Source organism: Ranitomeya imitator, chromosome 1 (genome assembly GCF_032444005.1).
Source record: "Ranitomeya imitator isolate aRanImi1 chromosome 1, aRanImi1.pri, whole genome shotgun sequence".
Classification (NCBI taxonomy): domain Eukaryota; kingdom Metazoa; phylum Chordata; class Amphibia; order Anura; family Dendrobatidae; genus Ranitomeya; species Ranitomeya imitator.
In genome coordinates this window covers 345,162,029-345,450,386 of record NC_091282.1, presented here as the reverse complement: position 1 = coordinate 345,450,386, position 288,358 = coordinate 345,162,029, and the positions used below count along the sequence as shown (strand labels likewise).

The 288,358-nt window shown below is 44.7% G+C and overlaps 3 protein-coding genes across 3 annotated transcripts in view; 2 read left to right on the top strand and 1 right to left on the bottom strand.

Moving 5' to 3' along the window:
• Positions 1–37,760, bottom strand: part of EMID1 (EMI domain containing 1) — a 247,384-nt gene extending 209,624 nt beyond the window's left edge. Inside the window, exons 1-4 of the mRNA XM_069759923.1 lie at positions 37,161–37,760; positions 21,550–21,663; positions 20,599–20,702; positions 13,106–13,195 (exon numbers count right to left, since the gene is read on the bottom strand). Coding sequence (XP_069616024.1) covers positions 13,106–13,195; positions 20,599–20,702; positions 21,550–21,663; positions 37,161–37,318 — 466 coding nt within the window. The 5' untranslated portion in view covers positions 37,319–37,760. The remainder of the gene's footprint in view (positions 1–13,105; positions 13,196–20,598; positions 20,703–21,549; positions 21,664–37,160) is intronic.
• Positions 37,761–137,050: 99,290 nt separating this feature from the next.
• Positions 137,051–287,817, top strand: DTX1 (deltex E3 ubiquitin ligase 1). Its single transcript, XM_069759914.1, has 10 exons — positions 137,051–137,673; positions 138,022–138,684; positions 148,918–149,608; positions 270,074–270,135; positions 272,520–272,681; positions 274,148–274,209; positions 274,352–274,510; positions 277,326–277,487; positions 277,592–277,681; positions 281,338–287,817. The coding sequence occupies exons 2-10, from the start codon at positions 138,429–138,431 to the stop codon at positions 281,563–281,565; spliced, it is 1,872 nt and encodes a 623-aa protein (XP_069616015.1). The 5' UTR covers positions 137,051–137,673; positions 138,022–138,428; the 3' UTR covers positions 281,566–287,817.
• LOC138671768 (uncharacterized) lies at positions 189,415–192,136 on the top strand. Its single transcript, XM_069759918.1, has 2 exons — positions 189,415–190,671; positions 191,146–192,136. Exons 1-2 carry the CDS (start codon positions 190,252–190,254, stop codon positions 191,671–191,673), a joined length of 948 nt encoding a protein of 315 aa, XP_069616019.1. The 5' UTR covers positions 189,415–190,251; the 3' UTR covers positions 191,674–192,136.
• Positions 287,818–288,358: the final 541 nt, after the last annotated feature.

The following is a 288,358-nucleotide window of genomic DNA, read 5'->3' as shown; positions in this document are numbered from 1 at the left end:
GGATCATTGTCATGTTGAAAGACCCAGCCACGTTTCATCTTCAATGCCCTTGCTGATGGAAGGAGGTTTGCACTCAAAATCTCACGATACATGGCCCCATTCATTCTTTCATGTACCCGGATCAGTCGTCCTGGCCCCTTTGCAGAGAAACAGCCCCAAAGCATGATGTTTCCACCACCATGCTTTACAATAGGTATGGTGTTTGATGGATGCAACTCAGTATTCTTTTTCCTCCAAACACGACAAGTCATCAGACCATAGGACATTCTCCCAAAACTCCCCTGGATCATCCAAATGCTCTCTAGCAAACTTCAGACGGGCCCGGACATGTACTGGCTTAAGCAGTGGGACACGTCTGGCACTGCAGGATCTGAGTCCATGGTGGCATAGTGTGTTACTTATGGTAGGCCTTGTTAAATTGGTCCCAGCTCTCTGCAGTTCATTCACTAGGTCCCCCCGCGTGGTTCTGGGATTTTTGCTCACCGTTCTTGTGATTATTCTGACCCCACGGGGTGGGATTTTGCGTGGAGCCCCAGATCGAGGGAGATTATCAGTGGTCTTGTATGTCTTCCATTTTCTAATTATTGCTCTTACTGTTGATTTCTTCACTCCAAGCTGGTTGGATATTGCAGATTCAGTCTTCCCAGCCTGGTGCAGGGCTACAATTTTGTTTCTGGTGTCCTTTGACAGCTCTTTGGTCTTCACCATAGTGGAGTTTGGAATCAGACTGTTTGAGGGTGTGCAGAGGTGTATTTTTATACTGATAACAAGTTTAAACAGGTGCCATTACTACAGGTAATGAGTGGAGGAAAGAGGAGACTCTAAAAGAAGAAGTTACAGGTCTGTGAGAACCAGAAATCTTGATTGTTTGTTTCTGACCAAATACTTATTTTCCACCATAATATGCAAATAAATTGTTAAAAAAACAGACAATGTGATTTTCTGGATTTTTTTTTCTCAGTTTGTCTCCCATAGTTGAGGTCTACCTATGATGTAAATTACAGACGCCTCTCATCTTTTTAAGTGGTGGAACTTGCACTATTGCTGACTGACTAAATACTTTTTTGCCCCACTGTATAAAGAAAATGTTGGATTGTTTGTCACTTCTGCTGCAGGCTACACATCAGGCTACACATCAGAACAGACTGTCTTTTCATCCGCTGTCCAGAGATGTAAGTATAGAATGATTCTGTGCATTTTCTACATGTTTTTTAAAATTGTTTTTGCAAGTTGTGTATTATATTCTGCACTGTGGTTGTTTAAAGATATTGTGGTATTTTGGCTGTGATGTATGGCGTGGTATAGGATGGCGTTTCATTGTCTGCGGCCTTGATTATTGTTCTTTCCAGGATAGATTTCCATTTATTGGTTTGGTGGTGTTTTTTGGATTCAGTTGTGATGTTTTATTCTTGCGTTATATGAATTTTATTGTCTCCGGCCATGTTGGTTTTATTGTAAAGTATGGTAGTATAGAATGTTTCTGCGCCCTTTTATTAAATGTAATAATTTTTATTGCAAGTTGTGTATTATGTTCTGCACTGTGGTTATGTAAAGACATTGTTGTATGTTTCTGGTTGTGATGTATGGCGTTGTGTGGCCTTTTATTGTCTCCGTCCCTGTCGGTTTTATTGTAAAGTATGGTAGTATAGAATGATTCTGCGCACTTTTATTAAATGTAATAATTTATATTGCAAGTTGTGTATTATGTTCTGCACTGTGGTTATGTAAAGACATTGTTGTATGTTTCTGGTTGTGATGTATGGCGTTGTATGGCCTTTTATTGTCTCCGGCCCTGTCGGTTTTATTGTAAAGTATGGTGTGTTATTAACGTTTCTGCCCTTAATTTTTGGGGGTTGTTAATTTTTTCCTTTCAAAAATCTATTGTGTTAATTGGGTTGCTCCGTGCATACTGGCCTTTTTTTAAAAAAAAAAACTCTCTTTTGGGATTACCACATAGGGTCTGTTGTATATTTGTTTTGTTATCTGTAGGCTTTTGTTTACTCTGGCATTGGGTTGTCTCTGCCATTGTTTCTTTTAATCAATGTGGCAGTGTTGTTTGCACAGCGTTAGTTCAGTTGGAGTGCAATGTTCTTTGTGGTTGAAATGTAATTTTTTTTTTTTTTTTTTTAATTGCTGTATTGTGCCAAGGAGCATAGGATAAATGTTATTTTGTTCTTTATTTCAGAATTTTATTATGGCCAGCGATTCCAGCAACACCCCACCGCTGAGGAGTCCGGTGAGTACATGATCTACTGTTGCTTACTATTCGCTGTCATTTGTAGATGGGTCACTCAACTTTTTGGTAAACTATTTTGCAGGCTTCTTCAAGTGAGGAGGAGAGCCAGGAGGAACAGAGGGAGCAGGAGCAGAGACCACGGGGCCAAGCTGTGGTTGCAGGACGGCGAGTAAGTTTTTATGTCAAACCTATTCCTTTTTTTTTCTTAAATTTTTTTGTTTTTGCGGGTATGGGGGGTGGTGGGAGGGGGTGGTGGTGGAGGTGGTAGGTGGCGGTGGAGGAGATGGTGACAACATTTTTTATCTTGCAAACATTAATATTTTAAATTTATTCTAGGTTTCACAACGGGCCCATGATGACCCACTGAATATCGACATGATGGTGGCATCCATAGAGGAACGGGGCCCATTGTGGGACAGCCGTGACCCCCGGCACGCGGACCAGGGCATATTGCGCCGTTTGTGGATAGAGGTGGCACAATCGCTGTGGGATGGCTTCGACAGCGCTTCCCCCACGGGCAAAGCTAATTTTCGTAAGTATTTCCAAAATGCAGCTGCGACCCATCATGCCAGGATTACACAACCGTGTGTGATGTCTTCTATTGGGATTGCACACGGTTGCGTAATCGTTTTAAATTTTTTCTCAAAAACTTATATATTTTTTTAAAATTTATACACAGTTAAACAATTGAAGACCAGATGGCGCTCCATGAAGGACCGTTTCAAGAGGGGCCTGAAAAAGGAGGGACAGATCCGTAGTGGTGCTGCAGCGTCAAGGACCTCTGTGTACAAATACAACCGTATATTGCAGTTCTTGCGACCGGTCCTTGACAGCAGAGAGTAAGTATAGTACCTATGCACACACCTAGTTTTTACAACATGCATATTCACGTACTATATTCCAGCCACGTAGGTTATTGCCCAGCCATTTATTTTGGCAAGTACGAAGTATAGAAATGAAGAAAAAAATGCAAGCTCGCCGAGGCGTGAAAAGTAAAAAATACATACTTTTATCCACTTCAATCATAAGCAGAGGATGAAACATCAGCACAATACAATAGACACTATCTACGCGTTTCAGGTGACAGGGAACATCAGACCTGAAACGCATAGATAGTGTTTTTATTGTATTGTGCTGATGTTTCATCCTCTGCTTCTGATTGAAGTGAATAAAGTATTTAGTTTTTTTTTAGTTTTTACTTTTCACGCCTCGGTGACCTCGTATTTTTTATTCATTTCTGGTCTTCTCACGCTTGACACAGCGGCTCCGTGCTCTGAGCCTTCTGGGATTACTACAATGGTGAGCTTGACTTACTATTTCTTTCCCTGAAATCAGAAGTATACAGAACACATAGTAGATTGGCCATGCCCGGGCAATATTTCATAGTGGAGTAGTATAGTGCCCATCCAGGTGTATCCCAGTTTTTTTACACACAAAAACTTAAAATATAAGAGACACAGCATACCTTCTACAGCAAGGCAGGTTATGTTCCCATGGTTGCTCAGCTCGCAGGACCTGTGATGACGTCTCGGTCACATGACCGTGACGTCATGGCAGTTCCAACGGTAAGCGTAACTGTCGGGCGTTACAAACCGCAACCATGGGTGACTATTTTGGAATCAATAAATGCATTTTTTATTTTAAGATTGATGCGGCATATGCAGTGTCAATATTAAAAATAGGTTAATATTAACGGCGGCAATGGATACCGCCGGTAAAGTTAATTAATGACGCATGTGAAATGTTATATTTAGTATACTAATGGTTTCCTTATGTTTTCACAGAACACACAGCAGCACCCGCGAGACTGTCCGACCCTCTGGAGCGGTCCTTCATGAAGCGCCATCTGAACCGTCGCAGCCATCCCACAGCGAGAGCAGGTCTGCACCACCACAATCTGGCGAACCGGCAGCCGGTCCATCAGATGTTCCCCTGGCCGAGGCCTCTGTCGCTCCTTCCTTCGGGTCTTCCCGACAGCGTCAGCGGGCCTCGGACAGGGCGGTCATGCACGAATTTTTACATTTGAGCACCGTATTTCAGAATGGTTTCAAGGCGCTGTGCGATAAAATGTCCAATATCGACCGGCGTCTTGAAAACATCGAATCGGAGCTCTCGAGGCCGGCCAAACATTTTTTTAGTGCCATTCACAAGGGCATGGTTGAACATCTTACGCCGGAACTCCAGATTTCGGTCATGCAGGGCTGCAACAACGCATATGTCACTGCTCTGCAGCAGGCTCGGGTCATGCAGTCAGCGACTACAGTGCCCGCAGTACCATCGCTGGCTGCCATGACTCCGACTCCTGCTGCAGAGCACCACCACAGAGCTCCGCGTGCCGAGGGCCACCGCCACCGCCACCACAGAACACAGCCCCAAAGTTCTGATCAAGCCAGGCCTTCAAGGGCACACAGACGGGAAGCCGACCCACACCCAGAGGGCGAGAGGAGGAAAAAAAAGAAGAAGACGACGACAAGCACTACGACCTTGGCTATGGCTGCTCCCAAAACAACCACCAGTACACAGCCTGGGTCGACCCGCAGCACACCAAGTACCCAGCCTGGGTCAACACGGAGTACACCCAGTACCCAGCCTGGGTCTACAAGGAGTACACCTAGTACACAGCCTGGGTCTACCCGGAGCCGGAGTAGCCAGCCAAGGACACTGGTCGTCCCTCCTCCTCCCTCACCTCCTGCTTTGGCAGTCTCGCCACCGTCAACTGGCTGGATTGATGTCGGCATCCCGTCTAGTGTCATAGACTATGCTGCTTCCTCCCCCTCGCCCTCCTCCTCGGTCTCCTCAACACCCCTCAAAAGTGGGGTATATCAATCCCCCTTAATTGCTGACATAGATACCCCTTAACATTTCCCTTTTCTTTTACTTTGTGTCCCTAATAAAATTGTTATTTTTTAAAAAAATACTGAGTTTTTATTGTCTCAAATAAAGTTTGCACCAAATCACACCGTGCGCCGTATACACAAATATTGTGTTTGTAACACCTGATGTGCAATGTCTGACAATATTTTATAATTTTTTTTATTCATTTTTTTTATAGGGCTGTCGCTCATTGTACTATGAGATGTTACAAACACAAACAGCATTGCTCAATATATCAAGTTTAAAATGTACCATCACACCACGATTTCAGTAACGATATAGTTGGTTTTTGTGTGTAACCAACGTTATCTTTTCTGAAATCGTACAACGATTAGACCCCTGCTGTGAGATTATTGGTGTCAGCGAATGATTAGGAATTTTTGGGGGTAACTGATCACACGCTGTCAGTGTTGGATCTGCGTGTTTGACACCGATCCAGCGATGTCTTTGTTTTACACAAGGGAATATTGGGTTACTAGCGCAGTGTTTTAAACACTCAAATAAGTGAACAATACCCCCCCACACAAAAAAAAGGTGTCAACCACGTCCCTCGCCGTCATCTTTCCGCAGTGACTGACACTGTGATTCCCGCCCGTAAAGCAGAGCACACCGTTGACTTAATAAACGCTGTGCTTTAGGGCTGGCACAGTACGGAAAGATGACGGCGATGGACGTGTCACACACCGGAATGTAAGGGTTTTTTAATTTTTTTAAATTACATTAACAATGGTAAACAGGGAAAACATCATGAGTGCGGCCATGCGCTTCATAACATTACCAAGATTACACGGGGACTTGCTCTTTTTTGGTCGCTGGAGAGCTGTCTGTGTGACAGCTCTCCAGCAACCACGCGAAGACTAAACAACGATCACGGTCCGGTCGTATCACTGGTCGGTATAGTTGGATAATAGTTTTATTACGGTACCTTAAGAATATTGGTCAGGTGAGGTGGTAGCAATGTTCACAGTGTCGCCACTATTTGACTCTGGACGAATTCTAGCATCCTGAGTGCAATAGTGTTAACTCTGTAGAGTTTTGCAAACATGATCGTCTCCCTCCTTGTCAAGCCAGGTTCATTATGCAAATAGTCAGCAGGATTAAAAATGGTTGACAAGGTGGGAGCCGATCATGTTATATGTCAAAACTATGGAAAACACGGCTGAAATATTTTTTTGTTTTGTCACAGTCCATTTGGGTACTGGTGCTCACATAAATTTTGTGGGACACACATTACTTTACATAACATTGGATTTGACAATTTGATTACTATGGAAAAACATATGGGAGATTTGTTTTGTGAAAACGGAAAGGCACAAGAACTTTATTTCAAAACACAACGCATTAGACAATCAGGGGACATTATAACAATAACCTTACATAGGATGGTAAAATGACATGGACTCCACAGTGTTTACATGACATCATAATGCCAAGATGAATTAAACCATTTGATCTTGCCATGAAACACGGCCAACATCTGAAACAAAGTATGCAGCAAATTGGTCCCTCATATGAGCAATCTCCACAGTTGTCCGCAGAGGATGATCTTGATAATCAGGCAATGGATTTGGTATGGGTTCATCGAGTTCCATGTTGACTCTCTCTTTATCAATAATAAAATTGTGGAGAACCACACACGCCTTCACCACCTCATCCACTGTCTCAATTTTCAAATTTATAGCGGATCCTAAGATACGCCATTTGGAGACAAGGATTCCAAAGGCGCACTCCACAGTTCTTCTGGCCCTGGACAGTCTATAATTAAATATACTTTTGGTGCGGTCCAACCCCCGACTGGAGTACGGTTTAAGTAGGTTGCCACTCATTTGAAAAGCCTCATCCCCAACCACAACAAATGGCAGGGCCGGGCCTTCGGTGTTGGGAAGAGGTCGTGGCTGGGGGAAATTAAAAATGTTATCGTACAATCTTCGGCCCATATCAGACTCCTTAAATGTCCGTGAATCATTTGCACGGCCAAACGCTCCAATGTCCACAGCGAGAAACCTTTAGTCCGCACCTGCAATTGCCATGAGCACGGTGGAAAAGTATTTTTTATAATTAAAAAACAGAGATCCACTTCTGGAAGGCTTGGTAATCCTAATGTGCTTCCCATCCACGGCTCCAATACAGTTAGGGAAAGAACACACTTGTTCGAATTTTTGGGCGTTGGCCTGCCATAATTCAATTGTAGGGATGGGTAAAAATTCCTCACGGAGGTTGTCCCACAATGCGCGGCATGTGTCGGCAATAATACCAGACAGTGTGAAGACTCCAATCCGAAACTGGAAATGCAGTGATCTCAAGGTCTCTCCGGTAGCAAGGAAACTGACAAGAAGAAAAAGAAATAAATGTAATTAATTAAATTGTTATGAAATAATTTTTCATTCTTAATTACAATCCCCCACCCCACAAAACCAAAACACGTTACTTTAAAAAATGTCAAGAACATATAAATCCTTCACATTGCATTACGTACTGTAGAGTCACCAGCAGACGTTCTTCGGGGGAAATCGATTTACGGAGCTGCGTGTCCTGCCTGGAAATGGTTCCTTCCACCAGACGCAGCAGATATCGGAAGCTGTTTTGTGACATCCTGGTGTATTCAAAGTATTTCTCCTGGTTCTCATTTAATTCGCCAAACAGACAATGGTAGGCTCCACGACTCTCTCGGACTTCCACTATAGGGTGTAGCCAAAAACGCCGACGACTCCTTCTCCGTAGTTTGTCTCTTTTCCTCTGTTCATGACAGGCAATAGCATAAGCAATAGCAAGTGCTAATTCCAGCTCAATATTGAGGTAGATACTCTCCATGGTACGCTCCATCCTGATGCTGTATGGTTGGAAATAATCTATACCGGGGTATAAATACCACTATTACATTAATACCCACCCTCATCTACCCATTGGTGGCATTATCTAGTGTCTAGACACTAGACCCACCCTCTTCTATTCATTGGTGGTGTTATCTAGTGTCTAGACACTAAATTGTGTGGAAAGATAGCATCATTGTTTGACAACGCATGCGTCGTAAAACGCTGCGTTTTTTGGGAAAACGCAACAAAAACGCACAAAAAACGCTGCGTTTTACGACGCATCCGTTCGACGCATGCGTAAAAAATGGTGCGTTTTTGCGTGCGTTTCCGATCCGTCGTGCGTTGCGTCGGCGACGCTGCGTCGCATGACGCTAATGTGAACGTAGCCTTACCATCCTTATGGAGTGTGTCAATGACTGCCTTCTAGACATCTGTCAAGTCAGCAGTCTCCCCCATGATTGTGGAGCCTATTAAAACAGACTAAGGGACTTATTTTTAAACCAGATGGTGGCCCGATTCTAACGCATCGGGTATTCTAGAATATGCATGTCCACGTAGTATATTGCCCAGCCACATAGTATATTGCCCAGCCACGTAGTATATTGCCCAGCCACGTAGTATATTGCCCAGCCATGCAGTATATTGCCCAGTCACGTAGTATATTGCCCAGCCACGTAGTATATTGCACAGCGACGTAGTATATTGCCCAGCCACGTAGTATATTGCCCAGCCACGTAGTATATTGCCCAGCCACGTAGTATATTGCCCAGCCACGTAGTATATTGCCCAGCCACGTAGTATATTGCCCAGCCACGTAGTATATTGCCCAGCCACGTAGTATATTGCCCAGTCACGTAGTATATTGCCCAGTCACGTAGTATATTGCCCAGCCACGTAGTATATTGCCCAGCCACGTAGTATATTGCCCAGCCACATAGTATAGTGCCCAGTCACATAGTATATTGCCCAGTCAAGTAGTATATTGCCCAGCCACGTAGTATATTGCCCAGCCACGTAGTATATTGCCCAGTCACGTAGTATATTGCCCAGTCACGTAGTATATTGCCCAGCCACGTAGTATATTGCCCAGCCACGTAGTATATTGCCCAGCCACGTAGTATATTGCCCAGTCACGTAGTATACTGCCCAGGCACGTAGTATATTGCCCAGGCACGTAGTATATTGCCCAGCCACGTAGTATAGTGCCCAGTCACATAGTATATTGCCCAGTCACATAGTATATTGCCCAGCCACGTAGTATATTGCCCAGCCACGTAGTATATTGCCCAGTCACGTAGTATATTGCCCAGCGACGTAGTATATTACCCAGCCACGTAGCATATTTCCCAGCCACGTAGTATATTGCCCAGCCACGTAGTATATTGCCCAGCCACGTAGTATATTGCCCAGCCACGTAGTATATTGCCCAGTCACGTAGTATATTGCCCAGCCACACAGTATATTGCACAGCGACGTAGTATATTGGGCAGCCATGTAGTATATTGCACAGCGACGTAGTTTATTGCCCAGCCACGTAGTATATTGCCCAGTCACGTAGTATATTGCCCAGCTTTTAGGAAGCCTTTGCAGGTATTTTTTTCTTAATTATTGTAATTTACTGATATAATTACTTTTGGGTTTTCACTGGCTGTAAGCCATAATCATCAACATTAACTGAAATGAACACTTGAAATAGATCAGCTATTTGTAATGACTATATCTGAGTTTTGCGTTTTGTATTGAAGAACTTAAAATAAATTTACTTTTTGATGATATTCTAATTTTGTGAGAAGCACCTGTATTTGGATATGCCAGGGGGGAAAAAAAACAACCACTGCTTTACTTCCTCTTCCAAAAATTCTTATGTTTTCAGCCTTTTTTTTTCAACAACTTTATGGCTCACATGTTATATGAACAAAGCCATGAATAAAATGCAGGATTACTAGAATTTCAGCGTGTGTGTTAGGTCTCGAGTTCCCGCTTCTGCACAGGGGGAATCTCGAGCCATCTCCGCTGCGGTCTCCCATTCTTATCCAGCCGCAGTGGAGTCTGCTCAGCAGGGACGTCGGTCCCAGCGTCTTGCTCAGTCTCACTCTGTACAGAGAGTTACTGCTGCTTCTTCAGCTTCTGCCATTAAAGCCAGTGCTGGTCAGCAGCGAGCGGACTTCTCTGGGACTAAGTCCTTGTCTGCACACACTGAGCATGCCCAGGGCAAGATCTCCCGTTGGAGATCGAGGGTCATGTGCTCAGGCTCTGCAGCACATTCCATTGGTCCTCTTGGCAGGTCTTGGAAGGGCAAAGTTTCTGTGGCCACTTCCTGTGCTGCAACTATATAAACTGCGCATGACCGCACGGCCATGCGCTAGTGTACAATTGTTAATGTGTGTATGTTGTGAGTGAAAGTCGCTCTTTAAATAACCCTCCCTATTGAATGTCTGTTCGCGGAAGGTGTATGTTTGCTGTCTAGCGCCCGACTTATCCTACAGCACTAATCACACATTACAGCGTCCAGTTGCTGTGACCGCCAGTACGGCGCCGTGCACTTCCTCTGTGCTTTCCTTACCCAAGCCTGGGTGGTTAGTGGCGTTCGTCAGTGCGGCACCGCATGCACTCTTGTGCTTTAATATTATTATTTAGTTTCCTTACATACCCAGTTGCGGTGTTGTGCCAGCAAGTGTCTAATCGGACTTCAATCCTAGTTGGGGTTGAGTTCGCTGACTACTTGCTCGCACTCTATGTGCGGTACCGTGGTCCTGTGACGCAACAGGATCGCTTCCTTCACGCTGGGTGAAGTTTAACCCACGTGTGTATACTTATGAGTACCGCCATATAGTCCGTCATTACTTGGCAGCAGGTTCCATCTCTGCACGGTGGACCCCGGGCTGCGAACGCACCATACTCTATCTGTCTTATTATTTGGTGCGTTCCGCTAGCCCTAACAGTGTGTGTGTAGAGTTTGTGTTCTTGCCTTCTCGATCCGCACATAATTCCAGAGCTGTGTGTGTCGGCCTCTCCATCATATTATAACAGATGTTTTTAATTCAATCTTTCTCGTCCTCGTTCCCTCCACTTCTTTCTCATACCCCTCCCTTCTCGCTCATGCAATCACTACTTCAAGCCCGCCTTGCCATCCATTCTGTCTGCAGTCATTTCTCATTCCTGACCTATTCTCCTGTTCTGTCCTTGGTTTGCAGCCTGTTTAGTTTTACTAACGTTGTTTTCCTCAGTTCATTTATCACTCCTGTGCTGTTATTCACTTCTTTATTGCTTCACATCGTGCACAATATATACCTTCTTTTTTTTCAGCGTGATGGCTGAATTATTGTGCCCTTTACAGGAATCCTCCCATTACTAATTTGCCAGTGTTCTATACGTTTCACTCTTCTTTTGCCATCCTATAATCATCTCATTTCCTGGCCACATTTCAGCCGTTGCTCTGGCAACAAGTGGATCGCACTGTGCAGCGCTGGCCCTCCCCACTCCAACCCCTAGAAGGTTATGGGTAAGAGCCAAAATCAGACCTATTATACATTGTGATGTCATCACGTCTCTCAGGCAGGAACCTAAAGGAGCCACCGAAACCATTTATGGCACAGATTTTGCCTTTGTTCTCTTTGGCTAGCCCCAAGCAATAGGCAATACTGAAGAGTAAAGAGTTCAGCTACGAAAGGCCATGTTGGAAGTGGTTCTGAGTGGGTTAAGTAGCTTTCCCACTGTTTCTCTCACAGCTGCCCACTCTGTCCCAGCTGGCTTGGCAGAGTTTGTCAATTGTGCTTTTAACCCCATCTGACCTCAAGAACAGTCTGGAAAACAGGAAGGTTAATAGCAGGACAGACTTCTGTGACCCATAATGAGCATCGGAAAATAGTACACCGTAGGCACCATGCCGTGCCATGTCATATGTACAATGAGCTGTGGGCACCATTACGCTAAAATCCTGCCAGTTATAATCCTGCGGTTGGATCTACTTATTGGAGTCAATCACCCCCAACATTTTTTTTATTTAATATTTTTTGTTACTGTTCTCATTTTTTCTTTTTTTAACAATACATGCTAATGTTTATTCCAGACAAAGTGTCAAGCAGTGGAATACATAGTACAGAGGAGTCCAAGTTACAATTATTAAAGGGAACCTGTCACCCCGAAAATCGCGGGTGAGGTAAGCCCACCGGCATCAGGGGCTTATCTGCAGCATTCTGTAATGCTGTAGATAAGCCCCCGATGTTACCTGAAAAAGGAGAAAAAGACGTTATATTATACTCACCCAGGGGCGGTCCCGCTGCTGGTCAGGTCGGATGGGCGTCTCTGGTCCGCTGCGGCGCCTCCCATCTTCATTACAAGACGTCCTCTTCTGATCTTCAGCCACGGCTCCGGCGCAGGCGTACTTTGCTCTGCCCTCTTGAGGGCAGAGGATAGTACTGCAGTGCGCAGGCGCCGGAAAGGTCAGAGGCCCGGCGCCTGCGCACTGCAGTACTTTGTCTGCCCTCAGCAGGGCAGAGCAAAGTACGCCTGCGCCGGAGCCGTGGCTGAAGATCAGAAGAGGACGTCTTGGAATGAAGATGGGAGGCGCCGGAGCGGACCAGAGACGCCCATCCGACCTGACCAGCAGCGGGATCGCCCCTGGGTGAGTATAATATAACGTCTTTTTCTCCTTTTTCAGGTAACATTGGGGGCTTATCTACAGCATTACAGAATGCTGCAGATAAGCCCCTGATGCCGGTGGGCTTACCTCACCCGCGATTTTCGGGGTGACAGGTTCCCTTTAAGCTAGTACACCCCAACATTTTTTGTTTTCTGCTACATCCCACTCAGAGGGCCCCTGTGCAAGACCAGTATATGGGCCTCTCTTTGTGTCTGAGATTGAAACTGCTTGCTGATTTGAAGGTAGAAGGGGCCCCCTTACATCTTGGGCCCCTGTGGAGCTGCACAGATTGCACCAATGACATATCCGCCCCTGATCCCACTATTCTGGAACAGGACTGTCAGGGCTTCATGCCCTCTACATCCTACCCTACCCTACCCCATTCCTGTTTCTCGTAGTAAAGATGGGATATTAGCATCTTGTCACATCTCTCCTTTGCGTCTCAATGTTGCTGTCAATACTAGAACCTAGTTTTTTTTATTTATTTTATTTTAATATCCATCACATTAATTACATTGTTACATTACATGCATTTGTTACCTGAGAAGCTAGCTCCTTCTCTGGGAGGCATTTTTCGAATGACAGTACTGGTGCGTGGAGCATCCTGTACCTCAGTCAAGGATGTAAGACCTATAAAATAATAAAAAATAATTTTATATTTAGCAGTTGAGCTTACTACTTCCTATACTTGGTAGAATCTGTATAATTACTTTGTTGTGTATCACATTGTTATTATGTTCTGTACACACAAGTTTAGCCTGCTTTTCTAAAGTTTAATGGTTGTTACTTGCTGTGCACCTCTTAGACTGCTTCAAATTCATATTTATAAGCAAAACTGCCACTTAATCCATTATGAGCATGAATTGCTCTGTAATAGATCAATTCCCACCCAACAAGTATATCAACACTTCTATTATTGCAAGGTGAGATTGTATGCTTAGTTCATACAGTGTCGGGTAATTTTATACTGTTAATGTAACGGTTTTACATGCCCGCAGTTATAATTCATTCAATAATGTAAAGGAGTAGGAAGCATCTAAGAAGACATTAATGGGGCTAGGGGAAAAATTGCAAGTGGTCAACCAATCATCATTGTAAAACATAAAGGAAAGCTTGTGACCATTAAAAGCTACATTCTAATATGCAGTGTGGCAAAAGTATTCTATATAAAGTATTAAATACTCAGCAATACCAACATAGAATCTTTGTATTGTCCAAGGTGCCCTACATTTTTTTTTTAAAGATAAAGTCATGGTGTAATTTTGAAGATGGACCAAATAGCAGAGATCAAACAAAGGTTCCCATTATGGAGCCATGTTTTTGCTATCCTGGACCTGATGCTTCTTTTTCCCCTTTCGGCCAATTTCTTGCTCTCTTAGCATTTCAAATTAATGCAGTTCATGTGTTCATCTGTACAGGTTCCCACCAAAAGGGATAGAACCAAACAGGGCTGAGCCCATTCTCTAATTGCCCCATGACAACTGCATGTGCTTTCCCTTTCTCATGTAGACTCTTGAATAGAGCTTGAGCAAAGTTTGCGCATACAATTAGAGTTGAGAGAATTTGTTTGGATTTAGGTCCAAATACAATCAGCAGCAAATATTGTTTTTGCAATATTCGTCAAACACAGCCGAACGTCATTAGAGTCAATGGGAGTAGAAATTACCAAATATGTTTGGAACCGATCATAAAACATACATTCGGCACAAATAAGATACCAATATTGCATGAATATGGCTAATTCAGATCCGGCGACCGAAACCAAACAGATTTGCTCAACTCTACTTGCAATATGTCTTCCTTTCAAGACTTGAAAAAGAGCAACGCACAAGTAACTTTTTATATAAAAATATAAACAGCCCTGAGCCAAATTTTTAGGCAGATGTGAAAATAATGCTGCAAAGCAAGAATTCTTTTGAAAATAGAAGTGTTATGGCTAGGTTCACACTGCGTCCATGGAGTCCGTTAAACGGACTACGTTACACCGTGGCATAACGCGGTGTAACATAGTCCGCTAACGTCGTCATTGAAAGCAATGTCGGACGCATCGCTAGCGCACGCCAACAATGGGCGTGCACTAGCGATGTGCCGTCATTGAGTGACGGACCCTGTGGCGCGGGCTGCGTTTCCGGCTCCATCACCACTAGCGCAGATAGAGCTAGCAGATGCTCTATCTGCGCTAGCGCGATGTAACACCAGCACTTGCGCTAGCAGCAGCCCATTAGCGTATGAGCTGAACGGGCTGCTGCTAACGCAGTGTGAACCTAGCCTTATAGTTTTTTTTCATCAATTGACAAAATGAAAATGCAAAATATAAAGTGAGTGAACAAAAGATAAATATAAATCAAATCAATATTTAGTGTGATCATCCTTTGCCTTCAAAACAGCATCAATTCTTCTATGTACACTTGCACATAGTTTTCATGGAACTCGGCAGGGAGGTTGTTTCAAGCATCTTGGAGAACTAACCACAGATCTTCTGTGGATGTAGGCTTGCACAAATCCTTCTGTCTATTCATACAATTCCACCCAGATTCGCTCATGCTAAGATCAGAGTTCTGTGGGGCCATATCGTCACTGTCGTGACTCCTTGTTCTTCTTTATACTTCTTTGCCCAAGACTACATCCAAAAAAGATCTGTGGTTAGTTCTCCAAGATGACTGTAACAGCCTTCCTTCCTCCCTTACAAGTCTACCAAAAAGAATTGCCCGTTTGATGCTATTTTGAAGGCAAAAGACAATTGTAAAAAAAATATACATTGTCATTACCTGATATCTGATTACCGAATTATAACATTTTTTTTCATTGGCTAATGGATATGAAGCACTAACAAGTGAATATATGACTGTACAGATATATCAACATATGGTGACAAGTGTTATTAGTTAAGACTAGACCTAAGGGAATGGTATGGGAATATTCCTTGTTTGTGCATACCAAGTGCAATCCTGCGTATATTGTATGCTGACCCTTAGTGTTACTGGGTGACAGGTACAAATCTTTACCTAATCCCTGTGAAACACATAAAACCCTCAGTAATCTTCTACTATATGGCATAATCCTTTGAAGGAGATTTAATGCTGTTCTATATGCATATATGGGCTTACCTCCTCCTTCTTTCTAGACTCATGCGAAAAGCGGTACTCTACAGCCAACTTGGATGGTTTATGTTAATCACATGTTTTCCATTTTCTGCATTGGTGTTTCCTATTAGAATTTCCTAGCCCTAAAGGCTGTAAAGACTGCTGTAAAATATGACTCAAAGGAATATGTACTAGAATAACTGATTTTGAATATGCAGCGAGTTAAAAAAGTATTGAACATGCCACCAATTTTCTAAGTAAATATATAGGTGCTATTGACATGAACTTCTCACCAGATGTCTGTAACAACCCATCCAATACACACAGGCAAAGAAATCAAACCATAGATGCCCATAAATAAAGTTATGTATAATAATAAGAAATTACACAGGGAAAAAATATTGAATAAGCTTATTTAATACTTCATACAAAAGCCTTTGTTGGTGATGACAGCTTTAAGACACCTCCTGTATGGAGGAACTAGTAGCATGCATTGCTCAGGGGTGGTTTTGTCCCATTCTTCAACACAAACACTCTTCAAATCCTGAAGTTTCCATGGGCTCCTTCTATGAACTCTGAGCTTTAGTTCCTTCCATAAATATTCTATCTCATTCAGGTCAGGTGATTGTCTGGGCCATTCTAGAAACTTTATTTTCTTCCCCTGAAACCAGTTGAGAGTTTCCTTGGCTGTGTGTTTGGGATCATTGTCTTGCTGAAATGTCCACCCTCGTTTAATTTTCACCATCCTCGTAGATGGCAGTAGATTCTTATTAAGTATGTCTCGGGAGACCCATCCATTCATCTCTCCTTCAATCATATGACGTTTGCCCGTGCCGTATACTTAAAAACAGCCCAACATCATGATGTTCCCACCTCCAAACTTCACTGTTGGTATGGTGTTTCTGGGGTGATATGCAGTGCCCTTTGGCCTGCAAACAAAGTGTGTATTATATCATATTATGTCATTCAAACAGTTAAATTTTGGTCTAATCTGACCAGACTATATTCTACCATTGTTTCACTGGCTTGTCTAAATGTTGTTGAGCAAACTTTAAATGTGCTCGAACATGCTTTTTTTCAGTAATGTAGTTTTATGTGATGAGCATGCATACAGGCCATGGAGGTTGAGTGTATTACTTATAGTTTTCTTTGAAACAATTGTACCTGCTGATTCCAGGTCTTTTTGTAGCTCTGCACAGGTGGTCCTTGGCTCTTGGACAATTGTTCATATAATTCTTTTCACTCCTCTATCTGAAATCTTGCGGGAGCACCTGGTCGTAGCCAGTTTATGGTGAAATTATATTCTTTCCATCTTTAGATTATGGCCCCAACATAGCTTACTAGAACCTTAAGTAGTTTAGAAATTCTTCTGTAACCAATGCTATCAGTATGCTTTGCAACAATAAGGTTGCAAAGGTCTTGAGAAAGCTTACTGGTTTTACCCATCAAGAGATGTTTCCTCTGTGTGACTATAAACGCAACAAGACAGTCTTCAGAAATCCAAACTTGCTGAATTTCAATTAGAACACATACATATTGGTTGTCAATATGCTGACATAACCAGCACTTATGGCTGGGGCTGCTATAAATAATATTTAGATGATGCTTTCTAACATCTTCACTTAGGGTCAGTGGCAGAGGACGCATAGAGAGGGTAGGAACTGTGCTACCTAATATAGCGCATGACTAGAAAATGGGCAGAGGAAACATTCGAATGTGGTGTGTCACCCCATATTACTGGAGAGAGCTTGGCCTGTTCATAAGGAGAGCAGGAAGATATCACCCGAGTAGAGATCCCAGGGAGCTGGTTGTGTGGCAGACACGTGAAACTGGTTTCCGGCTGGAAGCACATAGCAAAACCAGTATGCCGAACAGCACTTGTTCAGCCTTATCTTTCCTGACTGTTTGAAGCTTCACGCCTTCGTGGAGGCGAATATGTGGAGAATGATGTCCCCTCAGCATGGACTGGAATGGATTCAGGGAGAAGTGGAGCTTCCTTGCTCTCCCTTGATTATATAGGACTAGTACAAATTGCGATAAATCCTCGGTGTACGCACATGCAATGTATTATACATCTCCTAAGTCATAGTGCAGTACCCAAAGTAGTTCTGGCACACTGGAACAAATCTACTGCCATGAGCCAACTGTTTCACTCAGCAACAGGAGGACGGGTACTGGGATTCCACAAATGTTAAAGGGGTTGTCCAATACAGGAGAACTCCTGGTTAATCAGTTCAGGGACCCATAGAAAATTAAAACAATGTGCTGTATCTTCATGTCCCGCAGCATTGCCATTTCAGAAATGTCAGTGTTGCTGTTTCTTGAGGGTGACATGACATTACTATGTCACGTGACCGCTGCAGCCAATCCGCTAACCCTTTCAGAGACTATGTGTCCGTGCTTCTACTCCACCCAGAGAGGAGACTCTAAAGGCAGCGGTGTCTTCCAGCTTATAGTGATGTGGCTATTTACTATGCAGAATCTACACACCTCTTACAAATATACTGCATATATGACCATAACATGTACCGTGCATTTGTGTTTATTTGGTTCTTCATAACACTGTTTTTTAGGATAAATATAAAAAACATTGACAATATCTATTTAATTGAGTGACCGGAGGAAGTTCCTGTTTGCCATTTATCATGCCATCTTACCTGCACCCTTCACCCGATGTTCCCCTCGGGAGATGCTAGTGTTGTATATTGTGCTATGTTAGGAAACTATGAGATCCAGCACGAAGGGCACAGTTCACAGGGACTGAAATAATCTTAGATCTGCTGTAGATTTACATCTTCCTTCTGTCACAGCCAGGAAGAGACACAGTTGTTTTGCCAAACTGTACTACGCCCATAAAATGCACCGTATGATGGAGTGCAAGGTCTCTCTCACCTCTAGGATTGAATCGTGACTACTTGGAACAAATGACTATGAATACAGAAAAACTTAGCAATATTAAAGTGTTCTAGAATTTTCAAACATATCTATATGGTTGCATATTCAAATTATTTTATTAGACAGTGCATACATTTTAAATCTACAGTAGGCCAGTTTTATATCTTCTTAATCTCATTTTGCTCACTACACTAGATTATTGGCAGCACTAGAGAGCCACTAAACACCTAGTGTTCAGTAGTCCACTCTGCCCACTGTCAAGTGTTATCATGGCCAACGGGCTAAACAGGCAGCTTCAAATAAAATTTGGAATTCACTGAGACCATGTTCACTAGAAAGATCCACTGTTTGTTGCAGTGATGTCTAGTTTATCATTGTGCCTGGGAAAATTCAGTAAGAACATCATGGCGAAGAAACTGGGTAATAATAAGTAAACAACTCTCTGCCTCATAAGAGTTATTTTGGCTTCTTTAAAAATTCAGAGTCATACTGATAATGCATTTGATGACATCACATGACCTATGTGGCCATAGAGGGTCTGCAGGGTCAGTAGACTGGCGGTCGGGACGCCAATTACATCTGGTTCAGCTGACATCACCAGAGCAGCGCTGGTGAGGAGGGCAGATGATTTCTGGGACGAGTTTAGCTTCTTTTATGTGGATCGCATTTGCTCTAAATTTTTTAAAAAGCCAGAAAGCCACTTTATCCTATCCTAGTTCAAGTAGTATACTCTATTTCTGATGGAGTCTTAGGGTATGTGCACACGCTGTGGATTACTCTGCTGATTTTTCCGCACTGATTTTGGTAAATCCGCAGGCAATCCGCACGTCCGCATTACCGTGGTTTTTCCACGGTTGTTCAGATTTCACCTGCGGTTTTACACCTGCGGATTCCTATTATGGAGCAGGCGTAAACTGCTGCGGAATCCGCACAAAGAATTGACATGCTGAGGAATATGTTTCCGCGCATGTGCACTGCAGATTTTGTTTTCTATAGGTTTACATCGGTACTGTAAACACATGGAAAACTGCTGCAAATCTGCAGCAGCCAATCCACTGCGGATCCGCAGCAAAATCCGCAGCGTGTGCACATACCCTTAGGTGTAACCTGTTGAGGAGGCTTGTTAGAAGCAGATAGACTGGGTTGAGGCCCCATGTGCAAGACAGAGGGGAAGTTAACCAAAATGAAGCCTAGGGGTATATCTGTTATTTCCTTGTACTGGGAAGGTATAGTATAGCTTGTGCCACCCAGAAACCATCTCTGATGAGCAGCTGCTAACCTAGTAAAATTGAAAATTGTTGTTGCCTGAACAAGCTGGTGACAGGTCTCTATCCGCAGCTACAATCAACACCACACTCATTGAAAGGTTGGCAGTATCTCAGGTGAACCTTGCAAGTACATATACAGAATGTTGGAAAATCCTGCCTTATCCTATACCCTACCAATAGGCACAATTTAGAAAAAAATCTGCACTGCGCATGTACATTTTTTAGCGGGCTTTCCTTTATAATCAATAGTGATGAGCGAGTGTGCTCGTTACTCGAGTTTTCCGAGCATGCTTGCGTGGTCTCCGAGTATCTTGGGCGCGCTCGTAGATTATGTTTGTGTCCCCGCAGCTGCATGATTTGCGGCTGTTAGACAACCTGAACACATGCAGGGGTTGCCTGTTAGGGAATCCCCACATGTATTCAGGCTGTCTAGCAGCCACAAATCATGCAGCTGTGGGGACTCAAACATAATCTACAAGCACGCCCAAGATACTCGGAGACCACGCAAGCATGCTCGGAAAACTCGAGTAACGAGCACACTCGCTCATCACTAATAATCAATCATACTAAAATTACCCCATGACAGTCTTGTCATCCGTTGAACCCTTAGGATTCCATTGACATGTTTGGTGTAACTGCTAGGAGAATTTGCCAGCACATGCAATGAACATACATTGCAAACACAGTGTGAATAAACCCGAATACATCAGTTTCACATTTAGATGTCTCTGCCCACCAAGTGACCAGCACCAGCACATGCAACATTTAGCAAAATCAGATTTGTTACCTTCATCACAGCTTGGTCCTCGGTATCCAGGACAGCATCTCCACTCCAATGTAGTCACCGTCTTATAGCTGAGTCTATAGGTTGGTCGGACAACTGTCCTATAACTAAAAATCCAATAAGATATTAATGAATGCAGTAGACAAAAAAACATTAGTTTTGCAGAAAATGTGCAATAATCACAATTATAGGGACGCTAAGAATGCCATTTCAGACTGGCCAGTCTTAGGCCTCTTTCACACATCAGTTTTTTGCCATCAGTCACAATCTGTTGAATTTTGAAAAAAACGGATCCGGCGGCATCAGTTTTTTTCTCATAGGTTTGTATTAGCGACGGATTGTGACGGATGGCCTCACATTTCATCCGTCATTCGCCAGATCTGTCAAAAATTGTTGGTCTGGTGGCTGGAGACAACGGACATCGTAACGTTTATTGTGTCCGTCGAAAAAACAGACAGCAACGGATCCGTCGCCGTCTGTCGTTTGCGAGAATGGAAGGCTGTAGCGCCGGATCTGATTTTTTAGGATCCAATTAGCCGGATCAGCTAGTCTGAAAAAATGGATCCGTTGCATCAGTTTTTCACAATCTGCGACGGATCCGTTTTTTTTTTCCAAATTTGACGGATTGTGACTGATGGCAAAAAACTGATGTGTGAAAGGGGCCTTAATGAATGCATTGTTGGAGTTAAAAGCTTTCATTTATCTTTACATGTCCTTCTAATTAAAATTTCTGTCAACTCTGACAAGGTGCAGATTTTGCTATAGCTGCTGATGTAAGTAATATCATGCCTCATCCGCTTTTGTCACCAAAAATGACAGGCAAAAAAAAGGTTGCAAATAATTTTGCAAATCTGAAATGCAAAATAGTTTGGCACATTGAATTTCCACAAAACTGGTGCTCAATGTTTAATTTCCCAAATTGTGCCTTCCAAGCTCAGTAGTCTGTATTCTTACCTTCCTCCGGAGCAGCCTGCTGCCCAGTGACAGTTCTGGTACACCCTCTGCAGGAAAGTGCCATTCTGAACTTGACACGTCACCGTGCGAGTGATGGGTACAGAGCACCAATTTCTACAATGACAAAGACGTCACAAGTGGAAAGTAAATCTCCATAGAATTGTATTAAGTGATGGTTTATTGCAATGAGTTTGAACTAAATTTAGGAGCATCTCTCCTAGAATTTTACATTTGTCATATTCTATTCAGCCATTTGTCACCTATGTTGCTCCACAGGTTGGTGAGAACTAATATTGGCTGGAATACTGAAGCCTTCACAATTACATCCGTGTACAAGAACATTAACAGAAAACTTCTAACACTTATTTCACAAGACCCCCAAGACGGATTTCTTCAACCCAGGGATCATTTTAATCAGTGACAATGCCTGTTGTTTACTTAGGAAAATTATGCTTTGAGGTTCATTTTAAGGCGCGTTCAGATACCTGTTTTTTCATGTATGAGAAAAACAGGCCAAGTTTCATTAGTGATTACCATCACTGTTTTATTGGATTTTCATCAGAATGTCACCTGAGTCTCATCAGAGTTTGGTCCAATTTTCCCCAGCTTTTCTCGAATGTGAAAAAAATGTCTCCACCTTCTCACACGATTGTATAACAGGGCTGAGTGCTATCTGATGATTAGCACTTGGACCAATGTTATACTATGGGGCAGTGAAGATGTGCTATTTTTTTCTCACTCTGATGCAGTGGATAAGATGAAAAAAAAAGTTCTCCATCTTCTCCACACCTGTGCTGTGATTCTCTCATGTGAGAGAACCTGATCACACTAAGAAGACAATCGACTCAAACTCTGACAGAGTTTGATCAGAGTGACATTAGCAAAATTGTCCCCATTCTCTCACATGAGAGAATCTACATCCCTGTGAGCGAGCCCTAACAGTCTCTGAAAAATGGACAGCACTTGGATTGATCAGACACACTTGGATCAATATCGCACATGACTCTGCAATTGCTTGTAAAAAGCCCCATAGATGGTACAAGTGCTATCCGTGAAAAACATGGATAGCACTTGTACTTGAAAAACTGACGTCTGAAGGAGCCCTTAGGCGGATTTAACAATTCAGGTTTTTTATTTTCATATGAGCCATTTTTGAATCATACTGACTACGGCTACATTTACATGTCCTGCTCACAAGAGCTTACATTCACCTGTATCTAACACTTCAAACTTCATTGGCAGCAGTCTTGGAACAGCATATTTGCACAATATCAGTACTCAAGCTGGAAAAAATGAGCATAGATTTCTAATGCACATTGACCTGCATACCATACTACTCATATACATACCACTAGACGCACTTCTAATGCTCAGCGACTATATATTGCTCTAGGGAAGCAAGTCTCCTTTGATGGGGCTGAGGGAGTGTCACAGACAGAATGAGACTGCTCCAGGGATAAACATAAAACTTTTCCCATAACTATATGCCAGAGACCCCCGCAGATATAATGTGTGAGTTAAGGTGTGTATAGGTGGAGGTGGGGTGTGAGATCTTGAATCAGACAGGAACTGGATAAGCTGTTCCTTCAAAGTCATTCCGATGGCAAAAATATCAGATGGAGCCAACAGAACTGTTACAGCTCCTCACATTACTAGATAGTGTTCCCTTAAATTATGAGAAGAGAATAAAACCTAGGAATGTGAAGTAGGGCTTCTACTCCTTGTTGTCTCTGTAAAGGTAGGTTAGGCTCGTTTGGTACAACTCCATATACATTAGATAAAATCCACAAATCCCACCAATGTGGGAATGATCAGCCAACAATCCAATGTGTATGGGAACCTCCTGACTCTCCCCAACAGATGATGTCACGGAAAAAAAGAAGTATCTGTCTAGTAGAGAACACAGAAGCGGCAAGTGTTCCTATGTATATCAAATGAGTAAAGAAAACAAATGAACGGCTATAAGGTGTCAAGTCCATACGCATATGGGGGAGGATCATCTATGGCAGATAACTAGCGGTGTGAAGCAGTGGGTATTCAGTACTCAGCTTCGGAAAATACAATAAATATGAATGAAAAAATAAATATTGATGCAGCACTCACAGGTCCAGGTGCCATGTAGAAGCGTCAAGCACGCGAAACGGCGGTCGTACGTCTCTCTTCACTATGTGCCTCCTTTACCTGCTTGTCCCATGAACTATGTCTAAACCCATGATGGTTGAATAAAGGACACTGTTTTTACAGCAACTGGGTGAATGCCGCATCACTATTTCTTTTTTCGTTCCTATGTATATTCCTATGTATAGATTGTAAGGAGAGATAGTTGGAGGCTGGGAGGAATAGTGTGGTGCCCCAGGGTCCTGGTCGTCACAGTGACATTGCTTTCCTCACGGGGAGAGTGATGTTACGTTTGGAAGCAATGAAAGATCTTTTTTATCTGGTAACCACAATGCATACAACATGTTCACACTCCAGGCCAGAAGGGGGAGCTCTAAACCTGGTTGATGGATGAACTCCCCTATAAATACATTCTGATCCTGAGGAAAAGTGTTCAGAAAGTGAGAGACAGAGAAGAGAGCAGTCAGACATGAAGTGTCAGAAGGACTGAAGGAGATGTGCAGCCACGAGAAAGTGCAGTAGCTCCTAGAAAGAGACATGCCAAAAGCAGAACATCGTTCAGTGAGTGTGAAGGAGAGCGAAGCACAGGAGAGTGATATCAGGGGAGACCAGCTGCAAACAAGCTGTCTCCCTTAACAACCCCCTCCCCTTTTTCTGTTTGTTGGTTATAGGGCAACTCCTTCACTGTGGTACCCCTTTGTTTATGTTTGACTAATTTGGCTTTTTACAATTTTACCTAATAAAGGATAAGTTTTAATATGCACCTTTCTACACAGATAATCTATTTTGTGGATTGTTCAATTCCTGATGTATATGCTAATTAAGGGATATTATTACTGCAGTGATGTATTTATTTAATTTTTTTGAGGATACTGTTTTAAATAGGGGAGCCGGTCCTGTTAATGTGCAGAGCAACACTGTCGCTTTATTTCTTCATCTAGTGTAGTTTAGACTTTGGGATAAAATTAAGTAATGTGTTCTGGAAGTGGTGCTCTAGAGAACTTTGTTATTTCCTGCAGAGATGAGCCCTGGCTGGAAGACGTGATGGCAGTCTGTGCTGGATGAAGATTAAAAGCGAAGATGAAAGACTTCACCTAAAGATGTCACTGGTGAGTTAGTGTATCACATGTACACGCACACTATACACTGCATACTATATACAGCGGTCCAGTGTATAATGTCACCGGTGATCACTGTATTCCCTATACATTATACACAGAGCTCCTGTGTATAATGTCATCAGTGATCACTGTATTACCTGCACATTGACATTGTATACAGAGTTCCTGTGTATAATGTCACCGGTGATCACTATATTACCAGTACAGTGACACTATATACGGAGCTTCTGTGTACGTCACTGGTGATCACTGTATCACCTGTACACTGACACTATATACAGAGCTCCTGTGTACGTCACTGGTGATCAATGTATTACCTGTACACTATATACAGAGCTCCTGTGTATAATGTCACTGATGATCACTGTATTACCTGTACACTGACACTAGACAGAGCTCCTGTGTATAATGTCATCGGTGATCATTGTATTACCTGTACACAGACACTGCATACTAAGTACAGATCTCCTGTGTATAATAGCACATAGGTGATATTAGTATTGTGTTTTTTTGTTAATGATCAGTATTGTAGTATTCAGTCACTATGTGGTGGTAATATGTTGTCCGGCTATGGTGTGGCGTTATTTGTTCCTTGTATGTGGTGGTAATATGTGGTCTGGTCATGATGGGGTGGTATTTGTTCCTTGTATGTGGTATTATTCTGTCACTGAAGTGGTAATATGGTGTCTGGACATGGTGTGGTGGTATTTGTTCCTTTGTACGTATGTGGTATTATAGGTCACTATGTTGTGGTAATATATGTTTTGGTCATGGTGCAATGGTATTTGTCCCCTATATGTGATAGTATTGATCATTTTAAAAATTGAAAAATAAAAATATACCTAAATTGTATTGGATATTTTAACAAATGTTTAATATGTTAGAGTAGAGTAGAGCTGGGCCAAAAGAGTCTGCCTTGTCGTGGTAGAGGCTTAAAAAATCTTTCCTATTTCCTAAATATATTCCTATTTAAAAGTGTATGTATTGTACACGTGCGTCAGGTTAGGCTAGTAAAGAGTAAATCAGATTTATTTGTACTGATTTTACGATGGGGGGGGGGGGCATTTTGCAGTTCGCCTCAGGCAGCAGAGAGGCTAGGTTCACCCCTGGTTGTACAGTACCATGTAAACGCATGGAAAACGAAATCCGCAGTGCACATGCTGTGGAAAATACCACGCGGAAATGCCGCGTTGTATTTTCCGCAGCATGTCAACTCTATGTGCGGATTCCGCAGCGTTCTACACCTGCTCCTCAATAGGAATCCGCAACGTGTGCACATAGCCTAACAGTCGTTGCAGAAGCCAGCAGCTGACTTCGTTGTACCGGCACAGGCAGCACATGACATCACTACCTGGCCGGCAGCGTGTATTGCAGTGCAGGGAGCCAGCGGGACTCTGCAGTGCAATACATTTCAGCTGAAGGTGTTTTCTGAGAATGCATATTCAGGTGAAATTGGCGCTGGCGTCCACCAGCTCACCTTCCGCACGAGGTGGTTGCACCCTATGCAACCCCTATCATTACCCCCTGATAGCATAGGTCATCAATATGACATTGATGGGGTCCTCCACTGATCAACTGTTATCTACTTTAGCAGTGGTCAGATAAAAGCAATGTATGGAGAGGAATAACCCAGTTCTGTATGTTCTCTAGTGTCTGCTGCTGAGTACTGCAATATATCTCACAATCAATTGAATGAATTTACTGACATACGTCTGACATGTACTTGCAAATGTGCAAGTATACTGTCAAATATGCAGCTGCTATCCATAGACTCCTATGATAAAAAAACAAAACAAAAACATATACAATGCAGCTAAAAATGTCATACCAACATATGCCATCATGATGGAGGCCAAAGAACAAAGATCATAATAGCTATCAGACAATGGCAGACATATACAGTTTTGCAGCTAGAAAGCCCCCTAAAACATTAAATAGGTTTAGTAGAATACAAATTTCCACGAGGCATCAAACGCTTCCCAATAAGCCAAAGTGTTTAAGGCTACGTTCACATTAGCGTTGCGCGCCGGTGCGTCGGCGACGCAACGCACGACGCACAAAAAACGCACGCAAAACGCGCGCAAAAACGCTGCGCTTTGCGACGCGTGCGTCGTTTTTTGACGAAAATCGGACGCACGAAAAATGCAACTTGTTGCATTTTCTTGCGTCCGACGCTAGCGTCGGAAATGACGCACGTGTCGAAAAACGCAACCAAAAAAACGCACGCGTCCCCTATGTTAAACATAGGGGCGCGTCGCCGCTGCGTCGCCGCTGCGTCGCCGACGCAACAGCGACGCACATTAGCGGAACGCTAATGTGAACGTAGCCTAAGCAATGCTGCATGCCAGTATTTATATTATATAATTATTAATTTCCATTAAATCCATGAGGAAAAAAATCTGTGTGCATGGAAGGAGATACGGCTCTCTGACCAGATCCTTCCTGGGTAATAATAGTTATTAAATGCAGCCATGTGACTATGCACATGAGCGTTGCTTATTACAGATCTGTACACCTGTGTACAATTGAATTTATGCAAAATAACAATGCTAAATTCATACCAGCAATTTTCATGACCCTGGTAATGTCGAGTACCCGGGGTATGAGAGGTCAACCTCACCACACCTTCTAAAACCATAACATTGCCGTTAACTCCAAATAAAAACGTAAGTCAATTTTTCTTTAGAAATTATAGGCCACAGCAGCCATTTTATTTAACATAAAAGAAAATATATTACAATAAACATTAACCATTTTAAAACTAGGAGGAGTCCTTGGAGCTCCCAGGAATCTGGTGATTAACACTGCATAGCATGAACGCACATCAAATCAAATTACTCCCAGCCGCTACCACACTGGCTCGGGAGCACCAAAAACCCCAGCGGGTTCACTGTTCACGCAAAAATTCAAGGGGAACCGACCACCTGCCGGAACTCCCTTCCACCATTCACCAGATCCAACAAACAATTTGAATTCCAAAGACAGAGGATCCCCCAACCCAATTTCCACCAACTCCAAGGACTCCACCCAGCCACCACGGCCACAATGACCCATTATAAAATAAAAGAACCCCGCAAACAAAAAACATTTTTTTTATACAGAAATTACAAAGTACCACCAAACACATTAGGGCAGGAGGGCGGGACACACGTTGCTTCCAGAGCGGGAAGTGAATAAGCCACTCCCCTCCCCTTCACATATCCTGTTTTCTTTCCAAACGAAACCACCCACCTCCCTCTCTCTCCCTAACCCCTCCCTCCATACCATCGTCATGCTGGCCTTCTCCTACGCCGTGGGGGGAGGGGCGGCTCAGCTCCGGCCAGTACTTTATATGTTTTTGCCATGTGTAACCTGCAGCAGTTCCTGATCGTGGGCACATACCTTGACAAAGTACTGACAAAAATCAAAGCAAAAACACTGATGACACTCAAACCATTTTGCATGCCAGAAAAATTACTGACATATGAATGGGTCCTAAAGAGGACCTGTCAGCTCTTCTGGCACGTCTGATTTAGGCCTTGCTCCCACTTGCGTATAAAATCAGCGAGTGCAACGCGAGACAAAAATCACATTGCAGCCGCACCAATATCATTCCACAGGTGAAATCTGACTTAGGGCTCATACCCATCAATAAAAAAAAGTCTGATAAAAAGAGAGTCTGATATTGGTCCAGAAAAGTTGGAGGAATGTTATGTAATTATCTTGTGACTACAATGCGATTTTTATCACCTAGCATCTGAATGACATCCAATTGCAATGCGATTTTAACATGAGCTTTTACATATACCAATTTTCTATGTCATCTGCACATAGTTTTCAAAGGAAATATTCTTCAATATATATATATATATATATATATATATATATATATATATATATATATATATATATATATATATATATATATATATATATATATACATACACATATACAAAAAAGAAAACAAGTGCAGCACTAACACGTAGGATTTGGGTGCCAAGCCTTCCAGGTATCGACCAAACCTTCAATAAGCTTCAAGAGATTGGAGGCAGCACACCATTCAAAGTGAAAAGATTCCTGATTAAAGGGACACTGTCACCTGAATTTGGAGGGAACAATCTTCAGCCATGGAGGCGGGGTTTTGGGGTTTTTGATTCACCCTTTCCTTACCCGCTGGCTGCATGCTGGCTGCAATATTGGATTGAAGTTCATTCTCTGTCCTCCGTAGTACATGCCTGCACAATGCAATCTTGCCTTGCACAGGTGTGTACTATGGAGGACAGAGAATGAACTTCAATCCAATATTGCAGCCAGCATGCAGCCAGCGGGTAAGGAAAGGGTGAATCAAAAACCCCAAAACCCCGCCTCCATGGCTGAAGATTGTTCCCTCCAAATTCAGGTGACAGTGTCCCTTTAATGGCCCATCATGGTGACGTTTCAGTTCCAAAGTGAGAACCTTTCTCAGCACGAGGCGCCATTAGAACTTTTCTGACATATTTGAGTTGAACTGAGTTCCCGAACTCCAATGACCTTTCTGACGGCACCACAAGGGTGAGAACTTTCTCATGCTCGCGATGACGTCAGTCAAAGAAGTTGAGCAGACACACGCAGTTCAGTGTCTCTGCTGGATGGCAATCTGTATAGTCGCATCATGCAACAATTCAGCCTGCCATCTAGATGTAGCAGAGCTAGACACATTGCAGGACAAATGGAATATTATCTTTTCCTGGGACATGTGAGGAATATGGTTATTATTTTAATTCTTTTACATTGGACAATGGCTTTAGTGGATTGAACAAAGGTGGGTATAAGTGTTTTTGGTTAATTTACATTCAATACAAGATTCTGTGTCAATTGTTCAAATAAAGGACTTTATTCTGGGTGTTATTTTTTTGACAATTTGACTATGGGGTTAGTAATGGGGGTGTCTTATAGATGCCTCTCCATTACTAGCCCCTGTGCTTGATGTCACCTGACAATACAAAGGTGACATCAACCCCAATACTATCACCACACTTGCCACTGCACCAAGACAAGTGGGAAGAGAGAGGCTAAGTGCCAGATTTGGCGCATCTTATGGATGGCGCAATTTCTGGGGCAACTGATGTTTTTAGTCTGGGACAGGGCCAATATTCATAGGAAAGAAATATCAGCCCACTGCTGTCTGCCTAGCCTTTGCTGGTTATTAATTATAGGGGCCCATACATTATTTTTGGGGGCAGGTCCCCCATTTTAATAACCAGTAAAGGCTAAGTATACAGCTGTAAGCTGATATTAAAGGCCTGGAAAAGCTCCATGGGTATTACTGCCTTCCCAGGCTATAAATATCAGCCCCCACCTGTCCACTTTCCCTCTGCTTTTCAATAAAATGTTGGAAGATCCCATGCATTTTTTTCAGAAAATAATTTATTTAGCAATAAAATACATGTACAGGAAGATACACAAGAACTGTACTAATTATATATGTGACTGACATATTTATATCTACTCTATGCATATATTTCTCTTCTATCTATTCTATTCTGTCAGGTCACGCATCAGATAGTATTCACATAGGCAGCACGGTGGCGCAGTGGTTAGCACTGCAGCCTTGCAGCGCTGGGGTCCTGGGTTCTAATCCCACCCAGGACAACATCTGCAAAGAGTCTGTGTTTGCGTGGGTTTCCTCCGGGTACTCCGGTTTCCTCCCACATTCCAAAGGGATTCAAGATTGTGAGCCCCATCGGGGACAGCGATGATAATGTGTGCAAAACTGTAAAGCGCTGCGGAATATGTTAGCGCTATATAAAAATAAAAGATTATTATGGTCTGAGTGCCATGCAATTTTTTTTATCACACCCACTGGCGAGTCTCATCCGATATACAAGGACAATCGCAGCATGCTGTGATTTTTTTCTCAGCCCAATTTCAGCTAAGAAAATTTGCAGATGCGCACGGACTCATTGGTCAGAGTGCTATCCGATTTTTTATCAGATTGCACTTGTCTGTTTTTCACATCATTCTGTTATTCTTACTGTTAGATGATGGTGTGTGCTTACACAGTCTGGATTGAACTTTTCGAGGACTGCTACCTCTGTATAACCTCAACTGCTCCCACTAGACACATGAGGGCTCGTTCACATGACTATTTCGATCAGAGTGCTGTCCCTGAAAAAATTGGGACAGCGCTGAAACCAAAGTTATTCAATGGAGAGTGCATATGAGGCCGGCGTCACACACAGCGTAAAACAATACGGTCCGTATATTACGGCCGTAATACGCTGAAAAGTCCCCAAAAAAATGGTCCGTTGCTCCTCCGTAGGCAGGCTGTGTCAGCGTTTTTTGCGCATGGCATCCTCCGTATGTAATCCGTATGGCATCCGTACTGCGTGGTTTTCTCGCAGGCTTGCAAAACCAACATACCGCTATAGAAGTGATCCATGTGTCCCAAAAAGAAAAGAATATATATATATATATATATATATATGTCAGTAGACACATATATGTATATATATTAATACTTATTCCAGCGCTATACAGCTTGAAAGCCGGTAATTCAATTACCGGCTTTTTCTTTCTCCTTCATAAAACCCGACATGATTTGAGACATGGTTTACATACAGTAAACCATGTCTTCTCTCCATTTTTTTTGCAGATTCCACACTACTAATGTCAGTAGTGTGTATCTGCAAAATTTGGCCGTTCTAGCTCTTAAAATAAAGGGTTAACTGGCGGAAAAAATTGGCGTGGGCTCCCGCGCAATTTTCTCCGCCAGAGTAGTAAAGCCAGTGACTGAGGGCAGATATTAATAGCCTGGAGAGGGTCCACGGTTATTGGCCCCCCCCTGGCTAAAAATATCTGCCCCCAGCCACCCCAGAACAGGCACATCTGGAAGATGCGCCTATTCTGGCACTTGGCCACTCTCTTCCCATTCCCGTGTAGCGGTGGGATATGGGGTAATGAAGGGTTAATGCCACCTTGCTATTGTAAGGTGACATTAAGCCTAATTAATAATGGAGAGGCGTCAATTATGACACCTATCCATTATTAATCCAATTGTAGTGAAGGGTTAAATAAAACACAAACACATTCTTTAAAATTATTTTAATGAAATAAAAACAATGGTTGTTGTAGTATTTTATTCAACGCCCAATCCAGTCACTGAAGACCCTCGTTCTGTGAGTAAAGAAACATAATAAACCAACAATATACTTACCCTCCGCAGATCTGTAACGTCCAACGATGTAAATCCTTCTGAAGGGGTTAAAACATTTTGCAGCAAGGAGCTGTGCTAATGCAGGCTGCTCCTCGCTGCAAAACCCCAGGGAATGAGGCTAAAAATAGATCAATGATCTATATTTAGCTTCATTTGCGGTGAGGCGCCCTCTGCTGGCTGTTCATAGATCGTGGGAAATTACCTAGAAAGCCAGGGAGCCAGGGAGCTTTCTAGGTAATTTCCCACGATCTATGAACAGCCAGCAGAGGGCGCCTCACCGCAAATGATGCTAAATATAGATCATTGATCTATTTTTAGCCTCATTCCCTGGGGTTTTGCAGCGAGGAGCAGCGTGCATTAGCACAGCTCCTTGCTGCAAAATGTTTTAACCCCTTCAGAAGGATTTACATCGTTGGACGTTACAGATCTGCGGAGGGTAAGTATATTGTTGGTTTATTATGTTTCTTTACTCACAGAACGAGGGTCTTCAGTGACTGGATTGGGCGTTGAATAAAATACTACAACAACCATTGTTTTTATTTCATTAAAATAATTTTAAAGAATGTGTTTGTGTTTTATTTAACCCTTCACTACAATTGGATTAATAATGGATAGGTGTCATAATTGACGCCTCTCCATTATTAATTAGGCTTAATGTCACCTTACAATAGCAAGGTGGCATTAACCCTTCATTACCCCATATCCCACCGCTACACGGGAATGGGAAGAGAGTGGCCAAGTGCCAGAATAGGCGCATCTTCCAGATGTGCCTGTTCTGGGGTGGCTGGGGGCAGATATTTTTAGCCAGGGGGGGGCCAATAACCGTGGACCCTCTCCAGGCTATTAATATCTGCCCTCAGTCACTGGCTTTACTACTCTGGCGGAGAAAATTGCGCGGGAGCCCACGCCAATTTTTTCCGCCAGTTAACCCTTTATTTTAAGAGCTAGAACGGCCAAATTTTGCAGATACACACTACTGACATTAGTAGTGTGGAATCTGCAAAAAAAATGGAGAGAAGACATGGTTTACTGTATGTAAACCATGTCTCAAATCATGTCGGGTTTTATGAAGGAGAAAGAAAAAGCCGGTAATTGAATTACCGGCTTTCAAGCTGTATAGCGCTGGAATAAATATTAATATATATACATATATGTGTCTACTGACATATATATATATACCTATTCTATGTGTACACATTTATTATATCTATTGGACTGGAAGCTGTCAGTGTGATTTTACTGTACACCGCACTGAATTACCGGCTTTTCTCTCTAACAGCGCTGCGTATTTCTCGCAAGTCACACTGCTTGTCCGTGTGTAATCCGTATTTTTCACGCTTCCATAGACTTTCATTGGCGTATTTCTTGCGCAGTACGGTGACAAACGCAGCATGCTGCGATTTTGTACGGCCGTAGAAAGCCGTATAATACTGATCAGTAAAATACGGCAAATAGGAGCAGGGGCATAGAGAATAATTGTGCCGTATTTTTTGCGAGTTTTACGGACGTAGATTCTGTGCTCTTACGTCCGTAAAACTCGCATGTGTGACGGCGGCCTGAGACTTTTTTTCACTGGCTGAATCCCATTTCTTCCATAAATTGGATAAGACTCACCCACTCAAGTCTATGGGCCTGTGAAAAAAATCAGATGCCATATGGAGCCACAGCCACAGTGTAGCATCTGCTTTTGGCCGGAGTAACACATGCGAGAAACACGTCCGTGTCTCGCATGTGAAAAGCAAGCTCTGGCGCCGGCACTTCGGAGCGGAGCGTGCGGCCGCATAGCAACACATGGAGCCGCACGCTCCGCTCCCAAGTGTCGGCGCCAGAGCTTGCTTTTCACATGCGAGACACGGACGTGTTTCTCGCATGTGTGACTCCGGCCTTAAACAGATACATTGCAATTCTGGAGTCTAAGAAAGTGTAAATGTTTGGTCTTATAATGGTCTTGTAAATGTTTAATAGCTGCTGCTGTACAAAAAAACGGATTGTATGCGGACTGCACATGGATGACATGTGAGGACAAACAAATTGTCCCACTTTTTTGGACGAAAAGCTGTATGATTTTTTATAAGCTCATGTTAACCTAACCTTTGGGCAGGTGCATATGACAACATTTTCAGGCCTGGAGCCAGCCTGAAAGTGCTAAAAAGAACTCCTAAAAGAATGAATGTGTGCACAGCAGTGTTAAAAAGACTTGCTGTGCTTATTATTAAGTTCCATCTTTTGTAACTTCATAGAGCAGCTAAATGGCATTGCAGTGTGATCGACAGGCCACAACAATTCAACTGGTTCTGACTTGTGACTTGCTTGTCATGGTCATATTACCCTGCCAGTCGCAATGCTACCTCACTCACGTACATTACGCTGCGATGTAGCGGTCCAATACAGTGACCATTGGCTGCACAGCCTGGGTCACTGACAATGTTGCTAAGTAGTCACGATTTTTTTTTGGACAGCACATGTCCGTGTAACACACTTATCTGTAATAGAATTTTGGGAAACACTAGAATGTAAATTTCCTAATAATCATATGTGAATGACCTAAGATTTATTTGCTTTAGTTTAGTTTTAGTTAACTTAGTTTTAGTAAGCTTTAGTAAACTTAGTTTAGTTTAGCTTAGTTTAACTTAGTTTAGTTTAGCCTTTGCTTTATTACTGTAGCAATATTCGTTGTTTTTGGAGACAGCTGCACCTACTGATATGAGTCTTCTTTCTATGGAATATGTTGTAATATAAAAAATAGGAATTCAAATATTAAATGGTAATATATTACACGTAACTGTAAAAGATCTGATAAAATATAATATTTGATTAATAAATCATTGTAAAATAGGATGCCAGTTTATGGCAAGGAAGGATGGGACGTCCCATCAGTCATAAAACTTGAGGAATTGCAATACTAAAACAAGGTCAATGTGATTGGCTTCAAATTGCAGGGCCAAAATGTATTAAAGACCGGATCTGAATGTCAGAAAGCCTGCAACACGAGCGGTAGATATCATCATATGAGTATGTGCTTATTACTTTGTTCTGTATCTGCGATTGTGAAGTGCATATATAAAAATGAAGGAGGAATGCCGGGATCGCAGAACAATGCTCGCTAAGGGGCCTGAGCTGTTGACAATTTGTTTATCTCTGCTTTTCCTCTGTTGATTTTTCCCATATAAATTGTTAGTGTACGCTTTCCAGCATCCCTAGGTCACGATCACTCCACCAGAAATCTCTGTCTCAAGCAACAATGGACAAAACATTGCATCCCACAGGCATTAACATTCACTTAATACTGAAGTGCAAGGGTGAATTCCTGCTGTAAGACGTATCGGGTCATTTCACAAATTACACCCTATTAAACTGGATTGTAAATAGCATAATGGGCAATTCTATAAAAAGTTGCTGACTGGTCAACCCTGAATGACCCTTAGAAATCATCTCAGCTGGCACCAAACAGACACAAGGGGCTCTCTCTGTAGCTGAACTAACTAGCGCCACATTAGCCAACTCTTCTCGCCTTCTGTTACTTGCAAAGCGTAGCGTGATCACTTTGGCCGTGAAAGGGTTACGACGTCAGAGCTCATCAGCTACCAAGGGCCCTTTATTGTCTGTACATATAGCAATTCCGTAATCCTAAAATAACCTTTAAAAATAACTACATCTGTTAAACTCCGAGGCAGCCAGAGGGGCGGGCAAGCAGAAACACATTTTTTCATAGCAAGACGAAAAATAAAAGAAGAAATTAAAACCATTCCATCAAGGGATGACACCGAATCTACAGTACATCTAACCCATGTTTTCTATGTACAGGCTTCTCTTCGATTGCAAGCTCTTGTGACACTGAATCTCCTTACTTTTTTTTAAATTAATCTAATCTAAAAAGCAGAAATGGGATATTGGATCCTTAGGGTATGTGCACACGTTGCGAATTTTGCTGCTGATAAGCAGGGGATTGGCAGCTGCGCATTCGCAGCAGTTTCCCATGCTTGTACAGTACCATGTAAACTTATGGAAAACAAAATCCGCAGTGCACATGCTGCGGAAAAAAACCGCGTGGAAACGTAGCGTTGCTTATTTCGCAGCATGTCAATTCTTTGTGCGGATTCCGCAGCGGTTTACACCTGCTCCATAATAGGAATCCGCATGTGTAAATCCGCACAAAATCCGCAAAAAAAAAAAAAAAAAAAAAAATCGCTGTAAGGGCCCCTTTCCACTTGTGTGAGAAAAAAACGGTCCGATTTACGGACCGAAAAAACGGATGTAACGTGTGCGATTGTCATGCGAGTGTCATGCGAGTGTAATGTGATTTTTTAATCGCATCATCCGTTTTTACATCCGTATGCAATCCGTTTTTTTTCTCTGCAACTATTTTTATACAGTCATTTACAGGACTATTTACAGTGTTCTGTGCCACAGAATGGTAAGGTATCCGTAAAAAACGGATGGAATACGGATGGTCCGTATTCCATGCGTTTTTTTCTCGCACCCATTGACTTGCATTGGCGAGTCTCATCCAAGAATCTCAGCAATACGCAGCATGCTGCGATTTTTTTCTCAGCCGACACAAATTTTTCTCAGTCCGATTTCGGCTGGGAAAAAAATTGCAAATGGAATGTCACCTATTGAAAAACATTGGTCCGAGTGCAATCCGATTTTTTTATCGGATTGCACTCGTCCGTTTTTCTCACAAGTGGAAAGGGGCCCTAATTCCGCAGGAAATCCGCAGTGCGGTTTACTTGCAGATTTCCCAAAATCAGTCCGGAAAAATCCGCAGCGTGTGCCCATACCCTTTGGGAATAGAAGTATCTGTCAGACACCTAAGATTTTCTCACCTGTCAGAAAAACATCAGATAATGTGACTTTTTGTTTTATTGGTGAGTAGGCTGAAAAATACAATATTTGTCCATTTTAAAGACTCGTGTAGACAACATCGGTTCACACATAGACCAGTGTTATTCTATAGGGACATGCACATGTCTAATTTTTTCCTCGGATGGAGGCTGTCTGAGGAAAAGTCACAGCATAAAAAAATTGCACTCTCGGCAGAGTTTTATCAGAGTGCGATTATCATAATCGCACCAATTTTCTTGGATGAGAGAAAATACGGCCGTGTGACCCTAGCCTAAATGTGATTTCACATTATCTTTAAGACCGTACAGTACTATGCCACTATTTCAATGACTACAGCAAAGTTTTTGGTTACCTTTTAGGACTCGCGAGGGACTCTCTGGTTTTGACTTGTAGTGTCGGTGAATATCGGTACTGAGCGCCGGATGTCCACGTGCAACAACCTTTGTCCAGGAGGGCACAGAGGCAAAGCAGAACATGCCAACACGAACAGCAGGACTCTGACAAATGCATGATTCTTCCACTCAGGGAATCCCACTTCGTGGTTCACAAGGCCAAATTTGCCAATATTTAAATACTTCTGAAGGAAAAGTTACTTAGAGATGCCTACTCCATACATCCAGGTAACAGGTAGCATATGTCCAAATGCTGTGTAGGGAAATTGTCTGGTGATCCTTGATAAACCCACTTCAAAGTCACTAAGGACAAATCCGGCCTTCAGACGGCCCCTTAAGTGAAAAGTCTCACCCCCCTTACCTCCTGCCTTTCATAGAATGTGCCCCCCACGCTGCAGGGAGAGCAGAAAAAAAAATCTGTGCAGACTCTGCCTACTCTCCATGAACCGGCTTAGAAATACCAAACAATTGAGTTTTTAAATCACTGGGATAGCATCTCCCCCTCCCTCCTTCACAAACTCTCCTCCTTCCTTACCTACCCTCTCTTCCTTCCCCTCCTCTGTTCACTTCCTAGCTGCTGCACTCTATCTTCCTCCCTCTTTCTTTTGCTCTTTTTTTTCTAAAGTCTCCTACCCCTCTCACTCCTTTCCTCCACCCCCTGCACTTTTTTATTCCTCACTCAGACATGGAGACAATTCGTGTCTTTTGTGTGATGTTTTAAAATTCACAGACTCAGCTTGTCTCTTCGTCCTATTTCTTTTCCTTGCTTTTTTATCCTCTACCCAGTGATTCCCGTCCAACCAACTTTTTATGCTTTTCCTGACACATCTCATGGTAAATTTAACCCTAGTCACTGGAATGATATTGTTCACAAGACAGGTCAATGCGGTACGGGACACACTATATGTAGGTCTTAACACAAACTAGTCAAGCCCCCCAAGAGAGCTCCTTAGTACACATGAAGGACAGAAATTTCAACATACAGAAAAGACAGTTAATCCTAAAATATGCATTCTCAGTCATTGTATAGATTTCATATACAGTTTCCTTACATTTCTCCCTAAGTCTTACACAAAACATTAGCATTAGCTGTTGAAAGTGCAGCAGAAACAGTTGTGTAGATAACCAACAAAGAAAAGAAAAGTAAGCATGAAGTCTATAAAACAAGTGTGACTAAAGTGTCTCCGATTATGTGACAACCTTTTAAAGGATTTTCCATCACTAATATACTTATGTTCCCATAGTGGCGATAAAATACAAAGGCAATCCTTATTCCCCATGGAAAAAGAAAATCTGCAAGATTAAGTAGCAAGCTACTTTTTCCAATAGATTCTGCACTGAAAAGCTATCAGATTAGTGTTTTTTTTAATGCAGATCTTGTATTAAAATACAGGTTGGATTTCCAATAACCAATTGGATTGAGAGCTACAGAATTTGAAGGCCTTGCCAACTCCTTGAACTCTTTGTCATGTTCCTCCAATCATACGTGATCACTAGTGATGAGCGAGTATACGCGTTGCTTGGGTTTTCCCTAGCATGCTCGGGTGGTCTCCGAGTATTTTGGCGTGCTTGGAGATTTAGTTTTTGTTGACGCAGCTGCATGATTTACGGCTGCTAGACAGCTTGAATACATGTGAGGGTTGCCTGGTGGTTAGGGAACCCCCACATGTATTCAGGCTGTCCAGCAGTCGCAAATCATGCAGCTTTGTCAACAAAAACTAATCTCCAAGCACACCGAAATACTCAGAGACCACCCGAGCATGCTCAGGAAAACCCGAGCAACGAGTATTCTCGCTCATCACTAGTGATCACTTTTTTTAGTGTGGCACATTAGTCCTACTTAAAGAGACTACTGATATTAAGGAATGCCTTTACCATGGGACCAGTAGTCCCATAATCCGGCACCGGTGACCGGAGGTAATCTTTTTACTTTTGATCATAACTGCAGGTTCATTTGACAGCATGGGAACCACAGCTGTCTACCCAACGGTAATGATTTTACCGCCGATCAGAAGCAGAGTGAATGGGGTTTGGGTTCATGTCCGGGGACTGTTCTGGTACCCGAACCTGATCTCTTTTTACCAGTTCGGCTGGACCCGAATATCCAGGGGTCCGCCCATCTTTAGTCTTGATGAGCCTTATACAGGCCCAGGCAAATGATTATATGAGATGACACCAGGCCATCTGTAAAGCCTGACAAGGAGCACAACACGGTTTAGCGGATCAAAGTGTGGGAAGTAAAGCCCGATGTCATGTGGATACTGCCATAGAGTGGCATTAGTTAGAATGGCTTCACTGTCCTATTAGCAGTTCTAGCTTTCTTTGCTCTGGTGCTGCAAGGGTTAAACTGCTTAGTTGGACTCCTGGAGTTCTCTGACTTGGGTTGTATTAACTGTTCCGAATTTGTTACTCCCAGCAAGTACAAGAACTCACTTCCTTGTTTCCGACCTTGCCAGTGATAATTACCACTACCTGGTTTCGAGTTGAAGGTTAGGCTATGTGCACACGTAGGAAATGTGGTGCAGAATTTTCTGCACTAAATCTGCATCTGCAGATTTGATGCAGTTTCTGTGCAGTTTCTGTGCAGTTTCTATGCAGTTTCTATGCAGTTTCTGCGCAGTTTCTGTGCAGTTTCTGTGCAGTTTTTGTGCAGTTTCTGTGCAGTTTCTATGCAGTTTCTATGCAGTTTCTGTGCAGATTCTATGCAGTTTCTGTGCAGTTTCTGTGCAGTACAATGTAAATCAATGAGAAAAGAAAAAAGCTGTGCACATGGTGCAGAAAAATCTGCGCAGAAACGCTGCAGAACTGCACAAAAGCGACGTGCACTTCTTTGAAATCTGCAGCGTTTCTGCGCAGATTTTTCTGCACCATGTGCACAGCTTTTTTCTTTTCTCATTGATTTACATTGTACTGTAAATCACAGTGCAGTTCTGCAGCGTTTCTGCAGCAGAAAAATCTGCTGCAGTTCTGCACCAATTCTGCACTAAATCTGCATCGTGTGCACATACCCTTAGCGTTCAGTGTTTGGAATAAGCAGTTGGAGAGTTTTTCAGAAGAATGCTGTGTGGTGTTGGTTTGCATGTTTATCCTTAGCCTCTTCCATTTGGTTTCTTCCTTCCTATTTCCCGTTTTCCACTTTGTTGTTTTGTGAATTTATTTGTATGATTGTAGTTTCCATTTATCCCTGTATGTTTACCCCTGCCTGTCTAGCTAGTTTTTAGCTATATACTTCGGCCTCACACCACCCTTGGTGGGGGAGGAAACAGATAAGGGTTAGATAGGAGCATAGCAAGGTGCAAGACTTCGGCATCTCCACCATCTGGGGGACAGTGCTAGCTTAGGGTGCCCCAAGTTCGAGGAATCGGGCAGGTGCCCACAGTCCTTTATCACTATGTGATACTCGGATCTGGGACAGGTGCGTAGCACCAGCGGTGAAGGTATTCATTATGACAGTAGATATTAAAGGGAACCTGTCACCCCGAAAATCGCGGGTGAGGTAATCCCACCGGCATCAGGGGCTTATCTGCAGCATTCTGTAATGCTGTAGATAAGCCCCCGATGTTACCTGAAAAAGGAGAAAAAGACGTTAGATTATACTCACCCAGGGGCGGTCCCGCTGCTGGTCAGGTCGGATGGGCGTCTCCGGTCCGCTCCGGCGCCTCCTATCTTCTTTCCATGACGTCCTCTTCTGATCTTCAGCCACGGCTCCGGCGCAGGCGTACTTTGCTCTGCCCTGTTGAGGGCAGACAAAGTACTGCAGTGCGCAGGCGCCGGGCCTCTGACCTTTCCGGCGCCTGCGCACTGCAGTACTATCCTCTGCCCTCAAGAGGGCAGAGCAAAGTACGTTGCGCCGGAGCCGTGGCTGAAGATCAGAAGAGGACGTCATGGAAAGAAGATAGGAGGCGCCGGAGCGGACCGGAGACGCCCATCCGACCTGACCAGCAGCGGGACCGCCCCTGGGTGAGTATAATCTAACGTCTTTTTCTCCTTTTTCAGGTAACATCGGGGGCTTATCTACAGCATTACAGAATGCTGCAGATAAGCCCCTGATGCCGGTGGGATTACCTCACCCGCGATTTTCGGGGTGACAGGTTCCCTTTAAGTCTAGATCTACTTAAATATAGTGGACATTTGAATATCTCTAAAGATGAGAAAACTGCATTGGACAAATTAAGGGAATGGGATGATATAGTCTATAAACAATACAATAGTGGATATAGTGATTTGGCCTAAAAACATATATGGAAAGGAAGTCAAAAGATAGTTGACTAATGCTTTAGATCACTTTGGGGACATGCTACCAGTTAATTTCTGGCAAAATATATGGATATCATCCAAGAGGATTTTGAGGATGGAGACATAGTCAAGAATGAAATGCTCTATCTTTCAGTGTGCTCCCTAAAGTTATTAAAATTTGGAAACCACCCCTAGGGATCATTTATCTCTAGTATTGATAGTCTGATCGAGAAAACAAACTTCAGGATAGACCAAGGATTGATGCGTTATATTTACAAACTTCCCTCATATACTAGGGACACAATATAGGCAATATAGGCTCTTAAGGATGTAGAGAGGTGTACTTTAGAATAAGATTAAATATTAGCAATGTGTGATACAGAAAGTTTCTATACAAACATTGATAATGAAAAGCGGATTGCAGCTGCAAATTTTTTCTTGTCCCGCAATCATGGATATAACCCCATATTTACTGTACATTTACTCAGGTCTATCTTGAAGCACAAATATTTCTTCTTCTGTCATGCCAACCTTTGCAAACTCTATGTCCAGGTATGTTGAAAAAAATCAACACCTGGTGTTGTTATATAGATGACATATTGTTAATCTATAACGGCAATTCCCTTCAACTCCAGGAGTGAATGAAATTACTCAACTCCAATAAATGTAATCTCAGACTAACGGTATATTTAGACTATAACTCCATTCCCTTTTTGGACATACTTATAAGAAGAGATATTGAGAAGAAGTTACAAATTGACTTACACAGGAAAGATATGTCAACTAATAGTCTTTTAATACGCCTAAAGTTTTTTGGAATGGTCTGTCCAACCGATTCATACGGATGAAAGAAAGACACAGATGAAAGAAAGCCTGAGTAATTATGGACACTTATATACACTATTTCTACTGAAGAAGCCTGTAAGACAATAATCAAGAGGAAGAAAAAACCCCCGCTGCCATGGTTAACAGAAGAGGCCCTAAAGATAATCGATGAAAGACAAATGGCACAAGCAAATGGTAACAAGCAAGGCCCACGCAACATCAGTAAAAGGCTAGAGAGCCAATCGAGCAGACAAAGAACTTTATTACTAAAAGATGCGTACAAAGAGAGAAAGCGAACATCTGGGGGGGGGGGCAAGACATGATAAAAATTTCAACCAAGAGTGTACATATTGAAAGACGCCAATAGGAATAAACTATCTGAGCCAGAACAGGTCAAAAAAAGATGGAAAGGGAAAGAGTACACGGAGCACCTCTACAAAAATTACTCAGTGATATGAGAAGAAGATGAGACTGGAAATGATAAGGAGCCGAATATCCTGAAAGACGAAGTCGTTGCTGCGATAGACCTTCTGTCCAAAAACCCCCCCAAAAAACACTCCTGGATGTGACAATATTCCAAAAGAGCTAATAAAGTCTTCTGAAGCAGTAGTTGATGTCATCACATGTGTCAATAGATATGAACAACTGGTAAATGTCCCAAGGACTGAACAAGATTGGTGTTTATTCCTATTCCGAAGAAGGGAGATACTACCGACTGTGGAAAAAATCGGACTATTGCGTTCATACCTCATGCCAGCAAAATACTACTGAAGATCTTACAAAGACGGTTACAGCCTTTCTTTGGCAAAGAGCTGGTAAAAGAACAAGCAGGATTCAGAAAAGGCAGAGGAACAAGATATGTAATTGCTAACATTAGATGGCTAATGAAAATTTTCAAAGAATACAAAATCCAGATCTATGTTTGAGTCATCGTCTACAGTAAAGCCTTCGACTGTGTTAATCACCAGAAACTTTGGAATACCATTAAGGATATGGCATGCCAAATCATCTGATCAGTCTCATTTTGACCTTTACATCGACTAGGAAGCAGCAGTCTGAATGGGACATGGCATGATTCAAAGTAGAGCGAAATGTCAGACAAGGCTGCATTCTGTCACCATTTCTCTTCAATTTATATGCAGAAACTTCAGGAAGGCTGGACTTGCTGAAAAAGAAGGAATCAAAATTTCTTAACAAATTATCAACAATCTTAAATACGCAGACAATACAACATTAATAGCAACAAGCATAGAAGGATTGAAGTACTTATTATGGAGCGCCAAGATGGAAAACCCAAACATGGGACTGCTACTCAATACAAAGAGAACAAAGATATTGACTACTGCCAGGTATGACTGGGACACATTTGACAAAAGCGGCCACGAACTGGAAGTTGTAAAGGATTTCAGCCTACTTGGATCAATGATCACTCAAGATGCAATGACTACACCCGGAGTCAATAGAATAGCTATGGGCAAATCAACAATGAAGTCACTGGACAAGGTCTGAAATCGACAAATATTTCACTGACGAAGAGATGGCTCGTACATAGAGAAGAATAATCAATGCCTTTGAAATATGTTGCTGGAGAAGGATGTTATCAATACCAAGGATAGCTAGTAGAACAAACAAATTAATTATGGAACAAATCAAGCCAGACATTTTACTCGAAGCAAGGATCACCGAGCTACAACTTGACTACTTTAGACACATGTGAATAAGAGAACGGGCACTGAAGAAGGACATCCTGGTCGGAAGAATAGTTCTGCTGCAAATAGTAGACATATCTGATTTTAATCAAAGGGACTGATCAAAATCAGCAATGCAAGTCAATGGGTCAATGAAAAAATTTGAATGTACTCAGAAGACATCTCTTTTTCGTGGAAATATCGGATATGTGAATGGGTACTTGGGGTGTAGATCTTGTGCACAGTGTGTCACGGTGGTAACTCACATGCCTCCTCACCGCCACTCTACTCACCATGGTCACCACAAGGTGGCTCCTTGTGTCAGCCTTTCTCCTTGAGTTGCCTTTTGCAGCATTCCTCAGCAATGATGTATCACCATGTAGATTCAATTTGGCCTTAAAGGGGAGTAACCGGTCTCTGCATGAATTCAACCATCCTGTGTCCTGCAGAGATTAGCTTTCTGGCCTATCCCATGCCAGTAGGGTTTATATTAGGCAGTTCCTCCTACCACTCTTTGCCCGAATGTTGGTTCCTAGCTAGCACCTTGATTATGCATTTCTCTGAATTCTGTCTCCCAGTATCGACCCAGCCTATTTTCCCGCTTTGTTTGACTTCTCTATCACTGGCTCCGGCTTTATACTGTAAATCGTGATGCCTTCCCTGATGTTGGACCATCTGGCTACTCTTCTGTCTCGCCCTTCTGTACCTTGTACCTGCACTTTTGACCCTCCGGTCAGCTGCTGCAGTCCCGGGGACTGACCTGGAGTGGTACCTGGTGTCTAATGGCAGCCCAGCCTATCCTCACCGTCTGAGGCCCTAGTGAATATAAACATAAGGATGAATGACCTCGTGGAGATCAAAACATCCAACACCGCGGAGACACCATCACGTGTTTCTCAACGCAGTGATCCAGAACACTGCCCCCCTCCCTTATGGGAAATATGCAAATGCATGTAGAAAAGCCGCGGAGACACCATCACGTGTTTCTCAACGCAAGCAATAAATAGCCAGGTCTTTCACCGGGAAGGAATAACCACGGGAAGGGCAGCATCCAAAAGGAAAACCACCTGTGCCAAAACATGGTATCCATCCACAGACAGCTGTTTCGGGGTATTTGCCCCTCATCAGTGTGGAGTAAGAAACTATTGCTTGCGTTGAGAAACACGTGATGGTGTCTCCGCGGCTTTTCTACATGCATTTGCATATAAGAGAGTAAAATAAATAAGAGTAACATTTTAATAACCATAAAATCAAATCTTTTGACCCCTGTCTTTTTATTCTCTTTTTGCTTGCATGTATTATTTCCTAGTGGTGTATGCTAGTGGTGTAAATTATATGTGAATGACATCAAGGTCTAGAAGTCTCAACATTTCCAGTTATTTTAGTACTCAGAGCACCTTTTGGCTCATATGACCTGATGCAAATGAGATGCATAGCAAGGTCTTAGCATATGACAACATTCCTAAGGAATCTAAGCTCATACAGTACCTTATTGGATAAGGCCTTCAGGTTACTGTGTCAAAAACGTGGTCCAAAAACTTAAGAGAAGCGATTACTGCCGCCATCTCTGGTTTCCGCGGCCGCGCAGGAGGACTGTCACCGGACGCAGCTGTGGACTCACGAACAACCTACCACCCCGGCTACTGCTGTTTCCCATTCTGTGGCCCCTCCAACATCTCCGGTCGCACCCCGAACCTCATCCCCACCGTTGTCCCCAGTGTTGGTGACATCTGTTTCCTCCCGGCCTGCGCCTGTGATGTCCGGCACCAGCGGTGCGCATGTGGAGGAGCCCGGATGGCCGTTGCAGACGAGGCCCAGTGGATCCGAGAAAAAAAGCGGCGAGAGCGCCACATTGCCAGAGAATTACAGCATCCCGGCGGGGAGCTGCAGCTGGCCAGATGACCAGTAGTGTGGTCCAGTACCTTGACCGTGTCAGAGGATACGGCTTTATCCAGGAGGCTGAAACCGGCGCAAAGGTATATATGAATGCCGGATCACTGATTTTCCGCGGTCCTCTGCAGGAGGGGGACCGCATTGCCTTTGTTAAGGAACAGGGGCCCCAAGGACCATATGCGGTGGCCGTGCGGATAGCCTCTGATTGGGAGGAAAGCCCACATGGTGAGCGGCCAATTGCCGTGGCTGCAGGTCCTGCAGCTAAGCAGGAAACAACGGCGCCTCGGAGCAGTAAGGAGGCCGCAGATGTGTCAACAGAGCCAAAAGCTCAAGGAGCTACAGGCCCACCACTGGAGAGAGTGCGGAGCCAGAGGAATAGTGGAGACTCCTCCTCCTCCAGTGGGCCCTCATCTCAAGTGTATGTGGTAGTACAGGGTCCCCATGTGCCCCACTATGCGACACCGCTGCCATGTAGAGATTGAGCGGCCCCTTTAAGGAATTAATGTTAATTGGTGCCTGTTGCACCCAGCACATATGAGGGATTGTTCTGCATCCCCAAAAGGACAATGGACCTGGCATGGCAGCCAAGGACAATGCTGTTTGTGGTGGCCACGTGTTGACGGCCACGTTTGTTTATTTTCCCCCATTTCCCAGTTTTGTTTACATCCGTTGGTGTCCGCCCTGCTGGATCATGGGACCCAGACCCCATGGGGGTTAATGACGGTGGAGTCCGGATGTGGCTGTCGAACCGCCTGCTCCTGAACTTTGTCCCGATTCTTACCCTTGGACTGGCCCCATGTTTAAATGCAGCCCACCACTGTCAAAAGGGCCCGTGGTCCGCTGAAAGAAGGAAGGGGGAGACTGTCCTCAGAAGGACCAGAATCATGTGGACCCCTACACTGAGAAGGACTGTCGGGTCTGAAAGAGGCCCGTGTTAGAGGGATGACCGGCCACTACAGGACTATGTGTGCCTTATAAACTGTGTTTTTGTGTGTTATACAAAGGTTGCCATGGCCAAGGATGGACATGTTTAAGGAGGGTAGGGGAGTGTAAGGAGGTGGCCGCTCCCCTCAGTTGTGCCATCTCCTTCTTACTGTGTGGTTCCACTATTGCACCGTCCATGTCCCTATGTTCTATCCTTGCAATGTATTATGTTGTGTTATGCTATGGGATCAAACTGTCTGTTATGCCAATGTGGTGTCCTCCTTTAAATATCCTAAGAGCTAGGGACAGTAATAGTTTCAAGGGGGCGGGGCCAGCAGCAGCAGTAAGGCCACAGGAAGCTGCTGTTTGCCTCCAGCTCTGCCTGAATGCAGAACAAGAATGAAATGATCTAGAAACATCTTATAGCCATATTTTATTCACAATGGAGCATAGAACAAAGATCAGAAGATAAATGCTAGACATTTTTCCTATTTATTTGAAAAAAAAAACGAATTTAAAAATTTATGGCAGCATCACATTTCACAAATGTTAAGATAGGGTTAACATAAAGGGCTTTACATAGTGTCCCAATTTTTTTGGAATTGAGGTTGTAAATTGTTCTTGTTTGAATAATTTTTTGCAAATAGCAGAAAGTTTTCTAAATGTTGCGATAAATCTAATTTACAATAGGGATCGAATAATTTTGGTTGCACCTGTGTAGAGAGGTGACACTGTAAGGCTGTGTGCACACGTTGCATTTTTTTCTCAGTTTTTCCCGATAAAAACGCTATAAAACCGCAAAAAAAAGCATCATTTAGAATGAATTCCGCATGTTTTGCGCACATGATGTGTTTTTTTTCGTGAAAAAGCCGCATCGCGGTAAAAACCGCAGCACGTTCCTTAATTTTGTGTTTTTTTTGCGGATTTACCACTACAAAATGCATTGGGAAATGTCCGGAAAAAAACGCGGCAAAACCGTGGCAAAACCGCGGCAAAAACACATGCGGTTTTCTTGCAGATTTCTTGCAGAAAATGTCCGGTTTTTCTCAGGAATTTTCTGCGAGAAATCCTGAACGTGTGCACATAGCCTAAGTGTTGATTCTGAAAAATTCCTATTGTGTATGGACCTAAAATGTTTGTCTTTGATAGATAGGAAAACGCAGTGCTCCAGGGTCCTGGTCGTTGCAGTAATATCATTCTCCTCTAGGGGGGAGTGATGTTATGTTTGGAGGCAATGAGGGAGATCTCTTTACCAGGTATCACAAACATACAACACATTTCATACTCAAGTCCACCAGGGGGAGCTATGCTCCTATTTATTAGGGCACTCTTCACACTTAGGTAAAACTGGTGGCCTTGAGAGGAAGTTAGGCAGTTGCTGGCTGAGCTTTGCTCAAGTAGTTGGTCCCTGACAAGGGTGGGAGCATGTCAGACATCGAGACGGAAGGTCACGGAGCTGCGCCTGCCCTAAGTGCGGCAGTTCCTAAGAACGGACACCAAGGAGAACTGTATTGTAGAGAGGGTGAGAAGAAGTCATAGCAAAGGAGTGGATACCAGAAGGAGTTCTGCCCCGTACAGGCTGCATCCTTCTGAGGCGCAGGATCCCGGTAGCTGGAACACCGAGTGAGCAACAGTCCTTTATGCCTTGCTCCAGAGACTGGCAGGACAGCTAATTTCACGTTACTGATCCGCCCCTATACCCAGGAGGCAAGGTGGCACCCACGAGAGGCTGGGGCATGATAGAGTCCCTGTAAAACGCATCAAGCCACCGGTCATACGGGTTTGTCCTATCTATCTGGGGGACAGAGAGAGACATAACATCGATAACATCTACAACATCTGTGAGGACCTTATGAGAGGCTTAGCAGTAAGGTACTACAACACCACGGCGCTAGAGGAAGGCTACTGATTTCTACCTGGACAAGGGGACTCTTGATTTGCCTCCAAACCGGCCAGACTCTGCCTGCCCTGTGGTCTGTGCTCTGGACTGTGGATGCTGAAGCCTTCAGTAAAAAGGTAAAGAGACTGCAACCTTGTGTCCTCGTTCTTCACTGCGCCTCTCACCATCCACCACCTACACACTGGGAAGTTCTGGGGATACACTTCACCTGTGGGAAGGTATACCATCTAGCTGCCATAACATCACCCCAGCGGACCCCTTAAAGCAGCGTCGGTCACCCTGACCGAATACCACAGGTGGCGTCATGAACACTTCCCCTTTAAAGACCTTTCCCTTTTACACGGACGTCCCAAGGGCCACGGACCGGGTCATCCCCCTGAGAACCGAAGGCCCCGGTACCGAGTACCCCTTGCCCACGGGGGCGCTCCAACAGCTTGCCTCTAATCTTTGAATGGCAGGCCATTGCTCTTTCAGTGACCTGGCTCCTCTGTTTGAAATTTTACACTGGCACCAGCATTACCATTGGTGGCTCATATGGAGCGCCCCCACGTCAGGGCAATGGGGTACTCGGTACTGGCTCCCTCGATTCGGGGAATGGGATGTCACGGTGGCCTGACCTGGTCCGTGGCCCTTTGAGGGGCGTCCAATAAAAGGACAACAGTTTATAGGATAGTGTTTGTGACGCCACCTGTGGTATTCGGTCAGGATGACCGACGCTGCTTAGGGGTCCGCTGGGGTGATATTATGGCAGCTAGATGGTATACCTTCCCACAGGTGAAGTATGTCCCCAGGGCTTCCCAGAGTGTAGATGGTGGATGGTGCAAGGCGCAGTGAATAACGAGGACACAAGGGTGCAGTCTCTTTACCTTTACTGAAGGCTTCAGCATCCACAGTCCAGGGTAGGGACCACCGGGTAGGCAGAGTCCGGCCGGTCTGAAGGCAAATCCAGAGTCCCCTTATCCAGGAGGAATTCAAAAGCCTTCCCCTAGCGCACAGTAACACAGTAGGTCCCTACTTGCATAAGGCCCAATAAGGTCCTCACTGTTATTACTCCTCTCATTGTTCCCCGTGGTCGGATAGAACAAACCCGAATGACTGATGGCCTGAAGCTTTTTATAGGGACCCTAGAGACGCCCCAGCCCCCACAAGTTGCCACCGTGTCTTCTTAGGTATAAAGGTCGGGCAGCCAACTTGGAATTGACTGTCCTGCCAGTCTCTGAAGTAACGGCATAGAGCTCTTTACTCCTTCGGTGTTCTGGCTACCGGATCTGCGCTTCAGATGGAGGCAGTGCTTCTAGCTGGTCTCCCACTGATGTTTCATTACAGCACAATTCTCTTTGTGTCCTTTCCTGGGATGCTGCCGCAGGGGATGCAGGCGCAGCTCCGTGTACCCTCATCCTCCTCAGACCGTAGTCTGGATCTGACTGGAGATCACTCCAGCCAGCTCGACCTGGAGACCTTTCCTCGTCGGTCCCCAGCCAGGAACTCTCACTCACTTCCTCCCCAACCCACCAGTTTTACCCTGTGTGAGGAGTGGCCTAATAGATAGAACCTTTGCTCCACCTGGTGGACTGGAGTGTCAAGTGTGTGTATGGCTGTGATACCTGGACAGAAGATCTCCTTCATTGCCTTCAGACGTAACATCACTCCCCCGGTGGAAGAATAACATCACTGCAACGAACCAGGACTCTGGGGCCCTGCACATATGCAGATTAAGTTCCTGGCTGGTGTTTAATAAAATTCATTGCTATGTGTGAAGCTAGGAACTCAATCTGCTCACGCACCGCCCATGGCAATGATTGCGCCAGTGCAAGATTTCAAACTGAGGAGGCAGGTGACCGAAAAAGCAATGGCCTGCAATTCAAAGGCCTGAGGCAGACAATAATACCAGGGAATCCCAGATAGTGTGTAGACCCAGTTTTAAGTCTAGCCTCTGTGCACTGAAATCAAATATCAATTAAAGAAGAACCACAAAGTGGGTTTCATCACCAAAGGTATCAGTTTAACAGCCCCATTACAGCCATGTATAACAGCCCCATTACAGCCATGTATAACAGCCCCATTACAGCCATGTATAACAGCCCCATTACAGCCATGTATAACAGCCCCATTACAGCCATACATAACAGCCCCAATACAGCCATGCATAACAGCCCCATTACAGTCATGTATAACAGCCCCAATACAGCCATGCATAACAGCCCCAATACAGCCATGTATAACAGCCCCATTACAGCCATGTATTACAGCCCCATTACAGCCATGTATTACAGCTCCATTACAGCCATGTATAACAGCCCCATTACAGCCATGTATAACAGCCCCATTACAGCCATACATAACAGCCCCAATACAGCCATGCATAACAGCCCCATTACAGTCATGTATAACAGCCCCAATACAGCCATGCATAACAGCCCCAATACAGCCATGTATAACAGCCCCATTACAGCCATGCATAACAGCCCCATTACAGTCATGTATAACAGCCCCAATACAGCCATGCAAAACAGCCCCATTACAGGCATGTATAACAGCCCCAATACAGCCATGCATAACAGCCCCAATACAGCCATGTATTACAGCCCCATTACAGCCATGTATTACAGCCCCATTACAGCCATGTATAACAGCCCCATTACAGCCATGTATAACAGCCCCATTACAGCCATGCATAACAGCCCCATTACAGCCATGCATAACAGCCCCATTACAGTCATGCATAACAGCCCCAATACAGCCATGCATAACAGCCCCAATACAGCCATGCATAACAGCCCCATTACAGCCATGTATTACAGCCCCATTACAGCCATGTATTACAGCCCCATTACAGCCATGTATAACAGCCCCATTACAGCCATACATAACAGCCCCAATACAGCCATGAATTACAGCCCCATTACAGCCATGTATTACAGCCCCATTACAGCCATGTATAACAGCCCCATTACAGCCATACATAACAGCCCCAATACAGCCATGCATAACAGCCCCAATACAGCCATGCATAACAGCCCCATTACAGCCATGTATTACAGCCCCATTACAGCCATGTATTACAGCCCCATTACAGCCATGTATAACAGCCCCATTACAGCCATACATAACAGCCCCAATACAGCCATGTATAACAGCCCCATTACAGCCATACATAACAGCCCCAATACAGCCATGTATTACAGCCCCATTACAGCCATGTATAACAGCCCCATTACAGCCATGCATAACAGCCGCATTACAGCCATGCATAACAGCCCCAATACAGCCATGCATAACAGCCCCAATACAGCCATGCATAACAGCCCCATTACAGCCATGTATTACAGCCCCATTACAGCCATGTATTACAGCCCCATTACAGCCATGTATAACAGCCCCATTACAGCCATACATAACAGCCCCAATACAGCCATGTATAACAGCCCCAATACAGCCATGCATAACAGCCTCAATACAGCCATGTATAACAGCCCCAATACAGCCATGTATAACAGCCCCAATACAGCATGCATAACAGCCCCAATACAGCCATGTATAACAGCCCCATTACAGCCATGTATTACAGCCCCATTACAGCCATGTATAACAGCCCCATTACAGCCATGCATAACAGCCGCATTACAGCCATGCATAACAGCCCCAATACAGCCATGCATAACAGCCCCAATACAGCCATGCATAACAGCCCCATTACAGCCATGTATTACAGCCCCATTACAGCCATGTATTACAGCCCCATTACAGCCATGTATAACAGCCCCATTACAGCCATACATAACAGCCCCAATACAGCCATGTATAACAGCCCCAATACAGCCATGCATAACAGCCCCAATACAGCCATGTATAACAGCCCCATTACAGCCATGCATAACAGCCCCATTACAGTCATGTATAACAGCCCCAATACAGCCATGCATAACAGCCCCAATACAGCCATGTATAACAGCCCCAATACAGCCATGCATAACAGCCCCAATACAGCCATGTATTACAGCCCCATTACAGCCATGTATTACAGCCCCATTACAGCCATGTATAACAGCCCCATTACAGCCATGTATTACAGCCCCATTACAGCCATGTATTACAGCCCCAATACAGCCATGCATAACAGCCCCATTACAGCCATGTATTACAGCCCCATTACAGCCATGTATAACAGCCCCATTACAGCCATACATAACAGCCCCAATACAGCCATGTATAACAGCCCCAATACAGCCATGCATAACAGCCCCAATACAGCCATGTATAACAGCCCCATTACAGCCATGCATAACAGCCCCATTACAGTCATGTATAACAGCCCCAATACAGCCATGCAAAACAGCCCCATTACAGGCATGTATAACAGCCCCAATACAGCCATGCATAACAGCCCCAATACAGCCATGTATTACAGCCCCATTACAGCCATGTATTACAGCCCCATTACAGCCATGTATAACAGCCCCATTACAGCCATGTATAACAGCCCCATTACAGCCATGCATAACAGCCCCATTACAGCCATGTATAACAGCCCCATTACAGCCATGTATAACAGCCCCATTACAGCCATGCATAACAGCCCCATTACAGTCATGCATAACAGCCCCAATACAGCCATGCATAACAGCCCCAATACAGCCATGCATAACAGCCCCATTACAGCCATGTATTACAGCCCCATTACAGCCATGTATTACAGCCCCATTACAGCCATGTATAACAGCCCCATTACAGCCATACATAACAGCCCCAATACAGCCATGTATTACAGCCCCATTACAGCCATGTATTACAGCCCCATTACAGCCATGTATAACAGCCCCATTACAGCCATACATAACAGCCCCAATACAGCCATGCATAACAGCCCCAATACAGCCATGCATAACAGCCCCATTACAGCCATGTATTACAGCCCCATTACAGCCATGTATTACAGCCCCATTACAGCCATGTATAACAGCCCCATTACAGCCATACATAACAGCCCCAATACAGCCATGTATAACAGCCCCATTACAGCCATACATAACAGCCCCAATACAGCCATGTATTACAGCCCCATTACAGCCATGTATAACAGCCCCATTACAGCCATGCATAACAGCCGCATTACAGCCATGCATAACAGCCCCAATACAGCCATGCATAACAGCCCCAATACAGCCATGCATAACAGCCCCATTACAGCCATGTATTACAGCCCCATTACAGCCATGTATTACAGCCCCATTACAGCCATGTATAACAGCCCCATTACAGCCATACATAACAGCCCCAATACAGCCATGTATAACAGCCCCAATACAGCCATGCATAACAGCCTCAATACAGCCATGTATAACAGCCCCAATACAGCCATGTATAACAGCCCCAATACAGCATGCATAACAGCCCCAATACAGCCATGTATAACAGCCCCATTACAGCCATGTATTACAGCCCCATTACAGCCATGTATAACAGCCCCATTACAGCCATGCATAACAGCCGCATTACAGCCATGCATAACAGCCCCAATACAGCCATGCATAACAGCCCCAATACAGCCATGCATAACAGCCCCATTACAGCCATGTATTACAGCCCCATTACAGCCATGTATTACAGCCCCATTACAGCCATGTATAACAGCCCCATTACAGCCATACATAACAGCCCCAATACAGCCATGTATAACAGCCCCAATACAGCCATGCATAACAGCCTCAATACAGCCATGTATAACAGCCCCAATACAGCCATGTATAACAGCCCCAATACAGCATGCATAACAGCCCCAATACAGCCATGTATAACAGCCCCATTACAGCCATGTATTACAGCCCCATTACAGCCATGTATAACAGCCCCATTACAGCCATGTATTACAGCCCCATTACAGCCATGTATAACAGCCCCATTACAGCCATGCATAACAGCCCCATTACAGTCATAATAATAATAATAATCTTTATTTATATAGCGCCAACATATTCCGCAACGCTTTACAGTTTAACAGCTTCAAACACAAAAGTCATAAGTAACAACGTTAACAATACAATAATTAAAGCAAAATAAGACGACCCTGCTCGTGAGAGCTTACAATCTACAATGAGGAGGGGGAGATGCAAAGTACAGGTGTGTATTTACAATGATGCAAGTCATGTATAACAGCCCCAATACAGCCATGCATAACAGCCCCATTACAGTCATGTATAACAGCCCCAATACAGCCATGTATAACAGCCCCATTACAGTCATGTATAACAGCCCCAATACAGCCATGTATAACAGCCCCATTACAGCCATGCATAACAGCCTCAATACAGCCATGTATAACAGCCCCATTACAGCCATGCATAACAGCCCCATTACAGTCATGTATAACAGCCCCAATACAGCCATGTATAACAGCCCCATTACAGTCATGTATAACAGCCCCAATACAGCCATGCATAACAGCCCCAATACAGCCATGTATAACAGCCCCATTACAGCCATGTATAACAGCCCCATTACAGCCATGTATAACAGCCCCATTACAGCCATGTATTACAGCCCCATTACAGCCATGTATAACAGCCCCATTACAGCCATGTATAACAGCCCCAATACAGCCATGTATAACAGCCCCATTACAGCCATGTATTACAGCCCCATTACAGCCATGTATTACAGCCCCATTACAGCCATGTATAACAGCCCCATTACAGCCATGCATAACAGCCCCATTACAGCCATGCATAACAGCCCCAATACAGCCATGCATAACAGCCCCATTACAGTCATGTATAACAGCCCCAATACAGCCATGCATAACAGCCCCAATACAGCCATGTATAACAGCCCCATTACAGCCATGCATAACAGCCCCATTACAGTCATGTATAACAGCCCCAATACAGCCATGCATAACAGCCCCATTACAGTCATGTATAACAGCCCCAATACAGCCATGCATAACAGCCCCATTACAGTCATGTATAACAGCCCCAATACAGCCATGCATAACAGCCCCATTACAGTCATGTATAACAGCCCCAATACAGCCATGCATAACAGCCCCAATACAGCCATGTATTACAGCCCCATTACAGCCATGTATTACAGCCCCATTACAGCCATGTATTACAGCCCCATTACAGCCATGCATAACAGCCCCATTACAGCCATGTATAACAGCCCCATTACAGTCATGCATAACAGCCCCAATACAGCCATGCATAACAGCCCCATTACAGCCATGTATAACAGCCCCATTACAGTCATGCATAACAGCCCCATTACAGTTATGTATTACAGCCCCATTACAGCCATGTATAACAGCCCCATTACAGCCATGTATTACAGCCCCATTACAGCCATGTATAACAGCCCCATTACAGCCATGCATAACAGCCCCATTACAGCCATGCATAACAGCCCCAATACAGCCATGCATAACAGCCCCATTACAGTCATGTATAACAGCCCCAATACAGCCATGCATAACAGCCCCAATACAGCCATGTATAACAGCCCCATTACAGCCATGCATAACAGCCCCATTACAGTCATGTATAACAGCCCCAATACAGCCATGCATAACAGCCCCATTACAGTCATGTATAACAGCCCCAATACAGCCATGCATAACAGCCCCATTACAGTCATGTATAACAGCCCCAATACAGCCATGCATAACAGCCCCATTACAGTCATGTATAACAGCCCCAATACAGCCATGTATAACAGCCCCATTACAGTCATGTATAACAGCCTCAATACAGCCATGTATAACAGCCCCATTACAGCCATGCATAACAGCCCCATTACAGTCATGTATAACAGCCCCAATACAGCCATGTATAACAGCCCCATTACAGCCATGTATTACAGCCCCATTACAGCCATGTATTACAGCCCCATTACAGCCATGTATAACAGCCCCATTACAGCCATGCATAACAGCCCCATTACAGCCATGCATAACAGCCCCAATACAGCCATGCATAACAGCCCCATTACAGTCATGTATAACAGACCCAATACAGCCATGCATAACAGCCCCAATACAGCCATGTATAACAGCCCCATTACAGCCATGCATAACAGCCCCATTACAGTCATGTATAACAGCCCCAATACAGCCATGCATAACAGCCCCATTACAGTCATGTATAACAGCCCCAATACAGCCATGCATAACAGCCCCATTACAGTCATGTATAACAGCCCCAATACAGCCATGCATAACAGCCCCATTACAGTCATGTATAACAGCCCCAATACAGCCATGCATAACAGCCCCAATACAGCCATGTATTACAGCCCCATTACAGCCATGTATTACAGCCCCATTACAGCCATGTATAACAGCCCCATTACAGTCATGCATAACAGCCCCAATACAGCCATGCATAACAGCCCCATTACAGCCATGTATAACAGCCCCATTACAGTCATGCATAACAGCCCCATTACAGTTATGTATTACAGCCCCATTACAGCCATGTATAACAGCCCCATTACAGCCATGTATTACAGCCCCATTACAGCCATGTATAACAGCCCCATTACAGCCATGCATAACAGCCCCATTACAGCCATGCATAACAGCCCCAATACAGCCATGCATAACAGCCCTATTACAGTCATGTATAACAGCCCCAATACAGCCATGCATAACAGCCCCAATACAGCCATGTATAACAGCCCCATTACAGCCATGCATAACAGCCCCATTACAGTCATGTATAACAGCCCCAATACAGCCATGCATAACAGCCCCATTACAGTCATGTATAACAGCCCCAATACAGCCATGTATAACAGCCCCATTACAGCCATACATAACAGCCCCAATACAGCCATGTATAACAGCCTCAATACAGCCATGCATAACAGCCCCAATACAGCCATGCATAACAGCCCCATTACAGTCATGTATAACAGCCCCAATACAGCCATGTATAACAGCCCCATTACAGCCATACATAACAGCCCCAATACAGCCATGTATAACAGCCCCAATACAGCCATACATAACAGCCCCAATACAGCCATGTATAACAGCCTCAATACAGCCATGTATAACAGCCCCATTACAGCCATGTATAACAGCCTCAATACAGCCATGTATAACAGCCCCATTACAGCCATGCATAACAGCCCCATTACAGTCATGCATAACAGCCCCAATACAGCCATGTATTACAGCCCCATTACAGCCATGTATAACAGCCCCATTACAGCCATGTATTACAGCCCCATTACAGCCATGTATAACAGCCCCATTACAGCCATGCATAACAGCCCCATTACAGTCATAATAATAATAATAATCTTTATTTATATAGCGCCAACATATTCCGCAGCGCTTTACAGTTTAAACAGTTTCAAACACAAAAGTCATAAGTAACAACGTTAACAATACAATAATTAAAGCAAAATAAGACGACCCTGCTCGTGAGAGCTTACAATCTACAATGAGGAGGGGGAGATGCAAAGTACAGGTGTGTATTTACAATGATGCAAGTCATGTATAACAGCCCCAATACAGCCATGCATAACAGCCCCATTACAGTCATGTATAACAGCCCCAATACAGCCATGTATAACAGCCCCATTACAGTCATGTATAACAGCCCCAATACAGCCATGTATAACAGCCCCAATACAGCCATGTATAACAGCCCCATTACAGCCATGCATAACAGCCCCATTAGAGTCATGTATAACAGCCCCATTACAGTCATGTATAACAGCCCCATTACAGCCATGTATAACAGCCCCATTACAGCCATGTATTACAGCCCCATTACAGCCATGTATAACAGCCCCATTACAGCCATGTATAACAGCCCCATTACAGCCATGTATTACAGCCCCATTACAGCCATGTATAACAGCCCCATTACAGCCATGTATAACAGCCCCATTACAGCCATGTATTACAGCCATGTATAACAGCCCCATTACAGCCATGCATAACAGCCCCATTACAGTCATGTATAACAGCCCCAATACAGCCATGCATAACAGCCCCATTACAGTCATGTATAACAGCCCCAATACAGCCATGCATAACAGCCCCATTACAGTCATGTATAACAGCCCCAATACAGCCATGCATAACAGCCCCATTACAGTCATGTATAACAGCCCCAATACAGCCATGCATAACAGCCCCAATACAGCCATGTATTACAGCCCCATTACAGCCATGTATTACAGCCCCATTACAGCCATGTATAACAGCCCCATTACAGCCATGCATAACAGCCCCATTACAGTCATGCATAACAGCCCCAATACAGCCATGCATAACAGCCCCATTACAGTCATGTGTAACAGCCCCAATACAGCCATGCATAACAGCCCCAATACAGCCATGCATAACAGCCCCATTACAGCCATGTATTACAGCCCCATTACAGCCATGTATTACAGCCCCATTACAGCCATTTATAACAGCCCCATTACAGCCATGTATAACAGCCCCATTACAGCCATACATAACAGCCCCAATACAGCCATGTATAACAGCCCCAATACAGCCATGCATAACAGCCTCAATACAGCCATGTATAACAGCCCCATTACAGCCATGCATAACAGCCCCATTACAGTCATGTATAACAGCCCCAATACAGCCATGCATAACAGCCCCATTACAGTCATGTATAACAGCCCCCAATACAGCCATGCATAACAGCCCCAATACAGCCATGTATAACAGCCCCATTACAGCCATGTATTACAGCCCCATTACAGCCATGTATAACAGCCCCATTACAGCCATGTATTACAGCCCCATTACAGCCATGTATAACAGCCCCATTACAGCCATGCATAACAGCCCCATTACAGTCATGCATAACAGCCCCAATACAGCCATGTATAACAGCCCCAATACAGCCATGCATAACAGCCTCAATACAGCCATGTATAACAGCCCCATTACAGCCATGCATAACAGCCCCATTACAGCCATGTATAACAGCCCCATTACAGCCATGTATAACAGCCCCATTACAGCCATGCATAACAGCCCCATTACAGTCATGCATAACAGCCCCAATACAGCCATGTATAACAGCCCCAATACAGCCATGCATAACAGCCTCAATACAGCCATGTATAACAGCCCCATTACAGCCATACATAACAGCCCCAATACAGCCATGTATAACAGCCCCAATACAGCCATGCATAACAGCCTCAATACAGCCATGTATAACAGCCCCATTACAGCCATGCATAACAGCCCCATTACAGTCATGTATAACAGCCCCATTACAGCCATGTATAACAGCCCCAATACAGCCATGCATAACAGCCCCATTACAGCCATGCATAACAGCCCCATTACAGCCATGTATAACAGCCCCATTACAGCCATGTATTACAGCCCCATTACAGCCATGTATAACAGCCCCATTACAGCCATGCATAACAGCCCCATTACAGTCATAATAATAATAATAATCTTTATTTATATAGCGCCAACATATTCCGCAACGCTTTACAGTTTAACAGCTTCAAACACAAAAGTCATAAGTAACAACGTTAACAATACAATAATTAAAGTAAAATAAGACGACCCTGCTCGTGAGAGCTTACAATCTACAATGAGGAGGGGGAGATGCAAAGTACAGGTGTGTATTTACAATGATGCAAGTCATGTATAACAGCCCCAATACAGCCATGCATAACAGCCTCAATACAGCCATGTATAACAGCCCCATTACAGCCATGCATAACAGCCCCATTACAGTCATGTATAACAGCCCCAATACAGCCATGCATAACAGCCCCAATACAGCCATGTATAACAGCCCCATTACAGCCATGTATAACAGCCCCATTACAGCCATGTATAACAGCCCCATTACAGCCATGTATTACAGCCCCATTACTGTCATGTATAACAGCCCCATTACAGCCATGTATTACAGCCCCATTACAGCCATGTATAACAGCCCCATTACAGCCATGTATAACAGCCCCATTACAGCCATGTATTACAGCCCCATTACAGCCATGTATTACAGCCCCATTACAGCCATGTATAACAGCCCCATTACAGCCATGTATTACAGCCCCATTACAGCCATGTATAACAGCCCCATTACAGCCATGTATAACAGCCCCATTACAGCCATGTATAACAGCCCCATTACAGCCATGTATTACAGCCCCATTACAGCCATGTATAACAGCCCCATTACAGCCATGTATAACAGCCCCATTACAGTCATGTATAACAGCCCCAATACAGCCATGCATAACAGCCCCATTACCGTCATGTATAACAACCCCAATACAGCCATGCATAACAGCCCCATTACAGTCATGTATAACAGCCCCAATACAGCCATGCATAACAGCCCCAATACAGCCATGTATTACAGCCCCATTACAGCCATGTATTACAGCCCCATTACAGCCATGTATTACAGCCCCATTACAGCCATGTATAACAGCCCCATTACAGCCATGCATAACAGCCCCATTACAGTCATGCATAACAGCCCCAATACAGCCATGCATAACAGCCCCATTACAGTCATGTATAACAGCCCCAATACAGCCATGCATAACAGCCCCAATACAGCCATGCATAACAGCCCCATTACAGCCATGTATTACAGCCCCATTACAGCCATGTATTACAGCCATGTATAACAGCCCCATTGCAGCCATGTATAACAGCCCCATTACAGCCATACATAACAGTCCCAATACAGCCATGTATAACAGCCCCAATACAGCCATGCATAACAGCCTCAATACAGCCATGTATAACAGCCCCATTACAGCCATGCATAACATAACAGCCCCATTACAGTCATGTATAACAGCCCCATTACAGCCATGTATAACAGCCCCATTACAGCCATACATAACAGCCCCAATACAGCCATGCATAACAGCCCCATTACAGTCATGTATAACAGCCCCAATACAGCCATGCATAACAGCCCCAATACAGCCATGTATAACAGCCCCAATACAGCCATGTATAACAGCCCCATTACAGCCATGCATAACAGCCCCATTACAGTCATGTATAACAGCCCCAATACAGCCATGCATAACAGCCCCATTACAGTCATGTATAACAGCCCCAATACAGCCATGCATAACAGCCCCAATACAGCCATGTATTACAGCCCCATTACAGCCATGTATTACAGCCCCATTACAGCCATGTATAACAGCCCCATTACAGCCATGTATAACAGCCCCATTACAGCCATGTATAACAGCCCCAATACAGCCATGCATAACAGCCCCAATACAGCCATGCATAACAGCCCCATTACAGCCATGTATTACAGCCCCATTACAGCCATGTATTACAGCCCCATTACAGCCATGTATAACAGCCCCATTACAGCCATACATAACAGCCCCAATACAGCCATGTATAACAGCCTCAATACAGCCATGTATAACAGCCCCAATACAGCCATGCATAACAGCCCCATTACAGTCATGTATAACAGCCCCATTACAGCCATACATAACAGCCCCAATACAGCCATGTATAACAGCCCCAATACAGCCATACATAACAGCCCCAATACAGCCATGTATAACAGCCTCAATACAGCCATGTATAACAGCCCCATTACAGCCATGTATAACAGCCTCAATACAGCCATGTATAACAGCCCCATTACAGCCATGCATAACAGCCCCATTACAGTCATGCATAACAGCCCCAATACAGCCATGTATTACAGCCCCATTACAGCCATGTATAACAGCCCCATTACAGCCATGTATTACAGCCCCATTACAGCCATGTATAACAGCCCCATTACAGCCATGTATAACAGCCCCATTACAGTCATGTATAACAGCCCCAATACAGCCATGTATAACAGCCCCATTACAGTCATGTATAACAGCCCCAATACAGCCATGTATAACAGCCCCATTACAGTCATGTATAACAGCCCCAATACAGCCATGTATAACAGCCCCAATACAGCCATGCATAACAGCCCCATTACAGTCATGTATAACAGCCCCATTACAGTCATGTATAACAGCCCCATTACAGCCATGTATAACAGCCCCATTACAGCCATGTATTACAGCCCCATTACAGCCATGTATAACAGCCCCATTACAGCCATGTATAACAGCCCCATTACAGCCATGTATTACAGCCCCATTACAGCCATGTATAACAGCCCCATTACAGCCATGTATAACAGCCCCATTACAGCCATGTATTACAGCCATGTATAACAGCCCCATTACAGCCATGCATAACAGCCCCATTACAGTCATGTATAACAGCCCCAATACAGCCATGCATAACAGCCCCATTACAGTCATGTATAACAGCCCCATTACAGCCATGTATAACAGCCCCATTACAGCCATGTATTACAGCCCCATTACAGCCATGTATAACAGCCCCATTACAGCCATGTATAACAGCCCCATTACAGCCATGTATTACAGCCCCATTACAGCCATGTATAACAGCCCCATTACAGCCATGTATAACAGCCCCATTACAGCCATGTATTACAGCCATGTATAACAGCCCCATTACAGCCATGCATAACAGCCCCATTACAGTCATGTATAACAGCCCCAATACAGCCATGCATAACAGCCCCATTACAGTCATGTATAACAGCCCCAATACAGCCATGCATAACAGCCCCATTACAGTCATGTATAACAGCCCCAATACAGCCATGCATAACAGCCCCATTACAGTCATGTATAACAGCCCCAATACAGCCATGCATAACAGCCCCAATACAGCCATGTATTACAGCCCCATTACAGCCATGTATAACAGCCCCATTACAGCCATGCATAACAGCCCCATTACAGTCATGCATAACAGCCCCAAAACAGCCATGCATAACAGCCCCATTACAGTCATGTGTAACAGCCCCAATACAGCCATGCATAACAGCCCCAATACAGCCATGCATAACAGCCCCATTACAGCCATGTATTACAGCCCCATTACAGCCATGTATTACAGCCCCATTACAGCCATGTATAACAGCCCCATTACAGCCATGTATAACAGCCCCATTACAGCCATACATAACAGCCCCAATACAGCCATGTATAACAGCCCCAATACAGCCATGCATAACAGCCCCATTACAGTCATGTATAACAGCCCCAATACAGCCATGCATAACAGCCCCATTACAGTCATGTATAACAGCCCCCAATACAGCCATGCATAACAGCCCCAATACAGCCATGTATAACAGCCCCATTACAGCCATGTATTACAGCCCCATTACAGCCATGTATAACAGCCCCATTACAGCCATGTATTACAGCCCCATTACAGCCATGTATAACAGCCCCATTACAGCCATGCATAACAGCCCCATTACAGTCATGCATAACAGCCCCAATACAGCCATGTATAACAGCCCCAATACAGCCATGCATAACAGCCTCAATACAGCCATGTATAACAGCCCCATTACAGCCATGTATAACAGCCCCATTACAGCCATGCATAACAGCCCCATTACAGTCATGCATAACAGCCCCAATACAGCCATGCATAACAGCCCCATTACAGTCATGTGTAACAGCCCCAATACAGCCATGCATAACAGCCCCAATACAGCCATGCATAACAGCCCCATTACAGCCATGTATTACAGCCCCATTACAGCCATGTATTACAGCCCCATTACAGCCATGTATAACAGCCCCATTACAGCCATGTATAACAGCCCCATTACAGCCATACATAACAGCCCCAATACAGCCATGTATAACAGCCCCAATACAGCCATGCATAACAGCCCCATTACAGTCATGTATAACAGCCCCAATACAGCCATGCATAACAGCCCCATTACAGTCATGTATAACAGCCCCCAATACAGCCATGCATAACAGCCCCAATACAGCCATGTATAACAGCCCCATTACAGCCATGTATTACAGCCCCATTACAGCCATGTATAACAGCCCCATTACAGCCATGTATTACAGCCCCATTACAGCCATGTATAACAGCCCCATTACAGCCATGCATAACAGCCCCATTACAGTCATGCATAACAGCCCCAATACAGCCATGTATAACAGCCCCAATACAGCCATGCATAACAGCCTCAATACAGCCATGTATAACAGCCCCATTACAGCCATACATAACAGCCCCAATACAGCCATGTATAACAGCCCCAATACAGCCATGTATTACAGCCCCAATACAGCCATGCATAACAGCCTCAATACAGCCATGTATAACAGCCCCATTACAGCCATGCATAACAGCCCCATTACAGTCATGTATAACAGCCCCATTACAGCCATGCATAACAGCCCCATTACAGTCATAATAATAATAATAATCTTTATTTATATAGCGCCAACATATTCCGCAACGCTTTACAGTTTAACAGCTTCAAACACAAAAGTCATAAGTAACAACGTTAACAATACAATAATTAAAGTAAAATAAGACGACCCTGCTCGTGAGAGCTTACAATCTACAATGAGGAGGGGGAGATGCAAAGTACAGGTGTGTATTTACAATGATGCAAGTCATGTATAACAGCCCCAATACAGCCATGCATAACAGCCCCATTACAGCCATGTATAACAGCCCCATTACAGCCATGCATAACAGCCCCATTACAGCCATGTATTACAGCCCCATTACAGCCATGTATTACAGCCCCATTACAGCCATGTATAACAGCCCCATTACAGCCATGTATAACAGCCCCATTACAGCCATGTATTACAGCCCCATTACAGCCATGTATAACAGCCCCATTACAGCCATGTATAACAGCCCCATTACAGCCATGTATTACAGCCCCATTACAGCCATGTATAACAGCCCCATTACAGCCATGTATAACAGCCCCATTACAGCCATGTATTACAGCCCCATTACAGCCATGTATAACAGCCCCAATACAGCCATGTATAACAGCCCCAATACAGCCATGCATAACAGCCCCATTACAGTCATGTATAACAGCCCCAATACAGCCATGCATAACAGCCCCAATACAGCCATGTATAACAGCCCCATTACAGCCATGCATAACAGCCCCAATACAGCCATGTATAACAGCCCCATTACAGCCATGTATTACAGCCCCATTACAGCCATGTATTACAGCCCCATTACAGCCATGTATAACAGCCCCATTACAGCCATGTATTACTGCCCCATTACAGCCATGTATAACAGCCCCATTACAGCCATGCATAACAGCCCCATTACAGCCATGCATAACAGCCCCAATACAGCCATGCATAACAGCCCCATTACAGTCATGTATAACAGCCCCAATACAGCCATGCATAACAGCCCCAATACAGCCATGTATAACAGCCCCATTACAGCCATGCATAACAGCCCCATTACAGTCATGTATAACAGCCCCAATACAGCCATGCATAACAGCCCCATTACAGTCATGTATAACAGCCCCAATACAGCCATGCATAACAGCCCCATTACAGTCATGTATAACAGCCCCAATACAGCCATGCATAACAGCCCCATTACAGTCATGTATAACAGCCCCAATACAGCCATGCATAACAGCCCCAATACAGCCATGTATTACAGCCCCATTACAGCCATGTATAACAGCCCCATTACAGCCATGTATAACAGCCCCAATACAGCCATGCATAACAGCCCCATTACAGTCATGTATAACAGCCCCAATACAGCCATGCATAACAGCCCCATTACAGTCATGTATAACAGCCCCAATACAGCCATGCATAACAGCCCCAATACAGCCATGTATTACAGCCCCATTACAGCCATGTATTACAGCCCCATTACAGCCATGTATAACAGCCCCATTACAGCCATGCATAACAGCCCCAATACAGCCATGCATAACAGCCCCAATACAGCCATGCATAACAGCCCCATTACAGCCATGTATTACAGCCCCATTACAGCCATGTATTACAGCCATGTATAACAGCCCCATTACAGCCATGTATTACAGCCCCATTACAGCCATACATAACAGCCCCAATACAGCCATGTATAACAGCCCCAATACAGCCATGCATAACAGCCTCAATACAGCCATGTATAACAGCCCCATTACAGCCATGCATAACAGCCCCATTACAGTCATGTATAACAGCCCCATTACAGTCATGTATAACAGCCCCAATACAGCCATGCATAACAGCCCCAATACAGCCATGCATAACAGCCCCATTACAGCCATGTATTACAGCCCCATTACAGCCATGTATAACAGCCCCATTACATCCATGCATAACAGCCCCATTACAGTCATGCATAACAGCCCCAATACAGCCATGCATAACAGCCCCATTACAGTCATAATAATAATAATAATCTTTATTTATATAGCGCCAACATATTCCGCAACGCTTTACAGTTTAACAGCTTCAAACACAAAAGTCATAAGTAACAACGTTAACAATACAATAATTAAAGCAAAATAAGACGACCCTGCTCGTGAGAGCTTACAATCTACAATGAGGAGGGGGAGATGCAAAGTACAGGTGTGTATTTACAATGATGCAAGTCATGTATAACAGCCCCAATACAGCCATGCATAACAGCCCCATTACAGTCATGTATAACAGCCCCAATACAGCCATGCATAACAGCCCCATTACAGTCATGTATAACAGCCCCATTACAGCCATGTATAACAGCCCCATTACAGCCATGTATAACAGCCCCATTACAGCCATGTATTACAGCCCCATTATAGCCATGTATAACAGCCCCATTAGAGCCATGTATTACAGCCCCATTACAGCCATGTATAACAGCCCCATTACAGCCATGCATAACAGCCCCATTACAGTCATGTATAACAGCCCCAATACAGCCATGCATAACAGCCCCATTACAGTCATGTATAACAGCCCCAATACAGCCATGCATAACAGCCCCATTACAGCCATGCATAACAGCCCCAATACAGCCATGTATAACAGCCCCATTACAGCCATGTATTACAGCCCCATTACAGCCATGTATTACAGCCCCATTACAGCCATGTATAACAGCCCCATTACAGCCATGTATAACAGCCCCAATACAGCCATGTATAACAGCCCCATTACAGCCATGTATAACAGCCCCATTACAGCCATGCATAACAGCCCCATTACAGCCATGTATTACAGCCCCATTACAGCCATGTATAACAGCCCCATTACAGCCATGCATAACAGCCCCATTGCAGCCATGCATAACAGCCCCAATACAGCCATGCATAACAGCCCCATTACAGCCATGCATAACAGCCCCATTACAGCCATGTATTACAGCCCCATTACAGCCATGTATTACAGCCCCATTACAGCCATGTATAACAGCCCCATTACAGCCATGTATTACAGCCCCATTACAGCCATGTATAACAGCCCCAATACAGCCATGCATAACAGCCCCATTACAGTCATGTATAACAGCCCCAATACAGCCATACATAACAGCCCCAATACAGCCATGTATAACAGCCCCAATACAGCCATGCATAACAGCCCCATTACAGCCATGTATTACAGCCCCATTACAGCCATGTATTACAGCCCCATTACAGCCATGCATAACAGCCCCAATACAGCCATGCATAACAGCCCCATTACAGCCATGTATTACAGCCCCATTACAGCCATGTATAACAGCCCCATTACAGCCATGTATTACAGCCCCATTACAGCCATGTATAACAGCCCCATTACAGCCATGTATTACAACCCCATTACAGCCATGTATTACAGCCCCATTACAGCCATGCATAACAGCCCCAATAAAGCCATGTATAACAGCCCCATTACAGCCATGTATAACAGCCCCATTACAGCCATGTATAACAGCCCCAATAAAGCCATGTATTACAGCCCCATTACAGCCATGTATTACAGCCCCATTACAGCCATGCATAACAGCCCCATTACAGCCATGTATAACAGTGTATAACAGCCCCATTACAGCCATGTATAACAGCCCCATTACAGCCATGTATTACAGCCCCATTACAGCCATGCATAACAGCCCCATTACAGCCATGTATAACAGTGTATAACAGCCCCATTACAGCCATGTATAACAACCCCATTACAGCCATGTGTAACATCCCCATTACAGCCATGTATTACAGCCCCATTACAGCCATGTATTACAGCCCCATTACAGCCATGTATAACAGCCCCATTACAGCCATGTATTACAACCCCATTACAGGCATGTATTACAGCCCCATTACAGCCATGTATTACAGCCCCATTACAGCCATGTATAACAGCCCCAATAAAGCCATGTATAACAGCCCCATTACAGCCATGTATAACAGCCCCATTACAGCCATGTATAACAGCCCCAATAAAGCCATGTATTACAGCCCCATTACAGCCATGTATAACAGCCCCATTACAGCCATGTATTACAGCCCCATTACAGCCATGCATAACAGCCCCATTACAGCCATGTATAACAGTGTATAACAGCCCCATTACAGCCATGTATAACAGCCCCATTACAGCCATGTATAACAGCCCCATTGCAGCCATGTATTACAGCCCCATTACAGCCATGTATTACAGCCCCATTACAGCCATGTATAACAGCCCCATTACAGCCATGTATAACAGTGTATAACAGCCCCATTACAGCCATGCATAACAGCCCCATTACAGCCATGTATAACAGCCCCATTACAGCCATGCATAACAGCCCCATTACAGCCATGCATAACAGCCCCATTACAGCCATGTATTACAGCCGCATTACAGCCATGTATAACAGCCCCATTACAGCCATGTATAACAGTGTATAACGGCCCCATTACAGCCATGCATAACAGCCCCATTACAGCCATGTATAACAGCCCCATTACAGCCATGCATAACAGCCCCATTACAGCCATGCATAACAGCCCCATTACAGCCATGTATAACAGCCCCATTACAGCCATGTATAACAGCCCCTTTGCAGCCATGTATTACAGCCCCATTACAGCCATGTATAACAGCCCCATTGCAGCCATGTATTACAGCCCCATTACAGCCATGTATAACAGCCCCATTACAGCCATGCATAACAGCCCCATTACAGCCATGTATTACAGCCCCATTACAGCCATGTATAACAGCCCCATTGCAGCCATGTATTACAGCCCCATTACAGCCATGTATAACAGCCCCATTACAGCCATGCATAACAGCCCCATTACAGCCATGTATTACAGCCCCATTACAGCCATGTATAACAGCCCCATTACAGCCATGCATAACAGCCCCATTACAGCCATGTATTACAGCCCCATTACAGCCATGCATAACAGCCCCATTACAGCCATGTATAACAGCCCCATTGCAGCCATGTATTACAGCCCCATTACAGCCATGTATAACAGCCCCATTACAGCCATGCATAACAGCCCCATTACAGCCATGTATAACAGCCCCATTACAGCCATGCATAACAGCCCCATTACAGCCATGTATAACAGCCCCATTACAGCCATGTATAACAGCCCCATTACAGCCATGTATAACAGCCCCATTGCAGCCATGTATTACAGCCCCATTACAGCCATGTATAACAGCCCCAATACAGCCATGTATAACAGCCCCATTACAGCCATGCATAACAGCCCCATTACAGCCATGTATAACAGCCCCATTACAGCCTTGCATAACAGCCCCATTACAGCCATGTATAACAGCCCCATTGCAGCCATGTATTACAGCCCTATTACAGCCATGTATAACAGCCCCATTACAGCCATGTATAACAGCCCCATTACAGCCATGTATAACAGCCCCATTACAGCCATGTATAACAGCCCCATTACAGCCATGTATAACAGCCCCATTACAGCCATGCATAACAGCCCCATTACAGCCATGTATAACAGCCCCATTGCAGCCATGTATTACAGCCCTATTACAGCCATGTATTACAGCCCTATTACAGCCATGTATAACAGCCCCATTACAGCCATGCATAACAGCCCCATTACAGCCATGTATTACAGCCCCATTGCAGCCATGTATAACAGCCCCATTACAGCCATGTATTACAGCCCCATTACAGCCATGTATAACAGCCCCATTACAGCCATGTATAACAGCCCCATTACAGCCATGTATAACAGCCCCATTACAGCCATGTATAACAGCCCCTTTGCAGCCATGTATTACAGCCCCATTACAGCCATGTATAACAGCCCCATTGCAGCCATGTATTACAGCCCCATTACAGCCATGTATAACAGCCCCATTACAGCCATGCATAACAGCCCCATTACAGCCATGTATTACAGCCCCATTACAGCCATGTATAACAGCCCCATTGCAGCCATGTATTACAGCCCCATTACAGCCATGTATAACAGCCCCATTACAGCCATGCATAACAGCCCCATTACAGCCATGTATTACAGCCCCATTACAGCCATGTATAACAGCCCCATTACAGCCATGCATAACAGCCCCATTACAGCCATGTATTACAGCCCCATTACAGCCATGCATAACAGCCCCATTACAGCCATGTATAACAGCCCCATTGCAGCCATGTATTACAGCCCCATTACAGCCATGTATAACAGCCCCATTACAGCCATGCATAACAGCCCCATTACAGCCATGTATAACAGCCCCATTACAGCCATGCATAACAGCCCCATTACAGCCATGTATAACAGCCCCATTACAGCCATGTATAACAGCCCCATTACAGCCATGTATAACAGCCCCATTACAGTCATGTATTACAGCCCCATTACAGCCATGTATAACAGCCCCATTACAGCCTTGCATAACAGCCCCAATACAGCCATGTATAACAGCCCCATTACAGCCATGTATTACAGCCCCATTACAGCCATGTATAACAGCCCCATTACAGCCTTGCATAACAGCCCCATTACAGCCATGTATAACAGCCCCATTGCAGCCATGTATGACAGCCCCATTACAGCCATGTATAACAGCCCCATTACAGCCATGTATAACAGCCCCATTACAGCCATGTATAACAGCCCCATTGCAGCCATGTATTACAGCCCCATTACAGCCATGTATAACAGCCCCATTACAGCCTTGCATAACAGCCCCATTACAGCCATGTATAACAGCCCCATTGCAGCCATGTATGACAGCCCCATTACAGCCATGTATAACAGCCCCATTACAGCCATGTATAACAGCCCCATTACAGCCATGTATAACAGCCCCATTACAGCCATGTATAACAGCCCCAATACAGCCATGTATAACAGCCCCAATACAGCCATGTATAACAGCCCCATTACAGCCATGTATTACAGCCCCATTACAGCCATGTATTACAGCCCCATTACAGCCATGTATAACAGCCCCATTACAGCCATGTATAACAGCCCCATTACAGCCATGTATGACAGCCCCATTACAGCCATGTATAACAGCCCCATTACAGCCATGTATTACAGCCCCATTACAGTCATGTATAACAGCCCCAATACAGCCATGCATAACAGCCCCAATACAGCCATGCATAACAGCCCCAATACAGCCATGCATAACAGCCCCATTACAGCCATGTATTACAGCCCCATTACAGCCATGTATTACAGCCCCATTACAGCCATGTATAACAGCCCCATTACAGCCATGTATTACAGCCCCATTACAGCCATGTATAACAGCCCCATTACAGCCATGCATAACAGCCCCATTGCAGCCATGCATAACAGCCCCAATACAGCCATGCATAGCAGCCCCATTACAGCCATGCATAACAGCCCCAATACAGCCATGCATAACAGCCCCATTACAGTCATGTATAACAGCCCCAATACAGCCATACATAACAGCCCCAATACAGCCATGTATAACAGCCCCATTACAGCCATGTATTACAGCCCCATTACAGCCATGTATTACAGCCCCAATACAGCCATGTATAACAGCCCCAATACAGCCATGCATAACAGCCCCAGTACAGCCATGTATAACAGCCCCATTACAGCCATGCATAACAGCCCCATTACAGCCATGTATAACAGCCCCATTACAGCCATGTATTACAGCCCCATTACAGCCATGTATTACAGCCCCATTACAGCCATGTATAACAGCCCCATTACAGCCATGTATAACAGCCCCATTACAGCCATGTATTACAGCCCCATTACAGCCATGTATGACAGCCCCATTACAGCCATGTATAACAGCCCCATTACAGCCATGAATTACAGCCCCATTACAGTCATGTATAACAGCCCCAATACAGCCATGCATAACAGCCCCAATACAGCCATGCATAACAGCCCCAATACAGCCATGTATAACAGCCCCATTACAGCCATGCATAACAGCCCCAATACAGCCATGTATAACAGCCCCATTACAGCCATGTATTACAGCCCCATTACAGCCATGTATTACAGCCCCATTACAGCCATGTATAACAGCCCCATTACAGCCATGTATAACAGCCCCAATACAGCCATGTATAACAGCCCCATTACAGCCATGTATAACAGCCCCATTACAGCCATGCATAACAGCCCCATTACAGCCATGTATTACAGCCCCATTACAGCCATGTATAACAGCCCCATTACAGCCATGCATAACAGCCCCATTGCAGCCATGCATAACAGCCCCAATACAGCCATGCATAACAGCCCCATTACAGCCATGCATAACAGCCCCATTACAGCCATGTATTACAGCCCCATTACAGCCATGTATTACAGCCCCATTACAGCCATGTATAACAGCCCCATTACAGCCATGTATTACAGCCCCATTACAGCCATGTATAACAGCCCCAATACAGCCATGCATAACAGCCCCATTACAGTCATGTATAACAGCCCCAATACAGCCATACATAACAGCCCCAATACAGCCATGTATAACAGCCCCAATACAGCCATGCATAACAGCCCCATTACAGCCATGTATTACAGCCCCATTACAGCCATGTATTACAGCCCCATTACAGCCATGCATAACAGCCCCAATACAGCCATGCATAACAGCCCCATTACAGCCATGTATTACAGCCCCATTACAGCCATGTATAACAGCCCCATTACAGCCATGTATTACAGCCCCATTACAGCCATGTATAACAGCCCCATTACAGCCATGTATTACAACCCCATTACAGCCATGTATTACAGCCCCATTACAGCCATGCATAACAGCCCCAATAAAGCCATGTATAACAGCCCCATTACAGCCATGTATAACAGCCCCATTACAGCCATGTATAACAGCCCCAATAAAGCCATGTATTACAGCCCCATTACAGCCATGTATTACAGCCCCATTACAGCCATGCATAACAGCCCCATTACAGCCATGTATAACAGTGTATAACAGCCCCATTACAGCCATGTATAACAGCCCCATTACAGCCATGTATTACAGCCCCATTACAGCCATGCATAACAGCCCCATTACAGCCATGTATAACAGTGTATAACAGCCCCATTACAGCCATGTATAACAACCCCATTACAGCCATGTGTAACATCCCCATTACAGCCATGTATTACAGCCCCATTACAGCCATGTATTACAGCCCCATTACAGCCATGTATAACAGCCCCATTACAGCCATGTATTACAACCCCATTACAGGCATGTATTACAGCCCCATTACAGCCATGTATTACAGCCCCATTACAGCCATGTATAACAGCCCCAATAAAGCCATGTATAACAGCCCCATTACAGCCATGTATAACAGCCCCATTACAGCCATGTATAACAGCCCCAATAAAGCCATGTATTACAGCCCCATTACAGCCATGTATAACAGCCCCATTACAGCCATGTATTACAGCCCCATTACAGCCATGCATAACAGCCCCATTACAGCCATGTATAACAGTGTATAACAGCCCCATTACAGCCATGTATAACAGCCCCATTACAGCCATGTATAACAGCCCCATTGCAGCCATGTATTACAGCCCCATTACAGCCATGTATTACAGCCCCATTACAGCCATGTATAACAGCCCCATTACAGCCATGTATAACAGTGTATAACAGCCCCATTACAGCCATGCATAACAGCCCCATTACAGCCATGTATAACAGCCCCATTACAGCCATGCATAACAGCCCCATTACAGCCATGCATAACAGCCCCATTACAGCCATGTATTACAGCCGCATTACAGCCATGTATAACAGCCCCATTACAGCCATGTATAACAGTGTATAACGGCCCCATTACAGCCATGCATAACAGCCCCATTACAGCCATGTATAACAGCCCCATTACAGCCATGCATAACAGCCCCATTACAGCCATGCATAACAGCCCCATTACAGCCATGTATAACAGCCCCATTACAGCCATGTATAACAGCCCCTTTGCAGCCATGTATTACAGCCCCATTACAGCCATGTATAACAGCCCCATTGCAGCCATGTATTACAGCCCCATTACAGCCATGTATAACAGCCCCATTACAGCCATGCATAACAGCCCCATTACAGCCATGTATTACAGCCCCATTACAGCCATGTATAACAGCCCCATTGCAGCCATGTATTACAGCCCCATTACAGCCATGTATAACAGCCCCATTACAGCCATGCATAACAGCCCCATTACAGCCATGTATTACAGCCCCATTACAGCCATGTATAACAGCCCCATTACAGCCATGCATAACAGCCCCATTACAGCCATGTATTACAGCCCCATTACAGCCATGCATAACAGCCCCATTACAGCCATGTATAACAGCCCCATTGCAGCCATGTATTACAGCCCCATTACAGCCATGTATAACAGCCCCATTACAGCCATGCATAACAGCCCCATTACAGCCATGTATAACAGCCCCATTACAGCCATGCATAACAGCCCCATTACAGCCATGTATAACAGCCCCATTACAGCCATGTATAACAGCCCCATTACAGCCATGTATAACAGCCCCATTGCAGCCATGTATTACAGCCCCATTACAGCCATGTATAACAGCCCCATTACAGCCATGCATAACAGCCCCATTACAGCCATGTATAACAGCCCCATTACAGCCTTGCATAACAGCCCCATTACAGCCATGTATAACAGCCCCATTGCAGCCATGTATTACAGCCCTATTACAGCCATGTATAACAGCCCCATTACAGCCATGTATAACAGCCCCATTACAGCCATGTATAACAGCCCCATTACAGCCATGTATAACAGCCCCATTACAGCCATGTATAACAGCCCCATTACAGCCATGCATAACAGCCCCATTACAGCCATGTATAACAGCCCCATTGCAGCCATGTATTACAGCCCTATTACAGCCATGTATTACAGCCCTATTACAGCCATGTATAACAGCCCCATTACAGCCATGCATAACAGCCCCATTACAGCCATGTATTACAGCCCCATTGCAGCCATGTATAACAGCCCCATTACAGCCATGTATTACAGCCCCATTACAGCCATGTATAACAGCCCCATTACAGCCATGTATAACAGCCCCATTACAGCCATGTATAACAGCCCCATTACAGCCATGTATAACAGCCCCTTTGCAGCCATGTATTACAGCCCCATTACAGCCATGTATAACAGCCCCATTGCAGCCATGTATTACAGCCCCATTACAGCCATGTATAACAGCCCCATTACAGCCATGCATAACAGCCCCATTACAGCCATGTATTACAGCCCCATTACAGCCATGTATAACAGCCCCATTACAGCCATGCATAACAGTCCCATTACAGCCATGTATTACAGCCCCATTACAGCCATGCATAACAGCCCCATTACAGCCATGTATAACAGCCCCATTGCAGCCATGTATTACAGCCCCATTACAGCCATGTATAACAGCCCCATTACAGCCATGCATAACAGCCCCATTACAGCCATGTATAACAGCCCCATTACAGCCATGCATAACAGCCCCATTACAGCCATGTATAACAGCCCCATTACAGCCATGTATAACAGCCCCATTACAGCCATGTATAACAGCCCCATTACAGTCATGTATTACAGCCCCATTACAGCCATGTATAACAGCCCCATTACAGCCTTGCATAACAGCCCCAATACAGCCATGTATAACAGCCCCATTACAGCCATGTATTACAGCCCCATTACAGCCATGTATAACAGCCCCATTACAGCCTTGCATAACAGCCCCATTACAGCCATGTATAACAGCCCCATTGCAGCCATGTATGACAGCCCCATTACAGCCATGTATAACAGCCCCATTACAGCCATGTATAACAGCCCCATTACAGCCATGTATAACAGCCCCATTGCAGCCATGTATTACAGCCCCATTACAGCCATGTATAACAGCCCCATTACAGCCTTGCATAACAGCCCCATTACAGCCATGTATAACAGCCCCATTGCAGCCATGTATGACAGCCCCATTACAGCCATGTATAACAGCCCCATTACAGCCATGTATAACAGCCCCATTACAGCCATGTATAACAGCCCCATTACAGCCATGTATAACAGCCCCATTACAGCCATGTATAACAGCCCCATTACAGCCATGCATAACAGCCCCATTACAGCCATGTATAACAGCCCCATTGCAGCCATGTATTACAGCCCTATTACAGCCATGTATTACAGCCCTATTACAGCCATGTATAACAGCCCCATTACAGCCATGCATAACAGCCCCATTACAGCCATGTATTACAGCCCCATTGCAGCCATGTATAACAGCCCCATTACAGCCATGTATTACAGCCCCATTACAGCCATGTATAACAGCCCCATTACAGCCATGTATAACAGCCCCATTACAGCCATGTATAACAGCCCCATTACAGCCATGTATAATAGCCCCATTACAGCCACGTCTTTACTTTACATTACAAAATCATACTGACCGATTCTCTGCAAAAGTCTGGGTCGTCTTATACAAGAAAGCTTTCCGGGCATGCTCTCAAAGGTCATTTTAAAATTTGGGGAGCTGCTTTTATGAATGGTGGATTGTGTCATCTTTATATAAAAGTGATATCGTTCATTGTACTCCTGACTGGTTAACATAAACACCTGATGTAACCAATAGGACCTTGTCTAATGACTGTGTCAATACATTTAGAAGAAGTAGTCCACGTACACTGACGCCCCCAGTGCACTTTCAGCCGCATTTGCATATGTCTTATATGCTACATTTCTTATTACTAGCACATCAGAGCTATACAAAAAGGTATCGTTTTTATCACGTGACGTGTCTATAGCACTTCTTACATAGTTACAAATGTGCTGACACCTTCACAGGTTTTTAGGCGTCTTTGTGTGACGCTGCATATCGGTAACTCATTGGGAACATCATGCTGCAATCAGTCTCTTTGTTCTTGTCAGTCAAATCCCCAAATTTTATACATTGATGAAACATTCCAAGGATATTCTGTCAACGTTACAAATCAGAAAATCCCTGAAAATGATTGAAATCACATTAGCAACACACACAAAAGCCAACTTCTCAGATTTTATCTTGCGCCTTCTTAGCTGAAGTCGAGTACTGTAAGTCCCAGTAAGTGAAGAATAACATGATGTTGGATTTTGGAGAAATAACTACATTTATATTGGAAATTATACACACATCATCAACGTGAAAGCAACAGGAAAAGTTATGTGTGTGCTGCCACCCACTGGCAGGATGACATATATACCAGATGCCATTTCATCAGCCATCCTGCATCACCAGCTTACTGCAGTAGAGAATTTTCTATATAAAATTATAAACTAAAAAATATTAAGATCAATAGATTATATCTATTCATAGTCTACCTACTGTATACCATATGATGAAATAAAAGGAAAGATATCATGTATCATATCGCAGTGATCGTCATATGACTGCGATGGTTTTCTGCTATGCTTTACCAGCAATAGGCATCCTGTTTGTAAGTGAATGTCCATTTTGATGACCCTTCAGCCTAATGGTTGCTGAAACTAATTAAAACATAACTTTACAGTGAAAAGACTAAAGTTTACATTACAGAAAAATAAACTGCACCATTCCAAGGAATGTTCTGATTTCCGTAGAGGAGATCAGCAACCCCCCAAAAAACAATACAGGAAATCGAAAAGATAGCTCAGTGAGACACTGTTAGTTTAGCTTATCGGCCATGTAAACAAGCAATCTGCCTGTAGCAATTAACACAGATCTGTCACGGTCACGACGACCAACTCCAACTTTGCTTTTACAAAATTCTCAAAATATCTAAAAATAGCAAAAACACAAAGGGCTGCACTTTATACTTGGAACCATAATTTTCATCCTCTCTGCAGATTATTGGCTTCCCTGATTTATATGTTGGGCAGAAATTAATAAAAAAAAAGACATGAAAATGATTTTCCACGTATAATTTTCTATATCTGTAAGCGGAAGCTATGATACCCCTGAAGAGCCCTTGCATCATGTGAAATTAGTAAGGAAAGACTGCCATCTGCTGGCCGGTTGAAATCAGATGGAATCACTAGATACCAGAAGAATTGCAGGGGGGAGTTCTTGTGCTGAACCTGGTCTGGTGACGTTCATGACAGAGTTCCTGGATATAAAAGCCCTGCGCGCCAAGGAAGAGAGCGCCAAGTCTACTGAAACAGACAAAGTGACCTTTTTAAACGTTTAGGAAGCCTGTGCAGGTGTTTTTTGTTAATTAGGCCGGAGTCACACTAGAGCGTAATACGGATGAGTGCTATGCAATAAAAAAATCGCATAGCACTCGCACCAATGTTAACCCCTTCATGACCTTGGGATTTTCCGTTTTTCCGTGTTTGTTTTTCATGCGTGTTTTTTTTTTTTGCTTTTTTTTGCTAGGTTCACTAAATGCTAAAACTGATCTGCCATTATGATTCTCCAGGTCATTTTGAGTTCATAGACACCTAACATGACTAGGTTATTTTTTATCCAAGTGGTGAAACAAAATTCCAAACTTTGCTAAAAAAAAAAAAAATTGCGCCATTTTCCGATACCTGTAGCGTCTCCATTTTTCGTGATCTCGGGTTGGGTGAGGGCTTATTTTTTGCTTGCCGAGCTAATGTTTTTAGTGATACCATTTTGGTGCAGATACGTTCTTTTGATCGCCCATTATTTCATTTTAATGCAATGTCGCGGCAACCAAAAAAATGTAATTTTGGCGTTTCAAATTTTTTTCTCGCTACGCCGTTTAGCGATCAGGTTAATCCTTTTTTTATTTATAAGTTGGCCGATTCTGAACGCAGCGATACCAAATATGTGTATATTTGATTTTATTTTTATTGTTTTATTTTGAATGGGGCCAAAGGGGGGTGATTTAAACTTTTATATTTTTTCTATTTATTTCATATTTTTTTAAACTTTTTTTACTTTTGCCATGCTTTAATAGCCTCCATGGGAGGCTAGAAGCTGGCATAGCCTGATCGGCTCTGCTACATAGCAGCGATCATCAGATCGCTCCTACAGTATGTAGCTTAATTACAGGCTTGCTATGACCGCCGAACACAGGGTGGTCATATAGATCATATTCTAATTTTGTGAGAAGCACCTGTAAGTGTATCTGTGTATATACATATGCAGTATACAGTGTGTGTGTGTATATAGTATTTGTTTACATACTGTATATACAGTATATATGATTGTGCATATCTGTGGTGTGTGTGTGTGTATATATATATATATATATATATATATATATATATATATATATATGCATTTACATACAGTGTATAGTATGATTGTGTATATATATATATATATATATATATATATATATATATATATACAGTCATGGCCAAAATTTTTGAGAATTACACCAAAATTATATTTTCACATGATCTGCTACCCTCTGGTTTTTATTAGTGTTTGTCTGATGTTTATATCACATACAGAAATATAATTGCAATCATATTATGAGTACCAATAGGTTATATTGACAGTTAAAATGAGTTAATGCAGCAAGTCAATATTTGCAGTGTTGACCCTACTTCTTCAAGACCTCTGCAATTCTCCCTGGCATGCTCTCAATCAACTTCTGGACCAAATCCTGACTGATAGCAGTCCATTCTTGCATAATCAATGCTTGCATTTTGCCAGAATTTGTTGGTTTTTGTTTGTCCACCCGTCTCTTGATGATTGACCACAAGTTCTCAATGGGATTAAGATCTGGGGAGTTTCCAGGCCATGGACCCAAAATCTCTATGTATTGTTCCATGAGCCAATTAGTTATCACCTTTGCTTTATGGCAAGGTGCTCCATCATGCTGGAAAAGGCATTGTTGGGCGCCAAACTGCTCTTGGACGGTTGGGAGAAGTTGCTCTTGGAGGACATTCTGGTACCATTCTTTATTCATGGCTGTGTTTTTAGGCAAGACTGTGAGTGAGCCGATTCCCTTGGCTGAGAAGCAACCTCACACATGAATGGTTTCAGGATGCTTTACAGTTGGCATGAGACAAGACTGGTGGGAGCGCTCACCTCTTCTTCTCCGAATAAGTTGTTTTCCAGATGTCCCAAACAATCGAAAAGGGGATTCATCAGAGAAAATGACTTTGCCCCAGTCCTCAGCAGTCCACTCCCTGTACCTTTTGCAGAATATCAGTCGGTCCCTGATGTTTTTTCTGGAGAGAAGTGGCTTCTTTGCTGCCCTCCTTGAAACCAGGCCTTGCTCAAAGAGTCTCCACCTCACAGTGCGTGCAGAAGCACTCACACCAGCCTGCTGCCATTCCTGAGCAAGCTCGGCACTGCTGGTAGTCTGATCCCGCAGCTGAAACAGTTTGAAAATACGGTCCTGGCGCTTGCTGGTCTTTCTTGGGCGCCCTGGAACCTTTTTGACAACAATGGAAGCTCTCTCCTTGAAGTTCTTGATGACGCGATAGATTGTTGACTGAGGTGCAATCTTTGTAGCTGCGATACTCTTCCCTGTTAGGCCATTTTTGTGCAGTGCAATGATGGCTGCACGTGTTTCTTTAGAGATAACCATGGTTAACTGAAGAGAAACAATGATACCAAGCACCAGCCTCCTTTTAAAGTGTCCAGTAATGTCATTCTTACTTAATCATGACTGATTGATCGCCAGCCCTGTCCTCATCAACACCCACACCTGTGTTAATGGATCAATCACTAAAACGATGTTAGCTGCTCCTTTTAAGGCAGGACTGCAATGATGTTGAAATGTGTTTTGGGGGTTAAAGTTCATTTTCTGGGCAAATATTGACTTTGCAAGTACAGTAATTGCTGTTAAGCTGATCACTCTGACATTCAGGAGTATATGCAAATTGCCAATTAGAAAAAATGAAGCAGTAGACTTTGGAAAAATTAATATTTGTCTCATTCTCAAAATTTTTGTCCATGACTGTAGAGTGAGTATATAGTATGATTGTGATTATCTGCGGTGTATATATACACATGTACATACAGTATATAGTATGTGTGTCTGTGTGTATTTATTATATATCTATACTGCATGTGTGCATGTGTGCAGTATATTATGTCAATATATGTATAAACTGCATATGTATGTGAGCATACTGTATATACTGTATATAAACTGAATGTTTGTGTGTATAAACTTTATATATGTGCTTGTACATACTGTATGTCTGTGTCTATATACTGTATATACAATATACCTGTCCCTCAAGGCTCTGTCCTAGGGCCCCTACTTTTTTCCATCTATACCCTTGGCCTAGGACAACTCATAAAGTCCCACGGCTTCCAGTACCACCTGTATGCGGACGACACTCAGATCTACCTCCCTGGCCCAGATGTCACCTCTCTGCTGTCCAGAATCCCGAAGTGTCTGTCAGCCATATCCTCCTTCTTCACCTCTCGCTTCCATAAACTCAATGTAGACAAAACCGAATTAATCATCTTTCCCCCACCTCACATATCCCCCCTACCTAATCTATCTATTATGGTTAATGGCATCACGCTCTCTCCCGCACCTGAAATCCACTGCCTCGGGGTAACTCTCGACTCTGCCCTGTCCTTCAAACCTCACGTCCAAGCTCTTGCTACCTCCTGTCGCCTCCAACTCAAAAATATTGCCAGAATCCGTGCCTTCCTCAGCCCACAATCTCCCAAAACTCTTGTGCATGCTCTCATCATCTCTCGCCTCGATTACTGCAACACCCTCCTCTGTGGCCTCCCAGCTAACTCTCTTGCACCACTCCAGTCTGTCCTCAACTCTGCTGCCCGGCTAGTCCACCTCTCTCCCCGCTACTCCCCTGCTTCTCCCCTCTGCAAATCCCTCCACTGGCTCCCAATTCCCCAACGAATCTAGTTCAAACTACTAACACTGATCTACAAAGCCATCCACAACCTGTCCCCTCCCTATATCTCCGAACTAATCTCCCAATATCTTCCCTCACGTAATCTCCGATCCTCCCAAGACCTCCTACTCTCCTCCACACTTATTCGTTCCTCACACAACCGCCTCCAAGATTTCTCACGAATATCCCCCATCCTCTGGAATTCCACGCCTCAACACGTCCGACTATCCACCACCCTCGGATCCTTCAGACGGAACCTGAAAACCCATCTCTTCAAGAAAGCCTACAGCCTGCAATAACCATTCTGCCGCCTCGCCATCACCAGAGCCGCCACCTTGCCATCACCAGAGCCGCCGCCTCACCGCCGCCAGAGCCACCGCCTCACCCCTACCTTCTGTCTCTTCCCCACTATTCCATAGAATGTAAGTCCACAAGGACAGGGTCCTGTCCCCTCTGTACCAGTCTGTCACTGCAAACCTGTTTACTGTAAATGATATCTATAATCCTGTATGTAACCCTTTTCTCATGTACAGCACCAGGGAATTAATGGTGCTATATAAATAAATAATAATAATAATATGTAGTGTATGTGTCTATATTTATAATGTATATATAAAATGTGTGTACATGTATAGTGTATCTGTGTGCTGCATATATAGTTCTGTAATTGTAGTGTCGCCATAATAGGGATCAGCAGTTTATGTGTAATGCCTGTGCTTTACATTAGGTCCTGTTCCCACTGTCTTTCTTTACTGCGCCCGGTTGGTTCTGCCTGAATCCCCTATAGAGCCATAGATTGAAATAAAAGGAATGGAGTTCAAATGGATTCCACATGTGATTTTTTTTTTCTGAACGTGTCTGTCTGTCCCAACAGCCACAGAAAAGTGGGCACTTTTAGGGTATGTGCACATATTGCGGATTTTGATGCCTTTCCACAGCGGTTTTGGACGCGCGGAATTGCCTCAAATCCGCGGTGGGTTGTGCACACAATGTTAATCAATGGGAAATACAAAAACGCTGTGCACATGCTGTGGAAAAAAACGTGCGGAATAGCAGCGTTTTATTTTTTGCAGCATGTCAATTCTTTTTGCGAATCTGCAGCATTTCTGCACCCATAGACTTCCATCTTCTCAGGCCAATCCGCAGCAAACCAGCAGATGTAAAAAAGATCTGCAGATTTTCTGCAGATATAACGCTGCAGATCGGAGTGTGGGCGGAGACTGTGTGTGTGCAGAGATGTGTGTGTGTGTGTGCGGGTGTTTGTGTGCATCTGTGTGTGTCTGCGGGGCTGTGCCGGGCTGTGTGGGGGTCTGCGGGGCTATGTCGGGGTCTGTGGGGCTGTGCCGGGGTCTGCGGGGCTGTACCGGGCTTTGCGGGGGTATGAAGGTCTGTGCCGGGCTGTGCGGGGGTCTGTTTGCCTGTGCAGGGGTCTGCGGGGCTGTGTGTGTTTGTGTGTATGGGTGTGCGGGGCTGTGTGTGTGCGGATCTGTGTGCGTGCGAGTCTGTGTGTAGGCAGGCATCTTCCGATGGGATTACTAGTCCCATCCGGCTATGCCTGCTACAGTGACCACTAGCCGGATGATGGGACAGTATAGTCCCATCATCCGGCTACTGTGTTCAAGTGTAAAAAAAAACCCACACATTTAGACATACAGTAATAATCTTAATAATAATCTTTATTTTTATATAGCGCTAACATATTCCGCAGCGCTTTACAGTTTGCACACATTATCATCGCTGTCCCCGATGGGGCTCACAATCTAAATTCCCTATCAGTATGTCTTTTGGAATGTGGGAGGAAACCGGAGTACCCAGAAGAAACCCACGCAAACACGGCAAGAACATACAAACTCCTTGCAGACGTTGTCCTTGGTGGGATTAGAACCCAGGACTCCAGCGCTGCAAGGCTGCAGTACATACATTACATACAACACACAGTACATACTCACCACATAGCTAATCCCCGAAGCCATTGATCACCTGTAAGAAATATAAAAATAATAAACCAACAATATACTCCCTGATCCGCAGTAATCCATGTAATAATGAATGTCCCACGACAATCTCCCGTGGATAGCTGCCACATCAGCTTATGCGACCGCTCTCCAGGGTCTCCGGCGATACAATGGTGGAAGGTACAGCTGCACTGTATCCCTCCACCGCTGTGAGTATAGTATAGTTCATACTGTCACTTGCGACACAGCTGCAGGGCCGGCGTCAGCACCCGGCGCACCTGGGCAAATGCCGGGGCCCTGAGCAGGCGAGGGGCCCACTTGCCGTCAGGGACACCAGCGTGCGCAGTGGATGCTTCATGAGACTGTCTGAGATCGGGCTCTGAGCTCTCCATGAGACGGCACAGAGCGCACTGAAAGATGGCAGAGGGCCTGGCAGCGGCTGGAAGAGCAGTTGATGCCAGGCTGTGGCTGCTGCAGGCAGTGAGGACGGAGCCGCAGAGCTCAGGCTCATCCACCCGACGACGCCGCTCTTCTCACCTGGTGGCTGGGGGCTTCTCAAGGAGTCCGCCTGCAGCAACACAGGGCTCCAGGGACGTCTGGTCTGCACTCCGGCGCGTGTAGCAGATGGAGGTACCGGGGTCGGCATGGGAGTGTTGAGCTGCCCCAGGACTCAGCACCCTGCTGTTGCCCCTTTTGCACCTGGCTCTGGGTAAGTCCACACCCATCACAGGGCACTATTTGCACCCAGCACTTACTATCTTGCGCTGCTACCACTCATAGCTGCTGTAAATAGTGACCCCAAACAGCGCCACATATGTGCTGCGACCCCCAATTGTCTGCACCCCTGTATTGTGTGTGATCTTGTAAGTGGGAGCAGACATGGTATAGTGAGAACCCCTATATATCTTTATGTACCCCTAAATGCCTGTCTCTGTGCACCCCATATAGCTATTTGCACCCAATGCCTGTCCTGTGTCTGTGTGCACCCCCATATATCTATATGCACCCCCATACGCCTGTCCTATGTGTCTGTGTGCACCCTATATATCTTTATACACCCCTATACTCCTGTCCTATGTGTTTGTGTGCACTCCCATATATCTATGTACACCTGTCCTGTGTCGGTGTGCACCCCATATCTCTATATGCACCCCTATACGCCAATCCTGTACCCGTGCGCATCCCAATATCTTTATGCACCCCTATATTAATGTACCATGGGCCCCTCATTAAACTGTATGGAGCATTATATGGGCCTCATTATACTGTATGGAGCAATACATGGGGCTCATCATATACTGGAGCATTATATGGGGCCCATTCTGTGTGAAGCAATTTATGGGGCTCATACTGTATGGAGCATTATATTGGGCTCAAACTGTATAAAGCTGATTACACTGTATGGGGCAATATATGGGGCACATTATTCTGCATGAAGCAATATATGGGCCTCATAATACTGTATGGAGAACTATACTGTCCGATTTCTGAGCTATTGTAGAATGTACAATAGATATCACTAATGTAATGTAAGAAGTGAAATCTTTGGCATTGTACTATATCTATATTTATCTGCCGTATCTGTGCATGATGAATTGTGGTATATGTTAAAGGGGCCCACAGACTTTTTCGCCCGGGGCCCAGAAAAACCTGGAGCCGGCCCTGCACAGCTGCGTGGGAAAATTCTCACGCAGCAGTGCAGTAAAGTGAGAGCAATGAACTCATTAACCCTCAGCCATTGTCTCCTGTCAGTGTGTCACTGGAAGCCTATAGAGCATTGACATCACCCGATGTCACTGTTCTATAGGGGAAATAGTCGTGGGACACTTGTTATTAATTGGACTGCGTCGGACTGGGAGTATATGGTTGGTTTATTATTTTTAATTTTTTGCAGGTGATCGATGGTGGTTGTAAGTATGGTGAAATTAAGAATATTAAAATACTTTTTTCTGGCTGTGTCTTTTTTTAACTCTTTCACTACTATAGGATTAGTAATGGATAGGTGTTTTACGCCTCTCCATTACTAACCGGGCTTAATATCACCTTACAATCAAAGGTGACATTAACCCCTTATTATCCCACATGTCACCGCTACAGGGCAGTGGGAAGAGAGTGGCTAAGTGCCGGAATTGGCGCATCCTACAGAAGCGCCATTTCTGGGGCGGCTGGGAGCTGGTATTTGTAGCTGGGAGGGGGCAATATCCATGGTCCCTCTCTAGAATATGAATATAAGCCCGCAGCTGTCTACATAGCTTTTCTGGCTATAAATTATAGGAGGACCCCCACGTCATTTTTTTTTGGGGGGGGTTCCCCTATTTTAATAGCTAGTAAAGGCTAAATGTACAGCTGCGGGCTGATATTCATAGCCTGGGAAGATCCATGGTATTAACCCCTTCCCAGGCTATAAACATCAGCCCCCAGTCGCTGGCTTTTCCTCTCTGGACTTGAAAATTGCGTGGGAGCCCATGCCATTTTTTTTCTATTTTTTTAAATTAAACAGATATTGTGTTTAAGGCCGGTGTCAAACTTGCGAGAAACTCGCATGAGTCTCGCACCTCAATACTCGGCACTGCCACCGACACTCGGGACCGGAGTGTGCCGCTGCATGTATTTCTCGCTAGTGTAACCCCGGCCAACGCAGATTTTGTGTGTGTGTGTGTGTGTCTTTATTTAACTCTTTATGTACCATTTTATTATGTTAATTACTAAACATCGGGCTTGGTATTGTCTATCTATCTATATATCACAACAACTTTCATCTACCATCGAAACCTTCAAAAAGAACCTGAAGACCTACCTCTTCCGGCAAGCCTACAACCTGCAGTAACCACCGATCCACCAAACCACTGCAAGATCAGCTCTATCCTCACCTACTGTATTCTCACCCATCCCTTGTAGATTGTGAGCCCTCGCGGGCAGGGTCCTCTCTCCTCCTGTACCAGCTGTGACTTGTATTGTTATTGTACTTGTTTTTATTATATATACCTCTCCCCACATGTAAAGCTCCATGGAATGAATGGCGTTATAATAATAAATAATAACAATATTACACACATATATATATATATCTATATATATATATATACTAGCTATTGAACCCGTTCTACGCCCAGGTGGCGAGCATTTATATTGGTATATGGTCTCCATCCTGGTATTTGCTGCTCCATCCTGCGTCCCCATCCTGTCATGTGCTGCTCCATCCTGCGTCCCCATCCTGTCATGTGCTGCACCCATCCTGCGTCCCCATCCTGTCATGTGCTGCACGCATCCTGCGTCCCCATCCTGTCATGTGCTGCACCCATCCTGCGTCCCCATCCTGTCATGTGCTGCACCCATCCTGCGTCCTCATCCTGTCATGTGCTGCACCCATCCTGCGTCCCCATCCTGTCATTTGCTGCTCCCATCCTGCGCCCCCATCCTGTCATGTGTTGCTCCCATCCTGCGCCCCCGTTCTGTCATGTGCTGCTTCCATCCTGCGCCCCCGTTCTGTCATGTGCTGCTGCCATCCTGCGCCCCCGTTCTGTCATGTGCTGCTCCCATCCTGCGCCCCCATTCTGCCATCTGCTGCTCCCATCCTGCACCCCCGTTCTGTCATGTGCTGCCCTATTCTGTCATGTGCTGCTCCCATCCTGCGCCCCCGTTCTGTCATGTGCTGCTCCCATCCTGCGCCACCGTTCTTTAATTTGTCTATTCTTCCTAGCATGTCTATTCTTCCTACAGGTATGTTCATGCACCCAGCTCTCCAGCCTGCTCTCCTGCCTTGTCTGTCTATGAAGTGCACATAGTACATCACCCAACTTTCCACACAGACCTTCCTCTGCTCCTAGCATTCTCATGGTATGTTCATGCACCCAGCTCTCCAGCCTGCTCTCCTGCCTTGTCTGTCTATGAAGTGTACATAGTACATCACCCAACTTTCCACACAGACCTTCCTCTGCTCCTAGCATTCTCATGGTATGCCTTTCAGCTAACCCCAACTTACCCAAGTGTTATTTATGACCTTGTTTACTCTGGCTTGATTGTATGCATCTGGTCCACCCTTAATTCTCTGACCAAGATGAACAGAGACCACTCCTCTCTGCTTCACACCTGAATGCACTTAGTTGGACATATATTGCATTTCCCAAATCTGTATTGACTTTAGTCTGCAGTGTGATTCCTATAAGTGTGTCCTAGAAGTGTGTAGATTAACCCCTTAGCGACCGCCGATACGCCTTTTAACGGCGGCCGCTAAGGGTACTTAAACCACAGCGCCGTTAATTAACGGTGCTGTGGAAAAAGTAAATAGCGCCCCCCAGAGTCGGATTTTCTCCGGGGTCTCGGCTGCCGGGGGTAGCCGAGACCCCAGAGAACATGATTCGGGGTTTTTTTAACCCACCCCGCATTTGCGATCGCCGGTAATTAACCGTTTACCGGCGATCGCAAAAAAAAACAAAACGCGATCTCTTTTTAATTTCTCTATCCTCCGATGTGATCGCACATCGAAGGATAGAGAAAAGGGGTCCCAGGTAGCCCCCCAATACTTACCTATCTCCCCCGATGCTCCTCGTGGCTCCCGGTGGGCGCCGCCATCTTGAAAATGGCGGGCGCATGCGCAGTGCGCCCGCCGGCCGGCCCCGCGAGAATCTTTGGGGTCTCGGCTGCCGGGGGTAGCCGAGACCCCAAAGAGCATGATCGGGGGTCGGTTTTAGCGACCCCTGTTTTGCGATCGCCGGTAATTAACTGGGCTAGGGTTAGGGCTAGGGCTAGGGTTAGGGCTAGGGTTAGGGCTAGGGTTAGGGCTAGGGGTAGGGTTAGGGTTAGGGCTAGGGTTAGGGGTAGGGTTAGGGTTAGGGGTAGGGTTAGGGCTAGGGTTAGGGCTAGGGGTAGGGCTAGGGGTAGGGTTATGGCTAGGGGTAGGGTTAGGGGTAGGGTTAGGGGTAGGGCTAGGGTTAGGGCTAAATTTAGGGTTAGGATTGGGGCTAAATTTAGAGTTAGGGTTGGCGCTAAATTTAGGGTTAGGCTTCTTTCACACTTACGTCGGTACGGGGCCGTCGCAATGCATCGGCCCGACATACCGACGCACGTTGTGAAAATTGTGCACAACGTGGGCAGCGGATGTAGTTTTTCAACGCATCTGCTGCCCAATCTATGTCCTGGGGAGGCGGGGGCGGAGTTACGGCCACGCATGCGCGGTCAGAAATGGCGGATGCGACGTACAAAAAAACGTTACATTGAACTTTTTTTGTGCTGACGGTCCACCAAAACACTGATCCAGTGCACTACGGACGCGACGTGTGGCCATCCGTCACGATCCGTCGGCAATACAAGTCTATGGGCAAAAAACGCATCCTGCGGGCACATTTGCAGGATCCGTTTCTTGTCCAAAATGACGGATTGCGACGGATGCCAAACGACGCAAGTGTGAAAGTAGCCTTAGGGCTAGGGTTAGGGTTGGGGCTAAAGTTAGGGTTAGAGTTGGGATTAGGGTTAGGGTTTGGATTAGGGTTGGTATTAGGGTTAGGGTTGGCATTAGGGTTACGTTTGGGATTAGGGTTAAGGTTAGGGTTTTGATTAGGGGTGTATTGGGATTAGGGTTAGGTTTGAGGTTAGTGTTGAGATTAGGATTAGGGGTGTGCTGGATTTAGGGTTTTGATTAGGGTTATGGTTAGGGTTGACATTAGGATTGTTTTGGGTAAGGGTTGGGATTATTGTTAGGGTTAGTGATTAGGATTATGGATCGGGTTGGGATTAGGGTTAGGGGTGTGTTGGAGTTGGGTTGGAGCTAGAATTGGGGGGTTTCCACTGTTTAGGTACATCAGGGGGTCTCCTAACACGACAGCCAATTTTGCGCTCAAAAAGTCAAATGGTGCTCCCTCCCTTCTGAGCTCTGCCGTGCGCCCAAACAGTGGGTTACCCCCACATATTTGGCATCAGCATACTCGGGATAAATTGGACAACAACTTCTGGGGTCCAATTTCTCTTGTTACCCTTGTGAAAATAAAAACTTGGGGGCTACAAAATCCTTTTTGTGGAAAAATATATATATATATTTTTTTTATGACTCTGCATTATAAACTTCTGTGAAGCACTTGGGCATTCAAACTTCTCACCACACATCTATATAAGTTCCTTGGGGGGTCTAGTTTCCAAAATGGGGTCACTTGTGGGGGGTTACTACTGTTTAGGTACATCAGGGGCTCTGCAAACGCAACATAACGCCCACAGACCATTCTATCTAAGTCTGCATTCCAAAACTGCGCTCCTTCTCTTCCGAGCTCTGCCGTGCGCCCAAACAGTGGTTTACCCCCACATATGGGGCATCAGCATACTCAGGATAAATTGGACAACAACTTTAGTGGTCCAATTTCTCCTGTTACCCTTGTGAAAATTAAAACTTGGGGGCTAAAAAATCTTTTTTGTGGAAAATTTTAATTTTTTTATTTTCACGACTCTGCATTATAAACTTCTGTGAAGCACTTGGGCATTCAAAGTTCTCACCACACATCTAGATAAGTTCCTTGGGGGGTCTAGTTTCCAAAATGGGGTCACTTGTGGGGGGTTACTACTGTTTAGGTACATCAGGGGCTCTGCAAACGCAACATAACGCCCACAGACCATTCTATCTAAGTCTGCATTCCAAAACTGCGCTCCTTCCCTTCCGAGCTCTGCCGTGCGCCCAAACAGTGGTTTACCCCCACATATGGGGCATCAGCATACTCAGGATAAATTGGACAACAACTTTAGTGGTCCAATTTCTCCTGTTACCCTTGTGAAAATAAAAACTTGGGGGCTACAATATCTTTTTTGTGAAAAAAAAAATATTTTTTATTTTCACGACTCTGCTTTCTAAACTTCTGTGAAGCACTTGGGCATTCAAAGTTCTCACCACACATCTAGATAAGTTCCTTGGGGGGTCTAGTTTCCAAAATGGGGTCACTTGTGGAGGGTTTCTACTGGTTAGGTACATCAGGGGCTCTGCAAACGCAACATAATGCCCGCAGACCATTCTATCAAAGTCTGCATTCCAAAACAGCGCTCCTCCCTTCCGAGCTCTGCCGTGCGCCCAAACAGTGGTTTACCCCCACATATGGGGTACCAGCATACTCAGGACAAATTGGACAACAATTTTTGGGGTCCAATTTCTCTTGTTACCCTTGTGAAAATAAAAACTTGGGGGCTAAAAAATCTTTTTTGTGGAAAAAATTTTTTTTTTTATTTTCACGACTCTGCATTATAAACTTCTGTGAAGCACTTGGGCATTCAAAGTTCTCACCACACATCTAGATAAGTTCCATGGGGGGTCTAGTTTCCAAAATGTGGTCACTTGTGGGGGATTTCTACTGTTTAGGCACATCAGGGGCTCTCCAAACGCGACATGGCGTCCAATCTCAATTCCAGCCAATTCTACATTGAAAAAGTAAAACGGCACTCCTTCTCTTCCAAGCTCTGCGGTGCGACCAAACAGTGGTTTACCCCCACATATTGGGTATCAGCGTACTCATGAGAAATTGCACAACAACTTTTGTGGTCTAATTTCTCCTGTTACCCTTGTGAAAATAAAAATTTGTGGGCAAAAAGATCATTTTTGTAGAAAAAATGCGATTTTTTTTTTTCACTGCTCTACATTATAAACTTCTGTGAAGCACATGGGGGTTCAAAGTGCTCACCACACATCTAGATAAGTTCCTTAAGGGGTCTAGTTTCCAAAATGGGGTCATTTGTGGGGGATGTCTACTGTTTAGGCACATCAGGGGCTCTCCAAACGCGACATGGCGTCCAATCTCAATTCCAGCCAATTCTACATTGAAAAAGTAAAACGGCACTCCTTCTCTTCCAAGCTCTGCGGTGCGCCCAAACAGTGGTTTACCCTCACATATGGGGTATCGACGTATTCAGGAGAAATCGCACAACAACTTTTGTGGTCTAATTTCTCCTGTTACCCTTGTGAAAATAAGAATTTGTGGGCGAAAAGATCATTTTTGTGTAAACAAAAGCGATTTTTTATTTTCACAGCTCTACGTTATAAACTTCTGTGAAGCACTTGGGGGTTCAAAGTGCTCACCACACATCTAGATAAGTTCCTTAAGGGGTCTAGTTTCCAAAATGGTGTCACTTGTGGGGGTTTTCCACTGTTTAGGCACATCAGGGGCTCTCTAAACGTGACATGGTGTCCGATCTCAATTCCAGCCAATTCTGCATTGAAAAAGTCAAACGGCGCTCCTTCACTTCTAAGTTCTGCGGTGCGCCCAAAAAGTGGTTTACCGCCACATATGGGGTATTGGCGTATTCAGGAGAAATTGCATAACAAAATTTATGGTTACATTTCTGTTTTTACACTTGAGAAAATAAAAAAAATGGTTCTGAATTAAGATGTTTGCAAAAAAAAGTTAAATGTTCATTTTTTCCTTCCACATTGTTTCAGTTCCTGTGAAGCACGTAAAGGGTTAATAAACTTCTTGAATGTGGTTATGAGAACCTTGAGGGGTGTAGTTTTTAGAATGGTGTCACACTTCATTATTTTCTATCATATAGACCCCTCAAGATGACTTCACATGTGATGTGGTCCCTAAAAAAAATGGTGTTGTAAAAATGAGAAATTGCTGGTCAACTTTTAACCCTTATAACTCCCTAACAAAAAAAATTTTGTTTCCAAAGTTGTGCTGATGTAAAGTAGACATGTGGGAAATGTTATTTATTAACTATTTTTCATGACATATCTCTCTGATTTAAGGGCATAAAAATACAAAGTTTGAAAATTGCAAAATTTTAAAAATTTTCGCCATATTTCCGTTTTTTTCATAAATAATCGCAAGTAATATCGAAGAAATGTTACCACTAACATGAAGTACAATATGTCACAAAAAAACAATCTCAGAATCAGCGGGATCCATTGAAGCGTTCCAGAGTTATAACCTCATAAAGTGACAGTGGTCAGAATTGCAAAAATTGGCCCGGTCATTAAGTACCAAATTGGCTCTGTCACTAAGGGGTTAATTCAGAATTAAAACCAGAATTGAACCAGAAGGGAACTGAAGGTCACTGGCCAGTCACTGTAAACAATGTTTCTGTTTGTTTTCACTTTCACTCCTATAATGCTTCACTTTCTACTAACTCCCCTAATCCCAACACCTAGTAAGGAACTGTTCATCTCTTCCTCCATCCTCCCCATCCATCTCACCTCCTCGTCAGAACTGCTCCTCAACATACAATCCTCTGTCTCAAAGCACAGACAGACCCCTCATGCCCTCTCCTGCTCCCACCTGCTAACACTTTCTCTGCTCCTTCTCACTGCTGGTGATTTCTCTCCAAATCCTGGTCCTCCACACCACATCCCCCACAGTCAGTTCTACTTCCCATCCACACTCTATCACAAATTTCTGTAACCTCTCTAACCTTATACCCATTCGCCCAGCCCCCACTTCCCCAGTCCCACTACCCGGAGCTCTGTGGAATGCTCGCTCTGTCTGCAACAAGCTTTCCTACATACATGATCTTTTTGAAACTACCAAACTTTCCTTCCTCGCCATCACCGAAACCTGGCTCACCCCTTCTGACACAGCCTCTCCTGCTGCACTCTCTTATGGTGGCTTCCACCTATCTCACACACCCCGCCCCAGCAGCAAGCATGGCGGAGGACTTGGTTTTCTCCTGTCAGATAACTGCTCCTTCACCCCAATCCCACTGCCACCCTCTGTTACCCTCCCTTCCTTTGCGGTGCACTCTGTGCACATCTACTCCCCCTCCAACCTCCAACTGGCTGTCATTTACCGCCCCCCAGGGCCAGCCACCACCTTCTTTGACCACTTCACCACCTGGCTATTTCATTTCTGCCGACATCCCCACTATCATCATGGGCGACTTCAACATCCCCATTGACATTTCCCTCTCAGCTGCCACTAAACTTCTATCTCTCAATTCCTCCTTCGGCCTCACTCAATGGTCTTCTGCAGCCACTCACAAAGATGGTCACACACTGGACCTCATCTTCATCCGCCTCTGCTCCCTGTCTAACCTCTCTAACTCACCTCTTCCTCGCCACAATCTACTCACATTCTCTTCCCTCTCCACTCTTTGTCTACAATCCCCACCCCACAAACTTGCACACCCTCGCAGAAATCTTAAATACCTTGATCTACATTCACTCTCTGAATCCCTCCTCCGTCTCACAGACATAAGTTCCCTGCACAATGCAGATGACGCTGCCGCTCTATATAACACCACCATAGCTACAGCTTTGGAATCTCTTGCCCCTCTCACACTTACCAAAGCTCGCAAAATCAACAGACAGCCCTGGCACACCAGCCTAACCAAAGAACTGAGGCAAGATTCCAGGGCTGCTGAGCGGAGATGGAAAAGATCCCACTCCAACGAGCACTTCATCGCATTCAAACAGTCCCTCACTACTTTCAAGACCACACTCGCCACAGCAAAACAAACCTACTTCTCATCTCTCATATCCTCCCTGTCTCACAACCCTAAACAGTTATTCAACACCTTCAACTCCCTCCTCCGTCCCCCAGCACCACCTCCCTCTCCACTCATCTCAGCTGAAGACTTTGCCTCATTTTTCAAGCAGAAGATTGAGAACATCAGAGACAGTTTTAGTCGACAACCCCCAGAGCCCTTCTTCCCAACTACCCAGCCCTCCACCTCCTAAACCAACTTTTCCACCATTACAGAAGATTGACTCTCCACTCTACACGCATCTCACCACCTGTGCACTTGACCCGATCCCTTCCCACTTCATCCCAAACCTTGCCACAGTCTTCATCCCAACTCTAACCCATCTCTTCAACCTATCACTAACAACTGGTGTTTTCCCCTCAAGCTTTAAACGTGCCTCAATCACACCTATCCTCAAAAAGCCCTCTCTTGACCCATCCTTTGTATCTAGCTATCGCCTTATATTATTTCTCCCCTATGCCTCAAAACTACTGGAACAACACGTCCATCTTGAACTGTCCTCCCATCTCTCTTCCTGCTCCCTCTTCGACTGCTTACAATCAGGCTTCCGGTCACACCACTCTACTGAAACTGCCCTAAGGTCACCAATGACCTATTAACTGCCAAGAGCAAGCGACACTACTCTATCCTCCTCCTCCTGGACCTGTCCTCTGCCTTTGACACAGTGGACCATTCCCTATTACTACAGACCCTCTCATCCCTTGGCATCACAGACTTGGCCCTATCTTGGATCTCGTCATACCTAACTGACCGAACATTCAGCATCTCCCATTCACACACCATCTCCTCACCTCGCCCCCTATCTGTCGGAGTCCCGCAAGGTTCAGTTCTAGGGCCCCTGCTCTTCTCCATTTACACTAACGGTTTTCAGTATCATCTCTATGCTGATGACACACAGATCTACATCTCTGGACCAGATATCACCACCCTACTAACAAGAATCCCTCAATGTCTGTCCGCTATTTCATCCTTCTTCTCTGCTAGACTTCTAAAACTTAACATGGACAAAACAGAATTCATTGTCTTTCCCCCATCTCACGCGACCCACCCAACGAACCTATCCATTACAGTAAACGGCTGCCCACTCTCCCCAGTCCCACAAGCATGCTGCCTCGGGGTAATCCTTGACACTGATCTCTCCTTCAAACGGCATATCCAAGCCCTTTCCATTTCCTGCCGCCTTCAACTCAAAAATATTTCACGGATCCGTACATTCCTAAACCAAGAATCTGCAAAAGCCCTAGTCCATGCCCTCATCATCTCCCGCCTCGACTACTGTAACCTCCTGCACTGTGGCCTCCCCTCTAACACTCTCGCACCCCTCCAATCTATTCTAAACTCAGCTGCCCGACTAATCCACCTGTCCCCCCGCTATTCCCCAGCCTCTCCCCTCTGTCAATCCCTTCACTGGCTCCCCATTACCCAGAGACTCCAGTACAAAAGCCTAAACATGACATACAAAGCCATCCACAACCTGTGTCCTCCATACATCTGTGACCTCGTCTCCCGATACTTACCTGCACGCAACCTCCGATCCTAACAAGATCTCCTTCTCTACTCCCCTCTTATCTCCTCTTCCCACAATCGCATACAAGATTTCTCTCGCACATCCCCCTACTCTGGAACTCTCTACCACAACATATCAGACTTTCATCTACCATCGAAACCTTCAAAAAGAACCTGAAGACCTACCTCTTCCGGCAAGCCTACAACCTGCAGTAACCACCGATCCACCAAACCACTGCAAGATCAGCTCTATCCTCACCTACTGTATTCTCACCCATCCCTTGTAGATTGTGAGCCCTCGCGGGCAGGGTCCTCTCTCCTCCTGTACCAGCTGTGACTTGTATTGTTATTGTACTTGTTTTTATTATATATACCTCTCCCCACATGTAAAGCTCCATGGAATGAATGGCGTTATAATAATAAATAATAACAATATTACACACATATATATATATATCTATATATCTATATATATATATATATATATATACTAGCTATTGAACCCGTTCTACGCCCAGGTGGCGAGCATTTATATTGGTATATGGTCTCCATCCTGGTATTTGCTGCTCCATCCTGCGTCCCCATCCTGTCATGTGCTGCTCCATCCTGCGTCCCCATCCTGTCATGTGCTGCACCCATCCTGCGTCCCCATCCTGTCATGTGCTGCACGCATCCTGCGTCCCCATCCTGTCATGTGCTGCACCCATCCTGCGTCCCCATCCTGTCATGTGCTGCACCCATCCTGCGTCCTCATCCTGTCATGTGCTGCACCCATCCTGCGTCCCCATCCTGTCATTTGCTGCTCCCATCCTGCGCCCCCATCCTGTCATGTGTTGCTCCCATCCTGCGCCCCCGTTCTGTCATGTGCTGCTTCCATCCTGCGCCCCCGTTCTGTCATGTGCTGCTGCCATCCTGCGCCCCCGTTCTGTCATGTGCTGCTCCCATCCTGCGCCCCCATTCTGCCATGTGCTGCTCCCATCCTGCACCCCCGTTCTGTCATGTGCTGCCCTATTCTGTCATGTGCTGCTCCCATCCTGCGCCCCCGTTCTGTCATGTGCTGCTCCCATCCTGCGCCACCGTTCTTTAATTTGCTGCTCCCATCCATATGCCCCATATGCTGCTCCATAAAGGTTTATGGCCCCCATAAAATGCTCCATAGTATATGCCCCGTACACTGCTCCATAAAGGTTGATGGCCCCCATAAGATGCTCCATAGTATATGCCCCCGTACACTGCTCCATAGAGGTTTATGGCCCCCATAAGATGCTCCATAGTGTATGCCCCGTACGCTGTTCCATAAAGGTTTATGGCCCCCATAAGATGCTCCATGGTATATGCTCCCGTACACTGCTCCATTATGGTTTATGGCCCCCATAAGATGCTCGATAGTATATGCCCCGTACACTGCTCCATTATGGTTTATGGCCCCCATAAGATGCTCCATAGTGTATGCCCCATATGCTGTTCCATAAAGGTTTATGGCCCCCATAAGATGCTCCATTGTATATGCCCCCGTACACTGCTCCATTATGGTTTATGGCCCCCATAAGATGCTCCATAGTGTATGCCCCGTACGCTGTTCCATAAAGGTTTATGGCCCCTATAAGATGCTCCATAGTATATGCCCCCGTACACTGCTCCATTATGGTTTATGGCCCCGTAAGATGCTCCATACTCTATGCCCCCGTACACTGCTCCATTATGGTTTATGGCCTCATAAGATGCTCCATACTCTATGCCCCCATACACTGCTCCATTATGGTTGATGGCCCCCTTAACATGCTCCATTCTATATGCCCCCGTACACTGCTCCATTATGGTTGATGGCCCCCTTAACATGCTCCATTCTATATGCCCCCGTATGCTGCTGCAATATATTAAAAAAAAAAAAAAAAAACCATACTCACCTATCGTCGCTGGGCGCCGAGTGCTGGGGGGCCTGAGCAGGCGGGGACACCGGCGCGCTGTGGGGGTCAGGTGCCGGTATCGCCGTTAGCTCAGGCCCCCGAGCACTTACTATATTCACCTGTCCTCCGTTCCACCGCGTCATCGCGCCTTCTGAAATGAAGGTCACAGGCCGAGGACCGGGAAGATGGCGGCGCGCAGCGGTGGAATGGAGGACAGGTAAATATAGCCGATACTCATCCTCCTGGTGGTCCCTGCTTTTCTGTTGGAGATCGCGGTGTGCGTTCAGTGTTAACGCATACCGCGATCTCCCAGGAGCGTCACTCTGTGAGGCCCAGACTACGCCGGCGCTTGCGCAGTTTATAAAGGCTTCGGACAGAGTGACGCTCCCAGCGTTATATTATAGATATACATATATATTGAATTTCCACAGTGGCTATATTGGTTTCTGATTGCCATTTTCCTTGTATTTAGTATGTCCCTGGTGTAGTGCCCATCTCTGGTATTCTTTTCCCACTCTACCGCATTGTCATATGTTTTAATAAATTTTGTTATATATACTTCATTATTGGACATTGTTTCGGTTCTTTCTTTGTGGTTTCTATCTATCTATCTATAGATCTATCTTTCTATTAGCTATCTATTCTATCTTTCTATTATCTATCTATCTATCTATCTATCTATAGATCTATCTATCTTTCTGTATTTTTGTAAACATTATTCTTCAATGGAGTATGTAAATTAAGAGGTTGGACAAGAAATGACATCACAATTCTTTTTTTCAATAATAGATGTTTATTTAGTTTTCAAACACGCATACAAATCCGCATGAAAAAACGCATCAAAAACGCATCAAATCCGCACAAAAAACAAACCAAAACCACGCTAATTTTTAGCTGCATTTTCTGGCAAGAGATGCAGATTCTGTGCGGAAAAAAACGCAGGGAAATAAGCAACGTGTGCACATACCCTTAGACGAAAACACAAACTGAGACTCTAAGAAAATAAATGAGACGGTCAATTTCAGAAAAAACAAACAAATGGAATTCATTTGAACTCTGCTTGTGTCAGTGCAATCTGTGGCCCTGTCGGGGATTTATGTGAATCCTATTTTAGGGGGATTCAGGCAGAGCCCCCGGATCCACTGCAGAAGCGCAGTGTGAACAGGGCTTAATATACTATTGTGTATAGTGCAGCCTACACGGACACCGGCCAGCAGACACTTTTTTAATAAAGCTGTTGCACGTCATCTTTCAGCATTTCAGCGTTTCTTTTCCCTATTCAAATGAATGGGAAACATATACGCATCATCAATAGTAAAAAGTTGGTCACACAGGGTTAATAGCTGCGTTAATGGAGTGCGTTACACCGTGGCATAACGTGGTCCATCAACGCTGCCACTAACCCTGTGTGAGCGCTGACTGGAGGGGAGTATTGAGCGGGCGCTGACTGAGGGGAGTATGGAGTAGGCGCCGGGCACTGACTGTAGGGGAGTAGGGAGGGACTAATCAGACTGAGGCCGTTGCTGATTGGTCGCGGCAGCCATGATAGGCAGCTGGCGAGATCAATCAGCGACTTGCATTTCCATGACAGACAGAGGCCGCGACCAATGAATATCTGTGCCAGACAGACAGAAAGACAGACAGAAGTGACCCTTAGACAATTATATAGTAGATATTGGACTGTACAAGGTATATATTGTTCTCGCACAGGGGCTTTCTTCTGTCTGTGTCCACTCCTGCCTAAGAGCCTAGTGTCCCCATGACTCAGCACAGAATAGTTAGAATTTTGTCCAACTTCTGTCCTTCATATTCTGTTTCAAACCACATTGTTCCTGTTCCTAGACTTTGCCTACATTTTGCGCCCTTGACTTTGGTTCTTTGTTGAGTTACTGGTGCCTACCATCTGTGTACGTCTGCACCTGCCTGCCAAGTAACCAGTCGTGCCCTCTAGTACCTGCCTACCTGTGTGTCTGTCGTGCCAGTCACTATGCCAGCTGTGCCAGCCAGTACTTGCCTAATCTTCCATTCCTGGCCGTTCCTGCCCCTGTCCCTTGGGGGTCAGCTGCCAACCACCCGAGCTTAGTCCTAGTGTAGCACCTGGTGCCACCCACCTCATCACTCCTCGGATCATGGTTTCATCAGCCGCCATGAGGTAAGGTAAGGCACCTAGTCACACCCCTCCAGGCTTTCCTCGGATCACGACACAGTGGTTCCACCATCCAGTCCGCTACAGACATCACACTCTTCATCATCCTGTCAATGTGCAATAAATGTGTGTGTTGTGAGAACCCATTATGTACAGTGAGCATATTTGTCCTGCTGGTCCCATTATTTATAGCAATAACTTAATGCTTTCTATTTGTTGATTAACTGCCTTTCTGAAATGTATTTCATATTCAGTGTCCTCAGTTTTAGTAGACGACTATGCAGGATAGATTTTTTGCATATTTTTTTCTGGAGGACATTGCTCTAACGACTGCTTTTGACCTGAATCTCTACAATCAAGGCCTGCTGAATGGTGTCCTGTGCAAATCTGCCCATTGGTGCCCACACCCCATTGTTTTTTAACTCCCCAGACTTTCTTCAAACACAATTTTTTCCTGACATGAAATGATACCAGCATATACAGCTCTGGCAAAAATTAAGAGGCCACTGCAAAATATTAAGTTTGTCTGATATTTCTCTTTATAGGTATATTTTTGAGTAAAATGTAAATTGTTCTTTTATTGTATAAACTTCTGACAACATGTCTCCATTTCCAAGCAATATATTTTGTATTTTTTTTTCTGAAAAGGAGAAATGGTCAAAATTTAAAAAAACAGTGTTTTCAGACCTCAAATAATGCAAATAAAACAAGTTCATAATCATTTAGAAACAACAATACTGATCTTTTAACTCAGGAAGAGTTCAGAAATCAATATTTTGTGGAATAACCATGATTTTTAATCACAGCTTTCATGCATCTTGGCATGCTTTCCACCAGTCTTTCACACTGCTCCTGGTGCAAAAATGTAAGCAGTTCTTCTTTGTTTGATGGCTTGTGACTATCCATCATCCTCTTGATTACATTCCAGAGGTTTGCAATGGGATTCAAGTCTGGAGAGATTGGGCTGCCCATGACAGGGTTTTGATGGGGTGGTCTCTTAATTTTTGCCAGAGCTGTATATTGTACTAGAAAATGCTCTATGTTGAGTGGACTTTCCACCTCAAATCCACAACATCTAAATTCATCCTTAGGACACGTACTTTCATTCAATGTTTGGTCAGTATTTTACATTCGTGTTTGTAAGCCATATCCACCAATGGGTAAAAAATGCACGAGTGGTGACGCATTTCTATTATTCCTTTCCTCTGATTGTCCCACTCCTGATTTTGGCTTACAAATACTGATGTGAAATACTGAATGAGTGAACATGGTCTTAAAATCGTTGACGCATGATGTAGCTAACCTCTCGGCGCTACACTTAGGCTACTTTCACACTGGCGTTTTTTTTAATACGTCGCAATGCATCGTTTAGGGGAAAAAACGCATCCTGCAAAGTTGTTTGCAGGATGCGTTTTTGCCCCATAGAGTTACATTACCGACGCATTACGATGTATTGACACACGTCGCAACCGTCTTGTGACGGTTGCGCCGTGTTGTGGCGGACCGCCGGGAGCAAAAAACGTTAAATGTAACGTTTTTTGCAGCCGACGGACCGCTTTTTCCGACCGCGCATGCGCGGTCGGAACTCCGCCCCCACCTCCCCGCACCTCACAACGGGGCAGCGGATGCGACGGAGAAATGCATCCGCTGCACCCGTTGTGCGGCACAACAAACGCTAGCGTCGGAATCTCGGCCCGACGCAATGTGACGGGCCGAATCCGACGCTAGTGTGAAAGTAGCCTTACTCAAAGCCAACAAAATTAAAATAAAAAATGCTCCCCCCAACCCAGCAACAAATAATGCAAATGTTAAAGGGAAACTATTAACCATTTTTTTGTTGTTGTATATCTAAGTAGCATAATGTACAGGCAAATACCCTGATTCTAGCAATGTGTCACTTACCTGACTGCTTGCTGTTGTTTTGCTAAAATCACTGTCTCATCAGCAGGAGATTATTATCACTAAAAAACTAGTAAGATTGTGCTGAGCGGTGTTAAGAGATAGTAATGAAGAAAGACTGCAGTGACTCCAGAAGAGAAGGAAATGTGTGTGAGGATGTTCCATGTTACTAACGTAAAGTCCATGAAGATGTATACCTACTGTCTGTTGTATATAGTTCCTACTAAGTTATTCTTCAGTAAAAGTAGTTTAATTTTTAACTGTGGTCACCCTCAATTAACTCCGTAACATCGGATCCTGGCCAGCCGGGTACAACGGCACCATTAAGTCTGCAGAGGTGAATTACCGAAGTAGCCAGGACTGCCATTTTCATGTAGCATGCCGGTATATGTAGCATACAGTATTTGTTTTCAGATTAAACAACGATCACCAATAACATTATACATAGGAGTTCTATAATATATAGTGTACAGGTAAATCCAGGGACTTATCAGCAATGTCTCCAATTGAAGTAATTCGTCTTCGCTTCCTTTCTTCATCTGGTGATGATTGCTTCTAGAGCACCGTCCCTACTTTTCCCTCACTTCTACTCTGTGCCCAATAAGAAGAAAAGTGCCATAACGCCCTGCACAGTAACAGTGCCCCCAAAATAAAATATTTTACTATAGTGATATCTTTTGTGATCCTCTCACAGTAGAAATGTCTTCCCTCATGCGGTCTACAAGCAATATTAAAGGGTAATAACACGGAAAGAACCAACTGATGAAAATGTTAAAAAGGTTTTACCATGATGACACAAGACCTATTGCACCAACCCCAGTTAACTCTAATACGAAATAAGACACAGGACAACTTCTGTGGTGTAAAAAATTGGCCAAGGTGCCTTTATTAAGAGATTACCTGAAAATATTAGTATGAGTTTAATTTCATAAATCCATAAATGGGATAAATAATAATAATTAATTAAATAAATCAATTTAATAAAATACCAGAATCAATCCGCCTAGATTACTGGGCGATTTTACCTGTAAACAGCAACAAACCAGAAACTCGTCCACCTTAGATAGGTGAGTTATTCTCACTAATAAAGGACCTCGACAGTATCTACTATATAATTGTCTAAGGGGCACTTCCAACTGTCTGTCCCGGAAATCCTGTGTCGCTGATTGGTCGCGGCTGGCTGGGCTCTGACCAATCAGCGACGCAGGATTTCCGGGAAGGGGTGTGGTCTCCACCATCACTGCCGGTGTACAGGAGAGAGAAGCGGGAGAGTGTACCGACCAGGAAGGAACGTGGAGGCGTCTGGACAGTGCATGTACCGTCCCGGGTGAGCGAGGGAGGCAGGGAGGATGCCGGGGACCAGGAGAGGGCAAAGAGTGGAGGGTAGAGGGGGCTGCGAGGACGCCGGCCTGTGACTCCCTATTGTGTGCGGGCACCCAGAGTCCTGCATGTGCGGAGAGACGGGGTGCCGGGGAGAAGGAGCAGGGTCCCCCGGACAGTGCGTGTACCGGCCCGGGTGAACGAGGGAGGCGGTGAGGAAGTCGGGGACCGGGAGAGGGCAAAGAGTGGAGGGCAGAGGGCGCTGCGAGGACGCCGGCCTGTGACTCCCTATTGTGTGCGGGCACCCAGAGTCCTGCATGTGCGGAGAGCCGGGGTGCCGGGGAGAAGGAGCAGGGACCCCCGGGAGAGGGAGCAGAGGTGCCTGAGTGACAAGCAGGGGCGCGGGGAACAGGGAGCAGAGCTGCGGCTACACCAAGCATGTGCAAACCTCCAACATCCTGCACCCCGAACCCCCGACATCCTGCGCCCAGAATCCCCGACATCCTGCGCCCCCAACCCCCGACAGGCGCAGTCCTCCCGCGAATTGGTGCGGGATTTGAGCCACGCTTCACTGATTGGTCGCGGCCAGCCGGCCGCGACCAATCGGCGATTTTGGTGCGGGATTTAAACACCACTCACAGCGCAACATGCATACATACATACATACATATTCTAGAATACCCGATGCATTAGAATCGGGCCACCATCTAGTAAAATAATAAAATCCATAAAAATCAGGGAGAGCGGGCGGGAACTTGAAGAATTCTTCAGTTGGTCTGCAGTCCTGACAGGAATGTCAGTCTAGTTATATCTTACATTTTGGCGCCCTTTCCCTGGCCCAATCATAACAGACCTGCTCTGAGGAGAGAAAAGAACCAATCAAAAAACACAAACTCACTGTTTGGGCGCATGGGAGAGCTCGGAAGGGAAGGAGCGCTGTTTGACTTTTCAATGCAAAATTGACAGGAATTGAGATAGGACGCCATGTTGCATTTGGAGAGCCACTGATGTGCCTAAACATTGAAACCCCCCACAAGTGACACCATTTTGGAAAATAGACCCCCTAAGGAACTTATCTAGATGTGTGGTGAGCACTTTGACCCACCAAGGGCTTCACAGAAGTTTATAATGCAGAGCCGTAAAAATAAAACATTTTTTTATAACAAAAATTATTTTTTAGCCCCCAGTTTTGTATTTTCCTGAGGGTAACAGGAGAAATTGGACCCCAAAAGTTGTTGTCCAATTTGTCCTGAGTGCACTGATACCCCTTATGTGGAGGGGAACCACCGTTTGGGCGCATGGGAGGGCTCAGAAGGGAAGGAGCGCCATTTGGAATGCAGACTTAGATGGAATGGTATGCAGGCGACACATTGCGTTTGCAGAGCCCCTAATGTACCTAAACAGTAGAAACCCCCCACAAGTGACACCATTTTGGAAAGTAGACCCACTAAGGAACTCATCTAGATGTGATGTGAGAGCTTTGAACCCCCAAGTGTTTTACTACAGTTAATAACGCAGAGCCGTGCAAATAAAAAAAATTTTTTTTCCACAAAAATTATTTTTTAGCCCCCAGTTTTGTATTTTTCCAAGGGTAACAGGAGAAATTGGACCATAAATATTGTTGTCCAATTTGTCCTGAGTACCCTGATACCCGATATGTGGGGGGGAATCACCGTTTGAGCGCATGGCAGAGCTCGGAAGGGAAGGAGCATCATTTGGAATGCAGACTTAGATGGATTTGTCTGCAGGCATCACATTGCGTTTGCAAAGCCCCTTATGTACCTAAACAGTAGAAACCCCACACAAGTAACCCCATATTGGAAACTAGACCCCCCCAAGGAACTTATCTAGATGTGTTGTGAGAACTTTGAACCCCCAAGTGTTTCACTACAGTTTATAACGCAGAGCCGTGAAAATAATAAAAAAAAAAATTTCCCCCCAAAATTATTTTTTAGCCCCCAGTTTTGTATTTTTCCAAGGGTAACAGGAGAAATTGGACCCTAAATATTGTTGTCCAATTTATCCTGAGTACGCTGATACCCCATATGTGGGGAGGGGACCACCGTTTGGGCGCATGGGAGGGCTCGGAAGGGAAGGAGCGCCATTTGGAATGCAGACTTAGATGGAATGGTCTGCAGGCGTCACATTGCGTTTGCAGAGCCCCTAATGTACCTAAACAGTAGAAACCCCCCACAAGTGACCCAATATTGGAAACTAGACCCCCCAAGGAACTTATCTAGATTTGTTGTGAGAACTTTGAACCCCCAAGTGTTTCACTACAGTTTAGAATGCAGAGCCGTGAAAAAAAAAAAACAATTCCCCCCAAAATTATTTTTTAGCCCCCAGTTTTGTATTTTCCCAAGGGTAACCGGTTGAAATTGGACCCCAAAAGTTGTTGTCCAATTTGTCTTGAGTACGCTGATACCCCATATGTTGGGGTAAACCTGTTTGGGCACACGGGAGAGCTCGGAAGGGAAGGAGCACTGTTTCACTTTTTCAACGCAGAATTGGCTGGAATTGAAATCGGACACAATGTCACGTTTGGAAAGCCCCTGATGTGCCTAAACAGTGGAAACCCCCCAATTATAACTGAAACCCCAATCCAATCACACCCCTAACCCTAATCCCATCGGTAACCCTAACCACACCTCTAACCCTGACACACCCCTAACCCTAATCCCAACCCTATTCCCAACCGTAAATGTAATCCAAACCCTAACCCTAACTTTAGCCCCAACCCTAACCCTAACTTTAGCCCCAACCCTAACCCTAACTTTAGCCCCAACCCTAACTGTAGCCTTAACCCTATCCCCAACCCTAACCCTAGCCCTAACCCTAGCCCTAACCCTAGCCCTAACCCTAACCCTAACCCTAATGAGAAAATGGAAATAAATACATTTTTTTAATTTTTCCCTAACTAAGGGGGTGATGAAGGGGGGTTTGATTTACTTTTATAGCGGGTTTTTTTGGCGGATTTTTATGATTGGCAGCCGTCTCACACTGAAAGACGCTTTTTATTGCAAAAAATATTTTTTGCGTTACCACATTTTGAGAGCTATAATTTTTCCAAATTTGAGTCCACAGAGTCATGTGAGGTCTTGTTTTTTGCGGGACGAGTTGACATTTTCATTGGTAACATTTTCAGGCACATGAAATTTTTTGATCGCTTTTTATTCCGATTTTTGTGAGGCAGAATTACCAAAAACCAGCTATTCATGAATTTCTTTTGGGGGGAGGCGTTTATACCGTTCCACGTTTGGTAAAATGGATAAAGCAGTTTTATTCTTCGGGTCAGTACGATTACAGCGATACCTCATTTATATCATTTTTTTATGTTTTGGCGCTTTTATACGATAAAAACTATTTTATAGAAAAAATTATTATTTTTGCATCACTTTATTCTGAGGACTATAACTTTTTATTTTTTTGCTGATGATGCTGTATGGCGGCTCGTTTTTTGTGGGACAAAATGATGTTTTCAGTGGTATCATGGCTATTTCTATCTGTCTTTTTGATCGTGTGTTATTCCACTTTTTGTTTGGCGGTATGATAATAAAGCATTGTTTTTTGCCTCGTTTTTTTTCTTTCTTACGGTGTTTACTGAAGGGGTTAACTAGTGGGACAGTTTTATAGGTTGGGTCGTTACGGACGCGGCGATACTAAATATGTGTACTTTTATTGTTTTTTTTTTATTTAGATAAAGAAATGTATTTATGGGAATATTTTTTTTTTCATTATTTAGGATTTTTTTTGTATATTTTTTTGACACATGTGGACATTTTTTTTTTTACTTTTTTACTTTGTCCCGGGGGGGGGGGGGGGGGACATCACAGATCACTAATTTGACAATTTGCACAGCACTCTGTCAGATCAGCGATCTGACTTAGAGCACTGCAGGCTTACCAAGCGCTTGCTCTGAGCAGGCACTTGGTAAGTCACCTCCCTCCCAGCAGGACCCGGATGCCGCGGCCATCTTGGATCCGGGGCCTGCAGCGAGGAAGGAGGTAAGAGACCCTCGCAGCAACGCGATCACATCGCGTTGCTGCGGGGTCTCAGGGAAGCCCGCAGGGAGCCCCCTCCCTGCGCGACGCTTCCCTATACCGCCGTCACACCGCGATCATGTTTGATCGCGGTGTGCCAGGGGTTAATGTGTCGGGGGCAGTCCGTGACCGCACCTGGCACATAGCGCCGGATGTCAGCTGCGATAGGCAGCTGACACCCGGCCGCGCTCCCCCCGATCGCGCTGGACGTACTATTCTGTCCTTGGGAAGTAGGGCCCACCCCACATGGACGGAATAGTACGTCCAATGACAGAAAGGGGTTAAGCTGTTGCTAAGGCTTCTTTCACATTTCCGTCTTCCTCCACACATCGTATTACGTCGGTTTGTGAAAAAACGGGATCCTGCAAATTTGTATGCAGGATCCTGTTTTTTCCCATTGACTTGTATTAGCGATGTATGGGCACACGTTATGTCCGTCGTGCACTGGATCCTGTGCATTTTGGTGGACCGTCATCTGCTAAAAACGTTCAAGGGAACGTTTTTCTGTACGTTGCATCCTGTGTTTCCTACTGCGCATGCCCGGCAGGAAATCTCTCTCTCCTCCCGGGGATTTTAGACTTTAACATTCCAGACAGCAGACCGTTGAAACACTGCATCCGCTGCCACTATTTCCCAAACGTCCGTCGGTACGTCGCGCCGACGCTTTGTGACGGTCGACTACGGAAGGAAATGTGAAAGAAGCCTAAGCCCCCAGTAAGATTAACCCCTGTTAAACCAAACTAAAATTAATACAATGCCAGGTCTGTGACATTATGCAACCACAAGCTTATGCAGCTGTGTGGTTTTCCATTATATACACACAGGTCTAGAAAGGAGAAAATGGTAGGGAAAACATCAATATCCAAAATTTGTATACAACTGCTAGCATACACCACATGACCAGTCCATGTAAATAATCATTCAAATATAGCATCAAAGTGACCATGACCTAAAGTGACACATGCTGTTTAATGTAAAGTATGTTGCTTACCCATAATGAGAGTGGATAGATGAGCCCACAGTGTATGCATTGTGATAGATCAGCTGACTTGGCTCCACACGGAGGTAGACACAGGAAACACGGTCTCTTTAAGTCTTCTACTAGTTTATTAAATACATGCGGCATAAACCAGTGCAAAGTAAAAATAAATACGTTCCTTCTGACAGAACAGGAAAACAAAACAAAATGGTATACAGTCTGTTCAGCTTCAGGAATCTGCTCTCTCAGGATAAGCAATACACAGTTCAGTTTAGCACAAACATGAGCACATCTCTGGAGTTAGGCTCTCCAGACACAATGAACACTAAATGACTCAAAAGACTGGCTATTTATATCCCAGACCATACCCTGGGGTGGAGACATGGTGAACAACCTCCCACCCGCTCTGTTGTTGTTAACAAAAATCCATCCCTTAAAATGGCCGATTAACCCCTCTCAACACAGTGTGCTGGAACAAACTTCTAGGTTTCAAATCACTGAAACTAATAGCCTCAGTAAAACATATCTCGCCCCAGTACTTTACCAGTGACTTTGTCACATATCCCCACCTCTGTCCAAAGTCGAGGTTTTTGGCACTTTCAGTCACCAAACAGGGGAGTCTAGACAGGGCATCTGCATTACAGTGTAGCTTCCCGGGCATGTGCTCTACACGAAAACTAAAGTCTTGGAGCTCTAGAAACCACCTAGTCACCCAGGCATTCTTCCCCCTCCTTTCCCTCATCCATCTCAGGGGCACATAATCTGACACTAGCCTGAACTTCCGACTTAACAGGTAGCACCTCAGCACGTCAATTGTCCATTTGATGGCTAAGCACTATTTTTCCACAATGGCATAGTTTTTCTACAGAGTTTTCTGCTTAGATACAGGTTTGGATGTTCCTCCCCATTTACTTTTGACACAACATGACTCCCAACCCAACCATGGAGGCGTACGTCTGGACCACAAATTCCTTACTGAAGTTAGGTACAATCAGGACTAGTTGCTTACACAGGGTGAACTTCACCTCTTAGAATGCCATCTCAGCTTCTGTAGATCACTTGGCCATCGACGTCTTCGTGCCCTTAAGAATGTCAGTCAGGGATGCAGCTATCATGGCGAAATTCAGGATAAATCCCAGATAGTATCCTACAATTCCCAGAAATGCCCAAACCTGTTTATTGGAGATTGGTTGCTGCCAATTTTGGATTGCCTCCACCTTATTCACTTGTGGCTTTATTTTACCCTTGCAACTATGTAGCCCAAGTATTTTGCCTCTTCTTTCCCCATGGTGCACTTTTTTGGGTTTATGGTAAACCCTGCATTCCTCAGAACATCCAGTACCACCTGGACCTTCTCAAGGTGACTTCCCCAGTCCAGGCTGAAGATCATAATGTCATCGAGGTAAGCTGTGGCTTACTTTTTGTGAGAGGCTAGGATACCAGTCCATGACCCTCTGGAAGGTAGCTGGGGCTCCTTGCAGACCGAATGGCATGGTGGTGTACTGAAAGCACCCATCAGGTAAAGAGAAGGCCATCCTCTCCTTGTCACTTGGGGACACTAGTATTTGCCAGTACCCTTTCTTTACGTCCAGGGTCAGTAAGTTCATCGACCCAGGGCATCAAATATACGTCGAATTTGAACACCTCATTTAGCTTCCTGTTGTTATTACAGAAACTCTACTCTCCATCCAGCTTTGGCACAAGGACAATGAGGCTGAACCAGCCGCTCTTTGACACCTCAGTGATGTCTAGGCTCAACATTCTCCTCACCTTCTTTGAAATCACCTCCTGTCAGGCTTCAATATGGCTTTTGGTTCACTCGAACATGTGGTTCCGTCAAGATCTCATGCTCAACAACCTGTGTTCATCTTGGCAACTACGAATGTACACAGATCTCGGCTTTGCTGAATCAATTCTTGGCACTGTTGTTTCTTGGCCGATGACAGTGTCTCTGCCACTGTGACATCCCCGACCTTAGCTTCAGGATTGCCCCCACCAGGTGTCACGCTGGGTGAGGAAGGAGTAACTGCACAACAACGGGGAGAGGGGGGGGGAGCTGTTATGACACGGTAGTCTAGGAGCAACATGGAACGAGCTCTGAAGGACGTGGTAACTGTACTGATCGCAGTCCCTAAGCTCAACACAACACTAGAAGTAGCCGTGGAATGCTCCTAACTCTCCCTACGCATCTCGTCACAGCCTAAGAGCTAACTACCCCTAAAGAAAGAAGCAGGAAAACTATCTTGCCTCAGAGAAAATCCCCAAAAGATAGATTAGCCCCCCACAAATAATGACTGTGAGTGGAGAGGAAAGAGACATACACAGAATGAAACCAGGATGAGCACAGGAGGCCAGTCTAGCTAAATAGATAGGACAGGATGGAATACTGTGCGGTCAGTATAAAACACTACAAAAATCCACGCAGAGTTTACAAAAAAACTCCACACCTGACTAAAGGTGTGGAGGGCAAATCTGCCTCCCAGAGCTTCCAGCAAGACAGAATTAATACACACTGATAAGCTGGACAAACATAGAAAGCACAGAATGGATAAGTCCACAATCTATGGACAGAAAAGAGCAAGCAAAAACTTAGCTTTGCTGAACTGGTCAGGACAACAGGGAACACCAAAGAGATGTGAATCCAACCAGGAACCATTTACAAGTGGCACTGGCTGAAGACAGAGCCAGACCTAAATAACCGAGCAAAAGAGAAGATAAGTGGAGGCAGCTGATGACAGCTAACTCCAAGGAGCAGCCATACCACTAGAAGCCACAAGAGGGAGCCCAAGAGCAGAACTCACAAAAGTGCCACTTACAACCACCGGAGGGAGCCCAAGAGCGGAATTCACAACAGTACCCCCCCCCCCTTGAGGAGGGGTCACCGAACCCTCACCAGAGCCCCCAGGCTGATCAGGATGAGCAAACTGAAAAGCACGAACCAAATCGGTGGCATGGACATCGGAGGCAACAACCCAAGAATTATCCTCCTGGCCATAACCCTTCCACTTGACAAGATACTGAAGCCTCCGCCTCGAAAAACAAGAATCCAAAATTTTCTCAACCTCATATTCCAACTCTCCCTCAACCAACACCGGGGCAGGAGGATCAACCGAGGGAACAACGGGCACCACATATCTTCGCAACAAAGATCTATGGAAAACATTATGAATGGCAAAAGAGGCTGGAAGAGCCAAACGAAAAGACACCGGATTGATAATTTCAGAAATCTTATGAGGACCAATAAACCGAGGCTTAAACTTAGGGGAAGAAACCTTCATAGGAACATGACGAGAAGACAACCAAACCAAATCCCCCACACGAAGTCGGGGACCAACACACCGACGGCGGTTAGCAAAACGTTGAGCCCTTTCCTGAGACAACGTCAAATTGTCCACCACATGAGTCCAAATCTGCTGCAGCCTGTGCACCACAGAATCCACACCAGGACAATCAGAAGGCTCAACCTGCCCAGAAGAAAAACGAGGATGAAAACCAAAATTACAAAAGAAAGGTGAAACCAAAGTAGCCGAACTAGCCCGATTATTAAGGGCAAACTCGGCCAACGGCAAGAAAGCCACCCAATCATCCTGATCAGCAGACACAAAGCATCTCAAATAGGTCTCCAAGGTCTGATTAGTTCGCTCAGTTTGGCCATTAGTCTGAGGATGAAACGCCGAAGAAAAAGACAAATCAATGCCCATCCTAGCACAAAAGGCCCGCCAAAACCTAGAGACAAACTGAGAACCTCTGTCAGACACAATATTCTCCGAAAATGCCATGCAAACGAACCACATGCTGAAAAAACAATGGAACCAAATCTGAGGAGGAAGGCAACTAAGGCAAAGGTACCAGATGGACCATTTTAGAGAGCCGGTCACAAACAACCCAGATAACAGACATCTTCTGGGAAACAGGAAGATCCGAAATAAAATCCATGGAAATATGCGTCCAGGGCCTCTCAGGGACCGGCAAAGGCAAAAGCAACCCACTAGCGCGGGAACAGCAAGGCTTGGCCCGGGCGCAAGTCCCACAGGACTGCACAAAAGCACGCACATCGCGCGACAAGGAAGGCCACCAAAAGGACCTAGCAACCAAATCTCTGGTACCAAAAATCCCAGGATGACCAGCCAACACTGAACAATGAACCTCAGAAATCACCTTACTTGTCCATCCATCAGGAACAAACAGCTTCCCCACTGGACAGCGGTCAGGTCTATCAGCCTGAAATTCCCGAAGCACCCGCCGCAAATCAGGGGAGATGGCAGAAAGAATCACCCCTTCCTTAAGAATGCCAACCGGCTCAAGGACTCCAGGAGAATCAGGCGAAAAACTCCTAGAGAGGGCATCAGCCTTAACATTCTTAGATCCCGGAAGATACGAGACCACAAAATCAAAACGGGAGAAAAACAGGGACCATCGAGCCTGTCTAGGATTCAGCCACTTGGCCGACTCGAGGTAAATCAGATTCTTATGGCTGGTTTCACACTTGCGTTTCAAAACGCATGCGTTTTTAAAAAAAACCGCATGGTGAAAAAACGCGTGCAAACACTGCGTTTTTTTGACGCATGCGTTTTTGCATGTGGTGAAAAAAACGCAGCGTTTTGACGCGTTTACATGTGTTTTTTCATGCGTTTGCGTTTTTTAAACGCATGCTGAGAAATGTGTGACAGCTGCCAATCATCAAAATAAAGTTAAAAACCCACTATAAACAGAAATAGTTAGGGTTAGGGGTAGGGTTAGGGATCATAACCCTAACCCTAAAGGGATCCTAACCCTAACCCTAACCCTAAAGGGATCCTAACCCTAACCCTAAAGGGATTAGGGTTAGGGGTAGGGTTAGGATCCCTTTAGGGTTAGGGTTAGGGGTAGGGTTAGGGGTAGGGATAGGGTTAGGGTTAAGATCCCTTTAGGGTTAGGGTTAGGATCCCTTTAGGGTTAGGGTTAGGATCCCTTTATCACCTTTATGGTGGGGGGTGGCATATCAGTGTGTTTTCTGTTTTTTTTTAATAAAAACGCATGCGTTTTTAAAGCAAACAAACGCATGTGCTTAAGGACGCATGCGTTTACATTGACTACAATGTATTTTTTGACACAAAAAAACGCATGAAAACGCATGCGTTTTTATGTGTCAAAAAAAGCCTCTCAAAAATACTACAAGTTGCATTTCTGAAAAAGAACGCATGCAGCAAAAAAAGCATGTGTTTCAAAACGCGACCAAACGCGTACAACAAAAAACGCATGCGTTTTCAATGTTAAATATAGGAAAAAAACGCATGCTTTTTTTGTGCAAAAAACGCTGCAGACAAAAACGCAAGTGTGAAACCACCCTTAGATCAGTCAAGACCACAACGTGGTGCTTAGCTCCCTCAAGCCAATGTCGCCACTCCTCAAACGCCCACTTCATAGCCAACAACTCCCGATTGCCGACATCATAATTGCGTTCCGCAGGCGAAAACTTTCTGGAAAAAAAAGCACACGGTTTCATCAAAGAACCATCAAAATCCCTCTGAGACAAAACGGCCCCTGCCCCAATCTCAGAAGCGTCAACCTCAACCTGAAAAGGAAGAGAAACATCCGGCTGACGCAACACAGGGGCAGAAGTAAATCGGTGTTTAAGCTCCGGAAAGGCCTCAACAGCCGCAGAGGACCAATTCGTCACATCAGCGCCTTTCTTCGTTAAATCAGTAAGGGGCTTAACCACACTGGAAAAGTTGGCAATGAAACGGCGATAGAAATTAGCAAAGCCCAAAAATTTTTGAAGGCTCTTCACAGATGTGGGTTGAATCCAGTCATGAATAGCTTGGACCTTAACAGGATCCATTTCCATAGACGAGGGAGAAAAAATAAAACCCAAAAAAGAGACCTTCTGAACTCCGAATAGGCACTTAGACCCTTTCACAAATAAAGCATTATCACGAAGGATCTGGAACACCATCCTGACCTGCTTCACATGAGACTCCCAATCATTGGAAAAAATCAAAATATCATCCAAATATACAACCATGAATTTATCAAGATAATTGCGGAAAATATCATGCATGAAGGATTGGAACACAGATGGAGCATTAGAGAGCCCGAATGGCATCACAAGGTATTCAAAATGGCCTTCGGGCGTATTAAATGCAGTTTTCCATTCGTCACCCTGTTTAATACGAACAAGATTATATGCCCCTTGGAGGTCAATCTTAGTAAACCAACTAGCCCCCTTAATCTGAGCAAACAAATCAGAAAGCAAAGGCAAAGGGTATTGGAATTTGACCGTGATCGTATTAAGAAGACGATAATCTATACAGGGTCTCAAGGAGCCATCCTTCTTAGCAACAAAAAAGAGACCCGCTCCCAATGGTGACGAAGACGGCCGAATAAGCCCCTTCTCCAAAGATTCCTTAACATAGCTCCGCATGGTGGCATGCTCTGGCACAGACAGATTGAAAAGTCGGCCCTTAGGGAACTTACAACCTGGAATCAAGTTAATAGCACAATCACAGTCCCTATGTGGAGGAAGGGAACTGGACTTGGGCTCATCAAATACATCCTGGAAATCCGACAAAAACTCAGGGACCTCAGAAGAGGGGGAAGAGGAAATTGACATCAAAGGAACGTCACTATGTACCCCTTGACAACCCCAACTAGTCACAGACATAGTTTTCCAATCCAGCACCGGATTATGTTCCTGTAACCATAGAAAACCCAGTACAACAACATCATGCAGGTTATGCAACACCAGAAAACGGCAATTTTCCTGATGTGCTGGAGCCATGTACATGGTCATCTGCGTCCAGTACTGAGGTTTATCCTTGGCCAATGGTGTAGCATCAATGCTCCTCAAAGGAATAGGGCTCTGCAAAGGCTGCAAGGAAAAACCACAGCGCCTGGCGAATTCTAAGTCCATTTTCAGGGCAGCGCCTGAATCCACAAATGCCATGACAGAAAAGGACGACAATAAGCAAATCAGGGTCACAGATAAAAGAAATTTAGGCTGTACAGTACTGATGGTAACAGACCTAGCGACCCTCCTAGTACGTTTAGGGCAATCAGAAATAACATGAGCAGAATCACCACAGTAAAAACACAGCCTATTCTGACGTCTGAATTCCTGCCGTTCTGTTCTAGTCAAAATCCTATCACATTGCATAGGCTCAGGACTCTGCTCAGAGGATACTGCCATATGGTGCATAGCTTTGCGCTCGCGCAGACGCTGATCAATCTGAATGGCTAGAGACATAGATTCGCTCAAACCAGTAGGCGTAGGGAAGCCCACCATAACATCTTTAAGGGCTTTAGAAAGACCTTTTCTGAAAATAGCAGCCAGAGCATCCTCATTCCATTTAGTGAGCACAGACCATTTCCTAAATTTCTGGCAGTATAATTCTGCCGCTTCCTGACCTTGACACAGGGCCAACAGGGTTTTTTCTGCATGATCCACAGAATTAGGTTCGTCATACAATAATCCGAGCGCTTGAAAAAATGCGTCTACATTCAGCAATGCCGGATCCCCTGATTCAAGGGAGAATGCCCAGTCCTGAGGGTCACCACGCAGCAAGGATATGATGATTTTAACTTGCTGAATGGGATCACCAGAAGAACGGGGTTTCAAAGCAAAAAACAATTTGCAATTATTTTTAAAGTTCAAAAACTTGGATCTGTCCCCAAAAAAACAAATCAGGAGTAGGAATTCTAGGCTCCAAAGCCAGAGTCTGGACAACATAATCTTGGATACTCTGTACTCTTGCAGCAAGTTGATCCACACGAGAAAACAAACCCTGAACATCCATGCCAGAGCATAAATCCTGAACCACCCAGAGATCAAGAGGAAAAAAAAGACAAAACAGAGCACAGAAAAAAAAAATGGCTCAGAATTTTTTTTTCCTTCTTTTGAGATGCATTTAATTCATTTTTGGCCACTTGTACTGTTATGAACTGGTGGTTTAGGAGCAACATGGGACGAGCTCTGAAGGAAGTGGTACCTGTACTGACCGCAGTTCCTAAGCTCAACACAACACTAGAAGTAGCCGTGGGATACTCCTGACACTCCCTAGGCACCTCGTCACAGCCTAAGATCTAACTACCCCTAAAGATAGAAACAGGAAAACTATCTTGCCTCAGAGAAAATCCCCAAAGGATAGATAGCTGTTGTGAATTCTGTTGTCGAGCTCCCTCCTGTGGTCGTGAATGGTACTTCGGTGAGTTCTGTCCGTGGGCTCCCTCTGGTGGCTGTGAGTGGAGCTGCTGCTTCTGAGGTTCCTTACACAGGTGACTTGGTTTATCCTTTGGTTGGCTGCTCTATTTAACTCCACTTAGATCGTTACTCCATGCCAGCTGTCAATGTTTCTGCATTGGTTCAGTTCGCTCTTGGATCTTTCTGGTGACCTGTCTACTCCAGCAAAAGCTAAGTTCCTGATAGTATCTAATTTGTTCATTGTTTTCTTGTCCAGCTGGATATCATGATTCTGTCTTGCTAGCTGGAAGCTCTGGGATGCAGAGTGGCATCTCCGCACCGTTAGTTGGTGCGGAGGTCTTTTTGCACACTCTGTGTGGTCTTTTGTAGTTTTTTGTGCTGATCGCAAAGCTACCTTTCCTATCCTTTGTCTATTTAGTAAGTCTGGCCTCCCTTTGCTGAAACCTCTTTCATTTCTGCGTTTGTGACTTTCATCTTTACTCACAGTCAATATATGTGGGGGGCTGCCTTTTCCTTTGGGGAATTTCTCTGAGGCAAGGTAGGCTTTATTTTCTATCTCTAGGGCTAGCTAGCTCTTAGGCTGTGACGAGGCGCCTAGGGAGCGTCAGGAGCGCTCCAGGGCTATTTCTAGTGTGTGTGATAGGATTAGGGATTGCGGTCAGCAGAGCTCCCACATCCCAGAGCTTGTCCTGCGTGAGTTTTAACTATCAGGTCATTCCGGGTGCTCCTAACCACCAGGTCATAAAAGTACAGCTGGCCAAAAGTATTAATGCATCTCAATAGAGGGATAAGAGAAGTTCTGAGACCATTTTTTTTTCTTTGCACTGTGTTTTGTCTTTCTTTTCCCCTAAACCTTTGGGTAGTTCAGGACACAGGTGTAGATATGGACATTCAAGGTCTGTCCTCTTGTGTGGATCATCGCACTGCAAGGGTACAGAACATTCAAGATTTTGTGGTTCAGAATCCGATGTTAGAGCCTAGAATTTCTACTCCTGATTTATTTTCTGGGAATAGATCTAAGTTTCTGAATTTCAAAAATAATTGTAAACTGTTTCTAGCTTTGAAACCCCGCTCCTCTGGTGACCCCGCTCGACAAGTAAAAATCATTATTTCTTTGTTGCGTGGTGACCCTCAAGACTGGGCATTTTCCCTTGCGACAGGAGATCCTGCATCGCGTGATGTTGATGCGTTTTTTCTGGCGCTTGGATTGCTTTATGATGAACCAAATTCCGTGGATCAGGCAGAGAAAATCTTGCTGGCATTGTGTCAGGGTCAGGATGAAGCGGAGGTGTACTGTCAGAAGTTTAGAAAGTGGTCTGTGCTTACTCAGTGGAATGAATGTGCCCTGGCAGCAATTTTCAGAAAGGGTCTTTCTGAAGCCCTTAAGGATGTCATGGTGGGATTTCCCACGCCTGCTGGTCTGAATGAGTCTATGTCCTTGGCCATTCAGATTGATCGGCGCTTGCGTGAGCGCAAAGCTGTGCACCATTTGGCGGTGTTCTCTGAGAATAGGCCTGAGCCTATGCAGTGTGATAGGATTTTGACCAGAGCTGAACGGCAAGAACACAGACGTCGGAATGGACTTTGTTTTTACTGTGGTGAATCCACTCATGCTATCTCCGATTGTCCTAAGCGCACTAAGCGGTTCGCTAGGTCTGCCACCATTGGTACGGTACAGTCTAAATTTCTTTTGTCCGTTACTCTGATTTGCTCTCTGTCGTCCTATTCTGTTATGGCATTTGTGGATTCAGGCGCTGCCCTGAATTTGATGGACTTGGAGTTTGCCAGGCGCTGTGGTTTTTCCTTGGAGCCCTTGCAGTATCCTATTCCATTGAGAGGAATTGATGCTACGCCTTTGGCCAAGAATAAACCTCAATACTGGACGCAATTGACCATGTGCATGGCTCCTGCACATCAGGAGGATATTCGCTTTTTGGTGTTGCATAATCTGCATGATGTGGTCGTTTTGGGGTTGCCATGGCTACAGGTCCATAATCCAGTATTGGATTGGAAATCTATGTCTGTGTCCGGCTGGGGTTGTCAAGGGGTACATGGTGATGTTCCATTGTTGTCAATTTCGCCTTCCACTCCTTCTGAAGTCCCTGAGTTTTTATCAGATTACCGGGATGTATTTGAGGAGCCCAAATCCGGTGCCCTATCTCCTCATAGAGATTGCGATTGTGCTATCAATTTGATTCCCGGTAGTAAGTTTCCTAAGGGCCGACTGTTTAATTTATCTGTGCCAGAGCACGCTGCTATGCGGAGTTATATAAAGGAATCCTTGGAGAAGGGTCATATTTGCCCGTCGTCGTCACCATTGGGAGCAGGGTTCTTTTTTGAGGCCAAGAAGGATGGCTCTTTAAGACCTTGTATTGATTACCGCCTTCTTAATAAGATCACAGTCAAATTTCAGTATCCTTTGCCGCTGATGTCTGATCTGTTTGCTCGGATTAAGGGGGCTAGTTGGTTCACCAAGATAGATCTTCGAGGGGCGTATAATCTGGTGCGAATTAAACAGGGCGATGAATGGAAAACAGCATTTAATACGCCCGAGGGCCATTTTGAGTACCTGGTTATGCCATTCGGGCTTTCTAATGCTCCATCTGTGTTTCAGTCCTTTATGCATGACATCTCCCGAGAGTACCTGGATAGATTCATGATTGTATATTTGGATGACATTTTGGTCTTTTCGGATGATTGGGAGTCTCATGTGAAGCAGGTCAGAATGGTGTTCCAGGTCATTCGTGCGAATTCCTTGTTTGTGAAGGGGTCTAAGTGTCTCTTTGGAGTTCAGAAGGTTTCATTTTTGGGTTTCATTTTTTCCCCTTCTACTATCGAGAGGGACCCTGTTAAGGTCCAGGCCATTTATGATTGGACTCAGCCGACATCTGTGAAGAGCCTACAGAAGTTCCTGGGCTTTGCTAATTTTTACCATCGCTTCATCGCTAATTTTTCTAGTGTTGCTAAACCGTTGACTGATTTGACCAAGAAAGGTGCTGATGTGGTCAATTAGTCCTCTGCGGCTGTAGAGGCTTTTCAGGAGTTGAAGCGTTGTTTTTCTTCTGCCCCTGTGCTGTGCCAGCCAGATGTTTCGCTCCCGTTTCAGGTCGAGGTTGATGCTTCTGAGATTGGAGCAGGGGCTGTTTTGTCGCAAAGAAGTTCTGATGGCTCGGTGATGAAACCATGTGCCTTCTTTTCTAGAAAATTCTCGCCTGCTGAGCGCAATTATGATGTTGGCAATCGAGAGTTGTTGGCCATGAAGTGGGCATTTGAGGAGTGGCGACTTTGGCTTGAAGGAGCTAAACATCGCGTGGTGATCTTGACGGATCACAAGAATTTGACTTATCTCGAGTCTGCCAAACGGTTGAATCCTAGACAGGCTCGTTGGTCGCTCTTTGTCTCCCGTTTTGATTTTGTGGTTTCATACCTTCCGGGATCTAAGAATGTGAAGGCTGATGCCCTGTCAAGGAGTTTTGTGCCTGACTCTCCGGGTGTTCCGGAGCCGGCGGGTATTCTTAAAGAGGGGGTAATTTTGTCTGCCATCTCCCCTGATTTGCGGCGCGTGCTGCAGAAGTTTCAGGCTGATAGACCTGACCGTTGTCCAACATAGAAACTGTTTGTCCCTGATAGATGGACTAGTAGAGTTATCTCTGAGGTTCATTGTTCGGTGTTGGCTGGTTATCGTGGAATCTTTGGTACCAGAGATTTGGTGGCTAGATCCTTTTGGTGGCCTTCTTTGTCACGGGATGTGCGTTCTTTTGTGCAGTCCTGTGGGACTTGTGCTCGGGCTAAGCCCTGCTGTTCTCGTGCCAGTGGGTTGCTTTTGCCCTTGCCGGTCCCGAAGAGGCCCTGGACGCATATTTCCATGGATTTTATTTCTGATCTCCCTGTTTCTCAAAGGATGTCGGTCATTTGGGTGGTTTGTGATCGCTTCTCTAAGATGGTCCATTTGGTACCCTTGTCTAAATTGCCTTCCTCCTCTGATTTGGTGCCATTGTTTTTCCAGCATGTGGTTCGTTTGCATGGCATTCCGGAGAACATCGTCTCGGACAGAAGTTCCCAGTTTGTTTCGAGGTTTTGGCGGTCCTTTTGTGCTAAGATGGGCATTGATTTGTCTTTTTCTTCGGCTTTCCATCCTCAGACTAATGGACAAACCGAACGAACTAATCAGACTTTGGAAACATATCTGAGATGCTTTGTTTCTGCTGATCAGGATGATTGGGTGTCCTTCTTCCCTTTGGCTGAGTTCGCCCTTAATAATCGGGCCAGCTCGGCTACTTTGGTTTCTCCTTTTTTCTGCAATTCTGGTTTCCATCCTCGTTTCTCTTCAGGGCAGGTTGAGCCTTCGGACTGTCCTGGTGTGGATACTGTGGTGGACAGGTTGCAGCAGATTTGGACTCATGTGGTGGACAATTTGACATTGTCCCAGGAGAAGGCTCAACGTTTCGCAAACCGCTGGCGCTGTGTTGGTCCCCGACTTCGGGTTGGGGATTTGGTTTGGTTGTCATCTCGTCATGTTCCTATGAAGGTTTCCTCTCCTAAGTTTAAGCCTCGTTTCATTGGGCCATATAAGATTTCTGAAATTCTTAATCCTGTGTCATTTCGTTTGGACCTTCCAGCTTCTTTTGCCATCCATAATGTGTTCCATAGGTCGTTGTTGCGGAGATACGTGGCGCCTATGGTTCCCTCCGTTGATCCTCCTGCCCCGGTGTTGGTCGAGGGGGAGTTGGAGTATGTGGTGGAGAAGATTTTGGCTTCTCATGTTTCAAGACGGAAACTCCAGTACCTGGTCAAGTGGAAGGGTTATGGTCAGGAGGATAATTCCTGGGTTTTTGCCTCTGATGTTCATGCTGCCGATCTAGTTCGTGCCTTTCATTTGGCTCATCCTGATCGGCCTGGGGGCTCTGGTGAGGGTTCGGTGACCCCTCCTCAAGTGGGGGGTACTGTTGTGAATTCTGTTGTCGAGCTCCCTCCTGTGGTCGTGAATGGTACTTCGGTGAGTTCTGTCCGTGGGCTCCCTCTGGTGGCTGTGAGTGGAGCTGCTGCTTCTGAGGTTCCTTACACAGGTGACTTGGTTTATCCTTTGGTTGGCTGCTCTATTTAACTCCACTTAGATCGTTCCTCCATGCCAGCTGTCAATGTTTCTGCATTGGTTCAGTTCGCTCTTGGATCTTTCTTGTGACCTGTCTACTCCAGCAAAAGCTAAGTTCCTGATAGTATTTAATTCGTTCATTGTTTTCTTGTCCAGCTGGATATCATGATTCTGTCTTGCTAGCTGGAAGCTCTGGGATGCAGAGTGGCATCTCCGCACCGTTAGTTGGTGCGGAGGTCTTTTTGCACACTCTGCGTGGTCTTTTGTAGTTTTTTGTGCTGATCGCAAAGCTACCTTTCCTATCCTCTGTCTATTTAGTAAGTCTGGCCTCCCTTTGCTGAAACCTGTTTCATTTCTGCGTTTGTGACTTTCATCTTTACTCACAGTCAATATATGTGGGGGGCTGTCTTTTCCTTTGGGGAATTTCTCTGAGGCAAGGTAGGCTTTATTTTCTATCTCTAGGGCTAGCTAGCTCTTAGGCTGTGACGAGGCGCCTAGGGAGCGTCAGGAGCGCTCCACGGCTATTTCTAGTGTGTGTGATAGGATTAGGGATTGCGGTCAGCAGAGCTCCCACATCCCAGAGCTTGTCCTGCGTGAGTTTTAACCATCAGGTCATTCCGGGTGCTCCTAACCACCAGGTCATAACAGATAGCCCCCCACAAGTAGTGACTGTGAGTGGAGAGGGAAAAGACATACACAGAATGAAACCAGGATGTAGCACAGGAGGCCAGTCTAGCTAGATAGATAGGACAGGATGGAATACTGTGCGGTCAGTATAAAACACTACAAAAAATCCACACAGAGTTTACAAAAATCTCCACACCTGACTAAAGGTGTGGAGGGTAAATCTGCTTCCCAGAGCTTCCAGCTTAACTGAATTAATTCATACTGACAAGCTGGACAAAACATAGAAAGCACAGAACGGATAAGTCCACAGCCTGTGGACAGAAAAGAGCAAGCAAGGACTTAACTTTGCTGAACTGGTCAGGATAACAGGGAAATCCAAAAGAGATGTGAATCCAACCAGGAACCATTGACAAGTGGAACTGGCTGAAGTGAAGAGCCAGGCAAAAATAGCCGAGCAGAAAGACAATCAGTGGAAGCAGCTGCAGACTGCTAAATCCAAGGAGCAGCCATACCACTTAAAACCACTGGAGGGAGCCCAAGAGCAGAACTCACAAAAGTGCCACTTACAACTACCGGAGGGAGCCCAAGAGCGGAATTCACAACATTTCTCATAACCTCTTGAATTGCCGTATCCAGGAGGTTACAATAAGCCTTGATCAAGTGAAAGCCGACCTCCAGAGGCCAGCTCATAATTTTTTCAACCAAATTGAGCAGGGCATGTCGGAATACCTTAGCCCTGATCTCCAGCTCAGTGTGATGCAGGCCTGCAATGCTGCTTTTGTGCAGGCTATGCAGCAGAGTCGGAATTTACAGCAGACAGTGGCGGCATATCCAACTGTGCCGTCACTGTCACGATTAACCTCCATGCCGACCTCTGCTGTATATCACTGCACGGCCACCTCAATTCCTTCCAGAAGTGGACTCCACTACAGCGCCAACACCATGACGAGTGCAGTTGAACATCCCACCGCCACCACCGTGACAACCGCTGCTCCGGCTTGGACCTCCTCCCTGGCGTGGCTTTTTGGACCCCCCCCCCCCCGATGCAGCAGGACCCAGGCATGGCTTTCCGGCCAGGACCCACCCCGATGCAGCAGGACCCAGGCATGGCTTATCGGAGCGGCCCCCCCCGGTGCAGCAGGTCCCTGGCATGGCTTATCGGACCGCCCCCCCCCATGCAGCAGGACCCAGGCATGGTTTTCCGGCCAGGACCCACCCCGATGCAGCAGGACCCAGGCATGGCTTATCGGAGCGGCCCCCCCTCCCCCGATGCAGCAGGACCCAGGCATGGCTTATCGGACTGGCCCCCCTCCCATGCAGCAGGACCCAGGCATGGCTTATCGGACCGGCCCTACCACGATGCAGCAGGACCCTGGCAGGGCTTTATGTTCCCCCCCCAACGATGCAGCAGGACCCTGGCAGGGCTTTATGTTCCCCCCCCCCACCACGACGCAGCTGGACTCTGGCATGGCCGAGCACTCGACAAGCGCAATGGACTGTGAGACAGTGCAGCCGGACCCTGACGTGTCTCCCGCCACCACGCTACAGCATATGAGCCCACCAAGACGTCCCCCTACCAGGCAAACCCAAACAAAAACTCAGAAAAACAAAACAAAAAAAAAACTCTTAGTATTCCTCCCCCATCACCTTCCGATGTGTCTGTATTGTCAGTTTTGTCTCACCCTTCCAGTGCGTCTCAAGCCCCTCATGTGTCAAGCCCCATCCCCGAACTTCCAGACCCTTCTAGTTTCATTGCCCCTTCTCCTGCCACCTCTGCATCGTCCACGGTTAGCCAGGCCTCAGTTCTTCACACCCCCCGTTTACATCACTCTACCCCAAGCCGTCGCGGTACAAGCCGTCGCTGTACCAAAAAATAAGTCTTAGACTTTGTTAACTAAATAAAAAAAGTTTAATTTGCCACAATTATATTTGGTTTATTGTGTTTATCGCCGCTGGCAACACACACCGTGCGCCAAGAAACTTCGCCACACACGTATTCTTTGGGCCACAACATATCTCCAGTAGTTAAAAATACAAGACTGCAGCTATATGTGTGTCTTTAGTATAGAGATATGAGGTGGCCCCAAAAATATAACATTTATTTCCATACTCTCTTTTTGTATATGCCTAGTGTGACAGTACGGAGAGAAAATGGTGGAAATCCAGTTCAGTCCTCTACTGAACAGGTCAGGTGTCCAAAAACTCATAAGTTAGGACACCTGACCTGTTGAGTAGATAACTGCCTTGTATATTCACCATATTCTCTTCTTTATACCTAATCTATTACACACCAATTGAGGTGACAATGGTAGTCACACGCTACATATCTATGCTCACCTGCCCAGGTGTAAGAAATAGTGAATTCATGAGCCTGTATATGTTTATCATGAATTCATTATTTCTGACACTTGACTTGATGAGTATAGATAGCGTGACAGTGATTGTCTCTCCATTTTGTGTCCAATGGATATATGATGTTGTGAATTCTGTTGTCAAGCTCCCTCCTGTGGTCATGAATGGTACTTCGGCTGGTTCTGTCCATTGGCTTCCTCTGTTGGTTGTGAGTGGGGCTGCGGCTTCTGAGTTTCCTTCCACAGGTGACGAGGTTAATTCGTTAGCTGGCTGCTCTATTTAACTCCACTTAGATCATTGCTCCATGCCACCTGTCAATGTTCCAGTATTGGTCTAATTCCCTCCTGGATCGTTCTTGTGACCTGTCTTCCCAGCAGTAGCTAAGTTCCTGCTTGTTTTTCTTGTTTGCTATTTTTCTGTCCATCTTGCTATTCTGATTTTTGTCTTGCTTGCTGGAAGCTCTGGGACGCAGAGGGAGCGCCTCCGCACCGTGAGTCGGTGCGGAAGGTCTTTTGCGCCCTCTGCGTGGTCTTTTTGTAGGTTTTTGTGCTGACCGCAAAGTTACCTTTCCTATCCTCAGTCTGTTCAGTAAGTCGGGCCTCACTTTGCAAAATCTATTTCATCTCTGTGTTTGTATTTTCATCTTTACTCACAGTCATTATATGTGGGGGGCTGCCTTTTCCTTTGGGGAATTTCTCTGAGGCAAGGTAGGCTTTATTTTTCTATCTTCAGGGCTAGCTAGTTCCTTAGGCTGTGATGAGTTGCATAGGGAGCGTTAGGAGCAATCCACGGCTACTTCTAGTGTGTGTGATAGGATTAGGGATTGCGGTCAGCAGACTTCCCACGTCTCAGAGCTCGTCCTATATTATTTGTAACTATCAGGTCATTCCGTGTGCTCTTAACCACCAGGTCCATTATTGTCCTAACCACCAGGTCATAACAGTACAGGTGGCCCAAAGTATTAATGCATCTCAATAGAGGGATAAGAGAAGTTCTGAGACCATTTTTTTTTCTTTGCAGTGTGTTTTGTCTCTCTTTTCCCCTTTACCTCTGGGTGGTTCAGGATACAGGAGTAGATATGGACATTCAAGGTCTGTCCTCTTGTATGAATAATCTCACTGCAAGGGTACAAAACATTCAAGATTTTGTGGTTCAGAATCCGATGTTAGAGCCTAGGATTCCAATTCCTGATTTGTTTTTTGGGGATGGATCTAAGTTTCTGAATTTCAAAAATAATTGTAAATTGTTTCTTGCTTTGAAACCTCGCTCCTCAGGTGACCCTGTTCAACAAGTGAAAATCATTATTTCTTTGTTACGTGGCGACCCTCAAGACTGGGCATTTTCCCTTGCGCCAGGAGATCCGGCGGTGATGTTGATGCGTTTTTTCTGGCGCTCGGATTGCTTTATGATGAACCAAATTCAGTGGATCAGGCAGAGAAAATCTTGCTGGCTCTGTGTCAGGGTCAGGATGAGGTAGAGATATATTGTCAGAAGTTTAGGAAGTGGTCTGTACTCACTCAGTGGAATGAATGTGCCCTGGCAGCAATTTTCAGAAAGCGTCTCTCTGAAGCCCTTAAGGATGTCATGGTGGGATTTCCCATGCCTGCTGGTCTGAATGAGTCTATGTCTTTGGCCATTCAGATCGATCGACGCTTGCGTGAGCGTAAAGCTGTGCACCATTTGGCAGTATTATCTGAGTATAGACCTGAGCCTATGCAATGTGATAGGACTTTGACCAGAGCTGAACGGCAAGAACACAGACGTCGGAATGGGCTGTGTTTTTACTGTGGTGATTCCACTCATGCTATCTCCGATTGTCCTAAGCGCACTAAGCGTTTCGCTAGGTCTGCCACCATTGGTACGGTACAGTCGAAATTTCTTTTGTCCGTTACTCTGATTTGCTCTTTGTCATCCTATTCTGTTATGGCATTTGTGGATTCAGGCGCTGCCCTGAATTTGATGGACTTGGAGTTTGCTAGGCGCTGTGGTTTTTTCTTGGAGCCCTTGCAGTATCCTATTCCATTGAGAGGAATTGATGCTACGCCTTTGGCCAAGAATAAGCCTCAGAACTGGACCCAATTGACCATGTGCATGGCTCCTGCACATCAGGAGGATATTCGCTTTTTGGTGTTGCATAATCTGCATGATGTGGTGGTTTTGGGGTTGCCATGGCTACAGGTCCATAATCCAGTATTGGATTGGAAATCAATGTCTGTGTCCAGCTGGGGTTGTCAGGGGGTACATGGTGATGTTCCATTTTTGTCTATTTCGTCATCCACCCCTTCTGAAGTCCCGGAGTTTTTGTCGGATTACCGGGATGTATTTGATGAGCCCAAACCTAGTGCCCTACCTCCTCATAGGGATTGCGATTGTGCTATCAATTTGATTCCTGGTAGTAAGTTTCCTAAGGGCCGACTGTTCAATTTATCTGTGCCAGAGCACGCCGCTATGCGGAGTTATGTAAAGGAATCCTTGGAGAAGGGTCATATTCGCCCGTCGTCGTCACCATTGGGAGCAGGGTTCTTTTTGTGGCCAAGAAGGATGGTTCTTTGAGACCTTGTATTGATTACCACCTTCTTAATAAGATCACAGTCAAATTTCAGTATCTTTTGCCGCTGCTGTCTGATTTATTTGCTCGGATTAAGGGGGCTTGTTGGTTCACCAAGATAGATCTTCGTGGTGCGTATAATCTTGTGCGTATTAAACAGGGTGATGAATGGAAAACAGCATTTAATACGCCCGAGGGCCATTTTGAGTACCTGGTTATGCCATTCGGGCTTTCCAATGCTCCATCAGTATTTCAGTCCTTTATGCATGACATCTTCCGAGAGTACCTGGATAAATTCCTGATTGTATATTTGGATGATATTTTGGTCTTTTCGGATGATTGGGAGTCTCACGTGAAGCAGGTCAGAATGGTGTTCCAGGTCCTTCGTGCGAATTCTTTGTTTGTGAAGGGGTCAAAGTGTCTCTTTGGAGTTCAGAAGGTTTCATTTTTGGGTTTCATTTTTTCCCCTTCTACTATCGAGATGGACCCTGTTAAAGTCCAGGCCATTTATGATTGGACTCAGCCGACATCTGTGAAGAGTCTGCAAAAGTTCCTGGGCTTTGCTAATTTTCATCGTCGCTTCATCAGTAATTTTTCTAGTGTTGCTAAACCGTTGACTGATTTGACCAAGAAGGGTGCTGATGTGGTCAATTGGTCTTCTGCGGCTGTGGAAGCTTTTCAGGAGTTGAAGCGTCGTTTTTCTTCTGCCCCTGTGTTGTGCCAGCCAGATGTTTCGCTCCTGTTTCAGGTCGAGGTTGATGCTTCTGAGATTGGAGCAGGGGCTGTTTTGTCGCAAAGAAGTTCTGATGGCTCGGTGATGAAACCTTGTGCCTTCTTTTCTAGAAAGTTTTCACCTGCTGAGCGCAATTATGATGTTGGCAATCGAGAGTTGTTGGCCATGAAGTGGGCATTCGAGGAGTGGCGTCATTGGCTTGAAGGAGCCAAGCATCGCGTGGTGGTCTTGACGGATCACAAGAATTTGACTTATCTCGAGTCTGCCAAACGGTTGAATCCTAGACAGGCTCGTTGGTCGCTATTTTTCTCCCGCTTTGATTTTGTGGTTTCGTACCTTCCAGGCTCTAAGAATGTGAAGGCTGATGCCCTGTCAAGGAGTTTTGTGCCCGACTCTCCGGGTGTTCCTGAGCCGGCGGGTATTCTCAAAGAGGGGGTAATTTTGTCTGCCATCTCCCCTGATTTGCGGCGGGTGCTGCAAAAATTTCAGGCTGATAGACCTGACCTTTGCCCAGCAGAGAAACTGTTTGTCCCTGATAAATGGACTAGTAGAGTTATCTCTGAGGTTCATTGTTCGGTGTTGGCTGGTCATCCTGGAATCTTTGGTACCAGAGATTTGGTGGCTAGATCCTTTTGGTGGCCGTCTTTGTCGCAGGATGTGCGTTCTTTTGTGCAGTCCTGTGGGACTTGTGCTCGGGCTAAGCCCTGCTGTTCTCGTGCCAGTGGGTTGCTTTTGCCCTTGCCGGTCCCGAAGAGGCCCTGGAGGCATATCTCTATGGATTTTATTTCGGATCTCACTGTCTCTCAAAAGATGTCGGTCATTTGGGTGGTTTGTGATCGCTTCTCTAAGATGGTCCATTTGGTACCCTTGTCTAAATTGCCTTCCTCCTCTGATTTGGTGCCATTGCTTTTCCAGCATGTGGTTCGTTTACATGGCATTCCGGAGAACATCGTTTCGGACAGAGGTTCCCAGTTTGTTTTGAGGTTTTGGCGAGCCTTTTGTGCTAGGATGGGCATTGATTTGTCTTTTTCCTCGGCTTTCCATCCTCAGACAAATGGCCAAACCGAACGAACTAATCAGACTTTGGAAACATATCTGAGATGCTTTGTTTCTGCTGATCAGGATGATTGGGTGTCCTTTTTGCCTTTGGCTGAGTTCGCCCTTAATAATCGGGCCAGCTCGGCTACTTTGGTTTCGCCGTTTTTTTGCAATTCTGGTTTCCATCCTCGTTTCTCTTCAGGGCAGGTTGAGTCTTCGGACTGTCCTGGTGTAGATACTGTGGTGGATAGGTTGCAGCAGATTTGGACTCATGTGGTGGACAATTTAACATTGTCCCAGGAGAAGGCTCAACGTTTCGCTAACTGCCGGTGCTGTGTGGGTCCCCGACTTCGTGTTGCGGATTTGGTTTTGTTGTCGTCCCGTTATGTTCCTATGAAGGTTTCCTCTCCTAAGCTTAAGCCTCGTTTCATTGGTCCGTATAAGATTTCTGAGGTTCTCAATCCTGTGTCGTTTCGTTTGACCCTTCCAGCTTCTTTTGCCATCCATAATGTATTCCATAGGTCGTTGTTGCAGAGATACGTGGCGCCAGTGGTTCCATCCGTTGATCCTCCTGCCCCGGTGTTGGTTGAAGGGGAGTTGGAGTATGTGGTGGAGAAGATTTTGGATTCTCGTGTTTCGAGACGGAAACTCCAGTACCTGGTCAAGTGGAAGGGTTAAGGTCAGGAAGATAATTCCTGGGTCTTTGCCTCCGATGTTCATGCTGCCGATCTGGTTCGTGCCTTTCATTTGGCTCGTCCTGGTCGGCCTGGGGGTTCTGGTGAGGGTTCGGTGACCCCTCCTCAAGGGGGGGGGGTACTGTTGTGAATTCTGTTGTCAAGCTCCCTCCTGTGGTCATGAATGGTACTTCGGCTGGTTCTGTCCATGGGCTTCCTCTGTTGGTTGTGAGTGGGGCTGCGGCTTCTGAGTTTCCTTCCACAGGTGACGAGGTTAATTCGTTAGCTGGCTGCTCTATTTAACTCCACTTAGATCATTGCTCCATGCCACCTGTCAATGTTCCAGTATTGGTCTAGTTCACTCCTGGATCGTTCTTGTGACCTGTCTTCCCAGCAGAAGCTAAGTTCCTGCTTGTTTTTCTTTTGTTTGCTATTTTTCTGTCCAGCTTGCTATTCTGATTTTTGTCTTGCTTGCTGGAAGCTCTGGGACGCAGAGGGAGCGCCTCCGCACCGTGAGTCGGTGCGGAGGGTCTTTTGCGCCCTCTGCGTGGTCTTTTTGTAGTTTTTTGTGCTGACCGCAAAGTTACCTTTCCTATCCTCAGTCTGTTCAGTAAGTCGGGCCTCACTTTGCTAAATCTATTTCATCTCTGTGTTTGTATTTTCATCTTTACTCACAGTCATTATATGTGGGGGGCTGCCTTTTCCTTTGGGGAATTTCTCTGAGGCAAGGTAGGCTTTATTTTTCTATCTTCAGGGCTAGCTAGTTCCTTAGGCTGTGACGAGTTGCATAGGGAGCGTTAGGAGCAATCCACGGCTACTTCTAGTGTGTGTGATAGGATTAGGGATTGCGGTCAGCAGAGTTCCCACGTCTCAGAGCTCGTCCTATATTATTTGTAACTATCAGGTCATTCCGTGTGCTCTTAACCACCAGGTCCATTATTGTCCTAACCACCAGGTCATAAGAATATGAGTATAGAGTCTTGACGCAATGACGTCAACAAGCTTACCAATAAATCAACATGGTTGCCATTATTAGAAGTATGTAGCCAGTGTTTTAGATCATTATTTGTAAACCAAAATAGGGAGTGGAACAATAAGAGGTCAATTACGATATTAACATAATAACTAGCACCTCTGCCTGTATCACCGACTCCTGGTTTTGGATTACAAAAAATGATATTACATACATACCTACTGCCCGTTTTTGGGCAACCTTGGTTTGGAGAGGAAAAAGATAGGAGACACGGTCAACACAACCAACACTAAAGTTTATTAATGAGAAATATTATTTTCATTATAGAAACTTACTGGTACAGATAAAGATACAACTGGACATTTAAACAACATTGTCCTGCCATGACACCCGTCCAATATCTGAATCAAAATAGCCTGCAAATTGGTCCCGCATGAGACCAACGGCTGCAGTTGACCGCAGCGGGTGATGCTGGAAATCAGGCAGTGGGTGTGCAACTGGTTCATCCAGTTCAATGTGGGGTCACTCCTTAGTAATTATGTAATTGTGGAGAACCACACAGGCTTTGACCACCTCGTCAACTGTTTCCACTTTTAGATTTATGGCTGTTGCAAGAATGCGCCATTTAGCAACCAGAATGCCAAAGGTACACTCTACTGTTCTCCGGGCCCTGGTCAGTAGTTGAAGATCCTTCTAGTGTGGTCCAAGTCCCGACTGGAATATGGCTTCAGTAGATTTTCACACATCTGGAAGGCCTCATCCCCAACCATAACAAATGGCAGCGGTGGGCCTTGAGTGTTGGGGAGAGGCTGTGGAGGGGGAAAATTAAAATTGTTGCCATACACACGCCGGCCCATATCCGAGCTCTTGAAAGTCTGGGAATTATTGCCACGGCTAAAAGCTCCAATGTCCACGGCGATGAAGCGACAGTCCGCATCAGCTATTGCCATGAGCACTACAGAAAAATATTTTTTGTAGTTGAAAAACTCCGATCCAGTTCTGGCAGGTTTGATAATGCGGATGTGCTTTCCATCCAACGCTCCTAAACAGTTGGGGAAATCACACACATTCAAGAATTTATCTGCAATTTCACGCCACATGTCAGCGGTGGGTAGGGGTATAAACTCCTCACGGAGTACATTCCATAAAGCCCGACAGGAGTCCACAACTATTCTGGACAGGGTGGATATTCCAATCCGGTATTGGAAGTGGAGGGAAGATAAACTCTCCCCTGTGGCAAGAAATCTAGAAGAAAAACACAAACAAAAAACAACATTACAATCTACTCTTTTTATGGTGTGGTTAAAAAAAAAAGAGGAAAACACAAAAAAAAATGTCAGAATAAACAAAATTGGGACTGTCATTGGTTTAGATTTTGAACGTACCTTAATGTCACAAGCAGACGTTCCTCGGGTGGAATCGCTCTACGGAGCTGGGTGTCCTGTCGCCATATGGCTCCTTGGACACGGGACAGCAAATCCCGAAATGATTCTTGCGACATTCTCGTGTACTCCTGGAATTTCTCCGGGTTGGCATTCAGCTCGGCAAAGAGCGTGTGATAGGCTCCACGGCTCTCACGCACTTCTATTATGGGGTGCCTCCAAAAACGCCTACGTTGTCTCCTTCTCCATCTTTGGCGGTTTTGGTCTTGCTCCCAAGCAAAAGCACAGGTCAGAAAAATCTTGAAGCTGAAATCCAGGTTGAAATAAAAGCTCTCCATGCGAAGATCCATCATGACACAGGAAACAGTAGCAAGCTGTTAAAATTTCAGTAGCCCTAGGGTCTATATATAGAGAGCCCATCATATACGCCCTCTCTATTCCTATTGGTGGTGTCTGGTTATCTTTTTTTGGCTCCTGTGATATTTTTGGACATGTGCACAAAAAAACGCAAACGCATGAAAAAACGCATGTAAACGCGTGCAAACACTGCGTTTTTTAGCCGCATGCGTTAACGCATGCGTCTAAAAAAACGCAGCATTTGCACGCGTTTACATGCGTTTTTTCATGCGTTTGCAAACGCATTTAAAACGCTGCAGATCAAAACGCAAGTGTGAAACCAGCCTTAGACAATTATATAGTAGATATATACACACTGCTCAAAAAAATAAAGGGAACACTTAAACAACAGAATATAACTCCAAGTAAATCAAACTTCTGTGAAATCAAACTGTCTACTTAGGAAGCAACACTGTCTGACAATGAATTTCACATGCTGTTGTGCACATGGAATAGACAACAGATGGAAATTATTGGCAATTATCAAGACACACTCAATAAAGGAGTGGTTCTGCAGGTGGGGACCACAAACCACGTCTCAGTACCAATGCTTTCTGGCTGATGTTTTGGTCACTTTTGAATGTTGGTTGTGCTTTCACACTCGTGGTAGCATGAGAAGGACTCTACAACCCACACGAGTGGCTCAGGTAGTGCAGCTCATCCAGGATGGCACATCAGTGCAAGCTGTGGCAAGAAGGAGGCAGGCCAGTACACCAGGAGATGTGGAGTGGGCTGTAGGAGGGCAACAACCCAGCAGCACGACCACTACCTCTGCCTTTGTGCATGGAGGGACAGTAAGAGCACTGCCAGAGCCCTGCAAAATGACCATCAGCAGGCCACAAATGTGCATGTGTCTGCACAAACGGTTAGAAACTGACTCCATGAGGATGGTCTGAGTGCCCGATGTCCACAGATGGGGGTTGTGCTCACAGCCCAACACCATGCAGGATGCTTGACATTTGCCACAGAACACCAGGATTGGCAAATTCGCAACTGGCGCCCTGTGCTCTTCAGAGATGAAAGCAGGTTCACACTGAGCACGTGTGACAGATGTGACAGACTCTGGAGACGCCATGGAGAGCAATCTGCTCCCTGCAACATCCTTCAGCATGACCGGTTTGGCAGTGGGTCAGTAATGGTGTGGGGTGGCATTTCTTTGGAGGGTCGCACAGCCCTCCATATACTCGCCAGAGGTAGCCTGACTGCCATTAGGTACTGAGATGAGATCTTCAGGCCCCTTGTGAGACCATATGCTGGTGCGGTTGGCCCTGGGTTCCTCCTAGGCCGGGGTCACACTAGACCGTAGTACGGCCGAGTGCAATGCGATAAAAAATCGCATTGCACTCGGACCAATGTTACCATATGGGGCCGCTCCCACCAGCCAACGTTTTTTCGGCCGTTTTCCTCGGTCCGAGACAATCGCAGCATGCTGCGATTGTCTCGGACCGAGGAAAACTCTCGGCTCACTCGCACCCATATAAGCCTATGGGTGCGAGTGAGACAGTGCACACCACTCGGATATCATCCGAGTGATGTGCGCTATAAGCGGACCCCAGCAATGGAGGAGATGGAGAAATTCATTTGTCCGCCTCCTCCGCAGCTGTGCTCCGATCCTCCCTGTGCGAGAGAATCGGAGCACAGACGCATGACACTCGGCTCCTGCTCTGCTCGCATCGGATGCAATATGCTAGTGTGACCCCGCACTAATGCAGGTGGTTGGAGTGTGTCAGCAGTTCCTGCAAGATGAAGGCATTGAAGCTAGGGACTGGCCCGCCCATTCCCCAGACCTGAATCTGATTGAACACATCTGGGACATCATGTCTCGCACCATCCACCAACGTCATGTTGCACCCCAGACTGTCTAGGAGTTGGCGGATGCTTTAGTCCAGGTCTGGGAGGAGATCCCTCAGGAGACCATCTGCCGTCACATCAGGAGCATGCCCAGGTGTTGTAGGGAAGTCATACAGGCACGTGGAGGCCACACACACTACTGAGCATCATTTCCTTGTCTTGAGGCATTTCCACTGAAGTTGGATCAGCCTGTAACTTCATTTTCCACTTTGATTTTGAGCATCATTCCAACTCCAGACCTCCGTGGGATATTAGTTGTGATTTATGTTGATAATTTTTAGATTTTATTGTTCTCAACATATTCCACTATGTAATGAATAAAGATTTACAACTGGAATATTTCATTCAGTGATATCTAGGATGTGGGATTTTAGTGTCCCCTTTATTTGTTTGAGCAGTGTGTATATATATATATATCTAATATATAATTGCCTAGAATACTACTTCCTGCAATTTGTGCCAACTTCCTGTCCGGAGCTAATGTCCGGAGCTAATGTCCGGAGCTAATGTCCGGAGATAAGTGACGTCAACAGTGTCCAGTGTCTGATTGGTTGCCGCCTGCTGCGAGCGACCAATCAGAAACGTGCCGTACTGTGACACACTCCGCCCGCCATTTTGGTGTGATTTTTGAATTTTTACCTCAAAGCAAGTTTCTACTGCGTGGAGGCGGGCCCAGTGACGTTGCTCTTCAAGCTCCTGCCGAATTTCGTCAAAAAAATGATAATACCATTTACCAAAACTATATATATTTAGTTGTGAAGTGGTTCAGTGACATTTTCACACCAATTTTGAACTTTTGTTTGGTGTTTTCTCCATATACTGCCTATTATTCACTGACTGTTATACTGAGAGACTGCCGTTTATTAACCTCTTCTTTGCCACATTGGGTATATTGCTCTATTATTTGCCACATAAGGACATTGTCCATTATTGCCCAGCAATTTCTCTGCAATATAAACTGCCTATTTAATACCTGATGGGCACACAAGTATGCGCCAGTATGGGTACTAAGAGCCTTTCCACATAATAATGAAATATTTTAAAATGTCATAGAACATACCAATATACATAGTTATTGATACATATTATTTATTATTTACATTATTGTTCTTAAGCAAAGAACCGTTGTTGTGGCATTTGCCACAACACGCAAAGTTGTCGTCTGATGTCTTTCATCCCTCCCCTCATAAGCATGTTCATGGATCCTGTGTAACTGTACCTTAAATAACAAGAATTGTCAAGAGCTGGTGAGTGCAGCCATTTTTTGTTCTTTCTTACTATTATTTATTAATTGTATTATTCTTACATTTGAATAAATAAAGTATATATGGATTCTAGACTCCTGATTCTTTAGAATCGGGCTGCCATCTAGTATATATATATATATATCTATATATATATATATATATATATATATATATATATATATATATATATATATATAAATTTGAGTCACTTGGATGCCCTCTTATTATTGTAGTGGGGTTAGGCTAGGTTCACACTTGCGTTGTGCAGTCCGTTCAACAAATCCGTTAAACGGACTGCACTAACGCAAGTGCCGACTTTGGCACTGCGCTAGCGCAGATGTAGCATCTACGAGCTCCATCTAGCAGTGACGGACCTAGAAACGCTGCAGCCCGCGTCTCGGGTCCGTCACCCAATGACGGCACATCGCTAGCGCACGCCCATTGTGGGCGTGCGCTAGCGATGCGTTCGCCATTGCAAGTAATGGCGGCGTTAACGGACTACGTTACACCGCGTTATGCCACGGTGTAACGTAGTCCGTTAAACGGGTTCACACAACGCAGTGTGAACCCAGCCTTGCTATTATGGCCTTTCTGTGTGCCCCATCCTCTTTATCAGTCATCTAGTTCTTAATTAAACATAGTTATTTATGTTGATAATTATTCAATCAAATCCATACTAGTTTGTGTGGCATTGTAGCATCACTTTTGCAGGCACTTAGCAGTTTTTGCTTATTTTCGGTATTATTACCTGTCCCCATGCTCCTGCACAGTAGGGAGCACCAACCATGTCTTTGGTCCAGCCATCACTATGAGGGGGTGTGTCTGCCCCCCACTGCTCCCACTCTGTAGTTACCACCAGTAATGAAGGCTGTGGTGGTCCTTGCTCCAGCCATGTCAGCTGCACTCGGGCACATCTAATGGCTGCAGTGCCGCCCGCTTCTCCCTGTGGCACAGCAGGAGATCATGGGCTCCGTGTCTCCTGGAGATGAGACTGCAGCCCTCATGTGCCTATAGCTGACACTGCGGGTCCTGTACAGAGCACACACTGTCTGTCTGTCAGCAGCAGCAGCAGCAGCACAAGGAGGCGATCATGTCTGCTCCCCGCAGCCCGATCCTGCGCTGTGCCCCACTCCATCCCTGCAGCTGAGCTGATGACACACGGCTGGGGGGCTGCAGCACAGGATCCCGCTCCATTCTCCGGGGTCACTGACTGCTCACCCCACCCTCTGCTTCCACCTGAAGACTGCACCGAGCCTGCAAGAAGCCGGGACTGCGACCTCTTCACACTTGTCGCTAAGCAAGAGCCATAGCTGCACACAGAGGCAGAAGCACACCCAGCAAAGGAGGCAGAGACTGTCACCCACAGGGAGGCACCAAGAAGCCCCCCTCCAGCCCTGGGGGACACCAAGCTCCCCAACTGTGCCCCACCATGGGAACATCACACAAGGGAGGTCAGGATATGGTCTGCTGACAGGAGAGGACAGTGAGTACATCCATGGATGGTCATGGAAGAATGATGGATGCTTGGATGGATAGCCTTTCTGCATTACTGGGCTCATTTCATGGGTGTTGTGATCCGCTAGAAAGCAGCTCTACTGATGGATTGGGAAGAATAACCCTTTATATTTTCCGCTATTACACACTTGTGTCTGCATAGAGACAAGGAATCTAAAAACCATGAAATGAACCCAGTACTGTGTGTATGGCGAGAAGCTTCACTGCCAGGTCCTATGTGTTTAGTATGCTGAGATTGTGCAGAGCATAGCCGTGCGACAGTGCACGAGACTACAAATACACCATTTTCCCAATCTGTTTTTTTTTTTTTTTGCAGATGTCCTCCTCTTCCATTAAATGCTTATGGACATCTGGCCTCAAGAACTGACACCTGACCTCCAGGACTTGTATGTAGAGCAGCCTCCCTTAGGGGGACATTGGAGGCTGCACCGCATGAGGCAGAACTACAGTGTGCACCTTCACCAGACTCATAGCTGGCGTGACAATGACTTATCTGATAAAGATGGGAAATTCTGCTGTAAACACCCCGTTATTGCTTTAATATATTATTCTGCATTCGTGCCACATGTGAAAAGCAGCAGTGAATATGCCATTTCGTCATTATTCCTAGGCTTCCTCAGTGCAAAGTTCTGCTCCACTCCAACCACTTGTTCCACCAGTCACATACCTGCCTAATACTGGGGTGAAAAATTCTAGAGCCTGTGATTCCTTCTTCTATCTGCCATGTCACGACCAGGTATTATTCAATCGGTTAGTGGTCAAAATTTTGTTGGTCAAGGAGCTCCTCCAAGAGTTGTGGTCTGGGAATGGTTGAATGAGCATGGGCGCTGGAGACCGTACACTGCAACTGTATGTCATCACATCGAGAATGCCCTGCGAGAGGATGGAAGGGGACGAGTGGCATTAGGTCAGGTGGACACGCAGCTAGCGCCGTACGTCATTGATCTCCAGACTATGCATCAATACCGCCAGGACACAGGTAATACTTTAAATATTATGTAAGGGATATACATTGCTCCGTGTACAAAATGATTCACATATTAAATTGTATTTCTTATTTTTAAGTTTCATTTCTGTGAACAGTACAGATCTCAAAATTTCCCCACGTATGTTAAGAGGCCGCTCTTAGACATGGCATCAAACAAAATGTACAATTAGCGCTTCTGCTGCTTCCTCCAATCTCACAGCATTGAATATACATATTGACACAGAAAAAAAATGACAACATTTCTTTTAAAACCTATCTATAAGGTTTCTATACATTACAGCCAGAGTCACGAGCGAACTACGTTAAGGCTGTGCCCGTGAGCCCATGGCCAAAAGAAGCCCATAGCCACTTGACCAATTACTCTTATATTTTAACTTTAGACCTTGTCAAATGAAAAATAAAGGAGAAATGTAAGTGTTCTTCAAATCAAATCAAATTTATTTTGGTTATATGGTGATTCTACAATTTTCATGCCCTTTAATAAAGGACTCCAAGTCAGTCATAGTCCATCAGTCCCTAAGGGCACTGTGATTATGGCTATTAGCGACTTATACTGGTATGTACAGTATATGTGACCTAAAATGCCAATTCTGGGACTCCGTTTTTCCTAAAGGCACTGTCCTCTGTAGAGGTTCTTTAGGACATTAAAGGGTCTGTTCTGGATATTTTTTTTGCAAAAATAAAAACACAAATATTACTTCCGGTTGCTCCTGTGTTGCCTCACTGGTCTCTGTTCAGTGCTCGGCTACTATGTGTAATCTACCCATTTGACCACTGCAGCCAATCACTGGCCTCAGCGGTGATGCCGGCATGTACTTCATGAGACCACTGATGCCAGCCATTGGGTAGATGGTGTGTGATCAGCTGCAGGGAACTAAACAAAGACTAGCAAGGACCAGGAGAGTGGAGGGTTAAAAAAAAAGAAGTAATGTTTTTGTTATTTATTTATTTAATTTAAAGCATTCCCCCATTGTAAAAAATGTATATTCTTTAAGCTTGATTGCATTCCTTGATAAATGTTTGATATCAGGGGTCTAAGTCAAAGCTCTCAGCCGTAGTGAAGGAGCTATCGGTGCTATATTACCAATTCACAATATCTATGACTGAGTAAATAGTGAACGTTGGCCTAATGGTAGGATACCCACCAGTAAAACATTAATGGTCCACGCTAAAGATAGGGTCCCGGAAAATTCTTTTGTTGCATGTTTCCAGCCTGCTGCTTCTTGGTAATCATCTCAATCTTATGTTTTCATTCCCGCTTCTATAGAGTAATTTTGGATGTTTTGTTGCTTGTCTGAGAACAATAAATCAAGCATTGACATTTTCTATTTAACACAAGACGGCATGTTTGCACGCAAACGTTATCGAAATAAGGAAATATTTGTCATCACATCCGCGCTACTGTCAACTGAGCTGTAGTCTAACTTACAATTAGGTCCCACGGGCTGATCACATAATTTGCATTTAGGGGGAATATACGCTACATACATCTATGATTAAAAGTCTGCCACAGTGGCCTAACTTGAAGTTCATGGGCCCCAATGCAAAATCTCCAATGGGGCCCCCAACTTAATAATAATAGTCTTTTCATATAGGTCAAAGGGACCTTTAGGGCCCCTCGAGGCTCGTAGTTAAACCCCTGGTCAGCCAGACTTGATACTTTTATATCCCATGCTACAATTTATGCTTGCCTGTGCCTATGCGTAGCCCGTGTGTGGTTATTTCACCATGTCCACATAGCGACTCCATTATTCTTGCTTATGTGCCCCCTTCCCAGTCCTTACATTACCTGTACAGTCATGCACTGACATACAGTTAGGGCCAGAAATATTTGGACAGTGATACAATTTTCGCAAGTTGGGCTCTGCATGCCACCACATTGGATTTGAAATGAAACCTCTACAACAGAATTCAAGTGCAGATTGTAACGTTTAATTTGAAGGGTTGAACAAAAATATCTGATAGAAAATGTAGGAATTGTACACATTTCTTTACAAACACTCCACATTTTAGGAGGTCAAAAGTAATTGGACAAATAAACATAACCCAAACAAAATATTTTTATTTTCAATATTTTGTTGCAAATCCTTTGGAGGCAATCACTGCCTTAAGTCTGGAACCCATGGACATCACCAAACGCTGGGTTTCCTCCTTCTTAATGCTTTGCCAGGCCTTTACAGCCGCAGCCTTCAGGTCTTGCTTGTTTGTGGGTCTTTCCGTCTTAAGTCTGGATTTGAGCAAGTGAAATGCATGCTCAATTGGGTTTAGATCTGGAGATTGACTTGGCCATTGCAGAATGTTCCACTTTTTGGCACTCATGAACTCCTGGGTAGCTTTGGCTGTATGCTTGGGGTCATTGTCCATCTGTACTATGAAGCGCCATCCAATCAACTTTGCAGCATTTGGCTGAATCTGGGCTGAAAGTATATCCCGGTACACTTCAGAATTCATCCGGCTACTCTTGTCTGCTCTTATGTCATCAATAAACACAAGTGACCCAGTGCCATTGAAAGCCATGCATGCCCATGCCATCACGTTGCCTCCACCATGTTTTACAGAGGATGTGGTGTGCCTTGGATCATGTGCCGTTCCCTTTCTTCTCCAAACTTTTTTCTTCCCATCATTCTGGTACAGGTTGATCTTTGTCTCATCTGTCCATAGAATACTTTTCCAGAACTGAGCTGGCTTCTTGAGGTGTTTTTCTGCAAATTTAACTCTGGCCTGTCTATTTTTGGTATTGATGAATGGTTTGCATCTAGATGTGAACCCTTTGTATTTACTGTCATGGAGTCTTCTCTTTACTGTTGACTTAGAGACAGATACACCTACTTCACTGAGAGTGTTCTGGACTTCAGTTGATGTTGTGAACGGGTTCTTCTTCACCAAATTAACCCCTTTACCCCCAAGGGTGGTTTGCACGTTAATGACCAGGCCAATTTTTACAATTCTGACCACTGTCCCTTTATGAGGTTATAACTCCGAAACGCTTCAACGGATCCTGGTGATTCTGACATTGTTTTCTCGTGACATATTGTACTTCATGATAGTGGTAAAATTTCTTTGATAGTACCTGCGTTTATTTGTGAAAAAAACGGAAATTTGGCGAAAATTTTGAAAATTTCGCAATTTTCAAACTTTGAATTTTTATGCAATTAAATCACAGAGATATGTCACACAAAATACTTAATAAGTAACATTTCCCACATGTCTCCTTTACATCAGCATAATTTTGGAACCAATTTTTTTTTTTTGTTAGGGAGTTATAAGGGTTAAAAGTTGACCAGCAATTTCTCATTTTTACAACACCATTTTTTTTTAGGGACCACGTCTCATTTGAAGTCATTTTGAGGGGTCTATATGATAGAAAATGCCCAAGTGTGACACCATTCTAAAAACTGCACCCCTCAAGGTGCTCAAAACCACATTCAAGAAGTTTATTAACCCTTCAGGTGTTTAATAGGAATTTTTGGAATGTTTAAATAAAAATGAACATTTAACTTTTTTACACAAAAAATTTACTTCAGCTCCAATTTGTTTTATTTTACCAAGGGTAACAGGAGAAATTGGACCCAAAAAGTTGTTGTCCAATTTGTCCTGAGTACGCTGATACCCCATATGTGGCAGTAAACCACTGTTTGGGCGCATGGGAGAGCTCGGAAGGGAAGGAGCGCTATTTGACTTTTCAATGCAAAATTGACAGGAATTGAGATGGGACGCCATGTTGCGTTTGGAGAGCCACTGATGTGCCTAAACATTGAAACCCCCCACAAGTGACACCATTTTGGAAAGTAGACCCCCTAAGGAACTTATCTGGATGTGTGGTGAGCACTTTGACCCACCAAGTGCTTCACAGAAGTTTATAATGCAGAACCGTAAAAATAAAAAATCATATTTTTTCACAAAAGTTATATTTTTGCCCCCAATTTTTTATTTTTCCAAGGGTAAGAGAAGAAATTGGACCTCAAAAGTTGTTGTCCAATTTGTCCTGAGTACGCTGATACCCCATATGTGGCAGTAAACCACTGTTTGGGCGCATGGGAGAGCTCGGAAGGGAAGGAGCGCAGTTTGACTTTTCAATGCAAAATTGACAGAAATTGAGATGGGACGCCATGTTGCGTTTGGAGAGCCACTGATGTGCCTAAACATTGAAACCCCCCACAAGTGACACCATTTTGGAAAGTAGACCCCCTAAGGAACTTATCTAGAGGTGTGGTGAGCACTTTGACCCACCAAGTGCTTCACAGAAGTTTATAATGCAGAACCGTAAAAATAAAAAATCATATTTTTTCACAAAAATTATATTTTTGCCCCCAATTTTTTATTTTTCCAAGGGTAAGAGAAGAAATTGGACCTCAAAAGTTGTTGTCCAATTTGTCCCGAGTACGCTGATACCCCATATGTGGCAGTAAACCACTGTTTGGGCGCATGGGAGAGCTCGGAAGGGAAGGAGCGCCGTTTGACTTTTCAATGCAAAATTGACAGGAATTGAGATGGGACGCCATGTTGCGTTTGGAGAGCCACTGATGTGCCTAAACATTGAAACCCCCCACAAGTGACACCATTTTGGAAAGTAGACCCCCTAAGGAACTTATCTGGATGTGTGGTGAGCACTTTGACCCACCAAGGGCTTCACAGAAGTTTATAATGCAGAGCCATAAAAATAAAACAAAATTTTTTTCCCACAAAAATTATTTTTTAGCCCCCAGTTTTGTATTTTCCCTAGGGTAACAGGAGAAATTGGACCCCAAAAGTTGTTGTCCAATTTGTCCTGAGTACGCTGATACCCCATATGTGGGGGGGAACCACCGTTTGGGCGCATGGGAGGGTTCGGAAGGGAAGGAGCGCCATTTGGAATGCAGACTTAGATGGAATGGTCTGCAGGCGTCACATTGCGTTTGCAGAGCCCCTAATGTACCTAAACAGTAGAAACCCCCCACAAGTGACACCATTTTGGAAAGTAGACCCCCTAAGGAACTCATCTTGATGTGTTGTGAGAGCTTTGAACCCCCAAGTATTTCACTACAGTTTATAACGCAGAGCCATGCAAATAAAAAATATTTTTTTTTCCACAAAAATTATATTTTAGCCCCCAGTTTTGTATTTTTCCAAGGTTAGCAGGAGAAATTGGACCCTAAATGTTGTTGTCCAATTTGTCCTGAGTACGCTGATACCCGATATGTGGGGGGGAACCACCGTTTGGGCGCATGGGAGGGCTCGGAAGGGAAGGAGCATCATTTGGAATGCAGACTTAGATGGATTGGTCTGCAGGCGTCACATTGCGTTTGCAGAGCCCCTAATGTACCTAAACAGTAGAAACCCCCCACAAGTGACCCCATATTAGAAACTAGACCCCTCAATGAACTTATCTAGATGTGTTGTGAGAACTTTGAACCCCCAAGTGTTTCACTACAGTTTATAACGCAGAGCCGTGAAAATAAAAAATCTTTTTGTTTTCCCACAAAAATTATTTTTTAGCCCCCAGTTTTGTATTTTCCCAAGGCTAACAGGAGAAATTGGTCCACAAAAGTTGTTGTCCAATTTGTCCTGAGTACGCTGATACCCCATATGTTGGGGTAAACCCCTGTTTGGGCACACAGGAGAGCTCGGAAGGGAAGGAGCACTGTTTTACTTTTTCAACGCAGAATTGGCTGGAATTGAGATCGGACGCCATGTCGTGTTTGGAGAGCCCCTGATGTGCCGAAACAGTGGAAACCCCCCAATTATAACTGAAACCCTAATCTAAACACACCCCTAACCCTAATTCCAACGGTAACCCTAACCACACCTCTAACCCTGACACACCCCTAACCCTAATCCCAACCCTATTCCCAACTGTAAATGTAATCTAAACCCTAACCCTAACTTTAGCCCCAACCCTAACCGTAGCCCCAACCCTAACCCTAACCCTAGCCCTAACCCTAGCCCTAACCCTAACCCTAGCCCTAACCCTAGCCCTAACCCTAGCCCTAACCCTAGCCCTAACCCTAGCCCTAACCCTAACCCTAGCCCTAACCCTAGCCCTAACCCTAGCCCTAGCCCTAACCCTAGCCCTAACCCTAGCCCTAACCCTAGCCCTAATGGGAAAATGGAAATAAATACATTTTTTTTTATTTTTCCCTAACTAAGGGGGTGATGAAGGGGGGTTTGATTTACTTTTATAGCGAGTTTTTTAGCAGATTTTTATGATTGGCAGCCGTCACACACTGAAAGACCCTTTTTATTGCAAAAAATATTTTTTGCAATACCACATTTTGAGAGCTATAATTTTTCCATATTTTGGTCCACAGAGTCATGTGAGGTCTTGTTTTTTGCGGGACGAGTTGACGTTTTTATTGAAAACATTTTTGGGCACGTGACATTTTTTTATCGCTTTTTATTCCGATTTTTGTGAGGAAGAATGACCAAAAGCCAGCTATTCATGAATTTCTATTGGGGGAGGCGTTTATACCGTTTCGCGTTTGGTAAAATTGATAAATCAGTTTTATTCTTCGGGTCAGTACGATTACAGCGACACCTCATTTATATCATTTTTTTATGGTTTGGTGCTTTTATACGATAAAAACTATTTTACAGAAAAAATAATTATTTTTGCATCGCTTTATTCTCAGGACTATAACTTTTTTATTTTTTTGCTGATGATGCTGTGTGGCGGCTCTTTTTTTGCGGGACAATATGACGCTTTCAGCGGTACCATGGTTATTTATATCTGTCCTTTTGATCGCGTGTTATTCCACTTTTTGTTCGGCGGTATGATAATAAAGCGTTGTTTTTTGCCTCGTTTTTTTTTTTTTTTTCTTACGGTGTTTACTGAAGGGGTTAACTAGTGGGACAGTTTTATAGGTCGGGTCGTTACGGACGCGGCGATACTAAATATGTGTACTTTTATTGGTTTTTTTTTTTTATTTAGATGAAGAAATGTATTTATGGGAATAATATTTTTTTTTTTTTTTCATTATTTTGGAATATTTTTTTTTATTTTTTTTACACATTTGGAAAATTTTTTTTTTACATTTTTACTTTGTCCCAGGGGGGGACATCACAGATCAGTGATCTGACAGTTTGCACAGCACTCTGTCAGATCACTGATCTGACATGTAGCGCTGCAGGCTTCACAGTGCCTGCTCTGAGCAGGCTCTGTGAAGCCACCTCCCTCCCTGCAGGACCCGGATCCGCGGCCATCTTGGATCCGGGGCTCGAGCAGGGAGGGAGGTGAGGAGACCCTCGCAGCAACGCGATCACATCGCGTTGCTGCGGGGGGCTCAGGGAAGCCCGCAGGGAGCCCCCTCCCTGCGCGGTGCTTCCCTGCACCGCCGGCACATCGCGATCATCTTTGATCGCGGTGTGCCAGGGGTTAATGTGCCGGGGGCGGTCCGTGACCGCTCCTGGCACATAGTGCCGGATGTCAGCTGCGATAAGCAGCTGACACCCGGCCGCGATCGGCCGCGCTCCCCCCGTGAGCGCGGCCGATCGGCTATGACGTACTATCCCGTCCAGGGTCAGATAAGCCCAGGGCACCTCGACGGGATAGTACGTCTAAGGTCACAGAGGGGTTAAGTATGCGGCGATCATCCACCACTGTTGTCATCCGTGGACGCCCAGGCCTTTTTGAGTTCCCAAGCTCACCAGTCAATTCCTTTTTTCTCAGAATGTACCCAACTGTTGATTTTGCTACTCCAAGCATGTCTGCTATCTCTCTGATGGATTTTTTCTTTTATTTCAGCCTCAGGATGTTCTGCTTCACCTCAATTGAGAGTTCCTTTGACAGCATGTTGTCTGCTCACAGCAACAGCTTCCAAATGCAAAACCACACACCTGGAATCCACCTCTGACCTTTAAACTACTTCATTGATTACAGGTTAACGAGGGAGACGCCTTCAGAGTTAATTGCAGCCCTTAGAGTCCATTGTCCAATTACTTTTGGTCCCTTGAAAAAGAGGACGCTATGCATTACAGAGCTATGATTCCTAAACCCTTTCTCCGATTTGGATGTGGAAACTATCATATTGCAGCTGGGAGTGTGCACTTTCAGCCCATATTATATATATAATTGTATTTCTGAACATGTTTTTGTAAACAGCTAAAATAACAAAACTTGTGTCACTGTCCAAATATTTCTGGCTCTAACTGTACTATGGTTGGCATACTTGTAAGACGTATTTCAGAGAAGCCAGTTACAGGGTCATTCCTTCAGCATGCAGCGGAGGGCACAGCATTGTATGTAACACAATACAGTCACTGAACCACACAGGCCTCCTGAAGCCAGTTCTTCTGCCCGGGGACTCTTTAGGTTGGATGGCCCTTGGGGACAGATTCATCTCACACATAAAGCACACCTCCCAACAGGATTGTTAATTATCTGCTTGTTGTTGTGACCGCAGACCTGCAGAGTCAGAGGAGAGGGGGGGAGCGTTTGGCAAGAAAAGGAAACCTAGCTTCTATATACTCGTAATATTACAGCAAATGTTGGTGTATAAAAAAAAGCGTAGCACCTAAATATATTATTATTATTATTTTGAACAAGTAAAAGGTTTAACTCATTCATTCTCTTACATTTTGAACAGTGTGTAGTTAACAAATCAATAAATCAATGCACCTTGTTAAAGGTTTCAATTGTTAATATGGGCCTTTCTGCTGACACAAACTTTGCCAAGAATGTTGCCTGAACCCCCTGTGTCTGAAGCAAAATGATTTTGCTTAAATGAGCTGGACACATTTTAGGCTTTGACCCATTTAAAGGGAATTTGTCACTAGGTTTTTGCTACCTCATCTGAGAGCAGCATAATGTAGAGAAAGGGATTCCAACGATGTATCACTTAGTTTTCTCGGTGCAGCACTTGTGACACAATCAGAGTTTTTAGATTTAGAATACAGCAGAGCTGAGAAGGCTAACCCCACCCACAACACAGCTTTAGACAGGGGGCATGGTCGGACCAGGGCTCAGGTGCCATGTAGTCCAGGCATGGATAATCTCCTGTGATAAAACATTTGTTGTATGGAAATAACAGCACACACAGCCTAATAAGTGACACATCACTGAAATGTGAAATCTGTATCTCACCCCCAACCTCATTCTGTCCTCAGAATACATAGCAAAAATCTGCTGACAGATTCCATTTAAACCTTTTTTTAGTATCAGACATAAGGGGAAATGTAGCAAATCTGGTACATTGATAGAGTGGAATAGTTGATCAAACTGTTAGCATCGTTTAGTTTCCAAAGGGCCTCTAAAAATAAGAGGTGTTATTCAGTTGGTTGCCAAAAGGAGCTACTTTAGATTTCAGCTACTGATGGTAATTATACCTGGGGCGTAAGCAGTCATATAAAGAAACAAGCCAATCATATCCGTAAAATGTGGCCATGATCGTCTCATCGAATCACGGATGTGAGCAGGAGCTGCTTTTTACTGAATGCAGTGTTCTGTGAAACAGACCAGACTAGTGCAGGATTTGTGTGATAAATTGCTGGCGTAAACTGGCCTATAGGTTATCATTCGGTCAGCGTGGTGTGCCATGCACACATTCAGGCTCCCTCACATGGACATATTTTTGGATAGTGTGCTGGCTGAGCATACAATGAATAATGCAATGACCCAAATGTAATCTATGGGTCAGTGCACACCAGTGGTCCATGTGAACATAGGGCCAGTCACATAACTAGTCCATTTTTTGATATGGCTGTCTAAGCAAGGCCTCATAGTTTGAAGGGTGGAGATATTAACCTTTTTTGTCATTACATCCTGCAATATATTGGAATCAGTAGTTTTTATTAACATTCTGTGTGACATTTTTACCTCAGAATTTGTCCTTTTCTCTGATGGACATAGCTGGCGCATTACTGCAGGGGCACCTTTGTGATCACTGCGGGGACACCTTTATAAGGTCGGAAGGGTAAATCAGCAGACATAAACTTGGCAGTCAACTTTTATCAGTTTGTCATTATGTCACCCTGTGGTTGGATTTTTTTGTTCTTTTACTGTGCTGAATAATCTGCTGCTTGGTGCAAAGTCACCGTGTTTTCCTGGCTGGCATGGGCATCACCATCAAGCACTGGTCATTATAAAATGCCTCTTATGTAAATGATAGGTATTTATCTGACTGCTACACTACAAACCCAATCATTCTGTACCCGTGTACCTGGTACAAATATTGATTCGGCACTAAAGTAGTTTTTGGCTTTTTAGAAGTACGTTGCATTGCTCTATAACATCTTTACTTTTTTCCACAGGCACTGTCCGTCCAGTAAGACGGAGTTTTTTTGAACCATCTTCTGCTCCAGGCAAAGGTATCGTTTGGGAATGGGAAAATGATGCCGGTTCCTGGACTCCTTATGACACAGAAATCTGCATTGCTATTCAGAATGCCTATGAGAAGCAGCACCCTTGGCTGGACCTCACTACACTTGGTTTCTGTTACCTGGTGCATTTCCATAGCATGTGTCAAGTCAACCGGCAGACACATCGTAAGCGGCGCCTCAGGCGGCGCATGGATCTTGCATATCCCTTGACAATGGGATCCATACCTAAGTCTCAGTCATGGCCTGTAGGGTCTGGCTCTGGATTACCCTGTTCGTGCCCTCAGTGTCTGTTAGTAAACAGTACCAGAGCAGCTTCTAATGCTATCCTAGCATCACAGAAAGTTAAGGTTTCCCCTGGGCCTCCACCTAACTTGCCACCTCCACCTCCTCCTCCACTGCACCCATCTGGAATAAGACAGAGTAATACATATTCTGGAGGGGCAGCAGGTTGGGGAAGACCAGGGGAAGGAGGTCGACCTACAGGAGGAATTAGGAATGGATCCGGATTTTCTCGTAGTCAGAGTGTGCCGGGACCAGCACCATACCCAGGACAGAACAATCTGAACAGACCGGGAGTTCAAAGAACCAGTGGGAGCAGCAGTAGGGCATCTATCCCTCCAGGGTAAGTCAGTAGTAAGCATTGCATATTTTATACTAAGGCACAATATGGTACCAAATACATATCTCCTTGTCTGTATGGTTTAATTGTGAATCTTAGGCCGATATTTCTAGGTGTTTTTTTTGCTCTGCCACTGAAAAACACTGGTTTCTCAATTTTTTTAATTTTATTATGGACTATCTTCATACAACCCCAAGTCTAAAAAAGTTGGGACGCTGTGTAAAATGTAAAAAAAAAAACAAGAATGCAATGATGTGGAAATCTCTTATAGCCATGTTTAATGCACAATAGAATATAGACCACACATCAGAAGGTGAAAGATATTTCTCTATTTCATTTGAAAAAATTAACTCGGTTATAAATTGATGGCTTCAATGCACTTCTAAAAAGTTGTGACGGGGTTAAGAAAAGCCTGGAATAGTAAGTGGTACTAATGAAAACTGCTGGTGGTTCAGTGTTAAAGTAAGTCACATGACTGTATAAAAAAGCAAGTTAGAAAGGCAGAGTCTCTCCGAAGCAAAGAGGGTGAGAGGTTCACCAATCTATGAACAACTGCATCTAAAGTTTGCAGAACAAGTTCAGAAAAATGTTCTTCAACATAAATTGCAAAGACTTTGAATATCCCACCATGTACAGTACATAATGTCATCGGATGCTTGTGACCTATACGGCAAAAGCAGTAATGCATTAAAAACGAGCATGATCCTGACATGCAAATCACAGCATGGGCTCAGGAGTACTTACCAAAAATCATTGTCTGTGAGCAAAGTTTGCCAAACATTAGTGCTGATTACATGGGCAGCTTATGCATCTTGAAAGACGCTATCAGTGCTGTGCATTATTTATAGGTTGTAAACAACATATGATCCCTTCCAGACGAATTATATTTCAGGGAAGGCTGTGTATAGTTTGGCAAGATGATGCTAAACCACATGCTGCTTCCAACACAACAGCATGGCTTCACAGAAGAAGCCCAACTTTTGAATTTTGCATTTCCGTGCGGTCGCCGCACACCTCAAATTGCCGCATGCAGACACATCCGCATACAACGCATGTCCCTGCGTACCCAATGATAAAGATAGGTACGCAGGGAAACGCTGGACGCAGGTAGCAGTAGGCGGAGCCTGAGCGGAGCTTCTTGGAGTAAGCAAGGAGCAAGTACGCTGCCATCCACAGCCCTCCTCAACGCAAGTGTGAAACCAGCCTCAGTGGCTGCTGTCAAACCCTGCACCTTATTTCCCATTCAAAGGGAACTTGTCAGCAGATGTCAGAGCAATGGACAGTATGAATCAGATGCTGGCTGTGCAGTTACAGGTTATGTATCTCTGATGAGTAGTATGAAGCTGGACCCTGGTGGTTTCTACACACCTCATTCTCCTAGACCATGGGTGGGGAAACGCTTGCCCACCCTGGCCGTTTGTGGACCGTGGTGTCCTTTTCTGCAGCCCCCGTGCAAATTCCCGGGGACCACAATGTTCCAGCTGGCGGCCGTGCTTTGCTCGCTGAGGGTTCTTTATTCGCTCCTGAGACTGCGAGCATGCAGCGTTCACTACAAAACCCTGCTGCACATGCACCGAAGACGCAGAATACCTTTTAGTCAGCGTGCTGTGCGCTTTGAGTTCCAGTCCTATCAATGATGACGACAGCAGCAGCAGCAGCCCCAGCCCGTCATGTGATGTCTATATGCCCCAAGCCCGTCATGTGATGTCTATGTGCCCCAAGCCCGTCATGTGATGTCTATATGCCCCACAGGAAAAAAAAGGGGAAGTCCAGCTCACCATAGTAGTAATCCCAGAAGGCTCGGAGCACGGAGATGTCTATATGCCCCAAGCCCATCCTGTGATGTTGGCATGCGTTTTTGCATGCGGACAAAACCGCAAATCTGAAACCGACCTTAGCAAGGAACTGTCCAGCGAGCTATATAGCTGAGAGGGGGGAGCTGCTGCATGGTGCACAAGAACTGCTGAGTCCTGACAACTTTCCTCTGTGATAGAGAAATCAGTTCCCACTGCGATAGAGAAATTGGTGCGGGATTTGAACCACGCTTCGTTGATTGGTCGCGCCCGACCCACTTCCAATGTGTGGCAATGTAGTATTGCCGTAGTGCAATTTTCAGCCATGCCACAACTGCCATAATCACTATTTAATGCTAATCTAAATTAGTGGATGCACATCTGCATTTGTAAACATACATTGTACAGATTTTGGACCCTCTCAGAATTTCTTTCCCCCATGCTGAACCTCTAGCTATGCCTTGGAAGGAAGATCAAGAATGAGGATGAGAACATAATAAATAACCATGTGGGCAATATTATGGATGCACCACAATCAGGACATCAGCAACTTAACCTTCATGGGAATAGATGTAATGCTACTGCCAATGCCCCTGCATGGTGCCCCCTTCCCCCTCAATGCTGGGACGCCGGCTCACTCAACACCCCAGCCCTGCGGCGTTGTCTCCCGGTGTGTCCCTTCAACTGCTTACTGCTTTCTGTGTGTGTTCACTGCAGTCCGGCGGCATGCCTAGAACGTGCTTGTCCGTGCTTCCCCGTTTTTAAAGGGGCAGCATGCACATTATGCTAAATGCTTTCAGCCTGCAGCTGAGAGGCATTTAGCATAAGTAGTACACCTGCAAGATGGCTTACAGTCTGGCCAGTCCTGTGTATGTAGTGCCTCAATGTCGTCTCCTGGTCCTAGAACGGCCAGTGCCTGAACCTTGTCCCCTGGTCCTGGAGCCACCAGTGCATAGACCTCGTCCCTTGATCACGGAGCAGTCTGTGACTAAACCATGTCCTAAACCACATCTCATGGTCCCAGAGCAGCCAGTGCCTGAACCTTTTCTACTGTTCCTGGAGCAGCCAGTGCCTGAACCCGGTCACCTGGTCCTGGAGCAGCCAGTTCCTGAACCTCGTCCCTTGGCCCGGAGTGGCCAGTGCTTGAACATTGTCCCCTGTCCCAGAGCAGTAAGTGCCTGAACATTGTCCACTGGTCCCAGAGCAGCCAGTCCTGTTCCCAAAGTCGCCTGGTCTCAGTGCAGCCAGTGCATGAACTCTATTCCCCAATCATGAGTGGCCTATCCCTGATCCTGAATCCTAGACCGGTGTGTCTGAACTAGGCTGTAAAGTTGTGTGAGCATCAGCAGCTGTAGTACCAGGTTCTGCCCAGGAGTGGTACCTGGCAGCTACCTGCCACCCAAGCCTGACCTCACCACTAGGGGCTCCAGTGAACACCAAGGTAGCTGCTTAGTTACGCCCCTTCCTGTTTCACAGTTTGTCCACAAATCCACGTGCTGGGCGTAACAGTCTGCTTGACCCAGCCATGACCACAACAATAGAATAGATCAGACCACACATTCACCAGGGAATGTGGGATGAAGGGATCCTGAAAAAGCTGTCTAAATGGATCTTCAAACTCAGTACCGCAGTACCCAAGGGTTAAAAAAGCATCTAACACTTAGCCATTTTGTATAATGGCATACATGTGTATTATTCACCCTTGATATGATCAGCTTTAGTAATGTATGTAGAAATTTCTTCCTGTGTTCCCATTCCCTTCTGATTATGAGTAGTGCCACTTGATTATCTAATTTTCTGAGCCTGTTTCTTCTCTTGTATCTGTTAGCACTCCTCATTTTAATGTGAAATTGCTCCATATCCACCTGCTTTTTGTAATAGGGTCCTGTTATCCCTTTGTTAGGTTGTCTCTTTATGTATCGGATAAAATTGCGTGACTTACTGGACATAACGTGGTCCTCTTTTTGAGATCATCCTCTAACCAACAACAAAGCATCTTTATATTTGGATATAAAAATGAGTCAGTGTTCGTTGACTATAATAATAAAGGATTTTGTATTAACTTTCACATGAACGGACTTTCATACAAAACGCTCGCAATAGTTGTAACATGTAGATGTTAGTGAAAGATCATCTATCTACTCGCTACATGGACGATCAGCGCTAGTTGCATGCAGCTTTTCTGACACTTAGGTCTCAGTGAGATGATTGTTTTAGTGTAATATACCGGTACATATTTTTAACGGATAGAGCACATACCCATTATAATCTGTGGAGCTGTTCACATGTCCATTTTTTTGTGGACCATGTGTCCATAAAAAAATCAAGGAAACATGTCTGTTAATGTATGACCAATCACTGATGGCACACCTTGCCATACGTATGTAGTTTGTTTTTAACATTGTGATTTCTAGGAAAAGTTTAGCTTTTGTTTTTTTTTTTCAAAGGAAAATCACTGATAAAACACCGATAGTAAAATCTGAAACACTGGTCAATCACCGATTAAAATCAGACACAAAACATTGATGAAAGTCAGACCGTTGTTTGAGAAAATGAAGCCTTATTGACAGGCCGGTTCATTTTCTTTGATTATTACTAGTGATGAGCGAATATATTCGTTACTCGAGATTTCCCGAGCACGCTCGGGTGTACTCCGAGTGTTTTTTACTCCTCGGAGATTTAGTTTTTCTTCCCGCAACTGAATGATTTACATCTGATAGCCAGCATAAGTACATGTGGGGATTCCCTAGCAACCAGACAACCCCCACATGTACTTATGCTGGCTAACAGATGTAAATCATTCGGCTGTGGCAAGAAAAACTAAAACTCCGAGCACTAAAAAATACTCGGAGGACCCCCCGAGCATGCTCGAGAAATCTTGAGTAACGAGTATATATTCGCTGATCACTAATTATTACCAAGTTGTGTGTTATACAGTACAGACCAAAAGTTTGGACACACCTTCTCATTTAAAAGATTTTTCTGTATTTTCATGACTGTGAAAATTGTACATTCACACTGAAGGCATCAAAACTATGAATTAACACATCTGGAATTATATACTTAACAAAAAAGTGTGAAACAACTGAAAATATGTCTTATATTCTAGGTTCTTCAAAGTAGCCACCTTTTGCTTTGATGACTGCTTTGCACACTCTTGCATTCTCTTGATAAACTTCAAGAGTTAGTCACCGGGAATGGTTTTCACTTCACAGGTGTGCCCTGCCAGATTTAATAATTGGGATTTCTTGCGTTATAAATGGGGTTGGGACCATCAGTTGTGTTGTGCAGAAGTCTGGTGGATACACAGCTGATAGTCCTAGTGAATAGACCAGGGGTCCCCAACTCCAGGCCTCGAGGGCCGCCAACAGTGCAGGTTTTCAGGATTTCTTTAGTATTGCATCAGTGGTAATGTGATCATCTGCAGAGGTGATGATTCCAACCCCTGTGCAATACTAAGGAAATCCTGAAAACCTGCACTGTTGGCGGCCCTCGAGGCCTGGAGTTGGGGACCACTGGAATAGACTGTTAGAATTTGTATTATGGCAAGAAAAAAGCAGCTAAGTAGAGAAAAACGAGTGGCCATCATTACTTTAAGAAATGAAGGTCAGTCAGTCCGAAAAATTGGGAAAACTTTGAAAGTGTCCCCAAGTGCAGTAGCAAAAACCATCAAGTGCTACAAAGAAACTGGCTCATATGAGGACTGCCCCAGGAAAGGAAGACCAAGAGTCACCTCTGCTTCTGAGGATAAGTTTATCCGAGTCATCAGCCTCAGAAATCGCAGGTTAACAGCAGCTCAGATTAGACACCAGGTCAATGCCACACAGAGTTCTAGTAGCAGACACATCTTTACAACAACTGTTAAGAGAAGACTTTGTGCAGCAGACCTTCATGGTAAAATAGCTGCTAGGAAACCACTGCTAAGGACAGGCAAAGCGCAGAAGAGACTTGTTTGGGCTAAAGAACACAAGGAATGGACATTAGACCAGTGGAAATCTGTGCTTTGGTCTGATGAGTCCAAATTTGAGATCTTTGGGTCCAACCACCGTGTCTTTGTGCGACGCAGAAAAGGTGAACGGATGGACTCTACATGCCTGGTTCCCACCGTGAAGCATGAAGGAGAAGGTGTGATGGTGTGGGGGTGCTTTGCTGGTGACACTGTTGGGGATTTATTCAAAATTGAAGGCATACTGAACCAGCATGGCTTCCACAGCATCTTGCAGCGGCATGCTATCCAGTTTGCGTTTAGTTGGACCGTCATTTATTTTTCAACAGGACAATGACCCCAAACACACCTCCAGGCTGTGTAAGGGCTATTTGACCAAGAACGAGAGTGATGGGGTGCCACGCCAGATGACCAGGCCTCCACAGTCTCCAGACCTGAACTCAATCAAGATGGTCTGGTCTGGGGTGAGCTGGACTGCAGAGTGAAGGCAAAGGGCCAACAAGTGCTAAGCATCTCTGGGAACTCCTTCAAGATTGTTGGAAGACCATTTCGGCTGACTACCTCTTGAAGCTCATCAAGAGAATGCCAAGAGTGTGCAAAGCAGTCATCAAAGCAAAAGGTGGCTACTTTGAAGAACCTAGAATATAAGGCATATTTTCAGTTGTTTCACACTTTTTTGTTAAGTATATAATTCTACATGTGTTAATTTATAGTTGCAGCAGTAGGGACTGCTGACATCAATTCGGTTTAACTTACGGTGTTGTATAATTACCATACAAACTATAGATCTTTTGCTTAGGAGTCTTTACTATAGTTGGAATTTATTCTGGGAAGAGTGCAAGCTTATATTTGTAGATTGTTTGTTTACAGGTTCATGTATTTATTGTTCTATTAAACTTACGTCCACTTTATTTTTTATCTCGTTGTGCGCGAATTTATATATATTTTTTTATATTAAATTTTTTGACAAATAAGTGGTTATTGTCTAAATTCGCAGCAATACGAGATCTGTATACTCTGCTCTGCAGTAATTTTTTATAATTTAATTTATAGTTTTGATGCCTTCAGTGTGAATGTACAATTTTCATAGTCATGAAAATACAGAAAAATCTTTAAATGAGAAGGTGTGTCCAAACTTTTTGTCTGCACTGTATGTAGGATGACGGGGGGTCTATTTCTCATATTAGTCATAGTATGAGTATCATATGGCGGTATTATATTAGTGCCATAAAAAGGACAAGTATACCCCACATACTAGTCTTTATTTTATAGACTGCCCTTAGCCTTCCTTACTCTTGCAAAAGCATATGTTTAAAAGAAAACCTGTCATGATTTATTGTGCCCAAAACACAGACTGCATGAAACAAAGACATACTCCCTCATTGCAGACATCTATTATTTATTTATTTATTATGCTTTGCTTATATAGCGCTATCTTATTCTGCAGCGTTTTACATACATTATCATTGCTGTCCCAAATGAGACACACAATCTAAACTGGTAACAGAAAAACAGGTTGTCCGGTTCAAATGAAAATAAAAAGTTCATATACAGTCCTGCCCACTTCCTGTGGGACAAGACCTGTGGCAGCTCTCGGGGGAGCTAGCAGTCAGGAGGCTTCCTTTCCTCCACACAAATACAGAAAAAGAAAGTAGCTGGACATTTAACTCCCTCCAGCCACACCCTGGAGGTGGAGACATGGTGGGTAGGCGTCCCGCCCATCTCTGACCTACCACCATGAAAGTCATGCCCATATAGCGACTGCATTGCTCTCAGCACATATCATGCTGGAGAAAACACGGCTTTCACATCACGCAAGAAAGCAACCTTTGTGACACATATCTCCTGTCATGTACGGCACCAGTGACTCTGTCAGAATATATATATATACAGTCATGGCCAAAAGTATTAACACCCCTGCAATTCTGTCAGATAATATTCAGTTTCTTCCTGAAAATGATTGCAATCACAAATTCTTTGTTGTTATTATCTTCATTTAATTTGTCTTAAAGGAAAAAAACACAAAAATAATTGTCCTAAAGCCAAATTGGATATAATTCCACACCAAACATAAAAAAGGGGGTGGACAAAAGTATTGGCACCGTTCGAAAAATCATGTGATGCTACCCTAATTTGTGTAATTAACAGCACTTGTAACTTACCTGTGGCACCTAACAGGTGTTGGCAATAACTAAATCACACTTGCAGCCAGTTGACATGGATTAAAGTTGACTCAACCTCTGTCCTGTGTCCTTGTGTGTACCACATTGAGCATGGAGAAAAGAAAGAAGACCAAAGAACTGTCTGAGGACTTGAGAAACCAAATTGTGAGGAAGCATGAGCAATCTCAAGGCTACAAGTCCATCTCCAAAGACCTGAATGTTCCTGTGTCTACCGTGCGCAGTGTCATCAAGAAGTTTAAAGCCCATGGCACTGTGGCTAACCTCCCTAGATCTGGACGGAAAAGAAAAATTGACAAGAGATTTCAACGCAAGATTGTGCGGATGTTGGATAAAGAACCTCGACTAACATCCAAACAAGTTCAAGCTGCCCTGCAGTCCGAGGGTACAACAGTGTCAACCCGTACTATCCGTTGGCGTCTGAATGAAAAGGGACTGTATGGTAGGAGACCCAGGAAGACCCCACTTCTTACCCCGAGACATAAAAAAGCCTGGCTGGAGTTTGCCAAAACTAACCTGAAAAAGCCTAAAATGTTTTGGAAGAATGTTCTCTGGTCAGATGAGACAAAAGTAGAGCTTTTGGGGCAAAGGCATCAACATAGAGTTTACAGGAGAAAAAAAGAGGCTTTCAAAGAAAAGAACACGGTCCCTACAGTCAAACATGGCGGAGGTTCCCTGATGTTTTGGGGTTGCTTTGCTGCCTCTGGCACTGGACTGCTTGACCGTGTGCATGGCATTATGAAGTCTGAAGACTACCAACAAATTTTGCAGCATAATGTAGGGCCCAGTGTGAGAAAGCTGGGTCTCCCTCAGAGGTCAAGGGTCTTCCAGCAGGACAATGACACAAAACACACTTCAAAAAGCACTAGAAAATGGTTTCAGAGAATGCACTGGAGACTTCTAAGGTGGCCAGCAATGAGTCCAGACCTGAATCCCATAGAACACCTGTGGAGAGATCTAAAAATGGCAGTTTGGAGAAGGCACCCTTCAAATATCAGGGACCTGGAGCAGTTTGCCAAAGAAGAATTGTCTAAAATTCCAGCAGAGCATTGTAAGAAACTCATTGATGGTTACCGGAAGCGGTTGGTCGCAGTTATTTTGGCTAAAGGTTGTGCAACCAAGTATTAGGCTGAGGGTGCCAATACTTTTGTCTGGCCCATTTTTGGAGTTTTGTGTGAAATGATCAATGTTTTGCTTTTTGCTTTATTCTCTTTTGTGTTTTTTCATTTAAGACAAATTAAATGAAGATAATAATACCAAAGAATTTGTGATTGCAATCATTTTCAGGAAGAAACTGAGTATTATCTGACAGAATTGCAGGGGTGTTAATACTTTTGGCCATGACTATATATATACATACAGTGGGGCAAAAAAGTATTTAGTCAGTCAGCAATAGTGCAAGTTCCACCACTTAAAAAGATGAGAGGCGTCTGTAATTTACATCATAGGTAGACCTCAACTATGGGAGACAAACTGAGAAAAAAAAATCCAGAAAATCACATTGTCTGTTTTTTTATCATTTTATTTGCATATTATGGTGGAAAATAAGTATTTGGTCAGAAACAAACAATCAAGATTTCTGGCTCTCACAGACCTGTAACTTCTTCTTTAAGAGTCTCCTCTTTCCTCCACTCATTACCTGTAGTAATGGCAGCTGTTTAAACTTGTTATCAGTATAAAAAGACACCTGTGCACACCCTCAAACAGTCTGACTCCAAACTCCACTATGGTGAAGACCAAAGAGCTGTCAAAGGACACCAGAAACAAAATTGTAGCCCTGCACCAGGCTGGGAAGACTGAATCTGCAATAGCCAACCAGCTTGGAGTGAAGAAATCAACAGTGGGAGCAATAATTAGAAAATGGAAGACATACAAGACCACTGATAATCTCCCTCGATCTGGGGCTCCACGCAAAATCCCACCCCGTGGGGTCAGAATGATCACAAGAACGGTGAGCAAAAATCCCAGAACCACGCGGGGGGACCTAGTGAATGAACTGCAGAGAGCTGGGACCAATGTAACAAGGCCTACCATAAGTAACACACTACGCCACCATGGACTCAGATCCTGCAGTGCCAGACGTGTCCCACTGCTTAAGCCAGTACATGTCCGGGCCCGTCTGAAGTTTGCTAGAGAGCATTTGGATGATCCAGAGGAGTTTTGGGAGAATGTCCTATGGTCTGATGAAACCAAACTGGAACTGTTTGGTAGAAACACAACTTGTCGTGTTTGGAGGAAAAAGAATACTGAGTTGCATCCATCAAACACCATACCTACTGTAAAGCATGGTGGTGGAAACATCATGCTTTGGGGCTGTTTCTCTGCAAAGGGGCCAGGACGACTGATCCGAGTACATGAAAGAATGAATGGGGCCATGTATCGTGAGATTTTGAGTGCAAACCTCCTTCCATCAGCAAGGGCATTGAAGATGAAACGTGGCTGGGTCTTTCAACATGACAATGATCCAAAGCACACCGCCAGGGCAACGAAGGAGTACCTTCGTAAGAAGCATTTCAAGGTCCTGGAGTGGCCTAGCCAGTCTCCAGATCTCAACCCTATAGAAAACCTTTGGAGGGAGTTGAAAGTCCGTGTTGCCAAGCGAAAAGCCAAAAACATCACTGCTCTAGAGGAGATCTGCATGGAGGAATGGGCCAACATACCAACAACAGTGTGTGGCAACCTTGTGAAGACTTACAGAAAACGTTTGACCTCTGTCATTGCCAACAAAGGATATATTACAAAGTATTGAGATGAAATTTTGTTTCTGACCAAATACTTATTTTCCACCATAATATGCAAATAAAATGTTAAAAAAAACAGACAATGTGATTTTCTGGATTTTTTTTTCTCAGTTTGTCTCCCATAGTTGAGGTCTACCTATGATGTAAATTACAGACGCCTCTCATCTTTTTAAGTGGTGGAACTTGCACTATTGCTGACTGACTAAATACTTTTTTGCCCCACTGTATATATATATATATATATATATATATATATATATATATATATATATATTTATAAGCAAAGCATAATAAATAATTAAATATGTATTTTTCTGAAACACATTTAAGAGTAAAACATATGTGTCTATAATGAGGCATCCTGTCCCTGTTTGCTGTGTGAGATTTATAGTTATAGACACGGAGGAGGTTAAATGAATAACCATAGAGTATATAGCCTTAAAACATTAGATTTGTATTAAACATGTTCAAAACAACAAGAAATTTAGTAAAGACATAAAGGCTGCTGAACAGACATGAATGGAGATGCTATATAGTACAAACTACCTTGGGTGATATGTTTTCACTACTTGTCAATCTACATGTGACGTAATACCGCCGCAATGCACATTTCATCTAGTACTTCATCAGGAGCTTGTTTTGGGGAGGGGGTACATGCCATATTTATAGTAGTGATCAGCAAATCACATTGCTCGGCTAGGGAGGTGTGTATGATTGACATGAGCTTCAGGCAATAGTAGATGGTTAATCCTACAGATAACTTACGGAGTATAAACACACCCAAATGTAAAAGTTGCTAACAAATTTATTAAATCTCCTGTTACATAAATGACACAATTACAAAAAAGTCACAGACTTGACATAAAATGTACACGAGTAGTTCATGTGCGGCAGACAGAACACGCCACATATACCACCTCGGGTGCAGACTAGGCAAATACCCAAAAGCCTATCAGGGATGTAGTAGTCCTTCAAAATATCCTTTCCTATATAAAGTGCATAGTGCCTCCTACATCTGCCCAATAGCACTACATTTTATAAACTGAATGGCATCTTAGAATAGTAGAAAGGTGCATAGCCTGTCTTACCCGCGTTAGTCCAGGTGTCAGCGTCCGTCCGGCGGCCCCCGGGCCGCCGGACGGACGCTGACACCTGGACTAACGCGGGTAAGACAGGCTATGCACCTTTCTACTATTCTAAGATGCCATTCAGGACTACTACATCCCTGATAGGCTTTTGGGTATTTGCCTAGTCTGCACCCGAGGTGGTATATGTGGCGTGTTCTGTCTGCCGCACATGAACTACTCGTGTACATTTTATGTCAAGTCTGTGACTTTTTTGTAATTGTGTCATTTATGTAACAGGAGATTTAATAAATTTGTTAGCAACTTTTACATTTGGGTGTGTTTATACTCCGTAAGTTATCTGTAGGATTAATCTAATATTGGAGTTTCCCCGGTATTTATTTCTAGTCCATGATAGGGAGTTTCCCTGAATTTGATATGCATTGAAATATGCATCAGTGGTATGTATAAATAGTAGATGGTGTTTACACAGCCAATAATATGGCTTCATTCAGTGGAAATCACATGAACAGTGTCATGAAAATCATATGATGTGATGATGCGTCCAGCCCTATAAACGGTGTATGCTTTGTGTACCAGTGATCACCATGGAACGCACCGACTTGCGGTCCTCAAAGCATGAACTCCAGGCCATCAGGGTAAGATGGCACACGCGCATGCACATGAACTGGCCACTTGTCAGTGTGCCCGTCAGGGCCGGACTGGGGCTAAAATTCAGCCCTGGCATTTGAAGTTACATAGGCCCACTTGTCACATGGTGACTGTATAATATCTTTGTACACTTGTAGGCAGGGCCGGTTTTAGGCAAAGTGGGGCCCTAGGCAAAGTTTAAAATGGGGCCCCAAATGCTAACATATTGCACATCACACAAAAGCATTTCGGTTGCATTTACATGCGCTGAGTTCAGGCCGCTAAATGAGTTTGATCGACAGTACTGAAGTTGTTCAACACTTGTTTCCCGGCCTCTTTCCACCAGCTGAGGAATAATGATGGGACAGAACGATCACAAATAGATTACTAACAGATCACCATACAGTATCATGTTATCAGCAGCACATCTACAGTTTACACCGACAATGTGCTGCTGAGAACAATGATTATTGTTTCAGCAAAAACAATTTGAATATGCAGCATTTTACTTGTTTAGTAAAGTTCACCCCATAGTCCTCCATATATTATAATGTGCACCACAGTCCTCCATATAGTATAATACACTCCCTATAGTCCTCCTTATATTAAAATACACTGCTCTGTCCTCCATATAGCATAATACACTCCTCATAGTGCTCCATATAGTATAATGCCCCGCCATAGTCATCCATGTAGTACAATTCACTTCCCATAGTATAATGTACCCCATAGTTCTTCATATCGTATAACATATTCCCTATAGTCCTCAATACAGTACAATGAAACCCACATATAGTATAATGCAGCCACCACCCTACAGAATATAATGCAGCCACCCCAGAGTATAATGCAGCCACCCCATAGAATAAAATGCAGCCCCCTCATAGTTTAATGCAGCCCCCTCATAGAGTATGATGCAATCACCCCTCAAAGAATATAAATATAATACAGCTCCCCATAAAATATAATGTAGCCCCGAATAGAATCTAATACAGCCTACCTCCCCACAAAATATAATGCATCCCCATCAAAGAGTATGATGCAATCATCCCTCATAAAATCTAATACAGCCCCCCATAGAATATAATACAGCCCACTTCCCCATAATATATAATGTAGCCCACCATAGAATATAATGCAGCCCCCCATAGTATATAACACAACCTCCCCCATAGAATATCATATACCCCCCCATAGTATATAACACAGCCTCCCCCATAGAATATAATATACCCCCACAATAGTATATAACAGCCACATAGTATATAACACGGCCTCCCCATAGAATATAATATACCCCCATAGTATATAGCAAAGCCCGCATAGTATATAGCAAAGTCCGCATGGTATATAGCACAACCCGCATAGCATATAGCACAACCTGCATAGCAGATAACACAGCCCACGTAGTAGTATACAGCACAGCCCACACTGTAGTATACAGCACAGCCCACACAGTAGTATACAGCACAGCTCACACAGTAGTATGCAGCACAGCCCACATAGTAGTATACAGCACAGCCCACGTAGCAGTATACAGCACAGCACATGTAGCAGTATACAGTACAGCCCATGTAGCAGTATACAGCACAGCCCACGTAGCAGTATACAGCACAGCTCACACAGTAGTATATAGCACAGCCCACATAGTAGTATACAGCACAGCCCATATAGTAGTATATTGCACAGCCCACACAGTAGTATATAGCACAGCCCACATAGTAGTATACAGCACAGCCCACACAGTAGTATATAGCACAGCCCACATAGTAATATATAGCACAGCCCACATAGTAGTATATAGCACAGCCCACACAGTAGTATATAGCACAGCCCACATAGTAGTATACAGCACAGCCCGCATCTCTCCTCCCCCCCCCCCCCCCCGAGAATGGCCCCACAGTACAGTAAAAAAACAAAAAAAACACACTCCTCACCTCTCCTCGTGCCTGCGTTGCTCCCTGCTCCTGTCTCGGCGGCTGCCGCTGCACTGCCTGGCACACAGTGAGTGCGCACACACCTGCAGTGTCAGAGGCAGAGCGGGGAATGATGGGAGAGGGAGCGTCAGCAGACACTTTCCCCTCCATCATTGCATTCAACTGTTCCAGCGTCATAGACGCCAGTATAGTTGAATGCGGCAGGGGTGGTGCTGGTGGGGGGGGGAGATAAATGCGCAGGCGCACGGACAGTTGAAAACAACGCGGAGGAGGCGGCGCCAGGCGCCAAGAGGGCATGAGTGACGGCGGTGCTGCTTCTGCATTAGGGGGAGAAAGACCTGCCCCCAGGACTGTTTCAAGGTATTTTGGACAAATTGCAAAATCGATTATTTCTGCAGTTACAGCACCAAGAACTAAAAGAGCCACCTTGTCAGAATGCAGTATTAGTGCTGCACAAGTGGCTCTTTTAGTTACAAATGCCTGGGGAGTGACAGGTTCCCTTTAACCCCTTTACCCCCAAGGGTGGTTTGCACGTTATGGACCGGGCCAATTTTTACAATTCTGACCACTGTCCCTTTATGAGGTTATAACTCTGGAACGCTTCAACGGATCCCGGTAATTCTGACATTGTTTTCTCGTGACATATTGTACTTCATGATAGTGGTAAAATTTCTTTGATATTACCTGCGTTTATTTGTGAAAAAAACGGAAATTTGGCAAAAATATTGAAAATTTCGCAATTTTCCCACTTTGAATTTTTATGCAATTAAATCACAGAGATATGTCACACAAAATACTTAATAAGTAACATTTCCCACATGTCTACTTTACATCAGCACAATTTTGGAACCCAAAATTTTTTTTGTTAGGGAGTTATAAGGGTTAAAAGTTGACCAGCAATTTCTCATTTTTACAACACCATTTTTTTTTAGGGACCACATCTCATTTGAAGTCATTTTGAGGGGTCTATATGATAGAAAATACCCAAGTGTGACACCATTCTAAAAACTGCACCCCTCAAGGTGCTCAAAACCACATTCAAGAAGTTTATTAACCCTTCAGGTGTTTCACAGGAATTTTTGGAATGTTTAAATAAAAATGAACATTTAACTTTTTTTCACAAAAAATTTACTTCAGCTCCAATTTGTTTTATTTTACCAAGGGTAACAGGAGAAAATGGACCCCAAAAGTTGTTGTACAATTTGTCCTGAGTACGCCGATACCCCACATGTGGGGGTAAACCACTGTTTGGGCGCATGACAGAGCTCGGAAGTGAAGGAGGGCCATTTGACTTTTCAAAGCAAAATTGACAGGAATTGAGAAGGGACACCATGTTGCGTTTGGAGAGCCACTGATGTGCCTAAACATTGAAATCCCCCACAAGTGACACCATTTTGGAAAGTAGACCCCCTAAGGAACTTATCTAGAGGTGTGGTGAGCACTTTGACCCACCAAGTGCTTCACAGAAGTTTATAATGCAGAGCCGTAAAAATAAAGCAAAAATTTTTTCCCACAAAAATTATTTTTTAGCCCCCAGTTTTGTATTTTCCCGAGGGTAACAGGAGAAATTGGACCCCAAAAGTTGTTGTCCAATTTGTCCTGAGTGCGCTGATACCCCATATGTGGGGGGAACCACCGTTTGGGCACATGGGAGGGCTCGGAAGGGAAGGAGCGCCATTTGGAATGCAGACTTAGATGGAATGGTCTGCAGGCGTCACATTGCGTTTGCAGAGCCCCTAATGTACCTAAACAGTAGAAACCCCCCACAAGTGACACCATTTTGGAAAGTAGACCCCCTAAGGAACTCATCTAGATGTGATGTGAGAGCTTTGAACCCCCAAGTGTTTCACTACAGTTTATAACGCAGAGCCGCGCAAAAAAAAAAATTTTTTTTCCACAAAAATTATTTTTTAGCCCCCAGTTTTGTATTTTTCCAAGGGTAACAGGAGAAATTGGACCCTAAATATTGTTGTCCAATTTGTCCTGAGTACGCTGATACCCGATATGTGGGGGGAACCACCGTTTGAGCGCATGGCAGAGCTCGGAAGGGAAGGAGCATCATTTGGAATGCAGACTTAGATGGATTGGTCTGCAGGCGTCACATTGCGTTTGCAGAGCCCCATATGTACCTAACAGTAGAAACCCCCCACAAGTGACCCCATATTGGAAACTAGACCCCACAAGGAACTTATCTAGATATGTTGTGAAAACTTTGAACCCCCAAGTGTTTCACTACAGTTTATGACGCAGAGCCGTGAAAATTAAAAATCCTTTTTTTTCCCACAAATATTATTTTTCAGCCCCCAGTTTTGTAACAGGATAAATTGGACCCCAAAAGTTGTTGTCCAATTTGTCCTGAGTACGCTGATACCCCATGTGTTGGGGTAAACCCCTGTTTGGGCACACGGGAGAGCTCAGAAGGGAAGGAGCACTGTTTTACTTTTTCAACGCAGAATTGGCTGGAATTGAGATCAGACGCCATGTCGCGTTTGGAGAGCCCCTGATGTGCCGAAACAGTGGAAACCCCACAATTATAACTGAAACCCTAATCCAAACACACCCCTAACCCTAATCCCAACGGTAATCCTAACCACACCTCTAATCCAGACACACCCCTAATCCTAATCCCAACCCTATTCCCAACCGTAAATGTAATCTAAACCCTAACCGTAACTTTAGCCCTAACTCTAACTTTAGCCCCAACCCTAACTGTAGCCTTAACCCCAGCCCCAACCCTAGCCCTAACCCTAGCCTTAACCCTAGCCCCAACCCTAACCCTAGCCCCAACCCTAACCCTAGCCCTAACCCTAATGAGAAAATGGAAATAAATACATTTTTTAATTTTTTTAATTTTTCCCTAACTAAGGGGGTGATGAAGGGGGGTTTGATTTACTTTTATAGCGGGTTTTTTAGCAGATTTTTATGATTGGCAGCCGTCACACACTGAAAGACGCTTTTTATTGCAAAAAATATTTTTTGCGTTATCACATTTTGAGAGCTATAATTTTTCCATATCTTGGTCCACAGAGTCATGTGAGGTCTTGTTTTTTTGCGGGACGAGTTGACGTTTTTATTGGTAACATTTTCGGGCACGTGACATTTTTGATTGCTTTTTATTCCGATTTTTGTGAGGCAGAATGACCAAAAACCAGCTATTCATGAATTTCTTTGGGGGAGGCGTTTATACCGTTCCGCGTTTGGTAAAATTGATAAAGCAGTTTTATTCTTCGGGTCAGTATGATTACAGCGATACCTCATTTATATAATTTTTTTATGTTTTGGCGCTTTTATACGATAAAAACTATTTTATAGAAAAAATAATTATTTTTGCATCGCTTTATTATGAGGACTATAACTTTTTTATTTTTTGCTGATGATGTTATATGGTGGCTCGTTTTTTGCGGGAGAAGATGACGCTTTCAGCGGTACCATGATTATTTATATCTGTCTTTTTGATCGCGTGTTATTCCACTTTTTGTTCGGCGGTATGATAGTAAAGCGTTGTTTTTTGCTTCGTTTTTTTTTTTCTTACGGTGTTTACTAAAGGGGTTAACTAGTGGGCCAGTTTTATAGGTTGGGTCGTTACGGACGCGGCGATACTAAATATGTGTACTTCTATTGTTTGTTTGTTTTTATTTAGATAAATAAATGAATTTATGGAAATAATTTTTTTTTTTTTTCATTATTTAGGAATTTTTTTTTTATTATTTTTTTTTACACGTGTGGAAATTTTTTTTTTAACTGTTTTACTTTGTCCCAGGGGGGGACATCACAGATCGGTGATCTGACAGTTTGCACAGCACTCTGTCAGATCACCGATCTGTCTGAGAGCTATGCAGGCTTACCAAGCCCTGCTCTGAGCAGGCTCTGTGAAGCCACCTCCCTCCCTGCAGGACCCGGATGCCGCGGCCATCTTGCATCCGGGTCTGGAGCAGGGAGGGAGGTAGGAGACTCTCGCAGCAACGCGATCACATCGCGTTGCTGCGGGGGGCTCAGGGAAGCCCGCAGGGAGGGGGCAACCGCCGGCACATCGCGATCATGTTTGATCGCGGTGTGCCGGGGGTTAATGTGGCGGGGCGGTCCTTGACCGCTCCTGGCACATAGTGCCGGATGTCAGCTGCGATAGGCAGCTGACACCCGGCCGCGATCGGCCGCGCTCCCCCTCTGAGCGCGGCCGATCGCGCTGGACGTACTATTCCGTCCTTGGGAAGTAGGGCCCACCCCACATGGACGGAATAGTACTTCCATTGGCAGAAAGGGGTTAAAGTCTATTAATGTTTGTGAACAAACAATACCATATAGATCGCACATCAGGAATCAGATATGAAAACAACATCTAAAAGGGACCTCAAAAGTGTCAAAACAGCACATATTAAATATCTAAAAAATTGCACCCAAATTAAACAGTAAAGGTGACTGTATTATTATTATTATTATTTATTTATTTATATAGCACCATTAATTCCATGGTGCTGTACATGAGAAAAGGGGCTACGTACAGAGTTATAGATATCGTTTACAGTAAAAAAATTTACAATGACAGACTGGTACAGAGTGGAGAAGACCCTGTTCTTGCGGACTTACACATATTTTAATGTACTGTATATCATTAACAGTAATAATATAAGAGACAAATGATATTATAAATAAAAATTATTTGACAATAATAAAATAAGTGTGAAAAATAAAATAATAATGCAAAATTGTGTGCAAATGTATAAAGTGCACCTGTATGTACATAAATACATTTTAAAAAATGGAGAAAGTACATCAGAAATTGCATGTTGTAAGTGAAATATATAAAAACTATATTACTCATATGTCACTTAGGAAGGATTATCAATCTTATAATGACTAGAACACTTATATATTACTAGATGGTGGCCCGATTCTAACGCATAGGGTATTCTAGAATATGTATGTATGTAGATAGCAGCCACATAGTATATAGCACAGGCCACGTACCAAACAGTATATAACACAGCCCACGCAGTATATAACATTGCCCACGTAGTATATAACACTGCCCACGTAGTATATAGCAGCCACGTATTATATAACACTGCCCACGTAGTATATAGCACAGCCCACGCAGTATATAACACAGCCCACGCAGTATATAACACAGGACACGCAGTATATAACACAGCCCACGTAATATATAGCACAGCCCATGCAGTATATAACACAGCCCATGCAGTATCTAACACTGGCCACGTAGTATATAGCAGCCACGCAGTATATAACAGTCCATGCAGTATATAGCACAGCCCACGCAGTATCTATCACTGGCCACGTAGTATATAGCAGCCACGCAGTATACAGCACAGCCCATGTAGTATATCTGGGTAATTTCGCAATGCATCTCTGGGAACGGAAGCTGGCGGCAGCCGCGCGCGCCTCGGGGGACAACGGAAGGTGAGAATAGCAGGTTTTTTGTTTTTTTATTATTTTTAACATTAAATCGTTTTACTATTGATGCTGCATAGGCAATAGTAAAAAGTTGGTCACACAGGGTTAATAGCAGCGTTAACGGAGTGCGTTACCCGCAGCATAACGCGATCCGTTAACGCTGTCATTAACCCTGTGTGAGCGCTGACTGGAGGGGAGTATGGAGTGGGTGCCGGGCACTGACTGGACGGAAGTAGGGAGGGACTAATTCTCGGCCGGGCTGTGTCCATCGCTGATTGGTCGCGGCAGCCAGGACAGGCAGCTGGCGAGACCAATCAGCGACGTGGGATTTCCGTGACGGAAGTTGCAGACAGAAAGATAGACAGACAGACAGACAGACGGAAGTACCCCTTAGACAATTATATATATAGATAAACATTAATACCGTATATATGTTAGGACAAAGCTGAAAAAGCTGCATACTAAAGAGGCGAAACGTGCGTTGGGGCGTCTTTAAGATCCATCCCGATACCACCAGCCTATCCAGTTCTGTTACCCTACCATATATCTTTTTGGTAAGCGCTGCTCCAGTGTATCTATTATGTCTATGTAAACCACTTGGTTGCTGCATGTGTTCATTATATGGAGAGTCAGTGTATTGCCTCTGAGAAATTCTCTGAATTTATGGGGGGTTGATGGTGCCGGGGATCGTCCATACATCCTGTCCTTGCTTTTAATATATATATATATATTTGTACTGTTTGTCACTTGACGGATTTATTAATAAAGTATTTTTCTTAACCCTTCACACTCAGATTTCCTCCGGTTTTCATATGTTAGGACATATAGACTCTTTCAATGTGATTAAAGTGACACTCAAAAAAACCATGATATCGTGCCATACATAATTATAGATGAAGTGTAGCCAAAGCATCCAACTAGGACTTGTAGATTGTATATTCCAGTATGACTTTAATGTGTAGCAGAGATCTACTCAAATATAAATCATTAGCAGAGTCTTTCAGGGTTAGAAGATGATGATACTCTGCATACAACACCCCACTAATACATTCTCTCGAAATGTCGGAGAATTCTATTTACCAGAAATAGACAACGAGTAAAGGCAAAGAAAATTCAAGGAATTAAAACATTATAGCTGCATAATACTAACCTATCCCCTAAAATATGGTATCTGTGTGGCATATGCTTGTCTCCTTTGTTGCCATCATGTGACCACTACTTTGGTGACACTTGGAGATGATACCCAGCAGTGTGCGCCGGCTGCGCATGCACAATGCGACCGTGCATCATTTGGATTGCAATCATGTCACCGCTCCTTAATGACGTTTGCTGGCCAGCTCATGTTATCGGGCGTTTCATGCTCTTGTTCGATGGACCATGGAGATCAGAGTGACGACAGGGCTAATGTTTCCATGATAACTTTGATGCTTTACTATGAGTGTGGCTGTGAGTTTTACCAGTTTTAGTTAAAGGGAACCTGTCACCCCCCAAAATTGAAGGTGAGCTAAGCCCACTGGCATCAGGGGCTTATCTACAGCATTGTGTAATGCTCTAGATAAGCCCCCGATGTATCCTGAAAGATGAGAAAAACAGGTTAGATTATACTCACCTAGGGGCGGTCCCGGTTCTGTTCTGGTCCGATGGGCGTCGCGATCCAGTCCAGGGCCTCCCATCTTCATAAGATGACGTCCTCTTCTTGTCTTCAGGCTGCGGCCCCGGCGCAGGTGTACTTTACCTGCCCTGTTGAGGGCAGAGCAAAGTACTGCAGTACGCAGGCATCGGGCCTCTCTGACCTTTCCAGGCGCCTGCGTACTGCAGTACTTTGCTCTGCCCTCAACAGGGCAGGTAAAGTACGCCTGCGCCGGGGCCGCAGCCTGAAGACAAGAAGAGGACGTCATCTTAAGAAGATGGGAGGCCCTGGACTGGACCGCGACGCCCATCGGACCAGAACAGAACCGGGACCGCCCCTAGGTGAGTATAATCTAACCTCTTTTTCTCCTCTTTCAGGATACATCGGGTGCTTATCTACAGCATTACAGAATTCTGTGTAAGCCCCTGATGCCGGTGGGCTTAGCTCACCTTCGATTTTGGGGGTGACAGGTTCCCTTTAAATGAAATTTGATTCATTGCCTCAAAATATCCACAATGAGAGCTCAGCATCTATAAAACACTCACCACATTCTGAAAATCCAGGACTAGATTACAGGGAGGGGAAAATGAGCAATGGCCCATGGGCTTTCAGCATTTAGGGTCATCTAACACCAGTTTTCTCCAGTCTGTCCAATCCTTTCCAGTGGTGCGATATGGAAATTTGAAAAGATTTAATCTCCAACTGTTTTATGTAAAAGAACTTATTATGCCTGTCTTATTAATGATTGTTATTAGTGATAGGAGCTCCATTCTTCTGCCTGCATTGCCAACTGGAAGAAATCCTGTGATTGAACATGTTATTACCATAAGAAGAGGGAAATAAGCAGACACAAGAGCTCCTGGCTGATCAAAGGATCAATTGTCTTAAAATCTGACATGTACAACCTTGTTTCCCAAAACAACAGACACCTGGGAACAGCGGGGCAGTGTTAATTCACATTATGTTGTCATTGAATACAGCTTATTCATATGTGGGATCTATTGACAATGAGCCCTAGTGTGTAGTGAGATACTAAGCTGGAAGACCTCAGTCAGACATATGTTTTTCTCACGCATGAGAAAAATGCACCATTTTAATGAGACTTTGATCAGTGTGGTCTGAGTGTCATCAGTTTTTCTTGTACGTGGGGAGAAAAAAAGTTTTTGCACCTTCTCCTTTCTGACAGTTCATGGAAGTCAGACCACACAAAAACACCTTCTTCTCCACGGTATTCACGGTGGAAAATGAAATGCTAGGTGAAATCCCAAGAAACAATGAAAAGCCTATATTAAGGGTCACCAATCTAACCCAAGAAGAGGTGCGAAACCAGCTAAATAAGATTAAAATAGATAAATCTCCGGGGCCGGATGGCATACACCCACGAGTACTAAGAGAACTAAGTAATGTAATAGATAAACCATTATTTCTTATTTTTAGGGACTCTATAGCGACAGGGTCTGTTCCGCAGTATTGGCGCATAGCAAATGTGGTGCCAATATTCAAAAAGGGCTCTAAAAGTGAACCTGGAAATTATAGGCCAGTAAGTCTAACCTCTATTGTTGGTAAAATATTTGAAGGGTTTCTGAGGGATGTTATTCTGGATTATCTCAATGAGAATAACTGTTTAACTCCATATCAGCATGGGTTTATGAGAAATCGCTCCTGTCAAACCAATCTAATCAGTTTTTATGAAGAGGTAAGCTATAGGCTGGACCACGGTGAGTCATTGGACGTGGTATATCTCGATTTTTCCAAAGCGTTTGATACCGTGCCGCACAAGAGGTTGGTACACAAAATGAGAATGCTTGGTCTGGGGGAAAATGTGTGTAAATGGGTTAGTAACTGGCTTAGTGATAGAAAGCAGAGGGTGGTTATAAATGGTATAGTCTCTAACTGGGTCGCTGTGACCAGTGGGGTACCGGAGGGGTCAGTATTGGGACCTGTTCTCTTCAACATATTCATTAATGATCTGGTAGAAGGTTTACACAGTAAAATATCGATATTTGCAGATGATACAAAACTATGTAAAGCAGTTAATACAAGAGAAGATAGTATTCTGCTACAGATGGATCTGGATAAGTTGGAAACTTGGGCTGAAAGGTGGCAGATGAGGTTTAACAATTATAAATGTAAGGTTATACACATGGGAAGAAGGAATCAATGTCACCATTACACACTGAATGGGAAAACACTGGGTAAATCTGACAGGGAGAAGGACTTGGGGATCCTAGTTAATGATAAACTTACCTGGAGCAGCCAATGCCAGGCAGCAGCTGCCAAGGCAAACAGGATCATGGGGTGCATTAAAAGAGGTCTAGATACACATGATGAGAGCATTATACTGCCTCTGTACAAATCCCTAGTTAGACCGCACATGGAGTACTGTGTCCAGTTTTGGGCACCGGTGCTCAGGAAGGATATAATGGAACTAGAGAGAGTACAAAGGAGGGCAACAAAATTAATAAAGGGGATGGGAGAACTACAATACCCAGATAGATTAGCGAAATTAGGACTATTTAGTCTAGAAAAAAGACGACTGAGGGGCGATCTAATAACCATGTATAAGTACAGTTAGGTCCATATATATTTGGACAGAGACAACATTTTTCTAATTTAGGTTATAGACATTACCACAATGAATTTTAAACAAAACAATTCAGATGCAGTTGAAGTTCAGACTTTCAGCTTTCATTTGAGGGTATCCACATTAAAATTGGATGAAGGGTTTAGGAGTTTCAGCTCCTTAACATGTGCCACCCTGTTTTTAAAGGGACCAAAAGTAATTGGACAGATTCAATAATTTTAAATAAAATGTTCATTTTTAGTACTTGGTTGAAAACCGTTTGTTGGCAATGACTGCCTGAAGTCTTGAACTCATGGACATCACCAGACACCGTGCTTCCTCCTTCTTGATGCTCTGCCAGGCCTTCACTGCGGTGGTTTTCAGTTGCTGTTTGTTTGTGGGCCTTTCTGTCTGAAGTGTAGTCTTTAACAAGTGAAATGCATGCTCAATTGGGTTGAGATCAGGTGACTTACTTGGCCATTCAAGAATATTCCACTTCTTTGCTTTAATAAACTCCTGGGTTGCTTTGGCTTTATGTTTTGGGTCATTGTCCATCTGTAGTATGAAACGACGACCAATCCATTTGGCTGCATTTGGCTGAATCTGAGCACACAGTATGGCTCTGAATACCTCAGAATTCATTCGGCTGCTTCTGTCCTGTGTCACATCATCAATAAACACCAGTGACCCAGTGCCACTGGCAGCCATGCATGCCCAAGCCATCACACTGCCTCCGCCGTGTTTTACAGATGATGTGGTATGCTTTGGATCATGAGCTGTACCTCGCCTTTGCCATACTTTTCTCTTTCCATCATTCTGGTAGAGGTTGATCTTGGTTTCATCTGTCCAAAGAAAGTTCTTCCGGAACTTTGCTGGCTTTTTTAGATGTTTTTTAGCAAAGTCTAGTCTAGCCTTTTTATTCTTGAATCTTGTGAGTTGCTTGCACCGTGCAGTGAACCCTCTGTATTTACTTTCATGCAGTCTTCTCTTTATGGTAGATTAGAATATTGATACGCCGACCTCCTGGAGAGTGTTGGTCACTTGGTTGGCTCTTGTGAAGGGGTTTCTCTTCACCATGGAGATTATTCTGTGATCATCTACCACTGTTGTCTTCCGTGGGCGCCCAGGACTTTTTGCATTGATGAGTTCACCAGTGCTTTCTTTCTTTCTCAGGATGTACCAAATTGTAGATTTTGCCACTCCTAATATTGTAGCAATTTCTCGGGATGTTTTTTTTTTGTTTTCACAGCTTAAGGATGGCTTGTTTCACCTGCATGGAGAGCTCTTTTGACCGCATGTTTACTTCACAGCAAAATCTTCCAAATGCAAGCACCACACCTCAAATCAACTCCAGGCCTTTTATCTGTTTAATCGAGAATTACATAACGAAGGGATTGCCCACACCTTTCCATGAAACCGCTTTGGATTCAATTGTCCAATTAATTTTGGTCCCTTTAAAAACAGGGTGGCACATGTTAAGGAGCTGAAACTCCTAAGCCCTTCATCCAATTTTAATGTGTATACCCTCGAATGAAAGCTGAAAGTCTGAACTTCAACTGCATCAGAATTGTTTTGTTTAAAATTCATTGTGGTAATGTCTATAACCAAAATTAGAAAAATGTTGTCTCTGTCCAAATATATATGGACCTAACTGTATATAAGGGGACAATACAAATATCTCGCTGAGGATCTGTTTATACCAAGGAAGGTGACGGGCACAAGGGGGCATTCTTTGCGTCTGGAGGAGAGAAGGTTTTTCCACCAACATAGAAGAGGATTCTTTACTGTTAGGGCAGTGAGAATCTGGAATTGCTTGCCTGAGGAGGTGGTGATGGCGAACTCAGTCGAGGGGTTCAAGAGAGGCCTGGATGTCTTCCTGGAGCAGAACAATATTGTATCATACAATTAGGTTCTGTAGAAGGACGTAGATCTGGGGATTTATTATGATGGAATATAGGCTGAACTGGATGGACAAATGTCTTTTTTCGGCCTTACTAACTATGTTACTATGTTACTATGTTACTTGGATGTCAGCAGATTGCAGTCTGTTTGTTTTCACGGACTCATAGACTTGCATGATTAATTTTGTTTCAACCCTCTAAATCACGGATATATAAATGGCAGCATAGGCTATCACATGTACACGCGTTATCCAGAAAAGCCATGCTGATAATTTTGCTCAGTTGTATCTAAACAATGATATGGATTTGGTACAGTTTGTTCCATGGTTAAGTTGGAAATGGGAAAGGGGGAGTTTAAAAATTGCATATTGTACTAGGTGCCATCTAATCTAAGACAGGCCATGGTTGGCCTAATTCTGAGAGCCACGGAGACGTTTAAACAAGTACCAGCCCAGGATATTCCAGCTGTCATTAGCACTCATCATCACACCCTATGCTGGTTCTGTGCTAAAGAGCTTGGTACACACTGGCTGCTAACAGTAACTATATTCTTAATCTTTTATGGGATATCCACATCCACATGATATGCCATAAATATCTCGTAGATGTGGGATCCACTTTTGGGATCCACACTTGGTATCCACACTCGTTATTACACATAACTTAATATCAATTGTGACATGTTCAATACTTATTTCACCCGCTGTATCTTGAGAACAGGTGCCATGTTAGCTATGCCTAATCTGGGACAGCTTTAAAGAACGTACAGCAACAGCAGGAGTAACTACCCACTAACAGTTCCAGATAGTCTCACCTTCTTAAATAATATATAGCAAGTGTGAGAAAATTATAAAACACTAGATTGTGGCCCGATTCTAACGCATCGGGTATTCTAGAATATGCATGTCCCCGTAGTATATGGACAATGATGATTCCAGAATTCACGGCAGACTGTGCCCGTCGCTGATTGGTCGAGGCAACCTTTATGACATCATCGTCGCCATGCCAACAATTATGACATCTACGTCGATACTGTGCCCGTCGCTGATTGGTCGAGGCGCATTCGCGGCAGACTGTGCCCATCGCTGATTGGTCGAGGCAACCTTTATGACATCATCGTCACCATGCTGTGCCCGTGGCGGCCTCAACCAATCAGAGACGCGGGATTTCCAGGACAGACAGACAGACAGACAGACAGACAGAAAAACCCTTAGACAATTATATATATATATAGACTAGATTGTGGCCCGATTCTAACGCATCGGGTATTCTAGAATATGCATGTCCCCGTAGTATATGGACAATGATGATTCCAGAATTCGCGGCAGACTGTGCCCGTTGCTGATTGGTTGAGGCAACCTTTATGACATCATCGTCGCCATGGCAACCATTATGACATCATCGTCGCTGTGCCCGTTGCTGATTGGTCGAGGCCTGGCGGCCTCGACCAATCAGAGAGCCGGGATTTCCAGGACAGACAGAAAGACAGACAGACAGAAAGACAGACAGACAGACGGAAAAACCCTTAGACAATTATATATATAGATAACTTTTAATTATTCAAAAATATAAAGTATCCAATGCCACCTCTAAAAAAAGGGGAAGACAGGACATTTAGTCTAGGACAATAGTCTCCTTTCTCAAAGTCTGAAGGTCTGTGTTCCTTATTAAAAATAAGGTTAAACATCTAGCCTCCCAGGGCTGTAGGCAAGCAATTGATCTACTGGATCTTAATTTCTCGGTGTTAACCTTTGAAACGGCATCGCAGCGTTTCCCACTATTTAGCAATAACCCATTTCAATTTCTTCAGGCGCGCAGCTTAGCACAGAAGTGTCAGTCGATTGGAGGGGCGGGGGAGGGGAGGACAAACCTTGATGGGTACATTAGAAATACAAGAACACAACCAGCATCTATAAGTAACATCTATTCGGTAATACGCAAAAAATGGACATGGGAGGGGAAAACCACGGGAGTGGCTAGGTGGTTAAGGGACCTCCCGGGCCTCAAGGTGGAAGATCTTCTTGACGCTACACTAGCGCAAAGGAAAGTACTATCATATAGTAGTTACACCGACATGGCACTACTAATATTACATAGAGCCTACATCACGCCCTATTTGCAGTCCAGGATGTCTCCTGTCTCAGTTTACTTGTGCTCTAAGTGCAAATCCCGCAACACTGATATATACCACCATCTATGGAGTTGCCCGAAAATTCAGGAGTTGTGGGGTGGTGTTCATGCTGAGCTGCAGAAATTGTGTGGAATCAGTTTTGCGCTCACCCCACAATGGGCTATCTGTTAGGACTGGCGAAACGCACCAAGACAGATGATATAGATGCGTTCGCAGTCCGGGGTCCACCGTGCAGGTGAAAACCTGCTGCTAGCAATTTGCAGACTATATGGCGGTACACTAAAGTATACACGCGTGGGTTAACCTCACCCAGCGTGAAAGAAGCAATCCTGTTGAGTCACAGGACCGCGGTACCGCACCTAAAGCGCGAGCAAGTAGTCAGCGAACTCAACCCCAACTATGATTGAAGTCCGATTAGACCCTTGCTGGCACAACACCGCAACTGGGTGTGTAAGGAAACTGAACAACAATATTAAGGCACAAAAGTGCATGCGGTGCCGCACTGACGAACGCCACTAACCACCCAGGCTTGGGTAAGGAAAGCACAGAGGAAGTGCACGGCGCCGTACTGGAGGTCACAGCAACTGGACGCTGCAATGTGTGATTAGTGCTGTAGGATAAGTCGGGCGCTAGATAGCAACCATACACCTTCCGCGAACAGACATTCAATAGGGTAGGGGTATCCAAGGACGACTTGCACTCACAACATACACACATTAACAATTGTAAGACAATACTAGCGCATGACCGTGCGGTCATGCGCAGTTTATATAGCTGCAGCACAGGAAGTGGCCACAGCACCTTTGCCCTTCCAAGACCTGCCAAGAGGACCAATGGAATGTGCTGCAGAGCCTGAGCACATGATCCTCGATCTCCAACGGGAGATCTTACCCTGGGCATGCTCAGTACGTGCAGACAAGGACTTAGTCCCAGAGAAGTCCGCTCGCTGCTGACCAGCACTGACTTTAATGGCAGAGACTGGAGAAGCAGCAGTAACTCTCAGAACAGAGTGAGAATGAGCAAGATGCTGGGACCGACATCTTTGCTGAGCAGACTCCACTGCGGCTGGACAAGAATGGGAGACCGCAGCGGAGGTGGCTCGAGATTCCCCCTGTGCAGAAGCGGGAACTCGACCCCTAACATTACCCCCCCTCCTTGGGCCTCGCTACGTTCGAAGGCAGCAATGAGCTGCGGAGCCCGAATGTGCTCAGCAGGCTCCCAGGATCTATCCTCAAGGCCGTAACCCCTCCAGTCCACCAAATAAAATTTTTTGCCACGAACCACCTTGTACCCCAAGATAGCGTTCACCTCGTAATCGTCCGTAGACGAACCCGACGTCCCAGTAGATGACTCAGAAAACCGGGACATGTAGACGGGCTTAAGGAGGGACACATGAAAGGTGTCGGTGGTACCTAGGCGTGGAGGAAGGGCCAGACGGTAAACCACAGGATTAACCTGTTCGAGGACCTTAAAAGGACCTAAGTAGCGAGGTGCAAACTTGGTAGACTCAACTCGCAGCCTGATATTACGGGCAGAGAGCCACACTATGTCGCCAGGAGCAAAGGTTGGAGCGGGGCGCCGATGTGCATCGGCGGAGGACCTCATTCTCTCCTTGGAAGCCTGAATGGCATCCTGAGTGCGATCCCAAATGTCCCGTGCCTCCACAGCCCAGTCTGCCACCCTGGAATCGGCGGAAGACACGGGCATGGGCACAGGTACCCGCGGATGCTGACCATAGTTAAGGAGGAATGGAGTCTGTCCAGTGGAATCAGCGACAGCATTGTTAAGAGCAAACTCCGCCCACGGTAGCAAAGATGCCCAGTCATCCTGCTTAGCAGAAACAAAATGTCGCAGATATGTGACCAAGGTCTGGTTGGCTCTCTCTACCAACCCATTCGTCTCGGGATGATAAGCCGAAGAGAGATTCAACGCGATACTGAGAAGACGACAAAGCTCTCTCCAGAACCGAGAAGCAAACTGGGGACCTCGGTCACTGACAATTTTGTCTGGCATACCGTGAAGACGAAAGATGTGTTTGACAAACAACGCTGCCAAGGCCCGTGCAGAAGGTAACCGGGGAAGCGGCACCTAATGCACCGTTTTAGAAAAATGGTCGGTGATTACCCAAATAATGGTACAGCCACGAGACTTGGGCAGACCCACAACAAAATCCATCCCGACCATCTCCCAGGGCCTGTCTGCCACCGGCAGAGGGTATAACAAACCAGCTGGCCGTTGTCGGGAAGACTTATTCTTGGCACAAGAGACACATGCCTGAACGTAGTCTCCGACGTCACGAACCATATGTGGCCACCAGTACATTCTCGCCAGTAACTCAGATGTCCTTTTTGCCCCAAAGTGTCCACCCACTCTGGACGAATGAGCCCAAGAGAGAACCTCCGGACGCAAATTGATGGGAACAAAAGTCTTGCCCGGGGGCACCGACTCTAGCGAAACCGGAGCTACAGTTCTCAGACTCTCCGAAGGGACAATGAGCCGAGGCTCGTCCTCCTCCTCCTCAGCTGACACGAAGGAGCGAGAGAGAGCGTCAGCACGAATGTTCTTCTCCCCAGCGAGATAATGTAGGGTAAAGTGGAACCGGGAGAAAAACAAGGACCATCTGGCCTGACGAGAATTCAGCCGCTGGGCTGTTTGTAAATAGACCAAATTCTTGTGATCTGTGAAAACTTGGAATGGGAACCGAGCACCCTCCAAGAGATGTCTCCATTCCGAAAAGGCCAACTTCATTGCCAGCAACTCTCTATCCCCGATGGAGTAATTTCTCTCCGCTGGTGTGAAGGTCTTTGAGAAAAAGAAGCATGGGTGCTTCCGACCCTGAGCATCCTTTTGATAGAGGACTGCTCCAGCACCAACGGATGAGGCATCCACTTCCAAAAGGAATGGCTTACCCACATCGGGATGGTGTAAGATGGGAGCGCTAGCAAAATGGGACTTTATAGAAGTGAAGGCCTTGGATACCCCTTCGGACCACGATTTGGGATTCGCTCCCTTCTTGGTGAGGGATACCAAGGGAGCTACCAAAGTTGAGAAGTGGGGAATGAACTGGCGATAGTAATTTATGAACCCCATAAAGCGCTGCACCGCTTTAAGAGAATGGGGTTCCTGCCAGTCCATCACTGCTTGTAGTTTGGCAGGATCCATAGCCAATCCCTGGGCCGAGATGATATAGCCCAGGAAAGGCAAGGACTCCTGTTCAAACACACACTTCTCCAACTTTGCATATAAGGAATTCGCCCGTAAGAGTTCGACGTCTCTGCCAACATCTCTCCGGTGGGAGTCAATATCTGGAGAGAAGATGAGAATATCATCCAGATAGACTACGACCGAGGTAGAAAGCATATCCCGGAAGATATCGTTGACAAAGTCCTGAAAAACGGCTGGGGCATTACAGAGCCCGAAAGGCATCACCAGGTACTCATAGTGCCCATCCCTGGTATTGAAAGCCGTTTTCCACTCGTCCCCCTCACGGAAGCGAATCAGATTCTAGGCACCACGCAGATCTAATTTGGTGAATATTTTAGCTCCCCTTAATCTGTCAAAGAGCTCCGATATCAGGGGCAACGGGTATTTGTTCTTAATAGTGATAGCATTGAGACCCCTGTAATCGATGCAAGGACGTAGCTCCCCGTTCTTCTTTTGCACGAAGAAGAATCCCGCCCCTGCCGGAGACACTGACTTCCTTATAAACCCTCTTGCCAAATTCTCCTGAATGTATTGAGACATAGCCTCCGTCTCAGGGAGAGAGAGGGGATATACCCTTCCCCGAGGAGGTTCGGCTCCCGGCAAGAGGTCGATAGGACAGTCGTAAGGGCGATGGGGCGGTAGAGTCTCAGCAGCCTTTTTAGAGAGCACATCTGCATAACACCAATAATACCTGGGAAGTGATGAAAGATCTGCGGGTACCTCGGTAGTAGAGACCTGTACACACTCACTCACACACCTGCCCAAACAAGACTTACTCCAACCCAATATTCTCCCTGAGGACCACTCAATATGTGGGGAGTGGAAACGGAGCCAGGGTATTCCCAGCAAAATCTCATCCATTCCCTCAGGAAGGACAAGAAGGGAAATAATCTCCTCATGGGAAGGAGATATGGACAGCGAGAACGGAACTGTCTGGTGTGTGATTTGCAGTGGGAGTGTCGCCCCATTCACAACTCTAACCGTTATTGGTTTGGCGAGCATGACTAGTGGTATAGCATGACGTGTAGCAAAAGCAGAGGACATGAAGTTTCCCTCTGCTCCAGAATCCACACAAAGCTCGACTGTTAGAGTGGAGGAGCCTAACAGGATTGTCCCTTTAAAGGACAGTTTGGAGGAGAATGCTGCTGTGTCTAGTGAACCTCCCCCAATGGTTACTAGACGCGATCGTTTCCCGACCGCCGCGGACATTTATTGGCGTAATGTCCATGTTGTTGACAGTTATTACAAACCACGGGTACTCGAGCGGCTAGAGATTTAGGTCACGCTCGAGAAACCTCCATGGCCTCATGGGAATCTGACGCCAAGACAGGGGATTCCAGAGGTCTGGCGAAAGTTGGAGCCAGCCGAAACCTCTGCCTACACTGGGTCCGCTCCAACCTCCGCTCGTGAAAACGGAGGTCGATGCGGGTAGACACAGAAATAAGTTCCTCCAGTGTGGCCGGTATCTCCCTAGTGGCCAAGGCGTCCTTCACATGGTCTGCCAGTCCCCTCCAGAACACCGGAATAAGAACTTTGTCTGGCCACTCTAACTCTGAAGCTAGAGTCCGGAATTGGATGGAAAACTGGCTGACCACGGACGTACCCTGTGTAATAGACAACAATTGGAGTGCGGTGTCGTGGGTAACCCGAGGCCCTAAAAAGACCTGCTTCAGAGTGTCCAAGAAGAGAGGAGCACTCTGTACCACACGATCATCTCGCTCCCAGAGTGGCGTTGCCCACTCCAACGCCCTGCCCGACAAGAGAGATAGGATAAATCCCACTCTCGCCCGCTCCGTAGGAAAACGTGACGCCAGGAGCTCAAGATGTATAGAGCACTGGCTCACGAATCCGCGACAATGTCTACTGTCGCCAGCAAACTTGTCAGGAAGCGGGAGACGGGATAAAGTCGGAGCAGGGGTGGCAGCGGACAAACTGGCTGCGGCTACACTTGCAGCCTGCACAGCTACAGCAGTGACATCCACAGCTGAGGTTGTACGCTCAAGAGCCGCCAACCTTCCCTCCAGCTGCTGGATGTACCGCTGTAAACGCTGGTCGTCCGCCATTTTACTAGCCAGACCCGGGGGCTAGTATTCTGTTCGGACTGGCAGAACGCACCAAGACAGATGATATAGATGCGTTCGCAGTCCGGGGTCCACCGTGCAGGTGAAAACCTGCTGCTAGCAATTTGCAGACTATATGGCGGTACACTAAAGTATACACGCGTGGGTTAACCTCACCCAGCGTGAAAGAAGCAATCCTGTTGAGTCACAGGACCGCGGTACCGCACCTAAAGCGCGAGCAAGTAGTCAGCGAACTCAACCCCAACTATGATTGAAGTCCGATTAGACCCTTGCTGGCACAACACCGCAACTGGGTGTGTAAGGAAACTGAACAACAATATTAAGGCACAAGAGTGCATGCGGTGCCGCACTGACGAACGCCACTAACCACTTAGGCTTGGGTAAGGAAAGCACAGAGGAAGTGCACGGCGCCGTACTGGCGGTCACAGCAACTGGACGCTGCAATGTGTGATTAGTGCTGTAGGATAAGTCGGGCGCTAGATAGCAACCATACACCTTCCGCGAACAGACATTCAATAGGGTAGGGGTATCCAAGGACGACTTGCACTCACAACATACACACATTAACAATTGTAAGACAATACTAGCGCATGGCCGTGCGGTCATGCGCAGTTTATATAGCTGCAGCACAGGAAGTGGTCACAGCACCTTTGCCCTTCCAAGACCTGCCAAGAGGACCAATGGAATGTGCTGCAGAGCCTGAGCACATGACCCTCGATCTCCAACGGGAGATCTTACCCTGGGCATGCTCAGTACGTGCAGACAAGGACTTAGTCCCAGAGAAGTCCGCTCGCTGCTGGCCAGCACTGACTTTAATGGCAGAGACTGGAGAAGCAGCAGTAACTCTCAGAACAGAGTGAGAATGAGCAAGACGCTGGGACTGACGTCTTTGCTGAGCAGACTCTACTGCGGCTGGACAAGAATGGGAGACTGCAGCGGAGGTGGCTCGAGATTCCCCCTGTGCAGGAGCGGGAACTTGACCCCTAACACTATCTTCAACATTCTTGATGTGACACACCACAAATTATCCCAATATATCAAAGCTACACTCATGATATGGGCCTCGGCAACCAGGAAAAGCATACTGCATCAATGGTTAAATCCAGCAACCCCATCGCTTTCTCTTATTCGTAGAAAGATCCAATTTATATTTAGAATGGAATGGATGGATGCTTTGACCAATAAGGAGAAAATGTCAGGTAGATTTTTGTCCACATGGTCTACTCTTATCCTGTCTCTTCCTTTGGAGACTAGGGAAAAGCTGAGAGCGCAATTTGAAAACACCCAATGGTACTTATTACAGCAGATAAGCGGCAACTCACCAATTCCATAACATGCTTTACAAAAAAGGAAAAAAAAGAGCATGAACCGCACATCCCAAAATCATACGTTGATCTAAAGCCGCTAAGCAAAAATTAATATAACTGAATATGAGGTTTTCAGTTTAACATTCTGATCAGACTGTATGAAGCCCACTGCCCCTTCACGGCAAACCTCGTAGTGGGTCCTATCGCCCTAACGGAGCGGAGCCGTGCGGCGCCCACCGCCACAGCGGCCATGCACCAGCAGGGCGGACGGCCTGTTGCCCCACAGCACCCATGCTGCAAGACTGAGTCCCCAAGACTCCAGACCGCGCCGCCCCACCAGCACAAAGCCACAGCAACAATGGCCGCCACACAGCACCAACACCAAAATGAAAGGAGCACTTAAACTCACCTTCCTCCAGCTCTTCAGTGAGAGCCAAAATGGGCTAGACCCCTTACTTTGCAGTCTCCTGCTAATTAAAATCACCTGAGCCAAATGGGAGGAGTGCTGGTCCAAGAAGAAGACTAGAACATGCTTTACAAAAAAGGAAAAAAAAGAGCATGAACCGCACATCCCAAAATCATACGTTGATCTAAAGCCGCTAAGCAAAAATTAATATAACTGAATATGAGGTTTTCAGTTTAACATTCTGATCAGACTGTATGAAGCCCACTGCCCCTTCACGGCAAACCTCGTAGTGGGTCCTATCGCCCTAACGGAGCGGAGCCGTGCGGCGCCCACCGCCACAGCGGCCATGCACCAGCAGGGCGGACGGCCTGTTGCCCCACAGCACCCATGCTGCAAGACTGAGTCCCCAAGACTCCAGACCGCGCCGCCCCACCAGCACAAAGCCACAGCAACAATGGCCGCCACACAGCACCAACACCAAAATGAAAGGAGCACTTAAACTCACCTTCCTCCAGCTCTTCAGTGAGAGCCAAAATGGGCTAGACCCCTTACTTTGCAGTCTCCTGCTAATTAAAATCACCTGAGCCAAATGGGAGGAGTGCTGGTCCAAGAAGAAGACTAGAACATGCTTTACAAAAAAGGAAAAAAAAAGAGCATGAACCGCACATCCCAAAATCATACGTTGATCTAAAGCCGCTAAGCAAAAATTAATATAACTGAATATGAGGTTTTCAGTTTAACATTCTGATCAGACTGTATGAAGCCCACTGCCCCTTCACGGCAAACCTCGTAGTGGGTCCTATCGCCCTAACGGAGCGGAGCCGTGCGGCGCCCACCGCCACAGCGGCCATGCACCAGCAGGGCGGACGGCCTGTTGCCCCACAGCACCCATGCTGCAAGACTGAGTCCCCAAGACTCCAGACCGCCCCGCCCCACCAGCACAAAGCCACAGCAACAATGGCCGCCACACAGCACCAACACCAAAATGAAAGGAGCACTTAAACTCACCTTCCTCCAGCTCTTCAGTGAGAGCCAAAATGGGCTAGACCCCTTACTTTGCAGTCTCCTGCTAATTAAAATCACCTGAGCCAAATGGGAGGAGTGCTGGTCCAAGAAGAAGACTAGAACATGCTTTACAAAAAAGGAAAAAAAAGAGCATGAACCGCACATCCCAAAATCATACGTTGATCTAAAGCCGCTAAGCAAAAATTAATATAACTGAATATGAGGTTTTCAGTTTAACATTCTGATCAGACTGTATGAAGCCCACTGCCCCTTCACGGCAAACCTCGTAGTGGGTCCTATCGCCCTAACGGAGCGGAGCCGTGCGGCGCCCACCGCCACAGCGGCCATGCACCAGCAGGGCGGACGGCCTGTTGCCCCACAGCACCCATGCTGTGCATGGCCGCTGTGGCGGTGGGCGCCGCACGGCTCCGCTCCGTTAGGGCGATAGGACCCACTACGAGGTTTGCCGTGAAGTGGCAGTGGGCTTCATACAGTCTGATCAGAATGTTAAACTGAAAACCTCATATTCAGTTATATTAATTTTTGCCTAGCGGCTTTAGATCAACGTATGATTTTGGGATGTGCGGTTCATGCTCTTTTTTTTTTTTTTTTCTTTTTTGCAAAGCATGTTCTAGTCTTCTTCTTGGACCAGCACTCCTCCCATTTGGCACAGGTGATTTTAATTAGCAGGAGACTGCAAAGTAAGGGGTCTAGCCCATTTTGGCTCTCACTGAAGAGCTGGAGGAAGGTGAGTTTAAGTGCTCCTTTCATTTTGGTGTTGGTGCTGTGTGGCGGCCATTGTTGCTGTGGCTTTGTGCTGGTGGGGCGGGGCGGTCTGGAGTCTTGGGGACTCAGTCTTGCAGCATGGGTGCTGTGGGGCAACAGGCCGTCCGCCCTGCTGGTGCATGGCCGCTGTGGCGGTGGGCGCCGCACGGCTCCGCTCCGTTAGGGCGATAGGACCCACTACGAGGTTTGCCGTGAAGTGGCAGTGGGCTTCATACAGTCTGATCAGAATGTTAAACTGAAAACCTCATATTCAGTTATATTAATTTTTGCCTAGCGGCTTTAGATCAACGTATGATTTTGGGATGTGCGGTTCATGCTCTTTTTTTTTTATTCTTTTTTGCAAAGCATGTTCTAGTCTTCTTCTTGGACCAGCACTCCTCCCATTTGGCACAGGTGATTTTAATTAGCAGGAGACTGCAAAGTAAGGGGTCTAGCCCATTTTGGCTCTCACTGAAGAGCTGGAGGAAGGTGAGTTTAAGTGCTCCTTTCATTTTGGTGTTGTTGCTGTGGCTTTGTGCTGGTGGGGCGGCGCGGTCTGGAGTCTTGGGGACTCAGTCTTGCAGCATGGGTGCTGTGGGGCAACAGGCCGTCCGCCCTGCTGGTGCATGGCCGCTGTGGCGGTGGGCGCCGCACGGCTCCGCTCCGTTAGGGCGATAGGACCCACTACGAGGTTTGCCGTGAAGTGGCAGTGGGCTTCATACAGTCTGATCAGAATGTTAAACTGAAAACCTCATATTCAGTTATATTAATTTTTGCCTAGCGGCTTTAGATCAACGTATGATTTTGGGATGTGCGGTTCATGCTCTTTTTTTTTTTTTTCTTTTTTGCAAAGCATGTTCTAGTCTTCTTCTTGGACCAGCACTCCTCCCATTTGGCACAGGTGATTTTAATTAGCAGGAGACTGCAAAGTAAGGGGTCTAGCCCATTTTGGCTCTCACTGAAGAGCTGGAGGAAGGTGAGTTTAAGTGCTCCTTTCATTTTGGTGTTGGTGCTGTGTGGCGGCCATTGTTGCTGTGGCTTTGTGCTGGTGGGGCGGCGCGGTCTGGAGTCTTGGGGACTCAGTCTTGCAGCATGGGTGCTGTGGGGCAACAGGCCGTCCGCCCTGCTGGTGCATGGCCGCTGTGGCGGTGGGCGCCGCACGGCTCCGCTCCGTTAGGGCGATAGGACCCACTACGAGGTTTGCCGTGAAGTGGCAGTGGGCTTCATACAGTCTGATCAGAATGTTAAACTGAAAACCTCATATTCAGTTATATTAATTTTTGCCTAGCGGCTTTAGATCAACGTATGATTTTGGGATGTGCGGTTCATGCTCTTTTTTTTTTTTTCTTTTTTGCAAAGCAAATTCCATAACATGCTTTGACGACTATGCGCATGCAGAGAAAGGGTTTCTTGGGTGGGGGAGGGAATGGGTTGAGTTTATGACTTCCAAATCATTTTGTTATTACCATTTGTTTGTTTGGCAACATGAAAAATTTAATAAACAGATTTACAAAAAAAAAAAAAAAAAAAAGGTTAAAATACCACTAATTAGATTTCCCTTGCAGTATGGGAGCCCAAATCATTAATAAAGGACATGTGTCATGGGGTGAGTTAGGCAAAATCGACAGTTAGTAAAACACAGACCAAACTATATCTATATGCACATGAGTTCATGGGAAAATAGGTTCTACATCCTGTTACCTTATGTGTGGTCTGTCTTGAGTTAAATACTGACAGTGGTCAGATCAATAGCCACAGAAAATGTACTGTTCCTAGATGGTGCATATCAAGGCACAGAATTAAATAGGGATAACATGGGAACCTTTCACCCATTCTGAAGTCCTCTTTTCAGTTAATGATGTATTATTTACCGGTTTGATCCTTCAGACAAAAAAAGTAAATGGGGTACAGATTGGCCCTACAGGTCCCTATAGTGACTCAAACTATATCTGACCCCAAATACTCTCACCCTGAGAAGGGCAGTCCACGGTTACCCTATATTGGAGGCCCAGCACTTTCCCTTATTGCACATTCCAATGCGTTTCATCCAAGCAACTCTTCAGGAGACTAACTTGTATTTAGGCATTGGGATGCTAAAGTGATAAGGTACCGTCACACAGTGCAATTTAGATCGCTACGACGGCACGATTTGTGACGTTGCATCGTCGCTTAATTATCGTTTCAAACATCGTAGACTGCGGTCACACTACACGATGCACGACGCTGAAGCGATAAATTCATGACGTATTTGCGATGTAGAAGTCGTATGGGACAGTCGTACGGTCGTGTCACACACGACGATTCAGAGCAAATTTTGCATAATCTGTGCGTGACGTTGTTCACAAGGGGCGTGTTGTGCCACTAGTTAGTGTGGTGATAGGCCAAAGGTTCTGTGCACACAATTGGTTGGAAAATTTGTCACCTGAGCGCTATTGTTCCCAATGCCACTTCACTGCTTTCAAAATTTCCTTTCTTCACTTCGTACTTGGACACTTGGTGGACCTGGACATCGTAATTTTGTACCTCGCTGAATATACCATGCTTTGCACCGCTGCTTCGAGGTATGTAAACCGCTTGGGCGTGGTGGATGGAACGCTGTATGGACGGCATGAGTGCTTCGTTCCACCACTGAAGCGAAGTGGATGGTACACTGTTGTGACTGGAGGGCTACAATGTGGCAGATGGTACGCTGTTGTGCTTGGTTGTGACTGGTGGGCTACAGCGTGGTAGATGGAACTCAGTTTGTTCGGCATGACCGCTTCGTTCCACCGCTGAAGCGATGCGGATGGTACGCTGGTGTGACTGCTTATGACCGGTTGTGTGTGATGAGCTAGAGCGTGGCAGATGGCACAATGTATGGTCACCATGAGCGCTTTGTGTGGCTGCTGTAAGGAAGCGGGCGGTACACTGTTTTGGGTTATGGTGGACTATAGGCGCGGCAGATGGAAGAAGCGATGCGGATGGTACGCTGTTGTGACTGGTCGTGACTGGTGGGCTACAGCGTGGTAGATGGAACTCAGTTTGTTCGGCATGACCGCTTCGTTCCACCGCTGAAGCGATGCGGATGGTACGCTGTTGTGACTGCTTATGACCGGTTGTGTCTGTTGCGCTACAGCGTGGCAGATGGTACAATGTATGGTCACCATGAGCGCTTTGTGTGGCTGCTGTAGGGAAGCGGGCGGTACACTGTTTTGGGTTATGGTGGACTATAGGCGCGGCACATTGAAGAAGCGATGCGGATGGTACGCTGTTGTGACTGGTCGTGACTGGTCGTGACTGGTGGGCTACAGCGTGGTAGATGGAACTCAGTTTGTTCGGCATGACCGCTTCGTTCCACCGCTGAAGCGATGCGGATGGTACGCTGTTGTGACTGCTTATGACCGGTTGTGTCTGTTGCGCTACAGCGTGGCAGATGGTACAATGTATGGTCACCATGAGCGCTTTGTGTGGCTGCTGTAGGGAAGCGGGCGGTACACTGTTTTGGGTTATGGTGGACTATAGGCGCGGCAGATTGAAGAAGCGATGCGGATGGTACGCTGTTGTGACTGGTCGTGACTGGTCGTGACTGGTGGGCTACAGCGTGGTAGATGGAACTCAGTTTGTTCGGCATGACCGCTTCGTTCCACCGCTGAAGCGATGCGGATGGTACGCTGTTGTGACTGCTTATGACCGGTTGTGTCTGTTGAGTTAGAGCGTGGCAGATGGTACAATGTATGGTCACCATGAGCGCTTTGTGTGGCTGCTGTAGGGAAGCGGGCGGTACACTGTTTTGGGTTATGGTGGACTATAGGCGCGGCAGATGGAAGAAGCGATGGTAGGCATGAGCGCTTTGTGTGGCTGCTGTTGTTAAGCGTTTGGCACACTGGCAAAAGTATTGTTAATAGGACGCTTTGTCAACCATGTAATTTTTTTTTTTAATTACTTTTTAGATGTCAAATCGTGTGGAGTTCATCCGGGATTTCATCGATATTTATCAGTCTTTTCCCTGCCTCTGGAAAATAAAATCTCCTGAGTATTGTAACAGGGAAAAGAGGAGGGAGGGTTACTTACAGCTCATTGAGCTTTACAATCGTCAGGCACCAGATGAGGCAGCTAACGAAGCAGTTATTAAAAAGAAAATCCAGGCGCTCCGCACGGTCTGGAGGAAGGAGCTGAACAAGGTTCTTCAGACTACAAGGTCCGGAGCTTCCACTGAAGAAGTTTATGTTCCCAAACTGTGGTATTTTGAGCATCTTAATTTTCTGAGGGACCAAGAGGTGCCACGGACTTCAACGTGTCTTCGATTGTTGGCACCTGTGGAACCAATAGTTTCGGAGAACCACGCCGAGCAGGAGTCACAAGGGCAACAAGTAAGTAGCTCTTTGGACGAAAGTTCACCAATGTGTCCTATAATTACATAATTTTTCTCTGCATTTTAGGTTTTATACTTCTGATTATCACATCAGTTTAAAGTTGTTACAAAAACATGTACACATAAGTAACCCTGTTGCAGTCAAGAATTATAAGGGGAACGTAATATGTATGAAATGGAGATATATGTAAACCATACCATCGAAGCAATATAGAAAATAGTATCGCGTCAAGCTGCCGATGTACTCTTGTTGAGACTATTTAGACTATTAAATATTGGTCAGGTTCCCATAGCAGTCAGAACAGTGTAGTTCAAAGTATTCAATAAAAGGGAGGGTTAAAGAATATTACTAAGCATCAAATATATTATAATCTTTTTGTTACCTACTACGAATATATAGTTTGGATGCGGTTATGGTGGTACTACTTTTTGTTGCCGGGTTCATAACTTTTTTTATTTTCCCCCCCCCCAGGATGACAGTGCGCAGGAGAGTACACTTGACTGTTCACAGGACTGCACAACAACAGATCTAGTGGAGGCTGCACCTGCCAGGAGTCAATCGAGGCAAGTTCAAAGAAAACGGAAAGCCACCTCAGACGCCTCAAATGAACTATTGAGCCTGGCAAAGAAGGTGTTGACAAGAAATGTTAGCCCTGCGTTAGAGGGGTTTGGACACTATGTGGTTGACAAACTGGCAAAAATGGACGACAACCAAAGAATACTAGCAGAGCGTCTGATTCTGGAAGCAGTAAACAAGGGTACTGATGGCGATTTGGACAAGAACACTTGTTTGGTCTCTTCCCGGCCAATACAGCGGACAGAGCCATCAAATTTCAATGGTTGGTCACAGGGTCAGACATCGATGCGACACAATCCTCACGTTTCCCACTTCGGCCAGCCACCCCCTAATAACTCCTACACACCAATACCTTTACATATGGCTTCGCCCATCAGGCACCAAAATTTTCAGCCGGAACAATCGTCGTATCAGAATTTGTGATTTCCTAACTACTTTTACATCCCTTTTTTTTTTTTGTCTTGTTAAAATAATGTTTGAAATAAAAGCTTTTATTATACATTCTATCACTACTTTTTGATTGGTGTGTCTCAATCACAGCACTGTATGAGGGAACAAATTAACGTAACAAATTCATGTACAGTTAACTAAAAAAAAAAAATCGAATGAAAGTTTAACTAAATCTTTTAATTGGAACAACAAAAAATGGATTATTGGCCCGCCTACAACTGCTGGCACATGTCCCGCAGCTTCTGCAGCTCCTCCATTGCCACATTGTGCTGCTCCTGAATATGTGCCATAGTGTGGAGTAACTTGTCTATGCCGGCTTCAATATCCTCTTTGTTGACAGTGACGAGAGCTGTGGGTCAAAAAACATAACATTAATAACACTGTAGTCTCCCGATGTGTCTTTGCTTCTGTGAATGAAAAAAAATAAAAAAAATAAGCAAAGGGGGGGGGGGGGGGGTGGTGGGGAGGGTGGTTGTTTGGGTTGGGGGTGAAAGAGTGGTCCTGCAACAAAATCCAAATAACTTAATTGTGGGAACCTACTAGAATGTTGAGGCACGGAGGGCACTTCTGGATCTGAGTCGCTGTTGAATGCCTCGTGCTGTCGGCGGCGGCGCTGTCTCTTAGCCTCTGTGAAGGAAAAAAAAAAAACAAGGTCTGTCAGCATATATGGCAACAGTGGCTGCCGGGGGAGGGGGGGGGTGTTAAGAGGGGACCTGCAACTTAATCCAAATCACATAATTGTGGGAACCTACTAGGATCTGGAGGAGTTGACCCGGAGGGCACAGATCCAGGAGAGGCTGGGCGGGATGCCTCGTGGCGGCGGTGGTGCTGTGTCTTTGACTCTGTGAAGAAAAAAAAAAAAAAAAAATTTTTTTAAAAGTTCTGTTAGCATATATGGCAACACTGGCTGCCGGGGGGGGGAAGGGGACCAGAAACAAAATCCAAATAACATTTTTGTGGGAACCTACTAGGATCTGGAGGAGTTGACCCGGAGGGCTCCGGGACATTGGACCCTGAGGGCACAGAGCCAGAAGAGGCTGGGCGGGATGCCTCGTGGCGGCGGCGGTGCTGTGTCTTTGCCTCTGTGAAGAAAAAAAAAAAAAAAAAACATTTTTGAAAAAGGTCTGTTAGCATATATGGCCACACTGGCTGCCGGGGGGGGGAAGGGGACCAGAAACAAAATCCAAATAACATTTTTGTGGGAACCTACTAGGATCTGGAGGAGTTGACACGGAGGGCTCCGGGACATTGGACCCTGAGGGCACAGAGCCAGAAGAGGCTGGGCGGGATGCCTCGTGGCGGCGGCGGTGCTGTGTCTTTGCCTCTGTGAAGAAAAAAAAAAAAAAAAAAAATTTTTGAAAAAGGTCTGTTAGCATATATGGCCACACTGGCTGCCGGGGGGGGGAAGGGGACCAGAAACAAAATCCAAATAACATTTTTGTGGGAACCTACTAGGATCTGGAGGAGTTGACCCGGAGGGCTCCGGGACATTGGACCCTGAGGGCACAGAGCCAGAAGAGGCTGGGCGGGATGCCTCGTGGCGGCGGCGGTGCTGTGTCTTTGCCTCTGTGAAGAAAAAAAAAAAAAAAAAAAATTTTTGAAAAAGGTCTGTTAGCATATATGGCCACACTGGCTGCCGGGGGGGGGGAAGGGGACCAGAAACAAAATCCAAATAACATTTTTGTGGGAACCTACTAGGATCTGGAGGAGTTGACCCGGAGGGCACAGAGCCAGAAGAGGCTGGGCGGGATGCCTCGTGGCGGCGGTGGTGCTGTGTCTTTGCCTCTGTGAAGGGAAAAAAAAAAAAAAAAGGTCTGTCAGCATATATGGCAACACTGGCTGCCGGGGGGGGGGGGGGAGGAGGGGACCTGCAACCAAACCCAAATCACATTATTGTGGGAACCTACTAGGATCAGTTGTCTTTGACCCGGAGGGCTCTGGGACTTCAGAGGCGGTGTGTGATGCCTCGTGTCTACGGCGGCGCTGTCTCTTTGCCTCTGTGAAGGAAAAAAAAAGTTCGGTCAGCAGTTAGCTGTGCCACATAGTACTTTTCACCGTTCATACTGTCCCATAGCTGTGGCACATAGTGGCTCTGCAACGTTCAAACTGTCCCATAGCTGTGGCACATAGTGGCTCTGCAACATTCAAACTGTCCCATAGCTGTGGCACATAGTGGCTCTGCAACATTCAAACTGTCCCATAGCAGTGGCACATAGTGGCTCTGCAACGTAGAAACTGTCCCATAGCTGTGGCACATAGTGGCTCTGCAACATTCAAACTGTCCCATAGCAGTGGCACATAGTGGCTCTGCAACGTAGAAACTGTCCCATAGCTGTGGCACATAGTGGCTCTGCAACGTTCAAACTGTCCCATAGCAGTGGCACATAGTGGCTCTGCAACGTTCAAACTGTCCCATAGCAGTGGCACATAGTGGCTCTGCAACGTAGAAACTGTCCCATAGCTGTGGCACATAGTGGCTCTGCAACGTTCATACTGTCCCATAGCTGTGGCACATAGTGGCTCTGCAACGTTCATACTGTCCCATAGCTGTGGCACATAGTGGCTCTGCAACGTTCAAACTGTCCCATAGCTGTGGCACATAGTGGCTCTGCAACATTCAAACTGTCCCATAGCTGTGGCACATAGTGGCTCTGCAACATTCAAACTGTCCCATAGCAGTGGCACATAGTGGCTCTGCAACGTAGAAACTGTCCCATAGCTGTGGCACATAGTGGCTCTGCAACATTCAAACTGTCCCATAGCTGTCCAACATACTTTTGGGTACCTGAGTACTAACCTCTGCTAATCTCCTGGCGAAGCTCCTGCAGGCGCTCTGGGCTTTTCGACTTGAGATCGCCCCATTTTTTAACAATCTGGGCCTTGGTCCGAGTTATCCCAAACCGCTTCCTGAGGCCCTCAGACACCACACGGACAACTTCCTCCTTGTGCTGGTTGCGGTGCAGCACCATCCCTGTGGTTTCATACTGCATCCTATCCATTGTTCCAATAAGGAACTTGAGCTCTGGGATGCCCATAGGTGGACCACGGCGACTGGCAGCCATTATCACGATGTCAGGGGACAAAAACAAGCTAGGGCAGGCACGCAGGAACGCTGTAACGTCATCACGCCGTCATAGACCACGAGCGTACTTAACGTGCCGCTCCGGCGTTATATAACGATACTTCGAACGGCATTTACTATGTGCGTTCCTTTCTTAACGCTCAGTCGTCACAAATGTGACGCTGTTCATAAACGGCAACGCTATTGCGATGCCAATGGCGCGGCAGGACGGCGGAGCGCAGCTCCTCCTCTGGGCGTTGCTCTTCAGGGTCATTCCATCTAAAATGGCGGCGAGAATGCGTTCTGCTCCTCTGGGGCAGCCAGAACTCCTTTTTTTTATTTCCCAGATGGATGCCATGGATTACGAGGGTCTGGAGAGCCGCCCTGCCCACCCACACATCCACAAGCGAGAAGTGCTTGGACAAATAACAAGAATGATGGAAAGGAGGTTTGGTGTCTGCCGCAGTCAGCTTCAGCTGCGTAAAAAATGGGCTGACCTCCGCTATAAAACGCCACAAATGTTTGCGGAGTTGCGTGCGGAGGCAAGGCGAGGCAAGTACTAGTACTAGCTTTGCTCTGCAGCACTCAACATTTGTGTGTAAACATTGTGATTCTTTACTTTAGGTGTAGAGAGACAGCGGCGGCAAGTCAGACACACCATTGCCACCAGTACCCCATCTTCAGGCACCAGTGGGAGCCCACAGTCCGGGACATCACGTAAGTTCACAATCATTTATTGCATTTTTTTTAACATCACACGGGACATAACAGGGTACCTGAAATATTTGAAGACATTACAGACGCAGTAATGACCCAGCGGCCTACCACACCTCCACCATCTGTTGCGACCATGCACCCTCGCACCCCTGTGAAGTGTGATATAAATTTTATGTTTCAGTATATTGTTAGCTTTGATCTGCAGCACTCTACATGTGTTTTTAAAGATTGCGTTTGTAAACTTTCTGTGTAGAGAGACAGCGGCAGCAACAGGTACCTGCCATTGCCAGCAGCACCACAGCATCCAGCACCAGCGGGAGCCCACAGTCCGTGACGTCACGTAAGTTAACAATCATAGATTACAATTTTTCAACTGCATACGGGACATAAGAGGGTAGCGGAAATATTTGAATACATTACAGACGCAGTAATGACCCAGCGGCCTACCACGCCACCACCAGAGAGCAGACGGCCTCGCACCCCTACACCACCCTCAACACCTCCCTTTCGACACTCCTCTTCCTCCCCCGGGTCGGCGGCATTCTCCCCAGAAGCTAACATACGTAAGTGACCAAAACTGCGAGCGCTTCCCAACGGCGTGTTCCATAGTTAACCAGATCTGTTATTATTTGCTTTTAGGTGCTGCAGCAGTGGCCAGATCGCTGGGATGGGACATTAGCAGCTCTGGTTCTGGCAATGAGGAACCGGCGTCCCTTCTCCGTAAGTATCAAGATAATGCGAGTGGTTTTCTGCTGGATGTCACCATAGACAACCAAAACTGTAAAATATATTAAAATTTACATCGCCCTGTGGTGCCAGACCAAATAGAAATTTACAACACAGAAAATTCGGTCCTGCCCCAGAGGTCGAGATGTATTTTCAGAGGAATCAACGTTGGTTCTCCAACCTCTTCTATCCACAGAAACGGCCACCGTAAGAGAGCTCCTGGCGAGACAATTGCGACTGGAGCGGACAGCAGCGCTCCTGCAGCAGACAGCAGCGCTCCTCCAGAGTCAAGTGGAGCAGCAGGGCGTGACGCTGCGACACCTCTTGGGCAGGAGATAATATTTTTTTTGGTGGGGGGGTTATGTTATATTTTGTTGTAAAATAATTTAAAACCAAGAAGTGTTACAAAAAAAAACAAAAATCTTCGCATTCTTTCTTTAATGTTTACCAAGCTATAAGGGTTAACAGCAACATTGTATAGGCATCACATTTAAAGTTATTTAGCGAGGTTTATATGACAGCAAAGCAAAAAAACAAATTTTTATGTTATACGGCGCGATCCTGCCACGGTACAGCTCCAGAACCATTAAAGTACTGACAGTATTTTTCGCGACAGTCCCTTGCATCGTCTGCCTGTCTGCCAGATCCAAGAGCTTGAAGAGCTGTAAAATTTTCAGGTTGTGTACGCCATTCCCCGGGCACAATATCTCCGGTTCGTGCGTCCACTGCATCAATAAACGAAGGAGGAGAATAGGAGTTCGTATCATGACGTCTCAGGAAATTATGGAGCACACAGCATGCCAAAACCACAATGTCTATAGACGGCAGCTTCAAGTTGATAGCTGTGTGGAACACTCTAAACCGATTTGCCATTATCCCAAAGGCATTTTCAACCACACGACGGGCCCTCGACAACCGGTAATTAAAGATTCTGCGCTCCGGTGTGAGTGTTCTCTGTGCAAATGGCTTCAGCAAATGTGGATGAAGAGGGAAAGCTTCATCAGCGATGAAGACAAAATTTAGGTTTGCTTTTGTGTCTTCATTTAGTGGCAACAGCAGTTCATTGTTCCTCAAGCTTTCCCCAAATGAAGTGTGTTCAAAAACACCACCGTCGGAGACTCGACCATTCATGCCAACATCCACATCGACAAACTCATAGTTTGCATTGACAAGGGCCATGAGGATCACACTGAAATATCCTTTGTAGTTGAAAAAAAATGATCCAGAGTTGGCTGGTTGCGTGATGCGCACATGCTTTCCATCTAATGCACCACCGCAGTTTGGAAACTGCCACAGCTCATCAAAATCGGAACCAATCCTCTTCCAGTCATCCGCCGTCTTGGGAAACTGCAAGATGAGAAGGAAACATGTACAAATTTGGTCAAATATATTATGCACATACACTCTCATGTGGACATCCTACAGCGATTGAGGCGCAGTATGGATTAGTATAACAAAGTCAACAACACAGAGTATGCAGGCAGCCATTTTTTTTACAGATGGCTTCGGTCACTCAGAGGGGGTGCTAAACAATATATCTAAATAATAGAATCCATAAAATTACGTTGGGAGCAGCAAATAAAAAAGGGTGGCGCAGGGTTGGAGCAGCACATATCAGAATGGAGGCGCAGGATCACAGCAGCACATGTCTGAATGGGGGCGCAGGATGGGAGCAGCACATGATAGGATGTAGAACATATACCTATAGAAATGCTCGCCATCAGGGCGTAGAACTGGTTCAATAGCTAGTATAATATATCGACATAACACAGCAGCCAAAAAAAAATAGTAGTACCTCCATATAATGCCTTAAGCTCTGCACAATGGCCTCGCATGTCTCCGGAATCACAACGCTCAGGAAAGGTCTGGAAACAGCTGCGGAAAACTGCAAATCCTGAAGAGACCTTCCTGTTGCCAGGAAGCGCAGTGTCACCGCCAACCTTTCCTCCACGGGCACGGCTGCACGCATCGGCGTATCACACCTTTGTATGAGTGGCGTAACAGCAGACAGTATTATTTTGAAGGATTCCTCGGACATCCGAAGGTAGTTTCGGAAATCTTGAGGGTTATTGTCACGTAACTCTCTTATGAGACCCATGTGTGACAATGTGGATCTTTTCTGCAGCCAGCTCCGGGTCCACATGCGACGTTTTCGTTTAGGACGTCTCTCCTCTTGGAGACGTGCTGCCTCAAACACCAGGGCAGCAGCAACAACAGAACTCTCATCGGAAGTGAGCATAGTTCCTAAAAAGAAAACAAACGTACAATAAATACACGTGCTTACAAAACAATGTTCTGACCATTGATCTAATAACTATATATGTTACTACTGGTATTAAATGGGGCAGTCAACCATCTCGATCTGTAAAAGGATTAATTAATTGGGCCACGCAACAGCTGTGTACCTGAGGTTCTCAGGCCTACCCTACTCAAAGGAACAATCAACCACACTCCAGCGTTTATCCCCGTTGAAGCGCAACATATGCTACGCTGTAGCGTTATACATACCTTTTGCGGTAAAAGTCTAGTAGTTAAAAGTCCAGGGAATCCAGCGAATTTAGGAGTTCTGTTCACAGCACGTGCTACAGAGAGAAATGAATAGCGCGCTCGAGAGCTCCGGTTTTATCCGCTGGGAACAATAGTCCTTTGTCGAATGAGCGCACAGTATTGTACCGCCCAATCAGCACACGGGAGGTGGAGAATTCAGCGCTCCTACGTAGCCAGCTCCTCCGCCCTTTACATCGTATACAATATCGTGCACACCTTTGTCACACCATGCGATCATGCCGCCACAGCGGGACACTAGACGACGAAAGAAAGTTTCAAACGATGTGCTACGACGTACGATTCACAGCGGGGTCCCTGATCGCAGGAGCGTGTCACACGCTGCGATATCGTACCTATATCGCTCGAACGTCACAAATCGTGCCGTCGTAGCGATCTAAATTGCACTGTGTGACGGTACCATTAGGTGCATAAGAATCATAGGTCCCTCCACTGTCTGTCCTATTCTGCAGAGAAAAAGATCCCAAAGATAGGGCTTGTATAAATGTAATGTGGATGCAAGGAACAGAGATCATAAGGCAGGAAACAGACAGGGATTGACATAACTTTATTTATATACAGCACAACTTTAAATTAGTGTTAGTAACTATGCAGATCAACAATAGAAAGAATAACAACAAGTTTAGAATAACAAAGGAAGTCTTTCATTATTTAACAATAATGTTCTGTTTCACAAAAGATGGTGCGCCCAGTCATAGGAGTCACAATGTACGTTCTCTCTGAAGCTCTGGCCCTAGCAGGGATCACCAGGACCCTAATCCCAGCCGACCCCAGTACCATTAATGATAGCTGGAAGTTACGGCAATGTTGGATCTTGGAGGCTTGACCAGTGTAGGATGCAGTTCCTGGCTCTGACCAGCATAGGCGATATTTGGAGGTCTCCTGTGGGGAATCAGAACCCTACCAGGCGGCGATCAGCACCTGGGTGGCGCAGACTTCCTGCTGAGGCCTGTCACGCTGGTCTCAGCGGTGTCTCTGGAGCACATCTACTCCGCTCTTTTCCTTGTCACCAAAGCTCCTCGTGGTTTGGCTTTCAGGGCTTATATATCAGGGAAGTCCTCCCTGTGGGTCATCTGATCCAGTCATGCTGGAGGCCATTCTCCCTGCACATCTTCCAGCACAGTTTGGTTCCAATTGATTTTGGTTGACTATCAGATGGTAGTCTCTCCTTATTAATGGCACATCCTACAAAAGTTCTGCAGAGATATAACAGCTTCTTATTGCATTCCTCTCCCCTTTTTGCTTGATAGTCCTCGAGCGATTGGAATTATTTTGAGTTTGATGTTTGCCCACAGATAGGCCAAATTCAGCCAACAGTTGAGCGCACTCCTTGGTTTTCTGCTGTATCTGGGACCCGATCTATTCATCCTGAGTTAGGGGGAATCCTGGCTTCCTGTAGAGCTGTGTCTGGGGTACTTGGAGACTCAGCCACTGGGTGTTATAAGCTGACTCCTGGTTCGTTTTCTGTCTCATTTGAGGGCGGCAATGGCATCTCCGTTGAACTCATCGCCCTGCAAGCCTTTCTTCCTCTTCCTCTAAGACTCCCCTTTGCGGGACCTCGATCACTTCTGTTGGGGGCCTGGCATTGGTACGGTTTTCTTCTTCGGAAGAGCAGGGTCACAGCATATTCCGGTGCAACACAAAAGGTGCCACAGCGTCATGTCCCTCAGGTCTAACCTCGTAGACGGAGTTATCCGGGTGGATTTTCAGCACTACTCGGTAGGGTACCGTATTCCAACGGTGATCCAGCTTGTCTCTGGATGGCTTGGCTAGCACTAACACACAGTTCTCTGGCTGAAATTGTCCCCCTGACATCGGAGACCGACTTGAATGTTCCACTTCAAGCAAGAGAAGATAGTATTCTGCTACAGATGGATCGGGATAAGTTGGAAACTTGGGCCGAAAGGAGGCAGATGCGTTTTACCAATGATAAATGTAAGGTTATACACATGGGAAGAAGGAATCAATATCACCATTACACACTGAACGGGAAACCACTGGGTAAATCTGACATGAAGAAGGACTTGGGGGTCCTAGTTAATGAAAAACTTACCTGGAGGAGCCAGTGTCAGGCAGCGGCTACCAAGGCAAACAGGATCATGGGGTGCATTAAAAGAGGTCTGGATACACATGATGAGAGCATTATACTGCCTCTGTACAAATCCCTGGTTAGACCGCACATGGAGTACTGTGTACAGTTTTGAGCATAGGTGCTCAGGAAGGATATAATGGAACTAGAGTGAATACAAAGGAGGGCAATACAAATATCTCTCCAAGAATCTGTTTATACCAAGGAAGGTGACGGTCACAAGGGGACATTCTCTGCGTCTGGAGGAGAGAAGGTTTTTCCACCAACATAGAAGAGGATTCTTTAATGTTAGGGTAGTGAGAATCTGGAATTCCTTGCCTGAGGAGGTGGTGATGGCAAACTCACTTGAGGGGTTCAAAAGAGGCCTGGATGTCTTCTTGGAGCGTAACAATATTGCATCTTACAGTTATTAGGTTCTTTAGAAGGACGTAGATCTGGGGATTTATTCTGACGGAATATAGGTTGAACTGGATGGACAAATGTCTTTATTCGGCCTTGCTAACTATGTTACTATGTAATACCTTCCAACTTTTTAAGACAGGGGCATGTATTGCATTTACACAGAAATTTTGCCATTACTGAAGCCCCATAGAGTTTTTATTCACTAAGATAACTCGGACTGGCAGTTGCCTCTCCTGACCTGACAGCATGTATTTCTTGACTATGGGTATAGGCAAGTCATTTGTTACATCCCACTTAACCTCCCACATACCCCATGAAATTAACCCCTTCCTGACATGCGCCGTACTAGTACTGCTTTGCGGGAACTGGAACTCCACAAGAAAATTTGTTGCAAAAATGACAAAAGTTTATTTCCACATAGAGATACTACACACAGTTTAAAAACATTTAAAACATACTCCAAAGAGTAGATGGATCCAGTATTCCAATAATCAGGTATTGCTTACCAAATATGCTACATCACACAAAAATAATAACTGGCATAGGTTAAAGTTTTTTTGCACCAAACATGAATTTGTTTATATCACAAATGCTGCATACGAATATAATATAAGGAAAAATTCCAATAGACAGAACCTAAAATTTCTGAGGGAACAAAGACCATGGCAGGCTCATAGAGCTTGTTACAGTTTCCTTTGGTTGGTATAGCAACTTAGTTTTTTTTGTGTCTCACAGAAGTTTAAACCTATAGAACCTACATTGAGGCACAACACTTGTAATAATGTGACAAAATCATGTAAAAAGTCACTTTTTTACCTGCAACCAGCCAATGCTGGTACACGCAGGTCTAATAGCAGTATTGAGTCAGAATTTTAGTCTCCAGAGATGCTCATACCAGCACAAACGGTGCCGTAAATCAGGAGTGCCCATATAGAGACATTGTGTGCCAAATGAAAAGGTAGGAGAGAGCTGTATACTTCACCCTGACCAGTCCTCTACAGTCGCCCCCTGGTCCCTTTAAGCAGCGGTGCAGCCAGTTTTGTAATGGAGATTGGAGACCCACGCGTTCCGACACACACACGGGTGTCTTTCTCAAGGTGAGTGTGTCCCTTGTGTGGAGTTGTGATTATTTAAGCCGTCTTAATTTCATTTACCTGTCTCGCAGGTGTGAGAAAGCAGGAAGCGGTGGTGGCGTTCGCCTGTTCATTACTGACTCGGAAGGTGAAGTCCGGGGTCACCTCCTTGTTTTGCACTTGCGCATTAGCCCTTTTCCTCTGCCTTTCAATATGCGCAGGCGCATCGACGAGCGGGAGGATGCGTCCATCCTTACCCACATGCGAGTCCAGGAACACCTCCTTATTATGCGCCTGCGCTTTAATCCATCTCTTTTATCATTCAGTATGCGCAGGCGCTTCTAGGAACGGGAGGATGTCTACATCCTTACCCGTATATATGCATTGTATAGTTGTATTTGTATGCTGGGTACTCGGCCCTAGCAATGCACTTGCGCAGAGAGCTTAGGAAGTAACTCTGCACAAACAGACTGCAGAGCCAATCTCTGCTCCTTGTTGTTATAGCAGGCCGGAGTATATTCAAAAAATCCGCTTTGCACCATTACGGACCCCATGCTTCAACGCCCATGCCACTAATAATACAGTGATCCTAGGGCTTCAGCCCTGCTCATCCCCACTTCCCGTATAGCATTAGCCCCCTACGGAAAGCGCATAAACCTGATGGTGCCACCAGTGATCCAAAACATACAATAAACAATCATTATTATGTGGCCATATGAACAGATAACACATTTACATATGTTGCTCATCAATCTGAGATACTCTGTACTCACAATATTTTGTAATGACATTAAATGTCATACAGGTAGAGGCTAATCAGCATAAAATACAATAGTGAATGGTTAATATACATATTTTTTGGTATTTTGTCCCATTTCGGGAAAAATTCCCATGAGGAGGTTATTAAATCACAAGGATATTTTTTGAAGTCACACAGACCACGCTGTGGGGAAAAAAAAAAAAGGGGGTTGAAGGGTTTTCTCTTATTCTTGCTCCGAAAATTCCCGTCATAGGTGGCTGGGTCTCCAGGATCTTACATATTTCATCCAAACTTTTTGTAGTAAGTTACTACTGGAGAAAGTCTAGAAAAAAAGTAGGGAAAGGAGAAGAGATAGAATTGAAAACAAGACGAAAATAAGTGAATAGAGACTAAGTTTTTTAGAAAAATATATCAAAGAAATTGTACATGGGCATGATGTATATACAGGGAAGGAGAGCTTGCTACCCATGGTCAAACAAAGAGGAGCCGTTCAGATCATTTCTTTTTATAGAAGCCAGAGTATAACAACTCCTCGTTGAGACCATTCGGTGCCAGACTGTCCAGATCATATATCCATCTGGCTTCCCGGCGCAAAAGTTCTTCTGTTGCATTACCTCCCCTTATGTTGATATTTACCCCTTCTAAACCCATGACCTTGAGGGAATCCCCCGAACCCGCATGGGCTTCTAAGAAGTGTGCTGCCACTGATGTTATTGCTTTGCCCTTTGCTATATCTGATCTAGCGGTCGCTATATTAGACAGATGTTGTGTTGTTCTGCGTCTTATCTCTTGTGTGGTTTGACCGACGTAGATTTTGTCGCAACCACAGATCAATGCATAGACCACATTTCGTGAACGGCAGTTGAAATAGGCTTTAGATTGTATTTGTGTGGGCAGATGTTTAATTGTAATCCCCCTACTAGCAATCATTTTAGGACAAATTGTGCAGCTCCCACAGGGGAAGGAACCCTTATTGGAGTGACTAGTTCTTAATCTTGTGATTGGGCGTCTATAGTGACTGTTAGACAAATAGTCTTTCAGGTTCTTCGCCCTTCTTGCTACTACTTTGGGCCGGTCACCAATGTGTGGTCTTAATTTCGGTTCACTTTTTAAGATGCCCCAGTTTGCATTTAGTATGCGATATATATCGCTCCACTGATTATTATACTTGGTGATCAGATGGACAGTGTTTGAAGTTGGTTTTACCTTTGGTTTTAAGGCCTGTTCTCTTGTTCGCTCTCTTGATGCCTCAAAAGCTATTGAAATGGTCCTGCGGGGATATCCTCGTTCACGAAATCTGTTGGTCAGATGGCGAGACTCCTTGATAAAGTCATCTGTGCGGCTGCAATTCCTTCTCAATCTAAGGAATTGTCCTTTTGGGATACCTTTTTTTAGGTGCATCGGGTGGAAACTTTCGAAGTGGAGGAGATTGTTTGTTGCTGTTCTTTTTCGGAATAGTGTGGTGCTGATCCGGTTTTGGTCGATCATTAGTTTCAAATCTAGAAACTCAACAGAAATGGTAGAAAAACAAGATGTTAATTTAATGTTCCAGTCATTATTGTTGAGTCTTCCTATGAAACTATGTAGTTCTTCTGTTGTCCCTGACCAGACTATAACAATGTCATCTATATACCGTAGCCATTTGACTACATGTATAGAAAACTCATCCAACTTCTGTACTTATGTCTCCTCCCAACGTCACAAGAAAAGGTTAGCATATGAGGGTGCACACTTTGCCCCATAGCTGTACCCGAGGTTTGTTTATAGAAGTCCCTGTCAAATACGAAATAGTTATTTTCTAGGACGAATTTGAGTAATTTCAAAATAAACAGATCATGGGCTCTATCACCTGTAGACTGTTTATTTAGGAAATAAGATGTAGTTGTCATACCCAAGTCGTGTCCAATATTCGTATATAGTGCCTCCACATCTAAGGTCACTAGGATTGCATTCTCAGGAACTTCTAGACCTTCACAGATTTCTATCAGATGGGAGGAGTCTCACACATAGGAATCCAAGGACTTCACCAGCGGCTGTAAAAAGAAATCCAAATAGGAGCATGGTTTCTCATATAGTCCCCCTATCCCCGGGATGATCGGTCTACCTGGTGGCCTGTCGATGGATTTATGAACTTTGGGCACCAAGTAGAACGTGGGGATGACCGGATGGGTTGTGATTAAATAATCTTGCTCTCTTTTATTTATCGTACCCATGGAGATAGCTCCTGTAATCAAGTTGTCCAATTGACTTTTAAATATTGCTGTTGGATCAGATGGTAGTTTTTGATAGTATTGAACACTATTCAGTTAACGTTTTGCTTCCTGGAGTTACATGTCTTTGGGCCAAAGCACAATATTACCACCCTTGTCAGACTCCTTGATTTCAATTAAATCATTATTCTTTAGATTTGATAATGCTACTTTTTCCTCCTTTGTGAGATTATTTTGACCATGTATGTCCAAACGAAGTTTTTTAATGTCCCTGCACATCGACTCAAAAAAAATCTGTATAGTTGGAAACATTGAGAATTTGGGGGTTGCCTGGGATGGCACTCTGCCATTAAAACGTCTCCTTCCCTGATCTCTGTCATTCTCAGTCAGAAGATCTACTAGGTCTCTAAAGGTCTGTCTATCCTGGTCTGGTAATTCATCCACCAGTGATGGTTGGTGATATAACATTTTAAAAGTTAGTTGTCTACAAAAAAGGTAGATGTCTTTGGTTAATTCAAATTTATCAAGACATGGGTGAAAAGGACTGACCTTTTGTAAGTAACTCGGTTTCTACTTATGATAGTTGGTACGTTGAGAGATTGATAATGCGGAACTCTTGTGTGTCACTGCCTATATTTACTGGGGGGTAATTAAGATCTAAAACCGTTTCCGGCTGTTGTATCGTGTGGTCCTCTTTGAACTCGGGGACCAGTGTCTTAAATTGCGTTTTTTTCTGGCTCGGGTGTTTGGGTTTTCTTCGCCCCCTTCTATGCTGCTTTCCCTGTCGCTTGTGTCTGTTGATAAAAAATCGCTGTTAACATTGAGTCCTGCTCCACTCTTAGTTGGTACCTCCCCTCTATCTGTTGTTTTCATAGAAGTTCTCGCATTACCCTGATGTGTCCACCTGTACATCCTTTGCTTCTCCATATCCAATCTATCACGCTGAAATTTGTTCTTTTTACCTTTAATGATGTCTTTTTCATATCTATCAATTATTTCTTTGAGATGAATTTTGAAAGGTTCTACTTGGGTTTTACTATCAAAGGTCTCCAGCTCTCTCTCTTTCTTATTTATATCCTCTTTAATTCTTGTTGACACCAATTTGTCCTGTTCTATCAACATGTCTATAATGATATATGAGCATCTCTGCAGACCTTTCTCCCAGGTGGTTTTAAATTCCTGGTCTACTTCCCAGGCTGGGAATATTTGGACTCTGAGGCCCTGTGGTACCGGTCCGAATTTCTAATATTCGGTTAAACTAGTCATATTCCACCATGTTTTTGTTAATTTTTTATGTAAGTTAATCAAAGCCGATAAAGAGTTGATTGCAGTCACCACACCCTTGTTATCGCAATGAAATCTTACTTTTTTATTCCTGAATCTGTCCCCCGAAATTGCCAAAGCAACCATAGCGGGAAACAAATGGGGTAATGTCAGGATATCAACTAAACCCTGAGAGTACCAACTTTCTGGCCATTTTCCAAAAGCCCAGCTACCCTGGCAATATGCTTTGAAATAATTTCTTCCTGCCACATCTGTGAATAACTCTAACTCACCTGCATGAACCACTGGTTCCATCCATAATGATCTCCCGTTGTATGTACATAAAAATTCCGCTCAAACACTCAATTCTTCCTGCACAAGATAGTGAACAACTCATATTATCCACGAAGAATCCACTGTTGCAAAAACAACCCAACATGTGCATACTATCCAGATGCACAAGTAGCAGTCTGAAGGCCGCTTCAGTATCAGTTTTTGCGAACAAGGCCAGGACCGTTGGGACCCCTGCACCTGTGATGTTACTGGACTCTATAACCACCAAACCAGAACTCAAACCCCTGCCCATGTAGCAGTAGGGGACACCCCAGCCTGCATACCCCTGGACCCTAAATTGCGTAATCCCTGTAACAAAATGCCAACGCCCCCACCAAACCCTCTAGCCCACTATTTTAATGCAAGAACTGATTTGTCTCACCTAGCTGCCTCAGCGCTGTCCCCAGCAGTTGCTTGTCCTGCAGCTGCTGTCCATCGTCAGGTCTGGGTGAAAAATCCTATTCAGCTCTAGCAGAGTCCCCCATCACAGGAGGAGGGCTCGATGTGAGCACATGCGTGGTGGGGCAGGGCCAGGTGACTGCTGCCCGTGGATATCAGGTGGGCCCATTGTCGGTACAGCCATTACCTGGCTGATAGGTGTGGGGCCAGCTGACTGACACCTGTGGACCACGGCTGGGCTCAATGGTGGCGACGATCCTGGTCTGGTCGCCGGAGGATGACTCCTTCCCCTTCAGCACGCCCTGCCGTGAAGGTGGATTCCTCCCAGGCCAGAAATGGCGCGAAGAAGCAGCCTGTTCCGCGACCTGACCTGGAGGGTCCCTGAAGGGGCTCCTAAGGCAGTACCAGAGCCAGGGGTTTCTTCTGGATTCAGCCGCGCTAAAGGTGGCAATCTTTGGGTGGCTGAGCTGGGCCATCCCCAGCCCGTTGTAGCATGCTCTGGATTGATGCCTATAACCAATCTGCTCCCCTGTTGCCAGCTGCACTTCTCAGCTGCTGCAATATCAAGTCCATGTATTCCATCTTTAAGGGAACATGCCCACGATCAAGAAGAGCAGCGTTTTGGATGTAGCTTACCTGCGCTGCATCCAAAACGCTGCTTTCTACCTTAGCAGCACAGTGGATGGGATTTATAGAAAGCCCATGCTCACTGTGCTTCTATTGAACGCTACGTAAATTCACCCACTGTGCGGGATTACGAGCTACAGCATGTCAATTCTCTGCAGCGGAGACGCTAGTCTCCACTGCATAGTCACACCCATAGCCATTCACTACATGTGGTAAATCCACATGGTTCAATGAACACATGTGGATTTAACTGTGTGATTAGAACGCAGCGTTTTGGAAGCAGCGATGTTGGTACTTTTATATGCTTAGTTGAATGTAATGTATGTACTTGTTGTACTTTGGTTTCACTTCCTCACTAGTAAAAGGTCCTTCAGACTTCCTGTTATGCTGTATTAAGAAGCTGCTGCATGAACCTCATGTTCTGTGTAGATGAAAGTTGAATTACCCCATATAACCTACTCTCAGAAGTTTCTTCTGCGACCAAACAATGCAACAGTTGTAACGCTCGTGCCCAGACTGATTGGCGCAAGTGAGAATTGTGGTCCCACTGTGTCACAAACCAGATTTACCCCAGAGGGGCGTGATGAAGCAGGTACCTTGGTGGTTTGCTGGAGCCTCTAGAGGTGGGATTAGACTTGTGTGGCAGGTAGCTGCCAGTTACCACTCCAGGCGGCGTCTGGCAGTAGCAGCTGACCACCAAGGGGACAGGACACTGTAATGACGGGTGCAGGAAAGTACTGTAGATATACTATCTGGCTCAGCTGATGTATCGACAGGCAAGTGCTGGCGGACACAAGTGATGTACAGGCAGACCGGTGCAGGCGGGCACAGCTGATATTCTGGTAGGCAGGTGGCACGGGTCAGACTGGAGGAACAGAAACAGTTTCAGAAAGGACTAGGACACAGACAGGTACGAGTAAGATATAGGGATAGGTAGGACCAGTTCAGACTGGACGTACAGGAACAGTTTCAGGAAGGACCGGGACACTGGCAGGTACGACTGGAATACTGGAACGGGTGGGACCCAGTTCAGACTAGGAACAGTTTCAGAAAGGGCTGAGACACAGACAAATACGACTCGAATACAGGAACAGATAGGACCCAGTTCAGACTGGACAGAGAATGAGCCTCAAGTGCAGTGCAGGTGAAGAGACGCAGGGGCGGAACAGATGCAGATCTGCAGGGGCGGAACAGATGCAGAGCCGCAAGGGCGGAACAGTTACAGAGCCGCAGGTGCGGACAAGCAAGGAAACCGCTGACTCAGTCAGGGTATGTGCACACGTTGCGGATTCTCTGCGGATCCGCAGCGTTTTTTGCGGTGCAGAAACGCTGCAGATCCGCAATAGATTTACAGTACAATCTAAATCAATGAGAGAAAAAAAATGCTGTGCACACTTTCCGGAAAGTCCGCTGCTGAAATGCGGTTTAAAAGAAGTAGCATGTCACTTCTTTTTTGTGAATCTGCAGCGTTTTTGTACCCATTCTATTATAGAAAACCGCAGGGGTAAAAACCGCAGCAAATCCGCAAGAAAACCGCAGCAAAAATGCACAAAAAACGCTGCGGAACCGCACAAAATCCGCAGGTGCGTTTTCTGCCAGGAGAGGCAGAATCCACACCAGAAATTCCTAAGCCTAATCCGCAACGTGTGCACATAGCCTCAAGCAGGAAACCCCAGACAAGGTTAACCCCTTAATCCCATATGACGTACTATCCCGTCCAGGTGACCTGGGACTTAATTCCCAGTGACGGGATAGTACGTCATATGCGATCGGCCGCGCTGACGGGGGGAGCGCGGCCGATCGCGGCCGGGTGTCAGCTGCCTATCGCAGCTGACATCCGGCACTATGTGCCAGGAGCGGTCACGGACCGCTCCCGGCACATTAACCCCCGGCATCGCGATCAAACATGATCGTGGTGTGCCGGCGGTACAGGGAAGCATCGCGCAGGGAGGGGGCTCCCTGCGTGCTTCCCTGAGACGATCGGTACAAGGTGATGTGCTCACCTTGTACCGAACGTCTTCTCCCTGCAGGCCCCAGATCCAAAATGGCCGCGGGGCTGCATCCGGGTCCTGCAGGGAGTACTTCCGGGTTGCCTGCAGGTGCTGGTAAGCCTTCAGCGATGTCAGTAAGATCGCCGATCTTACAGAGTGCTGTGCAAACTGTAAGATCGGCGATCTGTGATGTCCCCCCCTGGGACAAAGTAAAAAAGTTAAAAAAAAAATTTCCACATGTGTAAAAAAAAAAAAAAAAAAAAAATTACTAAATAAATAAAAAAAAATATATATATTATTCCCATAAATACATTTCTTTATAAAAAAAAAAAAAAACAAAACAATAAAAGTACACATATTTAGTATCGCTGCGTCCGTAACGACCCGACCTATAAAATTGTCCCACAAGTTAACCCCTTCAGTGAACACCGTAAGAAAAAAAAAAAACAACGCTTTATTATCATACCGCCGAACAAAAAGTGGAATAACACGCGATCAAAAAGACAGATATAAATATGCATGATACCGCTGAAAACGTCATCTTGTCCCGCAAAAAACGAGCCGCCACAAAGCATAATAAGCAAAAAAATAAAAAAGTTATAGTCCTGAGAATAAAGCGATGCCAAAATAATTATTTTTTCTATAAAATAGCTTTTATCGTATAAAAGCGCCAAAACATAAAAAATGATATAAATGAGGTATCGCTGTAATCGTACTGACCCGACAAATAAAACTGCTTCATCCACTTTACCAAATGCGGAACGGTATAAACGCCTCCCCCAAAAGAAATTCATGAATAGCTGGTTTTTGGTCATTCTGCCTCACAAAAATCGGAATAAAAAGTGATAAAAAGCTGTCACGTGTCCAAAAATGTTACCAATAAAAACGTCAACTCGTCCCGCAAAAAACAAGACCTCACATGACTCTGTGGACCAAAATATGGAAAAATTATAGGTCTCAAAATGTGGAGACGCAAAAACTTTTTTGCTATAAAAAAAGCGTATTTTAGTGTGTGAATGCTGCCAATCATAAAAATCCAATATAAAAAACGCTATAAAAGTAAATCAAACCCCCCTTCCTCACCCCCTTAGTTAGGGAAAAATAATAAAATTAAAAAATGTATTTATTTCCATTTTCCCATCAGGGCTAGGGTTAGGGCTAGGGTTAGGGCTAGGGTTAGGGTTGGGGCTAGGGTTAGGGCTAGGGTTGGGGTTAGGGCTAGGGTTAGGGCTAGGGTTGGGGCTAGGGTTAGGGGTAGGGTTAGGGCTAGGGTTGGGGCTAGGGTTGGGGTTAGGGTTGGGGCTAGGGTTAGGGCTAGGGTTGGGGCTAGGGTTAGGGTTGGGGTTAGGGTTGGAGCTAAAGTTAGGGTTAGGGTTGGGGCTAAAGTTAGGGTTAGGGTTGGGGCTAAAGTTAGGGTTAGGGTTGGGGCTAAAGTTAGGGTTAGGGTTTGGATTATATTTACGGTTGGGATTAGGGTTGGGATTAGAATTAGGGGTATGTCAGAGTTAGGGGTGTGGTTAGGGTTACCGTTGGGATTAGGGTTAGGGGTGTGTTAGGGTTAGGGTTTCAGGTAGAATTGGGGAGTTTCCACTGTTCAGGCACATCAGGGGCTCTCCAAACGCGACATGGCGTCCGATCTCAATTCCAGCCAATTCTGCGTTGAAAAAGTAAAACAGTGCTCCTTCCCTTCTGAGCTCTCCGGTGCACCCAAACAGGGGTTTACCCCAACATATGGGGTATCAGCGTACTCAGGACAAATTGGACAACAAGTTTTGGGGTCCAAGTTCTCTTGTTATCCTTGGGAAAATAAAAATGTGGGGGGCTAGAAATCATTTTTGTGGGAAAATAAGATTTTTTTTTATTTTCGCGGCTCTGCGTTGTAAACTGCAGTGAAACACTTGGGGGTTCAAAGTTCTCACAACACATCTAGATAGGTTCCTTGGGAGGTCTAGTTTCCAATATGGGGTCACTTGTGTGGGGTTTGTACTGTTTGGGTACATCAGGGGCTCTGCAAATGCAACGTGACGCCTGCAGACCAATCCATCTAAGTCTGTATTCCAAATGGCGCTCCTTCCCTTCCGAGCTCTGCCATGCGCCCAAACAGTGCTTCCCCCCCACATATGGGGTATCAGCGTACTCAGGACAAATTGGACAACAACTTTTGGGGTCCAATTTATCCTGTTACCCTTGTGAAAATACATAACTGGGGACTAAAAAATCATTTTTGTGAGAAAAAAAAAGAATTTTTATTTTCACGGCTCTGCGTTATAAACTGTAGTGAAACACTTGGGGGTTCAAAGTTCTCACAACACATCTAGATAAGTTCCTTGGGGGGTCTAGTTTCCAATATGGGGTCACTTGTGGGGGGTTTGTACTGTTTGGGTACATCAGGGGCTCTGCAAATGCAGCGTGACGCCTGCAGACCAATCCATCTAAGTCTGTATTCCAAATGGTGCTCCTTCCCTTCTGAGCTCTGCCATGCGCCCAAACAGTGCTTCCCCCCACATATGGGGTATCAGCGTACTCAGGACAAATTGGACAACAACTTTTGGGGTCCAATTTATCCTGTTACCCTTGTGAAAATACATAACTCTGGACAAAAAAATCATTTTTGTGAAAAAAAAAGAATTTTTATTTTCACGGCTCTGCGTTATAAACTGTAGTGAAACACTTGGGGGTTCAAAGTTCTCACAACACATCTAGATAAGTTCCTTGGGGGGTCTAGTTTCCAATATGGGGTCACTTGTGGGGGGTTTGTACTGTTTGGGTACATCAGGGGCTCTGCAAATGCAGCGTGACGCCTGCAGACCAATCCATCTAAGTCTGTATTCCAAATGGCGCTCCTTCCCTTCCGAGCTCTGCCATGCGCCCAAACAGTGCTTCCCCCCACATATGGGGTATCAGCGTACTCAGGACAAATTGGACAACTTTTGGGGTCCAATTTATCCTGTTACCCTTGTGAAAATACATAACTGGGGACTAAAAAATAATTTTTGTGAAAAAAATTTTTTTTTATTTTCACGGCTCTGCATTATAAACTGTAGTGAAACACTTGGGGGTTCAAAGTTCTCACAACACATCTAGATAAGTTCCTTGGGGGGTCTAGTTTCCAATATGGGGTCACTTGTGGGGGGTTTGTACTGTTTGGGTACATCAGGGGCTCTGCAAATGCAGCGTGACGCCTGCAGACCAATCCATCTAAGTCTGTATTCCAAATGGCGCTCCTTCCCTTCCGAGCTCTGCCATGCGCCCAAACAGTGCTTCCCCCCACATATGGGGTATCAGCGTACTCAGGACAAATTGGACAAACAACTTTTGGGGTCCAATTTATCCTGTTACCCTTGTGAAAATACATAACTGGGGACTAAAAAAACATTTTTGTGAAAAAAAAAAAGAATTTTTATTTTCACGGCTCTGCGTTATAAACTGTAGTGAAACACTTGGGGGTTCAAAGTTCTCACAACACAACTAGATAAGTTCCTTGGGGCATCTAGTTTCCAATATGGGGTCACTTGTGGGGGGTTTCTACTGTTTGGGTACATCAGGGGCTCTGCAAATGCAACGTGACGCCTGGAGACCAATCCATCTAAGTCTGTATTCCAAATGGCGCTCCTTCCCTTCCGAGCTCTGCCATGCGCCCAAACAGTGCTTCCCCCCCACATATGGGGTATCAGCGTACTCAGGACAAATTGGACAACAAATTTTGTGGTCCAATTTATCCTGTTACCCTTGTGAAAATACATAACGGGGGGCTAAAAATCATTTTTGTGAAAAAAAATGATTTTTTATTTTTTCTGCGTTATAAACTGTAGTGAAACACTTGGGGGCTCAAAGCTCTCAAAACACATCTAGATAAGTTCCCTAGGGGGTCTACTTTCCAAAATGGTGTCACTTGTGGGTGGTTTCAATGTTTAGGCACATCAGGGGCTCTCCAAACGCAACATGGCGTCCCATCTCAATTCCAGTCAATTTTGCATTGAAAAGTCAAATGGCGCTCCTTCCCTTCCGAGCTCTGCCATGCGCCCAAACAATGGTTTACACCCACATATGGGGTATCAGCGTACTCAGGACAAATTGCACAACAACTTTTGTGGTCTAATTTCTTCTCTTACCCTTGGTAAAATTAAAAATTGGGGCAAAAAGATCAGTTTTGTGAAAAAATATGATTTTTTATTTTTACGGCTCTGCATTATAAACTTCTATGAAGCACTTGGTGCGTCAAAGTGCTCACCACACATCTAGATAAGTTCCTTAAGGGGTCTCCTTTCCAAAATGGTGTCACTTGTGGGGGGTTTCAATGTTTATAGGCACATCAGGGGCTCTCCAAACGCAACATGGCGTCCTATCTCAGTTCCAGTTAATTTTGCATTGAAAAGTCAAATGGCGCTCCTTTCCTTCCGAGCTCTGCCATGCGCCCAAACAGTGGTTTATCCCCACATATGGGGTATTAACGTACTCAGGACAAATTGTACAACAACTTTTGGGGTCCATTTTCTCCTGTTACCCTTGGTAAAATAAAACAAATTGGAGCTGAAATAAATTTTGTGTGAAAAAAAGTTAGATGTTCATTTTTATTTAAACATTCCAAAAATTCCTGTAAAACACCTAAAGGGTTAATAAACTTCTTGAATGTGGTTTTGAGCACCTTGAGGGGTGCAGTTTTTAGAATGGTGTCACACTTGGGTATTTTCTATCATATAGACCCCTCAAAATGACTTCAAAGATGTGGTCCCTAAAAAAAAAATGGTGTTGTAGAAATGAGAAATTGCTGGTCAACTTTTAACCCTTATAACTCCCTAACCAAAATTGTGCTGATGTAAAGTAGACATGTGGGAAATGTTACTTATTAAGTATTTTGCATGACATATCTCTGTGATTTAAGGGTATAAAAATTCAAAGTTGGAAAATTGCGAAATTTTCAAAATTTTCGCCAATTTTCCGTTTTTTTCACAAATAAACGCAAGTTATATCGAATAAATTTTACCACTAACATTAAGTACTATACGTCACGAGAAAACAATGTCAGAATCGCCAAGATCCGTTGAAGTGTTCCAGAGTTATAACCTCATAAAGGGACAGTGGTCAGAATTGTAAAAATTGGCCCGGTCATTAACGTGCAAACCACCCTCGGGGCTTAAGGGGTTAAGCAGGAAACCGCAGATACGGTCAAACATAGGACAGCATACGGACATGTACACGCAGGACAGACAAGATAGAGTTCACTCTAGACCAATATCATGACAGGTATGAGCAGGATAGAGAGGAGCAGATTCACACAGGTACTTACAAGAAAGTAGCAAGTATACACAAAGATCACTAACGTTGTACAGAGACAACACAATAGAGATAGGTGCTGGTTCAGATACTGCAGTTTTTTTTAGATATGTGTCAGTACAGACACTGCAGGTCGTTAGAGATAGAAGGTGGTTTAGACACTGCAAGTTTAAGGAACAGGAACAGACACAACAGCGTAAGGAAACATCCAGACTTGGATACAAACAAGATCAGGGATAGGTCCCAATTTAGACAAGGACAGGTTCAGGATTCGGGCCTGGGTACTCAGCCCCCAGGATGGAGGAAACAGGAAAGACAGATTCAGGGTTCAGGCCTGGGCATGCAGCCCTCAGGGTGCCGGACACAGGAACAGACAAACAAAAACAGGACAGGACCTGGCAACTCTGTAGTTGCACACCGACTGAAGGAGAATGTTGCTCTGGCCCCTTCCCATTTATGGAGGTGCCTGAAATACCAAGTGCCTCTTAGCAATAGGCTGGGAACACATTAGGAATGTGCGCACTGTTTCTTTAACAATCAGGAAAGGCAGGCACAGCCACAGTAAGCATACAGCCAGGAAGTATGCCCACAGCAAGCCGAGGACATGGAGATCAGAGCATACAGCAAGCAGAGGCAGAACTCACTGCATGACTTGGAGTGGTGAGTAAGTTCGTGTACCTGTGTGGTGGGGTATAGGAAGCCATGCAGTGATGCAGGTGCAGCGCCTCCAAGGGCTGTGGGGTACTCGGATCCGGGACCTTCTTCTGTACTCAGTGGGGATGTCACGGTGGCTGACCCGGTCCGTGGCCCTAGGGGAACTTCCACTGTAAATTGTGGGGGAAAGGTCTTTAAAGGGATAATGTTCGTGACGCCACCTGTGGTATTCGGTCAGGGTGACCGATGCTGCTTAGGGGTCCGCTGGGGTGATGTTATGGCAGCTAGATGGTATACCTTCCAACAGGTGAAGTATGTCCCCAGGGCTTCCCAGAGTGTAGATGGTGGATGATGTAAGGCGCAGTGAATAACGAAGACACAAGGTTGCAGTCTCTTTACCTTTACTGAAGGCTTCAGCGTCCACAGTCCAGAGTAGGGATCACAGGGTAGGCAGAGTCCGGCCGGTCTGAAGGCAAATCCAGAGTCCCCTTTTCCAGGTGGAATTCAATAGCCTTCCTCTAGCGCCTGGGCATTGTAGTACCTCCCTGCTGAGCAACTCGGTAAGGTCCTCACAACTATTGTAGATGTTAAGTCTCTTCTCTCTGTCCCCCTGACGGATAGGACAAACCCATATGACTGGTGGCCTGAGGCTTTTTATAGGGACCCTAGAGATGCCCCGGCCCCCACAAGTTGCCACCCTGCCTCCTGGGTATATGGTCGGGCACTCAACGTGGAATCAACTGTCCTGCCAGTCTCTGAAGTAACGGCATAGAGATCCTTACTCCCTCGGTGTTCTGGCTAACGGTAGTATGGAGTGCCCCCAGACGCAGGGCCGCGGATTGCTCGGTACTGGTCCTTTCTGTCTCGGTGCTGGGGTTGTCACGGTGGCTGGACCCGGTCCGTGACCCTGCTAAGGGGCGTCCAATAAAAGGGGTGATGGTAGTTTGTCAAGGGTTTGTGACGCCACCTGTGGTCTTTGGTCAGGGTGACCGACGCTGCTTAGGGGTCCGCTGGGGTGATGGAATGGCAGCTAGATGGTATACCTTTCCACAGGTGAAGTATATCCCCAGGGCTTCCCAATAGTGTAGGTGGCTATGATGTGAGGCGCAGTTAATAACGAGGACACAGGGTTGCAGTCTCTTTACCTTTTTACTGAAGACTTCAGGATCCGCAATCCAGAGCACTGCTAACAGGGCTGGCTGAGTCCGGCCGGTCCGAAGGCACATCCAGAGTTCCCTTTGCAGGTGGAAATCAGTGCCTACCAACTAGCACCTGTGTGTTGTAGTCCTTCCCTGCTGAGCATTCAGGATAGTCCTCACAACTTTCGTATCTGTTCTTTCTCTTTCTCTCCGTCCCCCAAGTTTATATCTGGATAGGACGCACCCGTTTGACGGGAAGGCTCGGAGCTATTCTGGGACCCTAGAGACGCCCCTCTCCAACTTTGCCCCCTATGTCTGCTTAGGTGATGTGTTATGATCTGGTGGTTTAGGAACAACATGAGACAAGCTCTGAAGGAGGTGATATCTGTACTGACCGCAGACCCTGAACCTAGCAGCGCAACTAGAAATAGCCGTGTGGGGTACCTGACGCTCCCTAGACCCCTCGGCACAGCCTAAGATCTAACTTCCCCTAAAGATGGAAACAGGAAACCTATCTTGCCTCAGAGAAAATCCCCAAAGGAAAGATAGCCCCCCACAAATATTGACGGTGAGAGGAGGGGAAAATAACATACGCAGAGATGAAATCAGATTTTAGCATAGGAGGCCAGTCTAGCTTGATAGATAGGACAGGAAAGGATACTGTGCGGTCAGTATAAAAACTACAAAACAATCCACACAGAGTTTACAAAATCTCCACACCTGACTAAAGGTGTGGAGGGTAAATCTGCTTCCCAGAGCTTCCAGCTAACAGAAAAAATCCATAATGACAAGCTGGACAAAAATAGAATGCACAGAACAATAAGTCCACAACATGTTGTCTGAAATGAGCAAAGCCAGAACTTATCTTTGCAGAACTGGTCAGGAAACCAGGAGAATCCAAGCAGAGATGTGAATCCAGCCAGAGAACATAGACAAGTGGCATAGGCTGAAGACTAGAGTCAGGTTAAATAGCAGAGCCAGGAGAGACGATTAGTGAAAGCAGCTGCAAAGCTAAACCCAAGGAGCAGCAGTTCCACTCAAAACCACCAGAGGGAGCCCAAGGGCAGAATTCACAAAAGTGCCATTTACAACCACCTGAGGGAGCCCAAGAACGGAATTCACAACAGTACCCCCCCTTTAGGAGGGGTCACCGAACCCTCACCAGAGCCCCCAGGCCGATCAGGACGAGCCAAGTGAAAAGCACGAACCAAATCGGTAGCATGGACATCGGAGGCAACAACCCAAGAATTATCCTCCTGGCCATAACCCTTCCACTTGACAAGCTACTGGAGCCTCCGCCTCGAAAAACGAGAATCCAAAATCTTCTCAACCTCATATTCCAACTCTCCCTCAACCAACACCGGGGCAGGAGGGTCAACCGAGGGAACAACGGGCACCACATATCTCCGCAACAAAGATCTATGGAAAACATTATGAATGGCAAAAGAGGCTGGAAGAGCCAAACGAAAAGAGACCGGATTAATAATTTCAGAAATTTTATAAGGACCAATAAACCGAGACTTAAACTTAGGAGAAGAAACCTTCATAGGAACATGACGAGAAGACAACCAAACCAAATCTCCCACACATAGCCGGGGACCAACACGCCGACTGTTGTGAATTCTGTTGTTAAGCTCCCTCCTGTGGTCATGAATGGTACTTCGGCTGGTTCTGTCCATGGGCTTCCTCTGGTGGTTGTGAGTGGAGCTGCGGCTTCTGAGGTTCCTTCCACAGGTGACGAGGTTAATTCATTAGCTGGCTGCTCTATTTAACTCCACCTAGATCATTGCTCCATGCCACCTGTCAATGTTCCAGTATTGGTCTAGTTCGCTCCTGGATCGTTCTTGTGACCTGTCTTCCCAGCAGAAGCTAAGTTCTTGCTTGTTTTTCTCTGTTTGCTATTTTTTCTGTCCAGCTTGCTATTTTGATTTTTGTCTTGCTTGCTGGAAGCTCTGGGACGCAGAGGGAGCGCCTCCGCACCGTGAGTCGGTGCGGAGGGTCTTTTTGCGCCCTCTGCGTGGTCTTTTTGTAGTTTTTTTGTGCTGACCACAAAGTTACCTTTCCTATCCTCTGTCTGTTCAGTAAGTCGGGCCTCACTTTGCTAAATCTATTTCATCTCTGTGTTTGTAATTTTCATCTTAACTCACAGTCATTAATGTGGGGGGCTGCCTGTTCCTTTGGGGAATTTCTCTGAGGCAAGGTAGGCTTTATTTTTCTATCTTTAGGGCTAGCTAGTTCCTTAGGCTGTGACGAGGCGCCTAGGGAGCGTCAGGAGCGCTCCACGGCTATTTCTAGTGTGTGTGATAGGTTTAGGGATTGTGGTCAGCAGAGTTCCCACGTCTCAGAGCTTGTCCTGTATTATTAGTAACTATCAGGTCATTCCGTGTGCTCTTAACCACCAGGTCCATTATTGTCCTCACCACCAGGTCATAACAGCCGACGGCGGTTAGCAAAACGTTGAGCCCTTTCCTGAGACGTCAAATTGTCCACCACATGAGTCCAAATCTGCTGCAGCCTGTCCACCACAGAATCAACACCAGGACAATCAGAAGGCTCAACCTGCCCAGAAGAAAAACGAGGATGAAAACCAAAATTACAAAAGAAAGGTGAAACCAAAGTACACGAACTAGCCCGATTATTAAGGGCAAACTCGGGCCAACGGCAAGAAAGACACCCAATCATCCTGATCAGCAGACACAAAGCATCTCAAATAGGTCTCCAAGGTCTGATTAGTTCGCTCAGTTTGGCCATTAGTCTGAGGATGAAACGCCGAAGAAAAAGACAAATTAATGCCCATCCTAGCACAAAAGACCCGCCAAAATCTAGAGCCAAACTGAGAACCTCTGTCAGACACAATATTCTCCGGAATGCCATGCAAATGAACCACATGCTGAAAAAACAATGGAACCAGATCTGAGGAGGAAGGCAACTTAGGCAAAGGTACCAAATGGACCATTTTAGAGAACCGGTCACAAACAACCCAGATAACAGACATCTTCTGGGAAACAGGAAGATCCGAAATAAAATCCATGGAAATATGCGTCCAGGGCCTCTCAGGGACCGGCAAAGGCAAAAGCAACCCACTAGCACGGGAACAGCAAGGCTTGGCCCGGGCGCAAGTCCCACAGGACTGCACAAAAGCACGCACATCGCGAGACAAGGAAGGCCACCAAAAGGACCTAGCAACCAAATCTCTGGTACCAAAAATCCCAGGATGACCAGCCAACACTGAACAATGAACCTCAGAAATTTCCTTACTTGTCTAACAGGAACAAACAGCTTCCCCACTGGACAGCGGTCAGGCCTATCAGCCTGAAATTCCTGAAGCACCCGGCGCAAATCAGGGGAGATAGCAGAAAGAATCACCCCCTCCTTAAGAATGCCAACCGGCTCAAGGACTCCAGGAGAATCAGGCGAAAAACTCCTAGAGAGAGCATCAGCCTTAACATTCTTAGATCCCGGAAGATACGAGACCACAAAATCAAAACGGGAGAAAAACAGGGACCATCGAGCCTGTCTAGGATTCAGCCGCTTGGCCGACTCGAGGTAAATCAGATTCTTATGATCGGTCAGGACCACAACACGGTGTTTAGTTCCCTCAAGCCAATGTCGCCACTCCTCAAACGCCCACTTCATAGCCAACAACTCCCGATTGCTGACATCATAATTGCGTTCCGCAGGCGAAAACTTTCTGGAAAAAAAAGCACACGGTTTCATCAAAGAACCATCAGACTCCCTCTGAGACAAGACGGTCCCTGCCCCAATCTCAGAAGCGTCGACCTCAACCTGAAAAGGAAGAGAAACATCCGGTTGACGCAACACAGGGGCAGAAGTAAATCGACGTTTAAGCTCCTGAAAGGCCTCAACAGCCTCAGAGGACCAATTCGTCACATCAGCGCCTTTCTTCGTCAAATCAGTAAGGGGCTTAACCACACTGGAAAAATTGGCAATGAAACGGCGATAGAAATTAGCAAAGCCCAAAAATTTTTGAAGACCCTTCACAGATGTGGGCTGGATCCAGTCATGAATAGCTTGGACCTTAACAGGATCCATTTCTATAGACGAGGGAGAAAAAACAAAACCCAAAAAAGAGACCTTCTGAACTCCGAATAGGCACTTAGACCCCTTCACAAATAAAGCATTATAACGAAGGATCTGGAACACCATCCTGACCTGCTTCACATGAGACTCCCAATCACTGGAAAAAATCAAAATATCATCCAAATATATGACCATGAATTTATCAAGATAATTGCGGAAAATATCATGCATGAAAGACTGGAACACAGATGGAGCATTAGAGAGCCCAAATGGCATCACAAGGTATTCAAAATTGCCTTCGGGCGTATTAAATGCAGTTTTCCATTCGTCACCCTGTTTAATACGAACAAGATTATATGCCCTGTTGTGAATTCTGTGGCCAAGCTCCCTCCTGTGGTCGTGAGTGGTACTGTGGCTGGTTCTGTCTATAAGCTTCCTTTGGTGGATGAGAGTGGTACTGCGGCTTCTGAGTTTCCTTCCTAAGGTGATGAGGTTAAGTCGTTAGGTGCTGCTCTATTTAACTCCACCTGGTGCTTTGATCCTGGCCTCCAGTCAATGTTCTAGTATTGGTCTTGCTTCCTCCTGGATCGTTCCTGTGGCCTGTCTATCCTGCATAGCTATGTTCTGCTTATGTTATTTTTGTTTGCTATATTTTCTGTCCAGCTTGCTATATTAGTTTTTCTTGCTTGCTGGAAGCTCTGAGACGCAGAGGGAGCACCTCCGTACCGTTAGTCGGTGCGGAGGGTCTTTTTGCCCCTCTGCGTGGTTGTTTGTAGGTTTTTGTGTTGACCGCAAAGCTATCTTTCCTATCCTCGGTCTATTCAGTAAGTCGGGCCTCACTTTGCTAAATCTATTTCATCTCTGTGTTTGTATTTCATCTTTACTCACAGTCATTATATGTGGGGGGCTGCCTTTTCCTTTGGGGAATTTCTCTGAGGCAAGGTAGGCTTATTTTTCTATCTTCAGGGCTAGTTAGTTTCTCAGGCTGTGCCGAGTTGCATAGGGAGCGTTAGGCGCAATCCACGGCTACCTCTAGTGTGGTGTGATAGGATGAGGGATTGCGGTCAGCAGAGTTTCCACGTCTCAGAGCTCGTCCTATGTTTTTGGTAATTGTCTGGTCACTTTGTGTGCTCTGAACTTCAAGGTCCATTGTGGTTCTGAATTACCTGTTCATAACAGTACTGGAGGCCCAAAGTACTAATGCTTCTCAATAGAGGGAAAAGAGAAGTTCTGAGACCATTTTTTTTTCTTTGCACTGTGTTCTGTCTTTCTTTTCCCCTTTACATCAGGGTGGTTCAGAACACAGGTGTGGACATGGACATTCAAGGTCTGTCCTCTTTGATGGATAATCTCACTATAAGAGTACAGAACATTCAAGATTTAGTGGTTCAGAATTCTATGTTAGAACCTAAAATTCCTATTCCTGAGTTATTTTCTGGAGATAGAGCTAAGTTTTTGAATTTTAAAAATAATTGTAAACTATTTCTGGCTTTGAAACCCCGCTCCTCTGGTGACCCAGTTCAACAAGTTAAAATCATTATTTCTTTATTACGTGGCGACCCTCAAGACTGGGCATTTTCCCTTGCGCCAGGAGATCCTGCATTATGTAATATTGATGCGTTTTTTCTGGCGCTCGGATTGCTGTACGACGAACCTAATTCAGTAGATCAGGCAGAGAAAAATTTGCTGGCTCTGTGTCAGGGTCAGGATGAGATAGAGATTTATTGTCAGAAGTTTAGAAAGTGGTCCGTGCTCACTCAATGGAATGAATGTGCGCTGGCAGCTATTTTCAGAAAGGGTCTCTCTGAAGCAATTAAGGATGTCATGGTGGGATTTCCTATGCCTGCTGGTCTGAATGAGTCTATGTCTTTGGCCATTCAGATCGGTCGACGCTTGCGTGAGCGTAAATCTGTGCACCATTTGGCGGTATTATCTGAGCATAAACCTGAGCCTATGCAGTGCGATAGGACTTTGACCAGAGCTGAAAGGCAAGAACACAGACGTCAGAATGGGCTGTGTTTCTACTGTGGTGATTCCACTCATGCTATCTCCGATTGTCCTAAGCGCACTAAGCGGTTCGCTAGGTCCGCCACCATTAGTACGGTACAGTCGAAATTTCTTTTGTCCGTTACTTTGATCTGCTCTTTGTCTTCCTATTCTGTCATGGCATTTGTGGATTCAGGTGCTGCCCTGAATTTGATGGACTTGGTGTTTGCTAGGCGCTGTGGGTTTGTCTTGGAGCCCTTGCAGTGTCTTATTCCATTGAGAGGAATTGATGCTACGCCTTTGGCCAAGAATAAGCCTCAGTATTGGACCCAGCTGACCATGTGCATGGCTCCTGCGCACCAGGAGGATATTCGCTTTCTGGTGTTGCATAATCTGCATGATGTGGTCGTGTTGGGGTTGCCATGGCTACAAGTCCATAACCCAGTATTAGATTGGAAATCAATGTCTGTGTCCAGCTGGGGTTGTCAGGGGGTACATGGTGATGTTCCATTTCTGTCTATCTCATCATCCACCCCTTCTGAGGTCCCAGAGTTCTTGTCTGATTACCGGGATGTATTCGATGAGCCCAAGTCCAATGCCTACCTCCGCATAGGGATTGTGATTGTGCTATCGATTTGATTCCTGGTAGTAAGTTTCCTAAGGGTCGACTGTTTAATTTATCTGTACCTGAGCACGCCGCTATGCGGAGTTACGTGAAGGAGTCTTTGGAGAAGGGTCATATTCGCCCGTCATCGTCGCCATTGGTAGCGGGGTTCTTTTTTGTGGCCAAGAAGGATGGTTCGCTGAGACCTTGTATTGATTACCGCCTTCTAAATAAAATTACGGTCAAATTTCAGTACCCCTTGCCGCTGCTGTCTGATTTGTTTGCTCGGATTAAGGGGGCTAGTTGGTTCACCAAGATAGGTCTTCGTGGTGCGTATAATCTTGTGCGTATTAAACGCGGCGATGAATGGAAAACAGCATTTAATACGCCCGAAGGCCATTTTGAGAACCTGGTTATGCCATTCGGGCGTTCTAATGCTCCATCAGTGTTTCAGTCCTTTATGCATGACATCTTCCGAGAGTACCTGGATAAATTCCTGATTGTATACTTGGATGATATTTTGGTCTTCTCGGATGATTGGGAGTCTCATGTGAAGCAGGTCAGAATGGTGTTCCAGGTCCTGCGTGCTAATTCTTTGTTTGTGAAGGGGTCAAAGTGTCTCTTTGGTGTTCAGAAGGTTTCATTTTTGGGGTTCATTTTTTCTCCTTCTATTATCGAGATGGACCCTGTTAAAGTTCAGGCCATTTTTGATTGGACTCATCCAACATCCCTGAAGAGTCTGCAGAAGTTCCTGGGCTTTGCTAATTTTTATCGTCGCTTCATCAATAATTTTTCTAGTATTGCTAAACCGTTGACTGATTTAACCAAGAAGGGTGCTGATGTGGTCAATTGGTCTTCTGCTGCTGTGGAAGCTTTTCAGGAGTTGAAGCGTCGTTTTTCTTCTGCCCCTGTGTTGTGCCAACCAGATGTTTCGCTTCCGTTCCAGGTCGAGGTTGATGCTTCTGAAATTGGAGCAGGGGCTGTTTTGTCGCAGAGAAGTTCTGATTGCTCGGTGATGAAACCATGCGCCTTCTTTTCCAGGAAATTTTCGCCTGCTGAGCGAAATTATGATGTTGGCAATCAAGAGTTGCTAGCCATGAAGTGGGCATTCGAGGAGTGGCGTCATTGGCTTGAAGGAGCTAAGCATCGCGTGGTGGTCTTGACTGATCACAAAAACTTGACTTATCTCGAGTCTGCCAAACGGTTGAATCCTAGACAGGCTCGTTGGTCGCTGTTTTTCTCCCGTTTTGACCTTGTGGTTTCGTACCTTCTGGGCTCTAAAAATGTGAAGGCGGATGCCCTGTCTAGGAGTTTTGTGCCCGATTCTCCGGGTTTGTCTGAGCCGGCGGGTATTCTCAAAGAGGGGGTTATTTTGTCTGCCATCTCCCCTGATTTGCGGCGGGTGCTGCAAAAATATCAGGCTAATAGACCTGACCGTTGCCCAGCGGAGAAACTGTTTGTCCCTGATAGGTGGACGAATAAAGTTATCTCTGAGGTTCATTGTTCGGTGTTGGCTAGTCATCCTGGAATCTTTGGTACCAGAGATTTGGTGGCTAGATCCTTTTGGTGGCCGTCTCTGTCGCGGGATGTGCGTTCTTTTGTGCAGTCCTGTGGGATTTGTGCTCGGGCTAAGCCCTGCTGTTCTCGTGCCAGTGGGTTGCTTTTGCCCTTGCCGGTCCCGAAGAGGCCTTGGACACATATCTCTATGGATTTTATTTCGGATCTCCCCGTCTCTCAAAGAATGTCGGTCATTTGGGTGGTTTGTGATCGCTTCTCTAAGATGGTCCATTTGGTGCCCTTGTCTAAATTGCCTTCCTCCTCTGATTTGGTGCCATTGTTTTTTCAGCATGTGGTTCGTTTACATGGCATTCCAGAGAACATCGTTTCTGACAGAGGTTCCCAGTTTGTTTCGAGGTTTTGGCGAGCCTTTTGTGCTAGGATGGGCATTGATTTGTCTTTTTCCTCGGCTTTCCATCCTCAGACAAATGGCCAGACTGAACGAACCAATCAGACCTTGGAAACATATCTGAGATGTTTTGTTTCTGCTGATCAGGATGATTGGGTGTCCTTTTTGCCTTTGGCTGAGTTCGCCCTTAATAATCGGGCCAGCTCGGCTACTTTGGTTTCGCCGTTTTTCTGCAATTCTGGGTTCCACCCTCGTTTCTCTTCAGGGCAGGTTGAGTCTTCGGACTGTCCTGGTGTGGATACTGTGGTGGATAGGTTGCAGCAGATATGGACTCATGTAGTGGACAATTTGACTTTGTCCCAGGAGAAGGCTCAACGTTTCGCTAACCGCAGGCGCTGTGTGGGTCCCCGACTTCGTGTTGGGGATTTGGTTTGGTTGTCATCTCGTTATATTCCTATGAAGGTTTCCTCTCCTAAATTTAAGCCTCGTTTCATTAGTCCATATAGGATTTCTGAGGTTCTTAATCCTGTGTCTTTTCGTTTGACTCTTCCGGCTTCTTTTTCCATCCATAACGTGTTCCATAGGTCATTGTTGCGGAGATACGTGGCACCTGTGGTTCCATCTATTGATCATCCTGCTCCGGTTTTGGTTGAAGGGGAATTGGAGTATATTGTGGAGAAGATTTTGGATTCTCGTGTTTCGAGACGGAAACTCCAGTATCTGGTTAAGTGGAAAGGTTATGGTCAGGAAGATAATTCCTGGGTCTTTGCCTCTGATGTCCATGCTGCCGATCTGGTTCGTGCCTTTCATGTGGCTCATCCTGGTCAGCCTGGGGGCTCTGGTGAGGGTTCGGTGACTCCTCCTCAAGGGGGGGGTACTGTTGTGAATTCTGTGGCCAAGCTCCCTCCTGTGGTCGTGAGTGGTACTGCGGCTGGTTCTGTCTATAAGCTTCCTTTGGTGGATGAGAGTGGTACTGCGGCTTCTGAGTTTCCTTCCTCAGGTGATGAGGTTAAGTCGTTAGGTGCTGCTCTATTTAACTCCACCTGGTGCTTTGATCCTGGCCTCCAGTCAATGTTCTAGTATTGGTCTTGCTTCCTCCGGGATCTTTCCTGTGGCCTGTCTATCCTGCATAGCTATGTTCTGCTTATGTTATTTTTGTTTGCTATATTTTCTGTCCAGCTTGCTATATTGGTTTTTCTTGCTTGCTGGAAGCTCTGAGACGCAGAAGGAGCACCTCCGTACCGTTAGTCGGAGCGGAGGGTCTTTTTGCCCCTCTGCGTGGTTGTTTGTAGGTTTTTGTGTTGACCGCAAAGCTATCTTTCCTATCCTCGGTCTATTCAGTAAGTCAGGCCTCACTTTGCTAAATCTATTTCATCTCTGTGTTTGTATTTCATCTTTACTCACAGTCATTATATGTGGGGGGCTGCCTTTTCCTTTGGGGAATTTCTCTGAGGCAAGGTAGGCTTATTTTTCTATCTTCAGGGCTAGTTAGTTTCTCAGGCTGTGCCGAGTTGCATAGGGAGCGTTAGGCGCAATCCACGGCTACCTCTAGTGTGGTGTGATAGGATTAGGGATTGCGGTCAGCAGAGTTTCCACGTCTCGTCCTATGTTTTTGGTAATTGTCTGGTCACTTTGTGTGCTCTGAACTTCAAGGTCCATTGTGGTTCTGAATTACCTGTTCATAACAATGCCCCTCGGAGGTCAATCTTAGTAAACCAACTAGCCCCCTTAATCTGAGCAAACAAATCAGTAAGCAAAGGCAAGGGGTATTGGAATTTGACCGTGATCTTATTAAGAAGACGATAATCAATACAGGGTCTCAAGGAGCCATCCTTCTTAGCAACAAAAAAGAAACTCGCTCCCAATGGTGACGAAGGTGACGAAGAGGGCCGAATATGCCCTTTCTCCAAAGATTCCTTAACATAGCTCCGCATGGCGGCATGCTCTGGCACAGACAGATTGAAAAGTCGGCCCTTAGGGAACTTACAACCAGGAATCAAGTTAATAGCACAATCACAGTCCCTGTGCGGAGGAAGGGAACTGGACTTGGGCTCATCAAATACATCCTGGAAATCCGACAAAAACTCAGGGACCTCAGAAGAGGGGAAAGAGGAAATTGACATCAAAGGAACGTCACTATGTACCCCTTGACAACCCCAACTAGTCACAGACATAGTGTTCCAATCCAGCACCGGATTATGTTCCTGTAACCATGGAAATCCCAGCACAACAACATCGTGCAGGTTATGCAACACCAGAAAACGGCAATCTTCCTGATGTGCAGGAGCCATGTACATAGTCATCTGTGTCCAGTACTGAGGTTTATCCTTGGCCAAGGGTGTAGCATCAATGCCCCTCAAAGGAATAGGGCTCTGCAAAGGCTGCAAGGAGAAACCACAGCACCCGGCGAATTCTAAGTCCACTAAGTTCAGGGCAGCGCCTGAATCCACAAATGCCATGACAGAAAAGGACGACAATGAGCAAATCAGGGTCACAGATAAAATTTAGGCTGTATAGTACTAATGGTAACAGACCTAGCGACTCTCTTAGTACGCTTAGGGCAATCAGAGATAACATGAGCCGAATCACCACAGTAAAAACACAGCCTATTCTGACGTCTGAATTCCTGCCGTTCTATTCTAGTCAAAATCCTATCACATTGCATAGGTTCAGGACTATGCTCAGAGGATACTGCCATATGGTGCACAGCTTTGCGCTCGCGCAGACGCCGATCAATCTGAATGGCTAGAGACATAGATTCGTTCAAACTGGCAGGCGTAGGAAAGCCCACCATAACATCTTTAACCCCTTCATGACCCAGCCTATTTTGACCTTAAAGACCTTGCCGTTTTTTGCAATTCTGACCAGTGTCCCTTTATGAGGTAATAACTCAGGAACGCTTCAATGGATCCTAGCGGTTCTGAGATTGTTTTTTCGTGACATATTGGGCTTCGTGTTAGTGGTAAATTTAGGTCAATAAATTCTGTGTTTATTTGTGATAAAAACGGAAATTTGGCAAAAATTTTGACAATTTCGCAATTTTCACATTTTGAATTTTTATTCTGTTAAACCAGAGCGTTTTGTGACACAAAATAGTTAATAAATAACATTTCCCACATGTATACTTTACATCAGCACAATTTTGGAAACAACATTTTTTTTTTCCTAGGAAGTTATAAGGGTTAAAATTTGACCAGCGATTTCTAATTTTTACAACGAAATTTACAAAACCATTTTTTTGAGGGACCACCTCACATTTGAAGTCAGTTTGAGGGGTCTATATGGCTGAAAATACCCAAAAGTGACACCATTCTAAAAACTGCACCCCTCAAGGTGCACAAAACCACATTCAAGAAGTTTATTAACCCTTCAGGTGCTTCACAGCAGCAGAAGCAACATGGAAGGAAAAAATGAACATTTAACTTTTTAGTCGCAAAAATGATTTTTCAGCAACAATTTTTTTATTTTCCCAATGGTAAAAGGAGAAACTGAACAATGAAAGTTGTTGTCCAATTTGTCCTGAGTACGCTGATACCGCACATGTGGGGGTAAACCACTGTTTGGGCGCACGGCAGGGCTTGGAAGGGAAGGAGCGCCATTTGACTTTTTGAATGAAAAATTGGCTGCACTCTTTAGCGGACACCATGTCACGTTTGGAGAGACCCTGTGTGCCTAAACATTGGAGCTCCCCCACAAGTGACCCCATTTTGGAAACTAGACGCCCCAAGGAACTTATCTAGATGCATAGTGAGCCCTTTAAACCCCCAGGTGCTTCACAAATTGATCCGTAAAAATGAAAAAGTACTTTTTTTTCACAAAAAAAAATATTTTAGCCTCAATTTTTTCATTTTCACATGGACAACAGGATAAAATGGATCCTAAAATTTGTTGGGCAATTTCTCCTGAGTACACCGATACCTCACATGTGGGGGTAAACCACTGTTTGGGCACATGGTAAGGCTCGGAAGGGAAGGAGCGCCATTTGACTTTTTGAATGAAAAATTATCTCCATCGTTAGCGGACACCATGTCGCATTTGGAGAGACCCTGTGTGCCTAAACATTGGAGCTCCCCCACAAGTGACCCCATTTTGGAAACTGGACCCCCCAAGGAACTTATCTAGATGCCTAGTGAGCCCTTTAAACCCCCAGGTGCTTCACAAATTGATCCGTAAAAATGAAAAAGTACTTTTTTTTCACAAAAAAATTCTTTTCGCCTCAATTTTTTCATTTTCACATGGGCAATAGGATAAAATGGATCCTAAAATTTGTTGAGCAATTTCTCCCGAGTACGCCGATACTTCATATGTGGGGGTAAACCACTGTTTGGGCACACGGCAGGGCTCGGAAGGGAAGGCGCGCCTTTTGACTTTTTGAATGGAAATTTAGCTCCATTTGTTAGCGGACACCATGTCGCGTTTGGAGAGCCCCTGTGTGCCTAAACATTGGAGCTCCCCCACAAGTGACCCCATTTTGGAAACTAGACCCCCAAGGAACTTATCTAGATGCATACTGAGCACTTTAAACCCCCAGGTGCTTCACAGAAGTTTATAATGCAGAGCCATGAAAATCAAAAATAATTTTTCTTTTCTCAAAAATTATTTTTTAGCCTGGAATTTCCTATTTTGCCAATGGTAATAGGAGAAATTGGACCACAAATGTTGTTGTCCAGTTTGTCCTGAGTACGCAGATACCCCATATGTGGGGGTAAACCACTGTTTGGGCGCACGGCAGGGCTCAGAAGGGAAGGCATGCCATTTGGCTTTTTAAATGGAAAATTAGCTCCAATCATTAGCGGACACCATGTCGCGTTTGGAGAGCCCCTGTGTGCCTAAACATTGGAGATCCCCCACAAATGACCCCATTTTGGTAACTAGACCCCCAAAGGAACTAATCTAGATGTGTGGTGAGCACTTTGAACCCTCAAGTGCTTCACAGAAGTTTATAACGCAGAGCCATGAAAAAAAAACAAAAATTCTTTTCTCAAAAATGATTTTTTAGCCCGCAATTTTTTATTTTCCCAAGGGTAACAGGACAAATTTGACCCCAAAAGTTGTTGTCCAGTTTCTCCTGAGTACGCTGATACCCCATATGTGGGGGTAAACCACTGTTTAGGCACATGCTGGGGCTCGGAAGTGAAGTAGTGACGTTTTGAAATGCAGACTTTGATGGAATGCTCTGCGGGCGTCACGTTGCGTTTGCAGAGCCCCTGATGTGGCTAAACAGTAGAAACCCCCCACAAGTGACCCCATTTTGGAAACTAGACCCCTAAAGGAACTTATCTAGATATGTGGTGAGCACTTTCAACCCCCAAGTGCTTTACAGAAGTTTATAACGCAGAGCCGTGAAAATAATAAATACGTTTTCTTTCCTCAAAAATAATGTTTTAGCCCAGAATTTTTTATTTTCCCAAGGGCTACAGGAGAAATTGGACCCCAAAAGTTGTTGTCCAGTTTCTCCTGAGTACGCTGATACCCCATGTGTGGGGGTAAACCACTGTTTGGGCACACGTCGGGGCTCAGTAGGGAAGTAGTGACTTTTGAAATGCAGACTTTGATGGAATGGTCTGCGGACGTCTTGTTGCGTTTGCAGAGCCCCTGGTGTGCCTAAACAGTAGAAAGCCCCCACAAGTGACCCCATTTTGGAAACTAGACCCCCCAAGGAACTTATCTAGATATGTGGTGAGCACTTTGAACCCCCAAGTGCTACACAGACGTTTCCAACGCAGAGCCGTGAAAATAAAAAAATCATTTTTCTTTCCTCAAAAATGATGTTTTAGCAAGCAATTTTTTATTTTCTCAAGGGTAACAGGAGAAATTGGACCCCAATAATTGTTGCGCAGTTTGTCCTGAGTATGTTGGTACCCCATATGTGGGGGTAAACCACTGTTTGGGCGCACGTAGGGGCTCGGAAGTGAGGGAGCACCATTTGACCTTTTGAATACAAGATTGGCTGGAATCAATGGTGGCGCCATGTTGCGTTTGGAGACCCCCTGATGTGCCTAAACAGTGGAAACCCCTCAATTCTAACTCCAACACACCCCTAACCCTTATCCCAACTGTAGCCGTAACCCTAATCACAACCCTAACCCCAACACACCCCTAACCACAACCCTAACCCCAACACACCCCTAACCCTAGCCACAACCCTAATTCCAACCCTAACCCTAAGGCTATGTGCCAACGTTGCGGATTCGTATGAGATTTTTCAGCACCATTTTTGAAAAATCCGCGGGTAAAAGGCACTGCGTTTTACCTGCGGATTTACCGCGGATTGCCAGTGTTTTTTGTGCGGATTTCACCTGCGGATTCCTATTGAGGAACAGGTGTAAAACGCTGCAGAATCCGCACAAAGAATTGACATTCTGCGGAAAATACAACGCAGCGTTTCCGCACGGTATTTTCCGCACCATGGGCACAGCGGATTTGGTTTCCATATGTTTACATGGTACTGTAAACCTGATGGAACACTGCTGCGAATCCGCAGCGGCCAATCCGCTGCGGATCCGCAGCCAAATCCGCACCGTGTGCACATAGCCTAATTCTAAAGGTATGTGCACACGCTGCGGAAAACGCTGCGGATCCGCAGCAGTTTCCCATGAGTTTACAGTTCAATGTAAACCTATGGGAAACAAAAATCGCTGTACACATGCTGCAGAAAAACTGCACGGAAACGCAGCGGTTTACATTCCGCAGCATGTCACTTCTTTCTGCGGATTCCGCAGCGGTTTTACAACTGCTCCAATAGAAAATCGCAGTTGTAAAACCGCAGTGAAATGCGCAGAAAAACCGCGGTAAATCTGCGATAAATCCACAGCGGTTTAGTACTGCGGATTTATCAAATCCTCTGCGGAAAAATCCGCAGAGGACCAGAATACGTGTGCACATTCCTAACCCTAACCCTACCCCTAACCCTACCCCTAACCCTAACCCTACCCCTAACCCTACCCCTAACCCTAACCCTACCCCTAACTTTACCCCTACCCCTAACCCTACCCCTAACCCTAACCCTAGTTCTTACCCCAACATTAGTGGAACAAAAAAAAAAAATTCTTTATTTTTTTTTTGTCCCTACCTATGGGGGTGACAAAGGGGGGGGGGTCATTTACTATTTTTTTTATTTTGATCACTGAGATAGGTTATATCTCAGTGATCAAAACTCACTTTGGAACGATTCGGCGGGCGCACTGCACATGCGCCCGCCATTTTGGAAGATGGCGGCGCCCAGCAAAGAAGACGGACGGACCCCGGGAGGCTAGGTAAGTATAAGGGGGGGAGATCAGGGCACGGGGGGGGGCGTCGGAGCACGGGGGGGTGGATCGGAACACGGGGGGGTGGGTTGGAGCACGGGGGGGTGGATCGGAACACGGGGTGGGGGATCGCTGTGTGGGGGGGGGTGGATCGGAGCACAGGGGGGGGATCGCTGTGCGGGGGGGATCGGAGTGCGGGGGGGTTTAATTGGAGCACGGGGGGTGTGATTGGAGCACGGGGGGAGCGGACAGGAGGACGGGGAGCGGAGCACAGGACGGAGGGGAGCGGACCACAGATCGGAGGGCTGGGGGGCGATCGGTGGGGTGGGGTGGGTGCACATCAGTGTTTCCAGCCATGGCCGATGATATTGCAGCATCGGCCATGGCTGGATTGTAATATTTCACCAGTTTTTTAGGTGAAATATTACAAATCGCTCTGATTGGCAGTTTCACTTTCAACAGCCAATCAGAGCGATCGTAGCCACGGGGGGGTGAAGCCACCCCCCCTGGGCTCAACTACCACTCCCCCTGTCCCTGCAGGCCGGGTGAAATGGGAGTTAACCCTTTCACCCGATCTGCAGGGATGCGATCTTTCTGTGACACAGCATATGCGTCACAGGTCGGATTGGCACCGACTTTCATGACGCATACGCTGTCACAGGTCGGGAAGGGGTTAAGGGTTTCAGAAAGACCTTTTCTGAAAATAGCAGCCAGAGCCTCTTCATTCCATTTAGTGAGCACAGACCATTTTCTAAATTTCTGGCAGTATAACTCTGCCGCTTCCTGACCTTGACACAGGGCCAACAGTGTTTTCTCAGCATGCTCTACAGAGTTAGGTTCGTCGTACAATAATCCGAGCGCTTGAAAAAATGCGTCTACATCCCCTGTTTCAAGAGCAAAAGTCCAGTCTTGCGGATCACCACGCAGCAAGGATTTGATGATTTTCACCTGCTGAATGGGATCACCTAAAGAACGGGGTTTCAAAGCAAAAAACAATTTGCAGTTATTTTTAAAGTTCAAAAACTTGGATCTGTCCCCAAAGAACAAATCCGGAGTAGGAATTCTGGGCTCTAAAGCCGGAGTCTGGACAACATAGTCCTGGATATTCTGTACTCTTGCAGCAAGTTGATCCACACGAGAAAACAAACCCTGAACATCCATGCCAAAACATATATTCTGAACCACCCAGATATCAAGAGGAAAAAAAAAAAAGACAAACCAGAGCACAGAAAAAAAAAATAGTTCAGAACTTTCTTTTCCTTCTTTTGAGATACATTTAATTCATTTTTGGCCACTTGTACTGTTATGATCTGGTGGTTTAGGAACAACATGAGACAAGCTCTGAAGGAGGTGGTATCTGTACTGACCGCAGACCCTGAACCTAGCAGCGCAACTAGAAATAGCCGTGGGGGGTACCTGACGCTCCCTAGACCCCTCGGCACAGCCTAAGATCTAACTTCCCCTAAAGATGGAAACAGGAAACCTATCTTGCCTCAGAGAAAATCCCCAAAGGAAAGATAGCCCCCCACAAATATTGATGGTGAGAGGAGGGGAAAATAACATACGCAGAGATGAAATCAGATTTTAGCATAGGAGGCCAGTCTAGCTTGATAGATAGGACAGGAAAGGATACTGTGCGGTCAGTATAAAAACTACAAAACAATCCACACAGAGTTTACAAAATCTCCACACCTGACTAAAGGTGTGGAGGGTAAATCTGCTTCCCAGAGCTTCCAGCTAACAGAAAAAATCCATAATGACAAGCTGGACAAAAATAGAATGCACAGAACAATAAGTCCATAACATGTGGACTGAAATGAGCAAAGCCAGAACTTATCTTTGCAGAACTGGTCAGGAAACCAGGAGAATCCAAGCAGAGATGTGAATCCAGCCAGAGAACATAGACAAGTGGCATAGGCTGAAGACTAGAGCCAGGATAAATAGCAGAGCCAGGAGAGACGATTAGTGAAAGCAGCTGCAAAGCTAAACCCAAGGAGCAGCAGTTCCACTCAAAACCACCAGAGGGAGCCCAAGGGCAGAATTCACAAAAGTGTCTTTTACAACCACCGGAGGGAGCCCAAGAACGGAATTCACAACAGTGATGTAAGGTAGACAGCCAACCTAAAATCAACTGTCCTGCTGCTGTTTGAAGTAATGCTTGAAGTCTGTTACATTCTCAGCGTTCCGGCCACCGGCTACACGCCTCAGTAGGATGTTGCCGATCACGGGGCACGACTCCTACTGGATATCTCCTTGTGCTGCGATCTCGTTTCTCACTTCTCCACAATATCCTTCGCTTCATGTCCTTCCTTAGGATGCCGCCGCAAGGTAGTGCAGGCGCGGCTCCGTACATTCTGTCCTTTCTGCTAGGTACCTGCCAGGAACCCACCCCTGACAGGTCCTCCCTGGAGCTCTCCCAGGCTGCGTTCTGTCCTAACTTCCTATCCAACCCCCAGTTTTACCAAAGTGTGAGGAGTGGCCTAATACATAGTGCCTTTTGCTCCCCCTGGTGGCCGGAGTGTGAAGTGTAATGTATGACTGTGATACCTGGTCAGGTGAACTCCTTTAGTGCAATCAAACATAACATTACTCCCCTTAGTGGCAGAGCGACATTACTGCAACGACCAGGACTCTGGGGCACTGCAAGTACACTTCAGAAGGAGGCAGCCTGCTTCTAGCTGGTCTCCCTCTGATGTTCCTCTCCTGTTGCTATGACTTCGTTGCTCACTCACTGCAACACAATTCCTTTCAAAGTCTCTTTCTTGGGATGCTGCCGCATGGGATGCAGGCGCAGCTCCGTGTACGCTTGTCTTCCGCAGTCTGGAGCTGGCTGGAACCCACTCCAACCAGCCCATGCCAAACTCGGTCGGGACTCACTGACTATCTCCTACTCCCTCCAGTCAGCTTCTGTCTAACTTCTGTAACACCCCTTTAGGGCTACCACGGTATACTGGGTGTTATGGGGGGTCTCACCTCTCCAGGGCGCAGTGCCTCCACCCAAATCTTGATTGGAGTTCTCTCTCTGGGACTGCAGAAAGGCTATTATCTTCTGCCAGGGGCTGATTCGGGAAGCCCCTGCCACTCTCAGTACACACTCACAGGGATCAGGAGTAAAACAGTTTAACAGGTTTATTGCTATGCAGCATAAATTAGATGGATTTAAAAGAATAACATGAAATACAAATAACTGTGCTCTGTCAAGGTCATATACACATCTCACTCTAATTCTACTTCAACCCTGCAAGTATAACGTAGTAGGGTTTTTTGTTTGTTTCTTCTAGTTTAACTCAGTCCAAACGTTGGGGCCCAGTTGCCGCGGATGCAGGCGCGCAAATTAAAACAGTTGGTGCACTTAGACGAATATAACTGGCAATAGTCTGAGCTGTAATGTACTCACTGTAAATAACGCTGGTAGGACCACAAGTCTCAGAAAGTCACTCACGGCACGTCTCTAACGGTCGGATGGTTCTCTGGACACCAGCTGGGAGTGCAGGCAGAAATCTCCAAGTTTTTGATGCAACTTGCTCCAGAGGGTAACACAAAGTCGCACTCTCTCCAGCAACACGAGTATATCCGGGAGGACAGCAACCCTGCAGCATGGGGCCAGGCAAGTCCCCCGTGCTCCGTCTCTCCCAACAAGATACCACGCTCTTTTCTTCCTGTGTATTCTTAGTTTCACTTTCTCCCCAGCTCCTGCCTCCTAGTCCCTTCTCCTCCAATCCAAGCTGTGTCATCTGACTCAAACAAGGATCCCTGGGAATTGTAGTCCAGGGGTCCTTGGGAATTGTAGTCCACTGCAGCTCAGAGGAAAATCTGCTAATGTCTGTAGGTCCTGGTATAACAGCAGCTGCAAAGCTCTTCTTAGTGTCTGTAAATCCCAGTATACCAGTAGCTGCCCTAACAGTTCCCAGTGCAGGTGTTACACTTCCTAACCAACCCACCAGTTTTACCTAAGTGTGAGGAGTGCCCTAATAGATAGAAGCATGGCTCCCCCTGGCGGACTGGAGTGTGAAGTGTGTTTTGTGGTTGTGATACCTGGACAGAAGATCTCCTTCATTGCCTTCAGACGTAACATCACTCCCCCCTGGTGGAAGAATAACATTGCTGCAACGACCAGGACTCTGGGGCGCTGCACAGGCAGGGATGTTACAGTCGGCCTCCCTTTTAAGCCTGGGTGGGCCAGTATGGCCTTTCTATTCAGCTGTCATGCTCAGGTCAGGAGAGCCGATGGCCAGTCCGAAGATTGCCATGCGATACTGTCTAAATCGAGACACCAGGCCTGGGTTTCCAACCATGTGTAAATTTACAGACATTCTGAAAAAAAAAAAACTGGTGCTTTTTTCTACTGTTCATGGATTTTTTCTACTGTACATGGATTTTTCTTTTTTTAATCCAAAGTTTGTACTGCAAGTGGACTGACATGCAAAGTGTAAACATACTAACAGGCTGTCAGTCTGACCAGCCAGTACTCTGGGGACCCACAGGAGGAAAGAGTGTAGCTGTAGTCTGCCGTTACATCTGTCTTGTGCTCTTCTAGTCAGCTCCAAAGCTGCAGTCACTAGGGTTGAGCGAAACGGGTCGAACATTTTCAAAAGTCGCCGACTTTTGGCGAAGTCGAGTTTCATGAAACCCGATCCGACCCCTATGCGTGGTCGGCCATGCGGTACGCGACTTTCGCGCCAAAGTCGCGTTTCAATGACGCGAAAAGCGCCATTTCTCAGCCAATGAAGGTAAACGCAGAGTGTGGGCAGCGTGATGACATAGGTCCTGGTCCCCACCATCTTAGAGAAGGGCATTGCAGTGATTGGCTTGCTGTCCGCGGCGTCACAGGGGCTATAAAGGGGCGTTCCCGCCGACCGCCATCTTACTGCTGCTGATCTGAGCTTAGGGAGAGGTTGCTGCCGCTTCGTCAGAAGCAGGGATAGCGTTAGGCAGGGTCCATTAACCACCAAACCGCTTGTGCTGTAGCGATTTCCACTGCCCAACACCACCTTCGGTGTGCAGGGACAGTGGAAGCTCCTTTTTTTTTTTTTTTTCCTCAGCGCTGTAGCTCATTGGGCTGCCCTAGAAGGCTCCCTGATAGCTGCATTGCTGTGTGTACGCCGCTGTGCAAACCAACTGCTTTTTTCAAAGCACAAATCCTCTTGTTCCTTCCTTTCTGCACAGCTATCTTGTTTGTTTGTCCACACTTTTTATTTAATTTGTGCATCAGTCCACTCCTTATTGCTGCCTGCCATACCTGGCTGAGATTACTGCAGGGAGATAGTAATTGAAGGACAGTTCCTTTTTTTTTTTTTTTTTTTTTTTGTGGGAGATTAAGATTGACATTTCTGCTAGAGTGCCATCCCTGTCTGTGTCATCTCTCACTCAGTGGGCCATAGAAAGCCTATTTATTTTTTTGCTTGATTTGGGTTCCAAAATCTACCAGAAAAAATCACAACATCAATCAGTGGGAGAAAAATATTGGCCTCAGGGCTTGTGTGCCACTCCTTACTCCTGTGTGTGCCATCTCTCACTCAGTGGGCCATAGAAAGCCTATTAATTTTTTTGCTTGATTTGGGTTCTAAATTCTACCTGAAAAAATCAATAAATCAATCAGTGGGAGATTAATATTGGCCTTTGGGCTTGTGTGCCAGTCCTAAGCGTGCCATCTCTCTCTCTCTCTCTCAGATAGTGGGCCATAGAAAGCCTATTTTTTTATTATTTTATTGGGTTTATAAATTTTCCCTGGAAAAAAAAAAAAGTGGGAGATTAATATTGGCCTCTGGGCTTGTGTGCCAGTCCTGAGCGTGCCATCTCTCTCACAAATAGTGGGCCATAGAAAGCCTATTTATTTTTTTGGTTGATTTGGGTTCATAATTCTACCTGAAAAAATCAATCAATCAGTGGGAGATTAATATTGGCCTTTGGGCTTGTGTGCCAGTCCTAAGCGTGCCATCTCTCTCTCTCAGATAGTGGGCCATAGAAAGCCTATTTATTATTATTTTTTTTATTGGGTTTATAAATTTTCCCTGAAAAAAAAAAAAATGGGAGATTAATATTGGCCTCTGGGCTTGTGTGCCAGTCCTGAGCGTGCCATCTCTCTCACAAATAGTGGGCCATAGAAAGCCTATTTATTTTTTTGGTTGATTTGGGTTCATAATTCTACCTGAAAAAATCAATCAATCAATCAATCAGTGGGAGAAAAATATTGGCCTCAGGGCTTGTGTGCCACTCCTTACTCCTGTGTGTGCCATCTCTCACTCAGTGGGCCATAGAAAGCCTATTAATTTTTTTGCTTGATTTGGGTTCTAAATTCTACCTGAAAAAATCATTAAATCAATCAGTGGGAGATTAATATTGGCCTTTGGGCTTGTGTGCCAGTCCTAAGCGTGCCATCTCTCTCTCTCTCAGATAGTGGGCCATAGAAAGCCTATTTTTTTATTATTTTATTGGGTTTATAAATTTTCCCTGGAAAAAAAAAAAAAGTGGGAGATTAATATTGGCCTCTGGGCTTGTGTGCCAGTCCTGAGCGTGCCATCTCTCTCACAAATAGTGGGCCATAGAAAGCCTATTTATTTTTTTGGTTGATTTGGGTTCATAATTCTACCTGAAAAAATCAATCAATCAGTGGGAGATTAATATTGGCCTTTGGGCTTGTGTGCCAGTCCTAAGCGTGCCATCTCTCTCTCTCAGATAGTGGGCCATAGAAAGCCTATTTATTATTATTTTTTTATTGGGTTTATAAATTTTCCCTGGAAAAAAAAAATGGGAGATTAATATTGGCCTCTGGGCTTGTGTGCCAGTCCTGAGCGTGCCATCTCTCTCACAAATAGTGGGCCATAGAAAGCCTATTTATTTTTTTGGTTGATTTGGGTTCATAATTCTACCTGAAAAAATCAATCAATCAGTGGGAGATTAATATTGGCCTTTGGGCTTGTGTGCCAGTCCTAAGCGTGCCATCTCTCTCTCTCAGATAGTGGGCCATAGAAAGCCTATTTATTATTATTTTTTTATTGGGTTTATAAATTTTCCCTGGAAAAAAAAAATGGGAGATTAATATTGGCCTCTGGGCTTGTGTGCCAGTCCTGAGCGTGCCATCTCTCTCACAAATAGTGGGCCATAGAAAGCCTATTTATTTTTTTGCTTGATTTGGGTTCCAAAATCTACCAAAAAAAATCACTAAATCAATCAGTGGGAGATTAATATTGGCCTCTGGGCTTGTGTGCCACTCCTGACTCCTGTGAGCGTCATCTGTCACTCAGTGGGCCCTAGAAAGCCTATTTTTTGTTTTATTTGTTTTCTAAATTCTCCCTGAAAAAAATCATCTTATTTTCTTTGGTTTCTAAATTATTCCTGAAAAAAATCATTTTTTTTGTATTTTTTTTTCTCTAAAGTCTCCCTGAAAAAAAAAAAAAAAAATCTGTGGGAGATTCATATTGCCCCTTCTGCTTGTGTGCCAGTCTTGACTCCTGGGTGTGCCATCTCTCTCTCTCTCCCCAATTGTGGGCCATAGAAAGCCTATTTATTTTTTTGCTTGATTTGGGTTCCAAAATCTACCAAAAAAAATCACTAAATCAATCAGTGGGAGATTAATATTGGCCTCTGGGCTTGTGTGCCACTCCTGACTCCTGTGAGCGTCATCTGTCACTCAGTGGGCCCTAGAAAGCCTATTTTTTGTTTTATTTGTTTTCTAAATTCTCCCTGAAAAAAATCATCTTATTTTCTTTGGTTTCTAAATTATTCCTGAAAAAAATCATTTTTTTTGTATTTTTTTTTCTCTAAAGTCTCCCTGAAAAAAAAAAAAAAAAATCTGTGGGAGATTCATATTGCCCCTTCTGCTTGTGTGCCAGTCTTGACTCCTGGGTGTGCCATCTCTCTCTCTCTCCCCAATTGTGGGCCATAGAAAGCCTATTTATTTTTTTGCTTGATTTGGGTTCCAAAATCTACCAAAAAAAATCACTAAATCAATCAGTGGGAGATTAATATTGGCCTCTGGGCTTGTGTGCCACTCCTGACTCCTGTGAGCGTCATCTGTCACTCAGTGGGCCCTAGAAAGCCTATTTTTTGTTTTATTTGTTTTCTAAATTCTCCCTGAAAAAAATCATCTTATTTTCTTTGGTTTCTAAATTATTCCTGAAAAAAATCATTTTTTTTGTATTTTTTTTTCTCTAAAGTCTCCCTGAAAAAAAAAAAAAAAAAATCTGTGGGAGATTCATATTGCCCCTTCTGCTTGTGTGCCAGTCTTGACTCCTGGGTGTGCCATCTCTCTCTCTCTCCCCAATTGTGGGCCATAGAAAGCCTATTTATTTTTTTGCTTGATTTGGGTTCCAAAATCTACCAAAAAAAATCACTAAATCAATCAGTGGGAGATTAATATTGGCCTCTGGGCTTGTGTGCCACTCCTGACTCCTGTGAGCGTCATCTGTCACTCAGTGGGCCCTAGAAAGCCTATTTTTTGTTTTATTTGTTTTCTAAATTCTCCCTGAAAAAAATCATCTTATTTTCTTTGGTTTCTAAATTATTCCTGAAAAAAATCATTTTTTTTGTATTTTTTTTTCTCTAAAGTCTCCCTGAAAAAAAAAAAAAAAAATCTGTGGGAGATTCATATTGCCCCTTCTGCTTGTGTGCCAGTCTTGACTCCTGGGTGTGCCATCTCTCTCTCTCTCCCCAATTGTGGGCCATAGAAAGCCTATTAATTTTTTTGCTTGATTTGGGTTCCAAAATCTACCAAAAATAATCACTAAATCAATCAGTGGGAGATTAATATTGGCCTCTGGGCTTGTCTGCCACTCCTGACTCCTGTGTGCGTCATCTGTCACTCAGTGGGCCCTAGAAAGCCTATTTTTTGTTTTATTTGTTTTCTAAATTCTCCCTGAAAAAAATCATCTTATTTTCTTTGGTTTCTAAATTATTCCTGAAAAAAATCATTTTTTTTGTATTTTTTTTTCTCTAAAGTCTCCCTGAAAAAAAAAAAAAAAAATCTGTGGGAGATTCATATTGCCCCTTCTGCTTGTGTGCCAGTCTTGACTCCTGGGTGTGCCATCTCTCTCTCTCTCCCCAATTGTGGGCCATAGAAAGCCTATTAATTTTTTTGCTTGATTTGGGTTCCAAAATCTACCAAAAAAAATCACTAAATCAATCAGTGGGAGATTAATATTGGCCTCTGGGCTTGTGTGCCACTCCTGACTCCTGTGTGCGTCATCTGTCACTCAGTGGGCCCTAGAAAGCCTATTTTTTGTTTTATTTGTTTTCTAAATTCTCCCTGAAACAATCATTTTATTTTCTTTGGTTTCTAAATTATTCCTGAAAAAAATCATTTTTTTTGTATTTTTTTTTCTCTCAAATCTCCCTGAAAAAAAAAAAAAAAAAAATATCTGTGGGAGATTCATATTGCCCCTTCTGCTTGTGTGCCAGTCTTGACTCCTGGGTGTGCCATCTCTCTCTCTCTCCCCAATTGTGGGCCATAGAAAGCCTAATAATTTTTTTGCTTGATTTGGGTTCCAAAATCTACCAAAAAAAATCACTAAATCAATCAGTGGGAGATTAATATTGGCCTCTGGGCTTGTGTGCCACTCCTGACTCCTGTGTGCGTCATCTGTCACTCAGTGGGCCCTAGAAAGCCTATTTTTTGTTTTATTTGTTTTCTAAATTCTCCCTGAAACAATCATTTTATTTTCTTTGGTTTCTAAATTATTCCTGAAAAAAATCATTTTTTTTGTATTTTTTTTTCTCTCAAGTCTCCCTGAAAAAAAAAAAAAAAAAAAAATCTGTGGGAGATTCATATTGCCCCTTCTGCTTGTGTGCCAGTCTTGACTCCTGGGTGTGCCATCTCTCTCTCTCTCCCCAATTGTGGGCCATAGAAAGCCTATTAATTTTTTTGCTTGATTTGGGTTCCAAAATCTACCAAAAAAAATAACTAAATCAATCGGTGGGAGATTAATATTGGCCTCTGGGCTTGTGTGCCAGTCCTGTGTGCGTCCTCTCTCACTCAGTGGGCCCTACAAAGCCTTTTTTTTTTCCCTAAATTCTCCCTGAAACAATCATTTCATTTTATTTGTTTTATAAATTCTTCTGTAAAAAATAATTTTTTTTTAATTTTTTTTTTTTCTGAAGTCTCCCTTTTAAAAAAAACAAACACAAATCAGTGGGAGATTAATATTTACATTTGCGCTTCAGTGACAGTCCTGCGTGTGTGGCATCTCTCTCATTTGTTGCCACCAACAACAGAGTGTGTAACATTGTGGCTGATTTTCGTTGTGGTCTCACCCACCTGTAAAGGGGTAGCTAAATCATACTGAAGTTATAGCTCACCGTGTAAGTTGTGTGACAGCAACAAATACCGTTCGTTTGGTAACGTTTTTAAAACAATGAGGAAGTCTGGTGGAAGAGGTCGTGGCCGGGGGCGTTCATTGTCAGCTGGTAATGAGGGTAGTGGTAGTGGTGGAGCATCAGGTGGTCGTGGGAAAAAAAATATTGCACCTAAGTCTGGAGCTGTGGAGCCAGGTTCGTCGTCTGGCTACACAAGGCCTCGAACCCTCCCTTTTCTGGGAGTAGGAAAACCGCTTTTAAAGCCGGAGCAGCAAGAGCAAGTTTTGGCTTATCTTGCTGACTCAGCCTCTAGCTCTTTTGCCTCCTCTCGTGAAACTGGTAAAAGTAAAAGCAGCGCGTCGTTAGTGGATGTTCACGGTCAGGGACAAGTCGCTTCCTTGTCCTCTTCAGCAAAAACAACAACAGAGAAGAATGCAGCAGGCGACACAACGGGTTACTCCATGGAGCTCTTTACACATACCGTCCCTGGCTTAGAAAGTGAAGCAGTTAACAGTCCATGCCCATTACAAGTTGAATCTGACATGGAGTGCACTGATGCACAGCCACAGCCAGACTACTATGCTGGTCCTTTGACTCAGACCACAACATTGCCCTCGCAGGGTGCTGATCAAGAATCAGACCCTGATGAGACTATGTTGCCCCATCACGAACGCTATACCACCGACCGACACGGTGACACAGACGAAGTTGCACACGAGCTACAAGAAGAGGTAATAGATGACCCAGTTCTTGACCCCGATTGGCAGCCATTGGGGGAACAGGGTGCAGGCGGCAGCAGTTCTGAAGCGGAGGAGGAGGGGCCGCAGCAGGCATCAACATCGCAACAGGTTCCATCTGCCGGGCCCGTATCTTGGCCAAAACGCGTGGCAAAGTCAAAACCTGTTGGAGGACAGCGTGGCCATCCGGTTAAAGCTCAGTCTGCAATGCCTGAAAAGGTATCCGATGCTAGAAAGAGTGCAGTCTGGCATTTTTTTAAACAACATCCAATTGATCAGCACAAAGTAATCTGTCAAAAATGTTCAACTACCTTAAGCAGAGGACAGAATCTGAAAAGTCTCAATACAAGTTGCATGCATAGACATTTAACCACCATGCATTTGCAAGCTTGGACTAACTACCAAACGTCCCTTAAGGTTGTAGCACCCTCGGCCAATGAAGCTACTCATCAACGCAACATCCCTTCCGGCAGTGTAGGGCCACCATTTTCTGCACCACCTGCAGTATCTGTGCAGGTTTCTTTGCCAGGCCAAAGCAGTCAGGGTCAGGGAATCTCCAGTTTCGTAGAAGGAAACACTGCATCTAGGGCACCGGCGGCAACAATACCATCTCCCACCGTCTCTCAGTCTGTCATGTCCACCGGCACCCCCGCTAGTTCCACGATCTCCAGCTCTCCAGTCCAGCTCACCCTACATGAGACTATGGTTAGAAAAAGGAAGTACTTAGCCTCGCATCCGCGTACACAGGGTTTGAACGCCCACATAGCTAGACTAATCTCGTTAGAGATGATGCCCTACCGGTTAGTTGAAAGCGAAGCTTTCAAAGACCTGATGGACTATGCTGTACCACGCTACGAGCTACCCAGTCGACACTTTTTTTCCAGAAAAGCCATCCCAGCCCTCCACCAGCATGTTAAAGAGCGCATCGTCCATGCACTCAGGCAATCTGTGAGCACAAAGGTGCACCTGACAACAGATGCATGGACCAGTAGGCATGGCCAGGGACGTTACGTGTCCATCACGGCACACTGGGTAAATGTGGTGGATTCAGGGTCCACAGGGGACAGCAAGTTTGGGACAGTTCTGCCTAGCCCACGGTCTAGGAAACAGTTGGCTGTAGCCGTTCGCACCCCCTCCTCCTCCTCCTCCTCCTCGTCCTCCTGCAGAAGCGAGAGCTCGTCCACAGACCGCAGTCGCACAACCACTCCATCCGCAGCTGCCACTGTTGCACACCAGGTCTCCCATTATGGGGCAGCTACTGGCAAACGTCAGCAGGCTGTATTGGCTATGAAGTGTTTGGGCGACAACAGACACACCGCGGAAGTTCTGTCCGAGTTCTTGCAGCAAGAAACGCAGTCGTGGCTGGGCACTGTAGATCTTGAGGCAGGCAAGGTAGTGAGTGATAACGGAAGGAATTTCATGGCTGCCATCTCCCTTTCCCAACTGAAACACATTCCTTGCCTGGCTCACACCTTAAACCTGGTGGTGCAGTGCTTCCTGAAAAGTTATCCGGGGTTATCCGACCTGCTCCTCAAAGTGCGTGGACTTTGCGCACATATCCGCCGTTCGCCTGTACACTCCAGCCGTATGCAGACCTATCAGCGTTCTTTGAACCTTCCCCAGCATCGCCTAATCATAGACGTTGTTACAAGGTGGAACTCAACACTGCACATGCTTCAGAGACTGTGCGAACAGAGGCGGGCTGTTATGTTTTTGTGGGAGGATACACATACACGGGCAGGCAGTAGGATGGCAGACATGGAGTTGTCAGGTGTGCAGTGGTCGAAGATTAAAGACATGTGTCAAGTTCTTCAGTGTTTTGAGGAATGCACACGGCTGGTTAGTGCAGACAACGCCATAATAAGCATGAGCATCCCCCTAATGTGTCTGCTGATGCAAAGTTTGACGCACATAAAGGATCAGGCGTCTGCACCAGAGGAAGAGGAAAGACTTGATGACAGTCAGCCATTGTCTGGTCAGGGCAGTGTACAGGACGAGGTAGCGGGCGAAGAGGAGGTGGAGGATGAGGAGGATGATGGGGATGAGTATATTTTTAATGAGGAAGCTTTCCCGGGGTCATTGGAAATTGGTGGCGTGGCAAGGGCGGGTTCTGGTTTTTTGAGGGACACAAGTGACGTAGATTTGCCAGCAACTGCCCCTCAACCAAGCACAACCGCAGATTTGACAACTGGAACTTTGGCCCACATGGCGGATTATGCCTTGCGTATCCTCAAAAGGGACACACGCATTACAAAAATGATGAACGATGACGATTACTGGTTGGCCTGCCTCCTTGATCCTCGCTATAAAGGCAAATTGCAAAATATTATGCCACATGAGAACTTGGAACTAATATTAGCAACAAAACAATCAACTCTTGTTGACCGTTTGCTTCTGGCATTCCCTGCACACAGCGCCCGTGATTGTTCTCACATGAGCTCCAGGGACCAGCAGACCAGAGGTGTTAGAGGGGCAGAAATCAGAAGTGGCGTTGGCCAGAGGGGTTTTCTGACCAGGTTGTGGAGTGATTTTGCTATGACCGCAGACAGGACAGGTACTGCAGCATCAATTCAAAGTGACAGGAGACAACATTTGTCCAGTATGGTTACAAACTATTTTTCATCCCTTATCAACGTTCTCCCTCAACCGTCATTCCCATTTGATTACTGGGCATCCAAATTAGACACCTGGCCAGAATTGGCAGAATATGCATTGCAGGAGCTTGCTTGCCCGGCAGCTAGTGTCCTATCAGAAAGAGTATTCAGTGCTGCAGGTTCAATACTAACTGAAAAAAGGACTCGTCTGGCTACCCAAAATGTAGATGATCTAACCTTCATTAAAATGAACCACAACTGGATTTCGAAATCTTTTGCCCCACCTTGCCCGGCTGACACCTAACTTTCCTATGAAAAGGTCTTGCCTGTGGACTCTTCTGAATGACTTTTCCAATCTCGTAATTTTCTGCACCTGATTGTCCAGCATACGACATGTTTACTCCTAACAAAATGGCCAAACTCCCCACACGGGGCCGTGGTATCGCCACTTTGCGCCAGCACCCGTGAGAGTGCTGTTTGTCTGAAGAGGTGGGTGTGCCCGCTTTTGGTCGACGGCACTGCCACTGGGTCCCTCATAGTACAATAAAGTGTCTCTGGCGGTGGTGGTGCGCACCCAACGTCAGACACACCATTGTAATATGAAGGGCCCTGGGCCTGTACCGCCGGCCACAAGACAGTTCCCCCCCCAGCTAAAACAGTGCTCTACCACTAGCAAAATTATCTCTCACAGCTTCACCAATGTTTAGTCTATGCGCTGACATCCTTCAATGCCTGGCACTGACAATACCATTGTTTTGACATTTTTGTTATGTTAGGCCTTCGAAGCCTGTCTGCGGTCCGTTCTTTCTACAACTACTACACTGACCAGGCCACTGCTGGCCGTGTTCCCCTGGAACCAATTTAAACTTGCCTACAGCCAGCCCAATTTTGTAATGTTAGGCCTTCTTAGCCTGTCTGCCGTCACTCCTTCCACTAGACTTCCACTGACCAGACCACTGTTGCCCATGTACCCCTGGAACCAATTTTAAATTGCCAACAGCCAAATGTTATTATGTTAGGCCTTTGATGCCTGTCTGCCGTCACTCCTTCCACTAGACTTCCACTGACCAGACCACTGTTGCCCGTGTACCCCTGGAACCAATCTTAAATTGCCAACAGCCCAATGTTATGATGTTAGGCCTTTGATGCCTGTCTGCCGTCACTCCTTCCACTAGGCCTCCACTGACCTGTCTACTGCTGCCCGTGTTCCCATGGAACCAATTGTAAATTGCCTACAGCCAGCCCATTTTATTACGTTAGGCCTTCGAAGCCTGTCTGCGGTCCCTCCTTCCACTAGGCCTCCACTTACCTGTCTACTGCTGCCCGTGTTCCCCTGGAACCAATTTTAAATTGCCTACAGGCAGCCCAATTTATTATGTTAGGCCTTCGAAGCCTGTCTGCGGTCCCTCCTTCCACTAGGCCTCCACTGACCTGTCTACTGCTGCCCGTGTTCCCCTGGAACCAATTTTAAATTGCCTACAGCCAGCCCATTTTATTATGTTAGGCCTTCGAAGCCTGTCTGCGGTCCCTCCTTCCACTAGGCCTCCACTTACCTGTCTACTGCTGCCCGTGTTCCCCTGGAACCAATTTTAAATTGCCTACAGGCAGCCCAATTTATTATGTTAGGGCTTCGAAGCCTGTCTGCGGTCCCTCCTTCCACTAGGCCTCCACTGACTTGTCTACTGCTGCCCGTGTTCCCCTGGAACCAATTTTAAACTGCCTACAGGCAGCCCAATTTATTATGTTAGGGCTTCGAAGCCTGTCTGCGGTCCCTCCTTCCACTAGGCCTCCACTGACCTGTCTACTGCTGCCCGTGTACCCCTTGAACCAGCATCATAAAATAAAAAAAAAAGTATTTTGCTTATAAAAAAGAAAATACTGGTGAGATATCAAATGCAGACATTTTAACATTAAAAACAAACACACAACTAAAATCTGGTACAGTACTAAAAATGGCCACCAGCTACAATTACTTTCTCCTGCAAGTAGTTAACTGAAAGGTTTTTTAAATTGAAAACACAGATATGGCATCCACCGAGTGTTGTCCTGTCGCGTCTTCTTTATATTATTGCCGAGAAGATGCAAAACAATGAAAATAATAAAATCATTAATTACCAAAATAATAGAGAAAGTCAACACCACATTGCAAATAAACATTCATTCCAAATAAAGAAGCAGGGCGCGTCCGAGGGTGAGTATATACCTAATAAGAATATAATCACCCTCGGACGCGCAATGCTTATTTCCAACAGCCTTCCTTCCTAAGAATCAGCCCTTCCGTGGTGTAGAGAGACGTTGTGTTACACTCCAAGGTGTTCCCCAGGTTGCCTTTCCTGAGCTTCGATCTTCCGGCTCTCGTTTAGTAGTTCTTGGAAACTACACTGCATTAGGCCTTCAAATTGGGTATGGGGTGTAGAGAGAGGGTGTGTTACACTCCAAGGTGTTCCCCAGGTTGCCTTTCCTGAGCTTCGATCTTCCGACTCTCGTTTAGTAGTTGTTGGAAACTACGCTGCATTAGGCCTTCAAATTGGGTATGGGGTGTAGAGAGAGGGTGTGTTACACTCCAAGGTGTTCCCCAGGTTGCCTTTCCTGAGCTTCGATCTTCCGGCTCTCGTTTAGTAGTTCTTGGAAACTACACTGCATTAGGCCTTCAAATTGGGTATTGGGTGTAGAGAGAGGGTGTGTTACACTCCAAGGTGTTCCCCAGGTTGCCTTTCCTGAGCTTCGATCTTCATGCTCTCGTTTAGTAGTTGTCGGAAACTACGCTGCATTAGGCCTACAAATTGGGTATGGGGTGTAGAGAGAGGGTTTGTTACACTCCAAGGTGTTCCCCAGGTTGCCTTTCCTGAGCTTCGATCTTCCGGCTCTCGTTTAGTAGTTGTTGGAAACTACGCTGCATTAGGCCTTCAAATTGGGTATGGGGTGTAGAGAGAGGGTGTGTTACACTCCAAGGTGTTCCCCAGGTTGCCTTTCCTGAGCTTCGATCTTCCGGCTCTCGTTTAGTAGTTCTTGGAAACTACACTGCATTAGGCCTTCAAATTGGGTATGGAGTGTAGAGAGAGGGTGTGTTACACTCCAAGGTGTTCCCCAGGTTGCCTTTCCTGAGCTTCGATCTTCATGCTCTCGTTTAGTAGTTGTCGGAAACTACGCTGCATTAGGCCTACAAATTGGGTATGGGGTGTAGAGAGAGGGTTTGTTACACTCCAAGGTGTTCCCCAGGTTGCCTTTCCTGAGCTTCGATCTTCCGGCTCTCGTTTAGTAGTTGTTGGAAACTACGCTGCATTAGGCCTTCAAATTGGGTATGGGGTGTAGAGAGAGGGTGTGTTACACTCCAAGGTGTTCCCCAGGTTGCCTTTCCTGAGCTTCGATCTTCCGGCTCTCGTTTAGTAGTTCTTGGAAACTACACTGCATTAGGCCTTCAAATTGGGTATGGGGTGTAGAGAGAGGGTGTGTTACACTCCAAGGTGTTCCCCAGGTTGCCTTTCCTGAGCTTCGATATTCCGGCTCTCGTTTAGTCGTTGTTGGAAACTACACTGCATTAGGCCTACAAATTTGGTATGGGGGAAACATTGGCGCATCTGCGGTCCCTCCTTCCTCTAGGCCTCCACTGACCTGTCTACTGCTGCCCGTGTTCCCCTGGAACCAATTTTAAATTGCCTACAGGCAGCCCAATTTATTATGTTAGGGCTTCGAAGCCTGTCTGCGGTCCCTCCTTCCACTAGGCCTCCACTGACCTGTCTACTGCTGCCCGTGTACCCCTTGAACCAACATCATAAAATAAAAAAATAAGTATTTTGCTTATAAAAAAGAAAATACTGGTGAGATATCAAATGCAGACATTTTAACATTAAAAACAAACACACAACTAAAATCTGGTACAGTACTAAAAATGGCCACCAGCTACAATTACTTTCTCCTGCAAGTAGTTAACTGAAAGGTTTTTTAAATTGAAAACACAGATATGGCATCCACCGAGTGTTGTCCTGTCGCGTCTTCTTTATATTATTGCCGAGAAGATGCAAAACAATGAAAATAATAAAATCATTAATTACCAAAATAATAGAGAAAGCCAACACCACATTGCAAATAAACATTCATTCCAAATAAAGAAGCAGGGCGCGTCCGAGGGTGAGTATATACCTAATAAGAATATAATCACCCTTGGACGCGCAATGCTTATTTCCAACAGCCTTCCTTCCTAAGAATCAGCCCTTCCGTGGTGTAGAGAGACGTTGTGTTACACTCCAAGGTGTTCCCCAGGTTGCCTTTCCTGAGCTTCGATCTTCCGGCTCTCATTTAGTAGTTCTTGGAAACTACACTGCATTAGGCCTACAAATAGGGTATGGGGTGTACAGAGAGGGTTTGTTACACTCCAAGGTGTTCCCCAGGTTGCCTTTCTTGAGCTTCGATCTTCCGGCTCTCGTTTAGTAGTTGTTGGAAACTACGCTGCATTAGGCCTTCAAATTGGGTATGGGGTGTAGAGAGAGGGTGTGTTACACTCCAAGGTGTTCCCCAGGTTGCCTTTCCTGAGCTTCGATCTTCATGCTCTCGTTTAGTAGTTGTCGGAAACTACGCTGCATTAGGCCTACAAATTGGGTATGGGGTGTAGAGAGAGGGTTTGTTATACTCCAAGGTGTTCCCCAGGTTGCCTTTCCTGAGCTTCGATCTTCCGGCTCTCGTTTAGTAGTTGTTGGAAACTACGCTGCATTAGGCCTTCAAATTGGGTATGGGGTGTAGAGAGAGGGTGTGTTACACTCCAAGGTGTTCCCCAGGTTGCCTTTCCTGAGCTTCGATCTTCATGCTCTCGTTTAGTAGTTGTCGGAAACTACGCTGCATTAGGCCTACAAATTGGGTATGGGGTGTAGAGAGAGGGTGTGTTACACTCCAAGGTGTTCCCCAGGTTGCCTTTCCTGAGCTTCGATCTTCCGGCTCTCGTTTAGTAGTTCTTGGAAACTACACTGCATTAGGCCTTCAAATTGGGTATGGGGTGTAGAGAGAGGGTGTGTTACACTCCAAGGTGTTCCCCAGGTTGCCTTTCCTGAGCTTCGATCTTCCGGCTCTCGTTTAGTAGTTCTTGGAAACTACACTGCATTAGGCCTACAAATTGGGTATGGGGTGGAGAGAGATGGTGTGTTACACTCCAAGGTGTTCCCCAGGTTTCCTTGCCATTGCTTCGGTCTTCCGACTCTCGTTTAGTAGTTGTAGAAAAGTACACTGCATTAGGCCTACAAAATGGGTATGGGGTGGAGAGAGATGGTGTGTTACACTCCAAGGTGTTCCCCAGGTTGCCTTTCCTGAGCTTCTATCTTCAGGCTCTCATTAAATTGTGGTTAAATGGAACAACTGCATTTGGCGTACTAGTTGGTTTGGGGCCTACTATCGGTGTCTGCCACTCCTTGCTGTTCTCCTGGTTTCCTGTCCTGAAATTCCATTTTCAGGCTCTCGTTAAGTAGTTGTTAATGTTAGACTGCATTTGGCCTACTAGTTGGGTTGGGGCCTACTATCGGTGTCTGCCACTCCTTGCTGTTCTCCTCCACTGAACAAAGCTGTGCCGCCTGTTTACTACGGTTGCCAATTTTGAACTGCATTTCGACTACTTACTGATTTGGCCCTAGTCTCTGTGTCAGCCTCTCATTCCAGTTGTCCTCCACTGCAATGCCCCCTGGTTATTCCTGTGTTACCAATTTTGAACTGCATTTAGCCCACTTTATTCTTTGGGCCTATATCTGTGTTTCCACTTCATCGTGCCCATTGCCCAGCCAGTGATAGATGAGTCTGCTGGTACATTGACCCATAACGCAACATTCCCCGTGCATGCTACACAACAACATTGTGACCCTGCTGAAAGTCAGGTTGCTCTTCCCGCATACCATACCACCTTACACGGGGACAAAGAGGAAGGTGCAGATGAAAGTGCAGGTTCCTTCATCAGGTGGGGGGAGGAATACTAGTTGGCGACGTCACTGGCACAGGGCCTCTCATAGTACGCAAAAGTGTTGCTGCCGGTGGGAGGCGCCCCCGCCGTGCAAACACACCGCTGTACTTTGAGGGGCCCTGTGCCAGTGCCAATGCCAACAAGTGGGCCCCCCTGCTTGCTCAGGTTCACAGCAGTTGCAAAGTTGAAATACTTACCTCTCCCTGCTCCACTGCCGTGACGTGGTCCAGATTTCCTGGGCCCACTAATTACTTGAACCAGCCCTACCCCACACAACTTTAGCCAAATGACCCCCAATTTCAAATGCCTTCCAATTATTATAAGGTAAATTACGCTTGACAAGCTTCATTAAGAAGAATGGATGGTTTTGACATTAAAATGGGCACTCTAGGTGTTTTCCTGGCCCCCACTCACTGCCGACTATGCTGCCCCATTGACTTGCATTGGGTTTCGTGTTTCGGTCGATCCCGACTTTTCGCCATAATCGGCCGATTTCACTCGACCCGACTTTTGAGATAGTCGGGTTTCGCGAAACCCGGCTCGACTCTAAAAAGGTCAAGGTCGCTCAACTCTAGCAGTCACTATTCTACTGTCACATAATATCTTAGGGTATGTGCACACGTAGAATGGTCCACTGCAGATTTTTCCGCAGTGGATTTGATAAATCCGCAGGGCAAAACCGCTGCGGTTTTTCCTGCGGATTTATCACATTTTCTATTGCGGATTCCGCTGCGGTTTTACATCTGCAGTTTTCTATTGGAGCAGGTGTAAAAACGCTGCGGATTCCGCACAAAGAATTGACATGCTGCGGAAAATAAAATGCTGCGTTTCCGCGTGTTTTTTTTCCGCAGCATGGGCACAGTGTTTTTTGTTTCCCATAGGTTTATGGAGCGCCCCCAGACACAGGGCCACAAGTTCTCGGTACCGGGCCTCTCTGGTTCGGTTCTGATGCTGTCACGGTGGCTAGATCCGGTCCGCGGCCCTGCTAAGGGGCGTCCAATAAAGGTGGTACAGTCTATCAGGGATTCGTGACGCCACCTGTGGTGTTCGGTCAGGGTGACCGACGCTGCTGTGGGGTCCGCTGGGGTGATGGAATGGCAGCCGGATGGTGTACCATCCCACAGGTGAAGTGTGTCCCCAGGGCTTCCCAAAAAGGTGGATGGTGATGGTGTGAGGTGCAGTCAATAACGAGGACACAAAGTTGCAGTCTCTTTACCTCTTTACTGAAGACTTCAGGATCCTCAATCCAGAGCACGCTTAACAGGGCTATCTGAGACCGGCCGGTCCGATGGGCACTTCCAGAATTCCCTTTGCAGGTGGAAATCAGTGCCTACCAATAGCGCCTGTGTGTTGTAGTGCTACCCTGCTGAGCATTCGGAATAGTCCTCACAACTTCTGTTCTCGTTCGTTCGTTCTTTCTAATATGTTCCAGATGTTTCTAGTTCAGCGTCCCCCAGGTATGTTATGGCTAGGACGCACCCGTATGACGGGAAGGCCTGGAGGTCTTCCACGACCCTAGAGACGCCCCTCTCCCACTGTTGCCCCCTATGTCTTCGTAGGTGTTTAGGTGAGACAGCCAACCTATAATTAACTGTCCTGCGGAGTTTGAAGTAAGGCGTAGAGTCAATTACTCCCTCGGTGTTCCGGCCACCGGCTACGCGCCTCAGTAGGATGTTGCCTCGGTTTCACGGCACGACTCCTACTGGCTCTCCTTTGAGCTTGATCTCGTTTCTCACTGTCTCACAATATCCTTCGCTTCGTGTCTCTTTCTTAGGATACCGCCGCGGGGTGTGCAGGCGCGGTTCCGTAACGTTCTATTCTGGTCGCTAGGTGCCTGCCAGGTTCCCACGCCTGACAGGGACCCCCCTGTGTCTTCTCCCTGCAACACCCCCTGCCACTGGATGTTGCCTGAATCCAACCCAGTCAGCTTCTGACTAACTTTCTATCCAACCCCTAGTTTTACCAGTGTGAGGAGTGGCCCAATAAATAAAGCCTTTTTCTCCCCCTAGTGGCCGGAGTGTGAAGTGTAATGTGTGCTTGGTGATACCTGGTCAGTAAAATTCCTTCAGTGCCATCAGACGTACCATCACTCCCCTTAGTGGCAGAGCGTCATACTGCAACGACCAGATCTCTGGGGTGCTGCATTTACATTGTACTGTAAACTCATGGGAAACTGCTGCGGATCTGCAGCTGGGGAAACGCTGCGGATCCGCAGCAAAATCCTCAACGTGTGCACATACCCTTATACTTCAGTCACATAGTATCTTATACTCCAGTCACATCCAGAGCTGCACTCAGTGTCTATATACAGCTTCGCAGTATAGCTCACAGTGAATGTATCGTCATAACACTAAATACATGGAGGCATGGTTTATAAAATGTGCCTGGTTTATGTCCGGAAATATCCGGGGCCTTCCGTGATGTGTGGTTCTCTAGTCTAGAGGACATGTAAGAGTAGGTTTGGCAACTCTGCCCGGGGCGGGGGTCCCCCCAACTCATTGGCCCCACAATGGCAGCGAGTTCTGTCGTATTCTGGGACGTCACTGACTGAGCAGTTTTCACATTATATGTTTTCATCACAGAAATAATTCATATTCCGTACAGTAATTCACATTTGTCAGGTGACTGGATACTCATCATTTATATATATCATGTATATGAGAATTTGTTTCTCTTTCAGATGATTTCTATTAATCCAGGTGCAGAATCTCCGGCATTTGTGCATGTCTACGGCTTTTCCTTTCCAGTTGCAGGGGGTCTGCACGTTATTACAGGAAGCGCTTAGGTGGGGAATTCTGAGAATTTCTCGGACTAGCGGCAGCATTGTCCTATATGGGAATGGTAATAACATTACATATGGTATAAGCTCTATAGGTAACGCAGAAAGTTAGTGCGTCTTCTGCTAGAAGGCAGCCTGTATATGTGTAATGGCAGCTCGATGACAGTCCAGTAAATCCACACATTGTGGAGGCTGCACAGATCGGGATGAACATCTTCTGCTTGTTGCCATGGTAACTGAGCTCAGGTGCAGCTCATAGCAACAGACTTCATCCACTCTCACGCCGCAGGCAACAAAGGCCCCTGCTATTGTTATACAGCACAGAGTAACCTATATACAGTGAGCTTCAGTTCAGGGGCTTATTACATGGAGAGGGATGCTGATATTACAGAATATTCTGGATAATATGGACATCACTGGTCTTCTGAGACTGCTCCATACCGAAATCAGATAATTCTCCACTAGTTATGAGCGAACGTGCTCGGATAAGGTGTTATGTGAGCATGCTCGGGTGCTAACTGAATGTCTTCGGCGTGCTCGAAAAATATATTTGAGTCTCTGCGGCTGCACGTCTCGCGGCTGTTCGACAGCTGCAACACATACAGGCATTGTCTAACAAACAGGCACGTGTTGCTGCTGTGGAACAACCACTAGACATGCAGGCACGGGGACTGGAACATATTATTCGACCACTCGGTTAGCACAGAAGCATGCTCGGATAACACCTTATCCGAGCATGTTCGCTCATCACTGTTCTCTAGTGCTTGATAAAAACATATACTCTAATCATTATTATCACATGATACATAGTTTAAAGGGAATCTATCATCAGGTTTTTGTCACCTAATCTGAGAGCAGTGTAATGCAGAGACAGACCCTGATTCCAGTGATGTGTCACATACTTGGCTGCTTGTTGTAGTTTTGATAAAATCACTGTTTTATCAGCCGGAGCTTATCACTAGAGGACTAGTAAACCTGCTGCTATTAGTCCACCATATTCATTAACTCTGTATAACCCCGCCCCCTCCACTGATTGGCAGCTTTATGCCTATGCACAGTGTACACAGAAAGCTGCCAATCAGTGGTGTGAGTGGGTTTATATAGAGCTAAAGATTCAGACAATCTTAGGCTATGTGCACACTTTGCAGATTCCACTGCGGATTTTTCCGCAGCGGAATTGCAAAATCCGCAGTGAAAACCCATCGCGGTTTTTACTGCGGATTTATCGCGGTTTTTACTGCGTTTTCTTCTGCGGATTTTCAACTGCAGTTTTCTATTGGAGCAGGTGAAAATCCGCAGAAAAGAAGTGACATGCTGCGGAATGTAATCCGCAGCGTTTCCACGCGGATTTTTCTGCAGCATGTGCACAGCGTTTTTTGTTTCCCATAGGTTTACATTGTAATGTAAACTCATGGGAAACTGCTGCGGATCCGCAGCGGTCAAATCCGCTGCGGATCCGCAGCAAAATCCGCAAAGTGTGAATATAGCCTTAGACTGGAATGGATCATATATTAGAAACCATAAAGCAACCCTTTGGTTTTAAATAGAAATGTAATAGTACGTGGAGGGCTCAATGGTGAAAACACTTAGATGCCTCATTTTCGCTAATTGTGTCGGTGTCACCAATAAGCCAATTACTCAGGATGACCTTTGCAACGTGTGCAGGGGTAGTCTGGGACACTCGTACCTGTCATCAGCTTTACTCCGGATGACAGCAGGGGTGAGTATCTAAGGCTACGTTCAGACTAGCGTTGTGCGCCGCTGCGTCGGCGACGCGACGCACAACGCACCGAAAAACGCGGCAAAACGCATGCAAAAACGCTGCGTTTTGCGACGCGTGCGTCGTTTTTTGCCGAAAATCGGACGCAAGAAAAATGCAACTTGTTGCGTTTTCTTGGTCCGACGCTTGCGGCAAAAAAGACGCATTTGTCGCAAAACGCAACAAGCAAAAACGCATGCGTCCCCCATGTTAAACATAGGGGCGCATGACGCCTGCGTCGCCGCTGCGTCGCCCGACGCGTCGCCGACGCACACTAGCACAACGCTAGTCTGAACGTACCCTAAGGCTGCCTATACATCGCAGCAAAGTAATAGATCCAAGTAGGTAGTTGTTACCATTAAACCCTGTGGCTCCAATTCATCATTTGCATTCTTTAAGTGACTTTTCTTTTCTTATCTTTGTCTTATATTCGTTGCATTGTTTTCTCAAAATTCTTCAAACTGATGCACGCAGTTCATGAAGTCAAACATTGTTTTTATTATTGTCTTTATTTTTGTCACAAAAAATGGACCAGCAATTTTCTGGAGTACATTAAATTACTCCAGGTGGAGACCCGAGTACATTTACGACAGATGTTGTGACTTTTCAAAAATTCGCAATTGAATTAAATAAAAAAATCTGTATACCATAAACTTCGACCACAATGACAAACATAAAAAAACAACAGATAAGCATACATGAAATAGACTTTGAAAAAGGTGCAAATGAAAAACTAGTAAAAAAAAAGTAGGCTCTAATAAAATAATAAGTCAAATGCAATTTTTCCTCCCTGCAGTGCAGCTATACTGTAAATATGCTACACACTAATGTACTAGTAAAAAATCAGTCCAGATCACTGTGTATTGTACATTTGTTGTCAGTGCGCAACAATGATGCACTGTTTCTTTTTGTTTGTTTTTTAAACTGTGAAAAAGCAACTTTCCGGCGTTTCGACGGATAACTGGTGTCTTCTGGGGTTTCAGGGAACTAATAATGTGGATGCTGGAAAGCAGGGCCGTTATACCCTCTTATGACGTCACCATACCAAGTGTCCATAGGGAAGCTAAGTTGGCCATCTTATGTCGGAGAAGAAAAGGCCAGGAAATGACAGGTCTGATGCACAGTGAATCCGCACGGTTCAATAAACACATGAGGATTCACCTGCATTCAATTGCCGGCAGCACTTTGGACACAGCGGACATGCGCTGCGCCCAAAGCTCTACCAATTCCTGATCGTGTGCACATACCCTTAGAGTCCCTGGTACAATTAGGTAATTAGTGGTGTAATGGTTTTCACTGATAGTCTAGGCCCTGGTGATCCAGTGGTGCCCTAATATCTGTTGATTAAAGGGGATATCTGGAACTTTTATTAATTTTGTGCGTGCGCTAAGAATTAAAAAGCTTCCATTGACATCACGTTGACAAAGCAGTGTCTTCTGTTCTGGTCTGTTGACAGGTGCCCCTACCAATGTCATTCTGATTGGCAGCCGGCACATCAATGCCTAACTACCAGGAACTGGCTGTCGGCCAGCATGATTTCAGCAGTGACAGAGCAGACCAGAAGAGGGAGAGCTGCTCTGTTGATGGGAGGTGAAGCATTGAAACCGCCAGCAGGAGCTGGCAGAGATTGTCCCCGTCAGAACTAGTAACTACCTGCCTGCTAGTATTTAGCCCCATACACAAAAAAAAGTCTTGGACAACCCCTTTAAATATACCCAAACTTTATGGTCCTGATTCATCATTTAAGATTTATTGAAGCCCATTTTCTTTATTTATCATGTGGTATTCACTGACATTTTTTGCACCAAATTTGTCAAATTGGCGCATGAAGTTTGGGGATTTGATGCAAAATAAATAAAAAAGAATGCTGTTTACTTTTATAAGTTTTTGCACTAAAAGTCGCATATCCTTTAAAGCATTTCAGTCTAGTCTAAAAATGCGCCAAATTAAAAACTTTACCAGAAACCTTATTCTAGGCAGGAGTGAAATGCTCAAACCAAGGAAGGGGGCCTTTAGTAAAGCTGTATTTCATGGATCTGTCTAAGGCCGGTTTCACACATCAGTGGCTCCGGTACTTGAGGTGACAGTTTCCTCACGTACCGGAGACACTTACACACAAATCAATGCATCTTTTCAGATGTCATTGATTTTTGGCGGACCGTGTCTCCGTGTGCCAAACACGGAGACATGTCAGTGTTCGTGGGAGCGCACGGATTACACGGACCCATTAAAGTCAATGGGTCCGTGTAAAACACGTACCGCACACGGACGTTCTCCGTGTGCAGTCCGTGTTCCGTGCAGGAGACAGCGCTACATTAAGCGCTGTCCCCCCCACTGGTGCTGAAGCCGCGATTCATATCTTCCCTGCAGCAGCGTTTGCTGCAGGGAAAATATGAATATTAGTGTTTAAAATGCAGATCCAGGTGAAATACCTTACGTAATGTGGCCAGCCCATTCCTATATTACTGAGAAATCAGTGTTTAAATTGATATACTAATGATGATGATGAAGACCTATTGTAGATCAGAAGCCTATGTCACTCCAGCTCTATTCTCTACCCAGCGACGCCTCCTTCTGTTTCACTGGCAATTCCTTTTCCTGAAATCACACAGCATATAGGCTGTTAGGCCGGTGTCACATTACCATAGAATACAGGCGAGTGCTATGCGAGAAAACATCACATAGCACTCAGACCAGTGTTAATCTGTGGGGCAGCTCACATCACCGTTTTTTTCTCAGGCGTATTCTCTGTGCGTGTAAAATCTCAGCATGCTGTGATTGTATGTGTATATCGTCTGAGACTCGCCCATGCAAGCCTGTGGGAAAACTCAGACACCATATGGACCATCCGTCTAGCTTGCGACAAATACGCACACATTTCCTCATTTCAGCCCATTGAGCTATTTAATTCAATGGGGAAAATCAGTGAGAAATGTAAAGCTATACCCATGTGATACGGATGCCATATGGATATATGGGTAGGAGAAAATTGTATAATCACATTGCAAATGCATTACACACGGATTACCATACGGAGAACACTCGCAACACTTAACAGGGAGACTCGGACTGATTTTACATGCATTTAGTGTGACTCTGGCTTAAAGGGAACCTGTCAGCAGGATTGTGCACAATAACCTAGAGTATATATATATACAGTATATATCATAAAAATGGACATAGGAAATTGGAATTACTAAAAAGAAGAGTGGCTAACCAATCGGGATTTGTACAACAAACAAAAAACCGTCATATAGGAGTTCGGAAAAATAAATTATATGCAAGATAGATATATAAGACAAAATGCAATGGGTATAATGAAAATGCCTTTATTATATACTATGGCAAACTGTGGCACAACTGTGCATGTACTTGGAAATATTACCACAAGGGTTAATTAAAATATATATATATTTTACAATAGGGTATAAAAGTAGTGGCGATAAAACGATCAAAAGGAAAAAAGTCAAAGTATAGAATATTATACAATCATCTGAAAAGGATATGCAGTGGTGTGCATATATATTATGTATATATAAACATATATATATATATTATATAAAAACAGAAAATGTGAAAAAAACTATATAAAAAAGATAATATCGTGCGTATATAGTCAATTCATAAATACTGTGTATATATAAATTGTGTATACAAAAAAAGAGTATAAAATGTGTAAAAAAAACTGTATATATATATATATATATATATATATATATATACACACAGTATATATATATATATATATATATATATATATATATATATATATATATACACAATGGTGTTCAAAAGTCCTGCATAGGCGTGAAGAAAACTATATGTTTCATACTTCTGCATCTCTACAGTGAAACTGGTGGAACAGATTTGTTTTTGTAATCCCTCATTGTATGCCATACTCATTTTTGAATGTCCCAAGTGTATAAATTGTTATGGTATGCGTATTTTTGATAATATTTTTTACAGTATAACCATACCTACACTAGTACAGTGTGTACAATGGTGAACAGGTTTCTAAGTTCACTAACTTCCAATGCAAGTTCACACAGACTTAAATTTTACTTATTAAGATTTATTATTTTGTATTTAATTCAGAGTGTTGAGCAGAAGGCAGCATTTTCTTATTAAGGATGTCTATGTATTTTTTTGCATTAACCATACCCTCCACAATATGAAGCCTTCCAACACCATTGGCTGCCATACAGCCCCAGACCATTACTTTCATCGGATGTTTCACAGAGGAGCTCAAACACTCTGGCTTGTACTCTTCACGTGGGAACCTTCTCACATAAGACTTGCCATCATTTCCTAAAATGCAAAAAGTCTTTTCATCACTAAATAGCACTTTTTCCCACTCCTCCTTCCTCCATTTTAACTATTTCAATGCCCACAGTTTTCGCCTTTGTCTTTGTATGGCTGTCATCAATGGCTTCTTTCGGGCCTTGCACCCTCTCAATCCTGCTTCCAAACATCTCTTCCTAACAGTTGATGTTGCTACCTCAATATTGCACTTTTCTTGCCATTCTCGCAGAAGCTGAGGAGTGGTGAGCTTTCGATTGGCAAGGGATGTTCTTATCAGTACTCTATCCTCCCTTTTAGTTGACTTTCTGGGCCGACCAGATCTGGGCCTGTCCTGGGTAATTCCAAGCTGCTTATGTTTCTGCAAAATTCTTACGACTGTGCTCTGATTACAGCCGACCTTCCTTGCGATCTGGGGGCCAGTATAACCCTCTTCATGTAGCACCACAACTCGCACACGATCCTCCGCTGACAAAAATCTGAAGGCTCCCATCATAAAACTCTACAGTATGATTCACTAGATAGACCAACAGATAAAACAAACAAAGCAGCAGATGTGATGCAATGTAATGCAATGTGATTGGCTGCCATATCCAGGTTATGATTGGTCACAAGAACCTCATCTGTGATTGGCTAATTTTGGATCTGAAGCTGTACAATATTACGTTCTGCTTTCAATTCCCATATTGTTGCAATAATTTCAGGCAAAACTGCTTCAAAAGCTAAAAACATTACAGGGAAAGAATGCAATATTGTATTCTGAACAAAACCATATATAATATGTCATTAGCATCGACGATATTCAACAGAAAACGTTTAAAACTTGAAAAATCAATCAATTTATTCTATGCAGGACTTTTGAACACCACTGTATATATATATATATATATATATATATATATATATATATATATATATACAACTAGTGTTCCATAAAAGGGCAATGTGAGTGAATTGAAAAGTGCAATATATATGTGTACAATATATATAAAATAATATGTGCCAGAAAGATGAAAGCAGCACTATATGTATGTATATACGTACATATGCATCACATCTACAGTTAGGTCCGTATATATTTGGACAGAGACAACATTTTTCTAATTTTGGTTATAGACATTACCACAATGAATTTTAAACAAAACAATTCAGATGCAGTTGAAGTTCAGACTTTCAGCTTTCATTTGAGGGTATCCACATTAAAATTGGATGAAGGGTTTAGGAGTTTCAGCTCCTTATCATGTGCCACCCTGTTTTTAAAAGGACCAAAAGTAATTGGACAATTGACTACAAGGCTATTTCATGGACAGGTGTGGGCAATCCCTTCGTTATGTCATTCTCAATTAAGCAGATAAAAGGCCTGGAGTTGATTTGAGGTGTGGTGCTTGCATTTGGAAGGTTTTGCTGTGAAGAAAACATGCGGTCAAAGGAGCTCTCCATGCAGGTGAAACAAGCCATCCTTAAGCTGCGAAAACAGAAAAAACCCATCCAAGAAATTGCTATAATATTAGGAGTGGCAAAATCTACAGTTTGGTACATCCTGAGAATAAAGAAAGCACTAGTGAACTCATTAATGCAAAAAGACCTGGGCGGCCACGAAAGACAACAGTGGTGGATGATCGCAGAATAATATCCATTGTGAAGAGAAACCCCTTCACAACAGCCAACCAAGTGAACAACACTCTCCAGGAGGTAGGCGTATCAATATCCAAATCTACCATAAAGAGAAGACTGCATGAAAGTAAATACAGAGGGTTCACTGCATGGTGCAAGTCACTCATAAGCATCAAGAATAAAAAGACTAGACTGGACTTTGATTAAAAAAACATCTAAAAAAGCCAGCACAGTTCTGGAAGAACATTCTTTGGACAGATGAAACCAAGATCAACCTCTACCAGAATGATGGAAAGAGAAAAGTATGGCGAAGGCGTGGTACAGCTCATGATCCAAAGCATACCACATCATCTGTAAAACACGGCGGAGGCAGTGTGATGGCTTGGGCATGCATGGCTGCCAGTGGCACTGGGTCACTAGTGTTTATTGATGATGTGACACAGGACAGAAGCAGCTGAATGAATTCTGAGGTATTCAGAGACATACTGTGTGCTCAGATCCAGCCAAATGCAGCCAAACTGATTGTCCATCTGTAGTATGGAACGACGACCAATGACCCAAAACATAATGCCAAAGCAACCCAGGAGTTTATTAAAGCAAAGAAGTGGAATATTATTGAGTGGCCAAGTCAGTCACCTGATCTCAACCCAATTGAGCATGCATTTCACTTGTTAAAGACTAAACTTCAGACAGAAACAAACAGCAACTGAAAACCACCACAGTGAAGGCCAGGCAGAGCATCAAAAAGGAGGAAACACAGCGTCTGGTGATGTCCATGAGTTCAAGACTTCAGGCAGTCATTGCCAAAAAAGGGTTTTCAACCAAGTACTAAAAATGAACATTTTATTTAAAATTATTGAATCTGTCCAATTACTTTTGGTCCCTTTAGAAACAGGGTGGTACATGTTAAAGAGCTGAAACTCCTAAACCCTTCATCCAATTTTAATGTGGATACCCTCAAATGAAAGCTGAAAGTCTGAACTTCAACTGCATCTGAATTGTTTTGTTTCAAATTCATTGTGGCAATGTCTATAACCAAAATTAGAAAAATGTCTCTGTCCAAAAATATATGGACCTAACCGTATATATCTAGTGCACACACCAAATGCATGCAAAAAATAATTAAACGATTGTATATACCTTTGTGCCCGATGTCCCAAGTACAATGCACCCAGACGCGCGTTTTGGATATTCCTTCGTCAGGGGGTGTGCACAATAACCTACAGAGAGTGTCAAGTCGGCGCTGTTATACTGATTAATATGATACCTTGGTTGATGAAATCTGTCTTGTGGTTGTTTTTTAATTTTTATTTTCAGTTTTGAGTTAATGATATGCTCGTGCTCCAAGGCGGCCTGTGGGGGGTCTTCTTGTGGTGCTCTGATTAGGTATTCATTTGTATAGCTTCTGACAACTCACTGATCCCTCACTGACTTGCCCCCTAGTTTGCATAATGAAAATCTGCACATACTAAAGAAAAAAAAAACTTCTGCAGGCAGGTGACGGCCGTGACACCTGCTCTGCAGCAAAATCGCATGTTTAATGTCCCAATGATAAATGTGTTTGATGTTATTCAGATAGAAAAAAAATCCATTTAAAAATGGTGCCCGCCGTGCCTGTGCAGTAGCAGCTATCAGTGTATATAGGTGATCTGATAGCTGCTACTGCACATGTGCGGGCGGCGCCATATTGCTGGAGAAGAAAAAAATTCCTTCTCCAAGATGGGGCCGCCCGCGCCTGGGCAGTAGCTGCTCTCGGCTATACCCGAAACCAACAATGTTTGAACATTCATTTTAGTATTCCCTGGTCTTAAAAGCACACGACCAGTATTCCCTGGTCTTAAAGGTGCATGTTCAGTATTCCTTGGTCTTAAAGGTGCATGTCCAGTATTCTCTGGTCTTAAAGGTGCATGACCAGTATCCTCTGGTCTTAAAAGCGTAGGACCAGTATTCCCTGGTCTTAAAGGTGCATGACCAGTATTCCCTGGTCTTAAAGGTGCATCCCTGGTCTTAAAGGGCCTGACCAGTATTCCCTGGTCTTAAAGGCGCATGACCAGTATTCCCTGGTCTTAAAGGCGAATGACCAGTATTCCCTGGTCTTAAGGGCTCATGATCAATCCGAGGAACCCTCCGCCGCCGACCCCAGCTTATCCTAGAGTACCTAGTTCCCCTCAGTGGACTTCCTCACTGACCGCAATCCATGGTTCTCTGAGATTGAATCCCTCCGTGTACACTCCGGGGCTCAGGGTGCTCGCAGGACTGATATACATGGTCACTATCCTACATGGGAGACGTTGGCTAGCAGGGGTCGCAAGTATTCTAGAAGCGTACAGGCATCTAGAAACATACAGGCATCTAGAAAACGGAAGTTTTCGTTTCCTGCTCCCTCACCAATGATTTGATGACAACAAGGCTCTGAATATGGATCGGATATTGACTGAACTTGCCAGAGCTTCAGAGAAGAGTAACCAATCTCGGTACATTGATGAAGACTCTGGCTCTGCTCTAGATTACACAGTGTCCCTCAAAAGATGACTAAACTCTCTCGTAGAGCATTTCCCATTCAGTCCGGATAAGTGATTCACTGAACAGAAGCCTCTACGTGGGCCATGCCTGGCCTGATTTTTAAGGGCGACGGGTCCTTTAAAGGGCACCGATCTCCCCACACTATCAACAGACGAGCACACGGAGTGTCGTCTCCATGTTTCCTCTCTGCACCCAGGCCTAACGCCAGACAACCTGTCCTGTCCACCCGGAGACCTGAACTCTGTGGATGTACAAAGGCACCCTTTTTGGCGTACGAGCACCCCCCTCTGCATCACCATTATTTAGCGGATGATGCAAGAAGCCGGACAATTCCTCTCCACTTCCCTGGTAAGAGATTGGTGGATCGAGGATTCCTAATTTTTATCTCTGCACCGTCAAAAGAGAGCGGCGAGGGCAAAAGACTATGACCTGCTGGATGCAGCCACGCATTCTGCCACTGGGCAGATTAACCGGGTAGAATCTCCTGTGGTATACCTACCAGTATACCCGCCCAATGTATCATCAGTTAAAAATACCACGGACTGTCAGATAGCAAATCTGGTTCTTTCCGTTTTGTGGCTTCGGGTTCAGCGCTCTATCCTCCCTAGCCACCGCATGGATTGCTAGAGCAATGGTCTCCTGGCTGGAGACCTTAACTACCTTGATTCACACCAGAAACAACTGGCCAATCAAATCTTTTGAACGGGAGACTGACAAGATCTAAGCGATCTTGGTTCCAAGAAGGAGAAACGAAAAGTAACACCGACCCTGGACCTCAAACTTCTAACAACCTTTGACATGGTCCTCCTTTATGAGGATGATCCTGCACACTTCCAGAAGGATGGTAATTCCCCCTCGTGACAAGGTCACGGCCCTTCAGCAGGGAGCTCGCGCACTTGATTACTCATCCCCTCTTTTCATTCGATTTGCTAGGAGGGTTCTGAGAAAAAATGGTGACGACAATGGAAGCGGTTTCCTTCGCTCCGCTCGCTTTCAGCAAGTCTGACAGACTTTCAGACGATAGTCTCTGAGCTCCTTCTTCATCCAGAGCCTTTTTCCCGGTTCAATGGTTATTAGTAACTACCAATGCCAGTCTTCTTCTCCCTATCATTGCTCTGGACATCCGAACGGTAGTCCTACAGCAGGTCCACTGCCTTCTGGCGGGTCACCACTATCCGAATTCAATTGGATAATGATGCCACGGCGGTGCCATACGTCAATCATCTAGCAGCTACTCACGGTCAGGCTCCATGACCGAGGTACCTCACATTCTTTGATGGGCTGAGACCTATTATTCGGTGATCTCTGCAGTATATATCCCAGGAGTAGAACTCTGGACGGCAAACAAATTCAGCCGTCAGGGTTCCGCCTCAAATCATTGGGAACTTCATCCCGAGGTCTTCCATCAGATCTGCCTTCATCGGAGCTTTCCAGTGTAGATCGGACGGCGTCCAGACTGAATGCCAATGTACTCGAGTTCGTGGTTCGGCCTCGAGATCCAAGAGCCATCGCACTGCATGCTCTGGTTCTGACTTGGTGCCAGTTTCCATAACTCCCCTTCCACTACTTCCGAGAGCCTTTCGGATGCAGAAAGGGCCCCAGTGATCCTCCGAGATCCGCACTGACCACGTCAGTTTTTGTTTGCGGAGCTAGTATCTTCCCGCCTTACTGCAGCAAAACTGCAAGTAGGGTCTTTCTCACAGAGAGTGTTCACAAGTAGTTCTTCCCTATCGCATGCCATTAGATCATTGGGACCTTAATGGTTCTAGGAGTCTTACAGTAGACTCCTTTTCATCCGGGCAGACTTTACTATCAGGGAAGTTCGCCCCTTTTTTCTCTGCGATATCCTCACTCTGACGAGTCTTTGGAGCTAGCTCCCTGCTCTTTCAGACTTTTTTCCCTTATTACCTTCAAGGCAAGGTTGCCCTCAGGCCATCCCCATCCCTTGTTACCAAGGTGGCATTGTATTACCACTGTTATGAGGGCATAGTTTTTCCCTCATCTCGTTCGGTACCAGTCCACAAAATGGAATGAGTTCCCCATATTCTGGATGACGTAAGTGCTCTGAGTAGGTATGTCTCGAGGACGGCATCCTTCCAAAGGTTGGACACTTTATTTGGGCTTCCTGATGGTAAGAGGAAGGCTTCCTGATGTTTTCAGGAAGGGTTTCGCTGTTTCATCGGCCATGATAGCATGGTGGATTCTTTTCACCATCCAGGAGTCCTTCCGTGCTAGATGTCAGCCTATCTCGAAGGGTTCTAGGCACCAGGCGTCGGCAAGGCATGCCTGCAAGCTTGTGGATTCATCCAGTCCGCATGCATTCTTGAAGCACTATAATTCCCACACTTCCACAGATGTGAGTCTGGGCAGGCGGACTCTGCAGGCCGCGGTGGCGCACTTGTAAGTAGCGGTTACACAGGGCCTGATCTGATGTTGTCCCCACCCAGGGACTGCTTTGGGATGTCTGTGTCCCCCAATGAGGCGAAGGAGAAATAGGGATTTTTGTGTACTCACCGTAAAATCCTTTTTTCTGAGCCATTCATTGGGGGACACAGCTCCCACCCTGGTATTAGCTTATGCATGTTTTTATAATCTGATATGATATACTCTCATATAATATGACATTCCGTAAGCTCAATCTGATATGCTATACTCTCATATATAATATGACATGCTTATGTTATTGATCTCCTACTGCTTTTGCACCGAACTGGTTAGCTGAGAGCCAGCATGAGGGTGTATACTGCAGGGGAGGAGCTAACTTTCTTTGTATCATCTAGTGTCAGCCTCCTAGTGGCAGCAGCATACACCCACAGTCTGTGTCCCCCAATGAAAGGCTCGGAGAAAAGAATTTTACGGTGAGTACACAAAAATCCCTATTTCTTATCCCTCCTTTTTCACTGAAGTAGGTAGACTGCCTGAATTTTTTTTTTCCATTGACTCTTAACAACGTGTCAATTAAAAACGGATAAAACTAGGATTGACCTCTGAAGTACACAGTGTGTCCTTCTAGTTTCATCCTTGTTTTACGGATCCCCATAGACTTTAAAGGCTGACCAGCAAAACCGATGAGAATAGGACATGCGTTGACTGTCTCACACTGGAGACACTGACCCATTTTTAATACTGATGTCGGTATGGCTCAATGAAACTATGAATCAGTGTGCTGTCCATGAAAAAAAATTGTCAGCACATGGACATGTTATGCCAATGTGTGAATGAAGCCTTAGAGTTGGTAATAAATATTGGTGTCAAGAACAAAAGGATATCCTGACTTCTGACCTGAGAAGCAGTTTCCATCAGTTGCTCATTGCTTATAAGATGGTTATAAATAGCAGTGTGTATCCGTTACGTGTCCAGGCTCCAGTGTTCAGTCCTTAATCTCCCATAATCCTTGTTTATCAATGAGGTGAGCAGGTGGTGTCTTTGTTAGGAAGCTGGCTTTACGCATTATGTGATGTCAGACTAAGGGGGGCTAGGTGACTCCACACAGGTATATAGGCAATCGGCACTTCTCAGTTTGGACAGCTATTACGTATTCAACTTTTTAGCTAGCTTGATTTTCAAGTACATTTCCACTTCCAGAATACCATGAAAATCCAATTGCATTTGGGGTAAGTAGACTCGCCACTTTTATTTTATAGAGGGTGCAGTAGTTGGGTAGCATTTGCTGCAGCTCTAGAAAGCCCTCAGCCAATGTACAACGCTTTTTATTTTTTTGCATTCATGGTATAATGAATTTTGATTCAGTAGTTTTGAGGTTTTGTTACTGACTTAGGTAGAGACAAAGCCTAGAAGAGATGAATGGAGAAGACAACTGTCTGCAAGGAACTCTGCAAAATAATGAAATAGTCTTGTAGCTGAGCAAGACGAGGCATACCTTAATGGGGTACAGGGCAAATAGTCACACCCAAACCATACTCTTTGAGAGTGCCAAATAAGAAGATACCAGTACTATAACTGGCATGTGACCCCATTTATATGTTTGTTTTTCACGTAGTGTTCTGCGTTAGTCAAGGATAGAATATGTCCCTGTTAATCTATGTGCATATTCATGTGTCTGTGTTTTTTTTATTTAGACAAGTCAGTTTTTGATCCAAAAAGGTTCAGTGAAAAAAAAAAGAACATTTAGGGGTATGCTCCATGTTGTCTTTATCTTAGGTAAGAATGTATGAGCTGGCACTGCCTAGTTAAACAGTGGATGCTGCTCTTCTTCCATGTGAGCTAATGTTGCACTGCATAAAATTTAAAGCAGTTTCTCAAGTGTTAAGATAGGCTTGATTGGAGTTTAAATGGTCACAATACATTCAGACATCTTGATCTAATTTGTTACATAACGTGCTAATCTGCAAATCACTTTATTTATAACTATGGTGTCTTACTCCTGAAAAACCACTCCAAAGTGCTGAAAATTAAGTGTCATCCTTCTGCGTTTACTGCCTGTTGTCAAGTATAATCTGTCGTTAACTGAAGAGTCAGATTACATAAAGCAGGGGTTGATCTTTGTCTCTTTGTTCTTTTTGTCAAACTACTTGCAGGCAAGAGAAAGCAATGCATGCTGGGAATTGAAGGAGAGGAAGTTCTAGTACGTATAGGGCTAGTAAAATTGAATGAAGTGGTGCCGCCCATTTATAAAGAGGGGGTGGCACATTACAGGTTTAGTTTTTTGTTGCATTTCAGATACAATTGTATTAAACTGTAATTGCTCTGTAATCCCTCACTGAAGACTGTGGAGTTTTTCTTGCATATTTGAACATGTTATGTATCTCTCTGCAGCGTTCCAGCTCTGCCTGTAAAGAACTTAAATGGAACAGGTCCTGTGCATCCAGCGTTGGCTGGTAAGTTAAAGAAATGTTGCTGCCTTGATTATCTAAGAAGTAAATTAGGCTATATCTGTGAAGACAATTCTCCTTTGCACATAGCACATGAATATTGTTGCGAAGCTGAGGCACGGCCTTCTTACATAAAGTATACTGTTTAAAATACAGAAGAGAACCTTGGTGTGCAGAGACTCTAATGTTTTTATTTATCTTAAAACCACATATGTCACCAGAAATCAGAATATAAATTGCATACATTATTATAGATCTTTTAGACTTTGATGTATTTACTTTGATAATTAATTTTACAATATGTGTATAATCCTTCGGGATGTTTAAACTCAATCTCCACCTACCTACCTTGATTGACAGCTCCTGAGTGTCTCTTCTGCTGCTGAGATCTCACATTGTCCAGTACAAGCTGCAGATGTCATGCTGTGTGGGCGTTGATTGAATACATTTGTAATCATGAGCTATTTCTATCTATAGCTTGACTTATAAAATGCTCACTTCATTATCAGAATTATACAGTCACTCTGACATGGATTTTCAAAAATAGTACATCAGCCTTATTGGATCTTTTTTTGATAATGTTTGTATTGATAAATCTAGTGACAGATCTGCTTTAACCATGGCTACTTTCCTTGTCCCTATGTAAATCTTACGTACTGTTATTATCCCTACTGGTAATGCGACAGCTGTTGCTGTTGCCTTCTTTTGAACCTGTGCTTGAGTAATTAGGTGATCCTGCCATATACTCTCCATTTCTGCTTATAAGCGTGAAGAAGGACTACGCCTAAAACAATGCTACATATCGTATTCAGGTTCATGAAAACCTGATGCCCTAATTAAACTTGCATGCATTAACTCTGGAGTGAATTTTCTTCTCTTTGGTATCTACAGCCTTGTTGGTCTTCTGGCCGTGGCAACCAGAAATAGCACACATTTTAACGGGGTTGTACAGGCTTGGGACAACAGTCTGCAGTTGTTCTATGTAACATTGTGCAGTGTGGACGCTGTCATTATTCCCTGGTGGTCTTGGTAATGGTGGTCACAAATCCGCATGTATGTTATTTGCATACTTGCGATCACATGCCAACTAGACTTGTTTGGCTTCTCTCAATAGCAGTGAATTGAGAGATTGTGAATGAGACTAGTTGGCATGTGATCGCAAGTATACAAATCTCACTCTGGGAAATAGAGAGTTTGCGCACTTTACGAGGTCATGATTCGGCAGTCTGCCATCCCATAGAGTGATTTCAGTCTTTTGTCCCAAGCATAGACATCCCCCTGAAGTGCCTTAACACTTTCCACAGGACATGGTACAATCATTATTCTGCAAAGTTGTCTTACACAAAAGTACATAATAAAATAAATATGTCCACAGCTCAACTGCAAAGTAACTTATACCAACATTTCATTTTATCCACACATATACAATTTGGCATCTAATTTCTACATTTGGCCCTCACCTTTGCCGAGAAGACATTCTGTAGTTTTTCATGTTCTGTTCTGTCCTGCCTGCCCCTTCCAGAACATAGCAGTAGCGTAAATGATCAGCACAGCCCAAAGGTGGAGGTGCATGAAAATAGGTGCCCAGACCTTAAGACGTAATATAGAGATATATTCAGCACACTCCAAAAGATGTCTGATACAAAAGAGGGTGTTTAATACATACAGTATTCACAGTCACAAAAGTTTCGGTCAACAAAAGACCTTCATCAGTGTGCTCTATTATTCACAAGGCGTAAAAATGTACACCCGTAAACAATTATAGAGTTTTTCATCAAAATGTTAAGTGTAGCAAGAAATGCAGTTTATACATGGAGGGCTGACACTAGCCGATCAAACACAGGAGATAACTCTGGCTCCTGAAGAGAAGGCTAAAGATAGCCGGTCATAAATACTCAGAATCCAGGGGTAGAGGACGCGGCATCCACCGCAGGTCCACAATGCGGTGGATGCCGCGTCCTCTACCCCTGGATTCTGAGTATTTATGACCGGCTATCTTTAGCCTTCTCTTCAGGAGCTGGAGTTATCTACTGTGTTTGATCGGCTAGTGTCAGCCCTCCATGTATAAACTGCATTTCTTGCTACACTTAACATTTTGATGCAAAACTCTATAATTGTTTACGGGTGTACATTTTTACGCCTTGTGAATAATGGAGCACACTTTTGTTAACCGAAACGTTTGTATTAAACACCCTCTTTTGCATCAGACATCTTTTGGAGTGTGCTGAATATATCTCTATATTACGCCTTCCAGAACATAAACCTGTGAGAAAAGGTATTAAATAATTGTGTGGTGACTATAGGACTGTATGTGATAGACACTGGCCATGACATCAGGGATTGGAAGCAAGTAGGAGGTCATAGTCATCCAACTGTTCTTCTTTTGTCAGGAATGACTGGCATTCTGATGTGTGCAGCGGGGCTACCTGTGTGCTTAACCAGAGCCCCTAAACCAATCCTGCATCCACCTCCTGTCAACAAAGAGGATATCAAACCTGTGAGCGGCATCAGTGGCATCTGTCGAAAGACCAAAAAGAAACACCTGAAGAAAAGTAGGTGGCAGAAAATGTGGCTGTCTAGAAATAGTTTTGGTGTGGGCTGTTCGTAATACACTGCCTAACGACGGTGACAGCAATTGTTAAATTGAGGGTATGTTCACAGAGGTTGAAAATGCACAGTATATTTCAGTGGTTGCAAAGTGGCAGAGATTTCACTAAATCCAATCCATCTGGAAAAATTTGGGTGGTATCTACACAGAAATTGACTCACGTTGAAGATTTAAATCAACAAAATATCAATTTATTTTGCAGATCTGTTTTGGATTGATTGTTGAATTTTTCTATCAAATTTACAAGTCAAAATCTTCCCCAAATTCCATTTTTTGCAGATTTTGCTGTGGATTATGTAATTGTTAAAACGAACATTTTTTCTAAAGCTTCGAATAAAAAAAAAATACTATATTCACCTATACATTGGTGCTTCTGTCACTCACTTACCTAATCTCTGTATATCCCAGGATCCTGTGATGATGTCTCATCCTATGTGACTATTGCTGGCCCAAATTTTTAAATCCTAAGTCCTCATTCAGATATCAGTGATTTTTCTCGTAAACAAATAAAAGATCTGGATTTTATAAAGATTTTGGATCCTATTTTCATCTGTATTTGGTCAGTGTTTCAGTTTATGCAATAAGTGTTCCATCTGGATTACTCACGAATGACACTTTGTGCTGTCTTGGACTGATAAGGTCCGATTCATCCAGACCGGCCATTGCCTTGAACAATGCTGGTCTTGATGAAGGGGCATGCTGGAGTCAGATGCTCATGATTAATGAGGAGGTGCGTCTCTGCATGAATCTGGAGTGTCTGAGGAGTGGTGTGCACCTCCATGTGCTATGCCAAAAATTTTACTCCAGTAAGGTACTAAAGTGAGATTTCTGGCATAGGGAACACCATAGGTCATCTTGAATAAGACAAACTGTGGTTTCCTGCCTTCACCGTGCCCCAATCCCACCCCATCTCTTCCAATTTTGTTGGTACTGGGAGTAACAAGCATGGAAACGTCAAAAATTGCTACGTTTTGATGCAATTGTCAGTTGCATCTAATTTTTGCAACATTAGAAAGCTTTTACAACGGAGTTCTGGCTTGAAGGCTTTGATAAATCGGGACCATAGACTTATATTGGTAATTGTGATCAGTGACTTGAATGATAAATGGGTTCTATCTGCAAAAATCCTAATCTGTACATGTAAAATGGAAATCTTAGTGAGGGCCAATACCTATTGTTGTGGCTACATTAGCTAAACTAGTGTTATAGTGCTAACCTTACAATGAACCGAGCAGAGGTGCGCACGTGTGACTATTGAAAAGGTTCACCCAGATCCCTATTCTTGAGATTGAAAGGGGTCTCAGTAGGAGGACCACCCAAACAGAAAAGGGTATGGAATTGTATATGTATTTGATTTAGGAAATGATTAAGAAACTCAAGTGACTGAAATCTTCCTTCCTAAAAACTTAGGCAAGAACCCTGAAGAAGTAGTGCGAAGATACATCCAGAAAGTAAAGTCACCGCCAGATGAGGTGAGTGTTGCATAGCAGTTACAAATCTTTCTGTGCCGTGGGGATTTAGGTACTCGGGAAACATTTAGCTGCAGTATTCAATAGGAAGACATTTGTTATATGCATAATACTAGTTTTCATTTTCTTTATATTCTCTTTTTAGGATTGCACCATTTGCATGGAACGTCTGGTCACTGCTTCGGGTTACGAGGGTGTTCTGAATCATAAAGGAATCCGTGCTGACTTGGTCGGCAAATTGGGAAAATGTAATCATATGTACCATGTCCTATGTTTGGTCGCCATGTACAATAATGGAAATAAGGTAAGTCCCTCTTTAATTTATTGTTCATGTTCGCTTCCTTCTCCTTTGCTTCCATGTAATCACTAATGGTCCAAATACGCAGTTTACCTGCCCCACTCACTGCATGGTCAGGGTTTTATAAAGCGCGTTCTAAGGATTTCCATTCTAGAAAAGAAGAAGCCTTTACGGTCGACATTGGACATGTTTCTTCAGGAAAGATTTGACTACTATGCGGTACAAGAGTGTATTGCACTGTAAGCTGTTAGGAGAATTGTGATCAAGAAACTGTTTACTAGTCCCAATAGCAATAGAATGCATTGAGTGCAAGATTCCTAAATAATGATGTTTATATTCTTAAAGGGATAATCCAGCTCCAATCACTTTATATCAGATGTTGAGGGGTGCAATATTTAGAGATATCATCCAGCTTGCATGTGCGATATTATGCGCCTGACCTATTCTAACTAATAGGATAGCCGTGTGATACGCACGTGAGCCAGCAAGAATCTGTAGAAGTGGCTTCCCCACTCACCTCCTCATATGGAAGTGAGATTACCACTTTAAAGAGATCCTTTCACCAGTTTTAGCATGTTAAGTTGGACATGTCATAGAATAGTGGCTAAAGAGCTGAATAAAATGTCAATTTTTGTTTGTTTTTACATTTCTCAGATATTAGTGTATAAAGTTGATGGCACCTAATATGTTAACTTCCACTATAATTAAGGGGTCATTATCAGAGATTATTCAATGGAGATGCTTTTTTCCCCCTGCATAACGTTGGCCAATCATAAGCAGGCAGCATCATGGAAGAAGAAAAAAAATGGAAATGCCCCCAGACAATGTCAGACCCAACTTTCTCGTGATATGGAAAGACACAAAGTTTTGCTCTTCTCCCCAGGTCACACAGATCTCACTGCCGGCATTTATTGTGATTAAAATTGAAGAACTGAAAGGGGTAGAGGATGGGGGAGATGTGTCTTTACAAAACACCTCTCTGCAATGATAGACTGTTCATGTCTTTGTCAGTGGGCAAACTTACAAAATCAGCAAGGGATCAAATACTTATTTCCCCCACTGTATGTGACACACTACAACTCTAATTTCACAGCACTGTTAGCTCTGCTGTTCTTCCTATCCCCCTACACTGTTAGTGACATGAGATGAGCGCTGCAGCATGTCACATACACAGCTCTAAATCATTGCCAGTAAGCACATTATTACCAGATGCTTGGATAGAGTCTGAATGGTGTTTGTAATGGCACAAAGCTCTGCTTTCCTCCCCACTCCCACCTGTAATCGCGGTAGGTGTTGGCAATAAGATCTGCGATACTTTAGGAAGACAGTAGAAAAAGAAGCTGCCAGTCCTGACCTTTTCTGGGGATGTTTCCTTTTTCCCTGCATGAAACTGCCTGTTTATGATTGGTCAGTGTTATGCAGGAAAAAAGGGAACGCCCCCCACTGAAGAATATCTTCTAACGCTCTGTGGGTTACACTGGAGATTAGAATAAAATCTTTACAAGCTAATGTCGCCACAAAGAAGATGAGAAATAACAAAATAAGAAATGTTTCATTCAGCTCTTTAGCCACTATTCCATTATATGGCCAGTTTAACGTGCTGAGATTGGTGGAAGGTCCTCTTCACCGGTTAATAATTACTGTAGAATGCTGTTCATTTGTAAATTGGTACTTTAAAGTGGCTACTCAGCCTTTATAAATTCCCGGCTTACACAATGGGTGTCTGACTCTCGTCACCTCTGACGATCAGCAGCTTGAAGGGGCGCTGTGAGCGCTGCAGCCTCTTTAGTGCTTGCAGAATGGTTCATTCTTGCGTGCGCTATATTGTTCATAACTGCAATACTGGTCATGGTTTTCTGGGTTCTCGGATCAGGTAGTTGCAGGGTTAACTCGGAGGACCTCTTTCTGGGTTCTGGGAGGCTTTTTATAGCCTCACTATGAGGTCAATCTTTGTCGTTTATACTCTGACCCTTGGCTGAGTGTGTATGACCCTGGTGTGCCTCTGCTTTGTGAATGTACTACTGTCTATCTGTTTGGTTTCTGATCTGTTTCCATCCCTGTTGTGATACTTGCCTGCCGTTTCTGTACCGTCTATTGCCCGTTCTAGTGTTCTGATCTCTTGCTACGTCCTGACTATTTTTCTAACTGCCCCTGTGTACTGCGCTGACCTCTCTGTGTTTGACTTTGGCTTGTGTGACTACGTGTTTTCCTGTGACCCCTTTCAACATCCCTGGGGTCTCCTCTCCCTTTTGCACTTTTCCCCCGGATCCGCTGCAGCCCTGCGCTGTAGGCTCAAACAGCGGTGCTGGGCTCCGCCCACCCCCTCTGGCTCTCGGTCATGTGACCACAGGTCCTGTTTGTCTTCTCTGGAGAGCGTTCAGCTCCTACAAGCGCCTCTGGTACCGCTCTCACGGCTCCCTGGTGTCACAGGCTGTCCCTAGCACCAGACGTCAAGGCTAACCCCCTGTGCAGCTGCTGGGGAGTGCCCGTTGGGTAGCTGGTCCTAATACAAGATATTGCTAAATTGTCCTATTCACTGGAATGGAACAACACTGTAAAACTTTGCCCAACTGCTACCTAAAATGAGCATCACGGCCCCTTCACACAGCTGTTCAATTGGGATGCCAATATTTGGTCCCTCTCCCCATTGAACATTGATGGCCCATCCTATCGATATGATTAATAACCTCTTTATTGAAGTTGACTGTCAAGGGAAAACATTTTGGCTTTGTTTTTCTTCTATTGTAGCTTTCAGATCATAGCTTTACTATGTGTTCTGTTTGTTACATTATACAAAGAACCTTTGATACTTTCTCCCCAGGATGGCAGCTTGCAGTGTCCCACATGTAAAGCAATTTATGGGGAGAAAACAGGCACACAACCGCCAGGGAAGATGGAGTTTCATGTCATCCCTCACGCACTTCCAGGATATCCTGAATACAAGACGATTCGCATAGTGTATGATATTCCAAGTGGAATGCAGGTATGAGCAAATGATTTACAGTTCTTTGTGTAAATTATGGGGTCAATTACTTTGGTCTACAAATTATTGTTTTTTATCACTTGAAATACTATTTTGGTTTCCAGGGGCCTGAACATCCGAACCCAGGGAGGAAGTTCACAGCCCGAGGATTTCCACGTCACTGTTACTTGCCAGATAATGACAAAGGAAGGAAGGTGAGAAACAAAGAAAATTAATTAGCATAGTAAAGCGAAATCAATCCAACCTTATATGTGCGACTATGCCATAAATATGTATCAGAAATATCTGATGTGGGGGTCACATTATTGGAATCTTCACTTGTCTCCAGAACCTGCTACACCCATTCTAATCTCAAGGAGAAGTGAATGGAGAGAGCCGCACACTGTCAGGAGACACCATTGCAGAATCCATCACCTTTCACATAAAAAATAGCACTGCATGTAACACAATTTTTTCTAAGAAAGTGATAGAAGAAGTCATTAGACCCCATTTTAAGTCAGTGGGGTTCGTCATGAGCCACTGGTGTCCCTCTTGCTGCAGATCTGTCAAAAACTTGTGGATTCCATTACAAACTGACACAACAAATGAGATATTAACAAAGCCATACTCCTTCTTCTAGTCAAGGGCATGTGAAATAGCAAAAAGTATAAATTACATATAGAACATTATAACAACATACCCATTTTTAAGAAGTAGTTGCTACCCAGTCAAAAGTGTCCAGTTTTTGCTCTTTTTTTACTGTTTTAAATACACCATACGATACCACAGATATGGGCATTTTTATTTAGTGCAAATTTTGTTTGCCTTTACTACGGGGGCATGGCTTGTAAGATTCTCTGGGGGCGGGTCTTTAGACTACTCTGCATAATTACCCTATATCACACACCCCCTTGATAAAGATCATGAAAATTAACACTGAATAAAAAGATCTATATTTCTGGAATCGGTGCTGGGATGTCAAAGTCATATACACAGTGGGCCAAAATTAAGAATTTGGACAAAGTCAAGAGCCAACATTTATATTTATTATATTAGTCAAGACAGAAAAAAGGGGGAAGAGTAAAAAATGGGTTAGGGAGGAATCTGCCTGGGGTAGGGAGAATCCCAATACTGTAAGGTAAGTTACTGTTGTGGGGATGGTAGATAGCAGTATCCAAGGGTATGCAAAGGGTGTTGTGACTCTCAAATACAGCTCTGCCAAAAATTAAGAGACTACTGCAAAATTTTCAGTTTGTCTGATTATTCTATAAACTACTTGTTACAGAACCCCCCAGCACCAAGAATGTTATGCAGTATATGTATGTATAATAGTTTCCAAGTGGAATGCATCAGTCCACAGGCTGCGCCCCTGGACAAGATATTCTCTTTCTGACATCCCCCCACCTTTGTAATTCCCACAGTAAATATTGGCAGGCTCCGGCCCCCTCCTGCTATTGTAATGTAGGTCTGGCCTGCTGTGTTCCTATTGGCCTGCCCTGTGTATCTGTGTTATATATTCTGTGTGCTGTAAATAAAGGTTGTTCTTAGACTCGAAATACATGGAGAAGCAGTCAGCTTTTGTATGCTCTCATGTAATTAAGAAATTCCTGCCAGCGTCCTTCATTCAGAATCTAGCAAAAGCAGAGTGGACTTCCTGAAACACGGGGTGGTACTGAAAGAGGTACCCCAGCTTGGTAGACCCCGTTACACTACTGACAACATGTCTCTGACGTTCCAAGCAATAAATTTTGTATTTATTTTCTGAAAATGAGAAATGCTCAAAATAACAAAAAAATGCATTGCTTGCAGATCTCAAATAATGGTCATTCCACAAATTATTGATTTCTGAACTCTTCCTGAGTTAAAACATTAGTATTGTTGTTTCTAAATTATTATGAACTTGTTTGTTTTTTGCATTATTTGAGGTCTGCAAGCAATGCGTTTTTTTTGTTATTTTGACCATTTCTCATTTTCAGAAAATAAATACAAAATTTATTGCTTGGAATTTCGGAGACATGTTGTCAGTAGTTTATAGAATAAAAGAACAATTTACATTTTACTCAAAAATATACCTATAAGGAGAAAAATCAGACAAACTGAAAATGAAAATTTTGCAGTGGTCTCTTAATTTTTGCCAGAGCTGTAGAAGGAAATATTGGTGCATCAAATAAAGTAAAAAGGTGGAAACTATATGCCATAAAAATTTAAATTTTTATTGATATAAATTAAAACAATAGAAATAAAGTTAAAATGTGGTCAAGATTGGGACAATAGTGCAAAAAGTGGCCACATTAAAGAATACAGTGCCATAACAATATAACTTATATGTAAAATAGTGAATTCTAAGTGGTTCTACTGCTAAACGCGAAACGCGCCACTTAAAGGTACAGTTCCCATATACCACCATCGATTATCATCTTTTTCTTAGCCCTTATTGCCTGGCTTTTTTACTACTTAACATGCTTTCTCTAAAGAAATACCTGAACTGCTAATACTTACAGTGGTCTGGGTATAAGGATATTTACTTTCTGAACTACTGCATGTGACACAGATAATCCTACTTTTTGGACTGGGGATATATTACAAATCCTTTTTGGAAGCTGTTTTGCTCAATGACTATGATGTATGATAAATATATATGTATATATATATATATATATATATATATATATATATATATATATATATATATATATATATATATATATATCCTCAACCCTGCAGCAGTAGAACCACTTAGAATTCACTATATTACATATATGTTATATTGTTATGGCACTGTATTCCTTAATGTGGCCAGTTTTTGCCCTATTGTCCCTATCTTGACCACATTTTAACTTTATTTCTATTGTTTTAATTTGTATCAATAAAAATTGAAATTTTTATGGCATATAGCTTCCACCTTTTTTCCTTATTTGATGCATGAACTTTATGGAAGCACCATTAAGGCAGCCTTATACTTTGATGATTACTAAGGAAATATTGGGTAGTAGCGAACATAAAAAAATGCGTAAACAGCACTGAAATAATATTCGCAGAGTCAAGATGGTGGGGTGTGAACAAAAAAAGGAAAATCTCAATAAAGGAGGATAGCAATGTACAAAATAACAAGATGGAGAATACATGACCAAATAGAATAATAAAATAAATCATGGCATACCAGTGCCCAGGTTGTGGAGGAGATAGAGGGTAGTTAGAGTTATGCACGCTATGATGTATGGGAGAGCGCACGCTCATGTAGGGAGAAGAGGAGGTATCTGTGGCTCAGGTGAATGCCATCAGAAAGTGCATCATAGCTGTGGAGCACATTACTAGGGAGGTGTTGTAGAAGCCGTGTAGTAGCCAGGGAGCGTGCTGGACCAGAAATGCAGGATTTGTAGTATTAGCGATGCATGTGCTACCTACTGGTAGGCCAGTTCTAGTAAACATTTGGTATTTTCTCGCCAAATATAATTGCAATGCGGATTAGATTTGGCCCTCAGGTCTGAGTTTGACATCTATGGCGTGGTGAATTTGAAAAAAAACAACCCTAAAATATAATACTCAGGGAAGCAGTGGGAATAAAATAAGAGTAAGAACCGGACGCTATTGACCACTAGAAAGGTCCTCTTTAAAGTTGGGGGTGGTGACCAAAGGATCCAAGAATGTATGAGCTTTCAGCACTAATCATCCGGACTAGTTATAAATAAAAATGTAGGTAATTCATAAAGATTTCATAAATCATATGACTTCAGTAGATTTCTCAGAACCATCATAAAGCATAATGGTTATTTTCTTTGCTACAGTTTATTTGGCTAAAAGACCTCCATAGAGCAACATTAATGTATTGCATAAATTCAGTGTAAAATGTCATCCGTCTGGTATATTCCAGGTCTTGCGACTGTTGGTGGCAGCATGGGATCGGCGCCTGATATTTGCTATTGGTACCTCAAGTACAACAGGGGAATCGAACACAGTTGTGTGGAATGAGATTCATCACAAGACTGAGTTTGGGTCCAACCTTACTGGGCACGGATACCCTGATCCTAACTACTTAGACAATGTTCTAGCTGAACTTACTTTGCAGGGAGTGACTGAAGAAAAAGCATTGCCCTATTGAGCTCTGGACCTTTTCATAAATACGGAGCTAACCGCGCATCAGTTGCGGCACATTGGCATCTTTGTTTTTCTAGCTACTGTCTCCTGCTTTTCCAGGGGATTTAATCCAGCAAAAATGGGAACCCCAACAATATCGCCTTGCTGTAGGTAAAGAGCAAAAGTTGATTGAGGTTTCTGCTGAGAATCAAAGATACCCAACATTGTAGTTGGAGCATGGAATTATTCTTGGCAGCATCCTAGGATCCAGAGGCAGCATCGATTGCAGAGCATCCATTTACAAAGCATGATGTTTTTGGGAAAAAATGAGCGCTGTTTTAGCAGATGGTGACAATTCACTGAATGTTGGGGAGACATAATGAACTTTGTGTATCACAGAATCAGGTCAATGGTGGCACATTCTCCACTAGCCTAACAAAAATATAATGCGTTGGCTTCTGTTTAGTAGCGGAATACTATCATAACAGGCCATACGCTTCCCTCTTATTAGCATTTTACAGAAGAGACCAAGGGCCTCCTGCCTCCATCTCCTGTGTGATTAATATAGATGTTGTGTAATGTACAGTGAGAACTATGAAGGGATATCCTCTTCGGAGATGCTTAGAACAACCAGGCCCTGATCTGTGAGCAATAAGACATATGTTTACAAGCCAGTATGCTGGGATATTATGGGTTACCTAGACTGAAATGTAGCAAATGTCATCTTATTAAACAGAATGCATAGTATACAGTATATAGTCAGCATAACTATCATTTTGTATAGTAAGCCATTTAAAGAGGTCTATAGAATGTTATAATTATTTATCTATTTTACTCATAAATATACCAAAATTAAATCAGTAAAACGCAACTGTACCCCACCAGAAACCAGAAGCCTAAATTTAAAGAGGTTATCCAAAACTTTTACATTGTTGACCTATTGATATCTGATCGTCTGGGGTCCGACATCAGGCACCCCCGCCGATCAGCTGTTATCAGTGTCAGCGGCCACCGATTGTAAATTCTCACTTGCCAAGCTGTTCCATCTGCTTGTAGTGGCCGCCACAGGGTTCTCCACATCTGCCTTCTATTGATTTGAATAGGAGGTGGATGTGCAGTACCAATCCCCGGCCACTACCGTACAAGTAGAAGGAGCAGCTCGGCAGGCATGTACTTCCGGCCAGCTGCCGCTGACACCGATAACGGCTGATCGGCGGGGGTGCCTGATGTTGGACCCTAGCCGATCAGACATTGATGACCTATCCTAAGGATAGGTCATCAATGTTTAAGTAGTGGACAACCTCTTTAACCTCAAACGGAATATTGTAATTTATCAGGCATGTAATAAGATGTCCCTGTGTATAATGCAGCAAAGAAATAAGCTTCTTGCAATGGGTTTACCTGAGTCTCACACAGACATCCACAGCTACATCGCTAAGGCTTTGATCACATGCTCGTTCATCTTCTCCGAATGAAAAAGGAAACACTCGGCACTATCAATAAAAATGGGGGAGAACAGAATTTCACAGTGAAACCATACTGAAAGCCAAAATATATGGTGGAGCTCCATAGTCTGATAAATGGGAAAGCAATAATAAATTTTCATAGAAAAGTAAAGCGGTGCTCGCCATATAAAGTAAAAAATTGCTTTTTTATTAAAGTCCTTTAAAATATTAATACCCATTCACACCTGTATAAGATTACTCATATGGAAACGGACATCATCTGGTTGAACCTTGCAAACCCCAACCCCCCTACATGTGTTAAAAGACTTTAATAAAGAAGCAATTTTTTACTCTATATGTTGGGTGCTGCTTTGCTATGAACATTTATCAGTTATCTTTTCCATTTGTCTGTTCCATATTAAATAGACTATCAAACAGATAAATAGAATTATCATTTTGTGCATTCTTGTTTCAAATGGAAGCATAGGATCGCATTGATTGATATAGCATCCATCTGCCTTCTGTTTGTTGCTTATTTTTAGAATAGGAGAAACGTTCTGTATGCAGGATTCCTCATTACGTTCTAAAAATGAACTACAAAAGGAAACCAGATGGACCCTATATAACTCAATGGGGCCCCTCTGCTTCCTTTTGAAATATGAATACACAGGATGCTAATTCCATTTATTCGTTTAAGCAGAACAATCTGAAATGATAAATGGACATGTGAACAGAGCCTTAGGAGAAGCTGTGCTGTTTCTATCTTTATTTATTTTTTGCTGCTGTGTAACACTCCATATCTATCTTACATCCTGCATGGGGATAACAGCACCTCTCCTGTGTTTCCACACTTTGGTTTTCCCCTACACAGTGGTATCTCTCAGCAGAGGAGCAGGAAGTTTCACACAGTTGTCAAATAGTAAGATAGCAGAGAGCCTTTGTCTTCAGCCTCTTTTATTGTAGGGCCAGGGCTATTATCACTAAATTTGACATAATTTTTATTTAGATTTCTTATTATATTGTAGAAAAATTCTATATTTTGGCCTCGTTTCCAGTAGGTTATGAGTCCTTTCTAAGTCATTTGGTTCTGCACTTCCTTCATTATGTTCCTATCTTGACATGACCTTTATTCACACCATAGTTTTTGTTTTAAACTTCTATTCCCAGGATGTCACTGAACTTTTTAGTAAGCTATTCTGTACACCAACAATTACTGTAAATTCCTTTCCTTTTGAAGTCCACATGTATGGACTAAAAAAAACATAGGGGGTATTGATATGTAGCTGGCCTAGCCCAGAAACAAATGACCCGTTTTTGAAGTAATACCACTATATTATCCAACATAATCACATTTTAATGCTATACATTTAGTGCATCAAAAAGTAATTCTAATCATTTAGACACAACAAAATGTTATCCTGTTCTGCAAACCTAAACTCCACGGCATCAATTACCATCTCTGTTGTCATAAATTTTCATCCTTTCAATGATTTTTTTAGTTTTGGGAAGAAATAATATTCAGATGGAGCCAAATCAGGAGAATATAGCGAATGGTCAACAATTTCAAAGCAGATTTCACTGAGTTTTTCATGGCAATACAAGACTTGTGTGTGGGTGCACTATCCTGCAAAGACAAGACGCCTTTGGAAAGTTTTTATTGAAGTTGCATGTTCACCTGACATGGATAACTTTTCGTAATCACAATTTCAAAATGACACTTTTTCTGCATGCGCTTTTAATGTGCTGTTAATACTTATTCATATAGCAAAGGGATTTATTTTTGTCTACTGTAAATATTGAGGGTCAACTATTTATCAGTACCTCCTCGTATATTGTGCTACCTGTTATCAGGTAAATGTTTACCAACCTTTTCAAATTTAAGAACATTGATATGGAAGAAAGCCGTAGCACTTCCATAAGTATCCTTGAAATAAAATTTCACTTTTTAACAGTATTATAATAAGTACCATGACATCTTTGAGAAGACCATCCCATATTGCAAACATTGTACTTCTATAGAGGTGGACCTCTCAAAGAAGATGGCCTGTATGCAATGTATATGATGAAACTGAAGAAAAGGCAATTTGGTTATTATCTGGTTGCAACGAATGGTGGTCTTGTCAAGGAGGTGGTATTCTAGCAAGATTTAACTGTAGTATTAATAGTAGAAATAAGATGACTATGGGTTACAATAGTGTACTAAAAAGATGTGTTCACACTAAAAATTGGTACAGTATATACACCATGGTTTCAGGCAGGTATCCTCCATAACTCACCTTAAGAAGAGCTGAACGCTAAAAACAACATATGCAATTACATGTTAAAATTACTTGCTTTTTCGGGCTTCTTTTTAGTGCTTTACATTTCACAAAGGCACAAATCGGTTACAGTAAAAGATATGACCTGACCATTCAGGTAACTTCTATTCTTTTGGTGGCATGAAAATCCATGCCATGAAACTCTCGGCACAAAGTTTTTGTGCTTAATGTCAGAGAAGGTTTGGAACTCTTAAGTTATTGAGTCACCAGAGCATTGGCAACTTATGTTATGTGCGCCTCAGCATTCAGTGAACTCTATAACCTTACGTGGTTTGCCACATCGTGGCCAAGTTGCTGTGGTTCCACTTTTGAACGATATCACTTGACTTGATCATGGAATATTTAGGAGGGAAGAAATTTTACAAACTGACATGTAATGGTGGCATCCTATTACAGGAGCAAGATCCAATATTTCACAAATGTTAGTAAAGGCAAACTACATGGCTAATGCCTGGATTTTATACACTGGAACTTAATGAACAACCTGAGTTTCCTGATTAAGACGTGTGTCCTGATACCTTTGTCCATATATTCTTTGTGTATATATATCCATTATACACAGTTGGGTATAAAATTATATGGACAAAAAAGGAGAAAATAAAAATCAGCTCGTCACCACCAATACGAGAAATGCAGGCAGTATATAAGTTGTACGATGCACAAAGCCTCCAGACGGGTGTCCTCAAATAACATCAAGATATTAGAAGGATATTGCAATTCCGCACCCCAAAAATATTTAGTGAAAAAATGAGATTTATTAAACAAGCATCTCAATAAAATAGATTAGACTTAATATTTCTATGATTAAAGACTCTTTGTAGTCCGAAACGCGTAAGCTGTTATGTCTTTTTTTTTTTAATTATTTCATGGAGATGTTTGTAAAGATAAAGATTGCTTTTTTCTTTTTTTCTTTGCGTTGCTGGATTACAATACCCTTCTACTATAAAATTATTTGGACAGTGATCGAGTTTACAATGGATATAAACCAAAGGCATTGGGATGTGATTGAGGTTTAAACTTTAAGCTTTAATTCAAGGGCTTATATACAAATATCGTACTAACCATTTAGAAATTACAGTCATTTTTAAATACGGTAGTTCATTCTCTTTTTAGGTGCAAAAATAATTGGTCAATAGTTTGATAACACTAGAAGTCCCAGAAATTCCGAGCTCCAAAGGTTCCAAAAGTAGAAATGTTAAATGACCCCTCTCTGGGACTTCTAGTGATAAGCGGTTTCATGGTCCATTACGGATGGTTACCTTATTATTTCATGACAGTTTAAGTAGGAAACGATCTGTCATTGATTCCAAGTGTTTAATTCAGATTTGATGGTTGGTTGTGGGAACTCTAAATATGTCCATCATAAAAGGTATCAATGCAAGAGAGGGAGTCTACAATTGAGAGATGTCTTCATGATTGTAAATCAAGATTATGTCAGGAACAGAACATCAATATCTAAAGAAAATGTCTGAAAAATTTGCCCAATTCTGAAACAAGATTCTTTGGACCTGTTACCAGAATAATAGGTAGAATGTAAAGAAACAGTGGAAGGGCTTTTGATCATACCACATACACACCACATTATCTATGGAACGCTAGGGAAGCGTAGTGTGGACATGGCTGGCAGTAGGACTGGGTCATTGATGTATACTGATGATGTGACTGTGGATAGGAGTAGAAAAAATTCCAAAGAGTAGACATCTATACATTCTGGTCAGATTCAGTGAAATGCTGCAAAATTGATAGGACAGTCCATCACAGTACAGATGAATAATGACCAAAGCATACTGCAAAAGCAATCTCACATGTTCTCAAGGTAAAGTAATGGAATATTCTTCAATAGCTGAGAAAAATAACCTCATCAACCTGATTGAAGGCAAAAAGACCTGCCCCAACAAGCAGGAAGAAGAATGTTGTAGTAAAGGTCTGGCAAAGTTTCTCAAGGGAAGAAAATCCATATTTTGTGATCTCAATGGGTTCCAGACTTTAAAGTCATTGACTGCTAAGTATTTGCATCCAGGAATTATAAATAATACTTATATCTATATTTTTCAACCTGTAAAAATGGAAGGATGATGTAAACAAATTATGTACAGTTATATATATGTAAGACTAAAATGGAATCTGCAGGATCTGGAGATTGTTAAGAATTAATAATATTATATTGGCATCTATTTTTACTTATCTTTCATACAGTATAAAAGAAGAACTTTTACCATGTGGGTGTTATATGAATGTGTTATACTGAATGTCATTACTTCCAGATATCATTGCAACATGATAATGTGTTTGGGATCACCCAGAGGATGGCAGAATGGAGGCTGTTTTTTTTCTTGGTCTCTTCACACAAATAGGAGGGCTTATACCCTTATACGTGAAACAATTCTGCAGCATAGCCACCTCTATGAGTGCTGTGTAACATGACATGCATGGAGCAAACCTCACTCTCCCCACATCCTACCCACGCTCGGCATGTCCTTGCAAATGTGAATAAAATCCCTGTTGAATTCATGACTACTGTATCAATTGCTTAATAGTTTATTCTGTTTAGAGGACTAGAACGGAGCTAGGGTACACACTGGAATAGAGAACAAGAGATGGACTGTAATAATGAATGTATTATTTCCTTTATGTGCCATTCTGCCAACTCGGTCAACCTTTCATATTATGGAGGCTTCCAATATGTTTTTGTCTCCATAAAGAATCTATCCTCCACATTCATCCAGGGGCCAAGGCAAATGCTACTCATTTGCCTGAAGCTTATCTTCATGGTTGTATTTGAAGGCCTAATATTTGTCTGCCAAAAACACTGATGAATCCAAGGAGAGGACAAAAAAAACGAAACTGCTTTCCAAAGAAAATGCTTTTCAACTTTTCTCTCGTGAGATTTGCTTTTCACCATCACAAAGAGATAAAATGACCACACATAAGACTTCAGAAGCAGCCCATACACACACATACAGTACAAACCAAAAGTTTGGACACACCTCATTTAAAGATTTTTCTGTATTTTCATCACTATGAAAATTGTACATTCACACTGAAGGCATCAAAA

What these genes read in the sequence shown, in the direction of transcription:
- DTX1 (XM_069759914.1), top strand. Translation starts at nt 138,429, where the DNA reads ATGTCACGACCAGGTATTATTCAATCGGTTAGTGGTCAAAATTTTGTT. An exon ending in TCAATACCGCCAGGACACAG is followed by an intron (nt 138,685 to 148,917) that starts GTAATACTTTAA and finishes TTTTTTCCACAG; the next exon opens with GCACTGTCCGTCCAGTAAGA. An exon ending in ATATTCCAAGTGGAATGCAG is followed by an intron (nt 277,488 to 277,591) that starts GTATGAGCAAAT and finishes TTTGGTTTCCAG; the next exon opens with GGGCCTGAACATCCGAACCC.
- LOC138671768 (XM_069759918.1), top strand. Translation starts at nt 190,252, where the DNA reads ATGTCAAATCGTGTGGAGTTCATCCGGGATTTCATCGATATTTATCAG. An exon ending in AGGAGTCACAAGGGCAACAA is followed by an intron (nt 190,672 to 191,145) that starts GTAAGTAGCTCT and finishes CCCCCCCCCCAG; the next exon opens with GATGACAGTGCGCAGGAGAG.